The 228,782-nt window shown below is 38.8% G+C and overlaps 1 protein-coding gene and 1 long non-coding RNA gene across 24 annotated transcripts; both read left to right on the top strand.

Annotated features, from left to right (window-relative positions):
* Positions 1-53,148: 53,148 nt before the first annotated feature.
* On the top strand, positions 53,149-221,546 carry THRB (thyroid hormone receptor beta). Of its 23 annotated transcripts, XM_085569083.1 has the most exons (12): positions 65,633-65,749; positions 96,587-96,616; positions 101,913-102,016; positions 138,181-138,251; positions 141,134-141,200; positions 173,186-173,250; positions 201,782-201,882; positions 205,691-205,838; positions 207,238-207,443; positions 210,231-210,377; positions 214,428-214,686; positions 216,160-221,546. In XM_085569083.1, exons 6-12 carry the CDS (start codon positions 173,244-173,246, stop codon positions 216,399-216,401), a joined length of 1,110 nt encoding a protein of 369 aa, XP_085425209.1. In that variant the 5' UTR covers positions 65,633-65,749; positions 96,587-96,616; positions 101,913-102,016; positions 138,181-138,251; positions 141,134-141,200; positions 173,186-173,243; the 3' UTR covers positions 216,402-221,546. The 23 variants fall into 23 exon arrangements, with proteins under 23 accessions (XP_085425198.1, XP_021393760.1, XP_077643230.1 ...); XM_085569072.1 differs by lacking the exons at positions 65,633-65,749; positions 101,913-102,016 and adding an exon at positions 53,149-53,251; XM_085569062.1 differs by lacking the exon at positions 101,913-102,016.
* LOC146768199 (uncharacterized) lies at positions 173,257-180,221 on the top strand. The gene is made up of 2 exons (XR_014951998.1): positions 173,257-174,907; positions 175,750-180,221. It is a non-coding gene; the product is annotated as an uncharacterized LOC146768199 (long non-coding RNA).
* Positions 221,547-228,782: the final 7,236 nt, after the last annotated feature.

Raw genomic sequence — 228,782 nt, 5'->3', positions numbered from 1 at the left:
TTTGCTGTAACATGGGATTCCATATTTTTCCTTCATCCTTTGTGAAAAAGCACTTCACTTTGTTTTCTATTTGTTACCTGATAATTTCATTCCATGCCTGCTCATTCTGATCTTACCAGAAACAGAAATTATTCTTTGGCAGTGTTGTTCTCCAGTCTGAAAGGACTGAAAAACCTTTTCTATAACTTTCATGATTGCCTTTAGAATTAGCTACTTTGAATAAAGCAGAATCATCTGCATCTTTATTCATTCCAGATTTACAATGGTTTGCAAATAATTTATGTATAGTACAGATCTCACATGTAGCCTTTTTCCACTGAGCATCTGTAATTTATTCCTGATATTTTTAGATATTAATATTTAATTTGACATTAATCCATGAGAGGATTTTCCCTCTTATCAAGTAATAAACTCTAGTACTCCAAATATATATAGATTTTCTTTATTTAAAAATCTGTTATTCTATAGGGAGCTCCTGAGGTCTGGAGCTAGCTGCACCAGTGTCTCCAAGAAGCAAATTTGGTTTATTATAGCTATAAGTGAGCTACTCCACAGAGCTTTACTAATAAGTTGCACAGTGATTATCACTCTGGTGTTCTTATTTCCCCATCACATGCTGGGATGGTTGTTTAAAAGTCTTGTGAACTTGTTTTGAAAAATGATCATTGTTGCAGTAACCCAAGAGTATAAAACAGGGTGACATTACACTTTGTGTGTCTCCAGCTTTAATTTGTATTTAATAACCTAGTTTTTGTTAAGTATATTAAATTTAGTTGACTTTTAAAAGAGCACCCACTGAGTTTTATACCCAGCAAATTGTATGTCTGTTTGCTATAGAATTAAACCCTCAATTATAATGACAATAAAGATGTAGTTATAGTTTTAATAATCAATTATCAAATAAGTATCCTGATTAGTAGTTGAGATTAAATTACTGATTAAATATTCCTTTATATGGGAGCTTAGGGAACTGGTTTTCTTCAGGAGATTGATCCTCAAACCCAAAGAAAGAGTACTTGGATGTAGATTTGTACTTAAAAAACAGGTAAAATAATTTACTCTGATATTTGTAATTGTTGGTACAATAAAAAATAGCAGGTCTGTGTCAGATTCCTACCTGTATCAATGATCACCTAATCTGCACCTGGTAGTCAACTGTAAATGAGAATTCAGTGTTACTTTTTGAACTGTTCATGAGCAGTTCTATTGTTTGAGACAAATATCTTCAATTTCTCCATGGGCAAAGTGGAAATAACAGATAGGTACTACCTATAGATATGGTAAAAAATGCTCGAAGGCTTGAAATTGGAAGAGATAAACACAAAATACCACCGGGCTGAGTTGTAACTGTGATTGAACAAAAAGCTTAAGGGATAGGAAATCAAAATAGCTAAACTATTTTTCTGGCTTTATTGCTAATTGGCTGGTGATCCTGGGTAGTGTCAGGTAGGAATTGCATATGAGACCTTCTCAACAGGGTGTTGAACTGCACACCCCAGTGCCATATACTCTTCTCATCCTGCATCCAGGCCTATAGTGTGTTTTAGCGAAGTGCTTAGAAGGGAAGTTTGTTCACTATTTGACATTTTGAGCTAGTTTATTTTCAGTACACTGTCAGAATTAAACCTCCAATGTTTTCTCATTTTTGTGTGCTGTTCAGAGCATCAATGTTTGCCTTGTTTTCCCCCTAGGAAAATTGCCTTGTCTACTAATTTGAATGTTTTAGCCTTTTAATCTACATGGATTTTAATGAAAACTCTTTTGACTGTTAGTTCACAGATTTTCCTTGCATTAAAAAGAGCCTGAGGTTTTTTCCATTGAAGTAATTTTCCTAATATGGTGAGAAAATGCCAGCATCTAGAAGTAGTGACTTAAAAGGAATGAATTACTATTTGAATGAAAATAAGGCAGGATACTAATTCTGATGTTACAAAACTTTTCTAAACAGTAGTGCTAAAATCTAAGAAGTCATACAAAATATTATACTATAGACTATACAGAAATCAAGAATACATGTAGAGGTTTCAGATTCATTGAGAGAGCAATGATTTAGAGGGCAAAATCTAGCATCTGGATTTGGGAGAGCAGTGGTTTGGAAGTAGGAAGATGGAGTTAATGATTTTGGAGAGCAACTGCAGGAAGTAGCAAATAAGCATTTCTTGTAGGTTCCTCTCATTTAAAAAAAGTCACATCTGCCAAAGAGAGCTTACCTTGCCTCAATTCTGGAGCCTTCGGTTTAACAGGTCCTTCCAGACCTTGCACTTCTTGGCTCATAACTTGAATTGTACTGTCCAAAGAGGTCCCTGAAAGTCTTTCTTTCTCCCCATTAGAACTTTGTTATCTTTCTCTATAAGTATGAAACACTTATATTGAGAAAATTATAGGTTAAAAAATATTAGAAGTGGACAGTGCCTTTCTACTTCCCAGAAAAGCACAGCCTTAATCATTCAAGGATTTGAATCTCTGCAAGAAAAACCTCACAGGTCTTAAGGTATTCCCAAAGGACTTATGGTTCCTCTTCTCCTCCTGATAGCACTTAGCAAGAATCATATTTTCCAAAGCCTTCTGACCTGCCCATGGCCCTCTCTTTTACTGAAAGCTCTTGCCAGTATGCAGGACATATGTAAGTGAACAGGGACATAATTAATTATTGTAGCTTCACTTCAGGTTTCACAGATGCTGATCTCCTAGAACTTCTGCCCCCCTGCTGACTTGTCCAGTCAGACTTTTCCAGACATAGGAAATTTGTCCTAATTTAAAGTGAAAACTTCTGTCTCAATGTTTAAGGATATCCTGAACATTTGTAAAAAATTAGTGCGGAGGTGGGAATGTTTTTATGAAGATCCACAATCACCACCAGCCTGTGGGGATAATTGAGTCTATGGGCAGAGAAAGATCCATTCTAAAGGATTCCCCACTTTTGTGTGACTGAGAGATAAAACAAATAGTGCCCAGGTTTCTGACATTTTTTTATAATTTCCATCTCCTTTTTGTCACTATGATACCTATGAAGCAATAAATGTTTCAAAATGCTATAGAGAAGGGGAAAACTAAAGATTTTCTGACCTAAAGAGTGGGCAGAAAGAGAACAAAAGAGGAAAAGGCCAAATCGTAATATTTAAGAATTCAAAGTTTCAAACAAACCACCTGCTTTACCTAAGAAGGCAACATATTCCTGCAGAAGTTTTTGATGTTGAGAACAAGCACATCATTTCAATTTGTAGGAAAGAGGATGCAAACATAAAATTCTAAGTGGAACTGCATCAATTCTGAATAATCATGGGTAAGAAGAAATTATAGTTCTGTAATACACACTGTGCAACAAAAAATGGGTTTTTTTCTTGTGATTGTATTTAATATTGAGGCTACATTCTGCTTTTATTGAAGTAACTGAGTGTCATTATGTAATGGATATATCCCCCCAATCTCTAGACCCTGGAACAGAGAGTAGACAAAATCAATGATGTATCTGCTTTCTTCTACAGCAACCTGTACATCTTTGTTATTTTGGCAGCATCAAGTATGTATAGCAGATGCCATCTCCTGGTAATATCGTTTTTGGAAAGTAGTACTAATCTTACACAGCTCACATGCAAGAACTGATTTTTGACAATTTTTGAAATATGCTTAATGTGAAAGCAAGCTGTTATGACCTTGGAGTTTCATAGAAAGCAGTAACAGTTCAGGGATATTAGTTAAACATTCTGATTTTCACTTGACAGTTCCTAATGGTCTTGTAATAAACAACTGTATAAACTTTTAAACACATATGACATACATTTAAATACATATTTTAAAAATTTTAGAGTTCTTAAAATGACAAAGTTTACAGGTAAGGTTTTTTTTTCCTTTAACTACCTGATACAGTTAGAAAGAGAACAAGCTTTAGGATTCAAGAGGGGGTTTGTAACCTTATCTTCAAATCCTTGTCTAATTATATACAGAAGAAACAGGAATCAAAATGTAATGATTTTAAAGAGACACATGTCTTGACTAGCAGAGAAATCTAGTACAGTAACATGGAAAAAAAAAGTCAGAGTTCAAGTGGGTAAAATCTAAACCAGTCTGATTTGACTTGGACACATTTAGAATATTTTATTGCATTTCATGAATAGTTATTGAATTTCAGAAGCATCCCTAAGTGACAAACAAATATGATAAGGCCACACAACAAGCTCATGGAAATGAGGTTCTGACACGCAGTGATCTGCTTTATTACACCAGCAGATTGCCTGGCGCTCAGCAGAGCATCTCCATGGGGTCTGTGGCCCTGCTGCTTTCACAAAGCTGAAGCAAAAATGATAGTGGTGAATCTTCCAGCTAAATTTAATATTTTTTTTTTCTTTTTTTTTTTTTTTTAATTTCTAAGTCCTTTTGGACTTAGTGATGTTAAAGTAAGGAACTAAGAGTTGGTGTCTCTTTGCTCTGTCTCTCTGTTTGTACCATCCTGTGTTTTGTGATTTCTGATACAGACAGATTCACATAAGACACCAAACTGGTAAAAGTAAAGAGGTCAGAAATAGGCTTCAGAGAGGTCTTAAGATGTCAGGGCCACTGGGGCTTCAGGAAAAAGAGGAACTGGTAGAAAAAAGCTAACATTGTGTGCCAGATCAACATTACTACAGTTTAGACAAGGAGAAAACTAAAAGCTACACACATTTTAGGATGGTGAATTTAATCTTGCTGAGGTTTTTCCAGTATATTTAATGCAACACATTGGCATTGTTTCTTCTGTTTAAGGGTAAGAAAATAGGTGATGAAAACATTTTGATGCTCAAAGAGTATCCTACATAATTTGCAGTCAATGAATTCCATGGCCTAGCAAAAGAGCATTTTGCTCATTGCTGTCAGACATGGAAGTTGCAGTCAAACACTGAAGCTGTAGTGGTTAAAGGGCTACCTTTAATTGCATCCAGGAGTAGGGTGCCTTTCTGGATAGCAAAACTGGATAGGAGAGCAAAAAACCTCTGACAGCTGGGCACTTCTGCCCCTACATGTGCTTTGCTACAGGGCAGCACAAAACTCTGGTGATCCATATTTGAAGCAGGGTGGTCTCTCTCTTGGAGAATTGTAGTAACAATCACAACCAGTCCAAATCGTGGCATGAAAAGGCTTGGGATCATGGGAGCAGACCCATACATTTGGCATATTATATTAATGTAGAGTAAATATATCTGTGAGGTACTTCTAGACCCAGGCAATCCTGTGCATTCATGTTTATGGCAAGCAGAAAATTGTCACAGCTGCTGCAACTGGAATTGCTTATACTATGTTTTAGTAATGAATCCAACAAAGTGCTGTTTACCAAAATCATACCTTTTGCAGTGGTCTTAGAAATTCTCAAAAAATTGCAATGCTTTTTTGGAGGGCTTTATTTTGCTTGATTTTTGTATCATTCTGCTCAGACATTTTTTGGCAGTGTTTTGCTGATGCAGCTGTACAGGGAGCAGAGTCCCAGTCAGGAGCTGGTTTGGCCATGTCGCCCATCTGGGAGCTGAGAGCCCGTCTAGCTGGAGCATCTCAGTTTAGCTGAATGCTTCCCACCTCTCACCAAGCTTGTGATCTTGGTAGGGCAGAGACTGTTTCCATAGCCCTAATTGCTCTCTTTGCAAGGCTCCTTGTTACAAGTGTTTTTGCGCTCACTGAGGCATGTGAATCAAACTTGTCTGTGTTTGCTTCAGCCCCATAAACAGTGCTTGTTACAATATGGGCTGTTTGCCTGATTATTCAGAAGTCTAATCATTGTAGGCTTCATTCTAGCAGCACTCACACTGAGCTTGTTTTGCAAAGCCCTCTCACTACTTCCATTATGATTTTAGTACTATGAAATTCTTTCACACCATACAGTTTTCAGAAAAGGAGTGGGGGGGGGGGAGGGATCAGAAAAAGCCGACACCACAGAAACAACTTCTTTTCACAGCACAGTACAGTACTGTTTTCCAAGTCATGCTCAGAGCTACTACTACTTGTTTTGCTCTATGGGAAAAAAGACTGTTTCCCTTTGGTAATTCTCATCTGCCCAGTCCTGAGCCTCATTATAATCTCTTTTTCCCTGCTTAAGTAATTATTCTCTGGCTCTTAATTCCAAAAGTAGAATCAAATAATAAAACCTGGAAATTGCTGTCACTGATGTAGGGAGAATATAAACCAGCCATGTTTTCCTCCTGGAGGTTTTAACTTGAAAAACTGGAGCGTAACTGTTGTCATTGTCTGAAACTTCTGTAGCGGCTGGTAATTTACATTAATTAAGTATGCAAATAGATGACATAAACAACAAATTGGCCTCAGCGTTAACAGTTTTCCTCTCACATTTTGAGACAAGCAAAGTGGTATAATGGTATGGAAGGGATCTAATTCATCCTAATTCTGATCTTCCTCTGGGAGCAGAAGGAATCCAGCTGGGCTGCTGGTGCTGTCAGTAATTTTGACACATGGAAGATTTTGGTTTTAATGTAATTTCAGATAAAGACTGCTTGACTTTTTTATTTTTTAGCAACATTTACAGCAAAACAAAATGTGATGAGAATTAGGGTATTGCTGGTCAATCACATTACCTCAGACATGCAGAATTCCTGTTCTGTAAGTGGAAACAGAACTTTATCATTTTTAGGGGTCATCAGATTAGTGTGAATTATTTCTAGATAGTATTTAAGAATCTTGGTTGCAGTTTTTACTGCCCTGAAAGGACTGATTTGTTGGAGCTCCGGAAATTAGTACTTAGGGTTATTGATCCATTTTCTCTCTGGCCGTGGTAGGGAATGTGCGTCAGAAAAAATTTATAACAACAATACAAATTTATCTTTAGACATACTCTTCTTTTACAGCTAAACAAAATGAATAAAGAATGTATTCATATTCAGATATCTATGTGCATTCCCCACAGTTCCCCCTATAGATCACTCCTTCCTTTATGTTCCATCCATTTTTCTCTCCCAGAAGGAGGGATGCCACAGCCTGCCTCAGTCCCCAGGTCCTGGCTTACTTCCCCAGCTGCCCCATATTGTCTCACAGGCCATTTGTTCTGGTCTCACGCGTTGCTCATCTTTCAGTCATGTCATGCATGCTGTTTGCTAATTGCATGGTGGCTAACTAATCTGGGTCTCTCACTCATTTGGGGTGGGGGGGAGTATTCTGCTCTGCTCACAGGCCTCTGCAGCATCCCTGGCGGTGCAACTGCGGGTAAAGGACTGAGCTGTGTTTCATCAGAAGCTTAAATTGTTTGACAAACGCATTTTCTTTGCAGATCTATTTCTACAACTTTACAATGCTGAACATTGCTCTTGTCTTGATCCTGATACACATTTGCTCCATTTAAGTGAATGGCTGTAGAGCAGAACCATGCACTGCTGCTCTCATTGCTTCCTCACCTGCAGATCACTCCCAGTTTTATGTATTTGAAGTGAGATTTGCTTATTTTGACTGGCTGCATCATTCATGTGGTTTTGTATTCTCTCGTCTAAGTGGAAGTGAGACCTAAGTGCAAATTCTACATTCTGAGGTAAGAATGCTCCTCTATGCTTTGCCAGTATCTTTGTTCATCAGGGCACTGGCAGAAGCCAGTAGAAAGCAAACCCAGATAAAAGCATATTCAGTAGCTAAAAAATCATCACAGGTATTAGTTTGGCTCCATTCACAGCCTTTTAACTTCAAATAAAAGATGGAAAAGTCTAATATTTAATAAAGAATGAAAAACAAAAATAAACACAGCTGTATTCCCTGGTCTTTATTTGATCAAATTATTTACAGTTGCAAATATCCTAAGCCTTTTATTGTTAAATTTTGTTATTTTGGAGGTTGATAGTTTTCCTTACGTAGCTTTCTGCTCAACAAAAATACAATAGAATAATTTGATCCCATATGCTATCAGGACAAAATAAGAACTTCTCCAATAATAGTTCAAGACTGTTCTTCAGAGTTTTCAGGTTACAAGATGTGAGGACAAATGCAAGTAAATTACTTTAACACTGCTTTGGTTTTGTGTAATTTTGGTAAGTTACATATGAGCACTGCAGACTTCAGCAATCCTGTCACAGACTAGGGTTTTTAAAGATCAGTCCTAGAGAATTTCTGTGTGACCACTGCACCAAAAAAAAAAAAAAAAAAAAAAAAAAAAAAAAAAAAATTATTTTTAAATAATCAACTATGTTATAATTTCATGTCAAAACTGAAGACATGGTGAATTTGCCATGATTGCACTGCAGCAAGAACTACCAGAAGAGTCAGCAGGCTGGATTTCAAGGAATTAAATTTCAGCAGTGTCATATGTTTTCTTGCTCTAATCTAGACTTGCTTGAAGTGATGATATTTGGAGAGAAAGGCCTTGACTTCTGATTCTGAAGCAAAGTCAGTGTCAGTGAAGTGCATACTCAAGTGATAGGGCAGGCATGAGCTTCTTCAGAGAGGAAAGAGCCAAGGATTTCTGCCATTTGGGACAGGCAATTCCTAAGCCTGGCAGGCTGATCTATTTGTGGTTGTCTAGTAGCATATAAAGGAAGCTAAGCTCTGTGAAAGATGGAAGGAATATGGACATGGGCTTACTTTTCCTTTGACTAAATTAGGAAAATAGCTGTGCATAAACCTGACAGGGTCTATATATATGGAGATGCCATTTCTACTTAACCTCAGACTCCCACAGCTTGGATCTTAATTGTATCATGGTCTATTTGGACCATCCTCTAGGCAGTGTCCATGGGGAGCACTGCTGGGGCATACATTATATTTGTGCAGAAGGTACTGAAATACAAGTCTTGATCCAAAGTAATCTGGTCCAAATCCTACCTCTTCCAAATACTGTCTGGTGGGCTTTGAATCATCTGGTTCTCCTAAAGGGAAACTGGTTCTGTGCCCAGTGAACCACAATGACCTCCTAAATAAATGATGCAGTAGAAAACTCAATGTTGAACTGTACCATGCATACTGGCTTTGCAGGCTTTACACCTTGCCAGGCCACTTTCATAAATAGAGTGTGTTTAAAAAAAAAATGGGCATGCATGTACTTTAACAGCCATCTTCACAGGAAATATTATATCACTGTATTAAAAAAAGAAAGAAAGAAAATATTTTTTAAAGACATCCTGTGCTTTAACCCATCTTGGCCTTGTGAAATCTTTACGATTGCAGTGGAGTATCAGGAGTCTTTGGTGAGGTGTAATGAAATCTTTATGCTGAGGTAACTTTCTTCCTTAATAGCATGGTGGGAGAGAATCCATTATGTTTTAAATCTGTCTTTGTCTCTGTGGAGACATTTATTTTAAAGTAACATTTTAATCATGGCTTCAGCCTGTGGGGAAAAAAGAAGATACCCAGAGCTGAATAATGCATGTCCAACTACCAAAGGGGATGCTCTATTAACTCTGATTTACATATGACTGATTGTTTAAATTTGTAATATCACCATTCAGATGACATTTTGGAAAGGTGAAGACCTCGTTTAGACAACCATAATTCAAGAAGTAAATGAATATAGTTTAATAAACATTATTTGAATGTATAAATTGTCAAAATAAGGCTGACCCCCACCACAATCACTTTTAAAATAAATTAGCTTCTAGGGTCCTTTTTCTACCACTTGGGCTTAGAAATTATTTGCCTGGGTGTTTTTTACTGTGCCTATTTTTATGGACCCTTGGCAATTTGAGGGCCAGAAATAACATATATCAGTAGAGAATGTGAATGTAACAAACGTCATTATAGGCATGAATTTCTGCTACCCATTTTCTTTCCAGAATCAAATAGTTCTGCTCAGTTCAGTTTGGCCACTTGTCTTCAGATAATGGATCTATGAAGAGTGTTCCTTGATTCACTTTTCAGTGGTCTCTCCTGGCTTTTCAGGGCTGTGTGTGTAGGGGGAGACATTTTACCATTCTGGCAGCATTTGTGCATCAGTAGTGGAGTGTGCTATAGCTGGGGAACACCTGGTTAAAGGCTTCCCCCTCACTGGACTGGCATTGCCTTCAGTGACAGCCCTTCAGCTCCAAGCCCTGAGCTGCCCATTCCTGCCTTTGAGAGTAATTCTGCCATCCAGTGCCACTTGTGCTGGGCAGAGGCACTAACAGTGCCACAGGCACACATAACCTAATATCTTATTCAGAATGCTTGCACAGTAATCTCAATGAGAATACTTTCAGGATTTTTTTTATGAGCTAGAAGCAATGAACACTGTTATAAATGCTAGCATATAACACTCTGAGAGGAATAATTGCAGCACATAGTTACTTATGTTAATACTATCACATTATCTTGTGATAGCTGTGCAATTAAATGAGTCACCACTATGCCAAAATCTCATTTGTCTCCAAGCACTCCACAAATATGCTGCATTCACTGTCTGTGCTTCGGTCTGATAGCTTTTTAGTCACTGCATTCTCTTTGTGTTTGGAGAACAACAGAGCTGTGGTGCCTTTGAAAAGATGGAGCACACTGTTTGAAATTTAGTAATAGAAGGATATTAATCTAATGAGTGGTTTTCCCAAAATGTATTTAAGAAGACACTTTTCTGAGTGATATTTATACAGCAATGTCTGAATCTTAAAAGAGTGCTTTAAGAACAAAAACAATGTTGTGACACAACAGTCTGTATCCTATTTACCCTCCACTCTGACTACAGCCTGTGTACTCCATATTCAACTGAAGCAAATCCCATTGGCACTGGTTTTAATTTTCAGATATTCCCAATAATATATGCAGAACTTTTTTGCTGAGCAATACTGGAACATCCCAAAAGTGAGCAAATATTCCACTTGAAGAATGGTCAGTTCTTGGTTTTTGGTAGGAAAAGAAAAGGAACCTAGCAAACACATAGGAAAAAAGCTCATTGATGTTTGGAGAAGCACATTGTAGACAACAAATGTGATTTGTCCCTTTTGTGTTACAGATTTTTGCTGAAGAGATTATATCCTGAATGGGGAAGAAAAGCATTCTTTTTTCCTTGCACAGAGTCTCTTCTGTTTCTTTTCCTAATTAAAATCTGCAGTCTGATTTTTGTGTACTTGAAGATGTCTCTCTGGCCTGAAAATACAGCCAGGTGTAAATGTGGGTAGAAATTACTCAGCTTCCAACTAAATCACTGTGGAACTAGAACATTGCCTCAGTGCAAGCGAGAGCTAAGCACAGGAACAACAGCTCCTCTCCTGGTTGCTGCAGCAGCTCAAAACGAACTGAGGAAAAACAAAGAAAAACAGAGTTAAGCAGCTCTTGAGAAAATGTTCCCTGTGGCCCCAGGACACTGTTCTGTTATGGTCAGATGCTGTTAAGGTTTAAGAAAACAGAAATCAGGAGTGGTACATTTATACCCCAGAGTTTAATTGTGACCTTTTGCATTTAGGCAATATTTTTCCCAGCCCAGGAATTAAATATAGTACAGAGAGACACTCCTCAATGTGACATCAAGTATCGTTCTTCCCCTGAAGAAATAAATGTGAATGATGAAAGCAGGAATGTGGAAATAAAAGTGTTACTTCCACACTTATAATGCCAGCTAGCACTTGTTACCAAACTTGTGAAAATAACACGATTTACTGTAATAGTTTACACTTGACTAGTGAGGTATAAAATATCTTTATCTTATAGCCATATAAACTATGGTTAAATTAGGCTGAAGAGACACACAGAGCAGTGCCCACATAAGGATTAGGAGTACAAAAGCACTACAAATACAAGAGGCAGGAGCAGAACATCATGTTCAAAATATATGTTGAATGGAATGGAAATTAAAGGAATTAAACTAAAAAAAAGCATGAAGCAGTTCACTTCTTGAATAAATCTTAATCTGAAAGAGAAGTTGATTTAGGATGAGGCTATACAAACCCCTTACTTCCCTGCAGCCTTTTGACTGATAATAAAACAGGGACTCTAAATGTGAGAATGGTACAAAATTATGTGATTAGTCTGATCACTCAGATTTTTAACAAAAAACAAAAGCTTTGACTGAAGTAGTATCATTGTATTTGTATGCTCTCACCTATCTAATTATTTACATTGAATACAAGAAATTTTCAAGTTTTGTTTTGCTGTATTTTCACATCAGGATTACTCAGAAATTTGAGGTGAGTGTATTTTCTATTCTTGTGTTTGAGAGAGATAGAGATATCAAACTTTCCTTTCAGGAGTGGGAATTGGAGTTTCAAAAATAAAAGGAACAAACCAAACAGCTGAAAACAGCCTGAGCTGAAAAAACATCTCAACTGAATTACACTTTTCCCATTTCCCTGATGTGATAAACCTTACACTCTTAAAAGATCTGTCTTTTAAATGGAAAATCAAATGGAAAACCTCAGCGCTTTACGTTTTTTTATACTTCATGAAATATTGAACAAAAAAGAGGTCATAAGCCATTTTGTTGACTTTATAGGTCTCATGAGACTTCTTCAGGCTCTCTTCTTGTTTGCTGCTGTACATCTGGAGTGAGAGTCATGCAGAGACAAGATGGCAGGTGTAAGTTGCTCTTGGAGATGTAATACATTTTCCTCCACAGCATGCAAGACAAACACTTCCTTTCCTGTTTCCACCAGAAGGATAAAAAATACTTTGGTCTATGCTCTTACCCCCAAAAACCAAATTATTTTTTCCAGAAGTGCCAGCATGACCGGGGTTTCCTCCTATAAATTGAAATATGCAGCTTCCTTTTGTTGGATTAAAAAAAAAAATAAAATAGTTACTACCACGGGGGAAAAAAAAAAAGTTTCACATATTCTCCTAAGATAATTATTTAATGCTGTAATTGGATGTCTATAGAAAGACTAAGCCACGGGGAAAATGCATTTAATTTTAATTTTAGCGCACACTAAGTAAGACTCAGTGCTCACTAAAATTAAAGAAGTCTATATCTATAGCAACAGAAGCCGAATTAGTCAGGAAACGCGGCCACGGTGAGCTTGTGAGAGGAGAAGGAGCTGAACTCCTTCCCCGCCAGCCCCGGCTCTCCCCGGCCGCGCCGCCGGGCGCCGCTGCAGGAGAGGAGAAGGAACATTCACCCGGCCGCAGCTCGCGTTTTCGCCATTCCGCACTCGGCCCAGCCCAAACAGCGCTTCCCCTCCTGCTGCACACGCAGCCTTCTTGTATTGAACTTCTACATCATGAGTTATTCATTTTACTGCTCTGGAAAGTTACTGAGGAGAGAAAAGAATGCTCTGAAATCTGTGTGTGACTCACATTCAGCAGAAGGGTAGTGCAAGAGTTGATGGACTAAAATTATTTCATTTTGCTTAGAAAACCCCCAAGACTTCACTACGTAATTCTGTCACAGTTAAATCTCTGTGGTCAGTTCTGATTTCACATTCTTTTAATTTGTTTATTTTCAAAAGAAACCCCTCTAAATTGCAGCTGTCAGCACTGCTGATTCTCTTAATTTTTTTTTTTTTTTCATTTTTGCACATTTTCATATAGTTTGCAGCTAAAAATCCAGGAGGGGAGCTCATCAGTCCTAGCACTGCTGACCTACTGAGCAGCATTCAGGCCAGCTGGAGCAGGATTCACTCACTCCGTGCTGTCCTACCCGAGGCCTGATTGATTCTCAAGTCATTGACAAGTCGGTTACATTCCCCAAGAAATAAAGCAGGATTCTGGCAGAAACTAACCATGTGCAGATGTTATTAGAAATTGTAATTAAAAATAAATTCCTGTGTTATGAGGATTTACCCAGGAAGCAAAAGACAGTATCAAAGCATATGTCTCTGCTGTACATCATTAGACTATTATGTATTATTGAAATATGCAAATCATGGCTATTAAGGAGAAATTCAAAGAAGCAGCCAAAGGAGTAGAAAGTTTGCAGGTGGCATGCTGATTGTTTAAAGATGCTGTACCAGAGACTAACAGCAAACATTTACTGCTTATCAAAAAAGACTTTAAAGGACCACACGCACACAGAAAGCTGGCATGACAAAACAGAAATGTGAAAGTAGTTGTTAGAAGTAACAGTCAGTCTTCAAAAAGTGGAAGTTGTGTTGAAATGAGGAAAACAGAAAAGAACATAAACTCTTATGCATTTAATATAAAGCCATTTTAAAGTGGGCCAAAAATATTTTGAGGAATAACTTGTGTGAATAATAAAACTTGGCTCTAAACACATCAGAAGCATGAATTGTGCCAGACAGTTTATAGGCATTCCATAATGTTTGGGCTATAAAAGAAGTATTTAAAGGAGATGAGCCCAGAGCTGAAATGCTAAATGAATTTTTCACAATAATGTTCTCCATGGACAAGCTTAGGCAGGTTTCAACAACAGAACATTTTTTTGGGTCCAAGTCAAAGAAATTATCTCAATTTGAAGTGTCAGAGAAGAAATTTTAGACTAGACAGAACCAAATGGTAACAAATCAAGTAGATTATATCAGGTTTTCAAAACATTTCTGAAGGAAGTCTGATATATGTGACAAATTATTAATGCGATGTAACTCGACATGTAGATTGGCCTCTTTTCCAAAGGAATGGAATGTGGCAAATGTGATGTTCATTTTGTTCTTAAATTCAGTGAGACCTCAGGAATTACAGCCCAATAACCCTGACCTCCTGTATCAAGCTGATAAAGCTTTTTCAAAAGAAGGGTATAAGGCACAAATTATTACAGTATATTGAAAAAAGTCACGAGAATGAGAATTATTTGGGTGATACACTATGAATGATACATCATAGATGTATTTACTAAACCTTTAAGCAGAGATACTTCATTAAAGCATGCTGAAGAAAGCAAGCATGAGATAAAGCAGATTTTCTCAGGCGTCCATACACAATTGAAAAAAAATCTTCAGAAATCAGGATAGGGAATGAATGGGTAGCTTTCCATTTTCACAATGGCAGGGGTTTACTTGTAGATGTTCTCCAAGGTCTGATGCTCACTCCCAAGCTACTATATATTTTCAATGTTTTAGCAAAGAAGTAAATAGAGAGGTCATAAGATCAGCAGATGATGCAAACCAAGAGCCACTTGTGATGGGATGCAGGATGCTCTCTGAAGACAGAGCAATGTGGCAATAAATGGTGGAAGAAATTAAATGTTAAATACTGGAAAATACCCATGGGGGGAAGAAAAGCTTACACTTATGCAAGTGCAGCTTTAAATAGGTTATAACAACTACAGAAGGAGTTGTCTGAGTTCTTCGGGAGATACTGTATGCAAATGTCAGATTAATATTCAGCAATGGCAAACAAACAAAATCCCAAAGTATTAGCAGAAGGAAATGATTAATAAAACAGAAATCAGGATGCAATTATAAGCATGATGCAATTTGAAGATCCAGAGTTATAAATCTGACCCATATTTTGAAGACCGTACATTGTTCTAGTTGGACTTATTTTAAAAATATTGTAGAACTAAAATATATAGTAGTGATGGCAATAAGTGTGGTCAAAGATAAGGTATGGCTACCACAAAAGATGGATCTTAATAGAGAGGGCATTCTTTAACCTGGATGAGAAACATCTACTTGGGATATGAAATAACAGTGGTTATGAAATCATTAGTGGCATGGAAAAAAAGGAATAGGGAGGGACTCTCCTCTTTCTGTCAGTGTAAGAACTGGTCTCCCTGAAATGCCTCTCACAGATAGTTTTTTGAAATCAAAAGAAGGGAGTAGTTTTTTATTTTTAGTTGCCATGGAACAGTAGCTGCTGTCTCATCAGCAACTCCTGCTCTACAGAGATTTGAAAAAGCCACAGAGACAAAAAACATTAGATAAAGAGCTAAACTGTACCTCAGTCAAGAATAAACAAACATGGTTGTCAAGTGTTTATGAGAGATAGACAGTAGCTCAGGGAGCTCTGCTGTGAGAGGGGACTGAAATCTGTAGGCTTCAAGAAACAGTGTGTTGGGTTCATCTAAGAAAGGAGTCTATTGCTTGTCCTGTTCAGTTTTACCCTTCTCATTTACAGTAGTCAAATCTCAGTCAAAAGTTATGATATCCTAAGAAAGCATGGAGGATGTTTTCACTAAAATCTAGACCATAACTTCTGAATGGGATGTGTTCCAGCTAGGTTTTGTGATTGGTAAGGCAGTATGCCTGAGTTAGCCTCAATACCCAACACTCAGAACAGCGTGCCTTCTACATGCAAGAGGCACAAATAGGCCCTGCCACAGGGTTTCTCCCATGCTGAACTACAAGCCAGATGTGTGACTTAGGAACTTCCAATGGGAGTCTCACAAGAGACAGAGAGCATTCAGGTCTTACCAGCACTGCAGTCCTGCTGTCTTTGCTACAGAGCTAACTTGAGTTAAAGGGATACGTCTGTGCATTTTTTGGCAGGGACTTTCGTTCAAGACAGCATGAAAGGAGTTAATGTAGATTACAGTTTAACTCTTCAGTGAAAACAGCTCCTACAACCTAAGTATCACTGTTTTTCCAATGTGCATTTCTGCACAACATTTCCTCTTTTGCAGAGTAAGCTTCTACTGTGGACAAAAGAAATGCTAGGCACCGTGAGGTACAGTGGCTAAGATAAATGTGTGTGCAATCAGTGCAGGTGACCATGAAGTTCCAGGCAATCCAGAAATCACTTTAGATACAGTAGTTCAGAACTATGTCCAAGCTTAGTCCTGGGGGTTACTTATATTTTTACAGATTTTTAGCAATTTGTAAGGATTAGTAAGTTATTGCTGAGACTTCTAGCTAATTAAGTACTTAGTTATGATAGCAGAGTAAGAGTAGGATGGTATATGAAATGGCTTGCCTCTGACACAGAGAGGTCATCTGGCTTTGTTAATGAGACAGTAAGGCCATAAACCTTATTACATATGAATCTGTTAAACTGTAGTGTGTGTAAAATGGGAAATAAAAGTGCAATATCATCAAAATCTCTGAAAAGACTTTTATAAGGTCATGCTATGCTGACACCAAGCATTTTAATTTAAGGTTAATATCTTCTAATAATACATTTGATAGCTATAATGAGACTTTCAATGGAAAAATTATTTAACTGTTATATTTAACTTTTAAAATTATATACCCCAAATGTATTGTGGCATGTATTACCACTATAAATTAGAATTAATGTGTACATTACATAGTTACAAAAAAATGAGTGTTTTTTGATTAATGGAATGGTAGTAGTTCTGTCTCCTTTCACTTGCTCCTGCAGAGTGAAAGATGCTATGAATATGAAAGAGAAACAAACCAGTAAGAGGTTTAGTTTCTTGACTTCTCCTTTACTTCTGTCATGCAAGCATAATATATTCTGTACTAGTTCCCTGGGAATTTCAGAAGGATGAACATGAAAAAGAAAAAGAGAGACTGTCTTTCTAAGCAGCCTTTGTCTAGAAACCAACATTCATATTAAAGGCTGAGCTGTGTTATTTCAAGCTTTAGCATATATACCTCACCAAATAAGGGACCAGCCAACTTATGTAAAAGAATAACCTGCCTCTGAGCAGAACTTATTAGCTTGGGCACAGTTCCACAACAGCATGTCCAAACAGCTTTTGGATTGACTGTATCTTCCATTTTGCACCTTAGAAAATGAGCTAAGCTATTCCACAACTGTCTCCACCTGACTACAGAGACATGCCTTCATAATACAGCTTGGACCAGGGCCCTTCCCCAGCTTGCTGACACAAGTTGGCTGTCAACTGCTCTTACTTCCCAGCTGATTGAGGCAGTTGCAGCACAATGAGTTCAATATCTGTATTTACAGGAAAGTTATTAGATGGGCATTAAATGAGCACTCAAGAACACATAGCTTAGTTTCTGAATTTTGTAGGCTCCTTGAAAAGTGTTGTGTGAAAGTAAACAGCTCTCTCTGCTTGCTTACTGCCTTAAAATAAGGATTGTCTGAAAAAAATTGCAGTTAAAACTGAAGACACAAAAGGGGCAGAAGTTCCTGTTGTTAGCCCTACAGATCAGTCAATCTCCAGTAAAACATAAACTCTGCTTGAATAAAATTTAGGAACTCTTGCCTGAAAAACACATCTTTGTCTGAGGAGCACTATAGCTCAGGGATGAAGGACCATCCAGCAGGAACTCTGCTCTGGTGAGTGGCTGTGACACACTCAGTAAGAACTGCATTACTGGAAGCCATAGAGGGAATGTGCACCTTCCCAAATTCCCAGTTCTTGAGTGGATGCACTTCAGTCTGTTCTTCTCCTCCCCAGTCTCTCTTCTCAAAACCCAAAGCATTTTATCTGGCGTGTATGTAACAATTTCAGCATTATGGGAACATTGTATAACTATGTGATTGCATGCTACAGAGAACTTGATGAAGGCCCAAAGCAGAGACAGCTACATAAACAAGGGAAATAATAGAAAGAAAAGATAGGTTTCAGCAGCCAGAAAAAAAATTAAAAAATACACCCCTCAAAAACATAGGAAAAGAGAAGGGGCGAGGAGGAGAAAGAAACAATAAATAGTTTAAATATGACATTGATTACAAAGTTGATTCATTGTTCATATTTGGCAGTGGAAGAGGAAGGGGAAAATAGCTTTTTAGAATGCTGCATGAACATTAATATTGATGGCCTCATAAAAGTAAATTTGGGTTTCTCAAGGGAGAAGAGTACAGACACTCCTTTGCTATTTAAAGCCGAAGTTCATGTGGAGGAGAGTCACAAAAGTCTTCAGTCTCTGTACCATGAGTGTTCAATAGACCAAATATTTTTGGCAATGTGCCTGCTCAGATGAGTGTGTTAGTGCTGCCTGCTGGGTTATGTAAGGGGGGATTCTGCAGCAGAGACAGAGAAGCAGGAAGCCTGAAATGTTCCAGAAGACCAACTGGGATTTCCTCTGCTGCTATTGTCACAGCAGAGCCACTATTTTTAATTTAAGTAGTTAAAATTAATTTACTTCTCTTATTCTAAACTTAGTCTGCTACAAAAAAAAAAAAAAAAAAAAAAAAAAAAAAAAAAAAAATCAGACAATGCTAGTGGGATTTTAAACATGTGAGAGTTTAAACACAGTAATTTCCTGACTCTGGAGGAGAGAAAGCTGGAAGACCAAGCAGCACAGGCACACTATGTCTGCCTCATGCAGTACTGTGATGCTTGGAGATGGGGGGGAAATACTTGGCTGTGGTGCAAAGGTGGTAGAAAGCCAAGTGAAGCTGGCAACTCTGCTAACATAAACCAGAAAATCACCAAAACTCTTGAGGAGATGCCTCATAAAAAAAAATAGTGAGGGCAATGTGATGTAATTAGTTATTACAGCAGAGGGATGGGAACCAGAATGCCTTGATTTCCAGTGTCGTCCAAGTTACACACTGAGAACACAGTCCTGCCAGGTACTAAATGTCTTCTCACTTAGGCTCTTGTCTATTCAGGATATTGTTGTATAGCCTTTCCATAGTCACCTGCTTTAGCCAAACATTTGGGCTACAAATACTGTTCAAAATGCTCCTCTCTTGCAAGCTAGAAGCAGACACTTTGTGGTGTCATTTTTTCTAGGATAAAAGCATTATGTATGCAGACTAAAAGTTTTAACTGTAGTTATTTGAGAATCTGATTCCAATAAGATGCATTATCTTTTTTGATACTGCCTTTTTTGAGTGGTAATATATGCTGCAGTAACATAAATCCTGTGACACATCTCTGCAGTACGTATTTGCACATGTTAAATATAAAAAACAATATTAGCTCTACCATGGCTGAGTTGCTGATGAAAAGATACAGTAACAAAGACACTGAAGTGTAAAAAGTCATGCATTAGTCACATACTAAGCTAGAACTAACAGTTCCTGGACCCTGACCCAGTGTACTTTTCCTTTGGCCAAAGGGTAAATTTGAGTGTAAAACAGACATAAAAATTTAAATGTGCCCATGGTTACTTAATTTCAGAGTTGAATACAGGACCTAGGAGAGACATGACTTCAGAGATACAGGGAGAGAATATGATGGGTACTGATACATTCTGAAAAATTAGGAAATGGCTAAGAAGTGCTGCAATGCACTTACAAATAATTGCTTTCTAGACATTTATAATTTGTTCAGTAATATCCATGGCACATCCCATCACAATCCCTGGCTCCAGTCATGATATCCCCACTAAGTTCCTTATCTAGTCATTCCATCTTGCCTCTCTCCTCCCTGATCTCGAGATCCTACAGTCTGCCCATTATAAATTATTGACCCAGTTTTTCTCTCTTTCCACAAGCTTACAGTTTCTTTTTCTACCAGGTTTTCTCATCAGTTACCTTATGCTTTAGCTTCACACTCATTTGTACCTTGCACTTCTGTCAGGCAGCTTTGTCCTCTATCTTTAACAATGAAAAAAAAAAAGAAAAAGGAGAAGATAAAACCCCAGGAAAAACAATCTCTTGGTCCTGATAGATAAAATCACATAGTTAGGAAAAGCTGAGAATATTGTTGCAGCCTTTGTATTTTCAGGTGAAAAGTGCAAGTGAGTCCCTTATGAACACTGATGAGATTTTCCAAAGACTTGGACCCTGGTCAAACTTGGTGTGCTTTTCACTATACACAGCAATAGACATATTCATTGCACAGAAATTGTCCCCTTACAAATTCCACATTTTCCAAGATGTGAAGTGCTGCAGCTGTTCAGAGAAAAGGTTGTGAACAGACACAAACCCACCATAATGGTAAAAGAGCAAACTGTTAAGGCACTGTGAAGTTATAGCAAGATAATGTAGGGTATTATCCCAGAAAGTGCCAGACAAACTTTCTCATAGCTGATGCTATCAGCACCATCTCTTACTGCAATTCACACATAGTAAACTCATACTTTTTCTGTCATAGTTAGATTTTGTGTTTCTGAAACACATCGGAGGGTGATATTTTTCTTGAATGCTTATGGCCAAAAAATCCTGCCGTTGATCCTTGTGATTTACATAACAGTTTGCCATTTTAAAATAAGTGCTGTGTAAACAACAAAGAGATTAATATAATACTGTGGGAAATTCTAACCCATTCATATGCCAAGGTTTCATCAGATTTAAAGGCTTCAGCTTCAGCTATATCCTTAAAATAATTGGCACTTCTTTCTCTGTAGCCCTGAGTCTGCAAAATATCAATTGCCTCAAATGATGCCCCAAAATCTGTCAAAATATTCTGGATCAGATACTCAGCTTCTGGAGCACTGAACTTCAATATACCAATTTTATGTGGATGCTGTGTTTGGTCTCTTAAAACTCCTGTCTTTTGTCATTATAATTTATGTTCTTGTATATTCAGCTTGCATGCACTTTAAACTTTGGCTAAGTGGTGCTTGTGTTCCTAGAAATCAAAATCCAAAAATGTACTTGTGTTTAATAATTAAATAACTATTTAATCAACCATTAAACCATTTAACTGTGGAATATATTTAATCAACCATTTTCCAGACCACAGAAACATGTTTTTTATATAGTAAATCAGTCCATGTGAGATAATCTGTATTTTCCAGATTTCCCAAGGTGCTTATTTTAAATGGCATAAGGTTTTTCTTTTTTTTTTTTTTTTTTCATCTGAAGTATCACAAAGTGCTAGACAAACTGTAGTGTTGAGCAGTAGGACATTTCTGTGGAGAAATATGGCAAATAGTGACAAACAGGAAATCTGTGTGCCATTTAAAGAGAGATTTAAGAAACAAAAAAAATCCCTCACACTCCAACCCAGAATCAGATTGAAGTTATTGGGATGTGAATCTTTGACTCATTTTGTACCATTCTAATATTTTAACTGAAGAATTAAGTTTTGCTACAAAAAGGACAGGTTTGCACTGGAGAGTTCATGTTCCCTGCAAGCTCTGTTTGTGCTCTTTGTTCCTCACTCTATTTATGGGAGAGTCTGCTAGATGGGCTCAGTTCTCTGTAGTTTTGCAATATGCATAATCACCCTGCAGAAAACAGAATTATTATTCCCTCTGATTAATAATTATTAATACAAAATGAAATACAAATTGAAATACATTAACTTCCATGAAGGCTCTCAAAATTAAGTGGATCTAACTGTGATGAAGACACAGCCTGTCCCTTTATTGGGCTGTCACCCATCTGCCAGCTGCTTTGAGAAACGTTTCCAGGAAGGAAAGAGTGATCCTGTGGACAAGACACTGGAATGGCTCCAAAGACAGCAGTGCAGCAGCTCTATCACATTTCTGGTGGCACCAGGCAGTTTTGCTGCAGATAACCTTGTGCATATCTCTGCTTTTGAACTAAGAGCCTGTGTAGGTGAGCTCCCAGGAGACAATGCTGATGCCAATCTCTTTGGTTCCTGACCAAGACTCCTGAGCTTCCCATTCCTTCTGGATCCCACTGCCAAAGCCTGAAAACAATACAAAACCCTCTGCTCCTTTCATCCTGATGTTTTGACACCCAGCTCTGTTTTCCATTGGAAAGCCTCCTCTTCCTTTTTACTTCCCTCCCATCCTGCACCCTGCAACAGCCACAGGGTCCCCAGTGAGGAGCACCCTGCTCCATTTAGCCTTTGACCTGTCCCTGCCTAACTCTCCTGCCCTAGCCTGCCACTCTTCCTGCTCTGTCCATCCAGCTGCTGCTAGTCCCCCACCTCCTACACTCCCTTACCCTCTTCTTCACTGCCTTGACCACCTAAGGATGTGGCCTGTCTATGCCATGCCCACCTATCCCCTCCTTCCTGCCCACCAAGCAAGACATAGCCCTTCTTTGGATAGCATTTCACAAGAACAGATTCCAGATGTGCTTCCTGGGAATCCTCTCTGAGAGCAGCATTAAAAAATATATTCTGGACACAAAAAGGGCATGTGAGTAATCACTGCAACACTAAAGAAGTCAGAAGGAACTGTGAAAAATAACAGAGCAGGAAAACAAAACAAAACAAAACAAAACAAAACAAAACAAAACAAAGAACATGGGTTTAGTCATCACGGGAAGGGGAGAGATGGAGCTTCAAGACCTGAGAGAAGATAGTGGTGGTATCAAGGACTGAGAGTTCAGGTGATTTTGATGAGGGCAGAGTCGAAAGCAAGGAGTGGAAGGAAGGAAACAAACATGCTAATACACATCAAGAAGGTTGTTTCATTCATGTAACTGTAGAAAACCGTGAGGAAAAGGTAGTAGCAGTCAGGTTTTTTTCCTTTCGCCAAAAATAAACTAAGCAGCATTATCCTGTGCTGGGAGGGGAGTGTTCAGCCGTGGACAAAAGCTACAGTCAGTGGCATCCGACAGATCTTGTGTTGGATACCACCTCGGGATGTGGATGTGACGCCGCTGCCTTTCAAACAAAAAAAAAAACCCGCTTGCTTTTTGAAATTGTCCTTGGGGGCCACTGACGAGCCCGGGCGAAGGGACGTGACGGCGCTTTGCGGAGCATCCCGGCCGCCCGCGCTGGGACGCAGCTGCACCAAAGCTCGCAGGCACGGCCTCCCCTCGCAGGGACTGAGGATTGTCGCCTGCTAATCCGCAGCCACAGCTGGATCCGGGCTCTTTGTCCTGCATCGTGCGGCCGCATGACTGCACTGGCTGCGCCCTTTGTCTGCAGCGCGGCTGCTCCTGCAGCCCTCGGTCTGCGCGGAGAGCTCTCGGGAGCTCTATACGCTGTAATTTACCTTCTTTTGCTTATGGCTTCCATTGTCGTGACACTAGAGGGTGACAAAGATTCAAACGAGAGCCACAATGAGACCATTAAACCTGGAAACTTGACATTCGGATTAATTTTTTAAAACTGACAAGTCTTCCGGTGGAACAGACATAAAGATTCAGTGCTGCTAATGGCATTTTCATAGAAGCTGGTGCCACTTAATGGAAGCTTGTTTGATTTGGATCAACCCTGAAACAGATTGTTTAAAATTAAGAAAGTGATAACGAGACTTTTGGGGGGACTTTTCCAGAACGGAGTTGAAAATAATTGAGCATTTTGTTGGTTTTTTGGGTTTTTTTTTTTTTTTTTTTTTTTTTTTTTTTTTTTTTTTTTTGGAGTGGTCCAAAACATTGTGGAAAGTGTGAATAAAGAGGAGACAAAAAACACATAATCACATTTAGGCACAAAAAAGTACTATGAAGTAATATGAACAGAAATTTTCAGTTATAGAATTATATAGAACATAATTCACTGTATGTAATACTGTTTACAAATGTGGATACATTGGCTAAGAAGTGAAAAAGGTCCAGTTGCTTTACAACACTGAGGAAACCAACCTCTTTTTCTGAAACAGTGTCATGATTTGCTACTGCATTTTTATGGGCATGCAATTTATATTTCACATGAAAACAGGGTTTGGAAATGTATTAGCCACTTGATAACACACAGAGCAAGAGATTCAGGATCAAATCAACCATGTTTTCACTTTCAGACACTGTAGCAATCATGTTAAGCCTTGCATCACTTAAAACATGGTCTATTATGTATGTCAAATACTTAAATTATTTAAAAATAGTAAGAAATGCTCTGCTGAGTTAATTACCTTAGCTTTATTTGCCAACTCCAAGTGACTTTTTGGGTGAAATTTGCATGATCTCCCAGGGTCTTATAATGAAATCTTGTAGAAATTGCAATGTATTGGCACTAAGAAGTGTGTAAATCTCAGCTTTCATGTCTACAAAATATTTCTAGGCTGTAAGACAGTGGAAAAGGAGTGGAAAAGAAATGAATCTAAATTTCCAGCATCTGAACTGCAATGAAAAGAGCTTCCTTTTGTTATTTTAAAATGTTATTTTAAAATTTATTGTTATTTTAAAAATGCTTAGGCGATCTTGTGATGTTTGGGCTCTTATTCATCACTCTCAGGGCTTGCTGTTGGCAATACAGTGTGCAAATGGCACCAGTCTGTGCTAGCAGGATCGCTGGCTGCAGTGAGGAATTTACTCCACCCTTTGAAATGCACAAAAGACGTGTAAACCCCTTTCATGGAAACTTTGGGAAGAAATAAGAGATTTGGTTGAAGATTCTGGCTGCTTTAAGCACTTGGCTAAAAGCAACGATGTTTAGTGGTCAGAATAAGACACAGACTGTAATATCTGCTGTTGCCAGAACTAAACCAGCTCGTCACCTAACAGACCAAAAGTGCCTTTGCCCTCCTCTATCCCTCTGCACAAGTGCCCTCCTGGATGATGTAGCATTTTCTGGCAGATAGGTTGGGATCCCATTTTTTGCGGCATCTGTGCACAAGGCAAAGTAAAGGTCAAAGAGAAGGTGTGTTTTTCCAGAGAGGATGAAAACCCCACACAGACTAATGTGTTCTCCATTTGGGATAATGCCATGGGAGAGAGAGGGTCCCCTCCTTTAGGGCTCCACGTGCTTCTTGAGTGAAGCAAAAGGGGCAGGACACTGGTGTAGGACATAGGACTGGGAGAGAGACCCTTCCATGCTTTAATAGTCCACATTTTGCCTCACCTCTCTAAAATCACATTCCTACTATAAAAATTTCTTTAATGTGTTTTGAGAGCTCAGTGGTCAAACAGAAACACTGGTAAAAGCTGGAGATGAAGAAGTTGTCTTTGTAGATGTGTAGGGCTGAGCAACAAGGCCTAAAGTCATCCAGTCCAACTGCAGGGGCTCAGCCACCATGAGTGGGCTGGGCTGTACCTGCTTTTGGTCCCCAGATAAGCAGTGACTGGAGAGCTACTGGACTTTTTGGGCTTGAACTGGCCTTTCTACCCAGGTCTGTCATTTGTCTTAGTGCCATGTTTTCCACTGAAAGAGACACCAGAAAGCATTCCAAAGAAAATATATTTTATAACAGTTGCTTTGTGCAATCTTCTCAGTGTTCCAGCAGCCCTGACTGATCCTCAGTGGTAAAAAATGAGGGGGTAGCCACCCAGCAGTTAGCTGGTCTGAGAGGAAGAGAGGGAGTTTCTTTCATACAATGCAAGGACTTAGCCCCAGCAAAAGCAGGCAATGGCAATTAGATCACCAGTGGCTGGTTCACACAGCCATGCACTGGTGGTTTTGGTGCACAGAAGAGGAATAACAATAATGCACTCAAGATGCTGCCCAGAGAGAACAATCTACATTGGTGTCTCAAAGACTGTGCCCAAGGGAATATAAATGCAAGTAACCCAAAGCACAGGACAGGTGGAGAGCATCTGATTTTGCTCTGGGATCTGGGGCTCTACTTTTATATGCAAGACACTTTAAAGAACTGTAGGTGGGAGACACCAAGACCCCCCATGGCTAAAATACTGTTGTTGAGTATAACAGAAGGGCATTTGTATTTGTTTTGTTTGCAACCTCTTTGTTACCCCTGTTGTTTGCTTTATTAAGCCACTCAGGCTATGGGTAGGTGTGTGGATAGCCACGCAGTGTCTGAGGTTTGGCAGCCCCACAGGCTGGGAAGTGATGCCTGTGAGGCTGCAATGCCCACCGCTGATGGAAGGAGCACAGAGTCCTCCCTGGCAGATGGCACAGGAGCCTCCACAGGAGCTGGCTGTGGTCCAGATCACCAGCCTCGTGTGGAAGCTGCTCTCTGCTGCTGTAGCCGATGTAATGAAGCAGTAGATCACCAGATTTTTCAATGTGTGCTGTGGAAGTCTGTTTGTACTCACACAAATTGTCCCTGAAAAAGGGACTCCAGTGGAAGGAATGAACACAACATCTTGACAGTTTGTTTTATTCAACAAGCTGATTTGCCATTTAAAGGAAAATGCTTCCTTCCTCTCAGACACTTCTTGTCTGTGGCTATTCCATTTTTCAAGAGAAAGATGGAGGGCTTTTTTCTCCCCTTTTTTTTTCCAGACATTTGCATTTTTCTTTGTCTCCCCTAATTCTTAAGTACTTTCCTGCCAAGAAGTAACTTCTGGCATATTTTTTTCTGTAAATGCTTTTTGTGGGAGATTAAAAATAATAATTTGCATCTTGGAAAGAAGAAATCTAGACTATTCTTCACCTTTCTCTAAGTGATGTTATGCTTTGGAATGGATTGGAAATCGTTTATAGCATTATTAATGTCAGTACTTAACAAGTTTGCCTAATCATGTGCTTTGCACAGAAACTCTGCAGACACAGCATATTCCTCCAGAAACATATGGTTCTGAAGATACTTAATAAAGATATTAAAATATATATAATACAGAAAATCAATAAGTACCTTGTAAATTCTGACTAATCTGCATTTTAGAATCTAAAATTTTACGCTTCCTGGTTTTGGTTTCCGCAATTATTTTAAGATTCCATCTATTCTTTAAATTATCTGAATAAATGTTGCACTAAACTACACATAATCTCCCCATGATAAATTTCTTGAATTCATCATTGTCATCCAGTCCTGTGCTGCTAGCTTGAAACCTTTGATGTTGAGCTTGTAAGTCAGCGATAAAGTCACTAAGAGGAGGTTCTTTCATAACTTGTGAATTGATGGTTAGAGTCATGATTCTTTGCTGACATTTACCATTTGTCACCACTGTAGCCTCTGTGAGCTGGATATTCTGTGGTCCAGGTTACATTATTTCAGAAGTACAGAGCTTATAACACAATGTAGTGGAGACTTCATTTTCAGAGAGATACATAGAAGAAGAGAGCAGCTTAATGGGTTTGTGACATCTCTTCTACCTCCTTGCTTTGGAACATGGGGTGAACAAATCAGGTTGGAGCATTACTGGGCTCTAGGTATGCTTTGGCTGCACGAGAGATCTGCTGGGAATTGCTGCAGTCAAAACCCATTGGAATTCTGTAACAGTTCTGGCTTTGGGGAGAAAGTCTTCAACAGGGTTAGAGGAAAAAGAAAAGGAGCAATGTTCCTGCACATCTATTTTCTCCCTTCCCTTCCACATAAGCATTAAATGTGGGTTGTTAAGAGTGGTGGGTACTCTTCCACAAAATTGTTTGTTGATGCTTTGCATGATTCTTAAGTTCATGATACTATTAGATCTAGGGGCAATGTCCCTAGCTTATTACAGACTCTTCTCTCAAGTAAAGCTGAAGGAGCAAGCAAATTTAAATGGGCTGGAGGAAGCCAATTGTGGAGATCTCGTGGATTGACAGAAATACTTGGGGAAGTTTCAGAAAATGGTTGACAAGTAATGCACAAAACTCCATGAGCCAAATCCTCATCTGGTTAATATAACTTTTTTTCCCTATGAAACTAAAACCTCTAGATTCATTAACACCAGATGAAGATCTGGTCCTTGTCTGAATTTTTTCCAGGCAGACAGCTATTACATTTGCCCTCAAATACTAGCCCTAGTCCTTCAATAAAACTGAGCAGCCAAAAATTCAAAAATTAGGGGCAGGGGGGGGGATACAGGGGGAATTTCAAATTCAAGCCAATAATGAAATATTTCTTCAATCTGGTCTGGAGTAATAACTTGTGCTTCTCCATAATAATAGTCACATTGAGATGGTAAATTAATTCAATCATAAGTGTAGTTGATAGCAATCAATATGATTGACTGCTGGCAATACATAGGTTTTGTTCAATGTCTCATGTTTCCAAAAGAATATAAAGTCTTTCTTACAAAATAGATAATAATAAGGAGCAAATACAATTTCTTGTTTGCCCTTTCTCTGAAAGCAATAAAAAAATCCTGCTGGTTTCCCAAAAATAATGCAGCTGAATTCTGAGAAATATGGTTAGGGTCTGAAAGGTTTCCTTTTCATGGAAAAAACCCAACATGGGGAAAAATCAAATTTTTTTGCCCTTATTTTACTATGCTGAGACTCTCTGAGAAAAACTAAAATATTACTGTGGTAATTGTACAAGCTGCAAGACACCATTCTCCAGAAAATGGTCTTCTTATCATTCAGTGGACATTTCTAATGCCTATATGCCAACATATTGCTTTTTGAAGCATATACCTTTTGGCTCCTAAAATGGATTTTTTCTGATTGCTCTTAATGTAGATCTAAACCAATGCATTTCCTCTGGTTCATATAAGCTTGACACTGTTACACAGTCTCTTTCCTTTGTCTGGGTGTCTGTGTGAGATTGTCTATATTGAATTTTATCACTCAGTGACACTCACTGTACTTCCTGTGTTATGTGCTAACACATACTCACCAGTATTTAATTTGTTTAGATTAATATAAGTGGATAAAAAACTCCTTTAAAATAATGGGTTCCTTCAGAAAGTCCAAGTACTCTTAGGGTTCTGAATTGAATAGGTAAGACCCAGTTTGAGCCCTGGATCATCCAAAAGCACAGAAATGTGTGAGAAACCAAGTATCTCATGAATCTACATTGTAACATGTAGAGTCAAGTAAGGTCTCAATCTTTTTATCTCAACTTCAGTGGTACCAAGTAAAAGAGATGACAGACAGAATCTTTGTCTTTTATAGCCCTGGAATTACCCAAGAAATAAACTTCTCAGTGAAAATTTAACTGTTGAATGTCATCAGACACATTGAGTCATGTTCTTATCTCAAGCCCACAATATATACAACTTTGTCAGATACCGGGGTTTTATAATTATTTAAAAAGATTTAAATAAAGGGACTTTGTCTGGGATTTTGAGTCTGTTAGCAGACAGTCTTAGAGCACAGCAGCTGCTTGGAGGGGTTTCCTGAAGGTCTTTGTGCAAAGAGAATTACAGCCAAACAAAACATTACTAAGATTGAATTAGTACTAGCTACAAAAGAGGATGTTAAAAAAACCCACACATACATATCAGACACTCGAGAGCTGATCATGGGCAAGATAAAAGACATGCAAAAACACCCAGCTTGTGTGAAATACTCTTACCCTCCCTGCCTGCCTGCTTTCCCAGGGTAATATCACCCAGGCTACCCATGTTATGGAGCAATATGAGTGGCAGTGATGAGTAATTGCAACCCCTCTGGGCAGAACCACTCTTTTGGTCACCTCTCATCCAAGCATCCATTTCCTCCTTCAAATAGCAGCAGGAGTAGAAACTCTCACTGGACTCTCTCACACTTAATTGTTTGCCTTTCTTTGAAATGCATAGAAAAGAATTCATTTACAAGGATTATTTTATTTCTGTTTGTTTTTTTTTTCTTCTGATTTCTGTGCCAAAAACCTGAGTGTGGTTTCAGTGCTGTTCTCTTAAAAGAAGCGCAGTCCTTTGGCCAAAACAGACAAAATTCCATGTGACACCTCAACCTATTTTTTTCTTGATCAGAGAAATATCCATATTCAAATAAAACCCCAATAAATCTTTATGCAGCCATGAGGTTGCATAAAGAACTTAAATATTATTTCATAACTAATAAAATTAGAAAGCCTTTTGAATATGTTTAGCTGGTAAATTGTTGTTAGCAAATGGTAAGATGTCAATAGTATCTAGTAAGAAAGAGAGGGGGTCCTCAGGGCCTTAAAGTCTTAACATCTCAGAAATAAAATTTAAGAAGAGACAAAAAACCAAGACCTGAGTCTTGCAGTTTGATGAGGTGTTCTGTGACTTCTGCAAGTGAACTATGATATCACTTCTGCTTTCTGATGCTGTAGTTGCAATCACTGTGCCCAATGAAGATGTTTACACTAAGAACCAACCTTATTTCTAAATAGGTAAATACCTATTTATTTAAGGTATGTTGATAGAAGTGATAAATGAGATGCAGTAATGCCCAAACAGAGTTACTTTGGCTTTGTTTCATGCAGTGAACTCTTGGTATTGTCAGGGAATATTAATTTTTTAAAAAAGGAAGAAGCTGCAAGTAAAAGTACAAGTCAGGGTCTTTTGGAGTGTTACATATAGAATTTGGAATTGCTAGCATGCTCCTTACAAATAATATCTGCATATGATTAATAGAATTACTCACTGTTGCCACAGATCTCTCTAGAACTCATACAAAAGTGCCTCCAGCTGAACTACATAATTAATGGCACCATAAAATCTTATCCATTAATATCAGAAAATTATTTATTACCACAGATATATGCATTCATTCAGAAAAAAATCTTGTATTGGATGCACACTGTGTTGAAAGAAGTAATGTGGCAAAATTATCCTTGATACTCTCTAGATATTTATCTGATATTTATAATGTAACTAATGAAAGTTACATGAAATCACCTTTCAGTGCAGTAGTTTTTAATATAATTTTTATTATCTGGGGACAATAAATGCAAAGAAAAGAAAACGAAAAAGGCACAAACTTTGCAAAATTGCTGTCTATTTAAAGAAAGCTAAGTCTAGACTTTAAAAGATTTGAACTGACAATCAAATATATAGGCCAGTTACATTTCTGATTTCATCATTATGGAAAAATACTGTAATATGTCAATTATATTCTGTGTTTTTCCCAAAAATACTTAATAATTTATCATTTGCAATAGTTTCAGTGTGAAAACAGATTTATTTCTCCACATCCCTATGGTATATTTTGATGAAGGAAAATCACTACCAGAAGATAAGCAGTTCTACATGGCAGTTCCACAAAGCAATGAAATTTCATTTTGCCTTTTCTCATAAAAAAGTAACCAAAAAAGAAAAATCTTGTTTTTTAAGTCTGTCTCAATTTCTCCTCAAAAAGAAAGTTAAGATCTCTGAATATCTTGTGCACTAGTCTGTGCTGGAGTTTAAAATAGTTCAGACATAGTTACAAAATGTCATGTACTTACTGTCTGAAAACATGAAATAGCTGCCTACTACTTTTTGTGATATTCCCTTTTCCAAAATTCACTGAAGTAAGTGGAAATGTTTCCACTGATTACATAAGTTTTGGAACAGATTGTGTTCAAGTTGGTTAAGGTTCTGCCTAAGGAAAGATTACAGGAATATACAGGAATATGAGTCTATTCTGAGAATTTAAGAAAATGCCTATTTTAAGAGGTTTCCATTTGACATTTTTTTGCTGGACAACTAAGTACTTAAACAAAACTAAAAAAAAAGGAGCTAAAGGAAGAGTAATCTGCTTACTGAATGGCAATCTCTTCTGCTCTATCTTCTTATTTTATTCTAAATGACACTTTTCTTCATAAATATTTAGCATCTAAAATATTCAAATTTCAAGGAAAAAAGTGATGGAATTATTTGACTATTATTTCAATATTGCTGATATTTTGCAAATTATTAATTAAATTAAAAATACTCAGGGAAGTTTAATTAAGTATAAGTAAATTCTGGCATTTACATTGCAAGATTTAATTGACTTCTCTGACTAATAAATACTTCCCCTTTCTCACATACAGGAGATTAGAAAACTGCTGGAGGTAAACTTTTGAAGTATGGCAAATTGTCTGAGCTTCATGACATCAATTATAGGCTAATTATTCTCACCTATTTAAGTTCTGTTGGTTCCCCCACTATTGCAATGTCCATGTTTTGCAATTATATCAATAAATACACTAAAGCTAAAACATTAAATTTATGGCAGGTTCCTTCCAATGAACTAGATACAAATGAAAAAACTTCTTTGTGTCTTATGACTAGTAAGACATAAAGTAAAATTTTCATTAGAAAATGACACATTTTTTCATGTGTCATGTAAATAGCAAGGTTACAATACAGAAGTTCCACATATGGAGAGCAATCTGTCAGTATGATCTTTTTCACTAATGAGTACATATGGTTTTTCCTCATGTTTTCTCTGAACACTTGTACCTAACCCACAGTATTCCAGAGCAATCAGATATTGTGGCAACAATCCCACACACAAAAAATAGAACTTTGCTTTTGCAGGGAAATCAAAACTTTGCTATCATATGTATATATATCTATGAAGAGTTTTTTTCCTAGGAGGAAAAGAGGCAAAAACTTCAAACTATATTGAACAATGAAGACTGACTGGCCCTGCCAAGTGTAGTTGCCTGTGATAACACAGAACTGGACTAGATGACTCAGTCCCGTATTCCTGTTTATGACAAATCTGGTTTGGTGTATAGAAAATATTGTAGGAAATCTCTAGGAGGCAGCTAAAAAGGAATTGGATAAAAGTAACTATACTTTATTCATTATCTATATGTAGGCAGAAACTAGTATGCCTGGCATATGTTATGACTTGTATTTAATTTCTTCTCACGAATCTCAATGAAGCATGGCTTTATAATTACTTATGCATGAGTTAGCAAGTCCTGAACCTCCTAAAGAGGAAGGTATTTTATCTCTTTTTTATTTATTTATTTTTTTTTTAATCCTAATGCAAACTCTATGGTGTGAACAGAGCCCTGGTTTTGGAACTACAGCTTTGGCTGCTGCCATGGTTGTGAAATTTCTTCGACACTTGATGATGCCACCAGCACATGGGGCACGAAGGTCTTCTATAGAAATCAGCTCTGTGGTACAAAACTCACCTCCTGGTGAGGCTGGGTAGGCATGAAGAAAATCTCCCTGGGCTTACCTGAACCTAATGTTCCAATCAGTTAGGGACCCTAGGTTCTAGGCTAGACCCTAGGCTCTAGACCCTAGGCTCTACTCTTCCTTGTAACATAGGAGGAGTTTGTGAAGCCCTGATGCATTTCAGCTGCTTTCTTCAGTGTTACCAAGGAACCTAAAACTGAGTGAAACCCAAAAAGGAACAGCTTTTGTTCCAGCCAGGAAGATTATGGATAGCCCATCTGGCAGTGATCCATCAGCTGCCTGTGCTTTGGTAGTAGACATCTGTAGAGACCTTATACCAAAGGTCTGGGATGAAAGGAAAGGGATGAAAGAGGGGGTTAGCAATCTTGCTGAAATGCTCACTGAAACTGAGAGATCTAGGATATGGATGAGAATTGCTGCTTCAATGGGCATACTTCTGGGTAGCACCTAGAAAATATATTTCTCAGCTGCGAAGATGAACTCAGATAAGGGAAAGGAAATGAGGCATGGCTTCCATAGTCACATCTCTGCATCGTGCAGAAAGATGATCTTGAGGAAATGCACATCACAATTAGGAGAAAGAAATTTATAATGTATCTGTATCGCTTTATTTTCTGTTGCTTTTATGTAGTTACAAGATTTTGACAATGTTAAAAACGTTGCATGCAGTTTTATTACTCTTCACTTTTTCTTACATATTTACATGGCAATACATAGCACAGTCAAAACCAGGTGCTATCAAACATGAGTCCAAACTGAGGACTTTTAAAAGCCATTGCAGACTTTATCTGCCAGCTGAAGAGCAAATCAAGGCATAGGGAAGGGTGCTGATGCTATGTGATATCAGTCTCTGCTGACTAGTTCTGCCTTAAATATATATATATCAGACTATATCTGATAGCTGGTCTATTTTGTCTAAAGCTCCATGAGTATCTCAACTGAAGTCCCCAATCTGTAGGACAGATTGTTACAAATCACAGCAGTCAGCAGAGCTGGGCTAGGAGCAGGGTGTCTTCCAGCCCATTCCTTCAGGTGGCTGTGTCCAAGGCTACTACAGGACGAGTTAAAATCAAAGTGCTGCTTGTGAAACCTGTTCTTTCCAAGTATTTTTAATCTGGACAACAACAACAACAAAGATTATTTTTCACTAGATTGATGAATTTGTGGGGATAAAGGATAAATGTTGCCTTGTTCCCATTTTTTCATAGATGATAGTATACATAACAGATCAAGGCATCCTTTCTCTAAAGCCTGAGCTCTTCTTTAATTTTGCAACACTGCTGGTATGGAGGAGTTCAGATTCCACATTCATGCCACAAGCACATGGACTGAAATGCAACTTCAAGAAAATGGGCTGGTTTTCAAAGGCCATTATAGTAATTTTTTTCTAAGATGTGCCAGCACTATTCTGAAACTACCAGACAACTTCATGATAAAGTAATTCACAAGTAATGAAGTGACTGTAATATCAGTCCACACAATTTCAGAGACTAAATAAATGCTATGAAGACTATATTCAGCTATTATGTCTAATTTGAAGTCATATCTAGAAACTGAATTGAATGTGACACAAGATCAAGAAAATACAGACTACCAAAGCTTTTCCCTCATCAACTTTTGTCTGAAAGTTTGTAACCGGGGATCCAGGCTCTAGTGCTTGGGTGATAGATGTTTTTATCAGCACTAGGGGAAAAGCCAAAGTGGAAAAAATGATGAGGCTTGTGTCTGTTGCATTTTATGGATTGACATAAGGTTTATTATTGTTTAGCAATATTAATGGGTTGACGTAAAAAGAGAGATTTATTGGAACTGTTCTAATATCAAGACGCTTCTGCAAACACAAAAATAGATTTAAGACCCAAAGGGTATCCAGGCTCATTTCAATGTCATGTACAAGTTTGGCAGTCCTCTTTGCTTTGATTTATCTGCTCTCTTGCTGAGTCCACAGTCTCTAAGACTGGCTTCTTGCTTATTATAATAGCATTATGGATTTAACTTGCTATAAACTAATGGGAGAAATATGAGAGAACCATTTATATAATATTTTCACAAAATATTTTATTATTAAATTGTATTTTATATAATAAAATTATAGCAGTAGGTATTAATAATTATTTCCTTTTAACTACATTTTTTTTAGATTACCTTTTCTAGAGATTTCTTAACTGCACAGGCAGCAGAAAACCAAAACAAATAATGAAAATACAAATAGATCTCAGCTGACAAAACAACATATAACTTAGGGTATTTTTTTCTCTTCCTGTAAATATAAAACAGATTGCACATACCTTTCCTGTGTTTATCTAGACTTTTCTTCCATAAAACTTATCACTGCAAGGGCTTGCAGACCTCATACAAGAATTATTTTTGATCAGAAATTTCACAAACATCCAGTGATTATTTTGTTAGCTGTGTGGAGACTGTGAAATCAATAGCCATTTCAGAAAATAGTTGCCTGTCAGAGATAATGTTTATCTAGCATAGTTCTGGTGGTATTTTCTGCTTTTCACTGTTTTCTCACAATCTGATTTTTACTTCCACTTGAAACATTTTTGAACGTTATCTTCCTACTGTTTTTGTGCATTGTCTTCAATAAAACTGTTCCTAAAGAGAAAATAAACATTCTGCAGCTTTCTGCTCTGATAATTTGGCAGCACCTTCTCACTGGTTTCACTGTCTCAGTATAAAGCCCATTTTCTATTCCCTTGTACACAGCAGCAAGGTGAAGAAAAACACTTTTAAAAAGCTCAATATATGTTTGAAATGGCAGGAATGGAAGGGGAAGCAGGGAGTGTGGGAATACATACTTGATATATTTAATCTCTGATCTATTGAGTCAAGATAGAACATTCTCATTTCATTACTTGTTTATTGTGCTGATGATCTTAGTGAATTTATTGTGCGTAAATCCTTCCTTAAACCTCACCTCTGCCCTGATGTATACCCTGGCCTTTGCAAGGCAGCTGGGCTGGGCTCTCTTACCTAATTTAGTCATCTAAAAGGCATTTAAGCACTAAATATAGACCAGTTACCTAGGTGCCTTCTGCAGTCTATGGACACAACCACATGCAGAAAGTGATTCATCACATCCTAAAATATGTTGGATGAATGGCCCATTTCATGGATCTGTCACTCTCCATGGACTGTGGCAACAGCCCAGGTGTCTAAGACCAAATTCCTTACTTTTATACAGCTAAAGTTAGGTGAGATAAATCCCACTTCTGGCATCTGCATTGGATTTCCTGTCTTGATTGAAACAGTCCTGTTGATTCTTTGTCTATCTTGTCTACGGTAACTATACATAATCTTATTTATTGTAGATGTTTTTTCTGGTTTCAGTTGTTTTTTGTCCTACACATAAATTTCAAGCTCTTTAGAGAAGGGACATGGAGAAGTCCCTCCCTTCCCAGTTTCCGCATCCCTTTCCCACTCTGCCCCCAAAAGAAGAATAAGAAAAAATTCTAGTGCCACCAAAAAATCATTTGACACATACTCTTTAAACTATCTATTACTGCTAATATGGTCAGTAGACTTTATGGCATCTGTTCATGAAAAATTGCACAAAATAATTTTAAAATTGGTACTGGAAACTCTTACTCTCCCACTTAGTACTACTAAGGGCAATGGAAATATTTCTATACATAAGGGTTTGAATTCAGTCATTAATATATCATTTGCAAATGTGGCCCAGGGAAGATGTAGTAAGATTTGCTACCCACAAGTTACAGCTCCAGGTTGTGTTATGCGATAGCCCATGATTGAATAAGTGCATGGTATTTCTGAAGGACTGCGGAGGGATATAGAAAGATTACTTTCTTTACCACTCTTCCAGTGAAATTTCATGTGTTTGAACAATTATAATTCCAGGCTACATTTATGACTATTTTCCTTTTTTAATTAAAACTTATGAAGGTGGAAGCCAGAAACAATATCTATGGGTTCATTATGTGGCATGTAATAGGATTAAACCTTCAAAAATGAAAAATAAATGTCATTTTCAGAATCATTAATGCTTTAACCACTTTTGAACTTGATTTAAACAATCCACAATGACACTGTCCTACACTAAACTTACTGGATTCTAACAGTTCCCATTCCAGACTGTTAAATTTATATACTTTGTGCCAATTCCTGAGAATATCCTTCTAATACTATTACACCTAGCTTAGCCTTTTCTCAGGGTTTCTTATTATAATTTAGAATTTCATCATTTCAGTTGGTTGTAGTAAATGCTTTGGACAGCTGGAATAAAAAGAGGCTTGTTTCATAAAATCATTTAGGTAGTTTCATATGTTCAAAATAGTTGTGCTGGAAGTAGTTTGAAGCAGACTCAGAAATTACAGCTCCTTCCACCACATCACATGTGAAGAAGTAATGCAGAGAGAATTCCCTTTGCTGAGCACGAGGCCAGACTTTGTGGAGTACTGAATCATTGCCAGCTCTCAAAATTTCAGGGCAGTTACTGCTCATCCTCACCTTTAAACATGTACCTGCAAATGTAGTTCTGTGGAGTAATTCCCATCAATTCCTATGGAGGCTAGATATTACCCATAATCAAATAGAAATAACAACCCCCTTGACTATTTATGTAAGAAGACTTTTAAGTACCATGTTTTTCAGCTTTGCAAGAAGAGTTTGTAAATACTGAAGTGATAGGTTGCTGTCTGTGTGATTGAACAATCTACTAATCCATGTGTCTGTGTATTTAAAATCCCTGAGCCAAACTGGTATTTTCCCACAAGAAAAAATCTTTGAACTTGCCTCCATAGGAACATCTGAAATGAAATCTCACAAATTTGATGCTGATGGTGGTTTGATGCTAGTTTTTACAAAGCAATCTAAGACTATGTTATTGGGGAAATCACTTAGAACATAATAGTAGAATGATAGAATCACTTAGGTTGAAGAGGACCTTTAAGATCATCAAGTCCAAAAGTGGGCATCAAGTCTGAATTTGTCTGTTTTTCTAGAGTATCATTTTACTTTTTCCATCACGTGGAGAGATTAATCAGGCATTGACATACTTGGAGAATTATTCACAGTGGTCAGTGAATAAAAAAAGAATTTTAGGATCCTCTCCTCTTTGGCTATGTACTGATTGAAAGTTTTCAGTCTCCTGGGGTCAGGTAGATACATCCATGACCAGTTTTCAGAAAAGTTGCCTATGTGCAGCCACATGGTTCCTGGCCTCAGGGCCCAGGTTTCTGTGGAAAAAGAATGGAGGTTCACCAAATGGAAAAGTGCTACTGTGCTCCTGAGTCCCACCTCTGATTTGGGTGACTGAAGAACCCGAACTCTGGGTTTCAGGCACGGTGTTGTGTGAGAAATGCATCTCTCTCCTTTCTCCAGCTTCTTTAAATTCTCATGCTGCTGCCAAGTCATGTTTTATGAAATATGTTCTTTGGTGCTCAAGTATTCCTTGCAGGATTTTCTTATGTAATAATTTGATTGCCTTATATTTACTTTTGTATTTATAAATGATCCATCTATTTTTAATTTAGGTAATGAGTTCCTTCTACACTGAAACATCTTATTTTACTCATAGGTACACATTTCAGCAGAAATCTTAAAATATTCATAAGATTCTCTAGTTGTTTTTTTTTTTTCCTAGGCTGTGAATCAGTCCCTGATAAAAAGGACTTGACCCTGCTTCTGTTTAAATCAACAGAATAACTCTGAATTCCCCTTGGACAGAGATGAGCTCATGATGATACTGAGTAAAGTTTGTTTTACTTTTTTTCCCTAGCAAAGTATGTTTTGCTATCCTTCTGTTAGACTGAAGGCCTTGCCAATATTTAAACTTTATTTAGGCAAATCTCCCATGAATACGGGTGTCAGGATAAGACCTACTGGCTCTTTTAATAAAGGAGGGGAAAAAAGCCACAATCAAACAAAACCCTGACATATTTTATTTTCTATTAGAGAAAAGCAGTGAGCATCTTTCCTCAGCTCCTCATACCTTGGTGTCCTGGGGTTGTCCCTCAGGGCAGTAGGAAGGGTGTGGAGAGGCCCAAGCTGCTGCCTCTGAGATTTTGTTTAAGGCTGGCTGCAATCCAGCACATGGGGAAGCCGTGATGGCTGGTCCCTCTGTGAACAACCCAAGATAGATTTTTGTGTGTGGGGCAGTATGAAGAAGGCTATTAACCCCCTGACAAATCCACCTTGGTTAAGGCCTTGACTTGTGCTTTTTCCTTAAAGCTTTTTTATTTCTCCTCCATCGTATTAGGATTTAATTATTAAAGTGGAATAACCAATACACTCCAAATTCAGTGCATGATGCTTTCCTGCCAAGCCCACAAACAAAATCACAAGGTCTGGTGAAATCTTACACTTCTTGGTTATTAGCTCTGTCAAATGAATCATGCTTCTGGGGAATCAGATGTTCTTAGGATTTAAACACTTATAACTGAAAATGCAGAAAAATATCAGAATAAAAGTTTACTGTTTAATGCATTTCAGCACATGATTTCTGCAACCTGTCCTGTTACAAAATATAGGAATAACACAAATGCAGCGTGACACAGATAAAAGCTATCATAACCCTTGCTAAGTCATTGTATGAGAAATGAAATTCATAATTAATAGTGACCTGTCTCTTGTGGAATGAGGTCCTGTTTTGGATAGTTTCCAAGTCATTCTCTGTGTCCCTAGGCACAGACTTACTGCCTAGTGTCACAAAAATTTCTTGCTTCAGAAGCAAGAAGGATAAAATAATGTAAAAACAATTTTAAAGCACTTGAGATGCCTAAGCTTAGGACAGATATATTTTGTAAAACTCACAAAGCAGGTATTGAAATATTTTATTGCAGTTTTTTGATTATTAGTTTATTTATGGGTTTTCTTTTCATCTGCTCTGATGTATAAAGCATAAATAAATATATGACTGAGCAAATATAAACAGTGTAACCAAATTAAAATAATTGTCAGTAATTCCCATTGTATTTCTCTTAATTTGCAAATTTAGTACTCGCTCTGAAAAAGACAGAGGCAAATCCTATTTGTACTATTTTTTGGGAGATAAAGCCCATTGCAAGAATCCCTTGTATAGCAAAACTTCAGATGGAAGTGAGGGACACAGCCTGACTCTAATCCAATTTTGACGCTTTCTCCCATGAATAATTGGGGAATTCTGGAAGTGTTCAGCCCTTTGGTGGTACCTAGTGTCTAATTCTACAGCCACATTGCAATTCAAGCATGTGAGAGCTCTCATTTCTTATAGTACGTGTCATACAGAATATGCTGCCCAAAACTGCCCTACATTATTGAGGCAAGGGATAAAAATCCATAATCTGATACTTTTGCTACATTTAAGTAGTACCTTATTTTAGAACCATTTCTCTGGAGCCAAGGCTCTCATGCACATCCCTGCTGGAAGCTGTGTGCCCTGCGCTGCCTCTGTGTAGACCAGACAGGTCTGTGTTCCAAGGATAAGCATGGAACTGCCCACACTCCTGATGCAATGGCACCATGCCAGGTAATCTGCTAAGGAGATGACATCAAGCTACCAGGGAATCTTTCATCCCTCCCCTGTGCTGCCTGAATTTCGTAGCTGTCCTGGCTATCAATCAGCCTGCTGAAATCAGTACAGGTTATGGCCATTGTGAGCAGCCATCAGTCTGCTCCTGTAGGGAAAGTTCCAGTCCACCCCCAAACTTTCCAAAGCTTTTAAAGCAAAAGAAAGAAACCTCAAAACCCCCTAGAAATGAAAAAGTAAAACAATGAAAGACCTTCCTAAGACATTTAACAGGCAACTGAAGTATTTTTTCCAAGTATTGGATGCACAACAGCTTTGAAGGAGGACATGCAATACATGAATTTAATTTCTTTAATTGTATTCCCATTATGGAACAGAAACTGATTTGGATTTTGTGTGTGGGTTTTTTCGAGCTTGATTCTGACCAGTAAATTTCTTTCTGTTACAAAATGTCCTCTGATGTTTCCTATTGTAATAACCAGCCTTACATGGTCTGTTCCTGATTCTGTTATGTTTTAAAATCCATTAAAATGAATTATCCTCTTTCTTCACTGTTAAATTCATTAAACCCAAGTGACTTAATCTCTATAGGAAATACTAGTTTCAAAGAACTTTAAAGTTTTGAAGTTTTAATTTACTTTTTGCTTGTCTTCTATCTGATATCATTCTGATACCTTCTCAATGGAAAACTAGTGTCAGGAGACCTTGATGGTGTCATTTGTATTTCCATTAATTTATTCTTGCCAGATAAATTATTTCCAGAACTTCTCAGTCATTGTCTGTATTAACTCAGTTAAATTTCTCCTTTGGGTCATTGTCCAGTAGTTTGTCCAGCTCACTGATCTGCTGGCAGACTGAAGTAACCAGTGTCCGGAAGAGCACTCTAGCAGGAACATGATGAAATCATAACATTTTTGGAATTACACTTTTATTTTCATTGAGAAACACTTTTATGAAAACCAGTCACTGTGGATCCATTTGCCTCAGAATACAAAGGACAAAACAACTTTGTTTAGTAAAATAATTTGTTTAGGTCTGACTAGTTGGTTTTAAGCACAGTTTTTCTTTGAACACAAAGCTTCTATTCACAAGAACAACCATAGCCTTCGCTGTTACTGAGGGGTGCTGCAGCATCCCTCCCACCCAGCAGGATCCATTGAGAGGCTTAATGTTATCTTCTTATTTGTATTTACTACACAGATAAAAGCTTCCTCCCTAGCTAAATCTTCTCCCACCATGTTCTCACAAGTCTGCATAATGAGATTAATAACTAAAGCTTCAAAAGGTAACCCGATCAACAAGACTTTGTATTCCTCAGCTTTTGGTTGTGGTGAAGCAATCTGATGGTGAACTATGGTGAACTGGCAAGATCCTGGTGTTCCCAGACACTACAAAGCACCTTCAGTTACAAATCTATTTTCCAAAAAGTGATACTAGAAAAATGATACAACCAAGTTATATTTTTATATTGTTCTAATTTGTTCCAGACAAAACATATCAAATTTACAAGTGGAAAGGAAAGCTATCTCCCTTTCAGTCCTAATGTATTAACTTGCCAATACTTGGCTCTATCAACTTGCTAAGAAGCTGAATGTCATTTTGGATTCTTTCTCTTGTTTTTCCAGTGTGTTGCAATGAACAGGCCAGTTCCACCACCAGAAACCCTTGGCAATCAGATTGTCTTCAGTAGCTTTGCACACATACAATGGATTCTGACACTGTACAAGAGAAATAACAGAAACCATTTCACTTCCTCTGGTCTATGCAGAGCTAGCAGGAGTCAAAACAAACTGCCAAGCCTCCAGGCAAACAAATAACATGAACACACATGGTGGCTGCAGCAACAATGGCCAAACTTTTTGCAGGATTCTATAGGAAGCTGCCCTGCCTTTGAAAGCAATGGGAAGCTCTGCCTAAGGCATGGGCAGTCTCCCCCTCACCCTCTTGCAGCTCCTCAAATTGCACTGCTGAATGTCTGGTCCACTCAGTGTGGTTGGAGCAGACTTTTCTTGGAGAACTGGCCCAAATTATACATCCATCTTGGCATCCATTCAGGCTGCAGTCTTTCTTCCCTGGTTGCCAAAAAGCATGCTAGTAATTCAGATACACTGGTGGGTCTGGGATATGAATAGTTGGCCACTGGGAACAATATGAAAACTTTATTGTTATCCATAGCCCTTCATAAAGCAAAAATGATTCACCACATGTAACTGAGCTGGTTTTGGATTTTAAATCGTAAGACATCAAGCCTTCCAATCTACATCAATTACTTTTTTTCCTTTCCATTGCTCTGGGAGAGAAAGAATAAAAAAAAGCTTCACTCCAACACAGCAAAAAAATCCAGGGGTTATCAAGAGGCAGTTCAGGGATTTTTTGTGGTTTGTCAGGCAAATTTATGCAGTCCGTAAGTATACATCTGGCATATCACTGAAAATGGGTCATTTCTGTATGTCTTTTGGGACAAAGAATGTAGCAGGTTAGTCAGATGGAGAGTTATGCAAACATGGTTTAAAAAGCCATCCTTTTGTAGATGGTTTCAAAAATTAGATTCAAAATTTGCAGTTCATCAAAAGTTAACCAGAGAGAGATGGGGATAACAAATCTAAAAATCAAAACATTGGAAGATAGATGGGATTTTCTTCAACAGTGTGAGGAAGAACTGACAGTGAGAGTTGACTCTTTGTGGATTCTGCTGTATGATGCTCTCTCAAAGCCATTAAAAGAACTGTTGAAAAATTAACCACCGTACAAGAAATCTCTCAACCATGTGTTTATTTTTCTGTCATGACACAGCATTATGCATGCAAGAGAAAGAAGCAATCTACCATTTGCTTAAAATAGCGGAGTCCCAAGAAGCCCTAGCTCTTATATAATCTAAACCCAGCAATATTAAAAATCTATCTACCCATTTCTCTAACTGGACTTCTTATAGCATATTTGTGTGTCTTACAAGCCCGCAGAAGAAGAAGAGGCTTCTCCTTTCATAACTGTCAAAGCTGTGGGCAGGTTTAGAGATAATGCCATTGCTGCAGTGGGCGGATATAGCAACATGGAAATCAGCTGAGCTTTGTCATTCTGAGTTTGTCTCATTCCAGGCAGGAACCCCACTGGTTTTCTCCACCTCACCTTCTTATGGTCTCTCACAGCCTTCAGTACATGCTTCAGCTGTTCCAACTCCTTATTCTTTTGACTTGTTGGCAGTCAGTAATTGCTAGCTCTGTTAGACACAAACCATTGCTTTTGGTGGAAGAAGGAATAGCTCTTCCAGTCCATCAGAAAATTACAATGGAAACCTGTGTGGACAAGGTTGGGTGCTGCCCACCCACTCTGCTTTCAGTCAGTGGCAGCATTTCCTCTGTTCCTTCTTATTTTCCTCTCCTAATTCAGCCATATGTTTGTGTTTTGTACATGTAAGTGAAGCTAGCAGGAGGCTTGCTGCTAACTTCAGTGAGGTTGAATTTAACCCGCTACCTGCATTTCTGCTTGTAATATTAAATAAAGGAACTGGAATTTCAGCAGTGCTTTTACAGACAGAGAGATGCACACTTGGGTTAAGATCACTTGGGTGAAATTCAAGCCTGTTACAGCCAATGTGGGAGCTATTTTTTTCACTACGCCTCTGTTTAGCCCACACTTGAGAAGAAAACACACACAGAGACACCAAAGAGTTATTTATTTAGGATAAACATCAGATGAGGGAATTGAATAGTAGAAATTGCTAAATTGTTTGTATCCTTAGTCATTATTATAAAAGCTGCCTCCAAAAGGGCATAGCATAGACATAATATTATTCCTTTGGTCTTTTTCTTTTTCTGTAGCAGCCTTCTCAGTAAGACTCTTAATGATTTGGAAATGCATCAACTGTATATGTAATACTAATTTGAGTATGGAGGAAAAGCATTTGCTTCCAGTATTAATCTTTGTTTATTACTGTGAAAAAAACACAGTAGCATGTCATGCAGATCTAATTTGAGAATTATGTGTTGAACTTATTACGTAATTCTTTTGTTTCCTCCCTGTTCAGATGTTCTATGACTGTTTCTGTGTATTTGGTTTTAAAGTGTTTATAAGTTTGTTTACAAAGCTTTGTTTGTTTATTGTCTAGTAAGGCAATAGATGCCAGAGCTGACTTTAGCTTTGTTCCTCACTACTATGTAGTATTATAAATAGGGATAACTTCCAAAACTTCTAGTTTCAATTGTCTTTGCTGTACAAATAATATCATGCATTTGGTTGCTTTTTTAATTCACTGACTTATCTGCATATTAGATTCTGGCGCAAAACTGAAAATGCACCTGAATTTATGAAATTGGTAGTAATTTTTGGGTTTTCCGTTTTGCTTTTATATAGTTTCCTTTTCTTTCTCAGGGAAAACAAGAAAAAGTGCATGAAAAACCTGCACAAGGACACAGAGGAAGGTGGTGGCAGTCCTAGTAATATCACTGCAGTCCCTTGGTGCTGAGTCTCACGCCACTGCCTTTCACTGTGTTGCCATTTGGAAACTCAAGGGAACTGCAGGTACCTCCTACTGTAAACTGGTCTGGGAGTGATGCAGGTTTGAAGACTTTTCTTTCAAGGCAAACTTTCCAGTACACACATGGAAGGATGCTGAACAGTAGATACGTAGCTTTGCTTTAACATGCTGGTAGAGGGCTAATATTCTGCTCCACAGTAAATTTCCTACAACATCCATTCATTTCTATTTCTAGAGCATTAAGTCACTCTCAATACAGAGGTCCACCTGTAAGCTATGTAAACTGCTCTGAGAAGAAATGGAACACATTTGCTTTTCATAAAAAACACAAATATATATATATATATATATGTGTGTATACATGTATATATTTAGTATATTTCAGAAAGTTTCACATTCTTTTTCAAATGAATATAAATATATATACATGTATATAAAGACTTCGTTCTAATACTCGCCTCTGAGTAAGAAAACAAACTGGTCTAAGAAGCCAAACAGCCTGTGCAACCAAATTTAAGACTGTTCGGGTTTTTTATTGGAAAGCTTCAGATGGGTGTTTGTGATGACACAGCAGTCTGTGCACTGTAGCAGTTCCTATAAGAAGAAGTGGTTTCACCAGTTTTACAACCTTAATAAAAAGTTGTTCTATCACAGAGAAAAAAAATCCTATTTTTAATAAGTATGGCATGATTCATCTGTGTTTAAGTCACTTTTAAGAACAAAAAAAATTGTGCTTTTAGAGCACCAGTCTCTGCCACTCCACTGCTGGTAAGATACAGCAAACTGCTGTGCTTCAGCTTCCTTGAACAGCAAACACTGGCTCCTGTGGAACCAGTATGAACTGATTTTACATAAAGGTTTAACTCACCCATGACATGGGAGACAAAATCACTCTCCTGCATGTTTGCAGAGCCTGCTGAATCGTAAAAAATGCAGGCAGTCTGGAAAACATGCCATACCACGAGTTCAGAAATAATTTATGTTTCCCTTCTGATTATATGCTGAATATTGGCAGGCCGGTCAAGGAGAACTATTTATAATATACAGTGGTTGCAAATGAAATGAAAAAAAGAAAGCTAAGTTAATAAGATGATTAGAAAGGTAAGTTGATAAAGAAACATTATACTTTTAGACTAAAATAGTCAAATAATTTATGAATATAATTGACACTTCAGTCAAAATTCTGAGTTTGGGATGGCTTATTATGGTTAGGCAGTCAGAATTTCACCTTGCAGTGAGTGTCAGCAATTTGTCCTTTTCTCCTCCTCACAAAGGGATGCTCTTATCAAGTGACTTTCCTGTGGAAGAGGGATGACCAGGCTCTTTGGTTTTGACACTTATTAAGTAACCTGACATGTTTTTCCTTTGTTTGTTTGTTTCTGTGGCTCTCATTTCCAAAACACATCCTGTGGACTGTTTAAGTGCACTTCAAAAGTGAGAACTGAGTATATCTGCGCAGTGTCTCACTGCATGCTGTCTGTCTGAAATGAAATGAATAAATGAAATGACTGACTCTTACATTAATTGAGTCCATCCATAACCATACCAGGGTTCACATTGTTAGCTCTCTTAAAAGCTCCGAAATTTAACCCTATTTTGGAGGACAGAGGTGGAGTTTTTTCCACATCCCAAATGTTTATCCTAGTAGAGCACGGGTCTTGGCACAGACAAAAAAATTCTACCTGAGAGGTTTTAGTTTTTCTCAGTGGACCAGTGTCAGCCTTCCTGTCCTAAAATATGAACAGTTCAAAGATTTTTTCTGGGAAAACTGAGATAATTAAATATATAGTTTCACAGTGTCTCTGACCCTAAGATAATTTGCTTGTGCACTTTTGCCCCATTATTAGGTTACTTTGTCATAGATTTTATTTGGTTCCAGGAGACTTCAGGGGCTAGTGAGAAATGGGTGCTCTATAAAGTCAGGGGAGCCTTGACTTTATTCTGGTTGCAGCTTCAATTGAGGAAAGAAAAACATAAGATATCTCTCTCTCTACAGCAGAAAAGCCAGTGATTTGCATACACTCTGATCTCATCTGAATGTGGTTTTAGCATGGCTGCTAAAGATATTAATAGACTACTTTTAACTTGGACCTCCCTAAATATCCTCACAGTGGTATTGTTGCTGTAACAGAGCACACTCCTACATGATCCTCTTTGGTTAGCCTTAAAAATACTTTAAAACCAGAAAGGAAGAATGAAGTCTTTGTCTATGAATGCTAAAATCTATCTTCATCCATGAGAAGCTGTCGATGATTGCCATGGAAACATTTACTAATTGTCCACAGAGCCTGTAAAATAGTAACAAAAAAAGGTAAGATTTGTCAAGAAATAACACTTTGTGAGACATGACCTGAACCAGAAGGTTCCAAAAAGAAAGAAAAAAGCCTTTTCTTGTCCTGATCTTCTCTTGCACACAGAAAATCTTGGTGTCCTACCTAAAGAGACCACATTCCCATTGAATAAGAGTAGTGTCACCATGTCCCTTGATGTCTGCTTACATCTTTCAAAACACAGGGGCTGCTGGACTGTGACTGCAGTCAGAAGGCAGGAGAGCCATTAATTCTGTATCATAGTTTGAAAGATTTAATAGGTCACAATTCTCACTTTTTTAAAATGTAATTCTTTTCTACTCTGTAAAAATGCCATTTTCCAGGTCTAAGTATATACTTCTGAGCTAGGTGTGATACAAACCCAGTCATAGCTCTCACCCTGTGGGATTTGCAAGGTAATTTGAAAGCTCACAGCAAATCAGTGCAGTAAGGAGGGGCAGAGCAAAAGAATATGCTCATGTATAAATACGTTGGTCAATAGTGCACCTCAAGAAGCCTCAATAGTTGGTAGTTAATTTTTGTTTCTATTTAAAAAAAATAATCTTGAAGTGCTACTGCTAAAATCTTGTATATGCCATCAGTTGTCCATTGGCCAACCCAAGAGGCATCTGGGCTCTTAAAAAAACACGCTAAGGCTCTCTGGATCTTTAAAGTGTTGATCATCAGGTAGCAAAGGAATTTATCTGTTCTAGGAAGTACTTTAGTGGCTGCAATGGTTTTTAAAGAGTTATGAAATGACAGCACCACTTTTATTCATCACCAACTCAGACTACCTGCTATCAGTAGTTATTGACCTAACCTGCTGTGTATTACTCAATTTAGACAGTTCTTTACTCATTACATGGGTCATTTAACATGGGCAGAAAATAGAATCAAATACAAGGAGTGGCTGTGCTTTGCCTCTGTCTTCCCATTACAGAGGACTCTGTTCCCTACAGGGTCCCAGTGTGAATGAACAAATGATGTCTTCTCTTAGGGGGAATGGATTCCTTACCCACTAGCAAAATGGTGGATCTTAGTGGAGAAGAATTAGTGGTGGAGAATTAGTTTCTGCTGAAAGGCTACCCTCCTTGATCTTCCTACAGGGTTTTATAAGAAGAAACATACCTATATATAATTTGCTTAAAAGGAGATGCCATATGGACTTCTGCCATGTGGACACTCAGAACATGTATGACTGCAAATTACTACGGAAGAATTCTTAAATAAAATTGCCATTTCAACCACCACATGACTAATGTTGAATTTAAAACAACAAGGCCCCCAAACAGAATGATAGCAATGGAAATTTTCAGTGTGCTTTGGATCAGAAAGAAGTAATGAAATTGCTTTATATGTTCCTACTGGAAACATCACAAACCCACATTTCTTTACTATCTGAAGTCCATATTTTGACACACAAATAGCTGTGCTTTCCTGCAGGTGCAAAAAACCAGATTACTTAGGGGTTTAGTTAGTCTCTTAATATCATCTCTTGCAGATTTCATTTGGGATCACATGAAGAGAAAGAAGCAACTAGAAGGGTGAGAGGGAGGCTTATTAGGCTGAAGACAGAAGCAATGGCCAAGGCAGAGCTGTGTGAGGACAGGACCTGTCCAAACAGCTCACGTTTACTGGATGTGAGCCAGTGCAAAGTTGAGGGCTTTTCCCTTTCCAAATTTTTTCAACTCTTAAGTCTATGTTCTTTCAGCAACAATACCAGAAAAGTACATTAAGTGATCTACACAAAATTTGTCCACTCCTTTATTTCTTCTTGGTGTATAAATCTTTTCATATGGGGAGTTGGCTGAGACAAAGCTTATGGCAGAAACTTTGGTCCAGGTGAACTTTATTAGATATTTCCCTCACAGGATCACTGCTGGCTTAGAGAGAACGAATTTACTTCTAGCTCCAGTATACATTGTGTGGTGATTTCACCTGTGACTGGTCAGCACACGACCTTAGCAAGATGGAGTGCATCTTTTTCCATATAAACACTGGCTTGATTTTTGCTCATGTTGAAAAGGGCACTTGCATAATTTTTTCTGTCATGCATAATTTTTTATATTATTTGGTGTTACTGTAACTTTATCAGCACACTAGAAAAACAATCATCAGAGGAAAACTGAATAGCAAAAAATACTGATATAAACCACACATATTTCACAGAAGCATTTGATATTCTCTGTTCTGATATATTTTGTTGTATCTTAATGAAATGTTTTATGTCAAGGAAAGAAATTAATATCAACACAGCTTTATATCCAGATGCAGCAAGCACAGATAAAGCATAAGTTAAACGAGTTAAAATATTCTGCTTGATGATTAACATTGAACAAGGTTGTATTGAACAAAGAGATGTCAGCTTTTTATATGAATGCACATCAACAAAAAATGACAATGCAAAGTATTCAATGTTTTGGGGTTGCTACTGATTCACTATCAAAAAAGTTTAGGCAGACAGACTACTAGACATTAAATGTCTCAAGAGCAATATTCTGAAATTTTGTTCGGCTAGAGACTTAGATCTTCAGTATCCACTCAGACATGTAAAATCATCTGTAAAGGTGAGCTTAAATACTACTGAGCATGACTGAGCATAGGGTTAACAACAATAATATGCAAAAAATAATTTCAACAAGAAACCTAAAATTCAAGCATTGCTTTAGAATGCAAAAGAGTGCAAGAGATGAGTCAGTCTCAACACCTTAGCAGTAATATGCAAGCTAGTGGGGATATCCAGAATGAAATCATGTCACAAATTGGCAAGGCAGCAGCTGCATTTATCTGCTTAAAGAAGATTCAGTCCTTGAAAATCTACAACTTAAAGAACAAGCTGAATATTCAATTCATGTTATTTTCAACTGAACAGATGGATGGGACAGCTGGAAATCTACCAGAAGTATAGGCAGTCATCTAAGAAGTCTGATAAAACACTCAGAGAACTTAAACTTAGAAGAATATTTACTTTTAAAATAGGTGAATTTCTAATAATTTTTCCAAAATTTAATTTATGTATTATCAGATATTAACAACAAAAACAATAAAAGATATCTGTATCTGTGATACGTGTTAGTAATAAACGTGAAGAATGCACTGGGTAAAAGAACACACAGAAGAATAAGCAAAAAGGGAGGGCTAAAAGGACACTTTCTGCTGACACTCTGAAGGACTCACAATCATGAAGATGATAAAATATAATGTATATGGAGCCCACCTGGCTGCTGCCAGGAGACTCCATGTGGCCTCCACCAAGGACACCTCTGGCCAACTTCCCCTTGCCCCCCTCCCACAGCAGGGGCTCCCAGAGCAGGAGGAAGCCCTGAGTGGCTGTTTCCAAACTGAGGAACAATCACCATCTCAGAAAGTGAGTTTCTGCCTTTCACATGGGCTTCTATGAAATTCAAGTCATTAAAAGTGAGGGTATTTGTGTGTTCCTTTGAGTTTGTATTACACAGCAAAGCAGGTGCTCCTGTTGCTGGATGAAAGGATAAAAGCAGTGCAATGGCTCAAATAAACAATACCCATGTGCATCAAGCAGCTGCTTCATCTGGTTGTACTCTCTGCTTGGGGGTTTTTCCAGTAGGTTCACCCTACTCAAAATGTTAAGGGCAAAATCTGCAGGAGAAAATATCCCTCTTTTTTTTTTTTTTTTTTTTTTTGTAGGAAAGTACAGAAAGACAATTCTAGTAATTTTTATTTGTATACTTAAAAAAAATCATTATGGAAAATAGTGTGGCGATCTAGTAGGAAGCATGAATAGAAAAATTGAAGACCCTGCTCCAGACACTATTTTTCATTACACTGGGCCTTGTCTACTCTAACATGCTTCCCAGTTCTTCCCAGCTCCAGCCAGTTGTGTGTTCCTATATGGTCCTTCAGCAAAGAGAAATATAAAACCACATCAACAGTAAAATCCTGTATAGTTTAGATCCATTCTTTTGCTGCTGGATGGAACTATAGAGATTCCACATAAAAAGCCCAGGAACCTAAAGTGAATCCCAGCAAAGGTCTTGAAGACACTCTTCTTTCCTGATGGTCACTGTCCCTCCTTATGCTCCTGTCTACAGCACCCTTATCAAACATCCAGCTTGCTTCCCTTGACCTGCTTTGTCCTTACTTGCCTTCACCTTGCCCCTTTGTCATTGACTTTTTGATTTTATTGTCATCACTCCCCTCACCTTCTTTCATTAACAAAGCATGGAACAGCATCTTTTGTTGGCTTATTACAGTCCTAGCCTACAGACATTCTTATATACAGAGCAACTGGACTTACAGGACACCTTACATACCATTGCTAGCTGAAAATCTCCAAGTTTGTATAAAAATGAATAAAGGTAATTCAGTTCATTGTCTCTAGAAGTTTTAAGGTACATTCTCTTTTTCTCTCTAGAGTAAGAATGGTCCTTCTTTAGATCTCTAGAATATGTTGAAACTTTTCTAGACAGCTGATCATTACAGTGGGGTCTGAATTTGATAAATCCACAAATATGATATGGGTCGACCCTCCAGCAGTGTGCTGCCAGGACTCAAATTCATGTTTGTTTGAATACATAGCATGCTTCAGCTGGATTATAAGGACTTAAACTTTTTTGAGCAAAAAAGTACACTTCTTCTTTAGTGAAGACTTGAAAATACTGAACTATGTATAGAAGTTATATTTTAATGTATTTCAGTATGTGGAACTTAAATAGCTATTCTATTACTTGAAAAGAAAATCCCAAATGGCTTTGTAGGATTATAATTCACTGGCAACACCTTCTGCATACAAGCTGAACAGAAACATGATGCAGAAAGCACTGATACACAGTCAGCACGTGCTATCCCATTTTCAGAGCAGAATCACATTATAGAGTAACTGTGTTCTAGAAGCTTAAATACTAACTAGGATGGAGCTTTAATCCTCTTACTGCCTTTGAACCACTCTCCCGTCTCAGCTGTGATATTATGAGGCTGTCTAGTCAAATTATTGCATCCCCTAGTAGGAGTCATGTGGGTGCGTCTCCTGTTTCTACATTTATAATGCAGGCAGCACTGTGATACCTAAACTACGTCCTTGTGTCTTTTTTTTTTTTTCCTTTTATACCTTAGCACATGTAAAAATTGTCCATAGAGACGTGACAACCAGAAAGAAGCAAGACACTGAAAACCTGTAAGCGAAACTGATGTCTATTTTAGCAGCTCCGTAGGTCAGCCTCGATACCTGGCCACTGGTGAACAGTGGTGCAAGCAAAAAAAAAAAAAAAAAAAAAATTAAAACCAAATATAAAATAAATTTTCAAATTCCACAACGAGTAAACTTCTTTGAAATCTGTAAGACAGACGGTGCCCAGTGTCCACAAGGCGCTTGTAAAAGCACCCCCAAGGAGCCCGGGCGCAGTGGCCGCCCTTACGCAACCCGCTGCTGCCCTGCTGGGCGGCTCTGCGGAGCGGGGCTCGGCGCCGAGCGGCGACAGCCCTGAGCGCTGCCTCGGCGCTTCGCTGCTAACCACAGCACCGCCCGCCCCGCTCCAGCTCGCCGGAGTTAACACAGTTCGTTCGCCCGCAGTTCTGGCGGTGCAGAAAGGGCGCATTCCCGCGGAGAGCTGGCGCGGGGCGGTGGGACCTCCCTCCGCCGAGCGACAGGGACGCTGCAGGTCCCGTCCCCGGCCGAGCCGGCAGCAGCTCCCAGGAGAGGCGTGAGGAGCTCCGGGATCCTGCGCTGTGTCCAGCGCTCCGCGCCATCCCGGCGCGCAGCTCCGCGGCTGCCCCCGCCCGCCGCGCCGCCCGGCCCCGGCGCTGCCCGCTCCCGCCCCGCTCCTCTCCCGGCCGCCTCCCTCGGCAGGGAGAGCCGCCCGCCCGCCTGCCCGGCCCCCCGGCCCCGCGTCCCGCAGCCGCCCCCCCGCGGGGTCACCCGGGGACAGCGCCCGCCTCCCGCCGCAGGAAGCGCCGCAGCCGCCCCGGCGCCTCCCGCTCGGCGCTCGCCTGTGGCAGGTGAGACTCGCCGCGTCCCTCCCCGCTCCCCGGGGGCCGCCCCGCACGCTTTCCCTGCCAGCCGAAGGGACGGGGCCGCGGGGACTCCCCGGGGCCGGCGTGTGGGGCGGGAAGCCCGAGCGGGGGCTCCGCAGGCGGGCCGGGCGGGGGTCCGGGCCGCGCTCCGGTGCCGGCGCGGGGCCGGGCGGCCGCGCACCGGCGGGGATGGAGAGGCGCCGGGGGGAGCGGCGCCGCCGGCCGCCCCCGCAGCCCGGGCCCGGCCTGCCGCCGGGGCGGGGAGGCCCCGGTGTGCCGCCGACCGGGCGATGCCGCTCCCTGCCCTTCCCAGACCTGCCGGGGCTCCCCTCCCGGCCCCGGGCTCCCCGCGCCGGCGAGGACCGCGCTGGAGCTGCAAGGGCAGCATCAGCTGCTGAGCGTCCCCCGGCCCTGCGTTTTGCCAGACGTATTTACTGGCTACACGGGAAGAAAATAGGCTCCAGGAAGGGCTACGTCGTATTTGCTGCTTCTGCAGAATTCATTCCACCCCTGGGAACTGCTCAGACCCCACAGGAGGGGCCGAGCTGCTCCATAGGGAATTCAGGCGCTCTCCCTGCGCGGCGCGTTTGGGAGCGCTGAGCTCAGCTAGGACGGCAGCATGGGAGATGGCTGGGAAACCCTGGGGAGTTCGGGTCACAGATGGCAGCGGCCGTGTGTTGTCATTCCAGACTGCACTCTGTGACCAGCTGACAAATCGAAACAAGTTGTAAGAACCTCTCTGCGAATGTAGTAAGGCTGTTTGCTAATCGTACTTGTGACTGCAAAAGGATCATGAGCCAACTGTTTTTTTTTTTTTTTTTTTTAATGGATGCTACAGGCTTCCTACTCGAGTGAAGTCAATACCCCTCATGCAAAAAACCAGAGTTGTATAGGGTGCTCTGTGGGATGCGGGAGTGATGTAAACAAACTAACACACAATATTATGTGGAAAATGTAATATGGAGTAACTTAAGTCCTGCAGCAACAGGTGGCAGAGCTGAGGAGAAGAGAGTACATGTCCTGGCTCTCTGTCTTGCATGTTTGTCGTAGCACTATCTTCTTCCATTAGGTGTAGGACTTTATCTCACCAAAACAGTGGCGAAACACGGAGCGAAGTGAGCGCTGCCGTCGCAGGAGGACGCTCTGCTGGGTCGTGCAGCATGGAGCAGTTGTGCCCTGGGGCAATCAGGAGGCAGTGAAAAGAGGAAAGAGTCTCAACAAAAAGCAAACACTTGCAGAATGTATTCGAGAATCAAATCACAGTTCTTTCCCACGTTAAAGATTTTTCTTCCTCCCTCCTCCCCCCTCCCCCCGAAAGTATACCTGAAAGAAAATACTTCAGGATACTGAGGCCCTAAACCAGTGGCAAAGGAAAACAGAGAGATACTGTATATAATTTTAAAAAAAGTTCACAGAGTCAATCTACGCAGGCAAAGTTGCCGAAAGTGGTAAGACTTGCTTAAGAATTTAAAGCACAACAGAATGCTTGGCTGCAAAAGTGTAAGGTCTTGGCCTTTCTCATTGAATCAATAAACATAAACTGAAAATAGACTTAATAGATTTAATATAAATTTATACTGAGCAGTTGAGATAAAACTTGAACAGAATAAATGAGAAGGTATTGTTAGGAAAAAAGGCTTGGGAAATGGTACCAGGATTTATTAGGGAAATGAAGAAAGACATATTGTCTCAGATTTAAAAAGGAAATCTCTTAAAAAATGAGGCCTAGCAGAAAGAAAGGGAACCTGCTAATACAACAATACTTTGTTTTCATGGAAAAAACAGCAATGGAAACATTTTGAGAAAGAAAGGTCCAGGGAGAAAAGCTAAATCAAAATGTCCTTGAAAATTATGGAAACATCCTATTAAAAATAAACTAATGTGTTCCAGGTAACACAAACATTTTAGAAAGTAATATTGAAGTAAATTGACTAGCTTAAGAGAAATGAACAAAAAGGACATGGAATAGTATTACTCAGAAGGAAGCTGAAATGCTGGAGCTAAATTACATTAATTTTCATCACACAAATTGTCACAATCTGGAGATCAACCTGAGTAAGATAAAACAAGAGAGGCAGCTTGCAGAAAAATTGTGGAAAAGGTTTAGGAATAGAGAGTAGGAAACAGAGCATAAGTAGATAGCTGAACTGCTACAGGCATTTATGGAGAATTTTATATGGGAGGGAAGGATGACACACTGCTGTCCTAGGGAATTGTGAGCTCCTTTTGCTATGTGGGTGGCAGATAAAGCTAGAACCCCAGACCCTGAGATTTTACTGTTTTATCTTCTTGGCACATGAAGATACTATGGAGAAACCTAAGAAATTCTTAAATGTACTATTGGCTGCACTTCCAGAAAAAGGACTAAACAGAAAAACAGCTGATATAGGATGACGTATCTGCCATGACAGGGGGATGTCAGAAGCAAGGCCAAGAAAGCTAAGGAGGTAGACCCAATACTCCTTTATGGGACATTGTAAACCAAAGCTACTTACAGAAAATACAGATTTTATACACACCTAAAAGACAAAAGATTGTGAGGTGATTTCCTGGAAAGTATTACCAGCTATAAGGGGCAACTGTGATAAGGGCTGAGGTTCAGCCACTCTTGTAGAGCAGCATGCACACAACTATGAGGTAAGTTATGTTACAGGATGTCCTACAGAGCAGGAACAGCCTAATAGCTATCCTGTACCAAGCTGGGCTTTCTAGGCCATGACAGGCCAGTATTTTATGTAATGAAAGGGGGCAACTAATTTCTTCATGTACCCAAAGGAAATGTAGCATTTTTAATGGGGTGTTTGACACCATAACAGAAAAAAAAACCCAAACCAAACCATGAATGAAAAGGAAGGAAAGCTTTTGTAGAAGGAAAATGTAACAAGGTGGTGTCGTTACAAGAATATAGACAGCTAAAGAAAAGGCATTCCATAAATAAAATTAGAGAAAAACCAGTAAATTCCTGACCTTTCCAGATCAATAAAGCAATATAGCCCCATTTGCAATCGGTCATAAATAATGGCAGTCATTCTAACAAAAGATATTTTACATTAGGATACATTCTGACACAAACTTTACATTTAGCTTTCTGACCTTGGCTTTCTGAATATGGACCAGTTTATTTTTTCTGTTTTTATGAAATTCTTAACACTTCTGTTACAATTAGTCCATTTGCATTTTAAAAAAATGTGCTAATGAGGGGAAAACATTAATATCATTCCTAATCAGTTCTGTCCCTACAAGTCGAGCAATTTGTGAAGAAGAACACATGGAACCTATGAAACTTAAGGAACCTATGGAACTTAGGCTGAAACATAGGTAGAGATATGCAGGATCTTCCAAACATTTCCTGTTTTTTTATATTAATGGTTTAATACACCAATAATGGGAGGAAGAAAAGGATAGGCACAAAATTTTCAACATATTAACTAAAATGTTGTAATTGTCTGACATATAGTGGCCATAATTCAAATGAGATATTGGGGCTGCATTATATAAATGGTACTATGAGTTCTATCCTCTTCCTTGGTGAATCAAGGTTTTAGCCATAGTTAATATATGTTAGGAGGTTGGGTCTAGCTGTTTTGGGATAACAACAGAACACAAAGGCCACATGGTTACTTCAGAGAGAGTCACAAGAGAAGTCCTTGACTCTCTTCTGTATGACTAGGTCCTGGTGGTTAACCTTGATCAAAAATATGGTAAAGTAAAACTACAGGAACTTTACCTGTCCTCCTGCTGAAGGTAAGAAGATTTTTGTTAAGAGGTTTGATTTCTGAATGGCAGGTAACTGTGTTAGGCACGAGTCGAGGGAATGTAATACTTAGCATTGAGATGAATTGCTGAGATCCTGTTTGTGAACTAGCCAATGGAAGATCAAATGACAAAGAAAACTGAGTAACTAAAATAGATAGGAAGACTTTTAAAGGGTTCTGAGTCTCAACATTGCAATTAAAGAGCATTGGAGTGGAAAGTGTTGTAAATAACTTCAGTGACTTTGGCAAAAGAATGTCATATAACACTGCCTTCCTAATTTTGTTGGGATAATGGCAGGTTGATAAAAAAGTAAAAGCGGACTGTAAATAAATAAATAAATAAATAAATAAATAAATAACCACCTAAATAATTAAGTATGGTAAAGTAGGGACCACCATGTTATGAAATGGCAGAACAGGAAGGCATGCATCTAGAACTGGAAACTCAGACTCTACTTACTTTATGTGTGCACATTTTGTTCTCCTTTAGTCTGGCCAGGTTGTATAAATTTAAGTTCATTTACAGTGATGTTTTTAAAATATGTGATGTTTTGAGATATTATAGATGTTCTAAGGATCTGAAATATGCCCAGTCCTCTGGGTTTTAGATGGATGATCTCATTAAGTTCAGAGTCATGCAGTAAATCCAGAAATATACAGATGCTAAACATAATGCAAAATCTTAATTATTGTTTGCAGTTAATTAAAAAGCTATTTTTGGTTGTTTTACCTCCCTTTGGCATCTTCAAATCCTAATTAATTCTTAACTGTGGGTGGTGGGATTAGGATTGGCAGCAAATCACACCTCAAACAGCCCACCAGCACCATAGGGCTGTACGTGCAGAAGTTCTGCCGAAGCAAAGATCACATTCTTGAGAAGTTAGATAAAGGTTGCTCTTGTTCTTGCCGCCAAGATTATTTTTATCACATTGTCAACATAGCTGTTAATGTACAAACATGCAGGTGAGATACAGAACACATGAAACTCATAAAAAAGGCGGAGACCTTGTATGCACGTGCAATTAGAGCACTGGGGATGAGATGTACATAAAAATGCTGAAGGGGAGCAAGTGTTCACTTGACAGATTAAGGAGCTGGCTGGCACTGTTCCTTGTAGCGAACTGCTTGGTGACATTTATGGCACTGATAAATAAAATTTGTGAGCAAATATCATTAATTGATGTAGTTCAAGGAGTGGCTGTTTGGCACGTTTCTATGGGGGTGGTAATTCAGGTGCATAACCACAGCAGCACTGAAGGGTTTTGGTTTTTGTTTTGGTTTATTTTTTTCTATAATGTTGCAGTTGTTTCAGAGTACAATGAATTTTTTTGGCTTAGAAGTGCTGCTGTAATTGGTTTCTGGAACTTTCTTGATTTGACCTAATTGGACATTTGGAAAGGTTGCCAAAGTACAGGGTAGAATTTTGCCAGTTTTCCATCAATTATTAATAAAGCTCATTTGGAGGATCAATTAGAGGTTCAAAAATAAGATTTTTGTACAAGAATTGTTATAAAACCAATGAATTCTATTTTATTAATGGACGTTTTCAATACTGAATGATGAAAAATGGCACTATAATGAACAATAAAGGCATGGGGCTTTTTGAGATAATTTCCTCTCTTCAGGTTATTATTATGTTATTTCAGTAATTCTGTAATCAGGGTGGGGAAGCACTTTAACTCTGGTTTGTAGTGATACTTCTGGCAAAATTCAAATTCTTGCTTTTAAAAAATCATTAGACTATTAAAAAGTGGTTTAAACAGGTAATATTTCCTGAAATGTTTATTTCCTTTTCACAGTACTTGAAGTTAAAGTAGCAGCTTTCTAAATGTCTTTAGAAAGAATGTGTAACTGCTCTTGGTGTGTCTGAAACCTAGTGAATTTAAAGACATGAAGTGATATGTTTGGAGGAAGGAAAAGCTGTTAATGTATGCCATCATCAGTTTCTGATCATCCCAGCTCCTCCCCAAGTTCTCATTTTCATAAAGAATATTTTAAAGCAACATGCAAGTGGTTCAGCCTGTCTCCATGCATTTATAATTTGTTTGTTTGCCTGGTACACAAGTATAGATTTGGTGAATTGCTTTTTCTACAGTCAGAGGACTGACTAGGGTGGATAAGTTAACAAGTAAGAGGTTTCTACATGTTGGAATTAGCAACTTATCTGTCTTATCCATTGCTTGTTTGTTCATGTTTTACTCATTCAGATGTATCCTAAAGAAATGAGATACCCAGCTATTACAGTAGTGCCAGTTTCTCATTTGTTCCAGGGTTCATAGCCGTGGGTCTGAGCGCATCAGGAAGGACCTGTAGGTGTTTCCATACTATTTCTTATTATATTTGGGTCATAAGTAAGTTTTTAATCTTCATGGTATTGGGTTTCAGCTGACCGGGTATCTAAAAAAAAGTGTAGCGCTGCTATGCTATGCTATGCTATGCTATGCATAGCTATGCCATGAGTTGCTATATTTACTCTTTAGAAGTCAAGCAAGAGCTTTTACTGAGGCATTTCCCTCTGCAAAGCTTTATTTACACCAGGTAACACTGCCACTCAGCTTGAAGGTCACTTGAAAAGCCAGAGTTTTGAGTAAAGTGGGACTCTTCCTTCCTTCTTCTTCCTTCTTACACAGAGATTTTTCAAACTGGCCTCCAAAGTACCTTCTGGGATTTCTGACAGATCAGGCCTTCCAGAGGAAGGAACTGCTTCTTTTGCAGGCACTATTAGCATAAGTACCACAACATGAATCACATAATCACACTCAGAGGACACTTTCCTCTTCTATGTCAGGCAAATTGAGTTTAATTTGGCATTTGCTGAAATATGACTGTTGAAAATCTACCAGCACTGCATATTACACTGAGCAGGTATATATACTGCACCATGTACTACACTTGGGGCAAAAAATGGCAACCCATTCTAAACTAATAGAATTATAGTGCTATCCAATATAGCATTGCTTCTAGCACTAGAGTAATATTTCTGTTCCAGTTCTCTCAAGAGAATTTAGGAACCAAAATACTTCCATGAAAACGGTGTGCATATCTCCAAAATCTTCCAGAAATCAGCTATGAATGGATTCAGGATGAAGATGGTGAAGTGATCTCATTTGTTGCATGTGTTGGGCCTGCTAAAATAAAGCTTAGCAAAATGCTGCTAAAGCAATAATGAAGGATGAATAGGAAGATTATACAGCATTATTTTACATGTTTTTACTTACTGGAATGAGTAGATGACCTCACCTTCTCCAGAGAAGAGATAGCAGGCTTCTTCTACCTTCTGTTCTGAATTTAGTAGAAAGGTAGAATCTCAATTCCTAGATTTTGTTATTTTTACTCTAAGGTGGAGGTTGTTTCCCAGCATGTCTATGTTTCTTGCTCTCTTTTCCATAGGAATGATTGCTTACGAAGAACAAGTTGGTTTAGAATAGGACAAGCTGCACGATCCCTCAATTAATACACCCACCCACCTGGTAGTTGAGCTCCATATGGTCTTGGATTAGGAATGAGAGAACTTGCAAAGCTCTTGCTTCTGTCAGGCCTCCAAAATCAAGACTCTTCCCAGTGTGTTTAGCTTTGCCTCAGAGTAACCCAGTTATAATTATTCCAACTGAAGGAGCCTTTCCAAACCCTAATCTTTCAGCTGAAACCACTGTGGTTTGGGACAAGGGATCTGGTTTCAATAGGACCTCTACACATCTTCCCACTCCTTCTCTCCCAGCTGTGTTCACTCTTCATTTGTTTCTTGTCAAAAGAGATGTCCCTTGTCCACTGCTGAAAGGGAACCATGTGGCAAGTCTTTGGTGCTGCCACAACAACTTAAACTATAGGCTCTTCTGCAGGCCAGTTAAATGCTATTTCTTCTTGCTTGATGGGCTGTCCTTACTATTGTGCTCCTTGACCATCCCATTTGGTATGATGGAAAAACTACAGATCTGAGCTACTGAAACCTGTCATTTGTAATCTACTTGTTGCATTAATATTAATTTGTTAATGTGAAGTTTCATCTGATACATATTTTTGGAAAATCCAAACTAGGTCCACTATCATGAAATTTGGAGCCATAACTCATTAAAAAAATAATCACAGATTGCAGTAGGACAAGAATGGTCTTGATGATCTGTTTAGAGAATAAGAAGAATGAATTACTGGTTTTGTTTACTCCAGTACCCATCTAGCCCAGTTGCCCTCGGCTGATGAGCAGAGGATGCTTGCAAAAAGACTGGAAGAAATAGAAAAAGTGTAGGAGTTCCTAACTTCTGGCAGTCAGAAGATATGGGAGTTTCCTAAACCAGAAATTTCACTTGATTGCATCATCATGTTTATTGGCCATTGATGGACACGTCGACCATAAATTGTCTGATCTGTTTTGAACTTTCCTGAACCTCCACATCATCCTTTGATAACAGTCCAAATAGCCTTTTTTAGTAAAATAGTTTCTGCAATAAAAAGGAGAACATACACAAATTCCTGTTTAGTCTGGAAGCTGGCTTCTGTCTAGGAGAGCTGAGACCTCTTTTTCCCACTGCTTTCTTGCTGCAATTTAGAAACACAGATCTTAAAAATAATTTTTTGATAATAATTTAATCTTACTGTTTTCTTTCAGTTCAGATTTTTTTGCCTGTGTTCATTTGGTTTTGTGGACTCAGCACTAATTTCCTGTGTCATGTGCAACCCTGCATAACTTGAAAAAAATCTCCCTGCTGTGTTTTTTCATGACAGATCGAAAATGGATATGAACTGTGTATTGGAGGTTAGAATGTGCCTCCAGATTTGTTTCTCTTTCTTTTGCTTTCCTTCTTGTTATTTATTTTTCTTTCCTATTTGTGTCAATTTTCATTCATATCTCTTCTATTCTCACACATCTGTTCTGGTTACCCTTGAATTCTGGTGGTAGGATGGAATTGGATCTATGTATAAATATCTATGTATTATTACATTAGGTTATTTTTATATTCCCCAGAAATCTCTTAAACAGACATATATTACACTGTATTGGAAAAAGCAAAATGAAGAGGAAAAGCAAGAGTATATAGCACTACTGGTTTATTTTCCATTTTCTTTTTCAGGAAATGGATATTTGCCCCAGACAAAGACTAGAGGATATTGGTCAAATACCTTCAGTTAACACCAAAGTGTTTTGAAGTGTTTCATGACATTTAGAGAAGATTGGCCCCAGTTAGCATTAATAATAAATGGAAATTAATCTAAAGTCATTGTAGTCAAGTACTGTCCATCAGTTTTGTTGCGTGTTTAAGCACTGCTTATCCATCATTTAAAGAGGGACTCACACAGGATGCTTTCCTGCTGTGCTGACTCACTCCTGGTAGTCTAAAAATGAAAAGGGGCATGTATGCTTCCTGATTTTCACATTCCTTTTAATACTTTTAAAACAAAATGTTTTGGATTCTCTTTGTCTGCCAAAAGGTGAAGTTTTCATTTAATCAGCAGACTGGAGCAATTTTTAAACTGCTTTACTGTGATTGTTTTAATCTTTAATCACCGTGTCCTCATGCACTGCAGTACTCAGGAAGTAAGAGGCCTGGGAAATTGCAAATAAAACCCGTATGTCTTGCCTCATTCAGAAAGTGATTAGAGGGTCCCGTGTCCACCAGATAATGTGTGCTAGGTAGTCAAGTGATTCAGCTTAGCTCATGTTTCATTGCCTGTGCTCTGCCTGCTTGTGTAAAACAAATTAAAAATGGAACAGGTGAGGTGTGTAGTACTTCTGAGAAAAATACAAAGTCATTTGTATCAGAACTGATGTGCCAAAAAACACTCTAAAATCAAAGATCTGTAGAGCAAAACAAGCAAACCAGTAACAAGGAAATCTGGTAGCTCATGTCAGATGCACAATGTCCATTTCCATTAGAGAGCCCAAAGCAACTAAAGCTCTCCCCTGCCTGCCCAGCCCTGAGGTATGAAAGCCAGACAAAAATTACTTAGGAGGAAAAGTAAATTGAGAGCAATAAAGGATAAAATGCTGAAATCCACCAAAGTACCAAGTTAAGTTGTTGTGTTAAAATGCAAAACAAAGAATATGGTTTCACTGACAAGAGCCTTATGCCCTGAAAGATGTACAGGTTATCTTCCAGCTCATCTCAGAGCTGGACTACGTTCCAGGCAGTCCTGGACCAGCTATCAGGCATTTGATGGGGTCAATGTTAGGTCACTTTTTGATTGAAGGAAAGTTTATGGCTCCTGCATTTGTGAACAAAGTAATGGACTGTGCATAACTGATGCAGTGGGAAATTGTGCCTGTACAAGACCTGAACTTTGCTTCTCAGAGAGGAGGAAAATGCTGTCATTACTGTCCTGGAGCAAACTATACTCTGCCTCCCTCTGCTCCTCCCTCCCTCTTTAGTGCCCACTCCGGGTCAGGCAGCACAGATATTGCAGGGTTTCAGAGGCTCTTTGATATGTCCTGCAGTTGGATTGAACCCTTATTCCATGAATGAGAAAAGCATTTATGTGAACGCATGGTAGTCACAGCACATCCCTGAAAATCTAAGAGAACTACAGGACCTTTCCTTTTGCCATACAGAAGTGGTGTTTCAGGCACTGGGAGGGCCATCAATAGAGAAAGTCACAGAGGGCTTAGGGTCCTGGATTTCCCAAAGCTGGGGACTTACAGTTCATGTGCAAGTATCATCTTCTGCCTAAGCAGATAGAAGGGAAGCTGTGGTCATGTGAGGACCCAGGAGCATCTGTCCTCATGCAAAGAAGGTGCCTAGAGGAACACTTTGAAATACTTTGACATATCTATTCCAAAAGATGCAGGGAATTGGCATCAGAATATAGGAGGAAGCCATACCTCTCCAGTATCCACAAATACTTGCTCTTGCCATCAGTGAATGGTGTTCTGTGTCATTGCATTTGATGGGGATGATGACACATTTTAAGGCTCCTATTCTGTCACATGGCTTTGTGTCCCTGCATTTTAGTCATTTCAGAGTAGTGCATCACCACCCCAGTGGCTTATGCTGTGCTCTGTGTTTAGCAGCACACATTTATGACATGGGGAGTGAAGAATGAAGTCTAACTCAAGTCCTTAACTAACCCGTAAGTGATGGATTAACTGCCTACTGCAATCTTTTGCTAAGTATTAATCACTTAACATTATTTTCATTTTTTCAAAAAGTCCTTTGCTGCCTTCGTATGTCAGGACAAACTGGGTTTGAAATTGTGGTTTGAGGGACTCCTGATACACTGCTATCATTAACCTGACAAGGGACCTGTTGTGTTACTTTCTGGGTGCAGGAAGAAGTACATGTGGATGGGCTACAGCTATCAAGGTTTGCTCTTGCTTTACAAACCTGTCTTCCTGGCTGTGGTAGAGTTAAAAAAATAATTACAAGTTTTTTCAAAGGATCACCCACATACACATGGTATGAGAGCTCTTTTCTTTGTTGGTTTCATTTTATTTGTACATGACTCACTCTTGGCAAAATGAGTGAGCCTCATGAGCCTGTAAAAATTCTGTTTGGATTAAATGATTTGCATTAAATGATTTATAACTGCAAGGAGGCTTTAATATTCCTGTAATTCCTTAAGGAAAAACAAACTGATCTTATTCTTTCAAGTAGCTATTGCTTTCACGCCTGTTACTTCAGACGCCATCTTACTCGCTCAAGCTGATAGCTGCTAATGAGACTCTGGGTACTTCTTCCTTGCTTTCCCTGCCTCATGAATTAGAGATGGGTGGTGGGGATGCACTGTCATCTTTTTCTGAGAATATTCTTCTGAGCGTGACTGAAGGCCAGGAAACCTACAGCCTCCCAGACCTGCTTGCCTTGCTAAGAGCAAGGAGCAGCATTTGTGCTGGCCTGAGGTGGGGTGATCATGTTTCCAAGACCAAATTTACCGGAGTTTTGTAGCCCAGAGGCCCATCAGTCTTAATTTTCCTGTCAGAGCCGGTGTGCTGGTTACAGCCACCTCATTCCTGACTCCTGCACGGATCAGCTGTCAGCAGCTGTCTCACACCCTGACCCCTTGGTTCCCCAAGTTCAGAGATGTGGGGGCAAGAGGAGAGCCCTCACCGGGCATCCCTGCAGAGAGGGGACTGTCAGCTGCCGGCAGCCACCGAGGCTGCCCGCACCCGTGGGATAGAGGCCTCGCAGCAGGGTGCGCCTGTCAAAGCCCATGGGAAATGCATGCGAGTCAACAGCGGGACAATCCAGCCGGATGCACGACGTGCCATCAACAAGCCCTTTAACTTCGTGTTTGCGCAGTGCCGCGGCTGCTCTGGCTGCCCACTCCAGAGGCTGAGGCGCGGCACAGTTGTTAAGTGGGGGCCGCTGCCTTCGGCCTCAGACCACGGGGAATCCTCCTCCTCTCCCGTGTCCGTGCCCCTCTGACAGGACGACCGCGGCCACGGGATTTTAATACTCGAAGTAGAAAAGCGCCGCGGTCCCCGCGCAGCGGCTCCCCGGTCGCCCGCAGCCGCTCGCCGCGCCCGCACCTCTCCGCCCGAGCCCGCGGGGCGAAGCGGTCACTGGCGGCGCCCCGGATCCCGGCTCCAGCGGCGCTACAAGTGGCCGCCGGGGGCGGTTTCGGCTCCGGCTCCGCCGCGGTTTCCCTCCGCCCCACGCCCGCCTACCGGCGACCCTCTCCGCGGCGCGGAGGGGCCGCGGGGCGCGTTGCGTAACGCGGCGCTGGGCTCCGCTCCGCCGCGCGTCGCTCGGGGCGGCGGGGAGGCGCGGCGAGGCGGGTCGGGTCGCCGCGGCCGGAGGTGAGCGGTGGCGGCGGGGCGGGCGGGGCCGGGCCGGGCCGGGCCGGGCCGGGCCGGGGGGGCGCAGCGCGGCGCGGCGTGTGCGCGGCCCCGCGGGAGGCGGCGGCGCAGGCGAGGGGAATCCAGGTCACGTCCGCAGCCAGACGGCGGCTGGCGGGAGGGACGCGGCGAGAGGCAGCGCACCGCACCGCACCGCGCCCGGGCGGGCGGCGAGCGGCGCGGGGCAGGCGCGCCGCTGCGCTCCGCCGGTAAGTGCCGCGGGTCACCCGGGCTGCCGCTCGGCGGGCAGCGCGCCCGGCCGCGGGTGTGGGCGCGCAGGGGGCGCCGGCCGCGCAGGTTGGCGTCCCGGAGCGCCCCCGGGGAACCGCGGGGCGAGCGCGGGGGAGCCGAGCCGCGGTGCCCTGCCGCTCACTATATTTAGCCGTCACCGGTGGGGAGAGCGGCGGCAGCGGCGCGCAAACGCTGCCGGGGACAGAGCTCCGCCGGCCCGTCGGGGCGCCGCCCGCCCGCCCGCAGCATCCGGGGGTGGCAGGGGGCGAGCGGCGGCACGGCCCGGCGGGGAGGGCAGGGAGCGAGCCGCGGCACCGCCGGTATTCATCACCGCGGGGGGCGGCGGGGCCGGGCCGGGGGAGCGGCGGCGTGTGCGGCTGCCGGCCCTTCCTGATTTATTTATGTTTGCAGCATAGGTGGTATTTTCCCGTTAAGAGTTTATCCATTGAAGTTTTCTATTTGACTTTCTAAAGCGGCGGCGACAAGAACGACAGAAATCCGCGAAGTTAAAGAGCCAAATGTGTTAATTGTTAACTGAATATAGACGAGGAAGGCTTGTAGTGGGTGGATTGATCAGGCAGCGTACGAGAAAAAAGGAAAAGGCAAAATTGTCAGCCAGGTGCCGGTAGGAAGGAAGAATCGCACCTGTTCTGGTGAGTGGTAGGAGCCACATAGCCCCGTGGTCCCCCGAAACCTTGTTTACCCCTCTGTGATCCGGATGGAGGAAGGCGAAACACAGGTTAAAAATGCTGTAATAAATACCAGGTCTGACCAGGAAGGCAAACGGGACATTTTTTTCTACAGTATAAGCCGTGTTCCGTTTAGTCTTTTAAGACAAAATTTGTGTATTCGAACTGAGCCATCTGCTAGTTATAGTAACATATTTAGTGTTTATTTACAAAACTTAGTCTGTCGTAAATATATTCTTGCATAATTGATAGACCAGATATTTTTATAAGAAATGGTTAGTTTTCCTTTTACAGTTCAGTACTACTTGTGTGTTGAGACAATTTTCTAGATTTTGTGGTTTCTGTTTTCCCTTCTGAATAAACATTTGAGAAGAAAAAACAAAACAACAGAGCAAAGAGTTCGCTCTTTTACAATAAATTTCTGTAATAACAAGGTAATTTTCAGGAGATTTTACCATAATCAGTGGAGTTGCATTGCCTTGCAGAGAGGCTTGAGTTCTGTCCCTTACTTTGAACTCTAAATATCACAGCTACCTGAATGTATAGGAATTTTTAAAAAGAAGAAGCTGGAGGAAATCACTGGAAAGTATAGCTCTTCACCTTCTCATAGGACAGCTGTTCAAGGTACAATAACAACAAAAGTTTTGTGAAACTGTGTATGCCTACTTCCTTCCTGACAAGGCTTTTTTTCTTTTCTGCCAACTGGCATGAAATCACCCTTCATATTAGTCCCAGGACCCTTAAATTAGTCTCAGCCTTCTTCCAGTTTATTTGAATTGGTGACCTTTGGATGAGCTGGTGTGTTCCATTGTTACTTGCTAATGATGGAATAATCTAGTCCTGACGTACCAGTTGTGAAACCAAGAGTGCTGCTGCTGGATGGAAATTCAAATGTCTTATGGCTCCATGGTGGAAACACAGGATTTAGCTGTGGTTTTTATCTGCTTTTAACTCTGTGGACTCTGATTTCCAGAACTGAAAGGGCTCAAACCAAAGTCTGTTAGAGTTGATGGAAAATCTGCCATTGATTTTTACTGGTTTTGGAAAAAGTCTTGTATGAGCTGGTGTTGAGCACATCATGGCTACTACAAATCGTTCAGCCCTTTTGAAATTCTTTGCATATCCACGTCACTATGTAAAGTCAATTTTTTTTTGTGTGCTGTCTCTTTGTGAGAATGTTCTTTTGCTTAGTAGAAAGTGGTGGTATTTTTATTTGCTGTCTTACATGCTACAGCATTAATTTTATTATCTGATCATTTCCTATTATGTGAGGATGATATGGGTGATCTTGGAAAAATTGAAAGTGCTTTTGCTGAAGGCTCCTTACACCAAAGACAGATTTTCAGGTATTTTTCAAAGACCTTGTAGTAGTGGGACATCTGAAGTCATAAGACATGCTTTCTCTGATGACCATATTGTACTTCCCTTGTCCACTATATGGTTGTTTGCTGCCTTTTTTTTTTTTTTTTCTTTCTTGCAAATGTGAAGGGGAGAAAGTTGTTAGTGATAACAGATACTAGTGTTCTGTGAAAAAGTTTGCAGAATAACACATACCTGTGGTAGGCATATATCCTCTCCTGGCTTCCCTGTTGTTGATGATGAGCAGGTTTTTTTCCCGTTGGCTATATGTAAAAACCCAGCCAAGAGAAAGCAGGGAGGAGAAAGACTGCTAAACTTAAATCATGGAAGTTTGTCAGAGTTTATTATCTAGTATAGCCTGTCTTGAAATTTGATTCCATTTGGAAGGGAGTCAAGGGATGAAACCTCAAAAAAACTCACCTGATTTGAGGCAGGACATCCTCCAGCAAGAATCTCATTTGCCACCGGAAGGGTGAGACCAGGAATTTTGGCTCCTTGGAAAAGGAAATTCTGGAGCTCATTATCTCTCCACCATCATATTCTGGTTTACTGACTTGGGGTTTGCTTGTTTCTAAAAGCTGAAGAAGGCAAAAGAGACATGCATGTGAAAGAAGCTCAAGTAAGTACCTGAGATGAGGAAAGGCAGGAGAAGCGCGATTACTGTGAGCCCTCGTGCCTTGGATTTCCTTCTAGGACTTGGAAAGTGCTAATTTTGCCAGCCCAACTAATTTGCTCTTAAATGAGAGTTGGCTGTCATGGCAGAAGGCAGAACTGTACTGGAAGGTGCAGGGTAGCAGTGCAGAGCTGCATCTTTTCTCCCTCTTGTCCTTTTTCCTGTGGGATTTCCAGAACACATGAGAATCTGGCCTCTGGAGAAAAGGTGGAGATAGTGCTGGGACATTCTCCACCCACCTGCAGGAACTGAGGGAGCACATCCATGCCATGGGTTTGCAGAGATTATGGCCAGGATCTAAATGTGTGAATTTTCTGTCAGAAGGGGTCAGAGGATCAATCAGGAAGGATTTTCCTGATATTTCTACAGGTTGTCTTTGTTCCCTTCATTCCAAATATCAGAAATGGCTATGTATGTAGTCCTAGATTCTCTCCTGCATGGTCCCATTTAAGTAAATAAATAAAAGCTGTTTGGTAATTCTTCAGGTGTATGACAGCAGAATTCTGCCAAGTCACCAAGGTGCTTTCCTTCTATTTGCTTAACTGAAGGAATGCCTCTGGGAGGGTGAGGAAGTCTTAGTCCAAGGAACTCCTTGGCTTAATTTATCCCATCAAAAAAGCTAGCAGAATAACTCACATGGCCACTAGAGTGGCAGTACTGCTGGCTAGCATTTTTTAAACTTTTCATTAATGGTGCAGTAGAGAAATAATCTCCCTTCTTAGGGATGAGCTAAGATTTTATGTATTGTACAGGGGTAACTAAACAAACAATGCATGTGTTATGAGAGCCTTCATCATTAAAATCAAGGGCAGACTATAAATTTCTGTGTAAAGATTAAACAATTGTATTCCTTTAATTCTGTGTTATTCCATCGGTTGTATGTGGTCCAAGAGGACATTCTGAATAAAGTAATTGAGTCTTGCATAAGTTGTTTCTCTCATTTAATTCACAACACGTGAATGAGATTGTTTCCACTATTCATCACAACTACTTAATTTAAATATGGTCATGGTAGGGGGAGAATGCAAGTAAAAAGACTGGTTGGAAAAGTTACTGTTAACTTTTTCAGTGTATGGTCACACTGCCAAACTGCATGTAAGCCTGCAGCTAGAGAGGAGTGAATTGAAAGCAAATAAAATTGTTTTCTTGACATACAAAAGTTAACCTGAGTATTCCATTTTGAATGCCTTTGGTCTTAAAAATTCTCATTTTACTCTTACCCATTTTAGCTTATTAGAAATTAAATATCCTGTGAAACTAGTGAACTAATGAAAGAATAAAAGATTAAACCACACTTTTAAAAAACACTTTATATCCTCAAGTGTCTTAAATATAGAGAAGCTATAATAATTTTTACTGATGAACTAAAATGCTCTTATGTTATAATTAGATTATACGCATGAAAGTGGTGTGGTCATGCTAGACTACAGGACTGTTCTGTGTCCTCTGGTGAACCTAACCCAATAAATTAGGGTTCTGGTTTTCCATTGGAAGAAATAAAAGGACTGATTGTCAAGCTGCCTAACAGTAAGATAGAAAACAGAGCAAGAAAATCAATGTCTCATCAAGTGTATTTAGAGTCAAAGCAAGTGTAAATCTTTTTTCTTCTGGGTTGAGTGAAGTTGTACATGCAGAACCAAATCACTTGTATGTTCGTATACACAACAATGACTGTTTTATCTCGGGCAGAAGTTCATTCTGCTCACTTGCTAAATTTTTTTCTTTTTATTTTTGATGTTTGAGTGTTTTCTTGGATACTTCATAGGAATTGTTTGGCATGAACTGCATGCCACAGGTACAGCACCAATGTTGCTTGACAGTAAGATGTGCTTTGCAACAGCTGTAGTGTAGGAAAATAAAGGAGCTCTTTGAAGAAAATTAGAAGTATCTGTCAACTACGTAAGTAGTTGGATCACTGAACAATTACTCACTAACTGATATCTTAGTGACATGCATATGGATGAACCATTTTCAAAACATTCACAAGAAAAATATACTTCTGTGGGTAAGAAGAGCTGTTTTCATCACCATTGCAAGTTGGCTTCCTTGAGTTGTGTGTCATGTTTGCTGTCATTATCTACATCTGTACAAGGTTCTTGAACGGTGGGCCTTTTCCTTTCTTACATTTTCATTTGTAGACCTTCACATCTTTATTTCCCTGACTTGGTCTTGTACCTTGGCCCTCTTTAGTATCCTGTTACACCTCCCACTCATGACTTTGCATTGTTTCTCTTGATTCTGCTATGCCAGCTCCTTGCCACGTGCTCCAGCCCACCTGTACTTTGGCAGGTGTGAAGTGCTGCTGCTGCTTGGTTTCCTAGCAGTGGAAAGAGTGACCACTAATAAATTTAAGCTATTTCATCTTTAGCGTTGTTTTTTTCCTCTGACCTTTAGCACAAAATCATTGCTGGTTCATTTGCTTACCTTCTTGCAACTTTTGACAGGTAAAATTGCCTTCATGTGACTTTATTCTGTTTTCTAGCTTTACATTAAAACAGTTTTATTCCCATGATTTATTAACTTCTCCCTGGCTCTGTTTTATTTTTAATATTTCATACATCTTTAAAAAAGATATAGCATGTTTGTCTGCAAGGTGCTTCAAATTATAATTATGAGCTGTAGCATTTATGTATAAGGCTTAAAATAACTGCGTTCCTCCCTTCAGGAAATTGAAGGGTTTATCTTGAGCCTTCTTTTATAAGTTATGTGTCTTAGTTTCCATACAGCATTTTTTCTCATTAAAAGAAGATAAGGTGAAATGCATTATCCAGTTAGATAAACAAGGAAAGAGTCTGTACAGGGTTGTATCCATGTAATTCCAGAATATAAATGACCACGCACATAGGCACTAAAAGACAGAGCATTTGTGACAAATTTAATTTTTAAAGCAAAGTAATTACTTCAATTAAATATTAAAGTATAATTTTATTTCTAAAAATACAGAGAAAATTGTGTCTGGAACACAGAGTACTTCCTATGCAGTGCTGAACTGCATATATTTTGTGTTGTGCTGGATTCGCTGATGTGACTTACTGAAGTGATTTAGTTTATTGAAATTCTCTATGTGACCAGAATAGAACAGCTTGGACCAGAGGACTTGGATCAACTATTTAACTGTGAAAGTTGCTGATTATTAAGATTAAAGAAAGGAGAAGAAAAGGAGAAGAAATACCAGAGTTTGATACGCAGCTTTAATTCAGGCATTTTTGAATATTATGCAGGTAAACTAAGCTTTAGAGTTCGATGATGCTATTGCTTCGCTTTTTAGGGTGTTTAGCCCTATGTAATAATTATCATCCCTGAAAACTACACCCCCTCTTAACTTTATTTGAAACCAGGAAACTTGAGATCAGACCACAGGGAATGCAGTTGGTTGTGTAGAATAGTGTGAGCATGTGGTCCTTGCCTGTGAGTTACACATGTGCAACAATAATTTTTCACTGGTTGTGAATTTTAATTGAAAATCATCTCTGCACCATGAAGGTATCTAACCTGATTACCCAACTTTGTATTTAATTGTTGCAAACTGTTTAGCTCTCTTTATTTTTCTTGCTTCTCCTATTTCCCCTGCTCTTAGTCCCATGCCTCAGACACCTCACACTTTTCTCCTTTGCCAGAAATGGGAGAGGGATGCTAGAGACATTACATTTTTTGAAGAATCCTTGACCTTCTTTCCCCTTAGAATGTCCTGTCAGTTTCTCCTGTTTTGAATCTAGCCACTGTTGAGGGCAGCTGCCATGCATCTGATTCTTTTTTACAGAATCTTCTTGCCACCAGAAGGGATAAGCCAATGGCAGGAGTCCCACTTGCCGTTGTGTTGGCCAGAACCTGTGCCTCAGCCTTAACTTTTTGCATTACTGAGTATTGAGTTCTTTGGGGTTTTTTTTTATCCCCAGTTCCACTGCCATTTGGCATCTCCCTCCTTGTCACCCCTACCTGGCAGTTCTGCTGGCTGTGTATGACCCATGCTGTGCGACTTGGACAAAAATGGTGATAGCCTCTGAAGGCTCCAAAATGCATGAAGCCTTCTTTCTTGCCAGAGTAGGTTGTTGCACAAGATACCATCTTGATGGCAGCTGTCTTCATTTGCATTGAACTCTGGGAGAACCCAGAGACTGCTCTGATAGTCAAGCCTCCTAGGATGCCTGTGTTCTTTCATCCTCTGCCCAGGGAGGATGAATCTCACCCGCTGCCACTCTCACAGTAGGATGCGGGGAATGCGCTTGGAGCCATTCTGGCCATGACTTTCCAGTGGGTGGATGGTGGGAGTGTGTTTTGCAAGGCAGAAGGATCTTCTGCTGTTATCTCTTTGACAGACCTCATATCAAAGCACTCTCTTAGTTTTGGGAAGTGCTTTCTGTGCTTGGAGGTTAGGCATGAATGGGAATAGCATGACCTGGGGAAAAGAAAGTGCTGGATTCTATAATTCCCAAGGGAGGAAGGACTCTGGTCATACTGTCTCTGTAGAGCAGTTCCCTGAGCTAGCCATCCTCATCTCTCTATCCTACTTGCAGTGACATGGGTAAGTCTCCTTGCATTGTCTCTGCAGTGGCCTCTCTTCAGTGCCGCAGTCCTTGCGTGGAACCATGTACATGGAAAACCACATGTATATAGAGTGTGGTCCCTTCTGTTTTCAGATGTTTTAACATCTGAAATACCTGATAGCTTGTAAATTCCAGAATCTGGATGAAACTTTTTTTTTTTCCCCAAATACTACAAGAAATGGTTTGTGAAGTTTGATAAACTTAGACAAGCCCCTCTCCCTCACTTTCCCTTTTTGACTAGACTTTTATTTTCACTGGGACAGCAGGATTCATCCTTGTCATAAGGTCCTTTCTTGCCAAGTTACAGGTTCTCTTCCAAGGACTAGAATTCAAGTAGTTGAAAGAAAAAGAATTTAAGATTTTGCTGCCAAGTTAGATTCTCTTCCAAGGAATAGAATACAAGCAGTTGAAAGAAAAAGAATTGAAAATTTTGCATATAGAGAAAAGCCCAACACCAAACATTTCCTTTGCTGCTTCTGCAGAAATAGCATGACTCTTTGTACAGGTTCCCCAGAGGCATTGTGACATCTCCATCCTTGGGGATGCTAAAAAATAGGTGGACATGGTCCAGGGCAACTTGCTGCAGGTGACCCTGCTTAATTGAGCAGGGTGGTAAAATGGACAGTCTGCAGAGGTCCTCTCTAGCCTCAGGCATTCTTTGACTGAAACTTCCTGAAAAGGCTTTGAAAGGGAATTGCAGTTCACTTTGATAGAGCTGAGTGAAATACAAAATAATTTAAGGTAGATTAATTCAATGGAAAGTGTAGAGCACAATTTCAAATTAAGCTGGTCTGCCAGGCTTGCCCATAATAAATTCAGGAGAGTTAAAAAAAATTATAAATTTATACCAAATTAACAGAGCAAATCATATTGCTTCTGTCTACACAAACAACTGAAGCGCCTCTGTAATTTTAAAAGGTGCTATAAATGCATTTTCCATGCACAGATTAGAGTTATAAGCTTACTTAAAACTTAGAAAGAGAATTCATGCTCTCACCTTTGCACATAAGAGGCCAATTCTCAGGATCATTGCCTTTGATCCCATAGAAAGAATCATAGGATTAAAAAGGAGCCAGGACTTGCCTGCTCTTTAGTAGTAATTTTCTGATTATACTTTGTTCATACGAATGTAAATGTAAAGAGCCAAATTTATGTAAGCAGACTACTCTGTGAACCTTTGCCCTCCCCTCTCCCTCAAACTTTGCTGTCCATTTTGGCTCCCAGTGCATTTTCAGAAGTCTCTTTCTAGGGTTACTTGTCTCTCTAGCAAGAAGCCCAGGTTCTGAAAGCAAGAAAGTGGCAGAAGTCCAGCCACAAAACCTGAACTCAAGCAATCTTCCCTTTCCCATTACTGCTACACCTGCTCATGAGGCAGCCCTGTGGGGACCAGTGTGGACACTGGCTGGCAGCCAGGTGTGTACCAGGGATTTCTTTACCTTTGCTCATAGATAGAGCTCATCCACAAATGGCAGCTAGAAATTCATGCCAATAATATAAGTTCACATTAGTTTGACCTGTGTTTTACAATAACAGTGCAGGCTGCATTTTTCCTGAAAAAAAAAAAAAATTCTCAGTATTTTTAACATAGTTTATTTCCTCAGCTTAGGACTCGCAGGAAAATTTATCAGCAATTTATGGTGGAGAGAGAAGAAAAAGGGGAATTGGATTCCTGGCAGGGTATTGCTTGCTGGCTGTGCAAACATAGTGTGCAATAAGACAAAAAGCTTGGACTCCTCTTTATGATGTTCAACTCCAAGCCAATTAATTTGACCTCAGCCTCTTTAAAACGTGTCTGTATAAATCTAGCTGTAGTCCATTTTGATGATCACAAGTCTGCAGCTGAATTAATTATTTGATGGTGCAAAAAAGCTATGTAAAAGCAGACCTTTACCACTGAAGCTTGGATCTACAAGATCAAATCTACAGACAGATTTTCTTTTCTAATGTTTTCTTGTTAAGTGCTTTCTTATGCATCATAAGTGCTTTCTTATGCATCATGCTTAATCTTGTCAATATTTCTTTAGATCTTGCTCCTTTAAATAGCTCTGGATGGGTGGAACATCCCGTACTTTTTCAGAGATCTCCTGGAGTCTGTGAAAGCTATTTGTGTGAACATGGGCAGCTGAAAGAAGCAAAGGCATTGTGAGCCCTGCACAGTCTTAAGATGGTCTGTGTTTGGGACATGAGAGTAATATGGCATTACTCTGTTTGATTTGGAAGGTAATCTAATCTAAAAGAGTTTGAAACAATTTGCAAATTCGGATGGTAGAAACCTCAGTGTTGGGTTTTTCTCTTCTTTAAGAGGAGAAATATTTAAACCCAGAAAGAGCATCAGGCAGGAAGAATTTGAGAGATTCAGCCTGGCAGATATTGCAAGGCATGTGATAGAATAGGACTGAGCTTTACCTATTGCTGTGTGAAATTAAGATCTGCAATCTCTGTTAGGAGCTCCAGATTTCACAACACTTGGGTGATGGTGTAACAGGAAGAAGGGTGTGGGCAAAACTAAAGAGCTACATATGAGTAATTCAAGACCTCACCTGTTTTCCCATATGGAGAACAGGACAAAGTGGGGAAAGCAGATGGACAGATCAGAAGTTAGAGTTTAATCGCTTAACTTTTGCTGAGCTTATATGTATTGAGGATAATCTTTGGGGATTCATGTTTGTTGGGTGCTTTTTGCATTTTTTTGGAGGATGCATTTTGAGCAAGAAAAAATGTTATCTGGTGTCACACCTTTTATAGTCTGTCTCAGCATAGCAAATCTGAGCTACTAAGTTATAGCCAGCAGATGCCAGCAGTCTTTGTGGTACTATACTGTTCGTTTACTTGGATGTGTTTTCTGTAATGATGTTCCCAGTGGTGAACAAGCTACCTTTTTAATAATATCAAAGGGGTGGAATTACTGCCTCATTTCCGTGTGAAAGTCTCAGTGAGTATTACAAGCAGATTATGACTATAAGTAGTGCCCAGAAGGGAAAGGTCAGAAAGAAAAAGCAATGATCCCAGCAATGATTTTTAAAATTGGGTCAGCATTACATATGTTAAATAAATACATATCTTCCTGCAATGTTTGAAATCAGGGTTAGGACTCCAAAATGAAACTTAATGAGATTGTCTTCAGTGGCTATTTCGGCTGGAGAATTGAGAAAGGCAAAAATAAAGGTAGGTGATACAAGCTTGCTGTTTTCCAAAGCTCAACAGTTTTGTGAGCAAAATTATCTGCTTACAGGGTGTTTTTAAGATGGAAGTAATTTTATCTTCAGTGCTAAATTTGGTATCAGTATACCCAGCTATCTGCATTTGTCTATATGGCAAGTCTAATATCTTGATTTGGGGATTAAATTTATACTATGCTCCTATGTATTATTCTTTAGACCTTACCTTAGGTTTTGGTTTTGTTTTATTGTTTTATTTTTCTTTTTCTGTTATAATAGGCAATCTAATTGTTGAATATTGTTGCATTTCATATTTACTGATATCTTTGTGAAAAACTTGGTGAAAGTTCGTGAAAACTCAAGGCTCCTTATACTCCTATATGTCAGTTAGCCAGTGGTATTGATACTGGATGCAATTAATGCTCTTCTCTTTGTAATCCAAGCTAATGTCCTCTAATCAACATTATGTAATTCAACAAGTAGAGCAAAACCTACTGAATTAAGATACTGTACTGTCCTATTATCTCTGGATGTGCAGCATAGCACGTATTTTTGTATCTTCTGAACATTTTGTAAATCCACAGCTGAATTTCTGGGAGTAAATGCATTGTATTTTTGAGTTAATGAATTTCACTTTCTTTCACCACTTATGTTCAAGTTATGCTTCTGCTGAATTACACATTGTTAATTAAGAATAATTTTATCTCTTTGGTTAACAGAAGAAATTGGGGCATTATTAGGGTGTTGGCCTTACTGTTTCCACAACAGGTTAGCTGCTTTGATCTGGCTGTGTTGACAGTAAAATTGGGTCTTCTGCTTGGACGTGTAGAAGTATGTGTTTGGTTAGACTGTTATCAAATTGAAGGAAATTAGTAGAGCTGGTAAAGTGAAGACAGGCACAGTAATGATAAAAAAGAGAGAGAAAATTAAGCCATGCAGGCTCACTCAGAACACTGTCACTATGCTGATGTAATTTGTGACTGTAAACAGAGGTCATGGTGTGATGCTACAGCTATCCCAGCTCTTCTCAGTTTTCTACCATTTTCCTGTAGCTCATACAAGCCCAGTCCTAGAACACTGCATTGCTTTTTGTGTACTGCTCCTTATTTATTCTTTTTTCCCAACCAGAAGAGATTAAGCAGGAAAGAATTCAGGCAGGAGTTTGAAAAATAATAGTGTGAAACAAGAATTAGACTAGAAAAGACTGCAAATATACATATATATACTATCTGTATATGTCTGATACATCTGTTACTGACCTTGTCTGTATTGGCTGAACGTATTGGTGAAAGATTACTGTAAAAAGTGAGGATTTTAAAAATTTTAACAAGGTAATTTACTTACTAGACTTTGGTCCGTGTGTGATGGTATTAACACTCTCGAAGTGGACAATAGGAATTAACTTGTGTAAAGCACCAGCAGCTGTGCATTATAGAATGATTAAACTTTGGTAGAATGAGGGGCAGGCAGCTACTGAAGCCCCCTCTTCCATGATCATTTTTGGTATTAGTGATATGTCCTGGCTTTGAACACTAAATGCCTTTTACCTAATTTAACTCTAGTGTAACAACATTGAGAATATGGGGCATTTCCAAAGGAGGAAAGAAAATACATTGAAGTATTTCCTTATTTAAGTGTAATAGTTTTCCTTAGTTAAACATATGGAATAATATAAAGTAAGATGCAGCAAAAATAAGGTTCAGTGGTATTTGCCTCAAGTAAGCATATGCAATCTTATAAGCACTGTGTGACATTTTAAATTTTATTTAATTTTCCCTTTCAGCTTCAGACTGGCAGTTAAAGTGCCCTTAAGGAGTCGTTAATCTAGTTGAAGTGCTCTGATTACACTGATCTTTTCTTCCTTTTCCTTTTCTTTTTGGTAGTATTTTAAGGTTTGCGGATTTTCAGGGAAGAAATGCCATCTCTCTTATTAGCTAAAGCTACTCAGTGCCCTTTCAGTGATGTTCACAGTCACCACTCAGCCAGAAAAGGAGGAGGACCTTGCAGAATTGCAGGTTATATGCGACCCTAATTCAGAAGTGTGTCTGTAATTTAGAAAACTTGCAGGGTAGGTTGTGGGATCCATGCTGTGGTTGGCCATCTCACTGGCTGTTTGGTTCTTCTCAAAAGAAACACTGTTTAAAATGTTACAACAGCATTTGTGAAACTTGTGATTTAAAATCACAAGTTAAATTTAATTTAAATAAAAAAATCCAACTGTGACTAAGTATATGAAGATTGTAGGTTGGTCACAGCAGAAGAGATTGCATTTCAAGACCAATGCTATGAGAAGTAGACAGGGAAGAAAGGAGGGAAAAACACCCCAGTCTCCATGTCAGAATTACCAGCTTTTTTTCCTGTAGTTGCTTGGTACCCCAGCTGGGCAGCACTCCCTAAAATGGGGTGGTCATACCTGGGTTTGAACAGAGGTGTCATGGTAGAACTTCAGTGCTTTTCAGTGATCCCATTAGATTTCTTCCTCATGAAATTTTCAAATATATCTTGATATCCTTAATTTCAGAATGTAGCACGTCAAATAAAGAGCATTAGTCCTAGCATTTGGACAACACGCATTTCAACTGGATCTTTTTTTAATACTGCAGTGTTCACAAAAAAGCAAGTTAGGTGCTTGTTTTTTCCTTATTGTTATTTTTCTATTTTTTTATTATTGATTTTTCCTTATTATTATTTTTCCTTATCACATAATTCCTTATTGTTTTTAATTTTTTTTTTTTTTAAGAATCCAGCTTGTTCTAGTATAGTCCTTACAAGGGAACATTTCAGAAGATCAAATGAAAAGTCACAGTTCCAGTAGAGTATGTTTATGAGTATGAGAGTATGTCTTTAAGTCCTGTTGTTACTCCAGACCCACCACTCTCAGCTGCTGCAAAGTCATAAGGATCACTAGATTCAATTTAATTTGTCTTCTAAAACTGCTGATGAGCTTCACAGGTGTCTGGGTGGCTCTGCAGAATGGCTGGGAGAAAACTGTTTCAGGCAAAATCCTTACAGGTGAATAGTGGATGTAAGCTTATTTCTCATAATCTTCATTCTGTCATCATAATCCCCTGAGGAACTTTTGGAGCCTAGTGGTGGTTTTAGAAATGTATAAGGTAGCATTAGAAATAAGATGCATAGGGAAGTAGTAATAATGAAGGAGAGACTATTTCACTGTTGGTGAACGTCTGGAGATTAATTTCCTGACTTTAAATTCCCAAAGTGCTAGGAAGTCATCTGATAGCATAAAGTAAAAATGAGCAGTTTGCATCCCTATCATAATTATGGTGTTTAATTTGTGCTGCTTTCTTGCCTGAATTCCAGTATGTTTGGTCTGAATTGTTTGTAAGGATAGACTAGTAATCCATCAAGAATGACAAATTACCATGGTTTGTTTGTGTTGTGGTGTCCAAGTAAAAATCTCTTTTCTGTTTGTACCTGCATATATTTAAGACTGAATTTACCTATTTGTATGTTAACCATTTGTAAATGGTACTTCACAGTCATATGAAAAGAGATAGTCTTTTCAAGATGTTCCAACATATTTTTATATAATTCTGTCTATTTTCTATAGCTTTTCTGGTTTTTAACACTTCATTAGGAAAAATATACCTAAATGATTCAATTTTCAATGCTGTCTGGTTACCCTTGTTAGAAATTATTCTTTAACTCTGTATGTTTGCTTTTTTTGAGGATATCATGACTCATTATTTACTCGTGCGTAATCATCTTTAGTAAACAGTGCATCTAGTGAGAGCTAATACAGAGCTCTGTGTGTATCAGTTAGAAAGAGACCCTTCGAATCAAAAGTTCCTGCCAGCTTCCACCTCCTTAGCTAATATCACCTCATAATATAGAGCTAGTCACAAAATACAGAAGTAATATTTGTGTTTCAAGAAACAGGAAAGCTTGCAAATAAACCAGGGCTCAGTAACATGTATGTCTTCAGGGCTGCAGCAAAATATATCAGGTCATATAATACTCCAGATTTCTATTTTGTGTCTAGTATCTTACTGCTATGTTTAGTTACTATTGTATACATTTTCACTTAATGCAAGCAGCAAAAAATGGCATAAAATAGAATAATTTAATCCTGTCCTTTCTCCTTCTGTGGGAAGAAAATATACTTTGTATCTATTACCAGTTCCTTTCCTTAACATGATATCCTAGGTTTAGATTTTGAATCATTCCCTGGCTGACTAAGTGATGACTCGCTCGTTTTGTCTCCTGTTTATAAAAGAAGTGAAAAGATTTAGCTCATGAATTTTTCATACAGACTACAGATGTACTGGCTGGGGCCAAATGCTGTCCTCAGTTGCAAGTCAGAGTCGCCGGTGAGCTGTCAATGGCAGTGCTGTGAACGTATTTCAGTGTAGTACTGAGATTTAAATGTTTTGTTTCTAGTGTGCATACGGGGGTAAGAATTTAGGAGATGGTAGATAACTAGATTATGAAAATAGATAGGAAATAGAGGTTCATTTTCCAGTCCAACATGCTGCTGCCAGTATTGAAGCAAGAGTAAAACCATTACTCACTGCCCTGCGGGTGCTGCACCCTGCAATGAATGAGTACCATATTTTAAAATACCCAGTAACATTATGAAAAACTGAAGTCGAAGCAGAAGTTCAGATCTTAATTTGTGAAACTGCCATTCCACCTTTGGTGCTCCCAGCCAGAAAAATCTGATTGTATTTTAAACTGTCCTAAATGGACTTTTCCTTTTCTCTTCTTAGGAACTGCCTGTGAAACCAAGAGCAAGGAAAGGTGTAGCACAGAAGGCAGCTTTACTTGCCTTCATAGCCTGGTTTCAGGTTGGAAATATCCCTCTGAAGTTTTACTGTATTCTTTCAACCTCCCTGTTTTTCTGTACTTTGAAGTTAAAAACCAAGTTAACCTTTGACCAAGAATTTCAAAATCACCTGGTAGAAAGCCCTTCCCTTTCTGCTGCCTGATAAATGAAAAACTCTCCTTTGCATATAGGACTCAAAAAACCTCTGTAGAAAAGATGTGAGGCTTTATTAATTCTGAATTGCAGTTTTTCTGGATAATTCTCTTTAGCAGGAGGCACCTCTTCCAGGTGTTTGAAGCTCTTCCTTCCTTTTGGACCTGGAGAATAGAATATTAGGCAAAAATAATTAGAGGGAAAATGTTAGCAGCACTGTCTTGATGTAAAGACCTTACCTGCAGCTGGGGTCTGCCAGGTAAATGAAGATGATTGTCAGCCTCACCAGCTCAACACCTGATATGAAAGAAGAACCAGCACAAAGAAAGCTAATTGGAAATATGCCCCTGCCATGTGGTTTTTGTGCTGAAATTTAAAAAAAAAAAATCCCTTTGTGCTGTGCTTGTTTTTTTTCCCATTGATTGTCTCATTCAGGATCTGTTTTCTGAAAAAGGGCAGAGCATGGGCCATTCCTGGTTTCACAGTCCTCTCCATCTAGTGGGCGTAGGAAGTCTCAACCCCTGTACTAAATTTCAATAGAAAATGAAGAGCATTGTCTGGTATAGGGTAGATGGTATATTTCATATTTGAAATTCCAGTCACTACTTCCTGCATGAGCATCTTGAGGTTTCTGAGTGAATCTGTTAGCAGTTTCATAGATTTCTGTCCTCTTGTAAGGTTTTATTAAACCTTTTTTCTGGTCCTGTGTCAGGATGGCTCTTAGGGGTGCTCATGGGCTCTGCTCTGTCTATGGGATGGTTTTGTGTCGGGGGGAGCTGGGTATTGGTACCTCCTGGGCATGGCACCACGGGTGCTCCATGAGCCAGCGCCGTGCCTGCCACTGCCTTACATCCCCCTCGGTGCTCCTGGCAGAAGGCTTCACATGAAGAGGCTTTCTGTCAGATGCACGGGGTAGCATCAGTGGCATGGTTCAGCAGACCTGCAGTTCTGAGTGGGAAGGGGAGATTTCCAGACTGCATCATGGTCTGTAGAGCTGGGTGAGTGGTCAGACCTCTCTTGCACCCACAGGTAGTCCAGCGAGCTCTGCAGTGTTGTCTGTGCATATAGGCTGAATGCTCCTGCTTCAGGTTGGGAAAGTCAGAGATTCCTGCTCAAGATGCAGCTCTGAAAGCATTGAGGTAGGATGTTTTTAGTACCTTTTCAGGAGATGATATGTACCTGGAAGGGACATTCTTCTAATGGAGACAGTGTTGTTTATTGTGGATAGATACACAGGGAAGGCAGATGGTACACAAACTCCTGAAGTACTACCAGGATAATGGAAGATAGGTCTTTTAAGGGAAATCATAAACATGTTTGGCACAAATACACAATAAAGTGTCTCTTGTAAAAGTCATACTTCCAGTGTTGCCTAATCAATTTGGTATGGTGTTTTTGAAGGTTTGATTTCTTTTATGCCTTGTGTCTCCTTCTGGTATTCAGATGTCTGGCTGGTGAGGCCTTTTGATGCTATGTGTTGTATTTATAGCCCTTATGAACTTGTCTTGCAAAATCACTAGATTTTAATCACTCGCTTCTTTAAGAACTGAATCTTAAATATGCAGACTCCTTGGCACTTAGCTTTATTTGTCTATCAAAACACATTAAAGACAAGTCGGTCTATTGGAGCTAGTTAGCTTGAAAGGGTTACTGATTAAGTTACTGGCTTTTTCCAGGGGCAGCACAGAGTTGAGTAACAGTAGATAGATGGACAGAAAGATTGGAAAAGAATTATTAATTTAAGTATCTTGGAGTCTTAAACTCCAGTTTTAGCAGAGCAAGTCTGTCATTATCTGTCTTGCTCTTTCTGAGGGAAGTTCTGATCTAAGGCTGCTGCTGAGTGCCATTTTGAAAATCATGTCAGGGATAATTGCTGTTGCGAAGGTAGACATTCACAAATTCTACAAGACGCCTGGGATATAAAAATGGTGATATCTCTAACTACCCATTTCCTTGCTTTTTCTCCTCTTTCCTGAATTATTGAAAAAGAGATGTTAGGGAATGATGCTGGTAAAATGGATTGACTGCTTTTAAGTTTCTAAACTCAATCTTTTCTTTGTTTCGTCTTTTTATATCTTCTTTTCTTTGAATGTCCTGGATTTTTCTTTACCTTTTAAAATTATTTTCTACGGAGAGTTAAAATTCTCAGGGAGGTTTTTAGACATAGGATATGAACTGTACTAACTGAACAAAGAACAGTTCCTATTGAAGCCTGTCTGTGTGGCAACATGAACACAGAATGGAAGAAAATAGGATATTAAGAAGGAATCTCAAAGATGCGATAACTCCCCACTCCTTTGCTACTAAAATACCTTAAAAATTGAGAGAAAGCTGATAAGGCAGTGTGTTGAAGATAGGCAATATACTGTATAAAAGTACAAGTTTAGCTTTCAACTTACATAATAGATGGGGGAAAATGTCACTCCAGATTATACTAGTTGCACTAAATGCCTGTCTATTAAAAGCAATTGAGTTTTTTCCTGCTGTGCTGGCATATAGAGCTGCTGTCTGCTTTGCTGTAGCATTCAACCAACACAATTTCAGCTATGTTGATTTTTTTTCCCTGAAACTGTATGTCTGTCAGTCACTTTGCAGAACTTACTTGGAATTATGGATATAAAAGCTATGTGACAAGGAAGAAGGCTGCTGTTTCATCAGTCCCTGCTTTTCAGTGTCTTTTCTTAGAGCAAAGTAGAATTTTAAGAGTTTTGGAATGTCAGTTCTTCAAGTGTTGTGCAGGCAAACTGCTACTTATTGCTAATTTTATTAGGTAAATTTTGGGGAATTTTGATCCTTAGCATTTATATTCAGTGGTAAAAATATTATATGTTTAGTTTAAATTTTTAGAGGCACAGTACTTGAAATGGGCTGATGTAGCATTATGTACCGTATCAAATAATGAGACAAACTTTTGTTATTGCTATCATGATTCTTCTTCTGAAACACAGGCAGAAGTTGTTTAATTTGTGAGCAATCTACAATATTTTTTCCTCTATTTAAGAAAAAGGGTCATTTTTGTGTTTATTTGTTTGTTTTTAACTGGCCAGTTGAAAACCTTGACTGTTGTGTTTTGTTTCGCTTTAGGAAAGAAACTAGCCAAAGTGATCTTTCATTTTCTCCAGATTATGGTGCTACTCTGATAATAGTTAAGGAATTTATTTTTTGCTGGGTTTTGATACTAGATACAGGATCTTAAATTTTCAACAGTGACTCATGATTTGGCATAAGGCCACTTTAGAGTGCGTAACCTAAAACATCTGAAAGATTGTATTCAGTTCTTACTGGAAACAAGATTCCATTAAAGACATTTCAGTTGGTCAGAGAAGTGCCCAGGCGTCCAAAATCATCACTTGTATGTGCAAACTGAGCTTATTAGATTTAACAAGAAATTAGATTTGAAAGCTTTAAATAGTTTGAAAAAGTTAGAAGATTAAAATCAATCAGATTTTTACATCTAGCTGTAATTACATAATACAATGTGATGATAGTGTAATTTATGATATAATGTCATTTATTATAAAACAATTGTGCTATTATTGCCTGTATTAATGCAAAGGGAAGGAAAGCAGGCATAACTGGTGGCTAGACAGTGTGTTAGATTCCACTGTTTTGTATACTGCAGTATAGAATCCCCTGTAATTTTCTGAATACAACACTCACAACACCAATTTTGTGGCTATTTAATGGAATTACACAATCATAGAACGGTTTGTGTTTGAAGGGGCCTGCCATGGTCAGAGATGCCTTCCACTTGATCAGGTTGCTCAAAGCCTTATCCAGCCTTGCATTGAATATGTCTGGGGCTAGGGCGTCTAGAACTTCTCTGGAAAACTTGTTCCAGTGCCTCTCCATCCTCATAGTAAAGTATGGGTACTATTAGTTCAGTCAGAGAGAGAAAGAGAGGTTTTCAAACCAGGCTGGGCCTGGGAAAGAGCTGGAAAGAAATGTAAATAATTCTCTATTTCTCTGTTGTTCACATTATTTATAGATATGTTCTGCCACTGTGCGTCATTCTCTGAGCACCAATGGGGTGAGATGTTTTTACTTTAAGACAAGTGAAATTAGTCTGCATGATGTTCTCTATAAAAAGAGCAATGTATTTGAAATAAATCAGTTGAGTTCCATTCATCCAGCCTTCTGATGGGAGTTCTTTCATTCCCGTCCTGCCTGAACAGCAACAGTAAAGAATTTTCTTCTAATATCTTATCTAAGCCTAATCTATTTCAGTTTAAAGCCATTCTGCCTTATCCTGTTTCTGCACTTCCTTGTAAAAAGTCCCTCTCCAGCTCTCTTATAGGCTCCCTTTAGATGCTGGAAGGTGCTCCAAGGTCACACCAGAGCCTTCTCTTCTTCAGTCTGAACAACCTCAACTCTCTCAGCCTGTCTTCATCAGAGAGGTTTTCCAGCCCTCTTATCATCTTCATGGCCTCCTCTGGACTCACTCTAACAGGAAGCTGCTAAGCAGTTTGACATGAAAGAAAAACCTAAATCTTACAGAGCAAAATGTAAGACCTAGCAATAGTTGTTAAAGCAGCAGCATCAAAATCATCGAATGACAATTTATATATTGATAGATAAAAGTGGTGTGCTGTGCTTATTTCTGCCAAGGAAATATTGTTCAGATTTTTGTCACCAGCAGCTACCAGTGAGGATCATCTGAACCAGTACATTGTCTCCAAAATACAGTCCAAAATAGAGACAGTCCATAAGTATGAGCTTGTTGGTGTGTTTAATTCCCAAACACTGGCTAGTTCTCTTAACTGCTAAAACCATCAGGAATTTTATCAAAATTCCTTATCAAAAATAAGCAAAAATAATTTGAACATTATAGATAAAAAGGTCTGATTTCAGATAGATGAGACTGCCACAGTCATATTTTGTGTTTACAGCATTGTTTTCATCACAGCATAAAATGGGAATTAAAAAATATTTAAGAGGTCACCGTGTATGTGTTCTATGGGTCAGGTTTTTAGTTCATTACTGTTCTGAATGAAGAAAGGGGGTACAAAACAGAAGGAAATCTATAACAGTTCCATGAAACAAGGAGCTGCTCATCAAATAATCTTCATAGTGACTGTCAGCATCCAGGGCAAGATGTGTTCATAGTTAATAATTTTGATTCTTTATCAATGAGGAAACCACAGAGTGTTCTGTCCAAGTTTTTAAAGATGCCATCAAAAATGCCATTCAAGATCTTGATTAAAACAGAGTATGCCTTTTGCACAATGAGTTGTTGTGGCTGGATCTAATTAACAATGAACAATTGCAACCATGAGAGAACAAAATAAAATAATGATTCAGATGAATTATAGAGCTTTTCCATTACGTAGTCCATATGACTGATCTCAAATACAAAAATCGCAGAGTGGTTTTTGTTTTAATTTCAGGGTAAAACATGAAAGTTAAAATATTATATGTAGCAAAAGCTCTTCTGGTTTGTAAAATTTAAAATGTGGCTTTCTAATTCATTGTAGCTTAGGTCAAATTCACTTGCTTTGTCACAGACTCACAGAATATCCTGAGCTGGAAGGGACCCACAAGGATCATGGAGTCCAGCTCCTTGCCCTTTACAGGACAGCCCCAAGAATCACACCATGTGCCTGAAAGCATTGCTCAAACACTATTTGAATTCCTTCCTTTTAAATAGGAAAGTAAACTATTATGAAAACATGTTCTGAATGAAATGGAAAAGAGAGAAAGTAGAATGTTTAGGGTCTTAGTATTGCCCATGGATCTGGAATCATGCGTCAGAGGGATCAGGCTGGAAGATTATGAACCTCTGCCTCTGTCCCCTATTTTCCTATTCCTCTCCTCTGCAGCAGGCTTTGGGCACCACCAATCACAACTAGCTCTATGCTGCTGTGGAAGGATAGTAGAGGGGATGCTGCCCGTTCCTCCCTCCAATCAAATTGGGACTACTCAACCCCCTTGTGCCTTGGGTTTGCTCCAAGTGCCTCCTACCACTTTATTCCTCCCTGTGTATTCCTGTCCCATTGCCTTCCTGCAGTCCTGACTGGTTCAGGGATCCATGCCAGAAGTCAAAACATTGCAATTAGTGTATTAAAAAAAAAGGTTATAATTGGAAAAAAAAAAAAAAAGGTTATATTACTAGTGCAACTGGTGTCTTTTGCATGGATCTGGAATTCCCCCAACCATCTAATTAATGTCTGTCTCCAGAAAAGCAATTAATAATAAAACAGTGGATTTTTTAGGTCATACATTGCACTGGCATGGCAACTGTCCCAATATGTTCAGGTATAACCTTAAAAAACCAATACAGAATTGCATGTTACTGATACCAGTAATCAGTTATTTACAAAATCTAAACTAGGAAAATGAATCACTGATCTTAGGGAAGAGGTTTGGGAAAGTAATTACAATTTTATTTACTGTATTTTCTTGAATAACTGTCAGATTCTCCCATTTTAGTTTTTTAGTTTACCAATAAGCTAGTAAGGTCAAAATGATCTCAGAATAAATTTATACAAAATGTTTTTACTTTGTGATTCCCAGCTCCATGTGAGGAAATATAGAAATCATTGTGACTTAACAAGAGTAGGAACTGTGGTGACCATTACTAAATAAAAAATGTGCATCATATAGTAAAATAACTTCTCAACTACATTCTGCTCATGAAATATATTGAAGTGAAACCTAACATCATCTTTAATTCGGAGAGTGGGATGCTAGAAGTCATCTTTGCTTTTGTGTTTTCTTACTGTTGGGACAAGCTAGGTGGCAACAAGCTTCAAAGCATTCTCAGGGCTGGAGTGGGTCCCTTGGAGAATGCTGTGCAACCAGCCACAGGTCTCTGGTGCCTGGGAACACCAGTCCTTGGGAAGCTGCTGGTGAAACAGGAGATCCAAAATACTGGCTGCATCCCCCGTGGTTTAGAGCATCCTGCTCCTGGGTGTCCAAGTGCCTTTCATGATCAGATGGACCAGAGCAAAGGCAAGCATATGGTTTTTGTCCTTGGTGGTGTGCTGCTTAATGGGTGTGTTGTCACTCGTGCTGGTGTCCTTGCAGGAGCCCAATCTGTAGTCGGGGTGGGCTCCTCACTCCGCGGTTCTGCCCGTGCCCGTCCTGCACCCACCAGTGCAGCTGTGGGCACGGCATGCTCCACTCTGGGCTCGGCTCCCCACTCGCTGCCAAGGCTTGCAGCAGCTCATGTGCTTTGGCTGCTTGCTGGAGTACATCATCTGACTTTTTAGTGTGGTTTGTTTCGGGCTCAGGGTTTGCTCTGCTTGTTCATCATCATTTGCTAACCATAAAACAGGTATACGCTACCAACTTCAGCCTATCTAGAGGAGTTTGGCAGAGTCTGCGGGCATCCTTTAGCATGACATGCATTTAAAATCCCTTTTATGGTAAAAGAGCCCTTATTATAAGCAGTGATCATGCTCAGAGGATTTCTTTTAAAAAAAGTTATTTTGTGTATAGTATTTCTTTTAATACATCCTTACGCATAAACCCTCTCAGTGTAATTACAGCTTTGTAAATCCCCATTATTTGTTTTCTCTTTATAATAAAGGATTTGTCTGTTGAGTTATAATTGCAAATACCTCATAAACCCAGGAGCTGAGTATTATCTGTGATATACTGGAAGAAACAAGCAAATACCATCTTTCTGAAAATAAAAAAGTGTAAATGAAGACTTTTCTATGGAGCATCCAAAGTGAGGGAAATACCACTTTCCCCTTGCCTGCTAGTTGTGCATTCAAAAGTTTTCAGTGTGCATGAATCCAGTTTTGATTTTGAATACCTTGATAGGTTTTTTTTTTGTTCTGTTTTTCTTTGGTAGAAATAAACACAAAAGGCAGTTCCAATGGATTGGGTTTCGTACATTACTACATAGCTCCTAAATAAATAGGAGTTTTAGTCAGTTTGTCTCTTAATTGGAGTTTAACCCTATTCCACCTTTCAAAAAAAACTCTGAAGCTTCAGCATACTTGACCTTAGCTCCAGAAAATAAAGCAAATATAGTTTCTTAAGACTTTTATCCTGCTAGCTTAGCCAGAAAACCTTGATTCAACAAGATTTTGAATTTATTCATAGCTGGTTTCACTGGCAAATTAAGTCATTGTCACTAACAAATGTTTTCCACTGCCTCTCCATAGAAGATGAAGAGAAGTTAGGCAGCTACAGACACAAATGAAATATAACTCAGTTTAAGTGAAGATTTATATTTGCTCTATATACTGGGCAGAGTGAGACATTTTCCAAAACCCTTTTTTAGAAATACCTGTTTCTGTTTCATTTAGTATTTCTTATATTGGCAACCAAAACTGCCATTTGAAAAACACTTCCCAGCAGAATTGTGGGCCTGATCATTATACAGCATTGTTGTACAATACACCTTAAAATCCTTATAGAGTCCCGTAAATAAGAAGAAATAACTCTTCTCTTTAAGCTTACTTTCACTGACTTTCAAATGTCAGATTTCTATTTTATTTATTCTTCAGGTACTTTTCATAGCTCTCAATATGCAGCATGCAGAGCTGAAGGCCATTTCTTCCTCAAATCATGCAGTCTGTGCCACAGTTCTGAACTGCATTGGGACAATTTACTGGGATGCATACACAGAACTTAAGGGAGGGCACATGCCATGCAGGTAGAAAAAAAGAAGAATGAAATGTATCAAAAAAAGATCCTAAACTCACAGCAGTTAGTGTGCTACAGACCAGTTCACCATATCTTTCTGCCATTAATATGTGTATTAAACATTCGCTTTCATGAAACTTGCCTTAAGTTTGGATGGAATTACCCTGACAGCTGCATTCCGGCGTGCAGGTGTGATGGTTGTCATCCACCATCCCAAGAAGAGCAGAACAGCACCAGTTATTAGAAAAAGCAATGCAGGGGAAAAAATTACATGTCCTGGATGTATCATGAGTTGGAGGCTGCCAGGCTTTATTAAGTTCTAGGATGTGTTGGGTTGGTAGTGACACCTTGGAAAAGATAACATAACAAAGTCTGTCATGTTTTATTCTAGGATTCAATAATGAACTTTACTGGCTGGGGATATTATGCAGCAGTACTTACTGTACATTTGTCCTTCAAGATACTAACATATTTAATTTGGCCATCTCACAGAAGATAAACCTGGGACAATTAAGAAAATCATAATCATTCACTTGTCAGTGGGGTGATTACAAGCAGAAAAGTATATGCTTTCTGAGAAAAATCATGAAGGTCCAAGTCTTGTCTCTACAGTGCATTCTTTATGCTTACTCACACATATGGACAATGATTAAAATCAGGCATCTAGTGTAAAACAGTCTTGAGTCTAAGGATGATTGAAGAGCTGAAGAAACTTGTTTTGGCTGTCTCAGCTTATCTGCTCCCTGGGCTCCTCTTCAGTAAGTTGGCAGAGGAGGGGAGAAGATTCCAGGGTCCTGTTTGTAGCATCAATCTCAGAAGTCGTGACCTCTACCAATGGCTGCAGTATATGGTTAAACAGACCAGATGAACACCCCTGAGTTCCCAAAACTTCCCATATCACCATCGTCATACATTGCATATAAAGCTTGAAGGTTCTCCTTAGATTTGACTGTTAGCAGGTTGGTTTTAAGTTTTTAAGTTTCGTAATTAAAAAATACATGTGAAGGCTTGTTTTCAACATCCTGATGCTTTTCATGCTTGCGTCTTTGGTCCTACACAAGGTTTTCAGGCCTAAGTGGAATGCAGGGTTTCATATCAGCTACAGTGTGTATCATTGTGCTTTCTGTGGCACTGGGCTAGGCCTTATGAAGATGACATCTTTAAATACGTTTCAGAGGAAAAAAATAACTGGATTTAGGGCATATGATTATGTTATGTACAGAGAAAATATCTGCCCTTTTCTAGGATCTGCTTAATTCTTTTGAATTCAATTAATTCTTACCTTAGAAAAATGAATTAGCTTTTATTTTTAATGGCATAAGCAATGTACTTTTTGTATAAAGAGTAGTAGAATAGGTTTGAAGATTTTAAATAATTCTTCTTGGCACAGTTTTTATTTTAAAAGTAAATTAATTTATCATTGTACTTTTCAAAGTCAAGAATTGTGACATTAACATTTCTAATATAAATACAATGTACTGTAATAGAACTTGAAGGTCTACTAGCCAAAGGCTATTTAATCTTGTTAATTCTTCATTAAAGCAGAGAATTATAATGGAAATGTTGGCAAAACATGGCTGCAGACATTACTGTCTGTGGAATCATCATTTACTGGAGAGGATAATATCTTCTGGACAGCATTTTTGTAGCATTTTCTGTAAAGCAGCTTTGAGCTCTTTAGTATGGTCTGAACACACATACAGCAATAGCAATGGTTATTTTTGTTTCCACATTATTCCATCTCTAAACAGTTGGGTCAAGCTACCTGGGTGATGTTTAAGACTTCTTATACCCAGGAGGACAATTAGCTTTAAAAAAAAAATCATTTAAGTCCTTGATTTCTATGACAACCAGTCATCAAGAATAGTAATAAATAGTGACTCTTTCTTGGGCACTTTTTTGGGGAACAGGACAGATGTAAGATGGTGGCTCTTAGCTGATCATACTGGCAAGACAGCAGAGCACATACTCCACTTGCCTTTGGCAGTCTCTACACAGGCAGGTATAGCTGTGGGTGGGGTTATATGCATTTTTTTGGCACCAGTGGTTAATTTTTAATCTGTATGTATTCTTTAAGTGGAGCTATTTTATGAGTTTTCTGCCTCCCAGCTATGATCTTGTTCTTGCTGTCCAATCTAAACAAACTTATTTCTGCCTTTTTATCCTGCAGAGAGCCTATACCTGCATGCTGATTGTGATTAGCATTGCACTGGTGGTAACTATTCTCAGGATGCATCCCTAGGTCCCAGAGTTCAGACTGTGCACACTCGGTGCCTCGCAGCACCAAGCAATCCAAGGCGCGCTGTGTGGAGTTCCAGAACTGGGAACGCCTGTCACAGATTAGACTTTGGCATGCTGCAGCCATGGCTTTTCACTCTGCAGAGTGCATGGCACAACTTGTTAACTACTGCAGATACTGGAACTGTGAAATCAAATGGCCTTGAGTCAAGGCTGGTGGGGCAGGAAGAATTAAATTAACTTTCTGTTCCAGCAGAGTTCCTTGCATCTTGAGGAAGAACTTTGCTGAGGGAGGTCAGTGAGATTTTTTCCTGCTGTCTTTTTCTTTCCCCTACATTTTTTGTTCTTTTTTACTCCACCTCCACTGACATACTTTTAATTCTGACTGGGAGCTGCTAAACAGAAGAACTGAAAGCCAAACTTAAGAACGAATCTATCTCCTGGTCAGGATTGCTCATCCCCTACTCCTTTCTTTTTCCTTTCTTGGCTCTGATTGAATGGGAACCCTCTGGCTTTTCCAGGCCTGGTTGGGTTTCTGGGATCTCTTGTGAAAAAGGAAGTTGTAGTTAGTTTGTTCAATCAGTCTCTTTGTGGACCTCTGAACACCAGAGCATCCTGCAGGGACTAAAAAAGTAAACTAAAATAAATTCTGGGTGAATCTGTCTGAAGGGCCAAATAGATGTCCATCTTTTGGTAACTTTGTTTTTGTTTTTTTTTTTTTCCTAAATTAAGATGTCTGTGATGTCTGTGAGGAGCTTGAAAGTAAGTTTTAATAGGATGAATAGGATTTGATAGATAAGAAGAAAAGTATAAGAAGAAAAGTACTGCTCTCATCCCTAACCTGATAATCTGTTCAAAGGCTTATGCAGAATATGTACTTTATATCTAAAATTTCTGAAAAGCACCTTGATGTCTTTTCTCCTACTGTGTCCTGGATCATATGGAAATAAGCTGTTTTAGCTAATTGGGTGTATTTATTTTTGGGATCAAACCCATATTTTAGTTAATGACAAGTTATCTTCAGTTTTTCAGTTTCTGCTAAACAGCATACAACAGAAAAGGTGACATAATAATGACTGAAACAAAAAGGAACATTATTGCTTGTATAACTTCATGCAGTCAGGAATTTTCTGTGTGTTGAAGCAGGAAATTTTAATCTACATCTATTCTGCTGTTTGACCATTTTAGCAGTGTTGGTTACTTGTGGTTCAGCAAGTCAGTGGTGAGTATTCCTTAAGAAAAATCATGAACAGCTTCAGTAGCAAAGTACATTGTTTTAACAATCTCTATCAGCGGGTCTTTCTAATGTTAATTATAGTATTTATAAAACTGAGAAGGTTCATAAGTTGTTCTGAAAAAGATGGAACTTGAAAAAAGATTTACAATATTTTCTCTTTTTTTTTTTTTTTTTGTTTTTTTTTTTTGTACTGGGATTGAAAGGATAATTGTAAATACCCTGGTGTATTTACAGAGCCTCTTGTCAGAGTGTGGACAGTTGTCTACTTAGTTTAACTTAATGGTACTGATGTGCCTTTGAGGCAGTCTGGTAGAATCTTCCTAGAGTCGGTCCAAAGTTAACACATTTGGTGATTGGCAACAAGTATAGTTTTTACTGTAAAGAGGCATATGCTTAGCAAGATGACACATCTGAATATTGCAATGTAAATGTCCTCACTTTTTTACTTTTTTTTTTTTCCTGTAGCACTTTCCCCCTCCATCTAAGCAGTAGGCATTAAGCATTAAGGCAGTTCAAGCAGTTAGCAGATAAATTTTAATTTTAAATTCTTTGCCAAAGTGTCCGAGGCAGATAAGGCAGGAAATCCGGTAAGTCTTCTGCAGGGACCACTGAATGCATGAACCTCACTTATCCAGTGTTGTTTTGGGCACACTGGAGTGGAGGTTACCACCACTTGGATAAAAGCCAGATCTTCTGAGGCTAGAAGCTTCCTGCTACCTGATGGAGATAGTAATTGGTCCTCTTGAATAAGTGTCTTCTGAGACCATTGGGCTAGACAGGCAGCAGGGCCCGTGAGAACCTGTGGTAGAAGGTGCTCATGGCCCTCATTTTAGCTTGTCCTGTTATCAACAGCTAGATCAGATAAGGAAAACTTATGCAAATTGGTTTTTTAAGCATGCTAGGGTGGGTTTTTTTGGTTTTTTTTTTTTTTTTCTGGGAGTCATAAACCCTGCCAAAGAAAGCTCTCATTCTTCTTTTAAAAGTATGTAGGATGAGTTAAATATGCTTCAAAGCAGCTTGCACTGTGAGTGTTTTTAGCATAGAAATACTTTTCTTTAAAACTGTAGATCCTGTCACAAGTCCAAGATGACTTTTAGTCTTCAGACTTGCTTCTGTACCTGCTTAATATTTAAAACAGGCTAGCCTGTAAGGTACTCCTGTCCCTTCCCAGAAAGAACCATTCTGTTCCCAGAAACTTAGTGCTGTGTTGCACAGTAGTATTGTGACAGGTGAGTAATAGAGAATCAGGGATGCAATATGTCCTCAGTTGCACTCTGGCTAGCTTCAATGGGTGTTTTGCATGAGAAAAGTAAGAAGGATTTGGCTTGTGCTGTAATAAATCCCACTCAATCCCATTGAAACCCTGCATAGCATCCAGTGATAAAATACTTATGGTTCTGTCTCTTGATGTCTGCGTGCAAAATCTTTCTTAAATTACTTTTCGTGGGTGACCCACACCTGAAGCCAGACAGGTAAATGTGAACTAGTCTGGTACTGAGGGATGTTTTTAATAGCTGATTATCAGGGGGAGCAATAGGAAAATTAAACCTATGAGGATTTTATGTTTGACTAAATAATTAAGTGACCTTGTAGTTATTCTTCTTCCTTTAAAGGTAAACATGTGCAGGTACTCTCTTGTGGGAAATCAGACTTTGTAAATGTCAGCTCTCATGAGCTGACTCATAAAAATGGGATCTCTTGGCTTTTCTAAAAACTAGTGGTTAATCCAGTGATTTACTGCACTCCAGGAATGTCTCTCTTTAAGTTTACCCGTTCCATGTGTGAAATAGTCTCATTTTATAGGTCTCTCAAAAATATCAGGTAACCATACCCTAAATGAAGGGAAGAGGCACTTCTACTATTCTCTTAAGCTTTGTTTCCCTCAGATTGACAGATTCATTAATAGAAGACTGTTTTAACCCTGCTATTCCCGAAATCACAGTATTTTCACTGTAGAGCAGTGAAGAGAATTCATCTCTTCAACCATTGCATTGATTGCATGCTTTGAGGCCAAGCTTCGAATTTGTCCTTGGCAAAGATGAACAAGGTCCCTCCTTGTTTTCTCTTCATCTGTAAATCTCTAACCATACTGACTGATGGCTAATGAAGTGTACAGAAAGTGCTAGAGGTTGAGATGCTTTGCCTGTGACTCAGCCTGATTTTCTCTGCTTTTCAACAAATACTGATAATAATTGTCAGATTTTATTAGACTTGGCTTTTTGTTTTCTATTTCATGCTGTATGTTATGTTATGCTAATATAGAAGATGAATTAAGAAAAAGTGTGATTTTCTTCTTGCATGCATTGGTGACAAAAAAATTCCCATTTACTTCAGTTACCAGAATCCAGTTCCCAATTATAATGCTGATGCTTGCAGATAGTTCTCCCTGGTTGAAAAGGACTGAAAAAACTTTTGAAGAAATAAAAGGTTAATTAATATTTTTGCATGCCTCACCATTCATTGATTGTTCTGAGTTATGCCTAAATTTTCCCAGAATACTCTTAAAGCTTTTTTGTTTTTTGATTTTGTGATGTGTGTTGGTAAATTGTTGACAAATGTGTCATACAAAGCAGCTGAGTTGAAGTAAGTGTTTATTGAAATGTCTTGATGCATTCATTCTTCTAAACTGCCACTGACCCGACCTGTTTGGGGTTTGAGCAGAAAATAGCTACTTAAAAAAACCTTCCAGGCTGAGAAACTCTTTAAATGGGCATACTGCAATGAAAACCCATCCTATAATAGAAAATACCAAATGTCCAATAAAAGTAATGGCAACAAAAAAACAAATACTGTTCATGAGATACAGCTTGAAGTGAAAATAAATCTACTGAATGTGTCTAATCAGCCTGTAGTTTAGGTGGTGAATTGATTAAATCAGTTGTTTGTATTAATATTTCCAAAGCATTTGAAATGTTTGTTCAGAACAGCTAATTAAGATGGCAAATAAAGTCCTCCACTCCAGAGTGTTGAAAATCATTAACCCTGCAAAATAACAGAGTTATTACAGTTATAAGAACCTAAAAAGAACCTTTTAGTTTTGGTGTTAACTGATGCAGAGCTAAAATAGTTACTTCAGACGGTTCTGTTTGTCAAATCAATCTTTAATACAGATTTCTTTACTCTTTTCAGTGAAAGAACAGAAAATGAAGCTCTAATAAGGTAAGAATTTTTTTATTTCACTTTAGTAAGATATTCAAGTTAATTTGAGACAATTTTAACAAATATACTGAGCATTTTAGGCTAGCTCCTGGACCAGTAGATTTCAGCATTTCACTAGTACATCCCAGTTTGGGTCATTATGTCAAAGCACAAAAAAAAAATAGTACAGTATTGCAGAAGGAGTCTAACAACATTTAACTTTTTTTTGTTGTTGTTACTGAGGCACTATTTGGTCTTTAATCAAAATGAGATGCCTTCATAGATTTATAAACTTCTTTTTACTTGTAAGAAATTTACAGATAATTATTTTTTTGGCAGATGCTATTATTTTCACTACACAGTCAATGAAAATCTTCATTTCTTCCTGTTTGAAAATGAAACATTAGAGGATATGTTGATAAAATAAGTAGCTTGGTCACAGATTTTTGGTTTTTGAGAGTGGTAGTGGGAGTTTATGAGTTACATAGTTAGATAAATAAAGGAGAGGTGAACTCTTCTAGGAGTGAATATTTCCCCTTATATATAACATTGTTCAGCTGCATTCTGAAAATGGACTCTGTGTCATCTGCTAGATGGCAAAAGAAGAAGGTCTTTCAATACAGTACCAACTGCAGTGGATGTTAAAGAAGTGGTTTTATCTTTCCATTTCTTCCATTGCTGGTGAGGATGCTGATATTCATGTGGTGTGTCACCTAGAAAATGAAGCATCTATGTCAAATAACAAAGTAGGTGTACTATAGCAAGTTGTTCTGACAGGCAGATGAAGTATGAACCTGTTCAGAGCATTACAAAAATATATAATTGCTTTTCTGTCACAATTAATATTTCAATTATAATAGTAATTTTCAGGATTCCAAGGAAGGGAAGTGTTGCTGGTTATTGTTTTCTTTTCCTCCCATATTTACCTGGTTTTATTTTTTGCATCAGTGGTTAAAGTAAAATTTTGCAGAATTGTTAGCTGGATTTCATATACCTATTTCAAGTCAAATGACTTCCAAATGCAAGAGTGTTCATAAGAAAAAAATTTAAAAGCTGTTAACATCAGTAAAAGTTGATATGTCTGCATAAATTGTGTTCCTGGTTTGCAGAGGGGCATTCTTGGAATAGGGAAGAGGGAGGCTTAAAAAAAAAAGGCATTTAAGCTATGCAAAAGATAAACTGCTAGAAACCATAAATGAGTAGAAATGTGAAGTATTAATGGAAAAAAACAGTAGTGTTGTGAAAAAGTAATGAGGTGTCATAACAAATGGTGGTGTTAATAGCAGACTAACTTTGCAATTCTTTGTATTGATACATGGAGAGTATGTGTATCTATTTGCAGCTACAAAGATGTGTGCTTATGTAATACATCTCTGAGACAGCAAGATGCTGCTGTTTTTCACCCAGTCAGTGAGAATGACTGAAAACCCTTCTGGAACAAGGTTAATGAAGCTAAGGAACTTTATAATGTGTTGAGAACCACATGGGTAGTGCAGGGATTTAGTAAATGCCAGAAGAAATTCTAGTTCTGAGCAGTCTTTGTACACTGATCTCATCAGCATCTGTGATCCAGAAAGAAGACAAGTCCTCCTTCTGTCTCCTTACCAGGATTCAGCCATACAGGCACTGGGCAAACGTTGCAGAAACGAATCAAACTTGCTGTGTCTGTAGCTGATCATCCAACACAAGGGAGCCTTATGTGGAGCCTCTGAACTCTACAGTAATACAAATCCCTAAGTAATATGCCTAAGTAATATAGAATGACAGCAGTAGTGGAAATTTACTTATTTTGTTTACCAGTGTCACAGCTGGAAGTATTTTAAGGTGTACATTGCTCACTCCTGGATTTCTGCCTTGGCAGTGCCTGCAGAAGTACCAGGTCATTTTAATGTGATTTGACATATGGGCAGTACAAAACCACCTGCGATCAGACATGTTTTTCTTTCTAAGTTAACTGTAGTGTTTAGTAACTACTGATCCAGTTTGAGCTACAATTTATCAGTTAGGTTGAAAATGAAGCTATGCAGGTCGCAGTGATGTTCATCCCAAATTTCCAAGTCATACAAATGGCTGCAGCAGAAGCTGGAAAAGCTTGTTAAAGATGTTTGGTGCGTTCCCCGTGCATTTGAATTGACTTTTCCCTTTCAGTCTCTTTAGTCAAAAGCTATCTCTAATACACCGCTGGAGATGCTGCCCAATTGACTCAGGAATCCCTGTTTTGGTTTGCCAAGCAGGCAAAATATTTATCTCAGGTAAGAGAACTTTGAGGTGTGATGTGGTTAGTATCTAAAAATACCAGTACAGGGAGATGGGATAGGGCTCCAACAGACAAAAAACATGACAAGATAAGGAAGGGGAGTTCACGTTGGAATTACGATACCGTGGGTGTAATTAACCACTGGAAATGCTTAGAAAGGAATGTGGTAGATCACTTGGAGTAATTAAATCAAGATTAGATCTGCTTCTGAAATATCTTCTAGTAGAGTTACAAGTTTTTGTGCTTTGTAAAGAAATTGCTGCGTGAAGTATTACAGGCTGTGCCAGGCAGGAAGTCAGACCAGATTACCATAAGAGTTCCTCCAGGCCTTTTAAATCCACATCTCCACCAACAAAGGCTCTTATGTGGTACAGGCTGCCACAGAATTTCCAAAATCTGAGGTGGAGCAGGTCACTCCTGTTTCAGTGGTGAAAGATTGAAAAGTCTTTGAGCAGATCCTTACAGAGACACTGTGGTGGGTGCTCAGTGATGCTGACCTTGTACATTTTGTGTGCTTCAGTCCTATGGACCAATACTAAGCCAATTCCTGCTCTTGATTGATCAGCCATAAATGCATCCTTCTGCATAATTTTCTGATATTTTACCTGATTTATTGAATGGGTTGCATTTCTTATTGAGTTCAGTGAACAATAATAATTATTCTATAAAGCTCATTGAATCTCTTCTGTGGTACAAGTGAGGTACTGAAAGAGTTCAGAATTTTCTTCAGTTACTCAGTAAACATAATTCCATTGTCTTTAACACAGGATTTTCTATAGCCACTCTTAATATCCCTATGAGTAGAAAGGCCAGGAGACATTTTTAACAGATTATGCAGAATTTCTAGGATAAAATAATCTGCTTTCCTCAACAAAAAGCAGTAACTTGTATATTTGCTTTAGGGCATGCATGGAATAGTGGGAGTGGAGGACACTCGTCTTTTAGTTCTCTTCAGCTACAGGAAAGTGTATTCTTGTCTTACTGGGTAAGAGGCAGCAGATCTTTTTAATAGAAAAGAGATTAAAATATATCAAAAAGTAATTTTATAGTAGAAGAAATACAAAACATTATGGTGAACAAGAATAGCCCTGGCTCCTTGTTACTTTGATAATCTCATTAATCTCAACATTTGGAATTAATCAGGAATTACTGTGCAAAATCTTACAAATGGAAAAATCCATCAACTTGAGCTCTGAATTATGTCACCCTACTGTACTTAGATTGCATAGCTTTTGTTACAGGAATGATTAGTGTAATTCCACAGCAGCATGACAGGAAGAACAGCTAAGGGTTGTCCTGGCCATATGTGGGGATAAAAATTTACTCAGAGAACTTTTCGTGTAATTCTGGCTTTGCAGAAAGATCTGTGAAAAAGCTTTTCTGTAAAATTATCTGGGGTAAATTCAAGAGTGAGACCAGGAATATTATAAGATTTTTTTTTCAGAATACACAATGCCCAGTCTGACAGCACGTAGTTTGCACTTGGTACCTGACCATCCCTACTACTCTCCCTCCCTGGACCATGTACTTACGGTTTACACATGGCAGTCTAGACCTGAATTGGAAAAAATATTGGACTAAAACTAAAAAACTAGAACTAAAACAGAGAAGAGATATACCATTGTGTTTGATAAAACAACGTAAGGTGATTGAGGTAAATAAGTTTGTGTCCCTCCATGTGGAGGCTCCACCTGCTTTCATGGACATCCAGAAAAGAGGACAAGATGCTGGAAAAAGATAAAAAAAGGTTAATTACCCTTCCTAGTAGGTTGGAGATTCATGGCTCTGGTGAAAGGAGAGAAGACTTCAGTTAATCAGGAATCAAACATGTTTGCTTGGTTGCCATGTAATAATAGCTGTGATTTTTTAGCATGAGGTTTCTTCTGCACCATGTCTCTTGAAAATATATTACATACCTATGGTTTTCATGAATTCCTGATAGCCATAATGCTGACTGTGGAGAGTATTTAAAAACAAACTTCAGGATGTCTCTTTTTCACGTGTTTTTCCAACCAGTGAGTCACTCTTAATGGATACTTCAGTTCTGAAAAGGAATGGAGAAGACAGTGCCATTGAAGAAAATTGCCCTCTCCATTAGTGAGCTATTTGAGACATCATATTGCTGCTATTTCCTTCCATGTGAAAGCTCATGGCTAAGTCATTTAATATAAAGGAAAACAGTCTTTTCTACCACAGAAGAAGTGCCTCTACTGGACAGTGGCACACAAGCCTGCAAAATTGACTTTGGTTATCACTGAGGGTTTCCTTGGCATTTCTTTCTGTTCAGGCAATTAATGCTGTAAAAGCATTCCAGATAACAGAAAAGAGCAGTTGTGTTGAGGTCTGGGGAGTTTCTTCGGTGCATCTCCAGTGCACTACTAGTCCCAAATTCATTGTTTGTATCTAAGAACTCTACTTGGTTTAAAAGCTCAGTTTTACTGCATTTGAAAGCTATTCAATCTTGTTTCCTGCACTTTGTTTACTTAATAACTCTTATATAAGAATCTATGATTTTTGCCTGGGTAAATTGCTTCTCTCTTCCAAGAGAGAAATATACTGGTTTTTAAATTTTTAAATCCACACGCTAGGTTGGAGTACAAGTAAGTGTAAAGAAGTACCTGGTGCTTAACCATGTGTTCATAATATCTGCTCAGATGAGAGTCAAGCATGCTGTGCTCATTGTTACAGAACTCTCCAAAAGTGTCGATTCAGGGAAATTCTGCTGCTGTGAGAGAACAGGAGCATCAGGAATGTTGTCTCCTGCTTAATGGAAATGTGGCTTTTGGTGACCAGTACATGAAAAAAAAGCAGATTGCGTGTATGCACCCATTGACGGAGTCCAACTTGAACATCACAGTGATGTTCAGGACAGCAGATCCTGCTGTGTGCTGCAGCCCTGGGAAACTGGATGAGGCTCTGGTAGCAGCAGGCTGGTACAGCATGTGTCTGGCTGCTACCAGAAGGGATTTGCAACTGTACAATTTTTGGTTTTGAGTAACCTTTAGAAGAGTGCATCTGAAAAATTATGGGGTGGCCAAATAGATTAATTCCCATCAGCAGGAGAGACAGCTGTTCATTTGACTACATCTGCTTCATTTGACTGTGTGGATCATCTTACTGCATGGAATGGGCTCCAGAGACCTGCCTGTGGAGAAGAGAGGCAGGTAGGACAATGTGTCAGAAATTCTCTTCATCTTTGATATTACAGAAATGGTCTTGCCTTATGGATGTGGTGGAGGGGTATGTTGCTTGTCTAATTGTTTGGCCTTTGCCCTTTCACACACAGCCCCTTGTCCCCTCTATTTCAGACCTGAGGGATCCTACATCTACAGAAGCGATGGGTTAACTACAGAATATTTCAGATGGCTGCACCCTGCTGATAGCACTAGCCAAAGCCCCCCACCCCCCAATATATTACTGTAAAAATGTGGATAACAAAAAAAAAAGGTTGGAAAAGTCAATATTGGCTGAATAATATTAGTCCTAATCTCTCTAAGCAATATGTATCCTCTGCCTTTTTTCTTACTTTAAGGGTCACAAGCCTGTCTAGAAGCTGCTAGAAATCTAGATGGTGTTAGCTAGATTTTCTTCTAGGTCATTCTCATTCAGCACCATCCTCAGAGCAAGCTTTGGTTCTATTGTTTCAGTTTCCCCATCTGGGGCTTTAATCCAGTTCTCTTTCTTTAATTACATCCTATGTAGAATTGTCCCACAGCTCTTTTCCTCTTCAATTTTAAGGTTTCAGTTGCTGTGCAGGAGACACTGTGAATGATTTTATTTTGTCAGCTGAGGTAAACAGACAGTAAAAGCATACACCAAGGCACAAAATCTTCTCTGATCAGTTATTTGACAAGCACATTAAATTATTTAGCATAGCTTGTAAAAGTAATCAAGTCCTTGTAATATGAGATTTAACACTCTCCTATTAATTTTTCCCTAAGAGGTAGGAAAAGAATGCCATAATGTTGTGTGCAAACTGAGAGCATGACATTAATGAAATTTGACTGAAAATACGTAAAAGGGGCTGGAACCTTTCAGTCCTTAAGAGTTTTGCTAATAGGTAGTAAATCCAAGCACATCCCACAGTTAGATAAGATTCTGCTGGTGTTGGCAAACCAGAAGGTGCTGTCTGATGCTTTGCCAAAGCAAAACAGTTTTCTTGGACAAGCTGTGTTGTTTTTTGGGGTTTTTTTTTGAATGTTTAGCTTAGTAACAAGAAAAGCTGTAAGTCGCAGTCTTGCTCAAGAGGTATCATTCAAAACAATTTTTATAGCATGATAGATTTCATGTTGCTGCAAAATAAATATTTAATCAGCACTAATATTTTTGGTTCCCCCAGGCAGGCAGAGAAGTTCTTTTTACTCAAGTAAGTGCAAATGGAATCCAGCAGGAAGTTCTAAATAAAATGCATGTATATCCTAGAGATTTTTTAAAGGGATTTTAGGTCCAGCCTGCCAGGATTGATGGCTGATTTTGTTCCTGACAGAGAACATTTTATCTCAAAGTTAAAAAGCCCCTATACCCAAAAATGGAAATGAACCCAAGAAGAATCTGTGTTTGATTGGTTTGAGTTGTATGGTGAACTAGATCAGTTACAATTTCATTGAAAAAAGAAAAAAAAAAAAAGAAAGGTGACCTGGAATGCTTTGCTTACAGTCACAAAGCTGCCTCAACCATGCCAGCCTAACTCAATGACTGAAGGGAACAGGCTAGTGACTTTACAGAATTGCACTTACTGTTAATTTCTAATTCCTCGATCTTATGACCTCTACTGAGCTCTTCATTCAGGGGCTTCACTTGGTAATACAAAAGAATATTTTTAGAAAATGTAGAATCTATGTGCAGTGAATATTTCTTACCTTGACAGCTGCTCTGTCAAGCACAGTAGCAGAGTTTGGCCCTTGGAAGATATGAGCTCTCTGTGGGCTTCCTGAGAAAGCTCTGGCTCCCATGATCCTCATCAGACAAGAGGATGGGAGACAAGCACTTGAATTTTGTGCTCCTCATGTGGGAGACAAGGGGGACAAGGACTAAATGGACCCCACTTTATTTTTTCTTCAAATGTGAGCTGCTGAGTGAGGCTCCTTCTGCTGTTTTGCCTTTCTGCTCAAGAGTCAGTAAAAGCTCTTCCATGGTACCATGATGGGCAGACCTCTATTTGTAATGGATCAGTCTTGAGACAGTCATCATGCTTGCATTTAACAAAATCTTTCAGGACACATCTGCTCACTAGTGCTCTCTCTCTTTTGTTCTGTTAGAAACTCATTCCCATCCTTCTAGTCATCAGCATCTTTTATTGTCCTTTCACAAATTAATTTAAAAACCAATCATCCCTTCTTTGATGTTGTAATCACAAAAAAGAACAAACAGAAGTAAAGATAAAATAATACAATTTCAGGAGGGAAATTGTGTGTTCTGAACTTAAACATGAATGCATGTGCACCTCACAGAAAGGCAGCAGGTTTCACTAATGTTCACCTAGAAATTAGGGAAAGTATTCTCTGCCATGTCTGACTGTCACCAAGGAAAAGTAGTACTGAATTTTTGCTGACTCTGAGGATGTCAGGTTAATGTCAGGTTAAAATTTTTCACAGTCTTTTAGTTATAGTAGAAACATAGTACAGAGAGAGAATACTGTTGGGCAGTTATGACAAGTTTTGACATTTCTGATTTCCTTTATATTAAGATGCTAACCGTAGACACTATTAGTCTCACCCCCTGATTGGAGCTGATTCAGAGAGCCTTAAGTTTTCAGATACAGAGTGGGTTTGTAAGACACACAGAATAGTAAAATTTTCAGTGTAGAGCTGCTTTAAAATACAGTGACAGTACTAACCCATCCAGATTTGCAGGTGAGTAGCTACAGTGCAGATGTTTACCAGCTCTGATTTTCTTGAGGTACAGGATGTTGTGCCTTTTTCTGGCCTGAAATTCCATTTCTAAAAACAAGTTGATTGGAAAATACTTAGATTTATAGGAGGAGCTCCTGCTTTGCTGGCAGCAAAAGCTAAGTGAAAATGACAGGGAGTGCTCACTTCTTTCTGCAAGTTCTGTCTTCAGTAGGAAAATGGCAGCCTGACCCTGGTGTGTTCCAACTCTGCGTGGGAGGATTTGATGTACTTTGTTTCCAAAACTTGGTTTTAGTTGCAGCTGTCACATATGGAAAGAGACAGAGGTTAAACATGAGACTGCTGTAAAAATGTACTAGCATTCATAATTATGTTTAAATTTTATTATTCCTTGCTTCTGTGAAATAAAATAATTAAAGGAACATAAAATAATAACAGAAGAGAGAAAGGTAATTTCTTGTTCTTGTAGGATCATAAAATTCTAGAATGGCTTGGGTTGGAGGGGACCTTAGAGGTTATCTAGTTCCAATGCCCTGCCTAAGATAAGGACACTTTCCACTTGACTGAGTGGCTCAAGGCCCCACCCAACCTGACCTTAAACACTTCCAGGGTTTGGACACCCACAGCTTCTCTGAGCAACCTGTTCCAGTGCCCCACAACCCTCACAGAAGAGAATCCTAACCAGGTTCCTCAATCCTGGCTCTGATAATATTGCAGTCATTGTATCAAAACCTTTTAGATCCTCTTAACTTCTTCTGCCTTCCTTAAATTCCCAGTACAGTTGCTCCAACTAATTCTTAAATGGAGTGGAAATTACACAAATAGCAGTTATTTGAAGCTGCAGAATGATTTTACACTCATTCTTATGTAATGAGCTAGAATTGCACAGCTGACCAAAAAACAGTCCTTAATTCAGAATTGCAGCCTGTTTTTCACTTCAGTGGCTTTGTAAAGTTCCTTCTAGTCTTTATGCACCATTTTATGTGGTTTAACTGAAATTCTGAGAAAATAAAGGAAAATGAACCATGGACATGGAGAAATGTGGAAGGACAGATGAAGTGCGAGATTTCACATCGGAATGGGGCTTAGAGAAAGCAGTTCTGTAAGAATGGTTTGACCAAAATGTTTGGGATGTTAAAGTGGCATAAATAAAAAATTTGATTAATTGAGAAAGAATGCATGACAGGAAAGATGTGATTTATTTGGCTGAAAAAGTCTTCCTCGACAACAGCAAGTGGCATAGTTTTCCAAAGTGTCTTATTTGGGAATTGAAAAATTGGTTGAATAAAGACTGGAAAATACCAGTGTAGAACCTGTGCTTTGGTAGGTGAGCACTCTTGAAGCAGAAAACCTTTTCTACATCTATATTCTGACTTGCTTGAGACAGTTCCATAAATCTGATTTAGGCTTGGGATAAAACCATAAGGTATGTTTTCTCTGCTTGCTCCCTTTTTCCCCTAGATGTTATTATACTGCAGCTTGGCTCTGTCCACACAGTCTGGAGCAGACCGTGTTGTAACTTGCTTTAGCCGCCGCTGAATTTAACAGCTTTTGGCTTTGTAAGTAATGCCTTAGGAGAACTCTTGCTCATCTGGTCCCTGAGCCAAAGGAAAACTCCTCCAGTAGCTTTCCCAGTGTTTTCTCTGGCTGGAACACATAGTTACTGATTGCTAGGTGAAGATACACTATCGTTAATCTTATTTTTGAATTTTTGGTTTGTCCATCAGACATATTCTAAGATAACCACTTTGAATAAAGCAGTGAAAGAGGACTTTCACAATGGATTTTCTTTTCTTTTCCCTGTATTCCATGTAATTAAATTCTTCCACTGGTGGGAAAAATGCTTTTCCTTGATGTAAATGTGTGGCAAGTAGTTGAATACAGAGCCAGTCAGTCACATTTCCCTGGTAAGCATCTTATTTCCAGTATTTTTCATAACAGAATTACTTATCTTTGTTTCCTAGCCCCGTACTGTTGGCTTTCTGATCCTATTGTCATTTAATCTGTTGCAAGAAATACATCCACTGGGAAATTGTTAAATAGAATGTCAATAAACATTTGGATTATATTTAGCAAGTACAAATATTTGCATATTTATTTGTTGAATTTCAGCTTCCAATTCAGGTTAGATGAGACATAAACAATTATACAGCACCTCTGGCAAAGAATTAGTCTTCAAAGCAAGTCAAAGTAACACCGGGAATTTGTAGGAAGATTCCTGAAGTTTTAGAAGGAACTGTGAAAGGCTTGTACTTTGTTTTAGCTCCATACATTTTATGCCAAGTATGAAATTAATGTTGTAAACTTTTACTCTGTTACATCTTGTTTGTTTTACTCTAATATAAGTTCTGAAAAATATTTATGGCAGCACTGGTCAGAGACTGCACCTTTTCCTCCATCATTAATGTAAAAATTACCCTAATTTAAAGCCAGCTAAAATATTTCAGGGGTGGTGGTTTGTTTGTTTGTTTGGTTTGAGGTGTTTTGTTTGTTTGTTTGTTTGTTTTTATTTTCCCAGGGTCTATGGATCAGACTCTGCATTGTGCTTTGTAACAGAGGCTGCAGATAACTCCGATCTGCCAGAAAGGCTTTAATAGGGTTTATGGAAGATCCAGGATCAGAAGGCCAGGTACCACAGCATGCTTTTGTGCCCTAGCAGAGGAAATACCTCTTTGGATATGTTCTTGGCCTGTTTCATTTTAGGAGAATCTCTGCGTAAATTATAGGTGAAAATTAACGTAATTAATTATAATTAGTATAGTGTTTATAGTGGATACATGTTCCAAAATCTTCAACAGCAGTGCAGGAGACTTCATAGATTCCAGGAACTGTAGATTTACAGTAGCAATTAGATTATCTAGACCAACCCTGAATACCTTTTGAACTCTGCATTTACTGTCCATTTGCATCTTTGAAAATCCTCCCACTTATTGGCAGTTAAATTTGATGCCTCGTTACTTGTGTGCATGAAAGCAATTAGCATACTCTTTCTGTTTGTGTCTCAGTGTGCCTTATTTATTTAGTAGCATTGCTGGATTTTAAATCCTGGAGATAAACCAAAGCATTAAGGGCACAAGGCTCACCTGCTGTTCATTGCTTGTCCTTTCTTGCATGCCTGGATATGCAGGAAAGATTTGGACTAAAAGTGAGATTTATAAGCTTCCAATTCTCAAAACAAAGCGCTATTTTTATTATATAGTAAAAGACTTGAGATGACACTCTGCTTGGTACTTTGTTCCTACACATCCACATGTTCTTTGAACTCTGTCCTTAGTATTTGTCCTATCAAATCTGTCTTGTTTAAAGGGGAAAAAACAATAAAGTGTGTTTTAGAATGTGTGATCCTTTAGTGTTATTTCATACTTTGATGGCATTGGATCAAGGGTTGGAGTCTGTACTTTGATTAGCAGAAAGATATCCTTGTTAAATCCTTGAAATGTCATTTTCTTTTTAGCCACATTTCCTCATTTCCAGCTTTGCAGAATATTATGCTCAAAATACTATGTTCTGTATGAGGTTCATGTAAACTTATTTTTCCTATTTCACAAGCATGAGGAATCATTTGTTAGTACCTAGCCTTGTCTCAGAAAATTAAGATTACTCAGTCTAGATTTCTGATCTATAGCATTAAATTCTTCCTACTACTTCTTTCATTTTCTTCCACTTAGGTGGGCATCCATTTTTCTTCAAGTTCTAGTAAAGCGTCATGTACAAGAATCCCTGCCCTACATTGTAATTACTCTTTCTCTTTTTTTCTTTTTTTTTTTTTTTTTCCTGGTGTTTGCAAGACCAATTTGTAGTTTTCAGTGGATTAAACTTGTAGCTGAAGAAGATGGGGGAGATATTCTGCCTTTGATCACAACTAGAACTTAACACCTAAGAGGGCTTAGTTCAGGCAGATAACTGCCTTTAATTTAGTGGCCAGAGGAAGCCAGCATTTAATGAAAATTTAGAGTCTGGATGTGTTTTTTCTGGGCTATTTATTTTTCCTTGAAGGCAGAGATGAGGAAGGATGTGCAATGATGCAGCACTGAATGAAGGATAGCAGAGGAGACACCAAGACTTGATGCAGGAACAGAAGGAGGTTTATTTTCTTCATTGTTACCTGATAGGAACTTTTTTTATATAGAAATGTCACCTGACAGAAGTCAGGAAAGAGACTATCCAAGTAGTGTAGATGCAGCTAGAGGCAGGGAGCTAAAGTCACAAGGGAATAGAAGATGCAGTTGAGGTGATCTGAATGCAGAGCTCTATATAAAAAAAATAGTAGTTGGAAGGAAGAGGTCTTTGAGGAAGCTGACCACGTACTGCATGTGACTATAATCACAGCATAGAAGCTGGCACTAATTGGTAGTGGAGAAATCAAGTGAAAGACTGATGTATTATGATGGAGAACTCAGGAGTAAAAAGTGAGAAGCAGATGACTGAAAGAAAAGTGGCACCAGGAGAAAAAAGGAGAATAAGATGGAGATAAGTAGACATTTGAGGCTGAGGAGGAAGAAGGATGTGATTAAAGAAATGAGGACAACAACTATAACGTGGTTGGGCAGCACCAGGGAAAAAAGGAAAAAAACCCCAAACCCCATGAAAATCTGGGTTTCCTTGTGGCGTGAGAAAGACACAAGTGTATGATTCTAAAGATTCATTTTCTTTAGGTGCAAAGGCACATCTGTCAGCAGAGTTTATCTGAGGAAAGAGCAGTGCTTTGTTTTCCAAGACCAAAGAAACACTATGGAAAGATAAAACTAAAAACAGTCCTGGAGAAGAAACTTGAGACAAAGATCTCAGAATCCCTTTTGGAACAAAACAAAGATTAATGTATCCAGCCAGAGAAAACTCTCCTAAAGTCTGTGGCTGGTGTGGTTTTAGGAGAATTACCTTGGTCTCTGAGAAGGAGGGTGGGTGAATGACAAGTTAATGAAGATGTACCAAGAGGCATGAAGAAGTCAGGGTCATGCAGGCATGAAGAGGTCTTCATGCAATGGGCATGTCTGTACTAGTAAATTAAATGGAGTCTAGAAGCAGTCCCTGGCCCTGGAAATTAGATGTATCTACTGTTGACTGTCCCTGGCCTACTTTTGGTGTATACTTACAGTAACTCACCTGAACTATTCTGAGGTAAGGTTTGAAAATTATCTTGGGATTCTTCCCGGTAGGCAGTTTGAAAGCAACCACCCTGTTTTGGAGGGTGACAGACTTTATTAGCATGGCACCTTTCCGTGCCAGTTGGCCTCAACATTCTTGGATATGTTTATTTTGCTTGTAGAAATAGAGCTGCAAATGGATCAGTAGATGAAATCCTTTAGAAACTTAGGACATTGACAGTCTTTAATGCAAGCTGTGACAGGCAGCGAATATGATTTCTTCTTTAAAATGTTGCTGAACTGAGATGTTGATGTGCTCTCAGATTTTTTCATGGAACACTGTGACATTGTAGAAGAGTTGGTTATACAAAGTAAGTTTGTATGAAGCATGCATTTACTTATTTCCATTTAAATGTTATACAAGCATAAGCAAACATAGGTCATAAGTAACACTCCATCTCACAGAGGGGCAGCCTGTGAAATTAAGGAAACAAGGTCATGATGTTGGTAGGTAATTCAGTTGGCTGGACTAAAAAGCCCAAACATTTAAAAGTAGAGAAAACATTTTTAAAAGTTCTTAAAACTTGTGTAAAAACAAGGCAAATATCCAGACCTAGACAGATAAGATAAATATGGATCTAGAGTGGAATAGGTGTAATGTGAAGGTGATGGAGGCATGGAAACTTTGCAGTCAGTGTAGAAGAATGCATAAAATGAAATTTCATGTGTTGTTCTCGATTTTGAATTCAGGAATGATTCAAACTAAAACAGGAACAGCAAGAAAAGCATTGCTGAGAGCCTTTATCTTAGTAGAACAGACTAGCAAAGTGAAACCCATTATATGATAGTTTTATATGAGAATTATATGATAGTTCCTTGACAAATACAAAAAGGAAGGGGCTGGTACAGAGGAAAGCTGGTTAATTAAGCTAAACAGTGTTGACACATGAACAAAGTTAGTAGTAGATGTCAATTTTAGCAGAAAGCAGTCAGTTGACTCTGAAATGAAGTTAGACCATCCATGTTACTAGAAGCAGCATTTTCTAAATGGGTTCACGAGTGTGACTGTTCTTAACCAGACATGGGTTTTAACAAAACATGGGTTTTGTGAGGCGCTTTAGAGATGAGCAGGAAGATTTTCACTTTCCTTTTGAATGCCTTAGTTTCTGATGAGCCAAGTGTAACAGTTTTGGAGAGGACTGTGCAGGGTATTTGGCAGTTTTCCTCCAGCGTATCATCAGTCTTTCAGCAGTCATCCTACACTGATGGATCCTTTCCTTTTCAGTTACAGAATTATAGAATCATAGAATGGTTTGGGTTGGGTCTTTCACTAGACTGGGTTGCTCAAAACCTCATTCAACCTGTCCTTGAACAGTTCAAGGGATGAAGCATCCATAACCTCTCTGGGCAACCTGTTCCAGTATCTCAGCACCCTCACAGTAAAGAATTTCTTCCTCATCTAAACTACCTTCTTTCAGTTTAAATCCATCATTTGTCCTTACACTGCATGACATTGTAAAAAGTACCTCTCCACATCTTTTGTAGGCCCCCTCTAAGTGCTAGAAGGTGCTCTAAGGTGTTCCCAGAGCCTTCTCTTGTTCTGCTCTTTAGATTTTCTCTGTTGAGGGTTGATGTTTTATGTTCTCTTGCTATCACAGGTGCTATGCTGCTTTCCTGGTTCAGCTGTATGGGAAATCAAGCCCACACAGCAAGTTCACCTGAAGGAGCTTTTCTCCAGGGAGTGTTGTGTCAGACTGTGTCAAACTGTTGCACTATTTTTTTTCTCGGTTTGCCCTATTCAATATGCATGTCAGTGTAATATTAGGAAATATTTTGTTTATGTGTGACTGAATGTGAATGTAAATTGATAACACCAAATTGTGAGAGAAGATAATTTTAATATCTTTCTTATTATTTTTGTTGGCATTTATGTATTTCTATAAATACTATGTAGTTGAATTAATACCAGACTGGTGAATGTGGAAGCCCTCCATGTCTCTAAATGAAAACTTTCAAATATAAATAGCTTTAAAATTATAAATAGAAAAATATTTATACTGTATTTATCACTAACCATTTCCCCCCCCAATCCCTTTCATTGCATTGCACATTTTATTTTTAGTGATGCTTACTTAAAATAGTTTCCCTGCTTCCCTGTTGGCCATTATATGGCCATTGTGGAGTCCAGTGATTTCTAAGCCAGATGGTAAGGAAAGCATTCCTTACTTGAGCAGCTGTGAGCCTGAAGTCTTGTCTATTCACACCTTCTTCACTGATGGCATCAGCGTTGTCTGTTCGGTTGATTCCACATATATATTCCTTAGCTGGTTTCAAAATGTGATACCAGCATTGTTCAAGACCTCCTGTTCTTCTTATGTTGATGCTGTTCTATGTCCCCCTAATAAGATGGCAGCTCTGGTTTTGCTAACTTACTAAAGTCCATACTCTTCACAAAAGTCACTGTGTTGGCAGACATAACAATTTTTTGTGTTCTAATTTAATTAGTTTTACAATATTGATGTGTTGGTGACCACCTCAGCTGCACACAAATAGGAATAGCTTTAACTTTTGATGGCCCTGAGGCCTTAGTTTTGACTTCACTGTTGAAACTGCAGCTTCCTGTGCACTTTTAATTTGTGCTCTTACATCCTTTTCCCTTTTTGTGTGTTTATAGATACATAATTCAAAGTAGGGTTGAATGTAGTGTAAGCCACATTACTGTTTGTTAGGGTTTACAGGCCACAGTTGTCTTCCAGCTTGATGTGTTTTAAGAGCATGCAAGGACTCTTTTCTTTTCTTTTCATGGTTCTTTTCTCCTGAACTGTCTAAAGAAAGTGTCTATTAGGACCAGCTGATTATCTGTACACTGTTCAAAATGGCAGACGAAGTGTAGAAATGCAGTTATTTAAGGCACATAAGATCACATTTGGTTCTTTGTAACTCTGACTGCATGCTTTGGTCTCAGCCTGAAACACTGCTGTGGGAAGGAAGAGGAAGGAAGCAAGTTCTTAGGGCCAAGAATTGCCTTAAGTTCTTATGACAAAGAAGTAGGAAACAAGTAGGACAAGTGGACAAGTTTTGTGCCCACATCACCAGCAGCGAAAGACTTCCTGGCACTTCTGAGGCAGCAGTGGCTCCCTTTTGGTCCAACAGAAATGCCTTCTCCTGTGTCACTTGCCAGCGACCAGGAGCTGTGTCTGTACGGGCAGATGAGCTGGGCCCAGGGTGTACCTCAGACATGTCAAGGTGTTTGGTACCATTTCTTGTGGAGTTAGTGGGGTCCCAAAGCTGCTGATCTGGGAGCTGATATGATGAGGTGGAGTGAGAAGTGATGTTCCTGTCTCTGTCCAAGCCCATGCTACTGTAGTCATTGCCATGAGACCACTTGTACCCTGGGCTTCTTGCAGATCTGGAGGAGCAGAGACAGGACCAGAAATGTCATCTTTGAGAGGTGAAGGAGGCATTGTCAAATAGGAAATTCCCCAAATGGCCAGCTACTATTCATGGAATAAAACTGTTCTCCTGTCTTTATCAGGCAGGAATATTTTTTCCTGGTGGTAGGCCATTTTGAACATTCCTTAACTTTACATCCAAGCAGATGGCTGTTGCATCCAGCCAATGACATATAAAGTAGTCTATGTTCATAGGGCTCTGAGACTCTGAGGAATCATGGACTCATTTAACCATCAATCTTCATGCTTTGAGGCATGCCAGCACCTGCAAACTTCTTAGTTTAAAATGTGATTGATGTAGTTTTATTTTTATGCAGTGCTTTGGGATGCCTACTGAGAAGGGCTCTTAAAATAGGTGTAACTTAATGTGCTGTTCAGACTTCTCATTAATCTCCTTGTCTTTACTCTTACCCAGAGGTAAAATACAAAAGTTATAAAGGGAGGAGTTTGGAATCAAATTATATAAAAGGGGTCTCTGAAATAAAGGCATTTATTATTGAGGACTAAGACTAGCAGTGGAGGAAACAGAACAGGATGTTCAGAAAGTCCAGGCCCTTTGGCATGAGTTAATGAGCTTGGAAAATAAGCAGGGCTACAGTGAATTTGTGAAACAATGTTTGTCTTCCTAAACCGAATACTGGAAAGGATCCATTTCACTTTGCCTTTGCCAGCACCCTGATATCTATTGTGGCACTCATCTTCTGGCCTCTTTGTTTTCAGAGAAAAGTTTGACTTTGTGTTTAGAAGTTATTTGTTCTTCCTGCTTTCTTATGGCACTAACACAATCATGTTGTGGCTATGGGGCTAAACTTTGGAGTCTTAATATTTAGTCCTGCTGTGCCACCCTCTTTCTGATGTTTGTATTTTAACTGCAGCGATGGCTAATGGGCTTAAAAGACTTCTCTTCCACTTTGCTTCACCACTGCTTTGTCTGCATGGGTAAATTAATCAGGGCCAGGACTTGTATCTTATGATTGTCCATATTGTTTAATTTCTAGCACATTCCATGACATGATTTTGGTCCGTGCCAACTAGCACACTCCCAGATGACAGCTGTGGCAGGATGGCGTGGGAGAGAGGCTGTTCTCAACAGGCATTATTGAAGAGGTAACCATGTTTTGCAGGGGAAAACGGTGTCAAGATGTGGATTGGAACTGACTTTGACTTTCTCCCCAAGCCTCTGGATTCTGATGCATTTTATACTCTAGGACCAGTTTCTCCCAGTCTTAGCATTTGTGGAACATACTGAAATACAAACTTTTGCTTCCTCATTGCATCGCTGGGTGCTGTTATCCACAAAAACATTGAGCACCTCCTCCTTCTCCCTGTGGGCCATCTGCTTAGACTTACAGCAACACTTCCATATTGATAAGATCTTTTGAGTAAGAGTCAGGTTAGGGGCACAACTCAAGTTTTATGTCAAGCTAGTTCACGACAAAACCAATCCCTCTGAACCTGAGTGATCTTTCCAGGGAGTGGTCATCCATCATGCAGCATATTTGCACACAGAGGTACAGCAGTAGCTCACAAAGTGTTGTCACAGTCTCACAACAGTGAGTTAGTAATTGCTGTATGTATGTATTTGCTTATCACACAGAGTCATGATGATTGAACATACAGATTGTTTATTTACTTGCACACACAGATTTTTTTGAATTTCACACCTTTAACAAAGCACTCTTCAGGCTTTGTTTAAATGAAAATAGAGAATATTTACTTTTTCCTCTGGGATTTCTAGTTTGTGAAGCCCTCTGCACTTCTCTGTTGTGTAAGGGTTCACTAAATTCCAGAGCATTGCTGATGCTTTGGATGAATGTGTTTTTCCAAAATTTGTTTGTATAAGGTGCACCTCTATGTGAAGTATTCTTTATAAACCTTGATTGCTCTCTTTCTGACTTCATTTTTAGTGTCTGAGTTTTTAGTTGAAAATGGAAATACTATTAAAACCGTAGTCTTCCTCACTCACTGTTGCAAATATTTTTTCATTTAGGTCGTCATGGTGCAATGTTTGTAGGATGTATATCAACAGTAGCTACAGGCTGCACAGACTTGGGTTTTTGTCTTGAAAATGATAGATTAGCTGCACAGTTAGCCTGTATATATGAAGATTTAAGATCCTGAACCTGTTCTTGGTGCCACTGGAGCAGCAAAAGAAGAAACCACTGCTGAGTCATTGGACTAACCAGTGTAGGTTTCTTCATCGTGACAATCTGTGTACAGCGCTGTTGTCAAGGGGATTAGGAACTCTGAGCAAAAGGGATTTTGTTGTGTTAGTGCTAGATGAAATGGTGCTTTTAAAAACTGGTGTGGTGGGCAGGTTTGAGGCTAGTGAGAGTCATGAGAACCATGATGGTAATAGTCACACAGAAAATGTTAGGAAAAAGAAAGGCTGTGAGACATGCAGGGTCTCCTGTGTAAACTCTGTTTACACTTGTTGCCAGTCTATGCACTCCTCTCAGTATTCATTAGCTGAAGAGACTGAAAAGTCAGTCTGGAAGAGATTGTGCTGACTACAAGTTTCTGTAGCCTTTGGTGGTGCCAGCTGCAAAAATAGGCAAATCTGGCTGCAGTGGAAGGGCGTGATGGGGCAGCTCCAGCCCAACCACTACCCTGGAGGCGTTTTGGAGGCTTTGGCTGGAAGCCCTGAAATGCATCTCCCTGGGGAGGACTGCACTGCAAACAGACCTTGCCCGTCCCTGTCAGTGGATTCCTTTGGCAGTAGGCTGGCATCAGAACACCTAAACATATTTATTATAAACTGCAGTGATTTTTTTGCCCCTCTTTGATATGGATGTGAGATTTGCATTGTGTTCATCAATTCATTTCACATATGACCCTTTCAAAAGGTCTCATTATAGCAGCCATTCATTAGTGGTGGCATTGTGCCTGGCTGAAGGCCAGGTGAAAACATGTTTCTCAATTTCTCACTCTTACATGGCCTAAACCAAACATTAACAGCTCCCCATTGATCAAGTGTCTCTTGATTGGATCAAGCTACTCTGTTGTAGGAAACAAAGGAGTAGTTCCTATTTTTCCTTGGAGTTTGGCTTTCTTAAAGAGAACTCAGAGGTCCTCTGCACCTCAACCTGAAGGAATACCTTTGAAATAGGTATTCCTATTTCATTGTTTACATGTATAAAGAGATTGACATTAGAAGTAACTTAGAGGTAATGAAATAAACCTTTATGTGTGGACTTTCTCTTTTCCTGCAGAATTATGGTCCTTGGTCAGCTCTGTGTAGGAAAAGTCTTTCTGGGAAGGGGTTAATGTACAGGGAGAAAAGCCCACTGAACAAAGCAAGCGTTATGCTGAAAATGAAGAGTTTAAAAAACCATAAAACTGCTTTATCTGATATAATTTTATACTTTTTTTTTGCAGGGAATAATTAATTTTTCTTCGCCTTATTTACTTACTTACTTACTTTCATGAGAAAGGGAGAATGTTGGGATCACACGGTAAACAAGAAGTCTCAATAAGAGCCAATGTTTGCTTCAGGCTGCAATTGGACCACAGCAAATGTAGGCAGGCTGGTGTTAGCTCCCATGAACTGTAATGACACTTAGATTGTTGCTGAGCTAAGTATGCAGGTCAATGGGTAGGTCTCTGCGTCCCATACTGGTGCTCTTACTGCTGTATGATTCACTGCTTTTAGGACATGCATTAGTAAGATTAAAGTCAGTGCTGCTTTGCCTACTAGCTCCATCCTGCAGGGAATGCAGGGGAAAAATACTTGTGAAATCCTGAGCACACAGAAAAGAAAGAGAGATCCACACTTACCTTGTTGCAGTGATTTTGAAGCTTTTCTACACTTTCCTGTGGGATAAATTGCTCTGTTACCTCAGTTTTGTTGGTGTTGTTCAGACATCAGTTATTGAGTTCCTACACTTACACAAGTGCCAAAAATCACAGATGTGGAAATCTTGGGCACTGTGATTTTTCCCAGCATTAATGACAAAAAGACAGTTGGCTTCAGAGATCAGAGGCATCTTTGAATATGAAAAAAGCTCTTTTAAGTGTATTCTTTCTTTGTAAAGGCATTTGCTCATTCAGCCTGCAGTCAAGTGTGAGTACCCTTAGCTGGAACCCTCTGCTGCAATGTGGTCTTTCTCCTGTTTAGAGTCAACGGGGTTGTTTGCACCACTGCAGCTCATTACCCAGGCTTTTCATCAGCTGCTGAACTTCATTTATTTTCTGGAGTTTACTCCCTTAAAAATATGGTAGCCATCAGTAGAATACCAACTGAAATGAGAAGTGTTGGACTTGTTTTCTATTTTAGGTATTATGTGGTTCTAGAGCAAATAAAAGATATAGATTATTTAGTTTTATTCAAACAAATAATTTGCAACAGCTGGTAAGGAAGGGGAACAACCATGAGCTGAAAATAAAATTTATAGCACAATTCTGTGTATGCTGTCAGGGAATCATTCCCATGCAACCCAGTAATGGTGCAGAGATTTCAGGGATTATGTTCAGATTAAATGTCATCAAGAGCTGAGGCTTGGCAGTATGCCAGGAAGGTCATATGAGGAAAGTCCCAAACTTTTATACTCAAATAAAATTGTGTTCTGCTTAATAATCATAATACTCTGCAAATTTTAGCACAAATAATAACTTAGGTTAGGAAATAACATAATTTTATTTTTAGAAAGTTTATTATTTAATTTAGGTTTATGATTTAATTTAGGATTTTTCATTACTTTTTGGGATTTAAGACTATGTCAGCAATTTTATTTGGGGGTGCATTTTTTTTCTTGGTAGCATGACATTAAGAAACTTTATACCAAAGCTTTTACACATTTTAAAATTTGAATTTTTTCATTTTCAAGTTGAACATGAACGGAACAACAGCCTGCTAATACTTCCACAAGTATTATTATTTCCCAGAAACACCCCTGTTATTTTTAAGAAGTCTAAAATGCTGTAATTCCATGGCATTTATGGAAGATTATGTTATTATTGGGAGGGAATAAGAAAATAGTTAACAAATGCATAGCTGAGAATTGCTTTTTCTTTTATTTATCTGTGGCTGGTCTGTACCATTCCAAAATACCTGTGGAATTATGAAGGAATATGCTGACAGTCTAATACTGCATTGAGAATGTGTCATTTTGGTTTAATCTGATCTGTTTACAGTAGATTGGTTTCAACTATGGAAGGGAATTCTTTCCCTAGGGAATATCTATACATGGAATTGTAGAGCCTTAGCTATACCACTTGAAATAAACACTCTTTTAATCTGCTTGCCATCTCTGAAAAAAAACCCAAAAAGCTGAAATTATTTAAAAAGTGATTTCTTAAATCTCTTAAGTGTTCTCCAATGTGGTCCTACTATGCATAGGCATAAGGGTATATGATTATTTTTTTCCATATCTTCTATCTTTTCCATAATTTATCAATTTTTTTTCCATATCCAAGCAATTTCATTACTTCATAAAAAATTTACAGTGATATGAAAGGCACTTGGTGATAGATATAGTAATAATTATACACGTGTGATTTTGTGTAGCGTTATGTAAATCTACATTTTCTGCATCCTATAGCAAGAAATAGACTACTATTCCTCGAGATACTTGCCGGGTAATGGAATTTAAAGCCTCAGTTTCAGTTGCTGCCTGGCACTGACCCCAGCAGTGGTGTGGCACACCCCTTCCTGCTGCCCTTGGTGAGCATCGGCTCTTACAGAGAGAATTGTCACAAGGCTTTTCTTTTGGGTTCAACCAACCTCCTGAATCAAACCATGGCTGTTGGATTTGATTTACCAGTGAGCTTCAGTGATGAGACTCTGGATTCAGGGCTCCACCTTTACTTTCTAGTTACATATGTATGCCATATTTGTAAACTTTATTTTAGGTATACTGAATATAGTTAAGTATGTGTTTATACACCCATGTATGCATGTGTGTGTAAACATATGTGCATATGTGCATGCTGAAGTTTATTTTCCTCTTTCTCCTCCTCTCCTCTTTGCTCACCTTGCCTGCTGCAGTGAGGCACAAAACAGGGACAGAGATATTTTAGCTGACAAAGGTCAGCATTGCAATGGGAGAGTCTACAAGCTCATCTTCAGTTCATTGAAGTGTAGAGGTTGGGAGGTAACGACCAGAGTTGTCAGATTCTGGAAAGGGTCACAGTGATAACAGTGGGATCAAAAGTCCAACTGGAAAGCACCAGGAGATGTGGCTGGGTGCAGCAGCAGGACCCTGGGCTGGGTGCCCAGGCTCCTGAGGCAGAGGTGCTGCCAGCTTTTGTAGAGCAACAGATCCAATTGGTTTGTTATTTATGAAGGATATGGTATGCAGCCCTCAACATGGCAACAGTTCTTTAAAGTGCAGATGTAAGAAATTCCAGTTAGAAGTCAGTCCTATAAGTACTATGAATAAACAAGGTAAATTCATTAATTATTTCAATAAACTTAAAGTCCTTATTTTGTACCATTAATTTGTCCTGAATTATTGATAGGACTTCTCCCATTACTTTTCTAGACTTTTATTTAAACTACAGTCAGTAAAATTTACCATCCTACAGCCCCAGACACACAGTAATAAATCCTCCCTTATTTCCTTATTTGCTTGAGGCTAATATGACAACAAATAGTCTGTTCACATACATTATTTCTTTGTACTACATCGTATGCAAATATTTCAATTATTATCCTTTTATCTCTATAATATTTTAACTACATGATACAGCATGTTTCTCTGATAAATTGAGTTACATAAAAGCAGCTTCACATCTGCATAATACTTTAACAAAACATTCCCTCTATTTCAAGTTAAAATGTGTGTTTAGCTTGGGAATATCCTCATAAAGAAACTTAATTTGCCTTATTAAGAAACACTTGTGTATTCTTATAAGTTTCATTTTTTTTTTAAATAATAATTTTATCGCATTTTGGACTCCTGCCTGCCCAGGCTGCCTGGGGCTGGCAAAGGTTTGGTAAGTTGAATTCTGAAGTTAAATTGAGTAGGTTTCTTGTTTGTAAAGGATGTAAGATGTAGCTTGGCTGCCTTGCACCTTTTTTTCCCCGTCCTTCTGTGAATATTTATGTTACTGGGTGTTTATTTTCTAGTATTAATCCTTATAATGAATGATGAGAATGATGGCTTTCCCTCTAAAGCTGGTAGAACCCTGAAAACTGATGTTGCCCCAGCAGGGTTCATCCAGCTTGGTACCTGTGCAGCACTGCGTCACAGCATTTTTTTAAGCGGGATTGTTCCGAGGGCCTGTGAGATCCCTTGGCATGGGGCAGCCTCCCCGGAGTGAATGGCTGTGTCCTGTGCCCTGCTGGGGCAGGTGGGAGTGCCAGTGCCTGTGGTGCCACAGGGATGGCGATGGCAGTGCTTTGCTGGGACCCGTGTGGGGGTGCTGGAGGTGACCTGTGTGTGCTGCCCACCCAGCGTGCCTTCCTGCCCAGTCGAGTATCGGGTACTCAGCGCTGCCTGAGCTCGCACTGCTTGTATCCTTGAAGTACTTGAAGTGTTTTATCCTAATGTGTAAAGCAAAATATGTGAGGGAGGAGTAGGTATGTCTCCCCCTTTCTCAAAGAAGGGGAGGAGAAACATAGAATGATAGAATAATTAATTTCCTCTTAACTCTGCCTGTACTCTCTCCAGGCTTTTTATAAAACCAAATAGCATTGCTAAGCATCTGTTTGCTGGATGAGTGCAAAATAGCCAGGTGTGCTTTGTGTAAAAGCAAGTGATTGTAGCCTGAAACATCGCAGCAGACGCTTCATGAGTCAGATCATTCATGACTGCAATAACGAGATTATTCATGGCAGGCTCCTCATTGTGACAATGGTCCTTTGTTTGAAGTCTGCATTGTGTATGTGCTATACTTCCGATTTGAAGATTCCTTCTCTGCTAGAAAACAGCGTTGCAGCAGGGAACCAGAAGTGAAGATCAGTGTTGCTAAGTTCAGGATGTTACTCAGTGCTGGAAATAATTGGGAAAGTTCATAGTTGAGTTAAAATCTGTAACAATGAACTTCAGCGGGATGGTACTACTTCCTGTTGGTCCTGAGGTAGGTTTTTATTTTATTTTTAGTGAGTTGTCTTTTGGTATTGTGGGTTTTTTAAACTCTGTCTTCTGATTAGAGCTGGTTATATACTGCCAAGAGAGTTTTGTTGCTTATGATCATATAAGAGGTATTTTGTCTTGATAGTGACGGTCCTGTCTGTACACAGCCATTTTGTTTAAGGAAAGGAAGAACAAAACCACAGCATTTCTTTTGTGTTCAGAGTAAAGTTAGTTTTTCATTTGCCCATATTCTTAATTTTTTTAATGAGATGATTCTTGTCTCCATTATATAACTTTTATAAGATCCCTGTGTTAAGAGGTGATTAGACTTTGTGGTGGAGCCATGGCCAGGGTGTTTTAGACTGAGGTGCTATAATATGGCTTGGATTTGTCTCCTGCACACCATGGTGGTTAGACTGAAACCAAGGCATGTTGTGCTCCAGATCTTTTCTCCAGCTGGGGCATCCTTGTGTGACCTTCCTGTGCCTAGTGCACAGAGCAGCTGGGAAGTTCATCCCTGATGAGGCAGGCTGGGGAGCACGGGGTTCTGGAGTCCTCCTGCTCTTCCATCTTGAGAAGTCCCACAAAGCTCACAGGCAGCTCTGGTGGCTGCGCTGAGAGGAGGCAACCTCTGCCACCACTGGGAAGATGATGATGATGGTGAGTCAGGGATGACTTTTGGGAAAATGGAGAGACCGTCCCAGTGTGGCAGCAGCATATCAGAGGGAATCACCAGAGCTGTTTGCTGCGGTAGTAGAGTTGAAAATGACTGTGTTCCCCATGGTCAGCAGCTTGTAAGAAAAACAGAGTAAACTCAGTTCTTGAAAAGCACATCTGAAACGAAAATACTGCTTTTGTTTTTGCTTTTGATTCCAGCTTTTGTCCTTGAAGCTCAGAGGTTTCCTGGTGTTTTCTTTTGAAACTGTACTGTTTCATGCAAGGCAAACAAGACTGAAATAAATCCAATGCAAGCACTACAGAGACTTTGTCCTCTATCTGGGCATGTGATTTTTAATTTTTTACTCCTAATTAATTATTATATTTTACATTAGAAGATTGTTTGGACTGTTATGGATGTTAGCTATGAATTTTGAACTCCAGTATAAATTTGAATTCCAGGTCATTTTGTTGGAAGTTTTCATAATATTTATATGCTCACTTTCAGAAATAAAAAAGAAGGAGTTAATTGTTTGACAGGAAGAATAAAGCATTTGAGTATTCTGTATTGTGTCGGGTTGTTATGACAGACTTCTTTTGGTTGCACAGCATTCAAATTATACATTAATAGGGTAATGTTGCATTATATAATGTTTGTACTTCTACAAGCAATTTCATTACTTCATAAAAAATTTACAGTTATCTGAAAGGCACTTGGTGATAGATATAGTAATAATTATACACGTGTGATTTTGTGTAGTGTTATGTAAATCTACATTTTCTGCATCCTATAGGAAGAAATAGACGACTATTCCTCTTGAGATACTTGCCAGAAAATTGAATATAAAACCTGAATTTTTTACTGAAGTTTTTAGCATTTGGATTTTATCTATTTCAGTTGCAGTTGACAAAAATGCTTTCACTATTATTGGGAAGATAATCAAATTGAGTTTGCTGAAACGAAGATAATTTTTTTTGGGACTGATTTATTTACAAATGAGATTAAATGGGAATTAAATTATGCCTTTTGCCCTAAGCAGTCAAAGGAACAGTGTTTACTTATTACCTTTTCCACACATCTAGATCAAGGCTGTTTAAATTGCAAGTTTGATTTAGGCTTGAGCCATGAGCGTATTTGACCTTGCTAGGATTACATTAACTTTCCCTGATGGTCTTGGAAATGTGGCACATCTTGCTGTTTTTTCCAGTTTCTTGGAGAGTGGATTCCCCATTCCTAGGTGTCAAGATTGTGCATGACTCTTGGATAGCCATGAAGATGCAGACTGATCTCAGAACAAATAGCTGAATAGCCCTTAGTAAATTAAGTGACTAATGCAGGTTAATACAGTGTTGTCTTGTTATTTACTGCAAAATATTATTTTTTAATGAAAAGAAAAAAATAAATCGTAGAATTCTGTTGACAGTAAACTTTTGACCATTTTATTTAAAAATTCTGTTTTCTATGAAAATATATAAATTGTAATGAAAATGTGTAAAACCTTTCTTGTGACCAGAACTTAGTTACCTAGTTTAATAGGTATTAATGTAATTTTTGCTATGCTGTGCTTGAGAAAGACCTAGGATCTTACCTAGGATTGTGAATGTCAGAAAACAGATTGGGAGTGAGGGATATTGGCTTCTGACATAGTCCCCCATGTGTAAAGGTGTAAAATGAGCAATAATAATAAGATTGTGACTATGATGACATGTAAAGTGCAGTTGTTGGGATAGGAAAAGGTCTCATTGGAGTTGCTAAGTATCTGATTTCAGTTTTCTTATTTCTTTTTATGTTTTGAGAAGTTCACAGATTTGCAGTTGAAGTTTTATAGGAAACACCAGGTTTGAAACTCCTCAGCAGAACTACTGAAGTGTAGTTACTGCATGTACACAACAGAAGAAAAACATTGAGAAAAAATCCCCCCATTTCCAGTTTCCTCAAAACTCTTAAAAGGAAGAGTAATGTAAAATATTTTCTTTAAATTGCTATACAGTGCCATTCAAAATTGAGATTTTTTTTGTTCCTACTTGTTAGCTCAAGCACAACCAGATAATGATAATTCTTAGACCTGTGATTATTCATTGCTAAATTTATTAATAATGGTACTCTTCCACTCTTTTATGTTAGCTTTCCAAGGAAATCTCTGTAGTGAAAGGCAGCCTGATAATATTTTCTCTTTTACCACCATAGTAGTCTCCCTTTTCTCCTTTCTTTTTCTTTTTCTTTTTCTTTTTCTTTTTCTTTTTCTTTTTCTTTTTCTTTTTCTTTTTCTTTTTCTTTTTCTTTTTCTTTTTCTTTTTCTTTTTCTTTTTCCTTTTTTTTCCTATTTTTTAGGTAAATTATTGTATAAAAAGAAAAATTTTAATATATAGCCTTGCTGGGGAAAAGAATGGATAGAAATAAAATTAATTGGACTCTAAACAAAATTTTCTAAAGTCTGAATTTGAAGTAAAGCTCTTAACTGAACTGAACTTTGAAATATTTATCTAGATCAGTAATGATTTCCTCTGTGAGCATTGAAAAAAAAAAAAAGAAAATCTGGAATTATTTGCCTAAGGTTGAAGCGTATCATTATATACATGTCACTGCTATCTGTGGATTATTCAGTAGTTAATATGTAACAATCATTCTTTATAGTGATCACTTTATTTGTATCAAATTTTGCTCTTTTAAGATCTTCACAAATGTTGAGGAAAGAGTAGGAGGAGAGATTTATTTTCTTAATGTGGTGGAATTAAAAAAAAAGCACTACCACTAAACGTATTTTAAGACTATTTAGAGGAGATTTTTTACACATGCTTTCAACAATACTTTATCCAAAAAATCTTTTCTCATTTTTTCTCAGTCTGCAATACTATACCCCAAGGGTGTCTTCATTTCCTTTTGGGCTTGGGGTTATTCCACCCATACACAGAGACCTCAAAACACTTGTCCACTGAAGTGTTTTTTCTTAAGACCTCTGGAAATCAGTCTCTCTCTGAGACTGAATTGGTCCATTGTTCAGCTCAGCACTAAGTAAACAAAGAATCTTCATATTTATTAGGAATGGAAATGCATGTCCATGCTCATGAACTTCTACAGAGAAATCAATTTGCTCTGTTTTCACTGCAACAAACACTGTTGACACAATTTCTGGATGCTTTAGCATCCTTTTTTGACCTTACCAGAATTTGGAATATGTGATAAAGGCCAATGCACTCCACCACAATAAGGCTGAATTTCTCTGTTTTCCTCTATCTGAACAGTTCTGACTTGCAATAGGTGATGGTACCATATCAGTGAAATATTTAAAGTTACAAATGTGAGGAGGGGCTGTTTTAACTAGTTTGTCTTCTGCATGTACTCTCCCTTTTTAATTGCTGAAAACTTCTTAAAGAATTTCTGGATTAGTGTGAGAGCTTGGCTATAGAGCTGGAGTAACTGAACTTCAGAGCTGGAGGAGACCTGAAATTTATCTGGGGAATTATCATCTGTAGACCGCAGAGATGACCTAGATCAAAACTTTACCTGTCGGAAGGGTTTCAGATCAAATAAAAGTAAACTGAATGCAGTTTTTGAACTTTGATTTTCTTGGGCTGATGTGCTTGGAAAGATCCTGGCCAGCCCATTTACAACAGCACCAAAGTGGGCAATGATCAAGGCAAATGTCTTAGTAGGCACAGTCACAACAGAGAAACCTTTTGGAATCATCCTTTAATCTTGTGGTGTGGCATGTGTGGAATCCCTCAGGGGTTACTGTCATGAACTACTCCCATGAGACTCCTGACTGAGAAGGTTTTTCAACACCAAATGTGAATCATGGAGTGTGCCTTTGATTGATTGCAGGCTCTTGTTTGGGAACATAATTAATGCCTCGGTTCAGCTGCCAACACGCTGATGCACAGTGATACTTGAGATGTCACAGAGGGTGTCCCCCTTGGCCTCCAGCAGTGGCCTTAGAAGGAAGGGTATCTCTGTGGGAGATGCCCCATAATGTTGGGGTGGTACTTGGAAATAGGCAGTTAGTTGAAAAAAGGCAGAAGAGCCTTGTGTGATTTGAATTTGTATGAGAATTTGGGATTTTTTCCCCATTTTCATCCTTTTGCGTTTCACTTTTTCCTCTGTTATGAATAAAACTTAAATGCATCTGTAGAAGATAACTAGATTGACAGCAAAGATACCAGACACTTCTCACAAGGAAAGAATTGTTAGTCTTGGTCTTCATGATTTGTAATAATGGCCAAATGATAAAAATTTAGCATTTTTTCTTTAGTCTTTTTGCTGCAGACATTAGCAATTCATAAATTATTTTCTACTTTTGCTGCTGATATCCTCATTATAAAACTGAAAGGTTCTTAGGGCAGTTCAGCAATGCTTTCAAAGCATTTCCTCTTGGATGAGATCCAGAGGATTCCAGCATGGTCGTTTTGGCACAGTTGGTTGATTTTATAAAACAGGTGTCTACATGTGTGTAATAAATCCAGTTATGCTGATAAATCTAAACAGATAATTGAAAAGTGTGTATTACAGTGAACAAAGCTGGTAATTTACCATGTCAGTAAACCAAAATATAAGCAACATTTCTGTAATGTGTGTAATATTCAGTAATTCTGTAATTTAATGGCTCCATTGTGTGAGCCATTTTGAAATTCCTGTTCAAGATGTTCTTGATCCATATGTTAATATATTTTATTTTATTACTAGCTGCCTTTCAGTTAAGATCTTCAAAACCGATTCTCTTCTTGCTTTACAGTGGTACCAGCCAGTCCATGACAAAGGATATAAAGTTAATAAGGATGTGGAGAACTGAATCATACACATTAAAAATATATGTAGTAAATTAAAATCATCAGTAGGCTTGTATTACCAAAGAGTATATTTTCCAAGTGATGTTCCAGTCTATTCTTTGAAACCCAAAAAGTTTTTTAATCTGGCTCATATCACTTACATCAGACTGTTGCTAGTTAAGTTGCTAAGATTCAGCAATATCTCAAATGGCCTGGAAATCTTAGAAAAGCAGACTGACCATTTTACTGTAATTAATTTCATCATTCGCATTGTGATGTTTTGGGCTCTTTTTATACATTTCCTTCCAAAGTTTTGAAGTCTCAGTCCTTATTTCAGATTAATGCCTTGACCTTATTATCAGCATATTCATGTGGAGTCCCATGACCTTCAGAGAAAGGTAGAGGATCTTTAATGTTTTGTAAAGCTCATAAACAGCTGAAAAAATTATGCTCAAAGGCAATAACCTCCATGAGTATTGCTACTGAATTAAACAAAGGAAGCATTTCAAGGAGACAGTTATATTGCAGTTATTGGTTAGCAGAAGTTCTTCTAAGACCCAAAGGATGGGCTGTAGTTTGGTCTTTGTTCCTCAAGTGTGTAACAGATTTACAGTTTTCGAGGGTTACCTCCAGCTCTGGGAAGAGCTAGGACCTGTGACCAAAGATTTCAGAGATGCAGGGAGAACACTAAAGAAAGTCCTGGATTCTGCAGTGATTTGGGGTGCGTGCTGAAGCTGAGGATCAGTCAGTCAGGAGCAGTAGACTGACTGATGTAACGTTACCCATAAATTATATCTATATTGTATCTGTACATTCAGGATCTATGCATGAGTTGATGTGGCCTCCATAACTCATCAAATGATAGTCCAATCCCTCATTCCTTTAAATGTTCTGTAAAAGCCCAGTATTCCTAAGAGACCACCTGGATGAGAGCTGATAAATGGGATTGTAACAGACTCTTTTGCCCTCTTTAATGTGTTTTTTTCTTTGCACAAGCTCTCAGAATAGGTCTGATTCTGAGGAGATTGATCCTAAGTGCCTTTGTTCAGGGAAGTGCATATATTGCTCCTGTTGCCTCCCTTCCTCCTTCTCAGGATATCCAGCTAGAGCTAAGGGTAGCTTGGTGAATTAAAAGCATTTCCACTTTATTTTGAGGCTATTTTCATCATCATGAGCTTAGAAGCATAAATTCTCTTTAGTATCTCTCTGTGCTGCCAGATATGAGTGAGGGAGCTGTTCAGTACATTGTCTGAAAAAGCAGGTATATAAATCCTCTTCAAACTGGGAATATAATTTCAAGAATTTATTTTATGTCCCCTGATGCAATGTTAGTTAATCTAGTTCTCCTGTCTGAGTATTATGGGGAGATCTTCAGACCTAAATTCAAATATCTAAGGAGAGTTAGGATCTGTGGATAAAGGGCTTGGTGTCCATGCAAAACACTGAGAACAATTTGTGTATTATGCTTAGATTCAGCTGTAATTATGTTTTGTGACCAAGAGGAGGAAGGAAGTGTGATTTACAGTGTTGAGATTTGTGATGCTTGCCATTAGTTTTTACACAAAAGTTGTTGTGGAGCTCTTGTATTGTATGCTGCTACTCTCCGATAGATGAAGGTAATGTGGAGAGAGCAAGAAAACCATAATATTAATGACCATGCTTATAAGAATTTTGTGTGATAATCCATTCTAAATCAAATAGTGATGTACAAGTTTGTGTAGATGTTCTTGGTTTGGGTTCTTTTTTTTTTCTTGTGTGTGTGTGTGTGTGAAATCTGAAGGTCCATGATATACAACTATTGATTTTTTTTAAGAATTAATGTTCAACTTTATACTTACTGCCAAGTCAACACATAAAAATAAACTAAACACTCACGCAAACATTCTGCTTAACATTTCTGCGCTCAGAAAGATTTGAATTTTTATTGTCTCTCTCAGCCAGTATATAATGACCCAGCATTTCTGCTGCTGAGCAAGATTGATTTGTTGTGCAAAGTTGATGATACTAATTATTCTACCTGAGCTGTTTTCTTACATCTCTGCCCAGTACATTGGTGGTGATGTGGGAGTAGGGTTCCAATGCTTAGTTGCCTGAACTGCTTTCAGCAAACCTCACAAAATCACAGAATATGCTGAGTTGGAAGAAATCCACAAGGTCCAACTCTTGGCCCTGTGCAGGACCATCCCTAAAAGTCATCCATGTGCCTGAGAGCATTGTCCAAATGCTTCTTGAACTCTATCAGGCTGGTGCTGTGACCATTTCCTTGGGAAGTCTGTTCCAGTGCCCAATCACCCTCTGGGTAAGGAGCCTTTTCCCTTTGGGTCCTGTCACTGGTCACCAGAGTGAAGAGATCACTGCCTGCACCTCCTCTTCCCTTCATGAGCCTCTTCATCTCAAGAGCATGCACAGGGTGCATCAGAATGTGAGTACATGTTATGGTTGTTACGCTTGTAGTGTCTTGGACCTTACCTGTATTATACTATTGGAGGGATTATGCCCTACAGATTGAATATGAGTGGAATGAATGAAGAATTGGAGGGGATTCCAACACCAGTTTTCAAATGTAACTGGACTGAAATCACTCTGCTTCTGGTTTAGAACTAGAAAAGTTTTTAGAAGCCTTAACTAAACAGAAACAGTGTCTCCATTTATAATCTGGTAAATGGAGAACAGTTCTATGCTTTTGGTTCATCCACAGCATACATTCTCCATAGTAATATGATCAATACAAAAGTAGTTTATTGCATATATTAATATCTTGTTCTTGCATGGATACAACTTCACACTTTTATATTATCTTTAAAACAGTGAATTGAGATGGACAGGAAATATGAGACACACCAGACTAAGGAAGAACAACGCAGGTTTTATTGATTATATCTCCAGAATTGCACTGTTTTTTTGCCAGTGTGAAGTACATACAATACTAGCAAGACCATTCATGCCAGCCTTGCCTTGTGATGTTTTTCAGTGATGATGCACACCCTTTTGTACTAGAAGGGAAAGAAGTCTGCAGGGAAAGAAGTTAATTAAGTCCTTTACAAATATATACAAAATATGCCATAAATAAAATCTTTTAAGAGTGCTGCTTAAGGTTATAGTGTTCATATGTCAAGCTCAGAAGAAAAGTCCAATTACAATCCCTGTGCAATAAGTGGTTTGTGTTATGTGTGCAGTACAGGTGTCATAATAATTTTCTTCTCTTGATATATTGGCAATTTACTGAATAGTGTCATGAGGTAGTGATTTTTTTTATGGCTGTCTAAGATCATGGTATAGTGTTAATGCTTCATACTCTTCAGACTGAAATGGTTTGGATCCGTTCTCTATTTTATTGAGGTGTAGTGCTATACATAAATATATTTTACCTTACTGATTTATCAGCTTTTCATAACCATATCTGAATTGTCTCAAATACCCTAATCATTCAGCTTGTGTTGTAGTCACTCAGACATCTTCCTCACAGCTACCTGTCCTGTATGATAATCTGTGCTTTTACTCTCTGACAGAATGTGTAATTACAGAACAATGATTTAGCTTTTGGTTTGACATACACTAAAAACTTAATACAGTACTCTTTCATCTACTGCTGTTGTCTTATCCAAGTGTTAAGTATCTCTTATTTTTCTCCAGTTGGCTTCCCAGCTCTCTCAGAGGTGAAATGCTCTGTCCATTAGCCATATAAAACATTGTTGTCTAGGCGGGGAAGAGTTATTTCTCTTAGTCAGCCTAGTGTGGGAATTTGGAAAGACAGAATGTAATTAATTATCAAGCTTGAATTTTGGCCAAAGCTCTATTAGAGATGAGAGTTCCAGTTTATGAATTTCTTTCATTCTTGTGATGATAGGATGAGCAGGAGGGAGACAAGAGTGGGGTTTTATGCAAATACAGAAGTTTGGACTCTTGCTGTGGCAGCATGTTTCAGTTGTCATCATGTTAAACTGGATGTTTTATGTGGCTGTGGCAGGAGAATGGGGGGTAAAAATGATAGCACAGCTTCGAATGAAATTGTTTGCAGGGAAAAAAACGGTTAATTATACATAAATCAAGCTCACAAAAACCAACCAGAGCATGAAAGAGCTACAGTGCATGCCCTCTGCCTTTCACAGACTCTTTCCAATTCACTTGGTGCTTTGTTTGCTTTTCTGAGGCAATTCTTTTCTCTTTATGTGCACCAACACACATTTGACATTGTTTGTTGATGGCAATTTTGGGACCAGATCTAGAAAGTCTCTAGTAGGCTGTTTAGCAGTTAGATCAAATATAAATCCATAAGTAGCTGTACAAGTTACATTTTATAATTCCTCTATCATGTCTAGAGTTAATTTTGTAGGGAAGGAAAAATCACAGAGTCAACTATTAAGACTGAACAGACCCAGAACTGGATGGAAGGGGAAGCTGTGTGTCCATCAAGGCCATTTTTCTGCTGTGTTATTGGGAGTATATGCCACATCAACCAGCACTAAAAGAAATAGTCTTATGCAATGAAGAAACAGGACTGGAGAGCAGATGATCTGCCTTTGACAAATACCTCTCTTGTGAATTTTCAGTTGTGCTCCTTTTTACCATTAAAATTCTTCAGATGTTATCTAATAGTTTATATAAAACTCATGGAAGAAAGTAATTCAAGGTTCTGACTTTTCAGAATCTCTTGCTTTTATGAATTTGTCTTCTTAAATGCATGGTATGCCAAGTCCCAATATGTCTCAGTTCTTAAATAATAAGAAAATAATTCACAGAGAATAAGATCTGTTTTTCTTCTAATGAAATGCTTGCATTCTGCAAAGGTTGTAGTGGTGTGCTGTGTAATGGTTCCACTGTCCTTGTAAAACAAGGTGTACTTTCTCCTGTTAAAATTAGAACTACTTAAGAGATGCCACACTTCGTATAAAATTGTAAATCATCTCTCCTGGGAGAAGGTTATTTTCCTTGCTGAAGGAAAGTTGGCATTGATAAGCACATAATAATCCATGAAAATTGTGTTGTCATAAATGAATGTTGAAGGTTCTATCTGTGGGAATAAATAATACTGTAGGGGGTAGGAAGAACAGCAGGGTGCAACTGCACAGCCAGCGTTCCTCTCCATCTTCTGCCTTTAGGACTAATTCATAACCAACTAGTTGTGTGGAGTTCACTGTTGAAAGGACAACAGGTGAATGAGATAGAAGGTGAGCCAAAAATTGAAAGAAAAAAAATCTGTCTTTCAAAGACTAATCACTGGCTACAACCTTGAACCCTCAGTCACAGGAAGTTTTCTGCCCTACTCTGTTCCATTTCAATTCTGGACTGTGGTGTAGTTGCACATCCACTGCCCTCTCTCTGTTGAGCAACCCACGCCATAAAGGTCAATAATTAACCAACACTTGGCTACTGATCAAAAATCACAGCAGAAATCAGTGAAAACCATCACAAATTCTCCCATTCTGAGGCAGATTACCCATCCCACTCTCTGCCCACAGAGGACAGCAGTTCAGAGATGCCCTGTCCTTGTCACTGCCTCCTAACCCTGGGTGTGCTGGCATGGTGCAGCTGTGGTGGAGCAAACTCACCATGGCAGGGTCTGAGCTGTGGCTGCTCCAAAGGCAGAGGCAGGGGGTTTTTGCCCACAGGGATTGTCTGCTCCTACTAGGGCTGGGTAAAAGGTGGTGTGTGCAAGGCTACACAGTACCTACAAAATAAACACAGTTTGACCTTCAGAAGGGGTTTTGTTTAATGTTTTGTTCTCAGTCGTGATGAGTAGCTCCTGCATTCTTTCCACAAGACTGATAAAATGAAGTTGTACATAGCTGGATTTGTAGGGGAAGATTTTCAAAGGCATATTTCCTTCAAAAACTCTGTAAAACTATCTACCTGATTGCTGTAAGAGCTGCCTCAGACCATGCTTCTCCTTTTTTTTATGTTCATTTCTAATCATGGAAACAGGGGATGTATTTTTATGTACATGTTAGAAAGAGGGATCTTTTCCCAATAAACAGAGGTTTATTTCTGACTGCAATTTTGGGGATGTTTCGGGTCTCAGTAACAGGAGACCTTTGTGGAGTGGCCTAAATATTTTGGAGCAGCATGTTTTTAGTCAGTATCTGAGAACATTAGCTTTGAGTTGTACATTTCTGACCTAAAAATTTATTATATCCTTTTAAGTGCATTTTATTCTTGCTTAAGTGCTGCACACACACAGAGTTTACAGAGTCAAGTGCTGTACCTCACCCATGACCCTATCTGTTTCCTTTCATCATAAACTCATTATCAGTCAGCTAAATCCTCTTCTTTTTAATTTCTTCAGGGGATCCCACTTTCTTCTTCTGCATAAGTGGTTTGTATGGGTCAGATATACCTTATTTTTCCTCCTTTTTCTAGCAGGCTTTCCCTGCTGGTCAGCCTGGTCCCACTCTCTGTGCAGCCTGACCTCTATCCTGGGCTGTGGCACAGGCAGCAGCAATGGCAGGAAAGGCATCTCAGCTTCCTCTTTGCATGAGGATAATGCTTGCCAGTGGAACCCAACATTAAACCCAGTGCCTAGCACCTCTCACAACTTTGCAGACATTTGGAGTGTCATCACATTTGAACTGATTTTAACTGGCCTGGCGAGAGCCACTTGCCTGATTAAAATGTATTCTCTTCTTTTTAAAGCAAGAGGGATATCTGAACTCTTGAAGATAATATTTTCTCTTGGCAAAAGTGTCTTAAAAGTGTCTTTTTTTTTTTTTTTTTTCTGGCTTCTGTCTTGGAAATAATTGAACCAATTTGGTTAATGTAAGAAAAAAATTAGCCTGAATCACACATCCAATGCGGAAAGTTTCAGCCCAAACAATTAGTCTGGCAAATGATGAGCAAGTGAAAATCAGATTTATAGGAAGCATTGATAATCCTTGGTAATGGTCTGTGTCAGCTCCCACCTGTGTGTATTGAACTCACAAGACCCCTTCCTTGTCAACATGCCTGCAACTTGCACACACTCTCATCCAGTGTATTCTGCTGAAATGCATATCACTTAAATAAATAATCCACTTAACATGCATAAAAATCGCTTTAAATATGACTGCAGCTAATGGCATGTGTTGTTAAACCTGCTAATTGCTTATAATCTGTTTGCATAGATTGTGTTTTATAATAGCAAATGGAGGACCAAATGCTCAGTTATCCTTTATAATTGTTCTTGTTAGACATGTTTTAATAATTATAAAATTTTCTGTCCATCCTCAAAAACATACAGTAAATTTATAATATAAAAGCTTAGTAATTGAAATGCTATTGTGACACAGAAAGCTGTCTAGCAATTAATGGTTCAGGAAAACAATAAGTTGGTGCAAAGCCTTGAGTCTTCATTCTCCTAATACATAATTTTGTTTATTTCCATACATATTTCATACTGTTGTTCGCAGTGGGAGTCAGAGGAAGCCTTTGGTTGAATACTCTCTACCCCTAGCTAGGAGGCTCTGGTTGTGTTTTCATTACATTTGCCTCACATAATCACTCACTGTTAATTTCAAAAAGGCTTTGATATTTCTGCATGTGTGTGTCCTAAACAACAAGCTGATCCACAATGCAGCATAATTTATTGCCTTCTGACCTTACACACAACTTCTCCTTGTGGAAAACATCTTACAAATCTGGGTGTTAATTGCAGCTTGAGTAGCACAGAAAACTTTTTTCCTGTGTGCAGTACCTACATTCCTAGGCAAGGTCAGTGATCTGGTCAAGTGAGGCTTTTTTGTTTGGATGGCCTGTCTTGCTCACATTCCTCATAGTAATTTTTTCTTTCCTATATTCAAGTATGCTTCCCAAACCAACTCTGAGGGTGTGGAGAAGTCTCAGTGTTTACTGTGACTGCAGGCTGATGATGTAGTGCATCTAGGCTAAGTACTCCTAGGACCTGATGGAAAAACCCAGTGTGCTATGGAAAAACAGCAGCAAGCATGAACACCTTTCCTTCAGCTTGTTTGTTTCAATGGGCTCACATTGTGCCACCAGAACAAGTCTGATGTAAGGGATGCTGGGGCAGAAAGGCCCAGGGAGACGTGGAGAAGGAAGGTGGGGTTCAGAGAACATTGCCTTAAAATTTATAATTTTCAGAGAAGCTGTCTGTAGGAATGCTGCAGGTGTGGAGAAATGATGATCTCAGGAGGTTGCACTGGCTGTACCCTGGGATAAACATCCATTTGTGGGAGGAGCCTTCTCACAATGTTGTAGGTAGAACTGTATAAATTTAAGTGGCCTAACTAAATCCAGAAAATCATTGCCCAGCATGAAAAAGTTTGAGTTAGGAATTCGAGTCCAGGAATCTCTGCTGCTTAGTTCTCTGATAGATAGATACTTGTTGCTTAAGGTGCACAGGAGGGAAAGGGTTAGAAGAAAAAAGTAAGCAAAGATTTTGTAAATCCAGTATCTTTGCACAGGACATACGATCAAAGTCTGCTAGAAACATTTTGTGAGAGAAAGAGCATGCAGTTGAAATAATAATTTGTTGTTCAGGCAAGTTCTTTTGGAAGAAAGTGGCTGGCTGAATCTCCAGGTGCTAATGGTGAGAGGGGCAGTGGTTACTTTTCTGGTTCTGCCAGAACTGATGCCTTGTCAAGGCTGACCTAGAGCAGAAGCTAGACAGAGTTAAAGAATAAAGTAGATATTTATTAGAAGGCCTCAATGGATACACCTTGGGCAGTACAGGAGCCCAGCCAGGGCCACAGCAAAGATGAACCCAAATGGTCACAAAATGGACGATTGGTCACAAAGTCTCTCACTTTTATAAGTTCTAGTCCACTAGCAATTTGGGGTTAATTGTCCAATATAGCTTTAGGTTATGAAGTCCCATCCTTCTTGTTTTTCTCCCTTCAATCCACATTGTTTATTCTCTTGGACCTTGAATTTGGATCAATTGTCCTTGGTCCCAAGTTGGAAAATGAATTGTTTTGTCTAGCTGCTCTGTGAAGACAGCTTCCTATCCCTTATATGAAGCTCAGAACTACACACTAAAGCAGTACAGAATCTGAAAACTATAAAAGTTAAAACCTAAAACCTAAGGCATCATGCTCACTGTCATGATTTGTCCAGTTTTTCCTCCTCTGTCAGTTTTATTCAAGGTGGGTAGAACTGAGGAGGATTTTACAATGGCACCATGCCTTGCAGTCAGTTCCAGAGTAAATGGAAATAATGGAAAAAGTAATAAGAAGGCAGCAGTAGTGGGACAGGGAGAGAAATAAAGAGGGTACAGTGGTACTGCTCTGTTCTGTGGGAATGAAGGATCACACATTAGGGGAAAAGCTGGCTCTCATATGTATGGAGATTTGCCACACACATGCTCATGTGCTGATCATGGTCAGTGACCTCATCCATATGCAGGCCTGGATATCACAGTGGTTAGGGTTTGCCAGCCAAGGACTGACTCTGGAGGAAAGTGAAGACTGGCTGGTTTTGGCAGAGAATCCCAACTCTTTGCGGAGTCACTTGGAATCTTGTGAAGGCTATGAATCTTAGAGTCTTTTCTTTGCAGCGCTTGAAAGGTGGATTGCAGATGAAATAAGTTCATTTATTGGTTATTTTATTCCTCAACTAAATCTGCTTTCTATTTGTACCTGCATGAGCTCACTGATCTGCATTCCTGTGATGTGCTCTTTCTCTTTTATTTTATTTTTTGGGCTATCTTACTGTACAGTCCCCAAAATCTAATGCCCTACTAAGTCCATTTACACGCAGAGGAATGGTGATACCCATTCCATGTGCAGGAATGATGGGAATGACCTTGGAAAGGGTCATGACAGTCTGGATCAGTGATACAAGTCTAGGCTGAAGCCTCTATCCCTGAAGGTGCTCTCAGTTTCATGCAGGGTCACCAAGCTGTGTGAGCTGGGACTCAGCATTTTCGGGCAGGGTCCCAGCAGTTTTGCTCAGCTCTGTCCAGGACATGCCAAGTCCTCATTAACATCTCTTGCCCACTCTTGAGTTCTGGGATTGCAGAGGTTGGTATTTCTATTTAGAAGGACTGATTTTTATGTTCCTTTAATAGTTCTGCATCTAGCAGTTCTTGCTAAAGCATATAATAAGTAGATATGAAACTCTCCTGTGATCCCCACAGCTCTGCAGTAAGGGTCTGCACAGAGCTGCAGATCCCAAGAGACAAAGTATTTTACCATAAATTCTTTGCCCTGTCTGTTTTCAAATTAACTGGTGATGGATGAGAGGGAAGAGGAAGAAAAAGAATAGTATAATAAAACTCCCCTATTGCATCACTTAAAATTCTCAAGGAATGTTCATAAAAATCAATGTTGCTTCTCTTCAAGCTGCTGGGGGGCATAAGTCTTTAATCAATTAAATTCTCATTTTTAGATTTTTTTTTTTTTATCAAGGCTTCTTAAATGTCTTTGTGCTGTTATGTGTGCCTGGTGTTACTTTTCTAGCTAAAATAATCAGATAAGTTTTGCATATTTTAGGTATATACTAGATAAGCAAATAATAATGGGAAACATGAAAGTATGGTTTACATTAGGATTTAAGAGTTTATGTAATCTGAATGGAGCCACATGAGTTTGAATTGTTTGGCTAATTTAGTTCATGCAATTTGGAAAATAATGGAAAGGAAATGTAAGAATGTGTGGTATATTTGGTTACTGTGGATAAGGAATATAATCTAAAATCGTGTATTTCTTTTTCTGATAATCCTTTCTAGTCTTAGGGGACAGTCAAGATAAAATAAGATCTGTGAACTGCCATTTCCCCTGTAATCTATAAAAAACTTATTCTGGTAATTTGTTCTTGAGTAGGTGAACATGGCTGTTCTTACTGTATTCCTAATTTTCATTTTGAATAAGGATATTAATCTAGCAGGCTGTACTTGATTTGTGTTTCATGAAAAAAACAACTGGTGGGATATGTGTAGGCCAGGTCGGAATAACTTTATCTGAAGATACTCGCTTCTTTAATAAGAAGTCATCCCTTCTTCTCAGTGCAGTTTATCCTACTACTTTCTTCACCCATTTCAACTCCATCAAGGGCTGGTATCATGAGAAGAACCTTCATTCCTTACATTTTGTGCCTTACCTCCCAACAGTAGTACTTGTTTACCTAGGGAGATAATTGTTTTCTGGAGAGCATCCAGCTGATAACTTACTTTTTCATTAGACCCCTTTTTCCTATTAGTTATCTCCTGTTAGTTGATCTGTGTCATTTGATAAATCTAATTAGGTAATAAAAGACTGTTTCTGAGCTCCTCCCTTTAATTTTGGCATGGTGAAATGTGCTTCTTGGCACCTTGCTCTTTCCACATAAAGACAGCCTTCAGTTGACAAACAACATTAATCCAAAAGAAAACAAGCCAGTTCACGCATCCTCTCTTGATATATCCTTGTGCCAGAACAGAATAGTTCCTAACAAATTATTTGTACCAAAGATAGTGACATAACCCTGGCTCTGTTTTACAGTTTTGCAAATGTTTGCAGAGCTTCTGAAGAGGCCAGGCTAAAAATACTCAATGAAACCATTCAGAATTCTACTAAAAGCATTTTGTTTCCTAGGACTTTCCTCCCTTCTGAAAATGCCCTCCCACCGCTGCATGGCATTTATTAGAAGGTGTTGAAGGTGTAAGGTAGGAAATCACATTTTATATTTTATTTTAAAATTTACACTAATTTTCAGGCTTCCTTTTCAGATTACATAATTTTTTTTGTAAAGAAAGGGATATCTCAATGGAAGATAAGCTTTTTATTAGCTTCAAATTGAAGTATAGTCATCCAATGAAAATGGCTGGTCAGATTGTCCTTCACGAAAGTTTTCAATGTGAAGGTTGAGGTGTCATGGTATGCAGCATTTCAAAGACAAATAACCAAGAATTGCTACTCCTTTATGGACAATGGCCTTTGCTGCACCCTAATGATGTCAGGATTTCCTGAGGATGCTGGTGTATTTTTTTTTTCTCTTGATTTCTTGCTGCACCCCAGAATAAAATTCTTCTTCCAAGTTTACTTTGAGAAGAGTATAGAACATGCTATGCTCAGATGTGAGACCTGAAGAAATCCTTGTAGTCATTTTTCATTCAGCTCAGAGAGAATCTATCAGAGCCCGTGAAATTCGACTAATAAAAGAATCTCCATGGTAGCTGTTCTGTGTTTTACACCCAGAAATGTCATCTCTCTTAAAAGAACAGCTTCTACCTGTTTGGTGTTAAATGCAAGCAGTGCTTTGGTCAGGTCTGAAGAACTGTTTTGGTGTTAGATGCATATTTACTGTGTGTTATATTTACTTCCATCTCATAAAAATCTACCATGGGGATGTTCATGTTGTGCTTGCAGAGATTTGGAGTATTACATCTTTTGGGATGCAAGAGCTCTAAAATAGCACCGTATGAAATTTTAAGAACAGTGGTATGATAAACCTGGATAGTACTAGTGTGTGAGTTTGTGAGTCATATGATAAATAAATGATGGAAGTGATACCAAGAGTCAGTTGCAGCAACAAGAAGTGACTGTTTTAAAAACTAAGGGGAAATAAAAGATTGTACTTTCATTTGTCCTTGTTATATTCAGAAAAGGTTTTGATTTGCTTTTTGCCCCAGAACTTTTTTTATCTTCTCTAGATGCCCTTGTAGCCAATAGTAACTCATGAGCATTCAGCTAAGATGCCTGAGATGATTATTAGCCTCTGGAGCTGCTGCTTTTCCTAACAGGAACAGTCTGAGATACTGCAGTTTATAACCTACTATAATGTTAACTACAACTTTTTCTGTCTATTTTGACTATCATACCTTGTATCTCAGGCAGAGCTGATTTTGCATTTCTAGCATTAAAGAGAAGAGTTTTCCAAGCAAATGGCAGTCACTACTGCAAGGGAATTGAAAGCATGGGCTAGCCTGCCGTTGTGTCAAATTGGATAATTGGTTTTCACACATAAGCAGCTCTGGAAATCCAAACTACCAAGCCTGTTTGTCCTGTGTGCTTTCCTTTAATGTACTACTCATTTTCACTTCAGATATTTTCTTAGACCTCCTGGCTGAAATTCAGTACCATAAGAAGCCCCTATCAAAGCCTTGCTCAAATTGTTCCAGTGCTGTGCTTAGTGGTGCATCAGTGAATTGTATCCTGCGTGGCATGATTTTCAGCTGTGAACAAATTCTGCAGGAATTGCTAAGAGGTAGTGTTGGGAGTCTCTGTATTTATAGGCAGTCCTGTGGTGCCCAGCAGCATGACACTCATTTTCCCTCAGGATCCTTTCCCTGTCTGGGCTCTGTGCTGGCTGCCCCTGCTGGAAGTGAAGATGTGGAGCAGTGCCAGAGGTGCTCTTGCCAGCAGGGTTATGGGCTCGTTTTGCCTTGACCCCAGGAGGACAACAGATAAGGAATAGAGGAGGCTACAGCCCAGTTTTGAATGGAGTTGCTCTTGGTTTCTCTGCCTTGGCTCTCTGTTTAGCCACGGTCTCTGCACAGCTGTCAAGATCAGATCCACGGGAAGGGAGAGAGGCTGCTTGGCTCACAGTGCTGCAGTCCTGTCCTAGGCTCTGCAGAAATAAATGAGGAAGTGCTGTTGAGCAGAAGCACTGCTCTGGGTGTCCTGGCAGGAGACAGCATAGCACCTCTACTGCTTTCTTGGCTGGACAGCTAGAGAGAACTCACCTGCCTGCTGCTCATTTGTGCCGCTGATAGATGCTGCTTGTACAACTGATGGGAAAAGCCAACTTTTCCATCCCCAGCTTTGCACGTGAAGACAATGCAGTTTAATATAAACATGTCCTTTTCACTGCTTATTAAAACAAAGCTCTATGTTAACATATTGTGGATTAAACCATTAATATTCACCTTTTCACTCACATGGGGTCGACAAACACTATCTGTATATGGAACTAAGTGCATAGCTATAGGAGAACTGGGTCTTTACTAGCTAATTACTGTGGAGCATTTTCTGAATTAATGAGAAATCCTTCTACAATTCAGGATTGTTTTTTCTAGTAGGGATTGCTGTTGTTGACACTAGATTCTTTTCAGGTTCAACTTCATTTTACTTAGATGAGAGAGTTAATTGTTTTGTTTGTTTTTTTTTTTTAATGAACACATTGGAGAAGTGCCTAAACTCATCTGAAAATTAAATGAGCAAAAATAAACCCTATTTTACTGCCATGCTAGTGTGAGCTCTACTGACAGTTCATCAGTCAATGATGTTTTACAGTGCTTTTGTTTGGTGCTAAAAAAATATTTTCTGTTTTATGCTTAAGTTACATGGAATACATATAAGAGCAGAAATTGAGTATATGTCTTGCAAAGGAGAATTAAAATTAGAAGGAAAATACATTAAATTGTGGTGTGAGTGGGTTGTGGCAGTGACTTTCTTCTATGCAAAATTTAAGATAAAAGATGAAAAATACTAAAAGCTGAGTAACAGCTGGTGCTGGTAAATAGTATTTGTCTTCAAAGAGCCATAGGGATTTTCATGAATTTAAAAATATCCATAAGTGAAAGAGATTATTTGGCTTGACTTGCAGATACTGCTGCCGAAGCAAAGAACCTAAGTAACTGTCCGTAGCAGAGCCAAAATGAAATCTGACTCAGGTATTCCTGATCTCTCTCCTTGTTCTCCAGTTGCTTGACTGCCAAGGCAGACTGACACAAAACTGTCAGCAGGTTGTTCCTGATTATTTTTTTCAGCAGTTAGAAATGTTGGTTCTCTGCGACAGACAACGTTTGTACTACACATGCATGAGTGGTTTGAGCATGTCTGGTTGTGAATATATTTTATTTTTAGAAACTGCAGAATTTTTCCCTGTTCTTACCATTTCCTGTGGTTTTACTCTGGAACATGATGGATGAAGAAGGCTATTTGTGTGATTAAAGTATGAGAATAGCAACTGTAGGTCTTGGGTTTACAGTTGCAATTCAGATGTGACAGTCAGTCCCTGAAGTGTAGTAGCAAAAAGTGAACTTTTTCATCTATAAAAGCAATATTTGTCCTATTAGAAGTGTGTAGGACTAGTGAGGCTGCATTAATCTTTTAAAACCTCTGTGGGATCCATGTAGGAAAGTGTCCGTAGAAGTGATATTAAGTCAGTGAGAGTGTAGAAACAGTACATTCACCTGTAGTAAGCAGTGAGAGAATTAACCTAAACAGGAACACGATGCACTGGAATAAGTGTTGACACATGGAGTTAATTGAGAGCAATTAGGTCTGTGCATAGACAAGATCTACATAGCCCGTTTGATGCATGGCATTATGTGAGTAAAGGGTGCAGGATTAGACCTTTTGTTTACAGATTTACCTAATGCTTTGAACTATTTGGATGAATGGTGTTACACAAATGTTAGTCATAATTATTATTTAATTATGACCACATGTTTACTTTGAACACAGTCCTATGCCTAATATGTAGGAAAGCTGGGATAATGTTGCAGCTCCAGTGTGTGAGCTACTGTTTGCCAAGCAGCGTTTCCCTAATGGCTTCTCCTTCCATGGGATGGAAATTCTTCCCTGGATGGTGAAGTTACACCAGTTGTGGTATGTAATAGGCAAATAGCTTGCATAAGAATACCATCAGCTAGAACATTTTAGAATATGCATCTGAGATAGAATGCTAGCTTATTAAAATTGAGACTATTAAATGTGCTGCTTGTATATAATTTCAAAATCCCTGAGATGCCAGTATTTTATTCTGTTTCCATTGAGATTGCAGAAAGCAAATTTCATAGTATGATTCATAATATAGGAGTGCTACAGAATTTCTATAATTCATATATTGCTACTTTAATTTTCATTTAAATGTTTAAACTGTTATAAAATTGAAGATTCTTTAAAATTTAATCTATTTTTTTCACTCTTAAGCAGAATGACATTGTTCCTTGTTTAACTCTGTTTTGAGGTTTTCTTTTGCTCTGATCTTCCACAGCATTTCAGATACTGTGGCAATCTTAAGATAATTTTATGAGTGGCTATGCATATAAGCAAGAAAGAGCTTGGTGGAGGGTTTTTTTTTGGTTGTTGTTTTGTTTTAGTTGTGGGGGTTTTTTTGTTTTGTTTTTTTTTCTTTTTGGTTTGGTTGGGTTTTTTGTTTGTTTGTTTTATTTGGGGTTTTGTTTGTTTTAGTTTTTTTTTTTTATTTTTAACCTTTTTTTCTTTTCTTAAAGACCCTATAAGAAATATAATTCTGAGGGGTGTATGGTAGCCTAGGTTGCAAGAGATAGAATGCTTTATATCCTATCCTTTTCCCTAAGTTAATGTGAAAAAGACCTCTCTTGAGCAGACTGTGCACATGGACTTGTGTGCAGGATCAACCTCATTCATTCAACAAATACTAGTCTTTTGTTTAACCCAATACAAGAATTTTTTGATTCCTGACTGAGTTACTGAATCCCATATAGTAATTGCAGCTTATATTTTTCTCATTGTTCAAGGCACTCGATCTTCCCTGTGGGCCTCCCCAGTTATGCTTGGCCCTGCTCACCAGTCTGTAGAAGATTTGTGAATTTCCTGGTGGTGACAGGCTTAAGGTGACATGACACTTCCCACGTGCACCAAAAAAGCGTGTATTTCTATACTTCAGTTTTCATGAGCATCTGTTGGCATTGGTGAGAAATTACTTATCCAGTGCATTTAAAAAGCAAAATAAAATAGTCAATAATTTAGAAAAAGTGTATGTTTTCTAAAGGGAAAAGGGGAGACATGCGGATTCCTTCAGGAGAGAAGAAAGTGCTTTTTAAAGTCTAGGTGTTCAAAGTTTACTTAAACTTTCTTTCACACGAAAGACATCCTGTTCTACATGACTGTATCTACCTGGAAACAAAGTATTTTGGAAGAAGTAATTTATGTTTGATTTGAAAAAATTTCAGAACGGAAGTTTGGTTTTAGAAAATTATTTCACCCTTTCAATTTATTATTTTGGTGTAGAAATGAAGGTAAAAATAATTTGTGAATGCAATTTTTCTTGAGAGAGCTTGAGTTTCTGCATTCCTTTGCTTTTCTCTGTTTTTCCAGCCCAGCCGTATGATTGAATGTTTGAATATTGTAGTGTCAACAGCTCCTTGTATTTTCACTTGATACAGTTGAGCAAAAATTTTGACATTCAGCTGAAATGTTTGAGGAGCCATTACCAGCATAATTCTGCTTCTTAAGTAAATCTCATCTCAGTGCTTGAAATCTAAATGGATTAATATTTTTAATGTCTTGTTTACAATGCTGCCTATGAAAGCCTGTATTTGTCTACTTGCCAACCTTCCTTCTTGGCTGGGAACCATTCTGGCGTGAATCTTAACACTGGGCTCCAATCCATTTTCCTTGAGTCTCTCTCTGGTTCCCTCCCTTTTCCTCAGGGGCTCTCTGGAAGATTGTCAGAAGGGCTTTAATTTCTTGAGCAAGTCAGCTTTTTTTGACTCCTAAATATTTCTGCCCCAGCCCTGAATTTCAGAGTTTGCCAGCCAGCCACAGATGGCTTGCCCCGGTGGTGTTACAAAAAAATACATACATTCTCTGGTTTTTGCTGAAAACAAACCTAAAACCAAACCAATGTTAGCTTTGTAAGGGGGCATAAAAAGATTATAAGAAAAAACAATCATACAGGGGGTGTGTGGGGGACTTAAGAAGGATGCCCAGTAGTCATAGTGGAGTAAGGGTGAGCTAGTAGATAACTCCTAATCCATTATAGCATCCTATACCATTTATACATTTTACCAGCAGAGCCACACTAGCTAGGAATGCCCCAAAATTTACTAAAATTAGAAAAAATGTTGGTGGCGCTGGTTTAGCTGTGATTGCTGAGCATCTTCAGGGGTAGGAGGGCTCTTAGAGGACAGTTGGGGACTTGGCAAGTTTGGCATAAGCCCAAGTGCTAAAGCAGCAAGCAGGTTATTAGAGAGTAGAAACCAGGGGTGTATGATATCAGACTATATTGCGGTACAATTATGCAGCTGCAGGTATGGTGAACCCTCTCTCCTGAGCAGGCCAGCAAATCCTCAGTAGTGGTTATTTTGATATGTGATACTCTGATGCTAATCTGAGGAGTTGAATGCGAAACCAAAGAAACCCCAGCAACAATGAGAGCCCTTAGCCGAGCGAGGAGCACTTGGCAGCTCCCTGTGCCTTCCTAGAAACAGAGTGAGCACGAGCTCACGCAGTGACAGCGTGCGAGGTCCCTGGAGAGGCGCGGACAGTGCGTCCCTGCATGGTGCATGTGGAAGGAAGAGGTGGTGTCCCCACACCTGAATACTGGGGCTGGTAATCAAACAGCCCCCCAAAGCAACGACAATTTCTGCTTGGTCTGGCTTGATATGGGGGTTTTCTGCCCAGTCTGGCATTAGAGGGGAGCGCAGTGGGATGGCAACCCTGGAGCAGAGCCTGTCCAGAGACATGTTTTGCCAGCCTGCCCCTGCCCTTGGAAGAATGGGAGCCATTGTGACCCTGTGGTGGAGGAGAATCCATATTGCCCCCTGCCATCATGACAGCGCTGGTCTGTCTCCTGCCTGTGCTCCCCCTCAGCTCCAGCCTCTTGGGAAAGGTCCCCTGCACTGGAGGTGCAGATGGAGGTGTGAGTGAGAGGAGACAGCCAAAGCCCTGCGTGCCTGCCCATGAGACACAGGCAGGGGCCAGCTGCACCCCAGGAATGAGTGATTGAGGGAGTGAAAGCATGTTTGTGCGTGTAAGATGCTGATTTCCAAGGAGATTTTAATTTCTGGTTCTTAACATGCCATTTATTTTTGAAAACAGGGTATTACTCAAAATGAGACAGGTTGATGAGACACAATAATCTTGACAATCTTTCATTACAGATATCTGAAGGAATATGAGCATTCTTAGTGTTTTATTGAGTAGTGCGTCTGGCTCTGAGAAATTATGAAAGAAGTATAAATAGCAGGGATAAAGAAAAGGGAAATATGGATTTAATATGTGAAGCATCCAAGTATTTGGCTACCCTTTATCATTTATTGATCATTCTCTCTGCTGCTCAGAAATTATTTGGAGTCGAGGATTCTCAGTTTTGTTTTCTTTTAAATCTCATTGTCTGTCCCAGACACCAGGCTTTCAAGATGAATGTACAAACATGAGTGTGAGTCAGGAAACATGTCAGTGGAGGTGGCTGTGTGAGCAAGGCTGTAGGTAAACAGAAATAAAGTTAATTGGCAGTTTTCTTGTATGCACGGACAGCTGAAGTCCTTTTTGCTGGAAGAAATTTTCTTTTCCCATTATCCTTCAACATTCTCTTGGAGGAATTGTCTCAAGGGAAGTGAGTGAGTCAGAAAATATGCCAAGTTCATGTCATGGCTGTTTCGGCGTTTCTTTCTCTTGCTGGCCTCCAGGAGCTTTATTGGCAAGTGTTTTTAAAGGAAATATTGGCACAGGAAGGCCTTATTGTTTATGTCATGAAAGTCTCTTGGCTTCTTCTGCCTTGTTATTTTCTCCCTTAAATGGGGAAATTAGGAGTGGGGGGACTAAGAAAGGAAAAGAGGAGAGAAGCAGAAACTATTGACGGTTGCTACCACAACTCTTCCCCCGACATCAGGATGTATCTTGGTGAGTCCTCTCTTTGCTTTTTCTCTGCTGCTGCTTTTCAGGCTCTGCTACAGCTGGTAAATGGGCTTCTAAATGCATAAGTTTCCTTTTTATGCTTTTCAAGATGTGGCACTTAGAGAGTTTTTTGAAAGAAGCCAGCAGTTCTCTGCTGAACTCTCCTCTGCCAGAGCAGGGCAGGGAGAGGCAAACGCAGAGCCCAGCCAGGGTCAGATCACTGCTGCCTTCTCACATGCAGATCTGAGCTCTGCGATGGGCTGTGAAGGACATTTCATTAATTTATTTTTAGTTCTGTGAAAGGTTTGCATACCAAACACATTGTGATTTACAGCAAAAAAAATAAAATTAGGAAATAGTGCAGAGGAGATGCAGCGGGTACAGAGAGAAACAATAGTGAGATGGTGCATGGTCAGAAATGTTGCTTGTTAAAAACCAATGCAGAAAGCAAAAGTATTCCATCAAATGTGTACACATTCTTAAAAAAATACCAAACCAACAAACCAACTCCCTCCCTCTACCTAAACTTACTCATATGCAGTCAGGCAATTTTGGCATAACATAAAAGCACACAAAAAAAGAATTATGTCCAGTGCAGCAATAAAAATTGCTGTAACCTATTACCCTCAAATTAGGTGAGAGTTGGAAAGTCTCTGAGGATGCTATTAAAGAATTAAATATTAACATTTCAAAGAATGTTTCAGCATTTATTTTTTTTTTTATTTGGAAAGTAAAAAGTTAACTCTTCTTGTGATACATCATGGCAGAAATTCTGTTTCTAAACCAGGTTCATTTTTATCTATGCTATTTGCCTCTGATATTTTTGTATGCAGCTCAAACATCTAGGATAAAAAATTCTTTCAGGTTAATGTAACAAAGGTATGCATTGATGTACAAAAAAAGCATAACCCTATTTCTTCTGGATTTGTTACCACAGAAAAAGAAATACAAAGCAAATGCCTATTTTTTGTGAGTTAAACAGAGAAAATTACATCTAGACACTTTTCTTTGTATACATTTAAACACAGATTGTGGAATTAAATATCTATTTCAAGCCTGTGATGCAGTTTTTGTGATGTCTCTTCAAACACTAAGTATTTGTTGGTACATAATAATTCTTTTTGTTGTGGCATCTTCCTTGTATTTTGGTGATGCCTTTTTGGAATGCTCTTTTTCAAAGGAAAGTGAGATGATTAATCTTGGCTTTTTAAACCTATATTGTTTCACTTTTCAACTCTTTCATGTTCTTTTGTTTTCTAACCTACCTATATCTGGCATCTGTGCAAAATTCGTAGTGCATAACTGTTTAATTTGAAGAAGCTTTTCCCTTCCCTCTCTACTTCCAATTTTGTACTTTGATTTGCACACACCTTGCTTTTACTTTCTTTAAAAATATATATACAGTTGAAAGTTAGTTCAAAGTTCTTGTGGAACATGCATTTCTAGACCTGAATATTCTTAGAGCTTGTTATTTTTTCAAATTTGGGATCTTGCTCAGCCTCTTACAGGAAAAGTAACTGCCTGCCAACATTAGAATCCAGGGAACAGGAACCTGGATTTTGCTTGGAAAACATCTTTAGGAAAGGTGGCTGTGGCTTTTATATGCCTGCCTTCAAGTGTTTTTACCCAGACTGAGCCATAAGAATTATATTGTAAAATGATAGTTACAAAACCAGAAAAAGAATACAGCACTAGCAGCACTAGCATATTTTTTTTTATAATTTATCTGTATGAATATGAATCTGTAACAAATTAACCACTTAAAATAATATCATAGTTCCATATAGGATGTTGAAAGTGAGCCATTTTCATTTTTTGTAGTTGTTATCTAGAGTGAACCATAAGTTTATTCTTTTTTTTTTCTGTGTGTACATATACCTGTATCTATATTTGAATAGCTATGTCAAAAGATAAGCACTGTAATACTTATGGTAATATCACCATGGATTTTTCTTCAATGTTAGGAATCCTACATTTGTCAGTTCAGACAGAAACCTTTGTGCTGTGTTTTTTGTGTCTTATGTCATAACACGAGAAAAAACAAACCATAAAACTGGGTGTGAATAACTGTACTTTGGCCTATGTCTGCTTCCACTTTACCAGACAGCCAAAATTCTTTGGACATGGCAGTAAAAGCTCAATATTAGATCATCAGCTCATACCTACTGTTCCAGGGTCAGGTACACTGTGACAATATTGCTTTGTTATTACGCTGGAGCACCAAGTGAAATCACCTGTTTCCTTAGAGATTTCCATTAGAGACTTCTTTCTCCTCTGTCCCCTGAAATTTTAAGGTCTCTTCTGAGCTAGGAAGCCCTCTGTTTGGACTACCCCACTGGTATTTGGCTTGTTGCTTTCCTTAGCAATGAACTCTAGGAAAGCCACCTTTTCCTTTTCAAGAGCTTGCTCCTCTCTCCCACAACTCCATTCATTTTTGTTGCATTGGATAAAAAAAAAAAAAGAAAATAAAAATTGGATATGGTTAATAATAGTCTTGTAAAAACAATTTCCATAATTCAGAACTTTTAATTTTCTGGTAGCTGGACTGTCACATGTGCGTAGAGAGCTGATCAGGATGGGTACTCTCAAACCACAGCTACAGTTTAGTGCTTCGGCATGAAATGAATGGGATCAGGGAGTCAATTATAATTGAGGATTGTGTTGTTCATCATGCAGGCTAAACAGCCTGACTTAACAGGAAGAGGTCAAAATTCACAGGTCTACCCAATTCTTCAGGGGACGCAATGATTTGCATAAAAAATATGATCCAGTTATAATCTACTTGAATCTCCAGAAGTTATTAGTAGGGTTCTTTCCTGAAGGCTTATAAAGAATTAAAGCTCCTGTGCACTGAAAGGGAAACTCTTGTAGTGAATTAATAGCAGGTTAGAAGTTAGGAAGCAATAGGGAGTAAATCATTGTGGGGAACCCTATTAGGCATCAATCCAACAAAAGGAAAAAGGGGTTAATATTGAAGTACTAAAGCCTGATGGTGGTGTTTGAGTCAACTGGGAAGAATTGTACAAGGATTTGACAGTATTGAGTGTGACTGAGCAATACAATGGCAGAGGGAATTCAGTCACAATAAATGTTAATATTTTTAAAAGGAGAATAATTGAAATCATAGTGGACTTAGAGCCACTTAGGAAAAAAGTACTGGTGTCTAATAGATTTTTTTATAAAGGTAACAGTTGAATGTCCACCTTATGTCAAAAGCAAACATTGGGAATTTTTAGGAAGTGGACAGAGAAAAATGTCATTTTCTCCATTTTCACACTACTTAGAACTGGATCCAAGTAACATGGTCTTTGTTCTGACCTGTCAGATTTTCATGTCTCTAGTGTTAAAAGATGTATAAAATAGCACAATATTTTACATCCTCTGATGCATCTTTTTCTGACCTGATCTAAAACAAGTGTAGATACACTAATGCCTACCAATGTTGTAACACTTTGATAGAAGCATCTAACAATTTCTTGCTGGTAATTAAGAAAGGAAAACACCAAGAGCATATCTGAAAATTAAAAGGAGTGAAGCCTGGATGAAATTGCAAGCTGAGAAAAATTATGAATGTAAACAGCTTTATGCTGAACAGAAGCCATCCTTAATAAATAAAGATAGTTCATCTGGGGACTTTGCTGTAACAAGCCTGTCTTCCATAATGTTTTATTCCGGAATGGGTTAGTCCCAGAGGACTTTTTGAATGTGTGGATTCAGATGTATGTACATATAACTGCTGTACCTATCAAATCCTCTATTTATTCCAAAGAAATTTTACCCACCAAAACTTATGTCTCGTAGGCACAAAGCACCAGTATCATGGCCATAAATATGCAAAATTAACCACTTTGCTAGGTATTTTCCAGGTACAAAACCTGCTACATATTTTGTACATATTTCAATTTTTCTCTTGGTTACAAACTTGCACATGAAGTATGGGACACATACTGCACTTCATGATTTCTTCTTTTCCCTCCCCATCTATCTGAAGATCTCAGATATTAAAGAGAAGAAAAATATTCTAATCATGCATTCATGAAAGTCATTGGTCTTTAGATCATTTTACTTATGGTTTTATATAATGTTAAAATTTCACAATTTCTGACAAAAAAAAATTACAAAATTCTTTGTCACCTATAAAATGCTTGAGATTACACTGACCAGGCTGCTCTTCAAAATCATATAGGTGTATTCAAGCAGCTTAAATGATTTTTATTGTTCCTTCCCTGATTAAAAAAAAAAAAAAAAGAGAAAAAATGATGCTAAGGTTGTTTTAAGGTTCATCTAATATATATATATAAGTAATAAGTAATTTTACAATTAACACAAATTAAAATAGGAAAATATTAAAATTAAAAGCAGAAAACCCAATGGATAATCAAATGTGTTTTTTCACAGAAAAAGCAATGCAAAGATTTCTACTATATAAATAGACTCTACATGATGACAGAAAATGTTATTTCTACATTGCTTAATTTCTCATTTTTCTCCCTGACATTTTGAATCCCGCATTAGTCTGTAGAACAGATTCAAAATATCAGAGGTAAAACAAAAAGCCAAACTTTGTCTTCAGGATGTAGTTTCACTAACTTGATTGGGCATTACTCAGAACAGATCCATTTTTAGCATACTGCAATTTGCATACTGACCTTTTCTGCACTGTGAATGAAAATTGATGCTGTGATGTGTTGATTAGTCCCATAAAATAACATTTAAAATTTAATTTAAATATATTGTTTGGTGAACAATAATGACATCTACTCTATTACAATAATAAAAATGTCCATTACAGTAATAAAATAAATCTAGATTGCTCCCAGATAGCTGAAAAAGATTATCTTACAAAGCCATGTTTTGTTTTCAGAAATGCTCACTGACATTTTCTGTCTTTGGTAGTTCTCAGTAAAGTGCAGAACTGTTCAAAGTTTAACAATCTTATGCAGGATGGATGTAGACATCAGGTCTGAAATGGGGGAATGTGTACATTTGCATGTGTGCATATGCTGATGATAATAATTTGGAAAAATGTCACCTGAAAACTCTAGACAGAGCGCCTACTCCAGGTGAGCTACATAAATGGATTCATAAATTTCTCTTCCAGTCTGATTGCTGCATAATTTAATATAAACTGAAAGCAGACTTACTTCAGGGAGAATCATCTGGAGTAGTTAATGTGTAAATTGTCCTAAGTAATGACTGCAAAATATGTGCATAATGACTTTGTCCTGCTGAGGTCCCAGGTGCAGCACCTGCTCCAGTTTAGTACTGTAGGAGAGAAAGTAATGACAGGAGACAGTCTAGACAGGAGTATCAAGAAATACCAAAGGCATGGGAAGTTTGAGTTCTAAGTAAAGTTTTAGCAAAGAACAGCTGCTTAGTCTTGTGCAAAGGTGATTGGGAAGACCACGGGAACAGTTTTCATGAAATGGACATAAGTTAGCTGTGAAGAAGAGCCAGCATTGGTTGTGGGTCTAGCAGGACACTGACAGTTGTGTCTACAGTAATAGAACCCTGTACTGGGAAAAACACTCAAAAGAAAGGAAGAGATGAGCAATACAAGATGTTGCCTAGGGTAGGTGTGGTGTTTGAAGCTGACATAAATGGGACTGGGTATGCAGGAGAGATGCATCAGATGACAGATCTCTGTCACAACTGGTGAGGTGCTCACTTTGTCTCAGGTGAGACATGATATAGTAGTCCTAATAGGTAGCCTCTAGTATACCATAATTTATATAAACCCCTATAAATGAAACACCTTTTGATCATTGCTGTCCTTCACTACTTCACCCTGCACTTATGCAAATCCTGCTCACAAATTACAGCAGCGAGTCTGTATGGACAGAAGAAGGAAATCCAATGCTGGACTGGAGCTGATCCTGCATTGAAAGAACAAACTTTAAACTTGCTGAAATGCTAAAAGCCTGTTGAACGCTACAATTATTTTCTTAATTCCTGGCTTAAGGATGTTTCATTACTATACAGAAATTGTGAAAATAGATGCAGATCGTACTGTTTCAGAGAGGTCATTCAGTGTTTAACTTTCATCTCTGTGTCTTGAACAAAGGAAGCAGGCTTTCCATCCTTCACACTCCAGTGTTCATTCTGAATGATGTTTAATGTACAGCCTACTGTGGCACCTCCTTTAATTAGCACTTGCTGCTTTTCTTCTTCTGAAGACAATTGTGATAGTGGCAGACTTCATGCCTTTATTACCAGCAAGATGGGAAAGGCTCCTGTAACTTCTGTAACTGATGGGCTGAGACAGTCTGGGTGCCTGTAGCTCCTAATGCACAGTGCATGACATGGTGCAGAGTATTGGCAAGACTAATGAGCCCAGATTTCCTTACCAGCACACTGCCTTGTCGTAGCAGCACAGAGGAGTGAGAGAGCATTTGCACATAGTCTGCAATGCACCTTTCTACTGATAGGAAAATCCCATGCAACCAGCTGCAGGGATAGATGTGAAAAAAAATCTTCAGGTTTCTATTTGCAAATCAGGATTCATGAAAATGGTTGGGGACTGATGATTGTTAGCAGACTGAAGCCCTAAAGGGGGAATCTGCCATTGACCTTGTTTTGGGAAAATATTCCCATACAGGAAAGCAGATCAGAATGCCCCTCCAAAACTGTTCCCAGTTCTCTTGGCAGCATGAAAGGGTGTTTTTAACTTGTTGAAGTCCCTTTCAGTAATTTTCTGACATCTTTAACAATGTGCTTGATTTTAACAAAAAACATTATCACATAAACCCCCTGAATTAAATACTACTAATTCTGATGTTTTCTAATCAATAGATTCCTGCTAAATTTTCCTCTGTATTGGTGAAATTGTTTTTTAAATGCTTTAATTTGGAAAGCCAAGACACTTGGCAATGCTTTCTGTCTAAGACTTTGCGAATACCTGATTTTCATCTGAAGTTTCTGATTTTGCGATACACACAGCTCTAAGGAATTGCAATCTTTTGGGTAATCTTGAGATTGTTAGGACACAGAGAGACTCACTGGAATTGAATCACATATTATTACCATTCAACTCTTAATTTGGCATCTAAACTGCTTAGAAACACCCTCTGATTTCTTATATTTCCTGACTCTTAAGGAAGACCAGAAAGATGAAATGTTAGGAGGCTGTATGAAGTCAGGTGAAAGAAGACCAACAAACTGAGTATGTGCTTTACCCTGCCTTCCTTCAAGGAGATCAGCACCTGCACACTGGAGAGACAAGGACTTCATTTGAGATCAAAAAGCTAAGTGCAGCACAGGACTCCTGTGTAGGTAAATACGTGAAGGGTTTGCTTTGTGACACTTCTTTCTTAATCTGAAGGCTATTTCAGGCTTAATTCTTGGTGTTCTTTATTGCACTTACACACAACCCCTTCCAGCTGCCCATAATGAGAGATGCTTTGGAGAGGAATGGAAGAAAAGTCGTACTCCTAAGCTGCTGAGTTGGGGCTGACAGTGCTCAGTTCTGGAGCCAGGCAAGTTGTATCCCTCCCTGTCTCCTGAAACTAGGAGGAAAAGCCCAATCCACAACAGAGCAGGCTGGCAGCACTGAGGCTTTCCTATTTTGGTCTCTCATCTTGTCTGATTTGATCTCTGACTGTGAGCTTCCTTGGTAGGCAGGTAGAATTAGCCAGTGTGGGTCTCAGCATCCCTGATGAAGCTGTTTCTCTTTTTACATAAAATATTTAAATATTTGCTGAAAACAAAGAAAGAAAATATTTTCTGGTTAAGAAAATATAAGTCTGTGCAGCATGGAACTGAAATCAGTCTGGAGTTGTTTTACATAGATTTAGAAAACAAAACAAGACAAAACAAAATATCCATCAGCTGTGAAAAAGTACTGAGAGAAGCAAGCTTTGCCCAGCATCAAGTGAGGGTTCATTTGGCGAGTATGCAAAAACGTAGATTCCTTCCAATTACATGGTAGTACTAGTTTTGTAAGACAGAAAAATATTTCAGAAATTGTCTGTCCAGCTCCAGAGCAGCTGATACTTACAAACAATGGGTACTCATACACTGGTGAAATTTCATCTGAAAGCCTAGATCTCAGGCAGTGCATCTGAGTTGTGAGACAGTGCACCAGTGAGGGCTGTGGAATTGCAAATGAGCACTGTTCTCCTCTTCTCCTGGGTGGTGTAGGCAGCTTTCTGCTCCAGGCTGCTGCCTACCTTGCCTGCTGCCTTGAGCTATCTCTGCTTTTCCATGAAAGCATATAAGCAGTGGGTAGAGAAAAATTCTCTCAAGTGAAATGGGAACAGGATCAGGATGAGACGACTTGGTTTTTTTGGGTTTTTTTGGTTTTGCAAAGTCAAAGTATTTCAGGTGAATGTCATCTTTATTCAACCACCTGAAACAGGGAACTGATGATCATTGCAAGGAGGGTTTCACTTGAGATCATTCTTGTGTACAGCTGCCAATGTTATATGTGGGCCTCAAATAAAATCTGAGCGTTATATCAAAGACCAGGAGAACTGTGATTACCACTGCCTAAGAATTATGGAAAGTCATCCACCCATATATTCATCATGATTTTTTAAAAATAAAATCAGTGCTAGTTCTTTCCATCTGATTTAATTATTTTAAAATTTGTTGGGAATTTCAATAGCTTGTAATTAAGAAAAAAAAATAGTTTTTCCCACTGAGCAGTAATGACAAAAAAGGTATACAGGTTATTTTGTTACTTACCTTGTAAATGTGATTTTTCACACTACATGTAGGTTAATATACTTCCAAAATATTGGCTATTTCAGTGCTGAACAAATCCTAACAAATAAAACTTTTTTTTTTTTTGGCAGCTTAAAATCTTCTTCCTATTAACAAACACACTATGTATAAAATACCAGTCTTCCTGAGAGAACATTAATAAAGAATGTATGGTACTGTTAAGTATTCTAGTAGCTAAACCAAGCAAGAAATATCCTGGCAATGACTAACATCCCAAATCTCAGATTCCTCCTAGGAGTGCTGTGCCTGGATTCTCTGGTATTATGCTGTCCTTTGTGCAATTGTTTGCATTTTGTAGCATTGAATAGTGCCTTTGCTCAGTTGTAAATGTGCTGTGAATACAAGTGGACATTTTTCAGTGGTTATTCAGAGACATTCAGTCACTGTGTCTGAAAAAATGGACAGATTTTACTGAAAAAAACCCCTTTAATTAGTAAGAGTTAATATATTTAGTGATGCTTCTGGCTTTATATCTACTGTAGGTGTCTTGGTGCGGAAGCAATCAGATTTCATTCTGAAGCTGGTCTCTGGATTTTATTAAGTCTTCTCCTTAATGAACAAGCCTCTTTGTCTTCTTTTTGTCCAGCTCTCTTTGAGAGTTGTAGAACTCACTTTTGCTTTTGAGGATAATGACTTACAAACTATATGATTTCTTTTTGTTCTATGGCATCTCACTTCAGAATTTAAACTAAACTTCAGAAGCACAGCTAGCACCCAAAGACAGAACATCTGTCTTTGGAAAACTAAGCCTTAGTTATTTTGACATCAGTAATTTGCACTCTGAGTGGGGGTACTTGAATTTGATATCTGTGAGGATAATAACACTATATATCCCTTTTAAGAATAATTTGTGCAGTATCTAAAGGCAGTAATACTTACAGGAAAATTTTGTCTGTATGGAACAAACTGAAAAGACATCTAAGGGTTATTTTAGAAGGATCCTGTAACTTCTGCAGGGAAAAAACCAATTTGGAAGGAAGATAATTCTGTCTAGTTTTCTAGCTAAGTCCCTATTGTCCCCAAAATAATGCTTTCAATGTAAGAATGCAAATAATTTAATGTAGCATTTTTGTGAATAAATGGGCAATTCAGTTTCAGTACCTGCTCTTCCACTTACTGAATTTGAAGACATTAACTTCTTCTTTGGGACTAGGCAAGCAGTGAAATTACTTCAGATGATTTTTCTAGCATGCATATGTTGTGTAGAGACATCTAAAAATAATCATCCCCTCCTAGCTGGTTAAATTATCCTGGCAAAGCCCCTAATACATATGAAGCTATGCCAATGGAAAAGTGTTGCTGCCTTTATCAATTTAGCTGATGCCATTCTGGGGAGATGACGCAGTGTTGGTGGGAGAGGGTTTCCTTCTGCTGGTGTGCATGTGAGGAGAAGGTCAGGAAAAGGCTGATGCTGTCGGGCTTGGTACATGCACCACCACAACAGCACGGATTGCTCGATCCATCCGCCTTGGATGTTCCTCTGTGCCCATCCCACTCAGTCCTCCGGAGTGCGCCAGCAGGTCAGCACACATGATGTGCTCAGAACAGCAGGCTTTTTAGTTGTTCCCATTTGGGACAACAGGCTGCAGTACTCAAGTGCAGCCCCACCTCGTTGTTACCCCCAAACAATGTCATCTGCATCTCCTGTTACTACTTCTGCCATTCTTCAACCTCCTTTTTGCTGCCCTTGTACCTCTTTTCTCCGCTCCAGTCTCCTCCCCAGTAAACAATCCACCCTTAATTGCTTCTCTCCCATCTTGATTCCATTTTTTCCACATCCATCTCAGCCTTGTAAACTTGGCCTCAGATGACAGGATTGGTTCTGATGGCCCTGTGTGGCTGTACACCCCAGCAGGTCCTCTGCCCTCCCCTTTCCCTGGCTGTGGCACTCGGGCATCTCTTGCCAAGCTCTCATCAGTGAAATCACTGAAACCTGTAATAAAGGGTGCAGGAGTGACAGTCCCAGTAGACTTTATTGAGCCTGCTTAATGGAAATGAGTACAAAGGAAGAAGTACAGCATTGGGCATGAGAATCTCTTCTTTGTGTCCTAATCCCTTGCTAGAGGAACATGGTACAAAATAGCTGACGTCAGTAGAAAGACTCCCTTGGCTTCATAGGCCTTCCAGCAGACCCTTATATTTTCTCTTACTATCTTAATGCTGGCAGGATGACTAATACAGACAGATATCTTAAAGCTGACAATGACATCTTAAATCTGTCACAAAGGATCGAACAGAATATTTATTTCTACAGCTGAGCAGATTTTTTATGAATCTAGTGAAAGGATGAATAAAATCAAAATTAAGAAATATTTGTAAAATGTAGCAAAAGGATATATGATTGAAAAAAATGTAACTGGAAGAGATACACATATTTTGGCTATAGCTGCACAATACCTGAGAAATAAAGCCTAGCGGGGTTATGAAATTCCAGCAAATTGATGGACTGTAACCATGTCAGTTTGTTCAGGAGAGATGTCTGTATTACTGAGGCATTTCTAATGATCCAGTACTGTCAAATTCCAGCACTCAGGAACTGTGAATCAGGTCATTACTGCCAACTCTGCTATTTCACTCTGAATTTCTAAGACTTTTTTTTTTTTTTTTTCATTTTATTGCCTATATGTAGTCAAGGACAGCATTTTATAGTCCACTGTCCCCTGTAGCTTCTGTGCCACTTCAGAAAATGCTGATAGTATACCAGTCTCCTTTTAGAGAGACCTACAAAGATGGTTAAAAAAAAAAAAAAAAAAAAGCCTGGTTTAAAAACACATCTCATCCCGTTTCTTAAGTCTTCTTCTTCTATAGTTTGGATAGGATACCTCAAAGAAAATTCTATTTTTAAGTCATTATAAATAACTTCTTATGTAAGATTCTCCAACAACTTCACAGATACTAAAAAATAAGCCCTCTTTAGAAGATAGTACATTTTGTGCTTCCCATATAAGCAAACTGCTTTGTCATTTAGACCAGTCTCTTAGAGGATGGCAGAGCATGAAAACAAATCTGGGGATCCTTAAATAAATCTGGGGATCCTGTTCTGATAAAGTTTTCCTCCAGCTGGTTGCAGATACCTTCCACAAACAATACAAAGTGTTTTCTCATTCTGTCACTATCTTTGGGTTTTTTCTAATTAATCTATCTGTTTCTCATAGAAGAGATACTCTGTTTTGAATTGCACCAAATAACAGAATCTTCCATGCTGTATTTTTTTTTCCACAGAAATTTCACTATGAGCTTTTGCAATCTCCACATATTGTATCTTGGCACAAAACACTACCTCTGCTTCTGGTTTGCATCATTAACTATCAGATTGGCTGCTCACTGTGTTTATAGGATACAACAAGAAATAGCCTGTTAAATCTGGCTGGTTGATACAACTGATGTTAGTTGAATCATTTCTGCTCCCGTGTTCTCACATAGTACAGAGAACAAAATCCCATAAAACTAATAAGCTGTAAAGTATAATTAAAGTCAAAGATATATGCCCAATATGCCCAAGTGTTGTTAATAAATTGAGAATAACTTTCCTGAAGTCGAAAATAGTAAACACTGCGAATAGACTAGAAATGGAATCTATAAAGCTGCTTTGAAGTAAAAAATGCATGCCAAGTATATATGATATTAATAATAACAGTTCTGATGGCTTATCTGTAGATCTTACTGGCATACTGTTGGAACTGAAGTGAGTATTATCATCTCCACCTTATGGATGAGGAAGCTGGGTAACCATAAGAATAAATTTTCAACACAGAACATGAGGTAGTGATGATTCGAATTCCCGTTGCAACTCCCTAACTTTAATTATTTTTCTGTGAGCTTCATTTGTTTCTCTTCATTATACAGAACTTGTTCTTTCAGCACAAGGTAATTTGGATAACACTGAATGTAGATTAGATCCATCTATTAATACTTATGAAACTTATTAATTCTAAAATTGCTGTGATAGATTAGCTCCTTCCCATCACTGGATGGGAAAATGCCCACATCCTTAATTTAGACTGGTGTATTGCTTTTCACACTTAATATTTTTCTGTTTGAGACACTATGGAAAGCAACAGGAAAAGGATGTCTATGGTGTTTATTTTAGCATGTTTCCAGATAAGCCTGGTGGGAAGTATGTGAAATATCACTTCTAAGATCATGTATTTCCACTGTCCTTTTTAATATCCATGTGATGCTGCTGAGATAAATCATACGAAGCCTCAGTATCAGCAATACAATAATGATTTCCCATTCTGCTTCTCCTGACTGATATGAGTGGCATAAAAACTGTCTCTGAGTGTCTGGCTAAAATCAAACTGCATATTAGGTAAATAGAAATGGTGCTAAATGGAGGACTAAAATTTACTGAAAAAGTAGTGATTTCTATCTTGTCTTGTGTTTGGGACTCATTTTGCTTGTGGCTTCTCCCTTGAATCTGTTTCTCTTCTTATTTGTTTTTATTTTCAGGGCAATCTTTCCTAAGAGAAGCAGTGAAAATTCATCTTGTAACTTGACTTGGGTAATCTTCACATTTGTATCTTCTATCCCTTACCACTGCAGTGTGTTTACGTGGAGCTTTAACCAGGAAACTCTTCAGTTCCTTGGAACTGTTCAGTGTGCTGCACCTCTGGGAACATTCCCTGCTTTATCACTGTCTTGCCCCTGGCACTCCATACCACATGGGATTCAGCATCTTTCTGCTAACCTTTGAAGTCATCTCTGCTGGGTGTCTTAAAACAAAGCTTTCCTTGAATGGTGTTTGCCCCTGCTTGCAGCTATGCTCTTCAAGGATCTGTTTGTTTGTCAGGCAGCAGATGCACAGGAGCAGCATACAGAGATGGAGTTGTCAGGGTCTTGGCTTTAGTATTTGGTAGTGGAGAATGAAATGAAACATCCAGCTGCAAGACAAGATGTGGAAGTAGAATAGAAGGAGAGATCAATTGGAAAAGAGGAGGAAGAATTATGTATTCAAAGAAAATCCTAGCTCATCCCACTGACTCAAGAGAGCAAAGAAACTCAGATTGATACCTTCATGTTACCTCAATCACATAGCCATCATGAAACACTGTAGTAATTAGAGTTTAATGAACTTAATAAAATAGGTGGATAAGATTTCTCCATGTGATTTTTGGTGTGCTTTCTGGGGAAAGTGTATCTGCTCATACAAGGGTTTTGCTTCAGAGACTGGAAGGATGCTGTTTCCATACTGACCTCCCTCTGGCCTTTCAAGACCCCTTATTTTACTGCTTTGATAAATACATGCTCTAAGTCATAAATAGGGGTTGAATGCAGGCAATAGTGAAACTGGAAAGACCTGAGTCAACTACTGGCAGACCAAGGAAAGCAAAACAGCTTCACATGTGCAACTCACAGCTCAGAGGAAGCAGGTGCTGCTGAACAGGGCCTTACAATTAAATTTCTCCTGCTCGATTTTTCCATGCTTTTCTTCCAGAGGCTTGGACTCCTTGTGTGTTGTCTCCAGCAAGGACCTATGCCTCTGTGCACCTAGAAGCAGGCCACCCTTAAAGCTGTCATTTCTTTCAGTAGTTTGGCTTTCTCTGTCATTCTAAGCTTCTAGAACACCTGCCCAAAGCCTTATCATTTCAGGACAGGTCAATATGGTTCTATTTATGATGGGTTATATAATATTAAAGCATGTTCAGAATCAGCTGTTAGAAATATATTTCTGAGCCTTATTGCACTTCTGTTGTTGAATCTTGGATTCTTTACCTCTTAAAAGCAAATTTAGGCTTTCTGAATGTATTCTCACTCTCTATACAGAAGATACATCTATTTGTGGAGCTTTTCATGGCTTCTGTTGGACAGGCTTTGCTGTCCCTGAAGGCTGTCCAAAAGCCCCTTGTTAAAAAATTAAGTGTCCCATTCTCACTTACATCATTCTGCAGCCCTTCATGTTCCTCCTCTGCACCTGTGAGCTGTCTCACAGTGGAAGTGCCATCACAGCAAAGGCAGGGGATAGGGTGTTCTGCCAAGGAGTGGCACAAAGACTGGGGGGTGGTGAGGTGAGCTTCCCAGGCATGCTGCCTGTGGAGGCATGGAGCTACTGAGATCAGCAAGGAGGGCATCAGGGTGAATGCAGTAGTAGAAATCCGGCAGCAACAAAATGCTGCACCAGAATCTCCCAGCCACATCTTGGTAGCCTGTAGCTGAAGATAAAATACACAGATGACATAGCAAGCTGAAGAGGTCAATATTGCAGGTTCCTCATTGCTCAGAAATATTGTCTTTTGGATGGGTTAATGTAGGTCTTACTCAGGTGTGCTCCATAAGCTATTTTATTTATTCTGTTCTTTTATTCATTTTACTCCTGATTTCATACACTTGCCTTTTTCCTGATAGAAACAGGGAAGAACATTTAACGTCTAGGCTGGTCTTGAATTTTAGTGTTGTCAACAAATTTTCAGAACAAAGTTTGTGTGGCAATTTCAGCTAGCTTACTCTGTCTGGTAAGTCTTTCCTCTGTGCAGCCTTTATTCTTTATTTGACCCACCATTACATTTAGGTAACTTAGCAGTGATGTGGACTTGGGTTCTTGATGGAAATCTATCCTCAGTAGTACTAGATTCATGGCTTTACTTAGTGCTAAAGGGAAGACTGACTTTACCAATTCATACTGTCATTCTCCAGAGCATACAAGTAGCACTTTTTAGTGCCTTTCTTCAGTGTATAAGGATCTAAACACAAAAAGAGTTATAATTAATTACGTTGTCTTTAGGGGTTTTTTTTCACACTGCCAGACTTACAATCTTCAAAGGTGTTTCAAAAAGCTTCAGAAATAATTAGCAATTAAAAAGTAATTTCAATGCTCAGAGTCATGAATACCCTACTTATTACAAAAGACATCAACCTATCCTGCGTTCCTCTGGTGTGCCATTTTATGAGACAGGGTGAACCTCATCTTGCCTTCGAGCAGTTGTGGTCTTTTGCCACTTGGTGCCAGCTGTGGTGGTCACCAGCCACCTCACAGGGATAATTCAACTCACTAACCCAGCACAAAACTAACCTATCAAAAAGTGGGTATTTTCTGCAGAGTCAGTGAAGCGAGTCAGGTCATGCAAGGGGTAGAAGGGGGCTGTGCTACAGAGAACAAAATCTTTTATGTCTGTCCTCATTAAACATCATGTCTATCCCTAAAGCTATCACCAGTTTTCATAGTGTTTTGCATGAACATTTTTAATGGGTTGACTGTTAACCTCATTCTTAAAACTCCCTGTGTCCCATGTGTTAGGCCTTCTTTATTCACTTTATTTTGAAATTCAACTGTTAATATATAGTTGTGTTGCATTTCAAAGCAAGAATTGTGGTATTGGCATTTTCTAGAACTATTAGCATAATTATCCATTTATTTAAAATTATTTTAAGCAACAAATTAATGCCTGATGTGATCTACATAATAGGAATAAAAAAAATGCCCTCCTGTATTTGCAGTAAACTTTTATCCATTAGAAATATGCCACTAGACATTAAAATCAAATCACCTAAGGAAAGCAGCTTAACTCCTCTTTATCTTCAGCAACTTCAGCAGTTTTGCAGAGCCACCTGTAACTCAGAGTGGTTCAACAGCTCCCCACTCATGACCCCATGCAGCCATACCAAGAACTAAATAAACCCTACTTACTAGCAATTAAAGTGATTTAATTTAAAACACACTGACAGATGCATAATGGGTTAATTAGAAAATAAGTAATTAGCAAATAGGATGGAAAAGGTTAAAAGGTTGTGGACTTTTGTTGTTTGCTTGGGAGAGATAGGGAAATCATCAGCGATTAAACTTTTTCTTTTAATTTCTGGGCTTAATTCTATTATTGTTAGCTGTAAATGAGGCAGCAAACAAGAAGAGAGGGGTAAAAAAATAAGAAGAAATCACTGTTTTATCAGACCTACTGAAAGGCCATTGTTAACATTTAGGCTATGTGATTTATTTCCAGTCTGCACACAAAAGTAGGTGCACATCTATGATGTTTGTTCTTAATGTCAGTATATATACAACTTCTGAGAAGAAGTAGTTGTCCTCCACTCTCTGCATTTGGCCCTCACTGAGGTCAGGAAAAAGGGTATAAGATGCGATAGAGATTAGAACACACCTCTTAGGAAACTCTGCCTGCCTTAAAGATTAAATCAGCGAATCACTTAGTTGGGAATATGCTGTAATGTGTTTGTTATTGAAAAAAAAATTAAAAAGGAATAGAACTTTGAATACAGTAATTTCTGAGCTGTGAAAATCCTCAGCTGAAATCCAGTTAATTACATGCAGTGCTGGCTATACAGACAAAGCCATTACAGAGGGTATGAGCAATTTTCTGTTTAAAGGAAAAAGTGAAATCAGAGCTTCTACTTCATTTTCACCACTATTATTCCTTCTCTCCATTACTTTTTTCTGCCCAAAACCAGAAGCAAATAGGCATTTAGATAGTTTTAATACAGTCATATTGTATGACCACTAGCTTATTGCCATGTAACTTGAAACTCTTTATTTATTTATAATAATTATAAATGTATTGATGTATCTATGAAACATGTGGTTTGTATTTTGAAATTTCAGAGAGAATGTTTGCAGAAAGCCTTCTCCAGTCTGAGCCTAATTTTTACTGAAGTCATTGAATTTTTTCTTTTGAAAAATAAGCCTTTGGGTGAACCTCAGAAATAGCAATATGAATTTTTCCATCTCAAAATATCAATTAAAACCAGGTATGATTTTTTCCTTCTAAATATAGCTGCCTGCTAACCTAATTACATGTCCACCAGTAACTATTAGCATAATTTGACCAAATTTCCCATAGCAGTCACATTCTTCCATCATTCCTTGCTCTGTTGAGCCTGGCTATCCCTGTGTTCACTTCCTCGTCACTTTTCCAGCCATAGTTAACTCTCAACAGATATCTGTCAGTCCAGCCACATAATCATTTAACTTTACATGTTTGTCAACCCCTTTCTGTTAGTTATACTTCTTTATGTCTCTTCAATATGTGTGCTTTCAATGTGCCTTCAGTGATGTTTTCTGCTTGACTGCTTGACATAAAGCCTGAACCTACACATCCTGAGATGCACTGTCCTTTTTTTGGTGTGTGTCACACTGTCATCAACCCTCTGATGCCCTTTTCCCTTGAGCCACTTCTGGAGTGGTGGGCAAAGGCTCCAGGTCTGCCAGTTTGACTTGTGGAAAGGATCTTGCACAGATTCTTGCTAGACTTTATTCTCCCACCACAGTTCTTGCTGGATAGGGATATAGATTTTAGAAAACAACTGACTTACTGTTCTGATCTGTTACTTTGATTTTGTTGAAAATCAACTCCTTCAAAATTTTTTCCCAATTATAATTGAGTTTAAGCCATGTATTTAATGTCTGGAAACTGTGTCAAACATTTCAGAATTCAGTGGTTTGGCAATTCAGCAATCAGTTTTTAGGAAAAATAGAATCAAATTTAGAAACTCATCAAGTCACACAATATACAAAACAAACACATGAGGCTAAATCTATAGCTGTAAACGCATCTCTCATTTTGTTTTCCAAAGTTTTCTGCAAAGTTCTATATATTTGCACCCTGTAATTCAAAGCCTGCAATACAGATAACAATTTTTCACTTAGATTTTTCTTTTGATTTTAGAATTTATTTTTTCAAATAAGTGGTGACTTTCTGAAGCTCTGGTTAAGAAAACCAGAAACTTAAAGCTGAATTAATTCTGCTGTTCATATCTGAATCCCTGAAAACAGCTCAAACAAACGCCAGTAGCAGTCTTTGGGGTAATACTTATTCCTATTCAGAGTGACATTTGTAGATTAGAACATACTCATTTCTGCTTCACTGATTTTTTTAGGCACAGCATATATAGAATACATGGACAAAATGCATTTGTGTTAACAAGATTTACCCAGGTACCTCCCCTCCAGACATTTAGAAAATATCCTTTTTCTTTATCTATTGCATCATAAGGAGGAAAATTCACCAGTTTCAAGGAAAGTATTTGAAATTTATTATCTTTGGGATTAACTAACATCAGTCAGTTGCACAGTAGGTAGGTAATTCAAGACAGCCTTCATCTAATATACACTTCTAAGTGAGTAATAAGAGAAATTAGCATCGAAGATAAACTGTCCCATGTTGAAATTTCAGGGAGAGCTCAGCTTATGTTTCCTGAGTCAGCAGAACAAAACAGACGAACAAGGAAAGTTTTATGTCAAAGCTGTTGTCTGAATGGAACACCTGTGTGCTAATGAAAGAACACAAAACCCATGAAGTATCTCAAAAAACCACAAAATTATCACTCAAATTAGAGATATTTTGTATAAACTCCCTCTCTCCCCACTTTGTTTTTCTATCATTCTTGGCCGTCCAGGATCCTTGCTCAACTGGATATTTATTCAAGTTGGTAGAGGTCTTTGTGAATTAAGACAAATCTTTGATGATAGAAACATCACTTAATTTACAGATCAGCTACTCTGGCAAAATAGCTCATACAGTAATATTTCATGTTAAGAAAATCACTCAGGGGCAGTAGAAGCCTGGTTATCGGAACAGTGGCTAAGCAGGGCTGTCTCCAGTTCTGTGCTCCTCTCATGCCCTCCTGTGTACACATGTAGTAGGTCAAAGCAAAGTGCTGGAGAGCTGACATGTCTGCTAGGGGATGAAGTAAAGCGAAGAGAAGGCTGCAGCCCATTATGCTAACCTGGTGTTAAGCTGAATGTAAGTAGATTTCTTAGAGCCTTTAGATCTTAGGGGCAGTCAGCAGCTCCAGATTGTGATAATAAGTGATTTGAGATACTCTGGAAATGAGATAGCATTACTCATTTTTGTAAGTACAGGGCAAGAGGAGAATTACATATTCCATTTTCTGCTTGATGCCCAGGTGGTTTAAAGGTAATATTACAGTCTCCGTCTGTGTTTTTTCAATAATACTTATGAAACTGCCTTTCTAATCTGTTCAGGCTACTAGGAGACCAACAGACACTAAAATTCTGGGGTTTTTTGCCTGTGAAGAAATGCATTATTATATTTTCCATGCATAATAACTCATTATTATATTTTTCACATACAAAAAGATCTATTTCCCCCAGTGCAGTAAGTCATTAAGTTTTGATGAAATCATAAAAACAACTTCTATTCTATCTTGCTTTTGTCTTGCATTACTTTATTTTGCAGTGCTGGGTCTCTTTTTTTTTGTTTTGGTGGTTTTTTTTTTTTTTTTTTTTGTTGTTGTTTTTTTTTTTGGTTTTTTTTTGTAGCTATATTCAAATCAACAGCTTTATCATTCACGCTGTCCTGCAAACCATATGCCAGATCCAAAGCCTTACTACAATGAGACTATAGGAGAAATTAGTTTTTCTGCATAATTCAGTGGTGTTTATCCTGCAGATCTTCTTATTAAAACACAAGAGTTTTCAAAAACCTGTTGGACAGTGAAGTTACCATTATCTTTTATGAGACTTATTGTCTGCATGTAATAATTTTCTGGTTTTTGTGCTGTAAAAAAAATCTGCTGATGCCTGCACAGAGCTGAACATGAATTGAGTCTGTGAGAAGGGGATATTACACAGAATTTCTGGACATTCCTATTAAAAAGCTCAATAGCTCTTTGCTTTTTTGTTCTTATGTTTCAGGATAGACTGCAAGTATTTATACAGATAGTGCACTGTGGTTTTGCTTTTATGCTTTATTGAATGTTTTTGTGTCTGTGAGCTGACCTATAATAGCAATAAAAAAGCATGAGTCAAAGCCTGCTTCTGAGCTTGTGCCTACAAGCTAGCTCTTATGGGTGCTTTCAATTAAACATATTTGGAAAACTAGATAGATTTTTATTTCTCATGCAATGCACAGCTGTTCATTATGTTTTGCAAGGGAGGAGATACTGCTGGAACATGATAAATGTATCATGTAGCATAAGCCATGGTCTACTACATTTTATACTGAATATGTATAACTTGCAAAATCCTCTGTATAGCTTGCTCCAAAATACTAATTTTGCTTTGATGCTAAATATTGCAATATTAAATATTGAAACAAATTTAAAAATTCAGGCATCAATAATGGGCTACCTTGTAATTTTTCCTGATGTGGACTTGCTACTCTGGATTTTTCACTAAAGACGACCTTAGAAGTGAGAGCAACTTTCACAGAGGGAGTTTACAGAACAAAATGTGCAGATGATACATCCCATAATTCATCACCCCAAGCCAGGATAACCCCCAAGAAAAAATAAGGAAGTGCCATAAGTTGTGGAATGGCAGGGCAAGAGGTGCTGGTGTCCTGTGGCACTCGCTCTGGCTGTGATGGAGCTTTCCCCCTGTGCCCGCTTCAAAACCTACATGCTCTGCTCTCCTGCTCAGTGCCCTCATCAGCTCCCAGAGCCTGGGCAGGCTTTCCCCGGGTCTGCCAGCAGCCCGCCCCTCTTCTCAGCCTCCCTGGAGGCAGCTTGGCAAGAGTTTTGTGTCAGAGCATTGTGTAAGAGTGCCAGGAATAAGCCAGAGACATCGGGAACTGCAGGTAGGGTTACAGGAGGGATTGTGCAAATGAGCCAGGTTGCCCCATGGTCCTTCCTCTGGATTTTAAAAGGAGATGTCAAAGAGCAGTCCAGCAAGGAGCTGGGCAGCTTGTCAGTGCTTCTGAAAGGTGCAAAATCGCTTTTCCCACCTGTTCCTGTCTTGAGAAGAGATGGGAGGCAGCAGTGCTTGTCCACCCTGTGTAGCTGCTTGATGAGTGGAAAAGGAAGCCTGAGGCCTTCCAGAAGGTGTGTGGTTCATGGTATGGACAGGAACCAGGATTCAAACCACAAAATTACCCTAGCCCTAGAGGCAGCCACCATTTAAAGCTGAAGCATCAGAATATGGTCAAAAATACCCTCATCCCCTGGGCAGCAGACTCCTGTTAGATAGTCATTCGTTAATCTGATGCATTCCTGGGAAGGAGGAGGCACTTGGTGAAAGTGGGAAAGCACCTAACTACACTGATTAATGCTAATTGATTAATTGCCTTTCATTATGGAAAAAGTAAGGATGTGCAGTAACTGGCAATATGGCTAGACAGTGCTTCTGTATTGGAGACCGGAGCCTGAGAATTAATTTGAAATATCACCCATTCAGGCCAGAGGAGCTGAATTTATTTAGGGCCACTGTAAGAATATTATTTTCTAGGAGCAGGGCTGTAGGTCAGAAACAATACTCCAAATCAGGATGCAGTATGCATTTTGCTGCTTTCATTTGAGGTATTCAATGTGATCATGACTATCTCGTTTGGAGAAAAAAAAAAAAAAAAAAAAAAAAAAAAGAAGAAGAACAAGTAGGGTATAATGCCAGTGATGGAGAAGGAGCACAGTGCTCAGTCTGCTGCTGCAACTCTCTAGCAGGGAGGTCATGCGGGATGTGAGATAGCAGCCTCTGAATTGATGCTGCAGCGCTCAGGGACTGTGACTCAGAGCCATGAGACCTTGGGTAGCTCTTTTGTGGGCAAGTAAGTGCTCAACACACAAAAGATAATCAAACAAAGCCTGCTCCCTGTGACATTAGCAAAGCTTACCATAAAAATTGTGTCACTTCTGGCATGAAAGAAACTTACTCTGCAGTGTCCGTAAAGACCCCCAGACATTACTGGCCTGATGTAGTGGAGACTTGTCTCTGACTCATCCTCATCCTTCCCGTTTGTGCCTGCTCACCTACTTTTAGCTGTAGACTCTTAAAAAGAACCTGATTTCCTCCAACATCTTACACAACTATGCATGCCTTCAAGAGGAACTGGCTACAATTAATGTAGACACCACTTAATATTCTTGCTAGTGTGAAGTAGAAGCTTTGTTGTGCCTTCAGAAGGCTGTGCTATATATGTGCCAGAATGGATAAATAGTTCTGTATTTCCACAATGTTTCCATCTATGGGCCGCATTCCTTGGAAAGAAAAGCAGGAAATTACTTCTGCCATATAAAATGTAGTATAAAAGCATCCTTCAGAAAAGATCCCAAGACATTTGGGAAGATTATTAAAATCATTCAAGATTTTAAGTACCACTATGATTTTAATCAATATTTATTATAATTTTAATTAATGGTTTAAATCATCATCACCACAAAGCAGGTATTACAAATGGGCTCAGTTACTGTGTATCTTTTGGTGGCTGCTAAATTGACCTAGTGGAGGTGCCAGATGGGTGAGATGCTGTACATTAACATCAACATCAAGACCTGCTCCAAGAAACTTTATCTCTAGGCAGGTGTGAGGAGAAAAAGAGGGTGCACACTCTTTGTTTTATGCTGTGGCACTCAAAAAGAGTGCCAAAGCTAGATAAGTTAGTGTAATGCTTCAAAACAAAAGGACAGCTTTCTTACAGTTATTTAGTAATTAGTTTTTTTACACAAGTGACAACTGCTTTTATGCCAAGTCCTAGTCTCATCAGGGAAAATGGCAAAACTCCCAGGATAACTAGAATTTTCTCTTTGTACAGAATTCATTGAAGAACATTGTATTTGTCCTTTTTTTATCATCCTTTTTAATAGATTGGTGCAAAACCAATAATTTTAGGTTTAGCAAATAATTATTTACAGGAGCGGCAGAATTTTTGTTTGAAACACTCAGTTGTTTGCTTCAAATATGCTTGTGTGTCACTGAGTCACTAAACCACAGTTTCATTCTGAGAAATGGCTTATTGTTGAGGTTCACAACGTCCCATGACATGGTGGGATGGCTCAGAGTCTGATTTTAATTGTAGGTCTGATCTAAATTTGTATCCTCTCAAATCTGGATTGACAAGCTCTGAAGGATTTTGAATTTCCACAAGATGTCAGCAGCAAAAAGTAAGACCTCTGGTTGTATGGTTTGTACATGGAAATATCAAACAAGGTATTTGCTCTTCCCTTATAAGTTTAAAGAGATTCTGTTTTTTCTAGGAGCCTAGATGAAGTCTCAGGTGGCTTGCCTGGGAGAAAAGATGAGGCAAAAACACATCGTCACACATATACTGGTGGATATTTTACCAGTTCACAGACTTGTTAGGGTTGGAAGGGACTTCTGGAGATCATCCAATCCAACCCCCTGCCAAGGCAGGGTCATCTAGAGCCGGTTACAGGTGACACAGGAAAATGTCCAGATGTGTTTTAGATGTCTGCAGAGAGGGAGACTCCATGACTTCCCAGGGTGGCACGTTCCAGTGCTCTGCATCCCTCATGTAAAGAAGTTTCTTCTGTAGAACTTTAATAGGTTTTGCATTGTGTTTGCTTTGCAAATAGAATGAACATTATATACTGAAATCAGTAATTACCATTCAGTATATTATATTACAGGGAGAAATTATTTCAGATTACTGGGGGATTAGAAAGGACAAAATAAATTGTCTCCCCAGGGAAGTGGTCACAATCTCAGGCCTGTCAGAGCTCCAGGAGTCCAAGAGAATGCTGTCAGCCACACGGTGCCATCTGCAGAATCACAGGGACCCATCAGGATCACATTCCTGGAGTTGTCCTGTGCAGACCCAGGAGCTGGACTTCGACAATCCTTGTGGGATAGTCTGGATAGTCTATGATTGTGGGTTTGTTTGGGTTTTTTCCTGCTTTTTTATTTGGGAGATGGAGCGTCTGTGTGTTTGTGTCTTGTGGGGGCGTTTTGCGTGTAAATGTTCGCTGGGGTTTTCTTGGTTCTTTATTGCTTGGTTTTGTGGGGTTTTTTTTGGGGGGGGGGTATGTGGGTTTTTTTTTTTGTTGTTGTTGTTGTTGGGTTTTTGTTTTTTTTTAATCATGAACAATTCCAAATTCTGGAGTATCAGCAATTAATGTGATCTAAATCTGCACGCAGCCGTGCCGGGTGAGGCCGGGAGGCGCGGCGGATGGAACAGGCCGGGCATGGCGCTGCGGGCCGTCCCGCGGCCGCCAGGGGGCGGTGCGCGCCGCGGGCGGGCGGCTCTGCCGGCGGCAGGGCGGGGAGGCCGCGGTGCTGCCCGCGCCTTCCCGCGCCTTCCCGCGCCTTCCCGCCGCCTTCCCGCGCCTTCCCGCCGCCTTCCCGCGCCTTCCCGCCGCCTTCCCGCGCCTTCCTTCCCGCGCCTTCCCGCCGCCTTCCCGCGCCTTCCCGCGCCTTCCCGCCGCCTTCCCGCCGCCTTCCCGCCGCCTTCCCGCGCCTTCCCGCCGCCTTCCCGCCGCCTTCCCGCCGCCTTCCCGCGCCTTCCCGCGCCTTCCCGCCGCCTTCCCGCCGCCTTCCCGCGCCTTCCCGCGCCTTCCCGCCGCCTTCCTTCCCGCGCCTTCCCGCCGCCTTCCCGGCGCCGCTGCCCGGCCGTCGCCAGCAGCGGGCGGGAAGCGGCGCCCGCACGGCGCGGGGCTGAGCGGAGCCCGGCGTGGGAGCGCCCCAGGGCCGTGGGCTGCGGTGAGGCGGCGCGGCCGCGTCCCGGGCGCGCTCATCACCCGGTAATTACCTGCCTTCACCTGCGCTCTCTTTCTGACCCTGCCTGAACACAGCAGAAGCGCTCCATGTTCAGCCCGCTGCTAGGGGAGGATATTTATTTCAAGGGAAAAGCTCTCTGTGTGAGGAAACAGGGACAGGACTGTGGCACATGCCTAATGGATGGAGAGAAATAAAATCCACAGGTTTCTTAACAAAGGCCTGTTTCTTACCATAAAATGGTGATTAGGACAATTTAAGAGAGGTTCTTTTTCCTCTCTAAAATGTCACTTCCACACTAACACTAAAAGAGAGGTGTTTTCCGTTCATAGAATGACAGAATCAGCAAGGTTGGAAGAGGCCTTTTAGATAATCCAGTCCAAACATCAACCCAGATGTTTGGTTAGACCACATCATCCAGCGTTAGATCCAGATACCTCTTAAACCCCTCCAGGCATGGTGACTCCACAACCACCCTGGGCAACCTATTCCAATGTCTCACTGTCCTAACAGTGACAAACTTTATATAATATCTAATCTGATCTCCCCGTCTCAGCTGAAGGCCGTTTCCTCTGGTCCTCTCCCTGCAGTCACACCTCACTACATTCTCCTTTTGGGCAGTTGTAGAGAGGGATGAGGTTCCCCTGAGCCTCCTCCAGGTTAAACGACCCCAGCTCCCTCAGTCCTTCCCCATAGGACATGTTTTCTTCACAAGCCTTGTTGCCCTTCTCTGGACATGCTGCAGCACCTTAATGATCTTTTTAAAGGGAAGTAAAACTCACCCAAAACTGAACACAGTATTTGAGGTGTGGCCTCACCAGTGCTGAGTATAGGCGGATGTTCCAGAGAGCATGACTTTATTCTTAGGCTAGTTTTCCATAGGCAGTATTGGGGTCACTTGCAGGCCTGGGATTTCTTACTTCAAAATTCTAATGAGATCTTGTCGCTGTTCTGGAGTAATGCCTTTAGGATTGTCTCTGCTTGGGTTGGATTGTTGGTGCTTAGACTAGGGAGCGAGCTAGGATCATCTAGCTGGGCACTGTGTTTTGGGCAGGGATGGCTGAACAAGGGCATGTTGCCTGTGATGCCTCTGTGTGAAAAACGTGAGGGCTGGCATAAATACCGAGACGGCCAAGGGATGTTGTCATAACTGGTATCCATTACTTTCTCTCCTAGCACTAAATTAGCTTGCAGGGCATCAATCTTTGCTACCAAGCAGAAAAAGAGTATAGTTATTATGTTTGTGTGTGTATGGACATATAAAAAGGGAACACAGTCTAAATATCAAAAACAAGACTTTAAAATGCCAGATTCAGTTCTTCACAGATGCAGATGTCTTGTTAATAAAATAAAATATGTCATTGTTCAAAAGTTAAGTGTTAAGTACATGTAAATTTGTTTTCTACCATATGAGTAAAATTGTTATTTACATCTCAGAACTTTGTAAAAGTCAGTAGACTTTTGGGTTTTGAGTGACTGGGTAAGAATTGGTGTAACTGTGACAAAGAATTTCTAATTCCTTTAAATCCCCTGTTTTTACTGAACTTAAGAGTAATGGTAAATGCATGTCATTAGAAGCTGTAAAGTGGAAACCAGTTAGCTCCTAAGGTCGCATATGAGACTTGGAGGAACTTCTGCAAAAAAATAATGGAAAATATTCCATGAAGTGCACAAATTTTTTTTTTTTAATTTTTTTTTTAGCATCAGTAGACATAAGCTTGTAGGTGTTGCTCTAAATCCCTATTAACCACAGCTCCTCCAGTCCACTATGTTTCAGACTTGATTTACATTTGTTATCTCATGCAGCTAAGCAAAATGCTTTGAATTTAATATGTTAAGCTATCAGACACTGACCATGCTATTCAAGATCTAGAAGGCTCCATCTTGGTCAAATGTTAATGGTATTCTGCAAATGAGCATTTATGAACATATTACATGGGGGTTTTCCCTTTTTTTTTTTTTTTTTTTTGGCAGGTGACATTGGTGACAGAAGAAAGACAAGAATGATTACATATCCATAACTCCCAGCAGTATGTCAGGTAATCATATTTAATAAGAGCATCTGTGCAATATTTCTAGCTTTTCTGGAGTGATTATTGCTAAATATTTATTGAAAAATGCTTGTTTAACTATTTCTGAATTTATTGGTGCTGAGAATGGATCTCTTTCCTCCATCCGGAGCGTAGTGATGTGGGACACATTGTAATCATCCCCAACGTTTTTAAAATACATGCTTTCATAGTAAACCCTATTATTTGATAGTATGAAAAGGTGTGTATTTTTATGGTTACTTTGCTGCCTATTGAAGCAGAGGTAAATATAAGAAGGAAGCAGAGACCATTGAGGCATTTTGTGGAATAAAGTGGAATACTGACCCTTTGTTGGTGTGTCAGGCTCTGACTTGGCATCGCTGCCACAAGAGGATCGGGAACGAGTCCTTAGGCTGCATCAGCAGGCCCTGCTAGAGTAGCTTTGCAATGTCCTGCAGTCATTCTGGGCATGGTGATTTCATTTGGCAAATACCTGTTTTGAAAGAATTTAAAGCACTGGCATCTAACTTGGCCTCTTCCAACTCTCTGTTGTGCTCTCCTCATGCTAAAATGTGTTTTATGGCATTTTATTACAGGGATTGATGTTGCTGTGGTTTTAGAGGGAGTAGTTAATAGTTTCTGCTGCGTGATGGCAAGAGATGAGGAAGGAAGTGCAGTGTGCCCACTTTATCCTCACCTTATCTGTTGGGTCTGTGGCTTCCTGTGGAGGGTGGGTTTGTGGAAGTTTTCCACTAGCACTCTAATCAGTCCTGTCTCCCTGGACTTGCCCCTGGCAGGGCAGCTCTGCTAAGCTCAGAGAAACACAAAGCCTAGTTGGAAGGACCTATATTTTCTTCATTTCTTTTGACAGAAGTCAGCAGAGAAAATATGTGCAAAAAACATCTACCCAAAAAAAAAAAAAAAAAAAAAAAAAAAAAGTTGCAATGGAGATGACTTTACAGCTGTAGATGTCCAGCATTTTTTCAGTATTTTTCATTATGAGCAGTTCATATTTTCTGTTTCTGATTATAGGAATTACATTCCCTACATGAGAGTAAATATGAAGAGAAGCATGGATGAAATTAAAGTCTTTCAAACTGTATAAAAACTTCATAAATACCATGATCCTGAGCCAGACAGGAGTCATTTTCTAATGAATGATAATGGAAGTTTAGATTCTGTTTCTGAGTCACTGGAATATGGCAGCAGAATCTAATATGAAACCGAACCAGCTGGCTAAAATAACAGGCTATGTTATTCTGTGGCTTTGGTAGATAATTTTTCCTCCCCATATGTTGTTTCTACTGTAGTATGTATTTTCCACTTGTAGGCACTGCCTGAAAGCCTTCAGGTTCTAGTGCAATCTAGAGAAGTTTTTCTAACAAGAGATTGCAGAATTTGACATTGACAGTAAAACTAGTCTTTAGTACATTTGCAGACTAAAAAATTTGTCATCATCATTTTTACAGGCCCCCTTCAGGTACTAAAAAGCCGCAGAAAAGTCTCCCCAGAGCTTTCCCTCTTCAAGGCTGAACAGATTCAACTTTTTCAAGCTTTCATTATAGGAGAGGTGTTTGATTCCTGTGGTCATCTTGGCCCTCCTCTGGACTCACACGTCTATGTCCTTCCTGTTCTGAGGAACCCAGAGCTGGATGTAGTGATCCAGGTGGGGTCTCATGAGAGGGGTTTAGAGGGGCAGAATCTCCTTCCTTGCTCTAGTGGCCACACTGCTTTGGATGCAGCCCATGGTGTGATTGGTTTTCTGGGCTGCAACAACAGTGTTCATCAGCAGTTTTACAGCTGACACCAACAATTGCTGCCCACAGAGTAATGTCTGAGAAAAAAAAACTTTATTGGCATTATAAAATTAGTACTATCTTAGCAATAAGAGCAAGTTATTTTGTGTGCATACATTTGCACAATAGAATAGTAAAAAAGTTGGAAAGTATGTAAAATAATATTCAAAATTCTTTTGTTTTAACACTGTAATGAAGCTGCTGGTTTAGCATCACTCTTCACTGGCTATAGCTATCACTGAAGACTCCCTTTCCGTACATTTTCTGCCAAAATGCAGGACAAATCTTGAGATATATTTTCATCTTACTTTATTTACTACAGTGAAAACTGAAGAAGAAATTCAAGAAAGTGTTCCAAAACCTAGAAAATAGTATTTCTAAAATACAGTAAATCTCATAATTTTTACTTTCATGGCAGATGAAGAAAGAATGTAAAGGGTATAATAGTGGTTCCAGAAAAAGCTACAGCAGTTCTTTCACTGATTTCAGTAAGGCCAGGGTTTTACTCTTTTTACTTGGGAGCTTCAAAATCAACTCAGTCATTGTGTTTCTACTCAAATATCCACACTGTTCTATTTGGTAATGACTGTAAAGTTAGATCAAGATAGGAATTATAATAAAATTAAGTGCTTACATTGGGGAATATAATTTAAATGTCATAAATGCATATTTTCAGTAAGTAGAATTTAATATGCAACATTTCTTGAAACAGGTCCCTCATTTGGAGAAGAAAATTAATCAGCTTTCGTGCAACAAATCCATTTGAAAACCAGTGTCTCCAAGGGTGTTGCACATAGTTTCCAAGAACTGGGAAAAGTGATAGAATAGGAAAGGTACCACATTTTCTTCATGAGTCTTTTCACTTTAATGCCCACTACCCTATAAACTTGACATTAATTCAGGCAGAGAACAGTTTATTGTTTAATATCAGCTGAGAAATTACTTCTCCCAAATTTCTATAATGATTTTCCTAGGATAATTTAATTTGACATACATCACTGTCTGACACTTCTTTTGCCTGCCAGACCATGATAAAATCTGACTAATTCAAGTGTATTATTTCTTTTAAGTAATGGACTTTTTAGGAGGACAGTAAATACTTTAATATAAGGTTTTGTTATGCCAGGATTCAGCAGCTTTGTAATGAGCTTTTGGGGATTTTCAAAAGGTTAACAAGATTTATATTGTGGGATGTTTTTGCATGAAGCTATGAATCACTCCATGATGGCTCTTATTACTTACAAGCGTATTTCTGAATATGCAGTTAAAAATATCACACTTGCTAAGTTTTAGGTTACAGACACTCTGGGTTAATTTTACCCTTTTTGGGTTCAAAATTTAATATTTTTAGAAGTGCTTTGTGAAAGTACTATATAAATACAGAAGCCAAGTAGTCTGGGAAACATTTTGTAATGTTTCAAATTTTATACAATTCTTTAATATGTTGTGTTTTCTTTCCAACTTAGGAATATCTGCTCTTTTTTTCCTCAGAAGATCACACATTAAAAAAAAAAAAAAGGAGGGGAGGGGAATTTTATGAGATTTTGCAAAGAACAGAGAGAACAAACTTTTTTTTGTAGTAATAGCAGCATTTTTTTTAGTTTTGTAGCATTTCCTAGTCATTTTAGGTACATTTCATGATGTTAATGCTGATGTGTTTATTCTGTTTTGTTTTTAATGATCTATCAGTATATTTAGTCCCTTTCTGTAGTAGTTTTATTTAAGCCAGAGATGTTTCTTTTGATAACTTATTTTTCTGAAATTTATTTCTGGTGGGAGCGGACTGTTGTGTTTTAAATTTTGAGTTTAATTTTTAAATTGTGTAGCTGTATTTCACTACTGACATCAGGCAAGGAGGACTGCAAAGTGCTGTCAGTATAAAATGTACTTGTTCATTTTGCAGGCAAGAAGCTTTTAGAGTAGTTATTTTAAAGGAGTAAAATGTCCTTCTGTTTTTTCTAAGTCTTCTCCAATAGCCTATAAAATAAAGCACTTTGATGTGCTTGCCACAGGAGTTGCAGCCTGCCATTTTATGATATTCAAGAGCCTGACCACAGCTGCTGTTTAGTTATTCTGATAACTGTATGTCGGAGCAATGAACTTACAACACTTGTCTTTGGTATTGATCCCTATACATAGAGAGGACTTTAATTTTTTTTTGTGCCAGTTGTAAAGCTGTTGGCAAACTGTAGGATCAATCCAATTGAGCATTTCCCAGTTATTTCCATATAAAAATACCTTTTGCATTCACTAAATGCACTTCTCATTGTGTTCTTTAAAAGCATCAGATTTGCTGCAGTGCTATTGTAAAAGAAGACAAATGTTTAAGGAAATGTGTACATTCTGCCAATACACAAAGGCCTTTCACTATTGCTTTGTTGTGTTTCTGAAAATGGTTTAGACTTATACCAAACTAGAGTTTATTTTGAATTAAAAGAATTTTCTCCTCGCATCCAAGTTTGTCTTTCTTACTGAAGACGCTTTGATTGCATTGTTTGGGCAGACCTTACTTGTTTATTTACCTTTTTTATCTATAACAAATTACATATTTGTCAAGACTGCTAGTTTTAGTACCTTTGTTTCTTTTACCTGTTCATTACTCAGACCTCAGTGGGAGGTGGGATTTTTAAGATACTGGCTATCTCTTTTAATCAGTTTTAGAATCAAAATAACTTGATCTCTTTCATCACCTTGAAAAGAAAAAGCTTCAATTATGTGCATGTATCCCCAGGATTTTAGCAAGTAGCAGCCAAATATACTGTCCATTCCCCAGTGGGAAGAAATGGAAAATCTAATGAGAGATTATGGAAAGACCATGTGAATTGATTTGAAAGTTCACGAGGAAAGTAATATTCAGAATCAGGATTTTAGAAAAAGGTGGTAGTGATCTAAATTGATTTGTAGAAGTGATTTGAGTGATTTCCTAAATGGTTCACTGTAACTTATTGTTTTTAAAGATGTGTTTTACATATTTTGAACCATATTCTGAAAGCGGTGTTTTGTCTTCTCACTTCTATTTTAGTAGGTTCCCAGACTTTACAAGAATTATCTAACACAACATGAAGAGAGTAAATATCCGTTAACATTCCCTTATTCATACAAATAATAGTCTGCAGAATGAACCCTGGAGAGGTGGATTGCTGTGTGTGGGGAATTAAATCAATGTTGTTTTAAAACAAACAGAGGGAGGTGGTTCTGCGCATGAAGAGACAGACACTGGGATTCTTTGCTAGAGGGAGCTGTGAATAAAAAAGTACACAAGAGTAGACTGGGCTTTAGTTCAAAGAGAGATCCATTGGGTATTGCTGCATTTTAGAAAGGCCACAAGGGCTCAGGCAGTCCTTTGGGCTGAAGGAGTAGCTGGGGATTGAGAGACTCTTGGTGGGAGCTCTCATATGTGCTTGCTTTGTTCTGGGTATCCACTTACAACTCCTGTTGGAGAACAGCAGCTAGGTGAGCCCTCTGGTTCTGGTGTAGTTTCTCCTCAGAGAAACTCCCTCCCATGTGTTGTGCAGAACTATGAGAGGAAGAATGCATTTAGCATCTATGTGGCTGTACTGGTTACCAGTACCATTCTAGTTCCGTGGTGTGTCCTGGTATTTTACTGCTTTTCCCCATATAGCTTTGGTAATTATTTTCTTTTGGTAAGTTTGTTTTATCTGTAGCTGCTACAAGATTCTGTATTGGTCTATACAATTCCTGTTCATTTCTCAAAGGACAGGTTTTCAGAGAGCTCTTTACATGCCAAAATTCTGAACCCTGAACCATTTGCTTCTCTGTGCTCAGAACCTGCCTCTGGTTAACTTACAGATGAACTGCTATGTTCTTCTAGGTATTCTTTTTCTCTGATTAATATTTTCTCATGTTTAGAAATTTGAGCATAATGTCAAGCCCAGCTCTTGATAAGTGTATGTGTAATATTGCTTTAAAAGTTAATGGAAATTTAGCATGTTTTTAAAAAGTGATTGCACTGATTCACAGAGGATCTCATTAAGATATATCAAGAACCAGGATAAAGCTATTACATTCTTTATGACAAGTTTCCTAATATTGTCTTTTCTTACACATTAGAAACCATTTACAAAGTTTATTGTAATTATCTGTGCACTCTTCTTTACTGATAATTTAATACTTGTCCAAAAGATTGGAAATACTGAAATTTAATCTTGAAATCCATATTCTAAAATGTAATATTTAAATATTTTATAATAGTGCCACTGCTAAAGCAAGTTGCAGAACAACAACCCTGGATTAAATAACCCTGGCTGTTTATTTCTACAAGCTTGCACATATGCACGTGTTTCTGAAATATTAAAAAACACCTCATGGTTTCAGCAGACATTGCTTGTTCTACCTGCTACAGTTCTTTTCACTCTACAATTTTTTTCTTATAGGCATTGTAATTTTTGTATTTTAAAAATTCAGGAAAGAAATCACATGTTTTCAAAGGTTTTATTTAGCACATTTACAGAGGTAAATTTTGCATATTTAAGAAGAAGAGTCCGGCTAGTCTGTGTGAGTTGGGCTCCATCCTTCTGCTTATTCAATGATCATACGAGCCTAGTTTAAAAATTGTGAAAAAAACTCAGCTGTGAAGTGTTTCCCTATTTATAAGGAAGCATAAGGAGAAAATGCTATGCTTTCTAGGGGGGAGAAAATGGAAGGATAGGAGAGAAAAGAGGAAGAGGAGCAAAGAAGCAAAATAAATGAGAGAAAATAAAATGCTGTGAACTGACAGCAAGATTAATGAGAAGAAATGAAACCTTAGCCTTGTCTGGCATAGATGGTTTTGTCTTTCCCAAAACAAACACACATGAAAACTTTACATGCTTTTACTTATAGTTACTTTGTGGGGTTTAAAATGCTGGAATAAAGTATGAATCAGGTGTTAACTTTGCTAGGGACATGTCCTTTAATAGTAGCTTGGTTGCTTTTTTTCTTTATTTCACTCAAGTCATCAAATAAAAATCCTCTACAGTTTTATTGGACTGTGTCCATACACAGCTAGACTGCTTCATCAACCTACTGTGCACCCCTCAGTCTTAATCCTGATTACATTTGCCTTAGTTGATCTCCATGAAGCCAACCCACTTCAGTGTCCTTATATGCTTGGATATTTCAGTGGCAAAACAAAAAAAAAAAAAAACAAACAAAAAAAAAAAAAAAAAAAAAAAACAAACAAAAGCAGTTTTGGAATGTAAAATAACTTTTTTGTTGTTAGAGGAAGTGTCTTTGTAACTGGGAAAACAGCAATCCTCTGACATCCCAGAACTGTTAATTTACCTTTTGTCTAAGTGACAGCCTGCTGCTGCTGAAGGTGAAAAATAAATGTTTGCATTCCCTTTAAAAATGTGAGCAGTGTAGTCAGTCTCTTAGGAGCAGGGACTGATTGCCTGTGTGGTCACAGCAGCTTTCCTCACCAATGGATCTAGCTGTTAACTGGAGCTACTTTTGTATAAAGCAATAATAGTAATAGTGGTAATGCAAATCCAGCCTTGATTGCAACAGGGCAGATCCCAAGCAAGGAAAATTAGTGTAGCTCTCAGGGCACAGCAGAGGAAATTTAATGCAGTACCTCTAGGGTTGTTGTGAACATGGGGAACAGTGTGGTTCAGTGTGGTTTTTAGTCCTATTTTGTATACTCCGAGTTTTTGTCGGGATCAAAGTTCAGGGCTGGTATACAGCTCATTCCAGCAGGAAACACTGTCTTCCTGGCTGGCTGGCTACCACCTTCCATCTTTCTGGAGTTACAACTTAATGCCTGTCTTCACTTGAGTTGTACTAAAAATGAGAGAGCTTTTAGTGTATTGCTTCTTTGACCACTGTTGACAGTTACTAGTAGAAAATTGGGAAAAAAGGCCACATAACTGAGATGAAAACAAATAAATTGTTCCATATTTTTTCTGCAGTCCTTTATATATTGATGTTTAGATAACACTGTGTGTCTGAGAATAGGCCAACCCTTACAATTTCCCATTAAGGAAATTGCTTTGTCCTGTAATAAAATAATTCTGAGAGATCCTTTGCCTATCCTTTTAGTTAAGCTTAATGGGCAGCTCATCTGATAAAACTTTTCTCCTTCTGTAAAAACAAACTTGCCTTTAAAGAAACCTTTTGATGGGAATTTGAGGAAGTCTTTTGACCTGTTGACTGCTGAGATGCCAGTTATTGCTGCAATGTGCATTTTGAAATTGCTTGATGATTCCTTGATGAGAAGAGTTCTGGCCCTGCTTGTTAGTCCTTCTTAAATCTGAAACAGGGCCTGTGGTTTTAGTCATGGTTCATCCCAGGAGGCTGTACTGCTTCCTGCCTTGATTATACCCACTTTAACAGTAGCTAGAGGGAGAGAGAGGTGCTTCTCTTATAGATAAGAAGTGGAAACAAAATTACATTACCATCTTTTATCAAAGATTTTGGGTTGACAAGACCAAGAGCAGATGCTCAATGTGGTTTTTTGTTAAAAAAGAAAAAAAAGCCTTTGAGACATTCAGGCAATATATGTTAGAGCCAATGAAGTAGAATAAATAATGTAGTCCTCTCATGAAAACAATTTAACATGATAATAAAAAGAACAGTAATTTAAGACATAAACATCTTCTGTACCTCAGTATATGAAGTACAAGAATAGAAGACAAAATATAAAAGCCCTCAGTGGTAGTTCCTTGCAACTTAATCTTTGACTAGAAAAATTTGAATGTGTAATGTCCCTGGTGACTGAGGAGAATTTGTGAAATAAAGTAGAAACTTGTAAAATTAAATTAACTGTAACTAACATGGCAGGCAAAATAGTGAGACAAATTTCAGAGGGAACTAAAAGGAAAAGAGATCATATAGCTTCTTGATGTTTGGCTAGCTTTGGTAAACTCTTCCTGGGTAAATTCCAAATGATGGAAACTATAACAGAATAAATTTCTTCTCATAGTTTTAATGTATCTGTGATCATATTTCAAAGTCCCACAGATGCTTTGCCAACAAAGAAATTGGAAAATATGTTTTGATTTTATTTTTTAAGTTATGAAGGGATTTGGAGTTTAAAGGTAGAAATCTATAAGTCTTGTATGACACCCTCTCTGAATCCTTGGGGAACAAAATTCTTACCATAGTTGTGAATGTATGGGTTTTGATTAAAATCAAAGGTAACACAAATCCTCATAGGCTAAAAGACAGCAAAGATGGCCTTTAATATCAAAGATTAATTTGGGTAAAATATTTAGAAATTTTTACCTAATGAGATTGGACAGCCTGGATTATGAATCATTGATCTTGAGGACTAATAGCAAGACCTGAATAACTGAGGATATAGCTGACTTTTCTAAACAAGGTCAAGAATTGTGCTGAATCACTGGCCTGGTCAAGGAACTGACAAAGCATGGATCTATTGATGAGTGTATTATAGACATACCTGTATTTTTAATATATATATTGCACATGCCTGACTCTCGCATTTTGTGAAGATGCAATATCATCCACGCAGGGAGATCATCAGGGTGTGAAAGAACTCAAGGGAGAGTAGCTTTCTACTGAACCAAGTAGAGTGTTCTAGGTTATGCAAAGTCTAGAGGAAGGGTGGGTTGTAGTGCACAGTTCCTCTTTGTGCCACAGAAAATGAAGTGTGTAAGTTCAGATCTTAGAGGGAAGTTCTCAGTTCCCAGAGGGCCTTATCTGAGAAATCCTATCTCTTCCTCTGTGCTTAAATTTATGAATTCAAGAGAATATCTAAGTGTTAAAATGATGAAAAGAAGTTTTCTATTCTGTTCTATTTTTTTAAAATTGCCTAGTATTTCTGGGTTACTTTCACTGTTCTATTTTAAACTGATTATCCTCCTACAAGTGATATTCTCTTGCCATATTACCTGCATTTAGAAATAGTTTTTAATTTTACTTAGAAAATGATGTCTGAACTAAGAGCAGATCTATAAAGCTAGAAGTAAGTAGGTAAGGGAAGGTTATGTAGGTAACTTACCTGCCTTTTGCATTGAAGTCCATGATGCCAGCTACTTTCTCAAATTTGTTGGTTTTGATGTCTAGCTGAGATACAGTCAGTAGAAGAAACAGACTTGTAGCTGCAAATGTCAGGTGAGCATGTATTCCTAGCAGCAAAAAGGTGTTTACATCTAAAATTAAATAACATACTGAGGAAAGATGTATGAACATACAGGAATTAAAATAGGATAACAAAATTTAAAACTAACCACGATTAAGTTTTCTGAATTTGTCCTGTACTAACAATATTCCACTTAAGAGAAGTCCTAAGACAAAGGCTTCAGAAACAGCAATATTATGATTGATCTGGTAATTGAAATCCCAGTTTACTTTGAATTATTTTTTTCTGGAAATTAATGACTTGGCATGCCCTTACTGTTCCTTTACCGAGTGAAATGTATGTAAAATTGACTCTTATGTTGATTAGAACAGCAGAATCTGTTTAAAATTCTGATTAAAACCACTGTGGGTATCAGTCATCTGATATCTTGAATTTTCTATTTATGCAAGTTAAACATATATTTTGTATTTGAATTTTTGTTGCATATAATATAAAATAAAATAATTTCTTAAATACCGAATATGATCTTGGATGGGTCATTTTTACTGATTTTTGTTTTGCTATATTTAGAATAGAAATTAGGCTATATTTAGTTTTACAAATTTGTTAGCTAGTGGGATCTCATTTTCTTCTATACCAAATAATAAGCAATGGCCAGTTAGATAAAATCATGCAGCTTTGTTATTTTTCATTATCCACACTGGAGCCAAGTGTCTGTGCTCCTGTGATAAAATTAGCATCTCTGATACTCCACTGTGACCACAGGCGGAGAAAGGCAGTAGGTAGCAAAAGCGGAACTGCTAAGCATGCCCACATAAGAATGTCACACTTAGGTAACTGAGTGTCCCTCAGGTCAGCCTACGATAAGAGCAAAGTCAAACAAGGCTGAATCCTTGATGTTTTGTGTTTTAAGTATCTGAAAATTGTTCACGACCAGCCTCGACCTACAAGACCTCAAATGATCATATGAGCAAGGCAATAAATTGGTGGTAACTTGCCCCGGGGCCCATGTTGTAGCTGTGGTGTTGTGAAAGTTGCATCTAGTGTTAGCTTGTCCACATAGATCTGCCTGCTTTTTCAGGAGTCTCAGACGGGAAAATTTTGTATTCACTTTTACTGAAGGGGAACTATGGTGGCTGACTGGGCATGGCTGAAGGGTTCTGCATCGTATCAGTGCAGTCCAGTGGAGATGCATGGGAATACCACAGCATCAGGAGAGCTGGGGATCCACTTGATTTCCAAAACTCCACACCTGAACAAGATTTTGGCAAAGCCAACGGTTTGTAGCCCTGCAGTATTTGCCAAACATCCAGGACGTGGCCTCCTGTTGTGGGACAGACTGATTCACCTTCCTGACAGAAATCAGAAATGGAATGTTGTGGGCATGACAGAAAATCATTTCTGTAAGAAAAGACACTTCAAAAATTATGATATCCAGACGAATGGACAGCAGCTTTCACAGTGCCGACATGCTTCAACTTGGAGTAGTACAATTTTACAGCCAGGCTATACAAAAGCAAACTTTCAAATCATGTCAAGTGCCCAGGACTACCAAAAAGAAGAAAAAAGGTGTAAAGGTAACTGACATTATCATGAAGAAGACAGCAAATGCTCTATTTAGGAAAAACAGAAAGCAAAACCAGGTTATGTCTTTGTTTACTGTCAGGGATTTGGCCGTTGGTAAAAATATTATTATGCGGGGATGTTTTCTAGCTACCAACCTTTTTATTTTATTTTTTTAATCAGTGGAAATTGTGGTTTTTAGTTTTCTCTTCTATTTAATTTAATAGCTTTGTGAAGAGCCCTTATGACATTGTGGTGAGTACTTACTGGGGTTTTCTGTGTGTACCTAGTGCAAAATAATATCTCTTATTTTAAAGCTTTTAAAAAGTATTTCTCTCTCTCTTCATCTTATAAGTTGATTAAAATTCTTTTTGAACTTGGCCTTTTTTTAAAAACATATCTTTGATACATTAAAAATGCAAAGACAAAAGAAAGCATTCTTTTCTACTTCCAGGGTGTTCGGCTTTCACCTCTGACGGTGTTGTTTGCCTTCTTTTTTAATATTAACCATACCAAATGCCTCAGTAAGTGCATGTACAGAGCTCAAATGAGACTTCTTGTTAGGAATATTCTCTGCCTCACTAGTCAGGAGAATAAACCATTTTCCCTGAGGTAGGTTGTTTTGTTCACATCAGCACAGCATTGAAGAAATTCCATTTAAGAATCACAGTTGCTAAGGTAGTAGCACAAATGTACTGCTTAGGTTATTCTTATTCCTTTTGAAACTTGGATAAATAGTTCTTTGTTGCTCTTCACCTAAAAAATAATTACTGTATATTGGTAGAGGGGGATTACAAGATGTTTTCTTTTACTTAAGTCTTGCATCACTCCAGGAAGCAAGATTACAGTGTCAGGCAGGATATCACCTCATGAAAAAGTTAAACTGGTCTAAGTACCTGATTTCTTTAGATTTAGCTGTGCTTTACCTCAGAATGCCTCTTTGCTAACAGATGTCAGGTGTTGATCGCTTTAACGTCTTACTAAGGGCTGTCAGGAGGCTACCAAACCCAGACAGTCCCATCCAGGAGCCTGTTAATTATGTTATGTCAAGTTAAATTAGCCTGCTTTCTGCTTGGTTTTATTTTTGAACAAATGAAACTTTTTGCCTGATGTTTTCATGTGAAGTTGAGGCAGGGAATGACTCAAAAAAGGTACATGTTTTAAGTATTGGCCATTACTTTCTCAAGAGATAAGCTCTAATTAACTGATGTCTGGTAACAGGGTCTTCCAATTATGATATATGGGGAGGCTTAACAAACTGGGTTGTCTGGATCACAGGTCTATAATTACTCTTAGTAATATTTGTTCAGGGGCCATCTTAAAAGTTGTCCAAACTACTCAAGAATTTTGTTTGCCCCTCTGTTGGCTGACATCTCAAGGAGCAAACACTTTCTGACAAGACCGTGTGCTAACTATGCATGTCACGAATAGTGCAAGAAAAAGCAAGCACAAACCCTGGAGCAGTCCTGATCAGAAAAGAGCAAGCTCTATTCTCATTTTACCAAATTTATTCAAGGTGTTGAAAATATTTTGAGGGATAACTGGAATTGTAGTGAATCTGAATGTTTAAATATAAACTATGACATTCTTTGTTATTCAAGCAGAATAATGAGTCTGAAGTATTTCAATAAAAGGCACATCACAGTGGCATTTTATGAGTCACAGATAAATTTAGTGTCATGTCATAACTGAGGTACAGTGAGGTTTTTTGAGAGGAACAGTTTTAGAGAAATAACTAAGTTGGTACACATGGAGAAAAGAGGTGTGCTGTTGTCTAAGTAAGATTTTTGTCTAGTTTATATCACAGTTAGTTTGAATCTACCTGCATCTGTTGCAAACTGAAGGAAATTATTTTATGTCAGAAAGATTTAGCTTTTTTCCCTTCAACTATTATAAATGTAGCATTGACAAAATGATTATTTTTTTTTTATGTCTTATCTTCCACTGAGACATACTCCCGGAACTGTCAAATGCTGTTGTGACTTTTCAGCACTAGAATTCCATAATCCTACCTACCTTATGATTTAGTGACAAGTAGAGTTTTCAAAATAAAATAAACATCATAAAGAGTTAATTTTCTGTTCTTGTAAATGCTTGTTATTTTGGATTCTGATGTTTGAGGTTTTCTTAGTTTAATCTCTAAATTTGCATAGTCATACTTCTGAGGGACCATTTTGAGTCTTCAATCATAGTGCATAAAGTGAATGAATAAGGTGGTGCAAATACATACATTGTGTGGGCACTGAGATAGTTTTATTTGACAACTTATGGGTGTTGCAAAAGCCATATTAGTAGTTATGCTCAAAAGCTGTTGCAGTTTTCAGTATATGTTCCTTATGATATGAGAAGATCTGTCTGGAATGTAGCTCATGTTATGAAAGTGCTGATTTGTGTTTGCTCAGAAAAGCCATGATCTAATTTTTTTTTTCCCAAAACCATCAGAGGTGGTTGAGACAATTCAGGCAACAATAACATCCATAAATAGGAAATATAACAGTTATTTTGTTATGTGTAAAAATTCATTTTACAAAACTGATAATACAGGCATACAAAGCTGTGAAGAGTTCAGAATGGTATGTTTAATCTTTGCAGCTATATGTTTAAATGTGCAAAATTTTAAAGTAAATACTGGATTTTTATTCATCTTTATGTGTGAAATATGAACAGCAACCAATATAAGATCTTTCCCTTTGGTCCTTCAGAAGTGGCACTCTGCCCTCACTGATTTCTGATTTGAATGCTCTGCAATACCTCCCACGTACTGACACAATCTTTTAGAATGGCGTGCAGGGGCCTTATCTGCAGCATTGCAATACCCAGGACTCTAGACCAGGGCTGGACAGTTTGGAAAAAGTCAGGAGAATAGGACTCTTGCAGGTAATATTCCACAGCAGATTAAATTGCACTGCGTGGTACTTCTTTTTTCTGTGTCAGGGACCGCTGTTGGTTGGGCTGTAGTGTACAGAGGGACGCTACAGGATTTTTGTCTTTCCTTAACATTTCTGTGGGTTCATTTTGGTGGGTTTTGTAAATGAGCCAAGTCACAAGAGAAGTGCATCTTAATGGGGGTATTTTGTTGTTTGCAATTAAAAATCTTAGTCATAATTTGTAGAACAGGAGTTAATAAAATAGCTGAATGGTGTAGTGTAAGGCGGTCTCTTCTGCAGATTCTCCCTTTCAAGTATTCACAGCCTGATTTCTGCCTACCCAGTTAATGTCACTCACTGACTGCGTTAGACTTAACTTCTGATTTACACCAGGGTGAGTATATAAAAACCTTGGTGGCATTCCAGGCACAAGTTCAACAAGTAATTGCTGCCTTTTTTAGAACAATGGACTAACACCTTAGACTGAGAGGTTTGAGCTTTGGATCCTCTGCCGTTACAGTATCAAAATTTCTGTTTTATTCTTGGCCTGTTTGCTTGAATTGAAGTGTTTATTCTGATGGTGATTAACTTCCATGTGTTCACATAATCAGACACATGTGAATTCGTAAAATTCCAAGTGTGATAATACATTGCTGGAGGCAACAAAAGTTCAGGATGACATGATGTAAAGACACGAATATTCAAATAGGAATACAAAATGAAGAAAAACTGTTAATATTATTCAACTCAACTTTCAGACTTTTGATAAAGACACTGTCTGACTGTCTTGTATCAGACAGTTTAATTCAAAGATGTACATGAAATAAACCTACAGAATTGGACCCTAAAAGATTAAAATGAAAATATTTTAGGAATATTTCAGTTTTTAAAATCTTTGCAGTGTTCTTTGAACTGATTTGTTTCCAAGGGAACAACAATCTGCAGAGCTATAAATCTCTTTAATAGTAGCATACCACAGGTAAGAAAACCACATTCCCTGACAGTGCTCATAATTTATTTTTTGTTTGTTGGAAAAGTAATTTTTCATTTTTTCCTCATCCTTCACAGTTTCATGTAATTTAATTTCTTTGTGGTGTGAGAGGAACTCTTGACAAAAACAGTACATGTGACACATTTCTGAGCATTATTGATAAAGGAATAGAAAATAAGAAATGTTTGAGGGATCTATTTTGGAACAGAAAGTAAGTCACAGGCCATGCCATGTGGAAATACCATTTCCTCAGATGCCATACTGGCTGGAGCAGCTCTGTCTACACCAGGCTTCAATTCTGTTTAGTTTTTCAGTAACAAGCCTAAATCCAGTCAGAAGGGGAAAAAAACAGAAAAGAAAAGATTTGTGGGAATTTTGACTTTGCTGGCAAAGTAAATCCATATAGGAAAAATTTTCACTAAGAATTTAAAGCCCAGCTGTCCAAAGCTTTTCTGGGTGGTGTAAAAGTATCTAGGTATTGTGCTCTGCTAACCTGTAAAACACAGCCTCACCTCTGTGGGAGCTCTACATAAATTCCTATTGGTGGTACCTGGGATCTTTTTGTGGTAAATGAACAACCCAGGTACGGTACTTAGGAATGTTTTATTGGGAGCATGGAGAAGTAAACTCAGCAAGCTGTATATGCTATGTACACTACAGCATTACCAACCCATCCCCTCAGTGGGAATGGTTTGGGAGTTTCAGAAGAAACAACTATTGCAGAATTTCTTGAATGAAACAAAGGCATTTTTTATGAAGTGCTGAATATCCAGTGCTGAGTTAGATCTTACATGAGAGATGCTTTTTATCACAGACAAATTCACTGTTTGTAAAATATAGATGATGGGCCTGAACTAAAATTAAAATTAACTTTTATTGTGTGTTTTTTCACACTGTATTTTATAGTGGTATTTGTTGAGTTAGACAATGGTAAATGAACAAGGGTTCATTAGGGTTTTACTTGTTGGATTTCAGTAACTGTGATCTTCATGAAATAAATTTTTTAAATTATTAGAGGAGAACAACTTCATTTTGAAGGCATCTTCATTGACTTCAGTAGCATTGATCTCAATAGAGTTCAGTTTGACTTACCAAATGTATTATTATTTTATGAGCAAGTTAATAAGAAATGCATGATAAAGATGCTTCTTTTATAGTTAGAGAGGGAAGAAAAACTCCAATATGAATTTTAACTTCTCTGATCATTGGAAGGACTTGTCCTGGATTTGGTAGTTAATTAGACGTCAACTGGAAATGCTGCTTATTTAGATAGGTTAGTTACAGTTATATGTCAGAAAGGAAAATGTCTCTCTGTTGGTTGTTTTTATTAGTCTGAAATATTTAGCAATAGTGGATAGGGAAAAATATGGATAAGACACACCCAGTTCTTACCTATTGCACTGAACTTTTTAAGACTATTTAAGAGTACATTCATCAAGATTTTAGATGTATGTTTAAGATCCTAGAAGAAAAACGGCCAAGTTACACAGTAATTTTGGCAATCCTGTAGTTTAAAACTAATGAAGTAAGAAAGCTCTCATTATCAAATCAGTAATAACTAAACTCTCTAATAATAATAACAGATATTAGAAAGGGATACTGGTTTATGACTGACTTCACAAGTTTTACTGTATCTTAGCTGTGCTATAAAAAAACCCCACATTTTTCCTCATAAAAAACCAAATAGCAGTTAATGTAAGTTAAAAATAAAATAATTTTTTAGATTAAAAAAAATGGCTGATTAAAGAAGGTGTAATAACCATCTTGAAGTTTGGCATGCATTAAGCAATTAAAATACCATACAGTTTTTGTTGTAATGGCATTGTCATATTCATAGTTCATAAGTGAGCCAAAATGAGCAAAAAACGTTCCTTCCTTTCCTCGCTCTATTATCAGAAAAAAACTCTTCTAACAGTACTTCATTACTGAAACAGAAAAGATAACAAAGCAGAATAGCAAAGCAATTAGCTTATTGATAATATTTAAGCAGTGTTCTTTTTGCTGATTATGTTATTTTGAAGTTTCCCACCTGTTGAACTCAATACAAATTACTTCTTAAAATCACTGAAGTTTAGAAAAACCGCTTTCCCGTAAATTCATTAGCAGTGGGGAGGATTGTGTATGTGTGGAAGGCTGGGGAGATTCATGCATGTAATTCTGTAAAACAAAATCAATAAAGCTGATGACAGATTAAGTTGCTAAATTTTGTAACACTAGACTACTGTTTGGGTCATCAGCCCAGCACTATTGGATTTTCTATGGTTTAATGCTGAAAAACAGGATTATTGATTTTAGGATTTTCAGCGTATCCCCTCCGGGAGTTCTTAAGCAGTCTTTATAATTCTTCACACTTAAGTTGACAACTACGGTGACATAACTGTGTCCTTGCCTTAGTAATCGTTTTCTAATCATATTGGAAAAGGCTGGAAATGGTTTATAAAATGATTATTCCAGACAAATGGGGGAACAGGAGGGTTGTCAGGATGTCGCTTCTTTGTCTGGTGGTCATTGCTACCTGACTGCCATCTTCCCTTGGAATTAACTTACAGTCACAGATTAAGACCTTTGACTGTCATAAATCTGCTTCCCAATATGTTTGACTGGCAGGGGAGTTCACAAGCCGTCCCAATATAAATAGGATTTTAGCACATCAGGTGCTGCTCCGAAGTAAAACGGGCTGTTTTGCAGTCGACTTTGTTGGTGTATATTCATTGCTCCTTTCCTGATCCATGTGTATGCATGCCTGCGTGTGTATGCATGTGTGTGTGTACGTAAAGTAGAAGCTGAGATAGGCTAACAAAATGAACTACTGTATGCAAGAAATATATGAAGTGCACCCAGCTGCTGGTAGCAATTGCTACATGCAGTCCACTGATTATTGCACATATATTGAAGATAATCAGGGTTACAGCAGTTGTGATGCTCAGGTCCTGCACAGTAACAACATATATATGGAACAGGCCTGGGCGGTGAATCAGCCTTATACCTGTAGTTACCCTGGAAACGTGTTTAAAAGCGAGTACTCTGACATGGACATGGCCCTGAATCAGTACAACCAACCTGAATTTTTCACAGAAGAAAAACCTACTTTTTCTCAAGTGCAGTCGCCATCGTACTCTCAGAAGAAAGGTAGGGGCATTTTATTTATAACAAAAAAAAAAAAAAAATTCTGTTTTTGTTTTTGTTTTGCTTTAAACTTACAGTTGCATCAGTTGGCTCAGATGCATCTTTGAATGTGAAGGCTGCCTGTTTAAAATTGAAAGCAGCAGTAACATAGGTTGCTAGGTGATTGTAAGGTTTTCGGAGAGCAATGAGGATTTCTAAGCACTTTTTCTTAATATATAAGAGACATTTGCAAGTATATTTTTTTTTTTTCTGCTTTCCTGGACTATTAAGTTCCTTTGCTATTTGTCAGTGAGCTTGATAAGAAAGTTTCTCTCCTGAAATGTCATCATTATATATTCTGCATCTTAAAGATATGTTTCTGTTTACATACAAACTATGTAAGTCCATGTTTTCAGTAAATGTGAACTCTGTTGGCTCAGCAACTCAGGAAAAAGATTTTGAAAATAGGACTGTAAATATGTATGGGAAAATGTGTTTGAGTTATTGTCTTCTAAGTGAATACCACGAGTTTCTGATTATGCAGAGCAAAAAAGACTGAAAATTCAAGAAAGATGACTTTGCATCTAAAAGGTTGATCTAATCAATACATTTGTGAGACAAGTGAAATGCCCGATCCCTAGGGGTTAAATCATTGCCAGTTTTTAGAATTTATTCTTTTGATTTCAAGTAAGCAAAAGAGATATAAAAAGAGCCCAAAATACTAACAAACACTTGGAAATGTTTTCAGTGCTGTTTGTTTTGAACTCGGTAACCCAACTTACGCAATGAAGTATACATTCTCTCTGTTTCTTTAAAATCACATTATTAAAGAAGAAAAAACCCCTGTATGATATACCAAAATAATATCCTTTTCTGATCAGACCAGATTTTCTGTATGCAGTTTTCCAAAGTCCAGATGAATCTGATGTAACTAGAGAGATAAAGAAAACACCATTTACTACTTTTGAAGTATCTCTGTAGTGAAAAGCAGAGTGTTTGTTTTTATTAACTACATGGAAAACTGAAATATTTTCCTTGAGGCAGAAAATACTCATTAACCCTTGATGCAATAAATCTCTATAATTGACAGAAAAATATCTTGATTTTATACATTGAACAGCATAATATTTCATAATAAAAAAAAATTATTTTTAAAATCCTTCTTGGAAGCTGTAACAACATGATCAAATTGTAGGCTAAATATAGTTGTGGATAATGCATGTTTTTGTGTTGTGCAACATTTTAAATGCTTTTTAAGGCTATTTATCTGTTGTTGGGTTTTAATCAATGAATTCCTAGTCTTTGTAGACTTCTCCCATGTCTTGTTTTTGGTTAAGGAAAAAGTTTATCTCAGGATTAACTTAGCAAAAATAAAGACTTGCTGTTGCAAAGTCACTGAAGGAATACATTTTTCATAATGCTAAAGGCTATAAATAATACTTAGTACACCCAGATCAGAGCTTTAAGTTATTTCAGTGCTCAGACACCTGACATCTGCCCTATGTAAAGTTTTTGAACTTGCTTGTTTGAAGGAATATAGAATTGTTTTTAAAAACAGCTTATATGCCCTTATTTTCTACCACCTCAGTTTCACTAAGAAATGACGGTGAATTTCCGTGGAAGCCAGCTCTCTAGCAGGCTCTTAATTGATCATTCATAAAGACTGAGCAACGTGTTTTGGGATTTTTTAGAGCCTTATTACTGTGATAATCGATAAAAAGTGGCCTCCCTTCTGTCAAACCTTTGCAAATGTTGGGTTTTTTTAAGCAGAAGAGATCTAAACTGTGTGGAACATGTGCATGTTCTCTTTTCTTCTTCTTTTTTTTTTTTTTTTTTTTTTTATTTTTTTTTTAATTTCCATCTTTTAAGCAAGCTATCGTAAAACTAACAAATCTTTTAATCCTGTCCTAAGAACAGAAGGCTTTTCACAAGGCATGTGTGTCTGTATTGATCCAGAATTGATTGGGGGAGTGAGTGAGTTTGTTAGAGAAGCCTTGGTAATAGCCCATTAAAACAAATTAATTCCCTAAACAGGTGTTCATGAGGAGTCCTGATTGTTGCAGTTGGTATTTTTGTTAGTCCCTTGAAATTTGTCCTAATCTCAATAATATGCAGTTCAAATCAGACTGTTCTTTACACTAGTACATGCACTTATTACTTGTTTCCTATCAGAGCTTTTGCTAGTTACTAAATGGTTAAAGTCTTGTTTTCCCTCTGAGAAGAAAATAATCAACATTTTATATATTGAAAAGCTTGTAATTTGTGAAAGGGCATTTAATTACTTCTCTATTTTTATGTCACTTTGAACGAATTCAGAAAATAACTTGAAAAACAACAACCAAAGACCCCAGCAATGTGTCACTAAGGGAAAAAAAGTAAAAGCATTTATAAAGCATAGCCAGTTATTCTAAATATCAGAAAGCTGCTTCAGTTATTACAGAACAATAAAAACTATTATTTCCTATCTGTCAGAAATTCTGATGAAAGAATTAACTTTTAAAGAAAATAACTGTAGTCCAGAAAATCAAGAGGTGGAGATATGGGTTTAGCTTTGCATCTACTTGTTGCTCCATTACCATTTGTGCTCTGGTGTATGCTGCTAAAAGGTGACAGTACAACGTTTGTGCAGGAGCTTACTGTTTTATTTAGGAAGTCCTTTTGGAACTGATCCTGCCTTAGGAAGCAGACAGCCGTATACACTTTGTTTTCTGCGTAACGCCGTGAAATCTGATAAGCAGAACAGGGCTCATCGTTGTAAGAACAAGGTGCTATTCTCAGTTTTGTCCCAGAGTGCTTAAACTGGAATGTTTTCCCCCTCACACAGTGCTGCCTAGTGAGCTTGCAGCATTGCCTGCTGGATGGGTGGTGCTCAGGGGGACCCTGTGCCCCCCTGCCCCTGTGCAGAGGCTGAGCAGACAGACAAAAATGTCCCTGGATTTCCTCACACCACCTATCCTGTGAGGAGGAGTACCCAGTGACAGGGAGGAGATAATACAGTTAGGAAGGTACAAAAGAAATATGTACAGGAGTCCAGAAACATCAGTCTCCCCACACTAGCATCTGCACAGTGTTTTGGACATTTGAACAACATGGGAGAAATGTCTGCAAAATTAAAACTGGGATGAGAGTTGGATTTTAAAGTTCCTTTGCATGGTAATTTCTTGGACAGTGTTAATGAAAGATGTCCACCGGTTTCTGTGAGATTAGGCTTTAACTTCAGTTTCAGTGGGGCAGAGAGCAGAAAGCAGAGGCTGCTCCCCCAAACCAAGGGTTTTCAGGGGGGAATTCTTGCATTTAGGCTGTAGCAGAGCTGACTTCTCATCCCTGCAGCTCACCTCGCTTCCCAGATACCAGTGATACACCAGTGAGGTTAATGCCATGTTTGAAAGGGCTCTTGGTATAGTGGGAGAACAGGGCTTTGAAAGTTGTTGTTATTGCTGTTATTTTTATAATTGTAATCGCTGTAATTATTTCTCTCTGTTTTTTCTCAGACAATTAATGTGCAGCTGAGAATACATAATGTGTGAGTGCTAGAGTGTGCAATTGAATACTGAGTTCTCAGCAGTGTGAGAACATTAGGATACTTTCTAAATAGCTAAGAAACAGTAACATGAACCTCATGCCAAAACGTCATCTCATCAATGCAGGGAGTGTGTGTGGATATAATCAATTTACAGAAACACTGAGAATTTGTCATCCTGCCCTTTGTAGCAGAGCAGCTCCAAGTATGTTAATGATTATTCAAGCTTGAAAGTGTTAATTTTGTCCTTGACCACCCATCTAAGGAAATAGCACTAAGAAAAATTGTGTAATCCATTGCATAAATCAATATGCATTTGGAGTTATGTTTCTTTCATAAAAAAGTAAATTGAAATAATGTGTTTTCATCTCCTTTACTGTAACCTTTCCACAACCAGATGAAGGATGAGAAAGTGAAGTAAGTTATACTTCTCTTTGTTCAGTGAGGCATAGATTTCTAAACAAATAACTTTCTTGCAGTACTAAGATACCGTCTCTAAAAACATTTAAATAATTTGAGGGGTAGGGAAACTGCATGTTCTGACCCTTAAAGTGATGTATTTTGTACCTGTAGTTGGTAATGGCTGCAGGTAAAGTACTGATTGCAGAAGTTTAAGTGACAACACAGTTTGGGCTAAAATGTTTTCAGCACGTTCTCTGCAAAAGCACTGTTGTTGATAAGGCTTCTGACTCAGCCTAAGGAGCACAGCTAATGCACTGAAAAGTCATGGAGAGAAAAGGGACTATGAAATGTTTCCGATTCGATCTTTGCAAAATCTTTTGCCAAATTTTAGTAACTTCATAAATCAAAGAATGTCAACAGAGATAAAAATTGAGGGCATGCAAGCCAGTTAGCCAACAAGAAAAGTGTGAATCTGCTCAGCAACATTCTCAGTGCTTCCGAGCTTGAAGGAGAAATAAGCCATTTTTCTCAGTGGGAGTAATTTAAGAAAATGGGAACAAAGGATCAGTGTATCTGCTGAGCCTTTCAGATCAATGTTGATAATAGCACAAATAAGAATGGAGTATGCTTTTTCTCTGTTGTCTCTATGCTTTCACTAACACTCCATGTAAGCTTCTTCTGCACAAGTATGTCCAGGATGATGCATGGCTGGCCCTTGTAATTTTTTATAACTTGTATTGAGTTCAAGGTGACTGTGAAAGCAGTAGAACAGCAGTACAAATTTACATTTCAATTTTAATACAGTTGAGGATTCTCAAGGTAGTAATTAATTTCATCTTTTTAATTCTCACACTGTAGTGTCTAGTAAGTGAATACCAGCTTACTGGTAAGTCCTAACTCCTCATTTTAGTGAGTGGTCTCTAGTAATGCAAACTATACCAGATGGGAGAAAGAAAGATTTCAGGGAATATATTTAATACATGACTCTGCTAGTGTACAATGAAAATTAAAGTAGTGAATAATGGTCTTGGAAGTGTAACTGTCCTTCTGCAATAGCAAAAAAAGGCATTTTCTGCCTGCAAGATATACATGAATATCTGGCATACAGGCATAATTTGTTTGCATCGGTGTTACTCATATCCCTGTTTGGTAGTCAAATAACATTTGGTTCTACAATGTTTTTAAGGTGGGGATTAATTCCCTAGGCAAGTATCACATTATCTGTACAGATCTGGAGATACAAAGTATGTGCAATTATATTTAAACAAAACTGAAATTGGCCTTTTCTTAAAAGATGTTTTTTGTTGTTGATGTTGTTAATGTGTACCAGGTACAGAGGAAGAAGAAAAACTATAATTTTTCAGAGTTTTTTATAATTGAAATAGTTTTTCTTTGCTTTGTTTAGTGGAGGAATAGGCACTGAGTGTCTTGCTTGTGTCTCTCAAGCCCATTACACTTGTGCAGGGTCATACATGGTGCTGTAAGGCGTCATTCCTGCAAATGATAATTCAAGAGTGCATGCATACAGTATTAATGGAGGAGTACCTCAGATGACTGCATAGGTTAGCAGATCTCCTGCTGTCCTTATGGCTGCTTGGGGAAGACTCATTGTGCATTTTCCTGTTGAAGGGAATTGTTTCCTCTTATGCCTCTCTAAAGCTACAGTTGTGATTTAGATCGCTCTCAAGATTGGCTATAATAGATTGTATTACATATTCTTCTAGAGAGGCAAGTGTTCCTGCTGTGTGCTTAGCCTTGCCAAGACAGTAAGATTAAGCAGACTGGCAGGTGGGAGTCTGAGGACCAAAGGTGTTACTTTAGGCTGCAGGGAAAACACCAGACATGGCAGATCAAGGTCATTCACTGTTATTCTCTACTCAAAACAAAGATCCAAAGTGGGCATTGTGATAAACAATGTCAAGTCATACTTGACAGATAATTAACTTGGAAGATCATCAGGATGCAACAAATGATAGTCCATGAGGATGCTGAATACAAGAGACAGAGACTTGAAACAACAAGGAACAATATTGGTTGTTTTTGTACAAGTCAGTGAGGTTGGTGTTGCTCTTGAACAGTTCCTCTTAGCTATTTATTTTAAAGGTTTTGACTAAGAAATAAAAGATAAATTATGACCACCTGAAATAGGAACATATGTTTCCATGAGATTTATCAGACATTCTTCTTTAGTAAGAGAACATCAGGGTTACTCTGTCCAGACAGCATCTGCTTTTCCACATAGACATTTTTATCTTTGCTTCAGTGTTATTAAACACACATGAAGCAAAAGTACTTGTTGATATGAGAGACAGGTTACTAATAGTGGTGCAAAGAGTGAGACAAGTCTGTTGCTCTTCTCTTTCCTCAAAACATCTAACAGACAGCTCTGCTGCCACCCATGGCTTCCCCAAGAATCTCCACTGCACTATTCATTTCTTCCATGGTGGCACCATGATCAGAAAAACAGTGTTGAATTTCTTCCTACTAATGTTGTTTCTAACTCTGAGAAGCAGAAAACATGTACTGAGTCTGTTTATCTGCATGTCTTTCAAATGAAATTGTATTGAATTTATGCAAAGGTCATACAGGATATTTGCCACTACTAGAAATTGCTTAGAACAGACATTAGTGTTTGTAAGAACTGAAGGTAAATCCATTTAGTCCTTTTGCAGTGATGTCTGTCTGTATTGTATCTTTTAAAAATACTACTGAAGGTCCAATCTTCCCAGTCTATCTATTTATAGCCCATTCGCTGTTGGAAGAAGTGTTAAAAATATAGAAATATGTAATAGAAATAAAAGATAGGTGTATTGCACACTTCTGTTGCCAGTGATTCCTGGTAATAAGATTTTTCTATTCATGTTTCCTGTTCAATCACTAGGAGAGTTCCAGGTGTGTACTTCCCTTGTGATATGGACTCATTCTGTGGAAGTACTGAACATAATATTTAGGTAGCTTACATAGGTGGCACTTAATGCTTCTGATGAAAGAAATTGGTTGCATGTAAGGATGCCATTTTTAATTTCTAAGAGTGCCCCTAGGAGATTGTGTGTTCTGCCAGATTGGAAACTCTTTTTTATATTGGATAAAGTCACAAAACTCCAGGAAGGAGATGGACAGCAGTGGTCACATGCATGACCTACTGTATATATTTAAGGAAGTGGTTTAGACAAGTGGTCTCCTGCTCCTCCAGTAGAACAGGTTGCCATTACACGAGCAGCACTAACCACCTTATATAATTAATGAAATATCAAGGCATTTAATTCAGAAGCATTTTTTGAGGAAGATAACCAGGGATACTGAATTTTTGAGGATGTAGTTTATGCTATGCAAAGCTTCTATTCCATGAATATCAGTAACCAGCAATAACAAGAAACCATTGATCTTCATCCTACATTTAAGGGAAAATTCTGCATCCCTTTGCTGCATCTTCTGCCCACTCTGTTCACTCTATGTTGTGTATGTGTTGCATGGTGCGGAGGCAGGTGTGAGCAGAGTTGGGGGCAGGATGGAGATAATAGCCTCTGCTAATCCCCCACTGGCATAGTGTCTATTAGGAGTCAGTGATGTAATTAGAATTGAAACCCTGCTGTCTCTCATCTCTCAATGTCACATGGCCACCAGTCTATCCAGGCATAATTTGTTCGTCATGGGTCATGGAGAAATGTAGCCTGAGTATAAATCTGCTCTTTTGCTGTCTTGTAGACTGGTTTGATACAACATTAAGATCTTAGCTCATTTTCCCACTCCCCTTTTGGAATATTGACAGACCTGAGATGTTTGCATCCAGGAATGGCTTCCATGTACTACTGCTTCCTTGTTTTAGAGAAGAGGGATATGTGTTCCTCTGTAATTTGAGGTTCTCATAATTATACTCAAATTAGGCCATACAAATACTTCTTGCCTTCTTTCCTTTCTCCTGATTTACTCACCAGCCTCCATAAAGTTTAAGCATTTTAAGCTCGGTTAAGTGTTCTGTCTAATTTGGATTTCCTTTCTGGACAACCTCTGGAAGCATAGCCTTAGGACAGCATTTGAATTTGAACTGAGCTGACCCTCCGGTATGGTTGCAGGAAGATGATGGCCACCCCTCTTGCAGCATCCCGCAACAGCCTTCTGTTGCCCTGAGTGACTGGTGTCCCAAGTCCCCAAGCTGTACCAACCCATGCTGCTGCGAGGGCTACATAAAGACATCAACCTTCATGTCTAGCCTTATGTGTGATGCTACAGATGGATTCAGCAAGGCAGTGGTAAGGGATAGTGTCACAGATAGCTGCATCCAAAGGACTCTTCTTCATTACACTCAAAAATTCCACTCAGACAGTTGATGCAAAACTGGGAGGAGCAGCTGGAACACCAGATGGGTGTGCTGCTCTTTCAGAGCAACCTAGGCAGGCTAGAAAAATGGGATGAGAGGAATCTCTTGAAGTTCATCAAAGGGAAAGGCCAAATTCTGCACAAGAGGAGTCATAAACACAGCAGTGCAGGCCCAACTGGCATGAAACTGATTTGCACTGGAGTACTTGCAGTTCCTGGTGGGCAGCAAGTTGCATATAGGCCAGCAGAGTGTTCTTAAAGCAAGGGAGGTAAATGGCATTTTGTCTGCTTTAGGAAAATCATCACCTGCAACTTGAGGGATGTGCTCATTCCCTTCTGTTCAGCTCTGCAGTGTTGGGTCCAGTTCCGGGCTCCCCAATAGAAGAAAGGCACAGACATCCTGGAGAAAGTCCAGGAAAGGGACACAGAGATGATGAACTGGAGCATCTCTTCTATGAGGAGTAACTGAGAAAGCTGAAACTCTTCAGCTTGGAGCAGAGAAGGCTCAAGGGGGCACATAAGTGTGTGTGAATATCTGATCCCCCATACTGCAGAAGACAAGGCCAGACTCCTCTCAGTTCCTGGTGACAGAACAAGAGGCAATGAGCACAGACAGAAGTACAGGAAATTCCTTCTGAGAATAATAAAATAGTATTTTCTTTTCCTTCTGAAGGTGACAGAGCAGAACACTTGCACAGATTGCCCAGAAAGGTTGTGGAGTCTCCATCCCTGGAGATACTCAAAAGCTGTCTGGGCATGGGCCTGGACAGCTAGCTCTAGGTGGCCCTGTGTTGAGCAGGGGTGTTGGAGTAGCTGACCTCCAGAAGTGACTGGAGCCATTGTGAGATCCTGTGAAATGTTTACTACACTCCACTAATCTTACACAGCTATACATATAGATGCACTTTCTTCTCTCGCCTCAAAGGGAATATGGGATCTCTATGTTGCATCTTCACAGTGAGATTTTTCAGAAGGTAAAGTTAAAAACTGTAACTCCATTAGTTATGAGTCATGGAAACATTGATTTTGAAAGGTTTGTATTTTTACCCTGTTTAAAAGTTGTCTGTGGTTATGATTACTTTTTGCTTGCCATCAATATTGTTTTGGTTTTTTGCTCAAATTGAAAATATGTTTGTGTTTTCAAAACAAATGTCATTGTGGGAAAAGAACCAACATTGCCAATTTTTTTCACAGCAGGAATATTTTCACTGGCTGGATCTGATAAACCACTTCTGAAGAGAAAATTTCATTCTAGCACATACATGTACACACACACACACATGCGCACACACACACACACACACACACACACATTTGAATGTCTGCGTATTTTGCTTTAAATTCAGGCTACATTAAGTATTCCTGTGGAACATGTCCAGGTCAGGCATGATCAATTCAACTTGGGCTGTATGTTACTCCTACCTTGCTGCTTTGAAACAAACCATCTGTCAGTAAATATTTCTTACTACCAAGTCCCCCAGTCACACTTGGGTTCTCATCTGCAGTATGTAAGTATATTGAGGTTTTTTTCTGATATATAGAAAAGAAACATATTGTATGCCTTCACTGTTATTTTATTATTTCACATACAATCTTCTGAGGTAATATTTTCTGATGCAGTATTTAACTCAGGAGAAAGAAATCATGTTACAACTTTTCTCTCTTGAGCAGTAGACACTGAGTCAGTCTGAAGAATAGAAAATCTTATAGACTGCATTTAATTAAGTCTGTAACATAGTACAAACTTATTCAGGAAATTCAGTGAGTTCAGAAGTATGGTGCTGGTTGACAACATGCCTACGGCACATATATGACAAGATGCATGTACAAGGTGGATTTTAATACAATCTTTTTATAACAAATGTATCATATAATTTTGTTTACATGGAGTTTACATAATGGAGTTCACATGCCATGTCCTTTTTTTCCTTGCAGGGTACATACCCAGTTACTTAGACAAGGATGAGCTATGTGTAGTATGCGGGGACAAAGCCACCGGATATCATTATCGCTGCATCACTTGCGAAGGCTGCAAGGTAAGTGGCATGGTGGGAAAGTGGGAATCAGAAATAGCTCTCCAGCTCCTCCATTATACAGACTTCCTGAACTGTGCTGTCAAATCAAATAAAGACAGATTAGAAGCTAATAAGTACATCCAGTACTGATGATAAGCTGTATCTGGCCATGCTGCTACTCTTCATATGCATAAGGAATATAGCTGGTTTTTGCCGTGTTTGCTTCTGAAAAGAAAACAAGAAAGTTAGATTGCTGTTGCTGCTGTTTAACAGTTAGCTTTTGAATTTCCATTTTTTAATGCTTTTTTTTAGCCATGTTCTCAGCCAGGGTATATCAGCATGTTCCCAGCTAATCTGCTGAAGCTGTTTATGCAATAGCTAAGGTTCTGCTTATGGCCATGAAGAGTCTGTAGCAATTAGCAGTGTTCCAGTGCCTCTCACCATCCCTGTGAAGAAGCAAAAATCAAAATCCTTTCCACATGCTCATATTACAGTAACATCCATCAATTTGGGAAGCATTGACACCCAATTAAAATAGTTTCAAGAAGATTTTGACTTCTTTAACTTAAGCATATTGAAATGTGCTTTCAGTACTAAAATATATCTGCATGACTGTGTGCAAAATTAAATTTAAAAAGAGATTGCTTTGGGCAAGTAAATAAAAAGATGGAGTAACACAATCAGATACATCTTACATGATTTCACTGCCATGAATTTGCCTGAATAGCTTGAGATTCTGTAAGAAAGCTATTCTTTCCTGCAGAAAGTAAAAAAAAAAAATTGTTTTTCTAAAAAATGGGACCACACATGCCTTGGGCTAATGTCATGAGACTAAGCCATGAAAGTCTCATTCTGTTCACCCACAAAGTCTGGAACATTTGGATCTGATATTTTGGGTTTGGATTTGCTTTAGAGCTCCTCATCACAGTAAATCTTGTGTTGAAGTAGTTCTTTTGGTTGTACATCATTGCCCTAAGTTACATTTATGAAATGCACAGAGACCTAAATATCCTCTGTATAGCAGATTTATGGTAATATTCATAATGGTTTTATACATATACTTACATACATAGTATAAAAAAGTAGTTATATCTTTAAAAAGAGCCGTGGAGCTGCACAAGTGGTTCTTACACATTTGTATCCTGAATACCAGATGATAACAATACATAACATGTATGGATGCAACATAATTCAGATATAATGGGAAGTAAGCAGCACTGGGGCATTATGAAATATACTTAGCTCCCAGCTGAACACTGTATCTAAAGCAAGCTTTCCTGCTAATGTTTCATTACTTCAAGTCAAGTAGTTCTTTTTATGCCTACCAGCTATTTTAGAGACGTAGCATACAAATCTGCTTTTATCTTCACATACAGTTCTTCTGTCTGATGTACAATTTAAAATAATGCAAGGAACTGAGATAACAATTTGCAAAAAGTAATTAATTTCTTGGAGGAACAGCATACACATTTCAAGCTGTATGATATATCAACAAAGTTATATGTTTTATCAAAGTTATATGTTTTATTATATATAATCAATTTTCAATTAATTGGATGTTTACTAGTCACTTCCATTCAAAGTCACTTTAGTTTTGTAGCAAGCATAATCAAGGCTGACAACCATAGATTTGCTTTGGCAAGTGCTTTCATGAACAAAGCATCCTCACACATGATTTCTGAAAAGTAAATTGTGAGAAATTTAAACAAAATAAATGACTGGTGAGCTCTGGCATCACTGAAATGTTTTTCCTGACTTTGCCCATTGCATCTACTGCTATCTAGTTGTGTAGTAAAGGAGTTTAGGAAGAGTTACTGCCTACAGTAAAATATGCTTTCTTTTATTGATGAGAATAACACTTCTGTGATGAAGTGTTTGGACAGATATAAAGAGCAGCTTCCTTAACATGTATCTAGAGATGAACAAAGAAGGATTTTTGAAAAATTTTTCTGAGAAATGGAAAGAAATTAGAATCTGAAATGAGCTGTCCCAGCAGAGGTGATGGAGACCCTTGCCATCATAAAGCCACAGCTGCATTAAGTCCTGTGCAAGGTTTAGAAAATAGAAGCTCACTCACTGAGATTCATTAGAGATTTTTCCATCTCTTGCTTCATAACTGTTGATAACCCTGTGACCCTGGTTGTCCACAGCCATCCTTGGTCTTCAGGAAGGGGTGGAGCAGATCTTGTCTCTAGGAATTCATCACAGGGTTGAGCACAGAACCAAAACTGGATGTTCAGTAGAGGAGAGTTTGAGACTTATTCCAAACACCACATAAGGATATCTTGCCTGTGATTTCCTGGATTTTATCTTAACACAACTGGTCCCCATCTTGCAAAGGCTCCCACACAAGTTTTATGCCCCTCAGTTTAATTAACATTTCAGGTCTTAACATAATTAAGGAAGAAAGAGTTGTACTCTTAGCTCAAGCTGAACCTTGTAAGATAAAACTCTGATGAAGACAAGCCTCTTCATTGTTTTCACAGGAGTTAGGAGTACAAGCTGTAATACAGACTTATCTGTACATGTTAACTCAACATTTTGTGTTGAAAGAAATTGCACTGCTGTAAGATTTTACTGGGTATTATTTAACATGGTTTAAAAACAGACCTTTTGCCTACTGAAGTGAAGAGACTATTCATTAGACAAAATCCCAGCTGAAGAGACTATTCATAAGGTAAAATCTCACTTGAATTTTGCCATTGTTTTGACTAAAACCAAAGCCATTCTGAGCAGCCTCAGTCAAACAGGACCAGAGTGTCAGTGTTTTCTCTGTGTCGAGGTAATCCTGAGCTACATTGCTGAGTGTAGACAGTCTCAAATAATGATGAAACTTGAAATTAAAGTGAAGTCTAAATTTTCTGCTTTACAGCCTATCTTGTTCTTATCTTGCAGTCTTCGGGAGTTTATCCAGTCCTCACAAAAGTCAGTGAGAAAAGTAATGTTGAAATTAATACCAGGATTTTGTCCATAATGTTCAGAGATAATTTTTATCTGATTTCATTACCTACAGTGAGGTTTTATGGGGTATTTGAATGAGTGAATTCAATGAGATTACAGTAGTTCATATGGTCTTAGAATCTGTGTAAATTTGCAAGATAGATCTGTATTATGATAAGATAGATAGATAGATAGATAGATAGATAGATAGATAGATAGATAGATAGACAGACAGACAAATTTTTGGTGGTGATGAGGCTTTTGGGACTTTTGAAATTCTGTGGTAAATACGAATTAAATCTGCTTCTCAGAAATATAAATAATTTAGAAATTAGAGATCATTTGAGTTTAGAATCAAACTCAAAGATTGTATAGACTATATTTGCAAAATCTTCTTCTTGCCCAGATTTGGTTGGTTATTTGGCTTTTATGGAAATAAAGGACTGGAACTGTTTGTCCTCAGTCCTTTAATAGTACCATCATTCTTGCTATTTGCAGAAGCTGCTTTTTAACTAAAACTATGTGTATGCCTTTCAGTATCCTTCAAAATGATTACTGAGTTTGAATAGGGGCTCAAAAATATTTCATACACAAAAAAAATTAACAGTAAAAAATAAGACTACAAGAAGACATGTACACAGTATTTGTGTCTCAAGACAGCACTACTTGCACCTTTACTTATCTAAGATGTCTGTATGTTTTTAATTGTTAAGGAAAATCAAGAGAAATGCTATACACTATAAAACTGGTTTGAGAGCTTTGAGAATTTTTGGGAATGAAATTTGTTATCTTGCATACTTAGGTACATGCCTAACAAATCAAGCAGCTCCCAATATTTAAAAATTGCTCAGTGCTAATGCTTTCCAATATATTTATTTCTTGCACCTAGGGTTTTTTTAGAAGAACCATTCAAAAGAACCTCCATCCAACCTATTCCTGTAAATATGAAGGAAAATGTGTGATAGACAAAGTAACAAGAAATCAGTGCCAGGAATGTCGCTTCAAAAAATGTATCTTTGTTGGCATGGCAACAGATTGTAAGTATATTTTCATGTTTTTTCTTTATTTAATTTTTTTTTCAGTGTCTGTGTTTTCTTAAAGTATGTTGATTGATGAAGCTTGTTAAAGTAAAGTAGAACTTCCAGCTCTTTTGTGGTTTTAATAATACCAGGGAATCACACTCGTTGCATTAAGCCACTTTCACAGGGCTGAAATTTTTTGTTTGTCCTTCATCAGGCTGCACCTTCCCTTGGCCTTACCAAGCTGAGTAACAATAGGAATGTTCACCCTTTGGAGGAGAGGAGGGAGAAATGCATCTGGATGGACACTTTGCTTGAGATAAAAACATCTTGTTTAGAAAATTCTGGAGGATGTGAAATTGAATGTCATTGTATGAGTCATCCTGCAGTTGTTTGTTTTATTTTTAGCCCTGAAGAAGTTATCTGCTGCAAAGATTTTGAGCCTCTTCTAAAGAACTAGAAGATATGGCTGTAAGATTAATCCTTAGGGGGTCTTCTTTTCCTGCTATTGCACAGGGATTTACACCAATAACTTCATTTACTACAAATGGGAGGAAGTCACCTATAGCCTGCAGAAGTCATATAAATCCCCTTGCTCCTTCATGGTTATTGCCAGTATAATCCTTTGCAGAAGAACTGAAAGGAAAACAGGCCCAGTAAACAACAGAAGAATAGTCTAACTTAGTATTTTCATTGTTAATGTAATGTATAACAGTTCCCTCTGGCTAGAGGGAAACAGAATAAAGGAGACGATTTCATTGTGGCCAGGTAGACCTTCAGAAGAGGGGCTGGAACCAGTGAAGTAGTGAGCAGAGCAGCCCTGGGGCCTGTGTATCTGGAGTCACTGGAAGTAATGGAGCTCTATAGGAACACCACTTGTGGTGATCAGGAAAAGAGCCAAAGGCATGTTGACCTGATTGTGTCATGCTTCAGGCAGATGAGCCTTCTGTGAATAAGTGCTCCCACTTTCTTTGATCCATGTTACCTTCTGCTGTCATCCAAGTACATGTTCTGCACTTCAGAGCAGTGAGTGTGAGCATGCTGATATGTCTTTAAAGAAAACAGAAGTGCATCTTTCCCAATATGGATTACTCCAAGTCCATTGCAGGAGCACTTGGACACCTCACAAAGCTTTTGCATATTAGTTTTATTGGTGGAACAACCCCTTGAGGGCAATGGCAGTATACAAAGCATTACCAGGATGGTAAGTCACTCTTTGCTACCCAGGCTTGTGAGAAAATGAAGTTTGAAGGGAGAAGTAAGAGAACTGTCTCGACTGTGGGTCTTGCCAAGGTAGACTTCCTTACTGGTTAGTTAAGGTATTTGTAAGCAACTGGTACCTCAGGAACACAAAAGACGAAAGTTCTGACAGTCTTACGAGCTTCCTACCAATTTTGTATGTTTTTTCCCCTGCTAGTGGTGTTGGATGACAGCAAGAGGTTGGCAAAACGGAAACTGATAGAAGAGAATCGAGAGAAGAGACGTCGGGAAGAGCTGCAGAAAACCATTGGGCACAAACCAGAGCCAACAGATGAGGAATGGGAGCTCATCAAAATTGTTACTGAAGCACATGTGGCCACCAATGCACAAGGAAGCCACTGGAAGCAGAAAAGGAAATTTCTGGTAAGGGCTGTAGCCTTATATGCTGCTCTTAGTGCCAGGTTCTGTTCTTTCTTCTGCAGTGCCTTCCCATCATTGCAGCCCCGAAGAGATTTTATTGCCAGTGTACTGATGTTTGTGAAAAAAGAATGATTTTGCATAGTTATTACTTCATTTTTTGTGCCTGAACCTCAGTGTTTGATCAGACCATATATTTTAAAAGATAAATAGCGTGTTGCTATGTTAAGGCTTACTCAGCTGGATACTTTTATTGTGCTATGAGTAGAAAAAGTAGAAAAAATTGTTCACAGAGCAAAAAATTCTCAAAAATTCCCAAAAAATTGAGAACAGAAGCAGTCTATAATGCATACTGTATTTTTAAAATATATTCTATCTAGGGAGAGTTGTCTTTATTAGGGACTATCATAAAACATATTTAAAGTGTTAAAACAATAAAATGTTCTAGACGAAAGCTGGTACTTTTAATGACTCAGGGGTTTTCTCTCTTTTGGTTAGTGGTAGATACATTAATGAAAATACATTAGGCAAGGAAAATTAATTTCAGTGAGAACAGGATGATACGTACACTATACCATTGGAATTGCAGCCTACAAAAAAACTTAGTTTTTCATCCTATAACTAAGGGTCAGAAAATAAATGGTGATTTGCAATGCTTGATCTTAAATAAGGATTTATTTGATTTTTCTAAATCAATTTTTAGGGGAAATAAGTGCAGAATGCAAAATGCTTATACCACACAAAAGAGGGTTTAGAGACTGAATTTCAAAAATACATAGGAGTCTTTAACAGTCAGGGTATACTAAATCAGATAGAGCACGCTTATCCTTTTGCAAGCCTAGGCTCCTACTGCATAATTCACCATGGGAATTTCAACTCACTGTTGAATTGTTATGAGAAATTATGTATTGAAAGCAACGGATCTCTTTTATAAAGTTGGGGGTTTTCTAATGCCAGTGACACCATATAAATTTCAATATGAATGGCTCGTGTTCATTATACTGTACATTCAGGAAACCACAGCCAGTCATCACTGGCAAGAACCAAGAGAGAACTTTCCAGGGGCGTTGCAGAGCAAGGTGTGAGCAGACCAAGAAGCTGCTTCAGTAGTACTTTTGGTTGTTTAGACAGGAGTGCTGTTCTTCAGGTATCAGCTGGTTTGGGATAAAACCTAGGAAGCTGGAGACTGGGGCTGGGAATGAGCTGTTGAAGAGCAGTAGAAGCTGACAGTGTGCCCTGGGAATTATGGATCTGTTTTTATGTAGCTGAAGCTGGTTCGTTGCAACAGAGACTTCATTGGATTCCACACCTCTTCTCCTGTTGAGTTAGGTGGAAAGAGCTCCCCTCCAGTGTGTTAGCTTTAGCTGGCTCTCGTGACTTGCTTTGCCTTTCCCAAGAAAATGCCATGCTCTTTCTTTTTCTCTGCACAATGGTTCGTGTGGGTTTAAGCATTTGGTCTTTTTTGCTTGGAAGTGATGAAGGTTGTTTATCATGAGCACACAGACAATGTGGTTTAGTTACCCAAGATGCAGGGAGGGAGAGAGACTAGAAATTCATTTATTTGAGTTTTTTAGTAGAAACCATCAGATAATTGAGCCCAGTCTTCTTCATTGTTCCTTTACAATTGGTCCTTGCTTTATTAACACATTACTGAGTTTTTTCTTGCAAGAAGTTAGATTTGGATTCAGATTGGTTACAGAGCTGTGGAAGGATCTTTTATCATGTGTTTCTTTTAAAAAGTGGTTGAATACAAGTTTTTATTATAGATAGTACTTTCAGCACCTCCCCTTTTAAGTGTGTTATATAAATGTCATAAGGTCCCAGTCTAAAAGGTCTACTTCTCTGGATTTTATCTAGTTTTTGACCTTAATGTGAACAGAATGAAACCTCTGCATGGTGTTTGGTAGATGTTTTGTAATTGCAAAGCCACACTTAACAAACAAAACAGCTTTGAAGTGCCTGTATTTCAAATACATGGTAACATTGACCAGCTGCATAAAAAGCACGTGGACAAGTTCAAGTGCAGTTGGAATAAAAAATACTCATTACAGATTCTGCTTAAAACTATTTCATTGTATATCCCTGTTGAAATCCTCAAAATGTGATTTGTTTTTCATTTGGAGAAGCCTTGAGCTGAAGTCATGCAACAGGCAATTTTCAACCAGATTTTTACCCAGATGAGTTCAAATTCTATTTACATTATCCAGGGCACCTTTAGGTTAGCCTGTTCTTGCTCATAAGTTGCTTTAGCTTTGCACATAAGTTGTTTTAGTGTTTTGGAAGCTGGCCTTGGCAATTGCGTGGGGAGGCCCTGTGATACCTGGCAATCTCATCTGGGGAGACTTTCCGAGCTTTGAGTGGATAAAGGGCCTAAGTTTGCAGCATCTTCTCATGGGTAACATGTCTCCTTAGCTCTCTCTGATTTTAGAGAAACTTGAGAGCTTTCAACTCCTGAAACGAAAAACATGCCTATTTTTTTAAACAAAATATGCATATGCTGCACCCATAAAATACATAGATACAGACACAAGGAAGAAACTGTGTGCAAAAAGTCCAGATGTCCACAAAGAATGGGTAGGAGCATACCAATCACCCCTTTCTCTGTGTAGTCACCCCTTTCACAAATGCCTTACAAATGAATTCACATTTTATGACATAAATGGACTTTACTTACAAAGCAAATAGTGTTGCTTTTTATTTTAGTGTCTCTTCCATACCAAGCAGGACTTTGGAGTTTTAAATAATTGCTCTAAGACAGACTGCTCCTTTAAATATCTTTGTTTATATCCTTAGCCAGAAGATATTGGGCAGGCACCAATAGTTAATGCCCCAGAAGGTGGGAAAGTGGATTTAGAAGCCTTCAGCCAGTTTACAAAAATTATCACACCAGCGATTACAAGAGTGGTGGATTTTGCCAAAAAGTTGCCTATGTTTTGTGAGGTAAGAAGACTTTCTTGCACTCCTCATTTATATGCCTGTTGTTAGAAACTACTCAGAATACTCTGGCAAGTAACCTAAAAATATGATGTGTCTAAGTTAAAAAATTAAAGACACTCAAAATCAATGGGACTAGAATAATCTGTATTTTCATGAATTTTCTTTTTCCTGTGATTACTGAAATCCTGAGTTTGCTAATGTAGAAGTCGTTGTGGTTTAAGGACTCAGATATGTCTTTAGAGGTGGCCTTGAACAGAGCAAATGAACAAAAAGATCCTGTCTAGAAGCTTCACTGATATGTTTAATAAAATATTCCAGCACATGGTTCTCTGTGTATCCTCTGGTTCCCTGGCAGGTGCAATATTGTCGAGCTGGGTCTACACAGTAAAAAATTATTGAAATTCAGGAGAGCACCCCTTTCTGTGAGTGGCACTTGCCTCATTGGGTTCCCTAGGCTTGGTTTTTCTGAATGGGGAGGTTGTGCATAAAAAAGTCTGTGAAAGTAATGGATTGTCATTCCAAATAGATACTCACATGTAAATATACAGTAAATAGACTCAAAGGCTTGGTTGCATTTTAGGAGTACAGAGGCCTTACACTGATCTCATTTGTACCAAGGTATCATTTTTATTGAAGGACCAGATGCAATGGCTGATTGTATTTTTTTTTCTTCAATTTAATAAATGGTATCAGAACTGCAGCCTGAAATAATATTTCAGTCTTAATAATCTAAATATTTTTCGTAAAATCATAGAAAGTTTTGGGTTGGAAGGGACCTTAAACATCATCCAGTCTCAACCATCCTGCCATCGGCAGGAATATGTTCCATTGCACACTTTGAGGTCAACACCCTACCAGAAAGGAAGGGTAAGGCAGACATAAAATTTTACTCTACTGTGGCTGGCAGCTTTTTACTAAAGTCAGTCATGGAGAGCTATATATGTCCTCCGGCAAATACAGAACAAGAGGTAAATATCAATAGTTGTCATAGTGTAAATATCTCACCCTGGCCAGCCTCTGCATTGGTGCCATCAGTCAAGGAATCATGAAATAGTGTGCCAAGCATGAAGATTTTAAAATATGAGGAATATGTCCATAGATCATGAGCATTTAGTGTCTGAAGGAATCTGTCTCCTCTGATCTGGAATTTGTTAATGGGAAATTGCAGTGACATACCAAAGTAGTCTTTTTAATTTAGAAAGCTCTTCCAGTCACACACAGACTTCTGTACCCATCTGACATCTCCTACCCCTCCTGGCTACCATGGACCCACCTGTGTCAGAGCTAGGCAGGAAGCATGGATGGAGAAGTCAAGGCATTGTTGAACATGACCTCTGTATGTTGTGCGGTTCAGCTGGACAGGCTTTGTTTACAGCTAAGCCACTGTGTAAACCTGACACCTGCCCATATACAGCAAGATCTGATTGCAAGGGGAGGGACAGCTCCTCATGAACACAAAGGAGTAGGACAGCTGTCCTCTATGTTGTCATATAGCACTTCATTTAGCATGAAGAAAATGACAAATGTTTGCTCCTTTTTGAAGGGGCACCCTCCTGTTAACTTTTTTTCCATTATGATTTTTAACCAATATCTTTTTCTTAGAAGCAATGCTGTATGGGCTGTAGATTTTTTACAGGAAAAAACACTTCTTTTTTCCATAGGACCTGCAGAGCATTTAAACTTTAACTCAGTTTGTAATTCCAGAAGCTGTCTGAGAATGTAACAAATCTCTATGAAAGAGGGACCTGTCAGGGAACATCCATGACCACTTACATTTTCATATCTACTTTTCCATCTTTTTCACATCTTTGGACACATGTAGAAGCCAGCAAAGCACTATGAGTGCCCAGCTTAGTTTGTGTGCATCCATTGGCCCCTGCCTCAAACCAAGTATCCAATCCTGGAGTAATCCAAGTATAAGGAAAACTTGGTTTTTTTCTCAGCATTTCTCCTGTTGTTTCTTTCCTGCTTTTCTTTCTGGTTAGAATATGAAGATTGAGGAGAATATAATAAGTTTAATGTGAGTTTTAAATGTCAAGGCATCAGTTGTTCCACAGTGGGTGAAGCTGTGTAAATACTCTTTGAGGTCACTCAGCTCAGCTCAGTTCCATGGTGCTGCATTACCCCTGTCCTGCAGAGCTGAGCACTTCAGGTTCCTGCCTTGTGCCTTTTCTCCCTGCAGAGAGAGAGTAAAGGACATGACAGAGTTTCAGTCACATTTTTTTGATCCTGCTACTGGAAGATGCTCTGGTAGCAACACTCAAGTGATGGCTATAGGTAGCATTAAAATCTGCACAGCTGGCAGTAGAACTATGTTCAAGCCTCCTGTTTATGGTAACTCCTGCTACTGGCAGATAAGACCTGAGGCCTGGCATTTGTGAAACAAGTGTCTCATGTATCCTTCACAATTAGAAAAGCAGGTGAAAGACAGGCATAGTCAGACCACCACTACCATAATGAAGTTTTAAGAAGGATCATGTAGAAAGGGAAATCCTCATTAGTTTCATGGCTCACTAATAAAACAGCTGAAGCATCACAAAATATCTTCTCTACTGTTACCTGTTTCTTTTCTACTATTCTTCCTTCTATTTAGAGGCTTGGTGGTTTTTTCATGTATCTTTTCTTGTCCCTTCTCTCTGCCATTCTTTCATGTTTTTTTCACTTCCATTTCTTATTCCAGTATCTCTTCATGGTTCCTTTCACATATCTATTCTCGTATTAATTTTTTTAAAACTCTATTTCTTTCCCTACTTCAGTCTCTGCTGCCAAACAGTGGAATTGTCATTGGGTAGCAAGACTGCTGCTGTGCCTGTTCAGTCTTCCCCAGACTGCTGCTGAGCTGAGGGTCATCTGTATGGAAACTGATTTGCTCTGAACAGGATGAGTCAATTTTCTTGTGTATTAAACACTTCACACCTGAAGCTGGAAAAGTAGCTGCATGACTCAACCCATTTTCCTGACCATGTGCTTAAAACTCTTCTCTAACAGGGAACTGCTTTCCACCTGCATTAGGTAGCTCTGCATCATTTTCCACCAAATCAGTGCACTTGCTTTGCAAGTACACTGTTGCCATGCAAACCTATAGTTCATGGGGGTTTCATTTTTGCATTGCAAAACAGGTAAATATAATAATTTTATAGAAATAAAAAAAAAATGGCTTTTTGCCTCCTTTCAGGCTAAGCAGATGTGTGTTGTTCTTTCATATGTTGGACCCTTGCTGTTTGCTTGCAGTCTTAAAATTGTCGTGGTGGGATTTGTTATCATTGAATAACCTATGAAAACATATATTATATGCTTTATAGAGCACGTTCTGCTCACATGTCAGCATCCTGGTTATACTCTGTAAATGCAGAACCTTTGAACATCTTGGCTTTGGTAATGGCATGGAAAAGTCACATGTGCTGAAGATCACAGTTTATGCACCGGCTTAAAAGCTGTAGCTATACCATAGATTTTCTGTCTGTCCAGCAATAGTGTAGAGAGCTCAAGGAGAACAGTCTTACTAGATTAAGTCTAGATTAATAAAATCTCTGTTGTTAAAATGGGCAGTGAGAATTCCTGCTCCACTGATTGATATAGATATATAGATATATAGATATATAGATATATAGATATATAGATATATTTAATTTCTTTTATTTAAAACACAGTCCACTCTTACAAACCCTCCCAAATGTGTTTCTTTTCCTCTGGTCAGGTAAGAAATGAGTATGGCTGGTAGTGACTTTAACTGGGATGGCTGAGGACTGCACCAGCCCCAATTATAGTTTATTCTGCTGTGATAAGTTGTAAGCTGAGGGAGCCAACAGCTGTGTTATTGCTAGATTTCTTAAGGGTGTGTGGAGATGCTAACCAGGGAATGTTTACCTTCTGGAAGTTCCTGAAGGCAAGAATGCAGATCCTGGGGGTTTGTGCAGAACAGCGTGTTTAGAGGGGAGCTCCACTATGCAGGGCAGTGTCCTGGGCTGTGAACTGCAACTTTGCGCTTGTGGATTTATTGTAGCTGTAAAAGCCACTTAGTTTGACAAACTTTGCCATTTGTAATTTCTGCAGCTGCCATGTGAAGACCAGATCATCCTTCTGAAAGGCTGCTGTATGGAGATCATGTCCCTCCGAGCAGCAGTTCGCTATGACCCCGAGAGTGAGACTTTAACACTAAATGGGGAGATGGCGGTGACAAGGGGCCAGCTGAAAAATGGGGGTCTTGGCGTAGTTTCTGATGCCATTTTTGACCTGGGCATGTCTCTTTCTTCATTTAACCTGGATGACACCGAGGTTGCCCTTCTTCAAGCTGTTCTGCTCATGTCATCAGGTGAGAACAGAAACATATTGGAATCCAAACAATTTTAAAACTCTTTGGTCTTTGTCACAAGCCTCTTTGTAAAAGAAGTAAGATAGGTTAGATCTTGTAGTGCTGACTAGAGTAATGTGAGAGAAATTTTCTTTCAAAACCCCAGTGACATATTTTGGTGAGCACTAGGAAAAAAATTCAGGGTGTTCAAAGAGATAGTCATAAAACTGGTTTTGGTAACACACCTTGCTCAGTTTGGTACTTGGGAATGAGCCAGGGATGATCATGAAGAATAAATCAGTGATGATTCTGAGCCAGTTTGCCTTAAATGAAAAATGGATAGTTTAGCAACACTGGTCCTAATGATAAGTTTTCTCTTCCCCTGAGTAATGTCATGCATTGGGCATTCATACTCATTTCCACCAGTCTTATATGTTTAGTTTGATGTGCCCTCTTTTTTTCCTAATTAACAGCACCACTGCTTCCTAATGGGCATTTACGACTGTGCCGTTTCCCTACGCTGGTCATTTGCAACTGGTCATGATACAAAACCATCACAGACAATTTCCTAAGATTTCCAAAAAGTTTCTAGCTTTCTCAGTTTGAGTATGTTTTCATATATGCTTCCAGTCATTGTGCCAGCCCAAAGAGGAAATTCCATTCTTGGGCAGTGGCAGATTTGGCAAGATTTTATTTTAAGATGGCTTTGAAGATTGGGCACTGAATAACAATACACAATCAGTGATTTACAAGTATTAACTGCATCTGAGATGAAAAGGTTTCCACATTAATCACAACACAGCACTTCATTTTCCCCATCAAAATTTCTTCGTAAAGAAATTTCATTTCCCCATCTTGATTTCTTTTTAGGTCCCTACACACTGATACAGGAGCAGGGCTTTCAGAAAGCAAATCAAAAATTACCTGCTTTTCCCAAAGGTGTTTTCTGAGAAGTGACATGTGAAAGGGGCTTTCCCAGTCTATGCCTGGCTGCCAGTTGAGACAGCCAGATTTTTAGCTTTTGCTGTTCCTTGATGCTCCATAACAGCTCACCTGGGATCAAAGCATGATGAAAGCATGATCAGACCATTGGTCAGATTGTAGAAAAACAGATAGAAAGGAACTGTAATTTAGATATCTGACAAGTAATTTTTTTTGTTTCTTTATTAGTTTTTTTACAGAAAAATATAGATAGAAGCCTTAGCTGAAATCAGGGATCTGATGTTCTAGTCACTATAAGGAAACACTTCCCAAATAGCTACACTCTAAGTGAGCAAAGCAGGCAATGGATGAAGAAAGGAAGGATTATCTTTTGATAGGCATAGTACTAGCAAGTGAGTTGGCTGGAGTTGAAAGAAGTTTGTGGCAGAGCCACAAATGTGTCCGGTCTCTCTCCTTTCTTTCCTGGCATGAGAATCATCAGTTTTTTCCTGATTCATGATCAGGCATTTGTTAAAGCAAATAAGTAAGAATTCTGCTGTTTTGTATCTACAGATCGCCCAGGCCTTGTTTGTGTTGAGAGAATAGAAAAGTGTCAAGAGGGTTTCCTCCTGGCATTCGAACACTACATTAATTACAGAAAACACCATGTTGCACACTTTTGGCCAAAACTGCTGATGAAAGTGACAGACCTGCGAATGATTGGAGCCTGCCATGCCAGCCGCTTCCTGCACATGAAGGTGGAGTGCCCCACAGAACTGTTCCCTCCGTTATTCCTGGAAGTGTTTGAGGATTAGAGAGACTGAAGCAGTTCTCTACACCCCCATCGCACTACTGGCTGTCATTTCATCCCGTTGCCCAGTTCTTCTCACCTTTGTTCTTCTTCTTTTGTGGTCTTCTGTTTCTGGAGACCGGGGCTGGGGTTTTGTTTGGGCTTTCTTTTGGGGGGCAGTTGTATACACATGGATGAAAATATCCCTTTAATGCGGGTACTTGTGACTATTGCAATTTGTTCTACAGTCCTTTGATGTGAGTGCTTTGACAGCTTAACAGTGAAAATACAAACAGACCAATCTCATTCACCAGCATTTGCGTGGTCACCAGCTCACACCCATAATTGCCTGGAAAATAGGGGAGAAAGACTAAAGTGGCAGAAAAAAATTTGCCTTCAAGTTGAAACAGCTATTGTTAATTTGACCCTGACAGTTCTGTCTTGTATTACCTCCTTTTGCAGGGTACAACTGACCAATTAATAGTATGAAATTTCTGGTCTTTGTGGTGGTTTCTATTGTAACAATTATCACTATGATCTTGGATCTTCATCATCATGATCCCATCATTCTCTGAGGTTTTTTCCAGCAGATGCAATTTAACTGTGCCCCATAAATCAAGTACCTAAAATAATGCAGAGTGTTAGAAGGGATTGAGTCTTTCTTTTTTTTTTTTTCCATGTGTATAAGATATTAAGATCTTCATTTACTAAAGTTGGACTCCAGGTAACTTCACTGGAAGGTTTGTTGGAGTGAGGACAGAAATTTGATTCTCTGAGGTGCTCATGATAGTGGAGGAAACTCCATTACTCCGAGGGAGAAGGCTCTCTGTCAGGATAGCAGGCAGTGTCTCAGAGTTATTCAGGGATTTGAGGGCTCACAGAATGATGACAAGGAGAATGAAACATATAAGGTGACCTTCAGATAGGATAGAAACTGTGTTATTAAGAACACTCAAGACTGTAGAGCTTTATCCCAGGATTACAAATAGTGTTGCTCGGCAGTAATCCTTTGTTTTATATATATATATATAAAGTTTATATGCACGTATATATATAATTTTATATATATATAATTACAAATCTTCAGCAGATGTCTTAAACATATTTCTGTATTTTTATCTTCTCTCTCTCTTTCTCTGGCTCTGCCCTGTGTGTGTGCATGTGGATCAGCTGAGTTCTCCCTCCCTACAGGAATGTCTGTATGTGTTTCATTAGGCTAGATGCTGTCTTGATTCTTTTAATTTATTTCCACTAACTGCACTAGCAGGAACCAAACTGAGCAATGACAGAATTGCTGCCGAAGTCTGCAAGCCAGTACACACAGGTCTGGAATGTTTGGAGGCCAGTGATGAGGACATTGTAGGTAGAGGTTCCTCTCTGTCAACATCTCCATTCAGGAATGTTGTCCCTGGGTTTTATAAATTTGATATTAATCCAACCTCTGAATTTGTGACACTTCTAAAACATCTTTCTTTTCTTCCTGGAACCTGAGATTTAGTTCATTTTTTCTGCACTGCCTCATACCCTACATTCTTTCATCTTGTGCATTGATTTCTACCAGTTTCTTTTTCTGCTATTTATTGACCCACTTGCCCGCTAAGTTGTGGGCATTGTTAGAGTGGATGTGTTGACTTTCAAAACTCATGACCCATATCTGAACCCGTATGTTATGTGCTTATCCCCTCATAAAAACAGGATACTCAGGAAAATTAATAGATGAAACATGATAAATGTGTGTCAGGAGTTAAACTCTTTCTACCCTTCTTTCCCTACGTCATTGATAAAGAATTTAGAGTGCTATTTGGCACATTTTTAGGGATATGGAATCTTGTTCTCTCTGTTGTTTGATACCATATGCACCTGTGATGAGCTGTGAGCACTAATGTTATCACTTAGGGGTTTTTTTGTCAGAACATAAAACACATTGGGGTGTGTAGGAGTTTTTTTGCAGATAGTGAAGACACACCACTGGAGATTCATTCTTAAATATTTGGTGTAGAACCTCTTTTGTTGGCTGTGTTGGCTCCATCTTGAAGCATGTGTCTAAACAACATCTCTATCCAAATTCCTTATAGAGCACTGTCTTGGGGGCAGAGTCAGAAATTGGCTCTTTGGACAGGTGATTTGGGGTGACTTGATGAAGGACTTACAGCATGTAATAGGGAACTCAGAAAATCAGCCGATCCCTTACTTGTGCTGATGCCTTCAAGATCTAGAAACAACACACTTTCAAGACATTATTCATATAACCAGGAATATAAAAGCAGAATTGGAGGCCTCCAGGTGCAAATATGGCAAAATGCACACATGATACAGGACATCTACAATTTTATACATTTCATATATTAGCATATTTAACAATAATGTCCAATTAGAAGAGCATTTAGTTAAATAATCCCCCCTTTTGATTCTGCCCATTTGGAGCCCCTCCTGAGTTTCTAGCCCCATATCTATTATGTCTAGGATACATGGTAAAAGGAAGTAAGACGTCCTTAGCTAAAGAGACAAGACTAAATAATATTTCAGGAATGTAGCATAATATGTCTTAGAAGGTTTTCTTGTTGGTCTAAAATGTAAGGGAAAAGGGGCAGAAAAAGTACTGGGAGCTACAGCCATGTATCAGAAATCTACAAAGCTACAAATATATGACAAATACATGAAAAGCTTAGGCATCAGTGCCTATGCCCACAGTGGCTTGCAAAGAAAAGAGACATGTGCATGTCCTTTGAAGCCCTGTTCTGCCATGGATCTGAGCATGGAATTCTTCCTGAAGCCAGTGCAAGTACCTCACCTGTTTGCTTAGTGCGAGCTTGAGTAGGCATTCAATCTTCTGACTGTGCTGCAGGTGAGACCCAGGAGAGGAAGCATAACATCTCTTCTTGTTCCAAAATACCAATGCAGTTTGGAGCTGTGCTCAGTCAGGGTTCAGAAAATCAGGCCTCCTTCCTTAGGTGATTGCGGATGGACTGAAGTGCCTAAAATCAGGCAACCAACTTAGATAGTTCTGGCAGTGCTCTAAACAGAAAGGACATACATCAATATGTTTCTCTAGCTTTTCAGGTTCAGTTGGCGTCTGGCACTAATTAACAAACTGAGTTACTAGTATTCCCTAACTGGAAACTAAGGCCAAGCTCATAGTTGGGCAGATTTGATGAACTGACATCTAATGGCCTCTGATCTCCTACCAGTCTTATTTTGTGTCACTTCCTTTACTTCCTCAGTATGACTGCTGATTTATGTGATTGTGAGAGAAAAACTAACTGACCTTAGCTCTGCAAAGACGTACTTCTAAACATCAGTGATCTCAAGCCATTTTGGGATTGAGCCCCTGGACTGACCACCTCAGTGGCAACACCAGTGCCACAGTCAGCACCCTTTATAGTAACTGGCCTTCTGAGTGGAATAACAAACATGTGCTTTCCAGGGCAGTCCAGAGTCTTGTTTCTGCTGGTGCCACATGGCTCTTGTGTTTGCTTTGTGGTCTGCATCTGGGTCTTACACAGAAGGTTTTTCCTGTCAAACCTGATTGTCACCATTCATGGTATTGCCCTGAGTAACATGTGCATTTAGATATTCATTTCATGTGTAATCTCAGTTAAGTTGTGATATTTATTATAACATATATAGTGTGTGCTAATGATTTTTGTTTACATTCTGCCAAAATGTAGACTTAGAGTTAGACCTCCCAGGTCCAAAATCATCTTTGAGCAGACTGCTTGCTTCTTCAGAGGCAGGTATCAGAAAGAGGAAAAAACTGTCCAGAAAGACCATTTATATCAGAAATCTGCCAAGAGAGGGCTGTTAATCACAAGCAGAGCATGTCATTGCTAGTGATGTATTTTTATGCTATGGAACTCTAATCTGTATGTGTCATATTGACTTCTTGCTGCATGAATCATAAATTTTAAAAATCAGTCTTATGGTTTTGAGATGTAGCCAGCATTCCTAAGGCTAAACCTTTTTCATTGACAGAAACAAAATCCACAACCAAGGAACGTTTTCCTCTCACTGTGAGAGCAATTGAAAGTGTTCAACATTTATTGTTTCACAAAGGAAGAGGCAACAGAACCTCTTAATTTGTCTTGTTATTGTGATCATCTGGAAATGATTGCCAGACGTTTCCCTTTGATAAAGTAATGGAGTGATCTGTATTTAAATTTTATAGAGAGAATTTTATTCTAGTTGTGATAGAGATTTATTTTCCATTTAAAAACTCAAAATGGTGTGAGCACGTTTTTGGTTGGGTTTTTTTTTTTTTTTTTTTACTATGGTATATTTTTGCTTTAAAATTAAAAACAAAACAAAAAAAAAAGGTTTGGCCTTATCACAAAGTTTTAGTATAGATGTTAGCAAATGCAAAGAGTATGCATTATTTGTGTGTATCCACATTGACTGATGTCGCCTTCAAAAAGCAATATTGTGCAGGTAATAAGTTGTTTGTGACTGTCCATTGCACAGTTTACCTTCTTTAAAAGCTAACCTTGTTTATGCACAAGACAATCAAATGTAAATCTACATCAGCACCCAGGTGTGGATTAAATTTCTGTAAATTACTGAGCACAATGTAAAACATTAAAAGACACTTTATTTAATTACACATTTAATGTTGGTAAAGATAGTATCAGGGCATGAACTAGCTGACATACTGTAAATTTTTTTCTCTTTTCCTACTTCCTTAGCACTCTACAGTTTCAGTTTGCTCATAAATACATCAAATTAGTCATTCATAATTTTTTTAAAGAGGAGGGTTGTTTGGGTTGTTTATTTGTTTTTATGAAGTTGGTTGGGAGGACTTACTACTTTGTCTATGAGGTTTGTGGGTTTTACTTATTTGGTTTATTTTTTTATATCAGTTTCATGCCCTGAGGGTAAGGCAAACATTACACCATACAGTAAAGAAACAAAGTACCTTGGATGATGTATTTTTTTGCAAACAGTGTTAAGAGTTATGCTAGATTGGTAATATTTTTTCAGCCTAAAATATATTAAAAAAAAAATCTGTGATCACAAATGTTTTAAACTATCTAAAGAGAAAATTTGTATATTTGGGGAAGAAAATAATTTTTACATAGCTTTTGTATGCAGATATTAAAATGTAATTATGAATATAGTGGGCATAGATAACTGTGTAAGCTTGAATTCTAAAAAAGAAAAAGCTTATAACTGAAAAGTGGTCCTGGTGTCTCTGTTTCTTTGTTGCAGGCTCTTTTGTCAGCTCTGTCTCACACTTTCAAGCCACTGGAATGGGAAAAGTAGGACCTAGAGCACAATGTTTTATTAGCTCTAACCTGTTCACATTTCTTTGCTTCTGCATCCCTTTCATCACCTACCTCATATCTTATCTCTTTTCCTCCTTTCCCTTGGGCAGCCAGCCAAAGGTTTTCACTTCCTCACTTCACAGCAGCCAAGTTTAATTTACTCCAGTGAACTGACTCTTGATTTATGTCTCAATTACATTTTTTAAAGGCACTCCCCTTCTTTCCTTCTCCACTCCCAGTCTAAACAGGGAAGATGTGACACGAGCAATAAGCTTCCCATCTTTTCATACTTTCCATACCTTGGTCCCCTACCTATAGGAGAAGATCTTCTCATTCAGATATTTTCTCTAGTCTTATTTTCCTTTGAAGTTCTTCTTTCTCCTCCAGTTCTTTCACTCCCACCTGGAAGAAGACAGACCTATTGCCTGGATCCAGAGTAATGCCTTGGCCTGTCCCAGATGGCAAACCTATTTTGGGCTCTTGTTTCACGGTGATTTCCACAGGCATTCACTGGCTGCCTGCCAGCTCCTGCTCCTGCTCCTATTCCAGAAGCCTTCCAAGGGATGCTGAGCTCCCTGAGCTCCCTCTGTGTGGTACCCCTGGGTGCACATTCCTGACACCTGCCTTAGTGTCCCTGGTCCCTGGGCAGTGCTGTGGCAGCAGCTGGAGGGTTTGTTCCCACTGTGGCCTGTGGGAAGAGGGGCTGCCTTCAAAGGCAGGAGCTGTATGTGAGGAGCCAGAGGGAAAGCCTGAAATCCCTGCTGTACCTTCAATGGAATCCCTTCAAAGCACTGCAGTTCAGGCAGCCACGTGGGGAAGCCTTGCCAAAGCCTCTGCTGGGTTTGCACCAAGCGAGCAGCAACGTGGGTTGCTTTGACCCCCACAGAACCAGCTCTGGACTGAGGAATTAATTTGGTGTGTAAAAACTTGTTTACTCAATATGAAGACATAGTTCTGCTTCCACAGATGCCAGTGCTCTGGGTATAATGTTTTCATTTGTAGTGGTGAAATCTGTTTTTCAAAAAATGGTGTGATATCTGTGGATTCTGAGTGCCACACGAATTTGCTTCAGTGTCTGTTTATCACTACAGAGAAGGACATAAGCAATGGTAGCTCTTCCCCTGGAGCTCTGACACTAAAAGCAGGAGTGTGTTCTTGACCTGCTGTGAGCCTCTTGTACCTTGAGCCTGTTGGTGAACACTGGTGCCGTTTGCTTGCCCACTTGGTGAGGTGGGTGAGGGTTTTCTCTCCTTGAAAACTGTGCCACATCTGAAGGGTTTCTCTGTGAACTTGGGAATCTAACAACAAACATGTGTCATACTCATGGTCATGTGTGCTGTGTGGTGTTCCCATAGCATCAGTAGTTCCAAAATTAAAACCTGTATATTAAAAGTGACTGCAAGCACATCACCTTTGAAATAGGTAAAGGGTTATGTACAAAAGTCCCTCTGTTCTGTTTATCATATTGTAAGCCTCCTTACTGTTTACCAGGTAGAGTAGACTCCTTTCCAGCCTGAATCACAGAACATCTTTCTTTCCTCTCATGCCTGTGCCTGGTGGAAACACTGACCCTGCAGTTACTGCTACAAGCTACCTTTGTACACACAATGAAAAATTAGAAAAATAAGGAAAAAAAAAGTGAGGCATCACCTTTGTATCATTTGGGAGAGCTTTGAGACTTCTCAAGTCAAGAAATATTGAAAAGTTGGTGGGATCTTTAAGTCAGAGGCCCCAAAGGGAGAAATAAAATGTCTCCTATGTCATCCTGACCTTGTGGTGACTTGAAAAATTACAAACTTGGAAAAGTGGTCCAAGCTCTGTACCCTGCTGTGCAGAACTGGGGTGGAACCTACGAGGAAAACAAGACAATCCTTAGTGGATTGTGTTTGGAAAACACAGTGTAAAAAAGTAGAGAAGGACATCAGCAAATCAAAAGCAAAACCCAGAATGAGTAGTTTTTGGAATTTCATTGGAATCTGAATTTGCAAGGGACTGAGTGGGTATAAGGGTAGCTTCAAGCTGTGTTTCTCTGAAGAGAAATGTTCTAGTTACAAGAAATAAAAGCAGTTTTTCAAAATTCAAAGAAAAGCTCTATTTAAAGGGGGGGGGGGGGGAAGTGTTATATGTGGCTGTAAGGTCTTTGGTATCTCCTTGCTCAGAGATAGGAACAAAAAGGAGAAGAAGTTGCCATTTCTGGGATAGCCATAGAGGCAGAAAGCTTCACTGCCTGATGTAATGTTTAAAATGGAAATGAAAGCTGAGGCATGTCTTTGTGTGTATATAAACTTGCAGGAGGAGTTGGCTAGGGCTGAAAAGGTGTCCCAAGGGAAATCTCAAAAACTACTCTCTCAATGAAGGAAGGAAGGACTGTGTCCCCTGAAGTCGGAGTCAGAGCTGTAGATAATGACAAAAGATGTGGACAATGACAGATCCAGTCTGTAGTTTGGTGAAGTTGTTCTTTGCTCCAGTGAAGCATAGGAGAAGTCACAAGTATTGTCAGTTGCTTTCACAAAAGGCACAAGAAAGTGTTTGGCAACTGAGACAAAGAAACTTAACCCACATTTTAAAACCAGCACATCTTGGTGAAGTGAGTGAGAATCCATGACTGTGAGGAGCAGAGACCCTGCAAGATGCAAAACCACAAACACCCTAGAGGACTGAATCAGAGAGGGTAGGAAACATCTAACTTGATGTGATTGTGTTGCCAGTAGGTCCTTTACTTCTTGGCAGGAAATCCAGAAGAAGGGCTCATCAAAGATTCTGACAGACATTAGCTGCCAGTGCCTTTAAGCCTCTGTGGACAGGTGGGACAACCTGGATGTCCTCTTGCCCTCCCACTGCTATGCTCCTCCTTCCCACCTAGGATACAACTGGGGTGACTTTGTCTGGCTGCTCTGTGACCATGGCGGGAAATTTTTCAGAGACTTCCAAAAAATGGTGGAGCAAGCAGAGTAGGTTTTACTCCTGAATGCCAGAGCACATAGCAAAGCTGCTGACCTCTCCCTCTTGCCAAAGTGAGCTCCTTGCTCTCTGTGCCCACAATCCTGGCTCTAGCCCTGAGATTCCCCGTGGAATGGAACGCTGAGATGCTCTGTGCTGGCTCAGCTGGGTCCCTTGGAGGTGCAGCCCATCTTTGTGACTGCCTGATGGTGAACAAGGCACTTCTCCATTCAGTCAGTGCCTGCTTTGTCTATTATGTGTTGGTCACCTCAGTCCTAGACACCACTGTTCTATTCCAGAGAGAACAGAGAGTTCTTCCAGAGCACCAACTAACGGCCTGTGAAGGCAGGTCCTGACATTCATCTAGCATTCCAGAGCAGCATATGTGGAGAAGGAATGTACCCCAGAGGCATGAGCCTCCCCTGGGAGTCCTGCTGGCACCAGAGATGGGATGAAGGGCACAAGAACAGACTTCTCACCAGGTCAGGAGCTACAGAGATGGAGTGATGGTCAAAGGTCTGCCTGGAGGAAACGGGTGGTGACAACAGGGACAGGCTTGGGGCTTCTAAAGTCTGTTGCAAAGCTCAGGAGCAGAGTATTCTTTAACAGCACCCTGTAGTGATAAATTAGGCATCTTTGGTTCTAAAATACCAGCAACCACTTGTATCTTCTCCTCAGAAGTATCCTGTCACTGGTGTTTGTAAGATTGCATTGCTGCCAAGGCCCAAAGGAGAACTGAGAGATTAAGGGGGAAGGAAGCTGTTCCATCCAGAAAGAGAGGGGGCTGAGCTCCCTGCAGACTGTGCATATGCACAACTTTGCACTCAACACAGGGCTAAAAATTAAACTGGGCCAAGCCATTTCCAGGATATATCCCTAAAGCCCTATGTTGAAAAGGAGGTAATGATTGCCCTTTAAATCAAAGATCTTCTGTGGCAGATCATCTTGGGAGCCAAGGATGGCTTCAAGTCCCAGGCTGCCCTGAGCTGAAAGCAAGGGAACACACTGGGCTGGGAGTATCCATGGTGAAATCACCATGTGCCTTGAGCAGCTGACAGGCACACAGCCCTGTGAGCCTGGAGCTGCTGGAGCTGCACTCCAGGAGCCAGCTCTAGCACCAGGGCTTGGCTGCTGGCCTGACCCAGGGCAGAAAGGACACACAGAGTCCACGTGGGGTGTGAGGCGTGAGATTCTTCTTAATTTCATTTTTATGTCAAGTTCTATAAAGAAATCAGCAGTGAAACTGGGCAATCACCTAGTGTTAATGGTAGCTTGTCACATTTCTAGCTGTGCTGAATCTGATCAGATTTGCCTCTAGCCTTGGTTTCAGACAGTTGAATGCACCTACACTCCATTATTACCACACATGTTTTTTCCTGAACTGGACATGATGACAGTATTTCAACTTCCAAATAAACCTCACAATATCCATTCCTTTTCTATGGTAGAAAATAGGGTGTTTATAATGATTTTAACCAGGAGATGTCAAGACAAAATACATGTCTAGGCTAAAAGGAGAGGCTGGACTAATAAGCCAGGTTTCAAAATAATTTTTATAAACTGTGATGCTCCACTTTTGTCCATCCACAGCTCCAGGAGATTGACCCCAGTCTTATTTTCATTTTCATCAAGGAAGTAAGACTTTTTTCCCCTTCTTCTGGGCTTAATAAGATACTTAGAAGAGGTTTAGTTTGCCTTCCTCAGAACTAAGATGCTTGACTTCCAAGTCAAGTGAGCCCCTCGCAGCTGCTGACATTTGTCTCTGCTGCAGACGAAGTTCTCTTCCTATTCTAAGTGTATTTTAAGCAGAGAGGTTGATCCAGAAGAGGGAATACGTGTCTGCTCTGGCCATTTGACCTTTGTTCCTACATGTCACCCATATGCACACGCTGAGTCCTGGGCATTTCCCTTTCCAGCATGCCATAGTAGCTGCTGCCCTTGGATCAGAGGTCAAGTTCCAAGGGCCTGTAAGAAGAAGAGCTGTTCTGGGGCTGCCATTGTTCTCCATAGACTGGAAACACCACTCTAAAAGTGCTGCAAAAGTTTTGTTCTTTGTGAGAGGGTGCAGATTTTTCCTATTGCATGAGTTAAGGGTCAATTAGGAAAATCTTGCTATTCTTTCCTTTTGCAAAGTGAGATGGCTCAAGACTGCATTATTCTTGGACCAGATTTGGAGTGGTCTAGTGCTGACCATAAGAATGTATTCTGAGCTTTAATTCACTTAGCACTTATTTTAGAAGTTGACCTAATATCATTGTATTAAGAAATCTGTTGCCTTCCCTATAAGCATCCATCATGCTCCTGAAATGGGTGCTGATTAGCCTGTACCAAGTTTTCCCTTTATTTTTTAACTGTGTCATTTCAGGCTTACTGGATGGAATAATTCTTGCACAGTGCAAACTAACTGATGATTAATAATAAGACCCAAGACTTGAAGCTGCTTTTGAAATTCCACTTCTTGAAAACAGACATTGCAAAAAACTCTCCATTTCTCTTCTCTGTATAAATCTCTGTGTAAAATGCCTTATCTAATTTAGAAATATTTCCTACTGCTTCTGCATTGGAGCATCAGTATTTTAATGATTTTTAAGTGCAAATGGGGTAACAAACAGGTGACAGCTGTAACCTACTACAGATAAGCAGAGAGAGAAGGGATAGTTTAAGTTTGTTTTGTTTAAAGAGATGATCTAACTGATGATAATGTGTTTGGGTTCAGGCCTAAAAGCTGTTAAAGCTGTTCAGAAATCAAGTGAATATAGAAAAAAATTTAACTTGTGTGTAAGTCAGTGATCCCAAAATATATTTTAGTAGGAATCTTTCCAAATAAAACATCCAGTTTATTTTCCTAAAGTGGAAAGAACAGCATAGAGAAGTGGTATACTTGTCTAACAAAAAGTGATAGAACTTTGGCCTTTTTCCTCAGTTTTACTCTGCACAGAGCCTGTGTAAGGCAGAAAAGCTCCAGAGGAACTGGGCTTTGCAAAACATCTCATTTGGTTGGAAAGCCAACTTTCTAGCTAATCCATTTTGAAACATCATGTTCCAGCCATAGGTTCAATGCACATACAAATGAAGCTACAAAATAAAGTGGTTTTTACTGAGCCCTGATTTTGTGACAGCAGCCTAGCACAGTGAGTGACTGGTCAAACCGTGGCAGCTGGACAGAGTGTTGGCACCTCTGTTGTTTAAAATGTCAGGACTCTTCCCACATGGAAAAGGTGGTGCATTATGCTGTCAATGCTGATTTTGCAGCTAGGCAGTAACTGGTAGCTTATGTGACAGACACGCTGATGAACAGATTCAGGGAGCTGTTTATAATCTAAAATGGCTCTGCTGAGAAATATCCCCTGACTGTCAGCCTGGAGGGACCAGGATTGCTGTCAGACCTTTGTAACACCAGGGTGGTTTTGGTCTGATTCTGCACAATCTTCTTTGAACTGCTCCATGGTTCTTACAGCACACAGCTGGTGAGGACATGTGTCAGGGAGGGAGGAATTTTTGCTGCCTGCAAATCATATCCTATTCACAACTCAAACATCAGTTGTACTCTTTATAACTGGGCCATGAAGACAGGCTGAGCTTGTCCCTTTGAGGAGTCTGGGCAGAGAAGTGCATTGAAAGCACAGGTAGTTGTTGCCTTTGGATCATCACTTGGGAATGCACACTGGGCTGTTTGGAGGACTGCATTTCAAACTAGTTTAGAGATAAGGCTGGTTTTCCAAATAAACTAGATGTTTAATAAAAACCTTCTTCTTCCTATCAACTTCCTTGATTCTGCAGTTCAGGTATTCTTTTTCAGATACAGCATTGGAGTTTATCCTGGGACTGCAGCAAGTGTGTGAAACCCCAAGAACTAATACCTTCAGCTGGAACAAAGTAAAACTGGCTTTGGAAATAAAACCATAGGATCTTCTGAAGCTTATCTCCCTAGCCAGGCTGCCTCCCTCATTCCTTATCACCTGGCCTCTGTGCACAGTGCCAGAAACAGTGTAATGAGCTCCAAACTCTGAAGACCCCTCCCCTGCAGCAGAATGGAACACATAGAATCCACACTATGTGCAGTTAGAAAACCTCTCTGCCATCCCTGATTAATTCAGGAGAGCAAATGAAAGCTTCTCTTTCAACTATTTTTTTTCCCAAAGTACTTTGCCTAAACTGCAAAAGTCAGAGAAAGAAGAAAAATCCAGCTAATCTAAACTACAGCAAAC

Source organism: Lonchura striata, chromosome 2 (assembly GCF_050655825.1).
Source record: "Lonchura striata isolate lonStrDom1 chromosome 2, ASM5065582v1, whole genome shotgun sequence".
NCBI lineage: Eukaryota > Metazoa > Chordata > Aves > Passeriformes > Estrildidae > Lonchura > Lonchura striata.
Note: the sequence above shows the minus strand (reverse complement) of the source record. Positions and strands in the feature narration are given on the sequence as shown.

Bases quoted from the DNA above. Each gene is read 5' to 3' on its own strand.
- THRB (XM_077787124.2), top strand. From the start codon at position 184,211: ATGGTGGCTGACTGGGCATGGCTGAAGGGTTCTGCATCGTATCAGTGC. The intron at 184,659-201,781 runs GTAACTGACATT...TTTTCCTTGCAG, and splicing joins AGAAGAAAAAAGGTGTAAAG to GGTACATACCCAGTTACTTA. The intron at 207,444-210,230 runs GTAAGGGCTGTA...TTATATCCTTAG, and splicing joins AGCAGAAAAGGAAATTTCTG to CCAGAAGATATTGGGCAGGC.